Source organism: Oncorhynchus gorbuscha, linkage group LG16, assembly GCF_021184085.1.
Source record: "Oncorhynchus gorbuscha isolate QuinsamMale2020 ecotype Even-year linkage group LG16, OgorEven_v1.0, whole genome shotgun sequence".
NCBI lineage: Eukaryota > Metazoa > Chordata > Actinopteri > Salmoniformes > Salmonidae > Oncorhynchus > Oncorhynchus gorbuscha.
This window is the reverse complement of record NC_060188.1, coordinates 30967270-31255627: the sequence shown is the minus strand read 5'-3', so window position 1 is coordinate 31255627 and position 288358 is coordinate 30967270. Positions and strand designations below refer to the sequence as shown.

Here is a 288358-nt window from a genome sequence, read left to right as displayed (position 1 = left end):
CTCTCCATGTTCCCCTCCCTCCACTTTTCCTCCTCTTCACTCTGTGCCTTCTCTCTCCCTCCACTCACCTCTCCCTCCTCTTCACTCTCCTCTTCCTCTCTCCCTCCACTTTACTCTCACTCCACTCGCTCCACATATCTATTCCTCCAATCATCTCTAACTCCAATTTCTTCCTGTCTTTTGCTGCTTAGCCCTGACTCTCCATATCACTTCCCTCTCTTTAAATGACCTAAAGGAATAGAGAGACAGAGAGAGAGAGAGAGAGGCAACATATAGGATACAATTGTGGTCAGGAACATCTCTTTCTACCTCCCTCTCCCCTTCACACTGTCTTGCTCTTCCTTCCTCTCTTTCTCAACCATACATATACTCTCTTCCTATTAATCACCTCTTAGGGGTTTCCATGATAGAATGTGTAATACGCTTTCAAAGTGCAAGGAAGTGTCCAAATCCATATCACCAACCAATATAGATACAGCCTCTTCCACAGCAAGTCAAATGACAGCATACCCTGTTTCCGGTTTCTGGGTAATGACAACCGCCACGGAAATATGACAACAGGTTGTTAGCAAGTACATTTTGCGATATTGACACAGATTATTTGCGGCCGCTATAGTAATTTAAAGAAGGTTGCTGACGGCTGCTATGGGTTCAATTTGCTCCATCTTGAAAGCTGGAAAGGTTCTGTATAACCTAATACCAAGTCATAAACTAAAAATAAGTATGTGTTTTGTCAGGCTAACTTGGATCCAATGACTGCCAATGAGGCAGAATCTGGAATGTGAATCAGACAGTTCCTCATCACTGGCAAGCAAACAGTGAGCTCACCATCTGTATCCATTGACTCACCAGTACATGGTGTAGATTGGGCTCAATTCAAATTAGCATAAATAATTTACACCTCCACCCACAATGCTTTGCATTTCAACATCGGAGATAACTCTCTCAATTGTATCAACAGAGACGACCACAGACAGCCTGAGGAACTGGAAACACATAAAACATAACTTAGACATTATTACATAATACTGCAAGATAAATCAAAAATCGAGAGGGGGAGGGGTGCAACTCAATACTAGGAAGGTGTTCAAAATGTTTGATGTACTTCAAGTATTCACACCCCTTGAATTTAAAATGGATTACTTTGAACATTTGTGTCACTGGCTTACACACAATATTCATTATGTCATTGTATGTTTTTATTTTTTACAATTTAATTAAAAATGAAAAGCTCAAATGTCTTGAGTCAATAAGTATTCAACCCCTTTATTAAGGCAAGTCTAAATAAGTTCAGGAGTAAACATTTGCTTAACAAGTCACATAATATGTTGCATGGACTCACTTTGTTTGCAATAATAGTGTTTAAGATGATTTCTGAACAACTACCTCATCTCTGTACCCCACACATACTGTAAGATATCTCAGTCAAGCAGTGAAGTTCAAACACAGAATCAACCACAAAAACCACGGAAGTTTCCCAATGCCTCGCAAATAAGGGCACCTATTGGTAGCACAGTGAAGTTAAAAATTCCACCTTGGATGGTGTATCAATACATCCAGTCCTTTATTAGTTGCTGGAGAGGAAGGAAACTGCTCAGGGATTTCACTTTGAGGTCAATGGTGACTTTAAAACAGAGTTTTTTTATTATTATTATTATTATTTCAAAACATGCATTCTGTTTGCAATGAGGCACTAAAGTAAACCTGCCCCCCAAAAATCTAAGAAAATTACTTTTTTTCCTGAATACAAAGTGTTATGTTTGGGGCAAATCCAATACAACACATCACTGAATACCACTCTTCATATTTTCAAGCATGGTGGTGGCTGTATCATGTTATGGGTATGCTTGTCATTGGCAAGGACTTGGGATTTTGGGGGGGGATAAAAATAAATGTAAAACCTGGTTAAGTATGCTTTCCAACAGACACTGGGATACAAATTCACCTTTCAGCAAAACAATAAACTAAAACACAAGGCCAAATATACACTGGAATTGCTTAACAAGAATACATTGAACATTCCTGAGAGGTCTAGTTACAGTTTTGACTTAAACCGGCTTGAAAATCTATGGCATGACTTGAAAATGGCTGTCTAGTAATTAACAAAAACAAACTTGACAGAGCTTGAATAATTTTTTAAAGAATAATGTGCATATATTGAACAATCCAGGTGTTCAAATCTCTTTAGAGACATACCCAGAAAGGCTCACCGCTGTAATAGCTGCCAAAGTTGATTCTAACATGTATTGACTCAAGGGTGTAAACACAAGGGCTGTGGCTGTCACACATTTTGTTAGCCGGTGATTGTCAAGCAAATAACTGCCAGTCTCCCGGTTATTGACCGTTAATAAACATAAATACATGTAGCATCTCCTGGATTCCACACATAGCCTACAAGCCACTGATGCAGACCTTTGGAACATCTACATTTTAAAAAGTCTAAAAGGTGATTTTTATTTGATTTAGACTGGACCATTATCATACACCTGTCTGGAAGCAGGGGCAGGGGGAAAACACATTTAATCTATGCACTTAAATAGGGAATGGAGGATGCTTTTCCCGTGGTTCATTGGCTGGCATGAAAATATAAAGAAAAGCGAAGTGCTTAAAATTAGGAAAGTTGAGAAATAAATATACAGTTGAAGTCAGAAGTTTACATACGCCTTCGCCAAATACATTTAAACTCAGTTTTTCACAATTCCTGATATTTAATCCTAGTAAAAATGCCCTGTTTTAGGTCCGTTAGGATCACCCCTTTATTTTAAGGAAGTGAAATGTCAGATTAATAGTAGAGAGAATGATTTATTTCAGCTTTTATTTCTTTCATCACATTCTCAGTGGGTCAGAAGTTTACATACACTCAATTAGTATTTGGTAGCAATGCCTTTAAATTGTTTAACTTGGGTCAAACGTGTTGTGTACCCTTCCACACGCTTCCCACAATACACTGGTTGCATTATGGCCCATTTCTCCTGACAGAGGTGGTGTAACTAATTCAGGTTTGTAGGTCTCCTTGGTTGCACACACTTTTTCAGTTCTGCCCACACATTTTCTATATGATTGAGGTCAGGGCTTTGTTATCAATTTTGCCATAACTTTGGAAGTATGCTTGGGGTCATTGTCCATTTGGAAGACCCATTTGCGACCAAGCTTTAACTTCCTGACTGATGTCTTGAGATGTTGCTTCAATATATCCACATACTTTTCCTTCCTCATGATGCCATCTATTTTTTTGAAGTACACCAGTCCCTCCTGAAGCAAAGCACCCCCACAACATGATGCTGCCACCACCGTGCTTCACGGTTGGGATGGTGTTCTTCGGTTTGCAAGCGTCCCCCTTTTTCCTCCAAACATAACGATCGTCATTATGGCCAAACAGTTCTATTTTTGTTTCATCAGACAAGAGGACATTTCTCCAAAAAGTATGATCTTTGTCCCCATGTGCAGTTGCAAACCATAGTCTGGCTTTTTTATGGCGGTTTTGGAGCAGTGGCTTCTTCCTTGCTGAGCGGCCTTTCAGGTTATGCCGATATAGGACTCGTTTTACTGTGGATATAGGTTGTTTGTACCCGTTTCCTCCAGCATCTTCACAAGATCCTTTGCTGTTATTCTGGGATTGATTTGCACTTTTCGCACCAAAGTACATTCATCTCTAGGAAACTGAATGAGTCTCCTTTCTGAGCGGTATGTCGGCTGCGTGGTCCTATGGTGTTCATAGTTGCGTACTATTGTTTGTACAGATGAACGTGGTATCTTCAGGCATATGGAAATTGCTACCAAGGATGAACCAGACTTTTTTCTGAGGTCTTCGCTGATTTCTTTTGATTTTACCATGATGTCAAGCAAAGAGGCACTGAGTTTGAAGGTAGGCCTTGAAGTATATCCACAGGTATACCTCCAATTGACTCAAATGCACAACTAAAGTACATTTGGGAAACTTTGTCAAGGCTATGAGCAATGTACTCTTTAAACTGTGCTTGTGCGCATATATCCTCCAGGACTGTGGCACAGAAGAAATGCCATGCCCCGCAGAGATGCAAGAGATTGAAATTCGCTGAGTTCGCCCCATTAGTTTGGACTATTGATCCAATGTTTTTTCTGTGATTGGATCAATATTATATCAGCCCTTTTTCAATACAACAAACCAAAACACATTTAACTTTGCAAGATTGATTCAATGATTTGTTCTTGGCAGAGCCAGAGCGCAACATAGTATAATTATATTGGTGGGAGTAGCCCTACCAGCAAGTGAATGCCTTTTTCAGATCAGAGCGCATAGCCACATATGTGCTCATTTGTTGATATGCTTTGCTAGTTAGCGAGTTACTAGCAGAGTAATTGATAAGTATAGGTCAGCAATGGGGAGTTACCGCTTCCTACAAAAGCACAAAATGCATATGCTACATTTCAAGCTGTCTTTGAAAAGCCAGTCAGGTTAAAAGCTTATGTCTTAATTAAAGGAGTAGTGTTGTATTTTGAGACAGGCTAGAATATGCACACAAGCCAATAGGCAGGTTAGCCTACATTGTCTAATTCTCTCTATGGTAATAATAATTCATTGTGTTTTATATAGTGGTTTATTGCATCATACAATGCAATTTGCAGTCACCTATTTAAGCCCATGGTGTTACAGACCAAGTAGAAAATCATGAGATAATTTCAAGCCCTTCAACCTGTAAAAACATTTTTAAAAGTCTCATGCAATGTAGGCTACTGTAGTCTATATCATAGAACTCAAGAGTTATTATTTCCATGTTAAAATGTTATGGGATTTGCTCCATTGGATTTGTTTGCTGACCTGCAAAGTGCTCAAGTAGCCACAATAGCCTGTTGGCTACTATCTAGAACTGTAAGGGTACCGCCTCAGTGTTCACTGTAAATGCCCACGGGAAGTTGCACAACATTCTCACAATTTTCAAGTTTCTGTTCACAAGACCAAAAATGTGCTTAGTGCCCCCCAAAAGTAGAGGGAACATTTGGCGATGACTCACTAGGACTGACAGCTCTTCAGAAAAGTTGGACTATGGTTATTGTTAGGCCAACCATCTCTAGTGTTTTCTAGAGTATTATGTGGGCCAAGATGGTCAGGTTTTTTTCTCGGCCACATTGGAGGTAGGAAGGAAGGAATGTGATTGATCCTGTTGAAGGAACAAAAGTTACCCAGAAAGTTTAGGACAATGATAGTGATTACTTGTTTAATATAATAAATACAAGTCCTGCAATCAATGCTGTCCTACTTGATGCAAACATTTTTTAACTGCATAACATTTTACAGAGCATGTTTAGGATGAGGTAGACAATGATAATGATTACTTTTAGCATATCCCTCCCTCTCAAAGTAATGCAATCAATGCTGTCCTACTTGACGCCCCCAATTAATGTTCTCACAGAATTTTGGAATCAGCGTTCCATGATCAAGCAACTCTGCAGACTAAATCTACTTTTAAAAATCAAGACTCCCATTTATTTGTTGGCTCCCATGTGCTGTAGCAAATGACTATCATCACAATGGGTTTAATTTCATACAATAAAAGTCACTTTCCAAATATTCTTCAAAGTGGTTCTACTCAGAGAAACAAATACCAAAAGAGAGTGACAAGCAGAGTGCTCTTTGTCTCCAGGGCCGGATTACCGAACGGGCACACAGGGCACGTCTCCCGTGGCCCCTAACCTCCAGGGGGCCCCCAACTCCCATAAATGGTTGAAATGCAGTAAGTTAGCTGATTTCTACAAAAAGGGGGGAGCAGTAGTCCGACCCTGATTGTCTCTCCTTGAATTGTGTCAGTATGAGATTCTACTCCCTCTTTTCCCCTTAGCCATCTCTCTTCTCCACAGTGGTTACCCAAAACATCAAAGACCATGACCAGTAATACATGGGTGTCTGGAAGAGGTGTAATGTCATCATAATGCCAGAAGCACTTGATTTCTCATTGATAACCTTCCAACCCATAGCATTCTCAAAAACATCACTTCTGAAAGGACTAGCTAGGTTTATTACATTTCATTAAGCCTATATTATTCAATGACAGCAGTTCACACAGCATGTCCAATTTGAAATTCCAACTTTTCTCAATTCTTTGAGGGTCAGCATGATTTAAAAAGATGATGCCATTAGATAACACGCCGACAACAAACCTTAACATCTAGGTCGATTCAATAAATTGTGTAGAACTGCTCAAGACAGCACTTAGTTCTATACGATGACAGGATAGATTGGTAATTGTTTACAGCAACTAATATCTCCATACTTCCAGTCAGATATGTTCAACAACATGCCCCTTCATTTGATGACCGTTGACAAATTACACTGATGCGCAAATTGCGCCTGATTTCAAGTTTGTGTTCAGTTTGCATTAATTTCATTATGTCTTCACTCCTCCTATTTCAGACAAGCATGTTGTCTCCCAGACAACTTCCTGACCTTTTCAGAAGGGGCATTGTTATGTCCTGTTGAGTATGTGAGCAGAGTTGAGCAGTCGGATATTCCGCTCCATGTCCTTTCCAAACCACTTGGCTAAAAATCACTCCTCACTCACTGGAAAACAAAATGCTGCTCCAAATTCGCTCCATTCATTAAAATCACTATTTAACCGACACCCATCTATTTTTGAGACTAGCTGGACCTACCATTTGGTTTTGAAGTATTGAAAAGTATTTTAATAAACAACACACGGAAACGTGAATGTATGAAGCTCTCACTATTTCAAATAGGCTACATGCCATTTTAAACACCATATTAACACTTCCTTTGGGAAACTCGCTCCGCGCTCCGGGCTACTCACATACTCTGATGGGAGTGCATCCCAAATAGCACCTTATTTCCTATACGGTATAGTGCACTACTTTTGACCAGAGACTATAGGCCTCTTGTTGTGCATTATACAAGGAATAGGGAGCCATTTGGGATGGAGCCGTGCTCTGTTTGTTTCCCGTGAGGGGTCAATTAAGTCAAGTGTGAGCTTAATGTATTTGTTTAGGGATATGGGACTGAAAGTTTAGAAGATTAATCATCTCGAGAGGGATAGCTTATTTTCTTTACTTTGCACAGTTCATTATTACTCTTCTTGTGTTTGTTGGTTCCTCCGAGAGAAAAGGTTTCCCTGATATCAATTGGTGTTTACATAATGAGCTTCTTTATACGCCATTAGTAGCAGTTAACAGTTAGTACTGAATGTTTGTTTTCATGTTTCTCCCTTTCACAAATTTATGACTTAAAAACCATTCTGATTTCTTGGAGCTTACTGAATGGAAAAAGGGTCAAGAGCAGACCAAGTATTTTCAAGAAATGTGTAAACAAAATCTTTGAATGTGAGCTTGGCAGTTTAGCATTGGTTGGGCAGGGTATGCTCTATGGTCTCCACAATTTTTTGGGAACATTGCATTTGACTTCTATGGAGAATGAAAGTCTAATTTCCGTTAGAATGAAAGTTCAATATCAGTTACTGTCTGTCATTTCCGTTGTTTAGTAAAGAGATGCTGCCTAGATGATTCTGAAATGTATTTCATTAAACCCTGTTTCAGTCAGCACTATATCATAATTAACTCATCACACAGATGCCTGTAATTACTGGCTGCTCTATAACAGGGAGTAAATACGACTTTGTCGGTTTTATATCACTACACTGTAAATCCCAATGTGTTGTCATTACTCAAAACTTGATATTTCTATCTCAGTACAGTTACAGTGCGTTGCGAAAGTATTCGGCCCCCATGAACTTTGTGACCTTTTGCCACATTTCAGGCTTCAAACATAAAGATATAAAACTGTATTTTTTTGTGAAGAATCAACAACAAGTGGGACACAATCATGAAGTGAAACGACATTTATTGGATATTTCAAACTTTTTTAACAAATCAAAAACTGAAGAATTGGGCGTGCAAAATTATTCAGCCACCTTAAGTTGATACTTTGTAGCGCCACCTTTTGCTGCGATTACAGCGTAAGTCGCTTGGGGTATGTCTCTATCAGTTTTGCACATCGAGAGACTTAAATTTTTTCCCATTCCTCCTTGCAAAACAGCTCGAGCTCAGTGAGGTTGGATGGAGAGCATTTGTGAACAGCAGTTTTCAGTTCTTTCCACAGATTCTCAATTGGATTCAGGTCTGGACTTTGACTTGGCCATTCTAACACCTGGATATGTTTATTTTTGAACCATTCCATTGTCTTGTTGGCAGACAAAGTAATTGAATCTCCGTTTTAACCTAGCTATCTGACAGCCAGACAACTTAAGAAACCCGTCCTCCATCCCTTCCCTACATGAGTAAACAAGACTCCAAAGCAAGATCTCTGAAACAGCTCTGGCCTTTATTATTCTATCACCAAGTAGACAGAATCAGACAAAGAGGTTGAGAGAAAGAAGCATGGATGGACACCATATGCTTGGGATTGTAGTTTTTGTCTCCGCCACCTCCTGTGTCAAAGTTGGTGAGTGTTTAAATGAACCAGAGGGAGAACGAGTAAGATAAAGAGAGCCGAGAGTCAGAGAAAGAATCATGCATAGAGATCAAGAGCGGCTGATCCGAATGCTCGCTGTTATATTTTGGTCTCTGTGTCAAAGTTGGTCTGTGTTAAAATGAACCAAAGAAAGAAAGCAGCCTGAGTAGAGCTCACGAGTGCCTGATCCATATACTTGATGTTGTATTTTGGTCTGCCTTCTGTATTATAGTTGGTGAGTGTGTGTGTTAAATGATAGATGAGGAAATCACGTTTGCTGTCATCCTACCAAACAGGGTGAATCAGGTTGTGAATAGCACAGTAGAAAGATGTAAAGCCTCAGCTGGCTGCGATGCCAGCATTCGAGTGACTGACTGTCGGCCTACTTGGCACTTTAAACTGACTGATAAAATAGTATCTTTTTGACTGGACAAACTTTTCTTTACATGGTTGATACAGACAGGCGATGAAGGCCTGGAGATCACTCAGACTGCTGGAGCACTATGCCGTAAATGTGTCTTCTTGAGCCACCCCTCCCTTTATTAACTGGAAGGATGTATATCTATGGAAGACCACTACCTCTTCACCTTCATCTTTGCCTTATCATAACATTGTAGTACATACTACCTCATATGTCATGTAATGCAATGGCAAGCTAGTAGACTACAAAGTGCAAAACTTGACAAAGCGACTCTTGGCACAAAATGGCAGCCTAGTCTCTAACTGTATCCCCCCAACCCCATTCATCACTAGTGGTACTGATGTTTTACTGGAGCCAGTGTGTCGGTCGGAGCGCTCAGCTGGGAGGGTTTAATTTGCCCATCCAACGGGCTGGCGGGGAGATAAAGTACCTACATTTCGCAATCCCCAAGTTACCTCTCCTTCTACACCTCCTGCTCATCCTTCTCCAGACATATAAACACTATTCACGCTGACGAGAGGCCGCAGAGTAAAGTAACACAGGGGCTGTGGGCGAATCATAACCAGTGTGTCACCTCAATCTGTCATCTCACAGCGTGACAAGATACATTTACCTGCACTCTAACAATTACCCACTGGTGGCTAAGTGGTGAGGTTGAGACTCGTTGCCGGATTACAAACAATGTATATCTGTCAAATTTAAGTTCTCAAGCACAGCCCCAAGTTCAGAGCCTAGGGATATCTATGTTCCACTACTACTAGAGCATACGTTAGCATAGGTTAGCTAACTTAATGTACAATACATGTCAGGATGCCACAAACTTCCATGTTATTCTCAATTACATATTCAGTGCAAGATATCACTATTTACAACTTGAGGCCCTAAACTTGTACCGTCTTTTATCTTCAATATCCATATCCATTCATAATTTAAAATCCTGGGTTAAAAACAACCCAGCGCTGGGTAAATAGTAAACAGGTCACACGCTGTTATTTTTGACCCAGCCAGTTCTTGAGCTATGATCCACTGGGGCAGATCACAAGACTGGAGGCATGGCTTAGTAGGGGAGTGGTTTTCAGATAGTTATTTTTGGCCTCCGGTGAGAGTAAATGTAATTCCAGTTGTATTTATTGAGGCTTACACAAGTTGAGTTCTTCAAGTGCCTATGCATATCCCAATGTTAGGACAGTTTCCACTTTGTTTTTTTATTGTTATAATATCTCATTAATTATGTTACTAATGTTATATTAAACTATGTAATTTGCAAAAAAATATTGAATGGAAATTTACATTTGCAGGGTACAAACTTAACATGATGAACAGGAATGACATTTACTCTCACGGGTGACCAAAATGACCTATCTGAAAGCCATGCCCCTTATAGGCCATGCCTCCTGAAAATTATCTTTGTATTACATATAAAAAAATATCCATCTGCTGCGTCAACCCAGCTGATGTTAAAATTAACCCACTTTTGGGTAATCCAAAGGCATGGCCTATGAGGGGTGTGGCTTTAATATAGCTTTTTGTGGCCACCCGTAAATGTGATTGATGTTCACCACAAATGTAGCTTTCACATAAACATTTTTAAACATTACACATTTTAAAATAAAATGAATACAATTAATACCATTATTACTTTAATATTATAACAAAGTGGTTACTATCCCAGCATTGGGATAGGCACTTAAGAACTCATACTCTTGAGTAAGTCTTAAAGCTTAAGCTACAGAAGTGTCAGTGCTCAACCTTAACATGTATTGACAATAACACAGAAAAGATTAACTGGAAAGATATTTCCTCTCAAGGGTGGCCAAAAATAACTATCTGAAAGCCACACCCCTACTAAGCATTGACTCCAGTCTTCTGATCTCACCAAGTTGATCATAGCTCAATAACCCAACTTTAAAAAAACAATGGGTTGTTTGTGACCCAACTGGCTGGGTCAAAATAACCCAGTGTGTGTTTTGTCCAATATTTCTCCAAATTGGGTTGATTTTAACCCAGCATTTTTTTTTTGGAGGGGGTGTTATCATTACTTTGTCAAGCTCTGAAGCGTTTCAATGCAGGAAGGCAGGAATGGATGCTCGGCGTAGGATGTTTCCCCTCAATCCTGGTAAAGTTACCCTTTACTTCCTGTTGTCTTATGAATCATACCCATTCCCCATCCAACTGACACAACATGCATCAGACAGGGTTTGAGGTTTTGATCTTTAAAAAGACGTCACCAGTCAAATCTGAATGTCATCATTAATCCAAGGGCCCATGGGCTTTCGAGGCAGAGTATTATTCAAATAAATTCAACATCAAATCAAGACTTGGCAAATGTAATGTAGGGAAGTGTAAACATTGTGTGGGATGGACTGAAAGGGTGATACAGGTTACTTAGATGTTTAACAATGAGGCATTGAGATGGATCAGGTAGCTATTATATTGCCAGGAGAGGAGAGTGATGTGACATAAACCCATTGATTTCATTAGTATGCTATAGAAAATCCCCACTCAAAGGAAAGAAGAGAGAGTTTTCAGAAGTTGCTAGTTAAGACAGAGGAATCACTATCAAGGTAGATGTGACCACAAGGAAGGACATGATTCAATCTAGAATCTTCTATTACAGGACAGTAGCGGAATTCATATGAGGCAGCCCAGAGCAAAGAAGGGTATGTTATATCTTGTTATACACTTTTGGAGTCTTGGAGAACTCTAGGTATTCAATTATATTTCTATATTCGAATGGAACATCATTTATATCAGCCAGTAGGGTGTCTACATGATACGTTGTAACAGACAGGCTGTATCATGGTCAGATGAATGCAAGCCAACATGTAATATTCTCCCAGGTTCCGTTTTGATCAAGGAAGTCAAAGCAGTGAAAAAAACCTTTTGCAGGAAAAAACTATTGAAGGCGAATATTAATATGATAAAAGGCCCAATCAGTGGCACCACCTCCCGCTGTGCTCTTTAACTAATGAACTGCGATAACGAGGAAACTCATTTCAGCAGATAACGAGCCCAACCTATTCAGCTGCACGAAACACTTTTAAGCACAGCGTAGTGCTGTGCTGTTGGTTGTTTAAAACAAAAGCACTGCATTAGCAAAGTGGTTAAAAATCTGCACAATAATTTGGCATCAATAGTGAGTAAATGACACGTTAATCACTCCTTGTCATTTTATGATGGATGTCGTCATCAAGTCTAGACAAATCATTTTTCATTTGATATGCTCTGTGATCCATAAAGGCGTGTTGCATTCAAGTAATCATGAGTTTATTTTGTCTTTGTAGAGTAGCCTAAACACTTATGTGAGGGGGTCTATTCAAATTCTCCCTGACATTTTATATAACAGTGTAAGTCACATCTATGTTGAATGACCCTTGTGTTTGCAAATAGTATTGATTTACCTCTCATATTGTGTAGTCTACACAGAGGCCATCTGGGAACCCTTAAATATGAATATGGAACATTAAAATTATACATTATCAGCGTCCTAATAGGTTAACTCATACAAAAGCCGTGTTCGATTGGTTAAACTGTTAAATTATGTAGATTTCCTCTCTCCACATGAAACCATTAGAGGTTTCTAAGGGCAGCACTTTATGCACTTAAAAAGACATTGGCTTTCAATGCACTCCGTTTTTGTATAATATTAACTACAAAGTGAAGGGGATAAGTAGTGGTTGTTATTGAAGTTAATAAGAAAGCTTCAGCTCTTCACCCATGACTCACCTCTCTTTAGCTTGACACCTGGTGTGTGTCCCACATTGCTATTGTCCACTACTTTTGACCAGAGTGCACACACTATAAAGGGAATAGGGTCGCATTTGGTACCTGCCCTGGAAAGTGGCCAAAGATTTGCTATTGGCTCTGTGAGCAAATGTTTGCTTAAAAACAAGGCCTAATGTTTCAACGTGAGCCCTCTGTTTCTCATAACCCATTGCATAAGACATACACATGATGAAAAATAAATGACTGGTTAAAAAATAAACCAGAAATAGGGGTTCGTGACTGGTTCAGGCCGTAAGGGGGTCATTTGGGAACACATACTAAGCACATGGAATATATATATATATATATATATATATATATATATATATAGAATAATAGCTTAACTTTTATTTATTTTATATATATATATATATATATATATATATATATATATATATATATATATATATATATATATATATACATTATATATATATATATATATATATAATATATAAATAAATAAAAGTTAAGCTATTATTCTACAGTGCAGAAAATCGTAAACGTTAAGAAAAACCCTTGAATGACTGGAACTATATATATAGTACCAGTCAAAAGTTTGGACACACCTACACACCTTTCTGTCTGTATACAGTACACAGTCCCAAAAGCTTGGACACACCTACTCATTCAAGGGTTCTTCTCAACTTTTACTATTTTCTGCACTGTAGAATAATAGTGAAGACATCAAAACTAACCCAAAAAGTGTTAAACAAATCAAAATATATGTTATATTTGCGATTATTTTATAGTAGCCACCATTTACCTTGATGACAGCTTTGCACACTCTTGGCATTCTCTCAACCAGCTTCATGAAGTAGTCATCTGGAATGCATTTCAATTAACAGGTGTATCTTGTTAAAAGTTAACTTGTGGAATTTCTTTCCTTCTTAATGCATTTGAGCCCATCAGTTGTGTTGTGAAAATGTAGGGGTGGTACACAGAAGAAGGAACGAATTCCATAAATCACTGAAACTGGAGACTCATATCTCCCTCACTAACCAGCTGTCAGAATAGCTCACAGATCACTGTGAGCCCATCTGTAAATAGCCCATCCAACTATGAAAACCCAAGAAAGGGTTTTATGAACTATGTTTCCAGGCATATATTTCTGACACCCTCACAAGCTTTCAAATCATATATTTTTACTTCAAAAACAGGGGGTCGTATGGACTGGAAGTTAGAAATTAGAAAGAAAAAAAAAACTAGGAAGTATAAATGAGGAAAATAATTGCTCCTCTAACTCTGTTTCGATATAACTTTTTCTAGTAACTATATTACGAGTAGAAATAATGTTATCTTATTTAATTAAGCTGTTGCTCATGAGAGTGGGAAGTGTACTGTATACAGACAGAAAGGCTATGCTTTTCCAATCATTTTCCATTCCTTTTACTCCAATGACATATTAAACATATTCTATTTTAGGGCCCCACAATCATGTGACATGCCTGGATTTGAACCCTTATCTATGAAAGGCTTTTTCTTCAAACAGTCCTGTTTTTGTTATGTCAGATGGAGAGAACCATCCTTAGATGATTGCATTCAGTTTTGGTGTAAAAAAAAAAAGTATGAAAATGTATGCACTCGCTGTAAGTCGCTCTGGATAAGAGCGTCTGCTAAATGACTAAAATGTCAAATGTAAAACTTGTCATTCTTATTTATGGTTTATAGGTTTTTAAAAGGGATACAGGCTAGCTATGTCGCATCATTGCGCAAAACACAGCGCCCTAATTATACTTCATACAGTAGACCAAAATAACCCAATATCAAGGCTGTTCCTGTTAGATAATATCTCAGATCCAATGTCATATCACATGACTTTCAGGCAAGCTCCTATTCTCTCTTATCTAAAAAGAAATTATGTTAAATGCGGTGCTCAGTTGGTAGGGATTGCAATGCCAGGATAGTGGGTTCGATTCCCAGGACCACCCATACGTTAAAAGAAATATATGCACGCATGACTAAGTTTCTTCGGATAAATCTCCGACTAAATGGTATGTATTATATTAATTAACATGTTGCTTATGAACTCTCAACATCGCCTAAATCACTGTAGGCAGTGAGCTGTCCTCTCTCTGTACGGTATACTATGTTAAACTCCGACAGTACAACTTTGAAGCCAATAACTGATGTTGATAATAACTCTAAATGACAGGTATGAACTAAATGTGAGTGCATTTGGTTGTGTAGTCTGTGTACATGAGTCTGCATGCATTTGTCTCTGCTGTTTTAGTTCTACACAGACGTTCGCTGTACACGTCGGAAGCCTGTCTAAATGTCAGTGCTGTTAGTTTGGTTGAACATCAATCCTATCCTATTTGCAAGTGCATTCCTTCAGCAACATTCAGTGATGTTGACTCAACATTTATCTCCTTGAAAAACCACCAGTTTTTTGGCATTTTACTGAAGCTAAAATCATTTAGTGACTCCAAAAGCATTTACTGACATGGTACAGCAACACAGTATTCTTTCCTAGACAGGATACGAGTGTCGAAGCCAGTTAGATACATGTTTCTTAATTAATCTCCTAAATGTCAGTTCCTCAGAGCTCCCGGCTCCAGCACCGGTCTGTAAATGTCTGGAAAAAAAGGCAGCAGTACAATAGAATGTGCTAGCATCTGGAAAAATACAGCTTATCTTAATTTTTCATACAAGCTGGCAGGTAGCGGCGGTTAAGAGTGGTTTAGCCTAGTAGTTTAGAGTGTTGGGTAACCAAAAGATCCCCGGTAAAAATACTTGCGCCGACTAGGTAAAAAAAAACTATTGATGTGCTCTTGAGCAAGGCACTTAAGCCTAATTGCTCCTTTAACCTTTTACTGCAGTTGGCTAAATCAGGGCCACACAGAGTGATTCTTGGGAGTCTCAAACAAATCTACTTTGAAACAAAAGTACACAACTCACACACATGGTCAGACAATAAAGATACAATAAAAACCGGTACCATGTCAGAAACAGAGTTGAAATGTATTCAATTTTGAGTTCGCATCCCAATATGACATATTATATACTTCACAGATGACTGAAGTATAAACACAACTGTTTGACATAGAAACATCACATTTTCATACGTAAAAAAAACAACCTTTATTAATAAATAATAAAATGTGAATAACATTCCACCCATGAGGCGCTTTTGGTCCGTGACTGCAGGAAAGGCAACATTGTCTGTATAAGTGTTTGTGCTAAATGGCTAAAATATCATTGAAACGTCCACTACCACTGCATCTGTCCACATTTTCCCGGCGAGCTATATTCCCCAGTGATACTGTAGCATAACAGAGAAACATTAACATCAGTCTGAAGTTTCAAACGAATGATGTGTATCAAATAGGGAAGCACAGCCGCCTCACAACAAGCTTGGCGAGCCCCAGCACCACATCGTAATATAACAATATATTAACACTCCTTTACCCCAATGTTTACATTCTTTTCCAAATGGTGCAGTGGATAGGCTTTAACATGAGGCCATAGAGTCTCAAAGAAACAGCTGTATATTTCAGCAGTGAGTGATGAATAAACAAACACCAAGGCACTATCCCCTTTCATTCATTAAGACAAACTCAAACAGGAAGAGAGCTCACGGAATTGGAAGCAATGAGATGTTTCCAAAGCTTGCATAACCAATCCCATGCACCATGTATAATATAATAGGCATAGCTGCCTTACACTGACAATAAAACAGGGCTGTGCCACATTGAGGTGCCCATTGGCACTGCATAGCGGCTGTGATGGCCGAGGTGCAGGATGACGCCTGATGCCCACAGACGAAGGGGATTTGATGTGGTACCAACCTGGCACAGTTGGCATGGCCCAGCAGGCCTTTAAAACCATGATGGGGACCCGTGACATGAAGCAAAGTAATGACAACTGCAAGGACCAGAGCAGGAAAGAACAAAGCATGAAGGAGCAGCATGTAATGGAAGCCATTGATACGGAAGATTTTTAAAAAAGGCGTGAAAGAGACAACGAGAGTGGCATGCTCCCATTTTTGCTCCAAAATAATTATTTCCACAATGAAAAGTGAAAATACGTGTGTCGAGATGTTTGGTGTGTGTGCATGTGGTGTGTGTGCATGTGTGCGTGCGTGCACACATCTTTGTGTGCCTGCATCTTCTTGTGCCTGTATCTTTGTGTGCCTGCATCTTCTTGTGCCTGTATCTTTGTGTGCCTGCATCTTCTTGTGCCTGTATCTTTGTGTGCCAGCATCTTCTTGTGCCTGTATCTTTGTGTGCCTGCATCTTCTTGTGCCTGTATCTTTGTGTGCCTGCATCTTCTTGTGCCTGTATCTTTGTGTGCCTGCATCTTCTTGTGCCTGTATCTTTGTGTGCCTGCATCTTCTTGTGCCTGTATCTTTGTGTGCCTGCATCTTCTTGTGCCTGTATCTTTGTGTGCCTGCATCTTCTTGTGCCTGTATCTTTGTGTGCCTGCATCTTCTTGTGCCTGTATCTTTGTGTGCCTGCATGCCGGATAGAGAATGAGACAACAACAACAAAAAGGCAGGGAACAAGACAGTATTTCTATGGTTCGTGCCTTGTTTTCCGTGTTTCCCTCAGATGCCTGGTCCTGTCTGCTACGTTCAATCCTTCCGGGTCTGGATTGACTCTGTTTTCGCAGGAAGAGGAAAAGAGACCAGACACAAACATAATTACCCAGAAATCCCAGGATAGAGGGTGATTGGCTGAGGAGATTAGCCCTGTGTGAGTGAGTAAACTCTGGGCTCCTGCCCTCCGTCTGGATCCTCAGGTGTCACAGATATATAAAAACACACTTGGTGCAGACAATATCAATCTTCTCAAAGCCATACGGACATATTACACATAAACTACCAAAAGCCATATGATGGAGTAGAGAGCTCTGCCAAACACACACTGTTTTCATAAGGGCTTGTGAGGAAGTATCACGTTCATCTCCACCTTAGAAAATGTATTGCCCTCTCAAATACCGCAAAGCATGGAACATCTCAATCGGATACCCCGTTTTGAAGTGGATTGTTCCTCTCATCTTGTGGGACTTATATTTCTATCCTGTCTCATGTTTCCGAATGGGTTCCCTTTTCAAATGATTTGAAAAACAAATGAAAACGTGTTTATCTGACAATTAAACACACTTTAGTTTATACATTTTGGGGGGGGCTGAGGAAGACCATTTGAATCCATATCTAGCTGTCTGCAGCAGACTCGCTTCATGCTGACAAATGTAAACAGGCTAAGACCACCTGCTGCTAAGAGATTGACCAGCAGAGGACCATACTGTACCTCTAAATACGGAACCTTCTGGATTTATTTAGCTCCTATTTACCACAGCAGCTGCGAATAGCTTTATTGAAAACAACTTCAATCAGTGCTTTAAGTGAAACGTTAAAACATTTTAATTTAGTAAGAGCCTAAGCTACCATTTGCTATTTGATTTTATTTTTCTCCTTCTGTTGTAATTCTCCTCTGACTTGTTGCAACATTGTAGAATACACGACAGACATGATTCGGCACATTATTGCAGTCAACGTTGTCTTACTCAAAGCTTCATTTCAGACTTCTATGCCTATTTAATATGTTTTATAACAACTGCTCTTGGCAGTGAGCAATTGAGGGAATAAAGATATATCCACCGACTCTGTCACAGTAAGCCAAATATTTTGTCTTGGTTTTTGACTTACTGAAGCAGACCTCCACAGCTGCCCTTTCAGATCAGAGGTCGACGTTAATAGAAAAAACAGGCATTACGGATGAATACTTGTAGCCACATTCATGCCCTATCCTTATAAAGCCCAGACCCACTTGCGGGCTCCAGCGGACCTACCCAGATTGGATTTAAGCCTTTTGCTCTTTCACAATGGTTGTAAAGGCAGTGTGTCCGTAGGGGCGCATCTGGCTGGTTCTCAGATTTTAAGTCCCCTCTGGGGTTTGGCTGGATGAGTCCTCTCATGTTACTGGCCCCATCAGAGGTCTCTGGTGAAAGTCAGCATGCAGAATGACTCGGGGGCATCACTGAGTAAGCCAGTCCAACAGGGAGCCTAATCCATTGAGCCCCACCCCTACTCTGGTCTACAGATGATCATAAAACGTATCATTTGTTTTCTCTTCCAACTGTTTGATATAGAGGAGGGCTTCTTTGATGTAGAATCTATGTAGGTTGACTGTCCACTTGCTTTTGTAATCGCGGGCATTGTTTGTTTATGTTTGTTAATTTTGGAAGGAGGTAACCTTTCGCCTCTCACTGACTGACATGAGTGTTATAGGATCTGGAAGGAGCAGCAGATTTATTGTCTGTGGGCCTGGCCTGCAGTGTTTGTCCTTGTACAGGGCCAACAGTGACATGGGGATGATGTGCTATGACAGACGATGATGAAGAACAGTTGAGTCAGATGGGAGACTGGCTCTGGCAGGTTTGGAGACTGGTTAAGCCAGGATTGTGTCACATTCTTATGGCGCTCAACATACAGGAGATGGCTCTCTACCAGGGATCATCCCCTCACAAATATGGACACTCAATGTTTCTACGTTCACATCTGATACACCATGATACATGTACATTTATCGGTGGGATGCCACTTTCAGGAGGCTTTAAATGGTGCATGAACATGTTACCCTTTGGCATCCACTTCCCCTCACCAAATGACTTACTGCTAGTGTAGATTACCATGTCTTCTACAAGGAGAGGAATCGTCACTCTTTGGCCAGCCTTGTAGGATAAACCCAGGAGGCGAAACCAGGTGGCTGGAAAGATGTCTACAATGAAAACCTTACAAATCCACCGAGCCCAGCTCATCTTCTCAGTGGGCTGATGGAGAGGATTATTGTCCCAAGATGTCCAAATTCTCCAGAAAGTGCTTGTGTATGTGTGTTTGTGCACGCGCATGCGTGCATGCAGATAAAGAACAGTAAACATAACCGCAGTAGCATATTTGTAACGCATCATTCACACTGACAGTATCATTGTGTTTTGCTACACCAGAAATACATGAATATAAAATCAAATCAAATTTTGTTGGTCAGATTCACGTGTTTGGCAGATGTTATTGGTGTAGCGAAATGCTTGTGTTTCTAGCTCCAACAGAGCAGTAAATTCTCACAAGTAATATCTATCAATTTCATAACAATACACACAAATCTAAGTAAAGGAATGGAATAAAAAATATATATACAGTTGAAGTCAGAAGTTTACATACACTTAGGTTGGAGTCATTAAAACTCATTTTTCAACCAATCCACAAATGTCTTGTTAACAAACTATAGTTTTGGGAAGTCAGTTAGGACATCTACTTTGTGCATGACAAAAGTAATTTTTCCAACAATTATTTACAGACAGATTATTTCACTTATAATTCACTGTATCACAATTCCAGTGGGTCAGAATTTTACAAAGTTGACTCTGCCTTTAAATAGCTTGGAAAATTCCAGAAAATTATGTCATAGCTGTAGAAACTTCTAATAGGCTAATTGACATCATTTGAGTATATTGGAGGTGTTACTGTGGATGTATTTCAAGCCCTACCTTCAAACTCAGTGCCTCTCTGCTTGACATCAGGTGAAAATCAAAAGAATTCCGCCAAAACCTCAGAAAGAAATTGTAGACCTCCAGAAGGGATCAATTTCCAAACGCCTGAAGGTACCATGGGGTACCATGTTCATCTGTGTAAACAATAGTACGCAAGTATAAACACCACGAGACCACGCAGCCATAATACCGCTCAGGAAGGAGATGCGTTCTGTCTCCTAGAGATGAACGTACTTTGGTGCAAAAAGTGCAAATCAATCCCAGAACAACAGCAAAGGACCCTGTGAAGATGCTGGAGGAAACAGGTACAAAAGTATCTGCATCCACAGTAAAACAAGTCCTCTATCGACATAACCTGAAAGGCCGCTCAGCAAGGAAGAAGCAACTGCTACAAAACCGCCATTAAAAAAACAGACTGCGGTTTGCAACTGCACACAGGGTCAAAGATCGTACTATTTGGAGAAATATCCTCTGGGCTGATGAAACAAAAATAGAACTGTTTGGCCATAATGACCATCGTTATGTTTGGAGGAAAAAGGGGGAGGCTTGCAAACAAAAGAACACCATCCCAACTGTGAATCACGGGATTGCAGCATCATGTTGTGGGGGTGGTTTGCTGCAGGATGGACAGGTGCACTTCCCAAAATAGATGGCATCATGAGGCAGGAAAATTATGTGGATATATAGAAGCATTTTAGTGGCCATCACAAAGCCCTGACCTCAATCCTATACATTCTGTATTTGGGCAGAACTGAAAAAGCGTGTGCGAGCAAGGAGGCCTACAAACCTGACTCTGTTACACCAGCTCTGTCAGGAGGAATGGGCCAAAATTCACCCAAATTATTGTGGGAAGCTTGTGGAATTCTACCCGAAATGTTTGACCCAAGTTAAACCATTTAAAAGGCATTGCTACCAAATACTAATTGAGTGTATGTAAACTTCTGACCCACTTGGAAGGAGATGAAAGAAATAAAAGCTGAAATAAATAATTCTCTTTACTATTATTCTGACATTTCACAATCTTAAAACAAGGTGGTGATCCTAATGGACCTAAGACAGCAACTTTTTACCATGATTAAATGTCAGGAATTATGAAAAATTTAGTTTAAATGTATTTGGCTAAGTTGTGTGTAAACTTCCGACTTTATAAATAACTTTATATATTTGGAAGAGCAGCATAGTCTAAGATACAGTAGAATAGAATACAGTATATACATATGAGATGAGTAATGCAAAATATGTAAACATTATTAAAGTTACTAGTGTTCCATTATTAAAGTGGCCAGTGATTTCCAGTCTATGTATATAGCGCAACAGCCTCTAATGTGCTAGTGTTGGCTATTTAACAGTCTGATTGATGACCTTGAGATACAAGCTGTTATTCATTCTCTTGGTCCCAGCTGTGATCCACGTGTACTGACCTTGCCTTCTGGGTGATAGCGGGTGAACAGGCAGTGGCTCTGGTGGTTGTTGTCCTTGATTATCTTTTTGGCCTTTCTGTGATATCAGGTGCTGTAGGTGTCCTGGATCGCAGGTAATTTTCCCCCGGTGCTGCGTTGGGCAGACCTCACTACCCTCTGGAGAGCCTTAGGGTTGTGGGCGGAGCAGTTGCCGTACCAGGCGGTGATACAGCCCGACAGGATGCTCTCAATTGTCAATCCGTAAAGGTTTCTGAGGATTGTATGTGCCAAGCCAAATTTCTTCAGCCTCCTGAGGTTCAAGAGGTGCTGTTGTGCCTTCTTCACCACTCTGTCTGTGTGGGTGGACCATTTCAGTTTGTCCGTGATGTGTACGCAGACGAACTTGAAACTTCCACCTTCTCCACTGTGGTCCAGTTCGATGTGGATAGGGGGTGCTCCCTCTGCTGTTTCCTGAAGTCATGATCAGCTCCTTTGTTTAGTTGACATAGAGTGAGAGGTTATTTTCCCCACACCACACACCTAGAGCCCTCACCTCCTCCCTGTAGGCTGTCTCGTCATTGTTGCAATCAGGCCTACTACTGTTGTGTCGTCTGCAAACTTGATGATTGAGTTGAGGCGTCAATGGCCACGCAGTCATGGGTGAACAGGGAGTACAGGAGGGGGCTTAGCACGCACCCATGTGGGGCCCCAGTGTTGAGGATCTGCGAAGTGGAGGTGTTGTTTCCTACCTTCACCACCTTGGGGCGGCACGTCAGGAAGTCCAGGACCCAGTTGCACAAGGCAGCATTCAGACCCAGGCCCTTAAGCTTAATAATGAGCTTGGAGAGTACTATTCTGTGGATCTACTCATCGTGGTCCTTCTGTAGCTCATTTGGTAGAGCATGGCGCTTGTAACGCCAGGGTAGTGGGTTCGATTCCTGGGACCACCCATACGTAGAATGTATGCACACATGACTGTAAGTCGCTTTGGATAATAGCGTCTGCTAAATGGCATATTAGGAACAATAGTGGCCATCTTGAAGAATGTTGGGACAGCACACTGGAATGGGGAGGGATTGAATATGTCCATAAACACTCCAGCCAGCTGGTCTGCATATGATCTGAGGACACAGCTAGGGATGCCGTCTGGGCCGGCAGCCTTGCGAGTGTTAAATGTCCTACTCATGTCGGCCACGGAAAAGGAGAGCCCACAGTCCTTGGTAGCAAGATGTCGGTGTCCGCAACGTGGCTAGTTTTCCCTTTGTAGTCCGTGATTGTCTGTAGACCCTGCCACATACGCCACATACGTCTCATGCCTGTGCCATTGAAATGCGACTCCACTTTTTCTCGGTACCAACGTTGTGCCTGTTTGATTGCCTTATAGAGGGAATAACTCCATTGTTTGTATTCGGCCATATTCCCAGTCACCTTGCTATGGTTAAATGGGGAGGTTCGCGATTTCAGTTTTGCGCGAATGCAACGCTGTGTTTGCCTTGCAGCAATGTGTTGCGGAGGCAGTTGCAGTGCATTATGTGTGTTGCATACGTTGAATATCCAACTTATGCATCAAATTGTGTGCGTTGAATGTCAGAATAATAGCAAAAGGTGAATGTTGAACTGTTGATCCATTCTGTCGGTGTCTCAAATTACTGTTGCGTGTTAGAATAGTAGAAGGCACAAGGTGCAATTTCGAAAATGTGGTTGTGCATCAGCAATTTATCTCTTGTTGTGTCAGTCACTGATAGTCAGTCAATTACCATGGTCGAATTACCATCCATGAGGCCCATTTGATTTGATTTTGTTTCTTGATCTTGTTAGCCAGGCGGCAGGTAGCCTTTGCTCCAGGGGCGCCGTACTACTATGGCCTACCTTGTAAAACAACATATTTCACTGCACCTACTCGGTGTATGTGACAAAAAAAAACATCTTCTATAGAAACATCTTAATTCAAATTGAATAAAAACTGCAAACATTTATTTCCACTCGATGGCAAAATGTGCAGAATTGCAAGAAATTTGCTGTAAAGTTTTTTTTACGTGGATATGCAGACCCACAGGCAACTATGGCCTCTCATGATCAGTTTAGATGTTTTTGTGGCCCCCACCAACATCAAAGTTTCCCATCCCTGATGTAGATTGTCTCGCTGCACCTGTGGCGGCGGTGGTTGCACTTGTGGATGACGTAGGGGTTCTTGATGCGGTGGTCGCACTTCTGGGTGATGTGGAGGGTCTGACTGTAAAATTGCCACTTGTTGTCCTCGGCACAATAAATGGTTCCAGAAAATAAAGAATGTAGCAGAAGCACCAAAGTCGCTGGCCTGAAGCTGGTTCAAATGTTTTAACAAGAGAGAGATTTGTTGTGTTACACAAGCCAGTCACCAGAGATTAACGATTTGATCCCAAGGCACGATCTCTCCCTCTCCCTCTCACTCTCTTTCTCTCTTTGAGGAAGCAGCTTCGGCCTGACTAACATTCAACCCTTCCAGCAAGGCAAGTAGAACAACAGATGGGAGATGTTGTAATGTATTCATTCAATGACTGACTGTAATTTCGAAGACAAAACCCCCAGCTCGAACATTTTCACCCAGCAACAGTATGTAGTTTACAAAAGTTTTTTGAAGCAGATTGAGAATCTCCAATAAAGAAAGTGAGTCCTCAAGTGAATGTCATGATGGAAAGCATGACTGACAACAACAAACACTGAAGCATCCCACACACCCCCAATCCAACGCCTCGGCTGGATGGATTTGTATTTTTATGTCAAGACCTGAGCTTTCGACTGCCTCCCAAAAATTTAATGACTTCTAAGCATTTGACTGTTGTGGTGCATGGCTGGGAATTCCCAGTGGTATCGTTTGGAATAACCCAACTGAAACACACAACTTACATTGTTTGTATTCTCTCAGTAGGTCCACAGGAATATGGAATTCTTAATCACCTCACTGTTTGTGACAGAATTGATCAAGCAGAACTCTAAACGGCTCCAAAGTGCAGTACAGCCCACCATAATAGCTCCCCTGGTTCATTTATGTCACCGAGTAATGGAAACAGGAAATTGTTCTGGATCTCTAGAATAGAATAGGCTGGTTTAACAAGTTACCTTGTTAAAAAGCAGAGCTGAACTTTTTTTAAACTTAATTCATATATGCAGCACATTATGTCTTCCAGTTGGGACAAATAATACACATTCAGGCCCAGGACACACTGGGCCACACTGGGCCTACACTTTTTTAAATCATTAAAATGGTCCATCTCACAACCTTTTTGGTTATTCTTAGGAGTTCATATTGAGTAAATCAATCTATGATTCCATGTATTGGTTAGATGCATCAGATGCACTGAGTTATGGGGTTCCCAACTTTAATATTTTGAAATTGATAGACATGCTCTGATTTGTTTTGGGAATACAACACAGCTCTGTGGGGCTCCCCATTGTTTCAAGCAGCATGAATGTGAATTCAACCTAAACGTTTTGAAGAGTATACCAGCTTTCATAGTTTATAATGATATCTCAAGAGAGTTTCAACCTCCCTCTCTAATCCGTTACAGATGTCAATCACTCGCGTTATGACGTCCAGGGGAAATTCAAGGAGAAAGGGAAAGACTAGAACAAAGGCATCACCGATCCAAGCATTTTATTGTCAATTGGAATGGGTTTTGTAGGAAGTGTGGAAAAACACAAAACCCTAAAGGAGCAGATCAAAGAATAAAAGAAAACCAAATGACTCATTGAACTATTGACTTGACTACAGGTACTGTACATGTTTCTGCAGATTCTCTTGCGGTTTATGTGAAAAATAAAGTAATAGGATTCTCGACGTCGCTGAGTTCAAGTGCATTGGGAGCAGTATTGGGGTTAATACCATTTTGATTCCAGTCAATAGGTTGTTATCAATATCATCATATTCAAACATTGCAATCCCAGCTGAGTGTCAAAACACAAATGGAGTACACCTCTCTCTCTCAATGTTGGCCACCATTTAGTTGGATATTTGAGGGATACACAATATATTTTAAAAAGTATGTGGACACCGACACATTTGTGGATTCGGCTATTTCAGCAACACCCATTGCTGACAGGTGTATAAAATCGAGCACACAGCCATGCAATCTCCATAGACTAACTTTGGCGGTAGAACTGAAGAGGTCAGTGACTTTCAACGTGGCACCGTCATAGGATGCCACCTTTCCAACAAGTCAGTTTGTCAAATTTCTGCCCTTCTCGAGCTGCCCCGGTCAACTGTAAGTGCTGTTATTGTGAAGTGGAAATGTCTAGGAACAACAACGGCTCAGCCGCGAAGTGGTAGGCCACACAAGTTCACAGAACGAGACCGCCGAGTGCTGAAGCGCGTAGGGCGTAAAAATTGCCTATCCTCGGTTGCAGCACACACTGAGTTCCAAACTGCCTCCGGAAGCAACGTCAACACAAGAACTGTTCGTCAGGTGCTTCATGAAATTAGTTTCCATGGCCGAGCAGCCGCACACAAGTGTAAGATCACTATGTTCAATGCCAAGCGTTGGCTGGAGTGGACCTCAACCCCATCGAACACCTTTGAGATGAATTGGAACGCAGACTGCGAGCCAGGCCTATTCGCTCAACATCAGGGGGGGGGGGGACCAACGTCATATTAATGCCCATGATTTTTGAATGTTTGATGATCAGGTTTCCACATACTTTTGGTCATGTAGTGTATAAAATAAAAGTGTACTATAAGTAAGTGTGGTTTAGGTTTTCCATTCATTCTAGAAACTTTGTAAATTTCCCTACACAATTTGGTAAGTTACGTACTTGTTTTCTCTCCTAGGAACATACCTAAGCTAGCTAATACTATATACCCTTTTCAACATTGATTTTAAGACTTTATTTGTACCTTCCAAATTGCATAGCTTTCCCATCAAACTGAAAGGCAGTGGTAATATTTCTGGCATGCTACTGATGATTGAACCCTGGCCAAAGCCATCACCAGATGATTTATCCTCATTCTTCTTTCTCTAAAGCTATAAATGCCACTGTTACTAAATCTGGGGCTAGCTAGCTTCAACGTCCCCGAAGAATGCTGAACATGACAAAATGGAGTGCTATATTTAGGCACTCCAGACACAGTTTGTAGTTTAAGAATGGAAAAAAAGAGGAGGATGAGGTGAGTCTTTGTTATGAGTAAAAAGTCCCCCGTTTATCTTTTTAATTTAATAACACTCCTTGTGAAGTTTTGAAGAGTCTTTTAGGAGGAGAAAATCGGCCAGCTGTCTGGTTCTTATCCACGGCCCATGAATTCTGCAGATTGCAGCAGGTTAAGCTGTCTCCCTGTCTCCAAAGGTGTGGAAAGTGGAGGGAGGGAGGGATTAATTGTACAAGAAGTAACTAACAGACACTTCCAAAGGAGAGTGTACAATTCCAGTTCTTGTTTTAAAGCTATGCCATTAATGCTGTATGGGTTGTTCGCGGTGTTTCACTAATTATACATGATACATTATATTGTAGGTATCAGGGTTTAGTTTTCAACCGTTCGGTCTGAACTTTTCATTAAATAATTTATACTGTATAAAGGAAGTAAAACATCTAAATCTGCTGGATAAACTGTCCACAATGAATGCAGTTATCAATAGGATTATGTGAGTATGGTTATACAATTGATAGGATTTTTGGAAATTGCGATTTAAAATGTATAGACACTAGCATACTGTCTGAGACGGGTGTATAGGTGGCAGGGAAGTCAGGCGCAGGAGAGTTAAACAGAGTGTAAAATGGAGTCTTTTAATAAATGTCCAAGTAACATGCTCCATAAAACTAATAAGAAAAATGAATATAAACAAATATGGGTACAAGGACCCGTTGCGCACCTATACAACTAAACAATAAACAATCTCTGACAAAGACATGAGGGGAAACAGAGGGTTAAATACACAACCGGTAAATGGATGGGATTGAAAACAGGTGTGTGGGAAGACAAGACAAAACCAATGGAAAATGAAAAATGGATCGATGATGGCTAGAAGACCGGTGACGTCGACCGGCGAGCACCGCACGAACAAGGAGAGGCAACGACTTCGGCAGAAGTCGTGACAGATACGTAAACAGGCAATTTCACAATTAAAATAAAAGTTATATTGAATTGAGAAAACCACTTTCAACTTGTCTAGAAAGAGCAGAGAAAAATGGAAATACCTGTAGGCCTCATAGTAAATAATACAGTATACAGTATATACCATACTTCGTGCCCTATAGTGTTCATATATCACAATTTCTAGGACTTAAGCACATATTATAGAGACCAATGTTTCCAATCATCTCTATATGAATAGGGGGAATCCAGCAGAAAGAGAAACAGTGGGGCACCCCATGAGATTACAGCTGATATTCTCCCACTCCAAAATAAAGCCAAAAGCTAGTTGAATTTCCAATGCGGCTTTCAACCATCTAAAAGCACAATCATATTCCAATGGAAAAACAATGTCTGATATTTGGTTTAGTTGTCACCCATAACGTCCATCACTGCACTTTCAACTATTTAAAAGCTCAACAAAGTTCAAATGGAAATACAATGTCAAATCATTTGTTCATTTATGCAACAGGTTGTGTTATCATTGTGCTACTTCTAAAAGCAAAACCAAATGACCTGGATTGCAGTTCAGATTACATTAGAAAATACATTGAGCAAGTGATCAATGCCGTACGAGGACTTGTGACAATTTATGCATGCTATCTTGAACATACACACTTTATATGATTACATAAGAAGAAGTGTATAGTTACAGTAACCTCAAAATGTGGCCATGGATGTGTTACTCATTTAAAGATTGAATGTTACATTAGGTTGTAAAATAGCCTGAACTTTGCGCTATTTACTGTATTACAAAAGTTGTGTTTGGTTGTGCAACCAAATATCAACATTTGAAGGAGATCTATCTACTGCTTGTATAGTTCCATCTGAGCCACAGGCTTAATCCCATTCTTTAACTTGTATTTTTGTTTGAGTTGAAGAAGTGAATCCAACATATAATTTGTTAACATGTTGACAAGTTAATAGGCTTGTCACGACTTCTGCCGAAATTGAAGCCTCTCCTTGTTCGGGCGGTGCTCGGCGATCGACGTCACCGGTCTTCTAGCCATCATTGATCAATTTTTCATTTTCCATTGGTTTTGTCTTGTCTTCCTACACACCTGGTTTCAATCTCATTCATTACATGCTGTGTATTTAACCCTCTGTTCCCCCTCATGTCTTTGTCAGAGATTGTTTGTTATTCAGTGTTGTGTTGTTTTTGTATTGGTGCGCGACTAGGTCTTCGTACCCACTTTGTTAATTGTTACATTTAGTGTTTGGAGTATGTTTAGTTTATTATTAAATAACTCCATTACACTCCCTGCCACCTATACACACGACTCTAACAAGGCTCTTTATTGTATGTCAAAGGTGATGTTGGATTGTGTTTGGTCGTCAACGCAAACAAATATCAACATTTTGTCACGTTCTGAGCTTAGTACCTTTTTTTATGTCTCTATTTTTGGTTCGGTCAGGGCGTGAGTTGGGGTGGGCAATTCTATGTTTTTGTTCTATGTTTTGTATTTCTGTGTTTGGCCTGGTATGGTTCCCAATCAGAGGCAGCTGTCTATCGTTGTCTCCGATTGGGAACCATACTTAGGTAGCCTGTTCCCACCTGTGTTGGTGGGTAGTTGTTTCCTGTTTGTTTTTTTCACCTTACAGGACTGTTTCGTGTCATTCACTCTGTTTTTTGTCATACAGTGTTCAGTTTATTAAATTAAATTTACAATGAGCACTTACCACGCTGCGTGTTGGTCCGATGATTCCTATTCCTCATCAGACGAAGAGGAGAGTCATTACACATTTAAAGTAGATTTATCTTCTACATTGATAGTTCCATCTGTGCCATTGACTTAGTCTAGCTTTAATTCCAGTTTGTCTTTACATTATTAATTGATATGTTGGATTCACATCTCAATGACAACATCTAAGTTAAAGAATAGGTCTAATTCAAATCAAACATTAAAATAGCTTGAAATAAAGTTTGAATTGATTTCGTCCTAATCTTTCATTTAGAATTTTGGTTGAGATGGATAAGTATAAAATCAACAGAATTAATTGCTGTAGAAAATGTCAGGTTAAAAACAATACTTTTTTACTCTTAAATAACTTTTGTTTCACTGAAATACAGTAGAATGGGTGGACGAATGCTCCCACAGGCGTGTTTTTCTCTCATCTTCCATAAATGGAAATCCATTCTTTCCAAGTATGGTTCATCTAATGAATCTATTGAATTCCAGCTCTCTCGTCAAACGTTCTACTTGAAGTGTTTGCCTGTGTATTATAGTGCCTGTCAAATAAAGTGATGAATTGATGGCATTCAACAGAACATTTTCACCCCCTGTGATTCCACATGTCATCTTTGCAAAGACTTGATCAAAATTATCTGTCAAGATCGTGCACAGTTAGAAGTAGAGATCAAGTGTATTTTTAAATACTATAATTGTTTCAGTTCCTTGACATGTCTCCGTATTGTAGCTTACCTATCTGGGTAGCTTCTCAGAGTGTTAGGCTCAGGGATATTTTGCAATATTTTAAAACCTCAACTCCACATTTTTGAAACCATCAGAACTTTTAAGTAGGATTGTAGACCCTTCTTGAAATCTCAACCAAAGTTTTTGAGCACTTTTGAGACTGACATTTACACATGCGTGCACATACACACACACAAACACACACTTGAGAAAGTAACACAAATGAGGGCATAAGGCTCAAATTGTGTTAATTGGTTTTACAGCCTTGTTTTTCCTTTACACAATATGAGATCCATAGACCCGCTTGCCCTACTGTAATATTGCATGCAGCAGAGTCAGAGGGTCAGTACTGAGAAGGAAATTACACTTTTGACTTCATACCATCTGGCTTGCTGTCTTCTCCCGTTCCCTTCGTCCATAGGGCTGGTGGCTGGTGTGTGGTCTCCAGGTTTCAGAGTGAGGTCAGAATGTTGTCCCAGAGGGATACGAGATGGGTGAGACAGTGTTGACCACAATGGTCACCCCTGATTGGGGTCGCCATGTCGATGTAGGCCAAGCGGGGAAACGTGACCAAGCAGGATATAGGACTAGACACCTTTAAAATAAAATACCATTTTATTTGTCACATGCTTCGTAGACAACAGGTGTAGACAAACAGTGAAATGTTTACTTACGGGTCCATTTCAAACAATGCAGAGTTAAAGATAAAATAAAAAATAAATAGAAAAATGGAAATAGTGAGACAGTGAATAAGAAATAAAAACAAAGAGTAAAAATAGCATATATGGGTCTTTCTAAAAACAAATGGGCCAACGTGTGACATTAAGATCAACATTTCAAAATGGTTTGAAACAAAATAAAAAAGGAGGTTCATGCAGTTCCACACGTGTATTTAGAGGAATACAAGTGAATATATGCAAATTGATCCATAATTATAATATATGCAAATTGGCCCATAACTCATTCTTAAGCAGGGTTCATACAGACATTGTCAAGTCAAATTCAAGGATTTTCAGGAACTTTTCAAGCGCTTAATTGTAATTTTTAAGGACCTCAATGTTATACAATTGTATAATTTATATAATTGTACATGTAGAGTGTAATATAGAACCCCCCCCCCTCTCCCCAAAAACCATACAAAAGTAAATAAATAAAATAAAAACTAGGCCTGTCATGTTTGTCATTTATTATCATGTCTTGTCCCTGTGCTCCCCATTCTATTCGTTTCCCTCTGCTGGTCTTATTTGGTTCTTTCCCTCTTTCTATCCCTCTCTCTCCCCCTCCCTCTCTCACTCTCTCGCTCTCTCTTCTCTCTATCGTTCCGTTCCTGCTCCCAGCTGTTCCTATTCCCCTAATCATCATTTAGTCTTCCCACACCTGTTCCCGATCCTTTCCCCTGATTGGAGTCCCTATTTATTCCTTTGTGTTCCGTTCCTGTCCTGTCGGTTCCTTGTTTAGAATTCACCGTGCTGTGATTGTGTATCGCCCTGTCCTGTCGTGTTTTTGCCTTCATCAGATGCTGCGTGTGAGCAGGTGTCTCTGTCAGCTACGGCCTGCGCTTACCCGAAGCGACCTGCAGTCTGTGGCCGCTTCTCCTGTTATTCCCCCTCTACAGACTAGAGGATTTCAGTTATTCCCTGTTTGGACTTGAATAAACTCTGTTTCTGGTCCTCCTGTAGCTCAGTTGGTAGAGCATGGCGCTTGTAACGCCAGGGTAGTGGGTTCGATCCCCGGGACCACCCATACGTAGAATGTATGCACACATGACTGTAAGTCGCTTTGGATAAAAGCGTCTGCTAAATGGCATATATTATTATTATTATTATTATTAAGTCGCTTTTGGGTCCTCTTTCACCTGCATGACAAGGCCGTTACCACTTTAAGAAAAATTATACTTTTGGGGGGGGGGGGGCTTGCCAATGCATTCATATTGAAATTATTATTACATAAACAAAATTGAGAATAATGTGGACTAAATAGTTTGGATGCATGCTTGGTAATTGTTTCTGTGCCCTATGTGTCCGACACAGACACATGTAATAAATCCATGAACAGCAGTAGCATTAATCTCACCATTTGAATATCACCATCACTGTTTTCCTAATGAGAAAGTGACCAAAAACTTGGTTCCATTTTTAACAGATGGATTTGTATGGAAGCCAAGATAGAAGCAAACATTTGATGACATGATGAAAGTGAGGCTGGTCGGGGAGGATGGGTAGGAGTATGACGCGAATGTCTAGCAACCCAAAGGTTGTCTATTTGAATCTTATCATGAAAAACGTTCACATTTTCGCTAACTTAATTAGCTACTTTGCAACAACTTACTCTACTTTTTAGCAACATTGCGACTACTTAGCATGTTAGCTAACCCTTCCTCTAACCTTAATCCTTTCATCTAACTCCTAAACCTAACCCTTTAACTAGCCCTAGCCTGAACCGTAACCCCTAACCCTAATGTTAACCCCAAGCCTAGCTAACATTAGCCAACTAGCTAGTCTTGCTAATGTTAGCCACAACAAATTGGAATTTGTGTAATGTACACAAATGCATTATAAAAAAAAGAACATTGTGTAATGCACACAAAATGCATTGTAATGAAAATCGTGTAATACACACAAAAGTGTCCTTCTTCGTGTGCCAGTCACAAATTTTGAATAAGTCATTTGTTTCTATTTCACAATAAGCTTTGATAATGTGTTGTTTAAAATTGCAGGTGTAACATGGTTACCAAAATGTGTTTGTCATGTTATTTCATTACCCAATCATATTATGAAGAAGCCCACTAGGCTATGTAATATGTAAATTGAGTAGACAACAACAGATGATCAACATTCATTTGCTAGGGATAGTAGATCCAATGTGGATCCAGGCACAACTGTCTTTACCTGCGTAACGGAATATTCTGGACCTTCATTGTCAACACCTTTTTTCCAGCACTTGGGCTGTTGTTGCATTGCATGTGCTATCACAACAGCTGTTTGTCACCTCACTGTCATTCGGAAAATGTCTACCTGGATCAGATGATGATGTATGAAAATATGGCGTAACTAATATCTAATCTAACTGATTCATGCTTAATATATATTATATAATGACAACATATACTGCCATAAATGCAAGGACGGAAAAGTAATGTTTTATATCACACGATTTTGTATGGAACTTTCAAGACACCAACCATGATAAAGGGTTAAACAGAGGTTTTTAACCAACTTGTGAATTGTATTGAATATAGCTATGATCCCCCTTATAAGTTGATGCAGTGACATTATCTTTTTTTATTTGCATTATTATCAATGACTTATTAACAGCTGTAACTGCTGCCCTGGTTTATAGAAGGACCCATACAGGGAGTTGAAAATAACATAGTTATCTATACAGTACCTTCGGAAAGTATTCAGACCCTTTGACTTTTTCGACATTTTGTTGCTTTACAGTCTTATTCTAAAAATGACACACAACACCCTATAATGTCAAAGCAAAAACAGGTTTTTAGAAATTTATAAAAATTGAAATGGTCACATTTACATAAGTATTCAGACCCTTTACGCAGTACTTTTTTGAAGGACCTTTGTCAGAAATGACAGCCTTGAGTCTTCTTGAGTATGAAGCAACAAGCTTGGCACACCTGTATTTGGGGAGTTTCTCCCATTCTTCTCTGTAGATCCTCCCAAGCTCTGTCAAGTTGGATGAGGAGCGTTGCTGCACAGCTATTTTCAGGTTTCAACAGATATTATCGATCAGTTTAAAGTCCGGGCTCTGGCTAAACCACTCAAGGACATTCAGAGACTTGTCCCGAAGCCACTCCTGCGTTGTCTTGGCTGTGTGCTTAGGGTCGTTGTCTTGTTGGTTGGTGAACCTTTGCCCCAGTCTGACATATCCAATTGAATTTACCGCAAGTGGACTCCAATAAAGTTGTGGAAACATCAGTCTCATAGCATAGGGTCTGAATACTTAAAGTACCTGTCAAATGTTTGGATACACCTTCTAATTCAAGTTTTTTTTCTCTCACTATTTTCTACATTGTAGAAAAATAGTTTAGACATCAAAACTATGAAGTAACACATATGGAATAACCAAACAATGTTTAAATAAATATTTTATTTTATTTTAGATTCTTCAAAGTAGCCACCCTTTGCCTCAATGACAGCTTTGCACACTCTTGGCATTCTCTCAACCAGCTAAATGAGGAATGCTTTTCGAACAGTCTTGAAGAAGTTCCCACATATGCTGAGCATGCGTTGGCTGCTTTTCCTTCACTCTGCGGTCCAACTCATCCCAAACCAACTCAATTGGGTTGAGGTCGGCTGATTGTGGAGGGCAGGTCATCTGATGCAGCACGCCATCACTCTCCTTCTTGGTCAAATAGCCCTTACATAGCCTGGAGTTGTGTTGGGTCATTGTCCTGTTGAAAAGGGCTATCTTTTCTATACCACCGCTACCTTGCCACAACACAACTAATTTGCTCAAATGTGTTAAGAAGGAAAGAAATTCCACAAATTAACTTTTAACAAGGCACACCTGTTATATGAAATGCATTCCAGATGACAACCTCGTGAAGCTGGTTGAGAGAATGCCAAGAATGTGCAAAGTTGTCATCAAGGCCCTATATAGCTCGTTAAGTGCAGTCTTAGTGCTAGCACCAGTTTGTGGTGGTAAATAGACAGCTACGAAAAATAAATGAATTATTCCTTAATCTATGGATTTTACATGACTGGGAATACAGATACAGTGCCTTAGGAAGGTATTTAGACCCCTTGACTTTTTCCACATTTTGTAAGGTTACAGCCTTGTGCTAAAATTGATTTAATTGTTTTCTTTCCTCATCTGTTTGGGCGGTATGCGAATTGGAGTGGGTCCAATATCGCATAATGACAAAGCAAAAAACATTTTTTGCTAATTTATTACAAATGATCTGAAATGTCACATTTAGTCTGGGCTCTGGCTGGGCCACTCAAGGACTGTCACGTCCTGACCTTAGAAAGCCTGTATTTTCTATGGTAGAGTAGGTCAGAGCGTTACTAGGGGTTTTAGTCTAGTTTATTATTTCTATGTGGGGTTCTAGGTTTATTGTCTATGTTGGTGTTTGTGTATGATTCCCAATTAGAGGCAGCTGGTAATCGTTGTCTCTAATTGGGGATCATACTTAAGTTGCATTTTTCCACCTGTGGGTTATGGGATATTGTTTATGTTACTGTGTTTGTGCACGTTGCACCTCTGTAGTCACTGTTTGTTTGTTTATTGTTTATTGTTTTGTTTTGTTAAGTTTCACTATTATTAAAGTATGTGGAACTCTACATTCGCTGCGCCTTGGTCCACTTTTACATTGACTTGGGTGTGTGCTTAGGGCTGCTGTCCTGTTGCAAAGTGAACCTTCGACCCAGTCTGAGGTCCTGAGCGCTCTGGAGCAGGTTTTACTCAAGGATCTCTCCTAACTAGTCTCCCAGTCCCTGCCTCTGAAAAACATCCCCAGAGCATGATGCTGCCACCACCGTGCTTTCACCGTAGAGATGGTGCCAGGTATCCTCCAGAGGTGACTCTTGGCGTTCACGCCAAAGAGTTCAAACTTGTTTTCATTAGACCAGAGAGTCTTGTTTCTCATGGTCTGAGAGTCATTTAGGTAGCTTTTGGAAAACTCCAAGTGGACTGTCATTTGCCTTTTTCTGAGGGGCGACTTCCGTCTGGCCACATGTGGACTCCAAATAAAGTTGTTGAAACATGTCAAGGATGATCAATGGACATAGGATGCACCAAAGCTCAATTTCAAGTCTCGTAGCAAAGAGTCGGAATGCTTATGTAAATACGCTATCTGTTTTTTAATTTTGAATACATTTGCAAACATTTCTAAAACCTGTTTTCGCTTTGTGATTATGGGGTATTGTGTGTAAATTGAGTTTGTTTTTTAAATCGATATTTAGAACAAGTAAGAAAACAAAATATGGAAAAAGGGAAGGTGTCTGAATATTTTGGATTTTGGCTCATAAATGTCTTTAATCTGGCTCAGGTACTTTAGCATCAGGTTTGAATTTTCATGGCGATCAAAGCTCTAATCAAATCCAGACATATTTATATGCTTTATATGATTTAGAATGACAACTACGGCTTAACCAGGAAATTCCGCATTACCCAGGAGATAAGTGATTTATTCTCCAAATAGAGCATTTCTAAAATACAGGGAAACTATTAAATGCTTAGCCAGAGTGAGGATATACAATAATTGGACCTTTCCATCACCATAACCTGCATTCAGAATGACTGACAGGGTAGGGAAGACAGATTAATGAGACTAAATGATATAAACTGGAGGAACCATATCAGTAACAGGTGCAATAAATACAACTATTAACAAATTGGATTAGTTTAGAAAAAGGTATATTATTTGAATGGCGAACTGTCATTCAGGGCTTGAGTTAATAAAGCTGCATACAAACATGGTCTTCTTTTGGCTTTCTTGAGTAATGCAGCTTCAAAATGCAGGTGTTTCAGCCTAGCTCAGTGCTTTCTGTGGTGGTGGGTCAACCAGCGGAAAATACGGAGTGTAGGAGTTGGTAATGTTCTCTAGTTGTGCCGTGATTGGCTCAGTGTTCTGTCACTCATGGGGACTATGTCACCGCCAAGTCGATGGGGAGAGCTCAAAAAATCAAGCCACTTGGTTGCTGATATAGAGTTACATTAGAAGTGCCCATCCAAGAAGGCTCAAGGACATTGGTCACAGATTAAATGATGTCAAATCACGTTATATCTACAGTAGCTTTGATTGGACATTAAAAAAATCTTAGCTAGCAGTCATCATTACATTTACATTACATTACATTTAAGTCATTTAGCAGACGCTCTTATCCAGAGCGACTTACAAATTGGTGCATTCACCTTATGACATCCAGTGGAACAGTCACTTAACAATAGTGCATCTAAATCTTAAGGGGGGGGGTGAGAGGGATTACTTATCCTATCCTAGGTATTCCTTAAAGAGGTGGGGTTTCAGGTGTCTCCGGAAGGTGGTGATTGACTCCGCTGTCCTAGCGTCGTGAGGGAGTTTGTTCCACCATTGGGGGGCCAGGGCAGCGAACAGTTTTGACTGGGCTGGGCGGGAGCTGTACTTCCTCAGTGGTAGGGAGGCGAGCAGGCCAGAGGTGGATGAACGCAGTGCCCTTGTTTGGGTGTAGGGCCTGATCAGAGCCTGGAGGTACTGAGGTGCCGTTCCCCTCACAGCTCCGTAGGCAAGCACCATGGTCTTGTAGCGGATGCGAGCTTCAACTGGAAGCCAGTGGAGAGAACTGAGGAGCGGGGTGACGTGAGAGAACTTGGGAAGGTTGAACACCAGACGGGCTGCGGCGTTCTGGATGAGTTGAAGGGGTTTAATGGCACAGGCAGGGAGCCCAGCCAACAGCGAGTTGCAGTAATCCAGACGGGAGATGACAAGTGCCTGGATTAGGACCTGCGCCGCTTCCTGTGTGAGGCAGGGTCGTACTCTGCGGATGTTGTAGAGCATGAACCTACAGGAACGGGCCACCGCCTTGATGTTGGTTGAGAACGACAGGGTGTTGTCCAGGATCACGCCAAGGTTCTTGGCGCTCTGGGAGGAGGACACAATGGAGTTGTCAACCGTGATGGCGAGATCATGGAACGGGCAGTCCTTCCCCGGGAGGAAGAGCAGCTCAGTCTTGCCGAGGTTCAGCTTGAGGTGGTGATCCGTCATCCACACTGATATGTCTGCCAGACATGCAGAGATGCGATTCGCCACCTGGTCATCAGAAGGGGAAAGGAGAAGATTAATTGTGTGTCGTCTGCATAGCAATGATAAGAGAGACCATGTGAGGTTATGACAGAGCCAAGTGACTTGGTGTATAGCGAGAATAGGAGAGGGCCAAGAACAGAGCCCTGGGGGACACCAGTGGTGAGAGCGCGTGGTGAGGAGACAGATTCTCGCCACGCCACCTGGTAGGAGCGACCTGTCAGGTAGGACGCAATCCAAGCGTGGGCCGCGCCGGAGATGCCCAACTCGGAGAGGGTGGAGAGGAGGATCTGATGGTTCACAGTATCGAAGGCAGCCGATAGATCTAGAAGGATGAGAGCAGAGGAGAGAGAGTTAGCTTTAGCAGTGCGGAGCGCCTCCGTGATACAGAGGAGAGCAGTCTCAGTTGAATGACTATTCTTGAAACCTGACTGATTTGGATCAAGAAGGTCATTCAGAGAGAGATAGCGGGAGAGCTGGCCAAGGACGGCACGTTCAAGAGTTTTGGAGAGAAAAGAAAGAAGGGATACTGGTCTGTAATTGTTGACATCGGAGGGATCGAGTGTAGGTTTTTTCAGAAGGGGTGCAACTCTCGCTCTCTTGAAGACGGAAGGGACGTAGCCAGCGGTCAGGGATGAGTTGATGAGCGAGGTGAGGTAAGGGAGAAGGTCTCCGGAAATGGTCTGGAGAAGAGAGGAGGGGATAGGGTCAAGCGGGCAGGTTGTTGGGCGGCCGGCCGTCACAAGACGCGAGATTTCATCTGGAGAGAGAGGGGAGAAAGAGGTCAGAGCACAGGGTAGGGCAGTGTGAGCAGAACCAGCGGTGTCGTTTGACTTAGCAAACGAGGAACGGATGTCGTTGACCTTCTTTTCAAAATGGTTGACGAAGTCATCTGCAGAGAGGGAGGAGGGGGGTGGGGAGGAGGATTCAGGAGGGAGGAGAAGGTGGCAAAGAGCTTCCTAGGGTTAGAGGCAGATGCTTGGAATTTAGCGTGGTAGAAAGTGGCTTTAGCAGCAGAGACAGAGGAGGAAAATGTAGAGAGGAGGGAGTGAAAGGATGCCAGGTCCGCAGGGGAGGCGAGTTTTCCTCCATTTCCGCTCGGCTGCCCGGAGCCCTGTTCTGTGAGCTCGCAATGAGTCATCGAGCCACGGAGCGGGGAGGGAGGACCGAGCCGGCCTGGAGGATAGGGGACATAGAGAGTCAAGGGATGCAGAGAGGGAGGAGAGGAGGGTTGAGGAGGCAGAATCAGGAGATAGGTGGGAGAAGGTTTGAGCGGAGGGAAGAGATGATAGGATGGAAGAGGAGAGAGTAGCGGGGGGAGAGAGAGCGAAGGTTGGGAAGGCGCGATACCATCCGAGTAGGGGCAGTGTGGGAGGTGTTGGATGAGAGCGAGAGGAAAAAGGATACAAGGTAGTGGTCGGAGACTTGGAGGGGAGTTGCAATGAGGTTAGTGGAAGAACAGCATCTAGTAAAGATGAGGTCGAGCGTATTGCCTGCCTTGTGAGTAGGGGGGGAAGGTGAGAGGGTGAGGTCAAAAGAGGAGAGGAGTGGAAAGAAGGAGGCAGAGAGGAAAGAGTCAAAGGTAGACGTGGGGAGGTTAAAGTCGCCCAGAACTGTGAGAGGTGAGCCGTCCTCAGGAAAGGAGCTTATCAAGGCATCAAGCTCATTGATGAACTCTCCGAGGGAACCTGGAGGGCGATAAATTTGCCAGTAGATTGTGAATCAAGTTCACAATCTACTGGCAAATCCTTTTTAATTGTTGTCATATGAAGAGAAATAATGAAGAGATATTATAGATAAAACGTATCAATTCAGTGGAGTGGCTGTAATTAAGGGTCTCTTTTCCAAGCTTAAAATGACAAACATTCAACATTGGCCATGATGTCAATGAAGCATTATTTGTGCCGCACTCAAAACAACTGTTAACTCGGAACTGGAAAATCTCAGACTTCGGTGAGTTCAAGACAACTGGGAACTCAGGAAAAAACAAGCTCCTACTGGGAAAATATGTTCTGAATGGTCATCGAACTCAGAATTGTAAATCGGGAACTCGGGCCTCTTTCTAGAGCTACGACCTGAAGATCACTGATGTCATCATGAATCGACCTGTTGTCTTGAAAGCACCATGAATCCAGAGAATGCCAGACTTTGATGACAAAGTTGGATGACATAATTTGCCCATGAAGGACTGTTCAAGTGAATACAGCGCAACAAGATGAGTCCAAAAATGTCTTGTATGCTGCTGCATAAGGTATGTAATATACCAGGGAGATATGTATACTGTAGTTAAGGAAGCAATACTAAGTGTATGTTGTGTAGTATGCTTTAAATGACCATGTGCCTCACCCTAATAATTTGGACTAATTTCACCCACTGGTCTGACTTAGTGGTGCACATGTAGCCTATAACCTGTTTTAGAGTAATGTAATTGTTGAATATTGTAAGAGTTTCATATGTTTATATGCCCCCTATATTTATCCTGCGGTTCTGGCTTAGGGAGAACACTGTAAGAATGGTCCATGTTCTGAATTATGTCACTGTGCATTTCTAAAGTGCTTTACAAATAGTTATATTGACTACGTCCGTCCTAGCTCGCTCATGAATGTATTTATCGAAATTACGTATTGCCACATTTCCACTTGTCGTCCCCTTATGCCATAGTTTGTACATCTCAATTGACAGTAGAAACCACTATTATTTTAAGCAAGAAGCCATATCAGCTATGTTTTTTTAAAGGCATTAAATGAGGCTGAATGAACTGTTTCGTTGCCAGACAAGGCTCTGTTGATAGCCAGGTGTAACAGTGGTATGATGTTGGGGCTGTTGTTGGAACTCTGCTGTTGGGACAGCTTTATGTAGGCCCTAACAATTTGTGTGCACCGTTTGTCACCGTTATAGTGCAATTAATGTATTGTTCGGTGTTGTATAGTAGCTTTGCTGGCATGCATCCCATATTTACTTTTTTGTTTGCCCCACCAAGACATACATGCTAAAATCACCACTGGTTATTTGATTTGATTAGTTTAGAAAAAGGTATGTTATGTGTCTTGTGAGGCATAAGATAATCAACCAATAAATGTACATGCAAAAACACAGATATTAAAACAAACAAATCTTTAAAATCAACCTGCTATAGAGCATGCTGGGAAATATGATAATGGCCATGGTTTTGAGTGTTTTATTCCACACAGAGTAAAAATGACACAATCACAGTCAACTGTGGTTATTAACCTTGGGATTCTTTTACACCTGAGCGAAAAGTTAATTTAACTTCTTAATCAACACAATGAACACGAAACACACCGCACCGACATGAAAACAGAGTCAATAACACCTGAGGAAAGACCCAAGGGGAGTGACAGATATAGGGAAGATAATCAAGGAGGTGTTGGAGTCCAGGTGAGTGTCATGAGGCGCAGGTGTGCGAGACGATGGTGACAGGTGTGCGGGATAATCAGCAGCCAGATTAATTAGAGGCCGGAGAGTGAGCATATATGACAACACTGTGGTTCACTCATACTTCCTTCTCTTCTCATACTCTCTGCTCAATGAAATCACAGAAAATACTCATTCGAAAGACAGAAATCACGGCAAAGATATCAACTATGTTAGTACTATATATGTACAATTACTAGATACATGCACACATATTCCCATATACAATAGGTATAGTTTAAAACATTCTTACACATTCTCTTATCTTATTAAACTTCTCAGATTACTCAAACTCCTAATGTTAAAGTTTAAACACTGAGGTAAATGGTAATGGTCATGCACTATATAAAAGAAAGACAAAAAATTACAATCAAAAGCTTATTCAGATTCAGAAGGGTTCTAAGTAGAACCAAAACATGTTAAAGGTTCTGAGTAGAACCATTTGCCCTACAAACAACCCTTGTCTTCCAAAAAGGGTTCTTCATATGAAAACGGTTCTGGGTAGAATATTAGGAAAGTGCTCCTAATGTTTGGTATACTCAGTGTATAGCATTTTGGAATGCAACTCTTCATATAGTCGCATTTCAAAACAACACTGTGGCATTCTGTAGCATGTACATCTTGCATTAGCTTTATCAAAGCATCAAATGCACACGTTAGGATGAAACAAGTTCAATGATAGATATGAACAAGAATGATAAGATTCAGTGCTAAATCAATCTGAATAGACCACTAACAGTTAGCCTGATTTACAGGGTAAATATAAAGGAAACTAATTACAATAAAAGTATTTCTATTTTTCCCATATTTGTTTACAATAGTTCATTAACAGCGTTACATAACGGTGTGTAGGTTTTCTAGAGGCTCTGCCAGTAATTCAATTAAAAGAGTGAACAACTTATTGTGGCACCCTTGATGTTTCATTTCCTGCTTGTATGGGGACACCTTTTTTTAAATACACATTAATGAATCATGACGATAATTGTATTTGAATGAAGAAGCATAACTGAGCGTGAGAGAAAACAATGAGTTTTGAGAAACTGTTTGTGTGAACAATGGCTCGTAACAACAGTTCTCATTGAATAGTTCTCAATGAATAGCCAATGAATGTGTGTCGCAATATATTTGGATTCAAAAGTGTTAATGAACCCCCAAGTGATTTTTGATTGAATGAATGAATGCTTCTGAGGTAGCCAGAAGGGTTGATCAAAGTCCCAGGGAAACCGACAGATAGATTCAAAAGGAATGAAGCACGTCATCTAGTAGGCAATCAAATTAAAATTGCTTTGTTGTGTCTCCTTTGAAAACAAAGGCTCAATTTACATTGTAAATGAATACCTAACAAAAAGAAGTATAGAAAACGAGGAAGGCTGCTAATACACTATTATTCATTATGGAAAATGTAAATGTAAAAAAAAGGTTGATATTGTCATTCTGTCACACATCTGTCGACATACTCCTGAAAAAAAATGTAATCAATCACAAGATATCTCAGATTTGCTATGTTTTGATGCAGAGATCCATTTTCACCCTACTTTCTACTGACAAAAAAAAAACATTTCAACACTCTACTTCTGTCAATACCACTAAAGATGAGCAGAGAAAGATCTGAATGAGTTCTGTGGAAGACCGATCTGCAGTCCTCAAGGGGGTGCTAAGTAACTTTGATGTCATTCAGCCCTTCCTAGTGTTTTTGGGAGATGTGGCCTGGCCTGCCCATCATATCTCCTCCACATGCAACTCGAACATCTCACTTGACTCAGGTTTACTGAATCACTCAAGGACGCTTTCAAGGAAAATATGATGGTGGATATAAAAAGTTACATTCTTAAAGTCTTAACAGTCAGTGTGACAATTTGCGTGACCTCTTAGCCGTTCATCAGTTTCAAGCAGGCAGCCTTGTGCTCTATCTTCTGGCTTACGGCCCTTGGGATCGTATCTTCTCATCCCATAGTGGCCTTTTTCTGTATCTCTGTGGTTGGAAAAAAGTCTGAAATGGCCCCCTTTTCCCTTTATTGTTCACTACTTTTGACCAGGGACCTGGGCTAGAATAGTATAGGCTGTGGGAGTCAATGTATACATGTGAAATGGAACCCTATTTGCTATTTTGTACACTTTTGACCAGAGCCCTAATTTAGTGTGGTACGTTTGACCAGGGACCATTTCTATTTCAGACACATAGACTCCCACACTTAACATGCAGACTTGATTCTAGAAAGATCTAGGGAGATGAAAGGCAAGCCATTAGGATTGGAAACAGCCAATAGGAGACAACCAGGAAACAGCAGAGGCAGCACTCCCCTATCCATATTGACGGGACAGTAGTGGAGAAAGTGGAAAGTTTTAAGTTCCTCGGCATACATATCACAGACAAACAGTGTGGTGAAGAAAGCACAACAGCGCCTCTTCAACCTCAGGAGGCTGAAGAAATTTGGTTTGTCACCGAAAACACTCGGCAACTGCTCCGCCCACAACCGTAAGGCTCTCCAGAGGGTAGTGAGTTCTGCACAACGCATCACTGGGGGCAAACTACCTGCCCTCCAGGACACCTACACCACCCGATGTCACAGGAAGGCCAAAAAGATCATCAAGGACAACAACCACCCGAGTCACTGCCTGTTCACCCCGCTATCATCCAGAAGGCGAGGTCAGTACAGGTGCATCAAAGCTGGGACTGAGAGACTGAAAACAGCTTCTATCTGAAGGCCATCAGACTGTTAAACAGCCATCACTAACATTGAGTGGCTGCTGCCAACATACTGACTCAAATGTAATAAATGTATCACTAGTCACAATGCCACTTTATATCATGTTTACATACCCTACATTACTCATCTCATATGTATATATTGTACTCTATACCATATTTTGAATCTTGCCTATGCCGCAAGGCCATTGCTCGTCCATATATTTATATGTACCTATTCTTATTCATTCCTTTACACTTGTGTGTGTATAAGGTAGTTGTTGTGAAATTGTTAGATTACTTGTTAGATCTTACTGCACGGTTGGAACTTGAAGCACAAGCATTTCGCTACCCTCGCATTAACATCTGCATGTGACCAATACAATTTGATTTGAACAGAACATTCACAGAACCTAAGCAATGAAAACCCACTGTCAACAGAATACTTAGTATGATCACGAGCAGGATCATTGGTACGAACGTAACTGACCTTTCTGACCTGTATCAGACATGAGTCATGCGGAAGGCCCAACCCATTCTGAGGAACTCCCAAGTTTTGAATTTGTGTTGCTTCCCTCCAAGTGCAGATACAGGTTCCTTAAATTTAAAACTAACCGGTCAAAACTCTCCTTCATGCAAGATGCTACTAGCTTTCTTAATATGACATAGTATTGTACTGTTAGGTATAGGCTGACTCTCTTTTCATGAATGGTTCACAGGTCTTCTTCCTGTACATATGTTTGCTGTATATGGTGTTTTTTGTGTATATTTATTTTCATGTACATTATGTCTTTACTATGTGCTGCGAAATGCATTGCCCCCCGGGGATAATAAAGATTCTACTCTACTGATCTGTACAAGAGAAGTGTACAGAAATTGGAAGGATAGCAGCCTATATATCATGTATTCATATTCTGTATTTTCTGCATTCAAATATTCTGTGTTTTTTGCATTCAATTGGATTCAGCAGATTTTTCATCATTCACTGTTTCAACCTTATATCAGACTGGAAGCAGTTTCTCTCCATCCCCTCCCTGCTTGGGCAGCATATTACAGTAGAAGGGCTACTGTGTGTGACGCCTCCCTACTTACCCCTGCTCTAAAGCTGTGTTAGCAGCCCAATTCATCTATTTGGTCCAATTATTGTCAAAAGAACTGATCTGATTGGTCAAAATATCAATTATTGGCAAAAGAACAGAATTGAGCTGACTGTGTCAACACAGCTTATGGTCTGCTGGCTGTCGCCTCTCCGACTGTCTCAGAGAAATAAACAAATAGGACTCTTAAGGAGAAGCATCCATATTTAATGTTTTAAAGCATGTGTTTATGGAGCAAAAAAAGCTTTGAAAAGTATTCAGTTTTCAGTTTATAAATGCTAATCATTATTATCATTTTAAGAATATAAAGCTACAATGAATTCCTATGAAATATAAATGTGCCAGTAACACTGAATAACATCTCACTGGCAATTGCCTCCTTTTAAAACTGTGCATGTCAAGGTTTGTGAAATGTGGGGAGGAGAAGAGAAGATGGATATGAAAATCTAAAAATAAAAGAAAATGATTGAAGAAGAGTTTCAATGGAAAGTTAGGGAAGTACTCTGGAACTGCGATGCTCCTAATCTAAGCTGGAGAATTGGAAGACAAATGAGAAAGGGGATTTTGTTGAAACCATGGCCTTCCCTTTGGATTGAGTGTGAGGCGGGATATGGATGGTTTTATTCGTGAGCTTCCTGAAAGCTAAGATGTTTCACTTGTCAGCTTAGGAAATTACTTTTTCTGTGAAAAATGAGTTGGCTCTCAGGTGAAGGGGACTATGTAGATATTCACTGTCAACATTACTTCAGGAAACCATCCATATTATTTTTTCAGTGAGTTATAACCTATATTTATTGTGAAATGGCCAGGATTTAGGCAGGATATACAGACACAAACGGCTGGTCAGTGGTCCCCAGTTCCCAAGCCTTCAGTTTGGTATAGGTCAATGTAGGGACTATGTCTCAACTGCATTCTTCAGCATCAGCAAGGTTAATCGTTTGATTATCATATCTATATGCATTTCATTGCCTTTGGTCAGAATATAGCAATGTTTTTTATAGCCATGCTTTCGTGAAGGTCAAAATAAAGACCTTACAAAAAAGCTCATCAGGTATGATATAGTCAAGCACTGTTTATAACCAAGCTTGTACCCATCCTGCTTTGAACACATGCAATCAAGTCTTCCCCCTTTTCTAAAGCTGTGGATCAATGTCAGTGACCATCTGCCTCTTTTTTTCCCCTCATTAGAGCCATTTTACTATAAGCAGACTGCTGAGCTTGGAAAGCCTTTACTTCTGCGGTATGAAATAGCAGCAGTGAACACTATTTCTAGTCTGCAGAGACAGCTGCGAAATGTAGTTATTGCCACCCCCATCATTATGAAATGAAATAACTAGAAATGCTATGAACAAGGTACACTCTATAAAAAGCTGAACTGTTATAAAAGCCATCTTCAAAAATGGCAAAGTAGGAACCGGAAAAATGGAAATAAATAAAGAATAGGACAACAGCGTCATAGTAAATCAGTTCTTGATAGCCTTCAGAGGTTGAAAACAACTGTCATTAATATGTAGATGAAGTGCTGCCATTTACTGTGGATGAATGGTGATATTAATCACTTTACATTGAACAACTGTTGTAATGGAAAGGTTGCAGAGGGAGTGAGCACGACAACAACACAACGAGGTTATAATAAGTTGCAATGGGATTATCACCTACTCCGCTATTGAATTCAATTGAGCTTCATCATCAGGCATAATTCAAATTGGATAGGCTCTAGGATACATTACTTCTGTTTATTCTATACTTGAAGCACAGTACCTCACACGACACATGAAGGAGCTTTGTGGGGGTAATGCTATTTTTTCTGGAAGAATCTATAAGGACACGGGTGTTGGTAACCTTGAAGCAAAGTGGTGAGATCCAACATGAGGCAAAGATCCATAAAGACATGGTCAGTCTTTAAACTTAGTCGGCCCCATGCTTTACGTCAGTCAGTCCTCTACATTCTGTAGAACAACAATCCCTGACATAGAACCAGCTGCTACCATGGCGGTGGGCCTTTGTCCCTCCTGTCTCTATTTAGATGACACGGGAATCCAGGGACCAGAATGTACACTAAATGTCACGTATACTCCCTCTCTGGCCTCTAGGTCACCAGGCTGCTGATTATCCTGGCACACCTGTCACCATCGTCTTGCGCCTCATGACGCTCACCTGGACTCCATCACCTCCTTGATTACAGTATCTTCCCTATATCAGTCACTTCCCTTAGTTCTTTCCTCAGGTGTTATTGACTCTGTTTTCATGTCGGTGCGTTAATTGTGTTTCGTGTTTATTGTTTTGTTTATTGAATTAAACACACCATTCCCTGTACTTGCTTCCCGACTCTCAGCGCACTCATTACACTCAATAACGCTTAGTTACGGTCCATGGGACATCCTCAGCTCTACAATAATCTCAGCTCCTCTTCCCGGAAGTCAAGTTTGAAGAAGAATGGCATATATCGATATAAAGGACAAGCCAATGGACAGTGTCTAATCTACTGTAAATATATATATATATATAATAACAAAAGATCAAACGGGGAAATTATGTGTGATTATACTATAAGTTCAATTTACCACAACTGCGACCTTGCACAGTCTAGCCATGACTTACTTTCCGGGCATAGTTGGGATGTTCTTTTGTTGCATGAGAGTCACTGTCAGTGTCACGCCTATGTCCAGTTTGTCAATTTGGCGTAGTGTAGTAGGGTGTGTTACATTTGCATAATACTTGCATTTTGGGAAAACAGTAAGCATGCGAGCTCTTGAATTATGATCACGTGATTGGCTCTCTTTCTCGCTCTGTCGGCCTCTCACAATACACACATGATGTCTGTGTCACACACTCACACAATTATGTTACATGTCATAACACAACTTGAAGGGTCAGTCTGCAGCTCAACTATATCAATTGTAATCAGATGAAGGACTTGGGAATTCAAACAAGGTCAGTAGTTCCTAAGGAGGACCAGGTGGTGCATATATACCTCATGACTTTCCCAGTTGAAGGAAAGTCATTTGTGTCAGAGGAAAGTGACAGAGCGGTGAGAAATATCTCCCTGCAAAGAGAAGAGGATAATCCTTTTGCATCAATTTTCATTCTGGAGACGGGCGAGGAATTGAGTCACACACCCATGACCATGCAAGGAAGTCACATAACTTTCTGTTCCCCAGAGAGAGAAAACAAATCCAGTTTGAGGAAAGTTCACAGACTTCCAAGCGTAGAGCTTATAGGACCTAGGCTGGCATAGCCCTCCTTTGGTTGAGCGGCTTCCTTCACTAACGACCCTGGAAACATACAATGGAGGCTCAAACTCATGTAGCTAGTGGAGTTGCATGAGAGAACACATTTCCATGTCCAGCCAATGGGAGCAATCAAACTTTTAGACATGTGCCTTGATGTAGTTTGTCTACATATCAGGTGTGAAGGTAAGACCAGATGCAGACAACGTCGAATTAACATTGGTTTAATAATCCAACAGGCGCAGGCAATAGACAGGTCAAGGCAGGCAGGGAACAGTCAACCAGAAGTGGGGCAACGGTACCGAACGGCAGGCAGACTCGGGGTCAAGGTAGGCATAGGTCACTAATCCAGAGGTGGGGCAAAGGTACAGGTTGGCAGGCAGGCTCAGGGCAGGCAGAGTGGTCAGGCAGGCGGACTCAGAGTCAGGACAGGCAAGTGTCAAAACCAGGAGGGTGAAAAAAGAGAGACTGGGAAAGCAGTAGCTGAGTCACAAAAACAATGGTGTGTGTGTGTGTGTGTGTGTGTGTGTGTGTGTGTGTGTGTGTGTGTGTGTGTGTGTGTGTGTGTGTGTGTGTGTGTGTGTGTGTGTGTGTGTGTGTGTGTGTGTGTGTGTGTGTGTGTGTGTGTGTGTGTGTGTGTGTGTGTGTGTGTGTGTGTGTGTGTGTGTGTGAGCACTACCTGCATCATATGCATCAGCATCACCCCATCCAAATCAAAATCTCCTATACCTGAGAAAGCAACCCACCCCATTAGAAGTGAACTAGAGAGAACTAAATCAAGGTAGGCCAGTGATTGTCTGCGTATGTTGGAAGTGAACTTATTCCTTCCACACCAATTTGCAGGGTGTCATGTACCATAAGGAATGGACTAATCTAGTGGCCCACTTAAATGGTATTGCAATGTTGGCCAGATGAGAGGTTGAGGAAGTGTAAAAGAGGACAACATTATACAGGGTTGGGGAGTAACAGATTACATGAAAATGGTAACTGTAATCTGTTACGTTACCGCCCCAGATTTTGTAATCAGATTACAGATTCTAGATGATTACTTTGAGGATTACTTTAATATTCAGAAAGGATGTTTGCGGAAAAAAATCTTTGACACTTCTCTGTGTTCTCAATGACATATAAATCAGCATTGAAAAAGTTTACTAGTTACATTCAACTTGTAACTAGTACTTTCGTGTGTCAGGGAAAATGTATGGAGTAAAAATAATATATTTTTTTATGAATGTAGTGAAGTACAAGTTAAAGTAGTCAAACATATAAATAGTACAGATACCCCCAAAAACGACTTAATTAGAAAGTAGTTTTACTTAATTAAGTACTTTACACCACTGGGTGATTGTGGAGGCTAGGTCCTCTGATGCGGCACTCCATCACTCTCCTTCTTGGTCAAATAGCCCTTACACAGTCGGGAGGTGTGTTTGGGGTCATTGCCCTGTTGAAAAACAAATAGTCCCACAAACAGCAAACCAGATGGGATGGCGTATCGCTGCAGAATGTTTTGAATTATGTGCCTTGAATTCTAAATAAATCACTGACAGTGTCACCAGCAAAGCACCACCACACCTCCTTCTCCATGCTTCACAGTGGGAACCACACATGCGGAGATCACCCGTTCACCTACTCTGCGTATCACAAAGCCATGTCGGTTGGAAACAAAATCTCACATTTGGACTCATCAACTAAAGGACAGATTTCCACCGGTCTAATGTCCATTGCTTGTGTTACTCAACCCAAGCAAGTCTCTTCTTATTATTGGTGTCCTTTAGTAGTGGTTTCTTTGCAGCAATTCAACCATGAAGACCTGAGTTATTTCATAGTTTTGATGTCTTCACTATTATTCTACAATGTAGAAATAGTAAAAATATAGAAAAACCCTTGAATGACTAGGTGTCCAAACTTTTGACTGTTTCTGTATATTCATTGTTTCTTGAAGAATATAACTTATAAATGCCTCATGAGGTTAGTTCAATTGTCACACTCCATGAGAACCCAAAATATAAGCTTGTTTTGTCTAATGTTAGTCAACATTGTAAATGTAAACAAACAATGTATAGCCTCATAACATGGTTAAAAATTGATTTTGAAATCATGGATGGACAGTCCATGCAACCATAGCTCTGTCTATTAATCTGAGATTGGTTACATTTCTTCAGGCCCATCTTCAGGCCCATCTTACATCTAAATAGAGGCAGGGTGGCATTTTGTTATTGTTTCATAGTTGGATTTGCCCTAACCTCTTGGCGCACCGATCCCTTTAGCGGGATCATTTTCGTCAACATCCGGTGAATTTCAGAGCGACAAATTAAAATTAAATTACTAAAAATATTTAATTTTCATGAAATCACAAGTGCAATATACCGAAACACAGTTTAGCTTGTTGTTAATCCACCTTACCTGCTTACCTGCTTACCTGAATTGCTTACCTTTGATGATCTTCATATGTTTGCACTCACGAGACTCCCATTTACACAATAAATGTTCATTTTGCTTGTTAAAGGTCAATTTAAAATCCAAAAACCTCCATTTGGTTGGCACGTTTTGCTTAGTAATCCACAGGCTCACGACGGGCAGACGGAAATTCCAAATAGTATCCGTAAAGTTCATAGAAACATGTCAAACGGTTTTCATAATGAATCCTCAGGTTGTTTTTACAATAAATAATCAATAATATTTCACCAGACAGTAAAAATCAAATCAAATCAAATTTTATTTGTCACATACACATGGTTAGCAGATGTTAATGCGAGTGTAGTGAAATGCTTGTGCTTCTAGTTCCGACAATGCAGCCTTTTCAATAGGAGAGAGAGAGAAAAGGTCTCGTTCCAGGTGCTCGCGCATGTACAAATCTGGGGACACCTAGCTACTGACGCGATGTGATCATTCTCGCTCATTTTTCAGAATAAAAGCCTGAAACTATGTCTTAAGACTATTCACAGCTTGTGGAAGCCATATGGAAAGGAATCTGATTTATATCCCATTAAATTGAGGATAAGCATGAAATGGAAAAGAGAGGTTTCAGAAAAACAGCACTTCCTGGTTGGTTTTTCCTCAGGTTTTTGCCTGCAATATGAATTATGTTAAGCTCACAGACAATAGAGAAACAGGGTGTTTCTTTGGGCACGTTTTTTATCCAAACATCAAAACACTGCTCCCTAGTTTCAAGAGGTTTTTAAGCAGCTGCAAATTTTCAAGATATCAAAGTGTCACCAAAAAAAAGGTAAATAATAGAACTATAGCAAATGCAGCATATGGTATTCATTTTTCACATGTAAATAGCACTTTTCAGTGGTGGTCAAAGCATGCCATTACATGAGCGGAGCATTTATTTTTCAACTTGAATCAATGAGCCCAATCAGTCCTCGTTGACAACAAACTCATAAACATCAGAGTAGGGCTGGTTAATAAGTCCTTAGTTTTGGGGTTATTCTCAGGTAAAACCATTTGGATAATTTATACGTTCATATTTCCAAGTCCAATTATTGAAGATCAATAGCATTTATTGGAATGACAGGAATTCTGATATACTTTGGTTTCTAATGTAAAGATAGTAAAGATATAATTTAATCGTATTATTATATGTAGTAGAAAGCAATGGGTTAGAAGAAGCTGACATAACCAGCCCATAAAGTAGAAATGAACATCCAGATATGGCCAGCTATGTAAACCTTTCCTGGCAAGGTGTCCTTGAGGGATAAAAAATAAAGTTGAAGTCGGATGTTTACATACACCTTAGCCAATCACATTTAAACTCAGTTTTTCACAATTCCTGACATGTATTCCTGTTCAAATTCCCTGTCTTAGGTTAGTTAGGATCACCCGTTTATTTTAAGAATTTGAAATGTCAGAATAATAGTAGAGAGAAGGATTTATATCAGCATTAATTTCTTAAAACACATTCTCAGTGGGTCAGAATGTAACGGCTCCTCTGACGAAGAGGTAGAACAAGGATCGGACCAAAATGCAGCGTGATGATGATTCATGATATTTTAATGAAGGAAAACTATACATACAGAAACTACAAAAATAACAAAATGAAATAACGAAAACCGAAACAGCCCTATCTGGTGCAAACACAAAGACAGGAACAATCACCCACGAAACACTCAGAATATGGCTGCCTAAATATGGCTCCCAATCAGAGACAACGATAATCACCTGACTCTGATTGAGAACTGCCTCAGGCAGCCATAGACTACGTAGACACCCCACAAAACCCCAAGACAACAAACACTCCACAATAACCCATGTCACACCCTGGCCTGACCAAGGCGTGACAGAACACCCCCCCCCCCTAAGGTGCGGACTCCCGGACGCACCTCAAAACCATAGGGAGGGTCCGGGTGGGCGTCTGTCCAGGGTGGCGGCTCCGGCTCGGGACGTGGATCCCACTCCATAAATGTCTTAGTTCCTCCCCCTCGTGTCCTGGGATAGTCCACCCTCGCCACTGACCATGGCCTAGCAGTCCTCACCCAGAACCCCACTGGACTGAGGGGCAGCTCGTGACTGAGGGGTAGCTCGGGACTGAGGGGAAGCTCGGGACTGAGGGGCAGCTCGGGACTGAGGGGCAGCTTGGGACTGAGGGGCAGCTCGGGACTGAGGGGAAGCCCAGCACTGAGGGGAAGCCCAGCACTGAGGGGAAGCCCAGCACTGAGAGGAAGCCCAGCACTGAGAGGAAGCTCAGCACTGAGAGGAAGCTCAGCACTGAGAGGAAGCTCAGGCAGGTAGTTGGCTCTGGCAGATCCTGGCTGGCTGGCGGATCTGGAAGAGTCTGGTTGACTGGCAGATCTGTAAGAGTCTGGTTGACTGGCAGATCTGGAAGAGTCTGGTTGACTGGCAGATCTGGAAGAGTTTGGTTGACTGGCAGATCTGGAAGAGTCTGGCTGACTGGCAGATCTGGAAGAGTCTGGCTGACTGGCAGATCTGGAAGAGTCTGGCTGACTGGCAGATCTGGCTGCTCTGGCTGCTCCATGCAGACTGGCAGCTATGGCTGCTCCATGCAGAGTGGCAGCTCTGGCTGCTCCATGCAGACTGGCAGCTATGGCTGCTCTATGCAGACTGACAGCTCTGGCTGCTCTATGCAGACTGGCAGCTCCATGCAGACTGGCAGCTCTGGCTGCTCTATGCAGATTGGCAGCTCTATGCAGACTGGCAGCTCTGGCTGCTCCATGCAACCTGGGATCCCTGGCTGCTCCATGCAGACTGACAGCTCTGGCTGCTCCATGCAGACTGACAGCTCTGGCTGCTCCATGCAGACTGGCAGCTCTGGCTGCTCCATGCAGTCTGACAGCTCAGGCTGCTCCATGCAGACTGGCAGCTCAGGCTGCGCTGAACAGGCAGGAGACTCCGGCAGCGCTGGAGAGAAGGAAGGCTCTGGCTGCGCTAAACAGGCGGGAGACTCCGGCAGTGCAGGAGAGGAGAAAGGCTCCGACAGCGCTGAACAGGCGGGAGACTCCGGCAGCGCTGGAGAGGTGAGGCGCACTGTAGGCTTGATGTGTGGTGCTGGCACTGGTGGAACTGGACTGAGAACACTCACAGGAAGCATGGTGCGGGGAGCTGCCACCGGAGGACTGGTGTGTGGAGGTGGCCCTGGATAGACCGGACCATGCAGGCGCACTGGAGCTCTTGAGCACCAAGCCTGCCCAACGTTACCTGGCTCGATGCCCACTCTAGCCCGGCCAATACGAAGAGCTGGTATGAACCGCACCGGGCTATGCACCCGCACTGGAAACACCGTGCGCTCCATAGCATAACACGGTGCCTGCCCGGTCTCTTTAGCCCCCCGGTAAGCACAGGGAGTTTGCGCAGGCCTCCTACCTGGCATAGCCATACTCCCTGTGAGCCCTCCCCCCCCAATACATTTTTGGGGTTGACTCTCAGGCTTCCATCCGCGTCGCCGTGCTACCTCCTCATACCAGCGCCTCTCCGCTTTCGTCGGCTCCAGTTCTTCCTTGGGGCGGCGATATTCTCCAGGCTGAGCCCAAGGTCCTTCACTGTCCAGTTCGTCCTCCCATGTCCAGTCCTTCTCTCGCTGCACCTTGGCGCGGCTAAACTCCCCTGGTTTAGCCCAGGGTCCTCTCCCGTCGAGGATTTCCTCCCAAGTCCAGAAATTCTTGTCTCGCTGCTGTTGCTGCTGCAGTTGCCTGTTACCACGCCACTTGGTCCGGGTGTGGTGGGTGATTCTGTAACGGCTCTCTTCTATCTCCTCCTCTGATGAAGAGGTAGAACAAGGATCGGACCAAAATGCAGCGTGATGATGATTCATGATATTTTAATGAAGGAAAACTATACATACAGAAACTACAAAAATAACTAAATGAAATAACGAAAACCGAAACAGCCCTATCTGGTGCAAACACAAAGACAGGAATAATCACCCACGAAACACTCACAGAATATGGCTGCCTAATTATGGCTCCCAATCAGAGACGACGATAATCACCTGACTCTGATTGAGAACTGCCTCAGGCAGCTATAGACTACGTAGACACCCCACAAAACCCCAAGACAACAAACACTCCACAATAACCCATGTCACACCCTGGCCTGACCAAATAAAGAAAGAAAACACAAAATACTAAGACCAAGGCGTGACACAGAAGTTTACATACACTCAATTAGTATTTGGATTAAGGTCAGGGCTTTGTGATGGCCACTCCAATACTTTGACTTTGTTGTCCTTAAGCCATGTTGCCACAACTTTGGAAGTATGCTTGGGGTCATTGTCCATTTGGAAGACCCATTTGCGACCAAGCTTTAACTTCCTCGAGTCTCGAGATGTTGCTTCAATATATCCACACAACTTTCCACCCTCATGACGCCACCCTATTTTGTGAAATGCACCAGTCCCTCCTTCAGCAAGCACGCCCACAACATGATGCTGCCACCCCCTGCTTCACGGTTGGGATGGTGTTCTTCGGTTTGCAAGCCTCCCCCTTTTTCCTCCAAACAAAGTCAAAGTATTGGACAACAAAGTCAAAGTATTGGAGTGGCCATCAACTGTATTTTTTTAATCCCTCAAGGACGCCTTACCAGGAAAGAGGAGGACATTTTACTATCATTCACCACCACTTTGTTGAAAGACAACCCTCCCTAACAAAGTTTCAGTGTCGCAGTCTTATCCTGAAAGGTTACCGTATGGTGTGGTACTCATAATTTGAGCAGGCGACAAACCAAATATTTCCAGTTGGTTCCCAGTCGCCCTCAGGTCAGTCTGAATTATTAATAAGAGGAAATGGAAACAATTGTAATTCTTCTCTCCATCTCCATGCACAATATAACTCCCCCTAGAGTCGATGTCCGTGCCACTGCAGAAATCTAATTAGCGTAATACAAAAATCCCTAGAAAGATCTGTCTGTTTAAACTAGAGATATATTTTTTGCATGGTCTGCGTCTCAATTTACAGCAAATGCCAATGGCGTCCTTCCGCATCTGCGGTGGAAGGTGGCCCAGCTACAGCAGTGTTTTTCAGATCATGGTCTTCTCACGAAAACGTCTGAGGCATCCAAACAGTTTGGGCTACACACTAAAGATGAGACTATAACAAAACACGTACATGTCAGTCTTTTGCTCTAGGGCGCCTCACAAGACTCGTCTTAAGGTAAGCCGGTTCCACTTTTAAAAAATGTATGGAAGTACTGCATGTATGGAAGTAGCTTTTTTTATTACCATACCTTTTTTTGAGTATCTTTCTTTGCATGTATGTGTTTTTATAGGTCAATACAGTAAGGTCAAATTCAATGTTTCATTAGATATTATTTTTTATACCTAAAGAGGTCCTAATATTCAAAATCAAATAGCTAAATGACTGTCTTAATACAATTACATATGTTTGCTTAGTTGAACCCTCCCCCGCCCCACATCATACCTACAAGTCACAATATGATGCTGGCTTACAAAGTGACGTGTAATTCCGATTGGAATCCAGCCAGAGTTAGGATATCCAATAAGTGAACATTTTAATCACCTACAGCCTGCATTCAGAATGACTGCCAGGGTAGGAAAGATTTAATGCTGAGACAACCTTAATCATATAAACTGGAACAACCATCTCAGTAACTGGTGCAATAAGTCCAATGACTGTACTAACAGATTGGATTTGTTTAGAAAAATGTATGTATATATCTTTTTGTAGCACAAAATTAATGAACCAATCAATGTACATGCAAAAACACAGATATTAAAACAAACAATTCTGAAAATCACCTTGCAATAGAGAATGCTGGGAAATATGATATATGGTTCAATGTAGAACCCTTGTTGCCTTACAAAGAACCCTTGTCTTCCAAAATGGGATCTTCAGCTCAAAACGGTTCTTGGGAGAAACCTATCCCTCCGCAAAGAACCGTTTTGCAACAATTTTTTCTAAGCGTGTAGGGACCATTTAAGATAGTGGGCAGAGCATAAATACAGTAGTCTACAAAGCTTCCTGCTCAAATCTACACAACCCTATGAATTCATACAGGTGCGACTCATTATGAGAATACTTTTCAGACAGGCACTAATGAAATCATATTCAACAACAGCACTCGATTTCCTTCACGCTACAGGTGAACAAGAGCTCAGAATGTCGCCAAACCAGACGGCCGTGTTTCTGGGCTCTGTCAGTCACACAGCCAGAGACTGGCCCGTAGGCACCTGACAGACAGCCTAGCCCTCAGGAAGGGGTGGAGTAGAGTGAAGGGTGTGTTGCTGTTGTCACAGACATACTCATACTCAGTCACCCCTCCCTGGCTGTTGCCACAGTGTCACCATTTATCACTGTCCACCTCCCACTCACTTCAGGGACACCCTGACTGCACTGTCATGCCCTACCCAAACGAGTGTGTCACCAGCACTGGCATGCCCCCCACTGGAATGCCCTACGGATAGGCACTGTCGTAAAAGAGAGCTAAAAAAGGACGCCATCGCTTTAAATATAGCCCAGAGGCATTCACACATGGCATTGAGGCTATACCAGAACATGTACCTTTTCTACAGAAAGGTGCGGTGTGCCTACTGCCCCCTTCCTCAATGTCAACTTGGCCACAAGTTTAAACTTATTATTACAAAATGTACAATATGTGCAATTTAAATGATCAACTCAATTTAAAAGGAAAGCTAACCATCAAAACGGAAAATATTAATGTGTTGACTCATTCAGCAATAACCTATGATGTTTGAAACTGTAAGCAACACATGCCTTGGGTGTATGCACTACACAGTGTGTGTGTGTGTGTGTGTGTGTGTGTGTGTGTGTGTGTGTGTGTGTGTGTGTGTGTGTGTGTGTGTGTGTGTGTGTGTGTGTGTGTGTGTGTGTGTGTGTGTGTGTGTGTGTGTGTGTGTGTGTGTGTGTGTGTGTGTGTGTGTGTGTGTGTGTGTGTGTGTGTGTGTGGTGTACGTACAACAATACAACCTTGTGTTCAGAAAAAGATAAATGTGTGGGCACTGGGTTTTCTACATGTTTCCTTCTCTCAAGCTATATTAGTGCATTTGTGACATTGAAAGAAACCAACATTTGTGAGGAGATGAGTTGTTTGTTAAAACCACAGCGAGAGTTGCTCGGGGTCTAATTAAAAATATTTAAACATGTAATGAGGTATTAAGGCTCCTGAGATGATGTGTGGTGCCTTGGGGTAACAGTGTTGTTTCTGAAGTAAACTTCGATGGCATCTTCATCTTCCTCAAGATAAAGAAATATTTTAGTCAAGAATAAATTCCATTCCTCATCCTAAACATTATCCACATCGTCATGAATATCCTTCTCAAACGTACACTTTATGAATGGTCTTGTCTGAAATACTTACGCCCCTGCTAAATCGCCCCCTATGCCCCATATGTCATGTCTAATTATGTGAGTACTTTCTGTACTACGCAAATGAGGGGCGGACTGTGTGACCGTACCAACCTACACAACTGGCGTAACAAAGATGACTCAACTTACTATGTAAGGAATAGTGTGCCATTTGGGACTCACACCTAGGATACTGCCACTTTCATGACTTACTACTTAAAAACCATAGGAAGCATCCTGATCTCAGCCCTTCTCTGCTTTTAGTTACATTTCTAGATGGTTATTTAAAAGCGTGCAGCTGCTTCTGCATACCACTCTCCTCTTCTCCCCTCTCCGAAAACACAGTGATATCTTTGGCCAATCGAAATGATTAAAACACCTCAACCAATTAAAATGTTGGAGCTTAGATAGAAGAGAGGACAGATAGATTACATTTTGGCTGCATGTGTGCTAAAAGTGTTTGAAAATGCTGTTCAGTTGGGTTCAGTGAACTGAGTAAAGATCCACCCTTTATTCATGACATTCTCATCTAGCCTTCTCATCTTCAAAAACGCTTTTTCTGAAATAGAGGTGACACATTTTGTGTCTAATTCCCATGACAGCACACACGAGCACACACACACACACAGTCTAAAATGCTTCCAATTGAATGCGTCTCAGATAAAGAACGAGAGTTGTTTTAGGCAAGATTCTGTCCCTGACAATGACTCTCAGCCAGTGAGTCATCTTTGTAACGCCAGTTGTGTAGGTTGGTATGGCCACACAGTCCGCCCCTCATTTGCATCCTACAGAAAGTATGCACATAATTAGGCATGACATCACAGACAGCAATAGGTTAGTGGATAGTAGGAGAGCACAGAGGACAGTTTCTCCTCACTAATGAGCGGTTCGGTGACAGAAACCAAACAGGGAGAAGGCAAGAGGAAACAATCTACACAATTAGAATGACAAGACCATAGGTCTCAACAGCCCTAACAATCTGTTCCTATGATATAGCCATGCGTATTGTTTGTAGTAATGTAATTGCTGTGTAGATCAATGAGTATTTTCCTGCCTGCCTGCCGAAGACCGAGAACCAAGAGGGTAAATGTATCATACAGGACACAACTCAAAATATGTTGTTTAAATAATCAAGGATAATTATCATTAACTATCATTGATCATTTTAATTACTGTGCATTCACTTCATGTGTGTCTTAATTGTGTTTTTTTCCCTCAAATAAATATAATAATAAAAAACAAGCTCCCAAGCTGACTTTGACCTCCTAAGCTTCCAATTGCTATTTCAATAGCAACTGCTCGGCATCTGACCATAAGAATCTACAGAGGATAGTGTGAATGGCCCAGTACATCACTGAGGCCAAGCTTCCTGCCATCCAGGACCTATAAAATAGGCGGTGTCTGAGGAAAGCCCATAAAATTGTCAGACTCCAGTGACCCATGTCATGGACCATTTTCTCTGCAACCGCACGGCATGCGGTACCGGAGCGCCAAGTCTAGGACCAAAAGGTTCTTCAACAGCTTCTACGCCCAAGCCATAAGACTACTGAACAATTAATAAAATCTCCACCGGACTATTTACATTGATCCCCCCCCCCTTTTGTACACTGCTGCTACTCGCTGTTTATTATCTATGCATAGTCACTTCACCCATATCTACATGTACAAATTACCTCAACTAACCTATACCCTTACACACTGACTCGGTACCCACAGTATATAGCCTCGTTATTCTTATTGTGTTGCTTTTTATTACTATTTGAATAATTTTTATTAAATATGTTCTTAACTCTTGAGCTGCACTGTAGGTTAAGGGCTTGAAAATGAGCATTTCCCGGTAAGGTCTACTCTTGTTGTATTCAGGGCACGTGACAAATAAAGTTTGATTTGATTTAATATTAAGTTGCACCCACTTTTGCCCTCCGAACAACCTTAATTTGTTGGGTCATGGACTCCACAAGGTGTCGATAACATTCCACAGGGATGCTGGCTCATGTTGACTCCAATGCTTCACACAGAATACCATTCTTGATACACACTGGAAACTGTTGAGTGTGAAAAACCCAGCAACGTTGGGTATGTAGTAGTAGGTGCCGATGTGTCTGGCACCTACTACCATACCCCATTCAAAGGCACTTAAATATTTTGTTTTACCCGTTCACCCTCTGAATGACACACATACACAATCCATGACTCAATTGTCAAGGCTTAAAAATCCTTGTTTAACCTGTCTCCTCCCCTTCATCTACACTGATTGCAGTGGATTTAACAAGTGACATCAATTATAGATCATATCTTTCACCTGGATTTACCTGGTCAGTCTGTCATGGAAAGTGTTCCTAATGTTTTGTACACTCACTGTATATAGGAGTAGTAAGCCAATACAACAATAGGCAATATCTAACACTTACACACACTGCATAGTGTGTATAACATTCAGTGCAGCCTTTGAAATTATTGACCATAACCTGTTGTTGAAAAAACTTATGTTCCATGGCTTTTCAACTTCTGCCATATCGTGGATTCAGAGCTAACTATCTAATATAACTCAAGGGGTTTTCTTTAATGGAAGCATCTCTAATGCCAAACATGTAAAGTGTGGTGTACCGCAGGGCAGCTCTCTAGGCCCTCTACTATTTTCTATTTTTACCAATGACCTGCCACTGGCATTAAACAAAAGTGAGTCCCATGAATGCTGATGATTCAACCATATACGCATCAGCAACCACAGCTAATGAAGTCACTGAAACCCTTAACAAAGAGTTGTAGTCTGTTTTGGAATGGGTGGCCAGTAATAAACATGTCCTGAAGTGCTAGACCTCCGCTGAATCTGGTAATGAATGGCGTGGTTCTTGAACAAGTTGAGAGGACTAAATTACTTGGCATTACATTAGATTATAAACTGTCAAAACATATAGATTCAATGGTTGTAAAGATGGGGAGAGGTCTAGCCGTAGTAAAGAGATGCTCTGCTTTTTTGACACCACACTCCAAAAAGCAAGTTCTGCAGGCTCTAGTTTGGTCTAATCTTGATTATTGTCCAGTTGTGTGGTCCAGTGCTGCGAGGGAAAAGACCTAGTTAAGCTACAGCTGGCCCAGAACAGAGCGGCACATTTAGCTATTAATTGTAATCAGGGGGCTGATATAAATACTATGCATGCCAGTCTCTCTTGGCTAAGAGTTGAGGAGAGACTGACTGCATCACTTCTTCTTTCTATAAGAAACATTAATGTGTTGAAAATCCCAAATTGTTTGTATAGTCAACTTACACACAGCTCTGACACACACACTAATCCCACCAGACATGCCACCAGGGGTAATTTCACAGTCACCAAATCCAGAACAAATTCAAGAAAGTGTACAGTATTATATAGAGTCCTTATTGCATGGAGCTTCCTTCCATCTCATATTGCTCAAATTAACAACAAACCAGGTTTTTTTAACTGATAAAGCAACATCTCGCTGCACAATGCCTCTCCCCTATTTGACCTGGATAGTTTGTGTGTATGCATTGATATGTAGGCTATGTGTGCCTTTAAAATATATACATGTCGTTCTGTCCTTGGGCTGTTCTTATCTATTGATGTTCTGTATTATGTCATTCTGTATTATGTTTCATGTTTTGTGTGGACCCCAGGAAGAGTAGCTGCTGCTTTTGCAACAGGGAATGGGGATCCAAATAAAATACCAAATACCAAACCAGCACATAAAGCTGTAGATAGCTTATGTAATATTTGCCTTTCAAGAGTTTCATTTGGGGTGGCATAATCACCAATAAGCTCACAGACTCACGTCAGAATTAAACGTTCATCCATGTTTCTCAAACTTCCAATTTATAAGTGTTTAAGGTTAAGTTTAGGCATTAACTTTCTATAGCAGGAATCGAACATGCGACCTTTGGCACCAGAAGCAGATAGCAAGCTGTCATAGTCAAAACACATAGACACTATGGTTACTAAAATGGAAAGAGGTCTGTCCATAACAGGGCGTTGCTCTGCATTCTTGACACCTCAGTCAACCACATAGGTCCAACAGGCCCTAGTATTGTAGCACCTGGACTATTGGCAAGCTGTATGGTCATGTGAGGCAAAGAAGAACACAGGTAAGTTGGTCCAGAACAAAGCAGCACGTATCGCACTTAGATGCACATAGAGGAAGTAACATGCATGTCAGTCTCTCCTGGCTCAAAGTTGAGGAGAGATTGACAGCATGCCTATTGGTCTTTGTGCGAGGCATTGATGTGTTGAAAGTACCGAAGTGTCTGTTCAAGCAGTTGGCACACAGTTCGGTCAGTCATCGGTACAACACAATACATGCAACCAGAGGTCTCTTCAAAGTCCCCAGGTCTAGAACAGAGGCTGGGAAACACAGTATTAAATACAGCTATGACTACATGGAACTCTCTGCCACCCTAGGTAACTCAAGCTAGCAATAAAACCAGTGGAAAAAAACAGATAAAAGAAGACCTTACTGCAGAAAAGGGACTGTGAGGAGAGACAGACATGTTATATATCTTGCATTGTAATTTGCAATGTATTATGTATTAGACCTAGATATTGTGTGTGTGTGTACTGATATGTACTGATATGTAGGCTATGTTTGACATGTAGGCTAGTATTTCGGTCATTGACTAATAATGTTCTGTACTAAAGATATAAGGCCCGAGGAGATGTGGTATATGGCCAATATACCACGGTTAAGGGCTGTTCTTACTCACAACGCAACGCCTGGACACAGCCCTAGGCCGTGGTATATTGGCCAAATACCAAAAGCTCCAGAGGTGCCTTATTGCTATTATAAACTGGTTACCAACTTAATTAGAGCAGAAATAATTAATGTTTTGTCATACCCATGGTTTACGGTCTGATATACCATGGCTGTCAGCCAATCAGCATTCAGGGCTCGAACCACCCAGTTTATAATATGTATTATGTCACATTTCATGTGGGCCCCAGGAAGAGTAGCTGATGCTTTTGTAGCGGCTAATGGGGAGCCTAATAAATAACAAATACCGTCCACAATTCCTTTGCAAAAAAGGCACAACAGGATCCCTCATAAAAAGTAAGAAAATACTATACATAAGAAGACAATCAAGCTTCCGTCCCATGATTACAAAATGTGCAGATTCAGAGATGTACTATATGGTAATGATGACCTTTACAGTACACACAAGTCAACATATATCATATTCTACCAACTGTGGTGCAATAAAATAATTTTAAGTATCTAAGTTCTCCACAAGGTGGTTCTGGAAGTATTCTTATGAGGACTATTATGTTGGGGGAAAAAAACATTTGGTCTTTCCCACCACAATTTTGGACATCCAGTATACACTGTCATCTCCAATTATTGTCACCCTTGATAAAAAAAATAGGATAAAAGACAAAAAAATGAAAATACGGAGCTATACTGTATGCTCATAAAAATTTGAAAATTATGTTGTTTTATTCTAATACAATTGCTCAGAGAAAGAGTTTTTTTATATATCTATTTTTTTTAAATATCAATTATTGGCACCCAGTTTTCAATACTGTGCTTGGAGTTATTGTTTTGCTGGAAGATCCACTTGTGAAGAAGTTTCAGCCTCTGGCAGAGGCAACCAGGTTTTGTGCTAAAATATCCTCGTACTGGGCAAAGATGCAGTTGACCTTAACAAGGGCCTCAGGACCAGTGGAACCAAACAAAAACAGTGTTCCCTGCGACCCTGCACCAGAACCTAGCTAAACAGTCATTTTATTTATATAACATAAAACAATGACCTCAACTAGCTAAAAGGTCAGCAACTTCCAAACTTAAATCAACAGCCACATGTCAAACTTCCCTCTTACTTGCACCTTCCACCAGGCAGCCGCACCTCAAACAAAAAAGGACAGAATTTAAAGAACAGTCAGGAATTTAAAGAAACAGTCAGCAGATATAATTACAGGATCAATCATTCAATTAGCAAGTTCTCAAAGCAAGGTAGCACGCACAAGCAATTAAGGCTCTTTTCACACCTGTGACAACAATGCTAGGACTGCATTATTTTTCATAAGAAAATCATTCAAATGCATCTGGTTTCCATGGCTGAATATCCTCTTCTCTTCAGTTTGCTCCTCCATTAATATGGGAGAGTGAAGTAGCAAAAGTGTTCCTCTCCCCAAGTCTCCATCTTTATATTCGGTGAGCTCTCCAATACCCTCGTAGAGCAGGCCATATCTCCAATACCCTCGTAGAGCAGGCCATATCTCCAATACCCTCGTAGAGCAGGCCATATCTCCAATACCCTCGTAGAACAGGCCATACGTCACATCATCACATGGGATATCATTGCATTAGCGCTGCAATATGTCAGCTGTCAGATAGACCTACTCTATTTGTAAAAAAGTCTTTGTCATCTCATCAATCTATCTAGCTCCTCTATTAAATGATTTAAGCCTGCCCCTTACTTTACCTGGGAGAGATGAAGGATCATGTAGGCTTGTGGCCCAAACTGCATTTTGTGTATGCAGAGGCATCATGCCCATAGGGGGTACAGGGGCATGTGCCCACTGACTTGTTCTGTTTACTTTAAAAATATATATATAATACTTGTTATTTTTTGTAATGCTACTAGCCACCTAGCAATGAAGTTCGCTTTAGCTGGCCTAGAAAGGTTCCCAACTTCATAACTAGCTACTGTACCAAGTAGCCATTTTTGGCTATCAAAGTTACATTTATATTTGCATTTTATTTATTTAGCAGAGCGACTTACAGGAGCAATTAGGGTTAAGTGCCTTGCTCAAGGCCATATCGACCGATTTTTCACCCTTCGGTCACTGGCCCAATGCTCATAACTGCCAGGTGACCTGCCGAGTACCTACAAGAGTAGAGTAGCTAGCTTGTCTAACTGTGTTAGCTGGTATGCCTGCTGACAAGGTTGGTTGACTTTAGAAAAGCAAGCAATAGCTACATTTACAGAATAAGACTCAGATTCCTTTCAATCCTTTACCCAGATTTTAGAGATGCAGGGCCTAGCCCCCCAATGGACCAAAGTTTTCGAATGTTAAAATACAATTCCATGTGAAATTGTTCACATGTGAAATTCCAAATGTTCTTTTCACACGTGAATGTTTTTCATGTAAATTCCACTTGTGAATCTGCAATTCACATGTGGCGTGAAAACATGTTATTCTCACATGAAAAGGTGGCGTTACATGTGAACATATGGTCTACATGTGAACAACTGACCTCACATGTCTGTTTTGTTTTCAAATTTGTAGATTTCAGCTCAATTTCAGCTTCATAATGTGAAATAGTACATTTCACATATGTTTTTGTAAGGGAGGTAATGAAATGGTAGGGGGGGGGGTTTAAGGTAAGTGGTAAGCTGTTGAGTTAAAATGTGCTATAAAACAAGGTGTACAAAACTTTAATCAATAACAATATGATTACATTTGACATGATCACTTGGTACTGAGTTTTCAACATGACCTCACCTTGGATTTGAAATCAACGACCTCTGGATTTGGGTTACGCTGGTCTATCTGCCGTGTCACAAAGTCTGTAGCATTCTTAGAAGTCCCCTACACATTCAGTACCTATAATACATATCTGCACTACTTTAGTTATCAGTTATCTGACTATTGTTTATTTCATTTACTTATCTCATCAATTTGTGGGTTTTCTGTATAGTCTAATGTTGGTGGGACATATTATTCAATGTTTCAATGTTACTCCTGAATCACTATAATAAATCGAATAGTTTTTCTTGAATGTATTATACAAAGCTGATATCTACTATAACCCCGCAAAGTGTGGGAATACAGGTGAAATCAGTCATTGACACTGCCAAGAGGTTGTTCAAATCCCTGGTGAGGAAATGCTGAATAATAATTACTGTATAAATACATCTGTCAAATATGTAAGTGGGTTGCAAGGCATCATGGGAAAATGTAAATCCACTTGTGAATGGTTGTGATCACGTGAAAATCCATTACATTACATTTACATTTAAGTAATTTAGCAGACGCTCTTATCCAGAGCGACTTACAAATTGGTGCATTCACCTTATGACATCGAGTGGAACAGTCACTTTACAATAGTGCATCTAAATCTTAAAGGGGGGGTAAGAGGGATTACTTATCCTATCCTAGGTATTCCTTAAAGAGGTGGGGTTTCAGGTGTCTCCGGAAGGTGGTGATTGACTCCGCTGTCCTGGCGTCGTGAGGGAGTTTGTTCCACCATTGGGGGGCCAGGGCAGCGAACAGTTTTGACTGGGCTGAGCGGGAGCTGTACTTCCTCAGTGGTAGGGAGGCGAGCAGGTCAGAGGTGGATGACGCAGTGCCCTTGTTTGGGTGTAGGGCCTGATCAGAGCCTGGAGGTACTGAGGTGCCGTTCCCCTCACAGCTCCGTAGGCAAGCACCATGGTCTTGTAGCGGATGCGAGCTTCAACTGGAAGCCAGTGGAGAGAACGGAGGAGCGGGGTGACGTGAGAGAACTTGGGAAGGTTGAACACCAGACGGGCTGCGGCGTTCTGGATGAGTTGAAGGGGTTTAATGGCACAGGCAGGGAGCCCAGCCAACAGCGAGTTGCAGTAATCCAGACGGGAGATGACAAGTGCCTGGATTAGGACCTGCGCCGCTTCCTGTGTGAGGCAGGGTCGTACTCTGCGGATGTTGTAGAGCATGAACCTACAGGAACGGGCCACCGCCTTGATGTTGGTTGAGAACGACAGGGTGTTGTCCAGGATCACGCCAAGGTTCTTAGCGCTCTGGGAGGAGGACAATCCACTTGAAACTCCATGTGAAATATCATCACATGTAAAGTGTTCCAAAACCACATGGTTTTACATGATTTCACATGTGAAATACAATTTTGCATGTACAAAACATGTGGAAATGTCCATAAGGGAACTATATGACAGGTAGCCTAGTGGTTAAAGTGTTGGGCCAATAACCAAAAGGTTGCTAGATTAAATCCCTGACAAGGTAAAAATCTGTCGTTCTGCCCCAGAACAAGGCACTTTTAGCCCACTGCTCCTGTACGTCACTGTAAATAAGAATTTGTTCTTAACTGACTTGCTTAGTTAAATAAAGGTTAAATAAAAGATAAATACGCATGGTGGGGGGGCATCAGGAGAGATAAGGCAGTACAATGGAGAGAGGGAGGAAGGGGTCAGGGGATTATTTGAGTGGCCAGCCTAAATTTACATTTACATTTAAGTCATTTAGCAGACGCTCTTATCCAAAGCGACTTACAAATTGGATGATGTTATAGTTATGTATCCTCATGTTCCTATACAATACATGACATGGGTCTAGAGCTTTCAAGCGTGCTTCAATGGGCCTATTTGGCAAATTATTGCTTTCATTGAACAATATTACAGCTTCACAGACATACATTTTCGTGCTCCCTGGAGTTGGTGTGTACCATTGGACATACATCGAGAACAGATCTAACATGTTGTTTTGATGAAGTGCAATACAAGTTCATTTGCTCTCAGGGGGAAAAAGAGGAGAGCCGTAAAGTGTGTAGTGACGTAGGACAGTCTATGCGATCGAATGCTGGAGTTTGTACTATTTGCCTATGGAGGCTGGGAGAGCAGTACCGCAAACAAAATATTTCAAATTCTAAAAGCAGCCGGTCGAACTGCAGTGAAGTGGAATCGGAGCTGAAACACCCCAAGCGCGAGAAAGACTGTGGCCCGCCACTGCATTAAGAGGTTACCGGTATAGTTTTGTCACACACATCATATTAGGCGATTTCTGAAGCTGAGCCTGCGAAGCACTCTTCCCTTTTCACTTTATGGAGCGCAGTGGGCAGATTTAATTAGTGCTGTGGTGTATGTTGACTAGATATTATAAGTTAAATGGTTTTTTGGAGACCTTAGCATTGAGAAAATAAATATTGGAGGACCTGACCAGTCGGACATCGAAAAAAAAAAACAATACATGAGAGGACTGTTATGAAGAGGGATTGAAAAAGGACGACGCAAAAGGCTGTAACGCTTTGAAGTTGGCGAGACTCGACATCAATCTCTGACCGGATTTCAATAGGCCCACGGAATTAATTATTGGATACTTCGGACGGAACCTCTAATGTTCGTTTTATGTAAATGGAGAACAATAGATATTTACATGTAGGCTATTATTAAAACCGAGCTAAACGCAGTACCCTGGAAAGTCCATTCACAGGAATATATAGCGGTGTGATACAGAATGAAATAGACTACTACGGATCAACATCATACAAAAAATATTTCCGAAGAGACGTTTGAATTTCCTCTGAAATGGACTGACATCGATTAACACCAAACATATCTCGATAAGATAATGACCGGCAATTTATAGGCTGTGTTATAAAATAAATGAACATTTACTTAAACACTTTATTGGGACTTCATATTTGAGAAAATGCATAACGATAAGTAACTGTTGGTTGTTCATGTGGCCAAGATTCATTCCGAAAGTGGTGTGATATCCTCTCTTGTGAGAATTGAGTGTCCCTAATCCGGTACCGGAGGCATCTCGTGGTAACTCGGTAACTGCGGGAAGGCAGGAGTGCAGTTTGGAGATATCAGCAAATAAACACACAGAAAAAATGTGGCTGCGAATTCTTCCCCAGGTATGTCAGGTGCATGCGAGATGCTTTTAAATCATTGTTGTCCTTTCAGTTAACTGCTATGTTGTATAAAAATGGTTTTGTTGGCAGCTGAGATTGTGTTTTTGCCTCTCACTGCTTGGGACAGATTTGTTTGTTTGTTTTTTCAAATCAAATCAAATCAGATTGTATGCGTCTCATGCGCCGAATACAACTGGTGTAGACCGAAAGGCTTGCTTAAGAGCCCTTCCCAACGATGCAGAGTTACAAATTAATAATACAAATAAAAAGTAACACGAAAAATAAAATAAAATACTCAAGAATGGAGCTATATACAGAAAGTAGGCTACCAGTAGGCGTACCAGATCAATTTGCAGTGGTACGAGGTTTTTGGGGTAGATATGTACACGAGGGCAGGGTAAAGTGACTAGGCATCAGGATAGATAATAATAAGAGTAAAATAAGAGTAGCAGCAGCAAAGGATGAATGTAAAAGTGTGTGTGTGCAGTATATGTGTGCGTGTGTGTTTTCCGTTTACAACACCTGCAAAGAACAATATCTAGTGAATAATATTACTTCAAAGGCAAGTTATATTGGCACTGGGGCTCTCTAGCACTATTAACTATTATTATTAAAAGGGATATTGCTAAATATTTGTTATATGCATTTTTTTGTTGTTGATTCATTCACTTGGCTTGTATTCAAGAATACAATTAAACGCAGTTACGCGCTGATAATGCTGAGACATGAAATATTGCAAATAAGACTCAGCAGGTATTCAATTTAATTTAAATCCGCAGGAGACACGTGGCTGCTGGCCACAGCTTTTGGGATCAATCTAAGTCTTTCAGTCAATCTTTGGTGTTGTTGTGGCTCGCCTGATTTCGCCTAACTCAGGAGAAGATTACGCATTGTCGTTACACGGTTGAGTGAGGGTCAAATCTAAATCGGTAGGATTAAATATGTCTGTTTTCTTATACAATCATCACATCCACATAGCCTACATGACCTGCGGAGATTGAAAACACCGACAGCAACAAAAACAACTATGCAGCACTTGCATAGGCCTACTACTTGTACGGGATTCTTCAATCTTGATTGCGCGAAGTTGGAGAGGTTTGGCACCTCGCCGCGTAGCGCACCGCATTTTGGTATCATAAATCAAAATACAAATACTAGAATTAAGCTTCTTCGAACCATTGACATTGCCGACACATGCCAAGTCTCTTTATTCTCGTTGTTTTCACTTTATGATAAAAAAAATATTTTGCCACAACTTGTGGCCAAAATTAACGTTTTATGCTGTGCAGGGTTGACAGCTTTACAAAAGGTTGCACAAGTGTATAGTGAAAGTAAGCTTATACAGTGGAAACACAGGGCAGAGATACAAAGCCTTCTAATTCTGCATGGAACAGAAATTATCCATGTGTTCTGTTGTGTAAAGCAAGGGTTACCCGTGCAATACCTCACGACAAGGAGCAGTAAATACGGAGAAGGTTGACACAATTTCTTCCATGCATGCCTAATGTTTACGCTGAAAATGTTTGGCTTACAGCCACTTGTGTATCTGGTGTATGCATATGATCATATCTTCTTTGTGCAGTACATTAAAAACAGTCTCAGTATAGACACCCTGATGCATTGAGACTCAAACTCATGCAGGTGCAGTAGGGGATTCATTTCTACACAGCCACTGCCTGTGAATCACACAAATCCTATATTGCTTGAGGTTAGTCTGGCATTTGTCCAATGGAGAGAGATTAGGGAACTCTACCCTGGGCTGTGAGGTGAAGTGATTGACAGTTTTAAATGCACTGAGGGTTGACGTTCTAATTAAAGCAGAAAAGACAACCTGGACAGCTAGGAAGTGAAAATGCAATTAAAACCAACTATGCATATCTGATGGCAGATCAATCATCTAGCTAGAAAACATGCACATGATCAGATCACGTTCGTTTTGACTGAGCAACCATTTCCATGTCTTTGATTTTCATATGATTCATTTGATGGTACATTTGATTATATTTAAGTGAATCAACAATATGTTATTTTTATACTCTCCATTTGCCAAACTGTCTGACTCTGTAAACATTGTTTTCCTGTCCACCAAACTATACATTTGACATTTTCGAATGAATCACCAACATAATGTTATTTTTATACTCCCAATTTGCCTGGCAGACAGACTCTGTAAGGCCTACATATGTTTTCCTCTCTACCAAACTTTTAAGGATAGTCATAAACTGGGCCCTCTTTCAGAGGCAAACAGATCCTTGTCCCTTCATCAGGTGTGAATGTCAGTGAGACTCCAGTCTGTTCAGCCTCTCATATAAACTATTCCTCAATAACATCTCAATGTCCACCTCTTTAATTAGAGATCTCAATGTACCCCTAGTAGTCACAGTCACAGTCTGAGTCTGTCTGTCCTCGCTGAACTAATGAACTCATCACAGAGCCCTCAGATCGAAAGGACCAGACCACAGAACAAACATTCACATTCAATTCCAGTTAATTCTAGTATAGTATAGTAATTATATTTCTACGGGCACAGAAACTACAGAGATAGAAATCCTACCGGCCAACCATATCACATTGCTGAATGCCAATGGCTGCTTGTCTGACAGATGGGAAACTGGCTTTTGAGGAATAACAGTGTGTGCTAGCACGATACAACAAGGTTCTACAATAGGCGGCCCGTGGGCCAAATTCGGCACCCAGGTGATTTTATTTGGCCCCCAATTTTTTGTAGAAAAACATATATATCTTTATTAATTTATTTTTTACATATAAGACCGTAAGGAAATCAGGAAATCAGCTCAAATAGATTGCAATTCAGGAAATCTGTTCCCAAGTATTCCCACACATAAATAAAGAGGTTATCATAACCCAATGTAATCAGGATTTGAAATTCTTCTTCTTTTGTCAAATCTATGTGGGATTCTTGCTGTCAACTCTCATTTACAAACAAAGCATTTACAATTGAAGCATTTGTGTTTAGTGAGTCTGCCACATAAGAGGCAATAGGGATGACCAGGGATGTTCTCTTGATGTGTGTGAATTGGACCGTTTTTCTGTTCCGCTAAACATTTTAAATGTGACAAGTACTTTAGGGTGTCAGGGAAAATGAATGGAGTAAAAAGTGTGTTCATTTTCTTTAGGAGTGTAGTGGAGTAAAATGGAAATTTGTTGAAAAAATATAAATGGCAAAGTAAAGTACAGATACCCCCAAAACTACATTAAAACTTCTTAAGGATGTAGCAGAATACAGTTCCCTGGCAGGAACATCACTCAGCGGAGTTTCAGAGCGCCACCTATAGTTTTTGATAAAACTCAAACTGTCATTAAACTTTCATTAAAATACACATTCAAGGTAGTGAATTAAAGCTACACGCGTTGTGAATCTATCCACCAAGTCAGATTTGTAAAATGCTTTTCGGCGAAAGCATGAGAAGCTATTATCTGATAGCATGTAACACCCCAAAAGACCCGCAGGGGACGTAAACAAAATAATTAGCATAGTCGGCGCTACACAAACCGCACAAATAAAATATAAAACATTCATTACCTTTGACCATCCTCTTTGTTGGCACTCCTAGATGTCCCATAATCACTATTGGGTCTTTTTTTCGATTAAATCGGTCCATATATAGCCTAGTTATCGATCTATGAAGAGTGTGTGATCATCGAAAAAAATAGCGTTTTTTAACGTAACGTCATTTTTTTTAATTAAAAAAGTAGACGATAAACTTTCACAAAACACTTCGAAATACTTTTGTAATGCAACTTTAGGTATTAGTAAACGTTAATAAGTGATCAAATTGGTCACGAGGTGAATTATATTCTATAGCTGTGCGTCTGGAAATAATGTCCGGGTAAATCTCAACCAAAATCGGAGACTGGAAGAACTGCTCTGCCTTGTGTCTGTTTGACCAAGAAAAAAATAGTAGGCAAATGACAAGACTGTTGACATCGTGTGGAAGCTGTAGGTATTGCAAACTCGGCTCCATTTAATGGGGGTCACTTTTAACAAATGGTTGAAGTTGCGCATGGATATATTTTTCCATTTTCAGTGATCAGATTTTCCTGCACTTTTCGATGAAACGCACGCTCTGTTATAGTCACAGCCGTGATTTAACCAGTTTTAGAAACGTCTGAGTGTTTTCTATCCACACATACTAATCATATGCATATACTATAGTCCTGGCATGAGTAGCAGGGCGCTGAAATGTTGCGCGATTTTTAACAAAAAATCTGCGATTTTAACGCAAATTCGCAGCTTCCTTAAGAGGTTTTAAGTAGTACATTAAAGTATTTTTTACTTAAGTACTTTACACCCCTGAGGTGTTGACTATATTTTTTGTAGAATGCAGGGTGCCATTTGTATTGGTTTCCCTTCACACCAGAAGCTGCCACTGGGGAATATAATACATTTGTGTGACCATGAACAGCGCCGGCGACCTTTACCACAGCCATGTGTCTCATTGACTACCTACAGTTGATGTCGGATTGAAGTCAACCACTCCACACATTTCTTGTTAAGAAACTATAGTTTGGGCAAGTTGGTTAGGACATCTACTTTGTGCATGACGAGTAATTTTTCCAACAATTGTTTACAGACAGATTATTTCACTTATAATTCACTGTATCACAATTCCAGTGTGTCAGAAGTTTACATACACTAAGGTGACTGTGTATGTCATGGCTTTATAAGATTTATAAGCTTCTGATAGGCTAATTGACATAATTTGAGTCAATTGGAGGTGTACCTGTAGATGTATTTCAAGGCCTACCTTCAAACTCAGTGCCTCTTTGCTTGTCATCATGGGAAAATCAAAGGAAATCAGCCAAGAACTCAGAAAAACAATTGTAGACCTCCACAAGTCTGGTTCATCCTTGGGAGCAATTTCCAAACGCCTGAAGGTACCACGTTCATCTGTACAAAAAAAGAGTGTGCCAGTATAAACACCATGGGACCACGAAGCCATCATACCCCTCAGGAAGGAGACACGTTCTGTCTCCTAGAGATGAATGTACTTTGATGCGAAAAGTAAAGATCAATCCCAGAACAACAGCAAAGGACCTTGTGAATATGCTGGAGGAAACAGGTACAAAAGTATCTATATACACATTAAAACAAGTCCTATATCGACATTACCTGAAAGGCCGCTCAGCAAGGAAGAAGCCACTGTTCCAAAACCGCCATAAAAAAGCCAGACTACGGTTTGCAACTGCACATGGGGACAAAGATCGTACTTTTTGGAGAAATGTCCTCTTGTCTGATGAAACAAAAATAGAACTGTTTGGCCATAATGACCATCATTATGTTTGAAGGATAAAGGGGAGGCTTGCTAGCCGAAGAACACCATCCCAACCGTGAAGCACGGGGGTAGCAGCATCATGTTGTGGGGGTGCTTTGCTACAGGAGAGACTGGCGCACTTCACAAAATAGATGGCATCATGAGGGAGGAAATGTAGGTGGATATATTAAAGCAACCTCTCAGGACATCAGTCTGAAGTTAATGATTGGTCGCAAATGGGTCTTCCAAATGGACAATGACCCCAAACATACTTCCAAAGTTGTGGCAAAATGGCTTAAGGACAACAAAGTCAAGCTTTGGAGTGGCCCTCACAAAGCCCTGACCTCAATCCTATAGAACATTTGTGGGCAGAACTGAAAAAGCGTGTGCGAGCAAGGTGGCCAATCCTGACTCAGTTACCAGCTCTGTCAGGAGGAATGGGCCAAAATTCACCGAACTTATTGTGGGAAGCTTGTGGAAGGCTACCCAAAACCTTTGACCCAAGTTAAACCATTTCAAGGCAATGCTACCAAATACTAATTGAGTGTATGTAAACTTCTGACCCACTGGGAATGTGATGAAAGAAATAAAAGCTGAAATAAATTATTCTCTCTACTATTATTCTGACATTTCACATTCTTAAACTAAAGTGGTGACCCTATCTGACCTAAGATAGGGACATTTTACTAGGATTAAATGTCAGGAGTTGTGAAAAACTGAGTTTAAATGTATTTGGCTAAGGTGTATGTAAACCTCCAAATTCAACTGTATATGGAATACATGCATCTACTGTACACTATGGTTTGACCTTTCAAGATGCATAATGTGCGTCCTTCTCTCCCGACTCCCGTCACCTATAAATCTATAGAATATCTTGCCTGCGTCTGAAATGTTACACTTTTCCCTGTATAGTGCACTATACCAAGCAGGTGGCTATACATTGATGATAAAGTATGTGTTTGTCGGCGCAAGGCTGAAATCCTTGAATGTGCTTGCATCAGCAGCTCCAACTGAACATATTAATCAATGATAGCTAGGTTGCCAGCACACACATGTTTTAAAGCCCACTTTCCCCAAGCCAAGGTGACTTGACTGATTTCGGCAGATAGGATGAGGCTTGAGAACTTCAATCAGTCAAAGTTTGAAGCCCAGTAATCAACCAATATCCCACTATACAGCATGTCATACTGGGCTATACTATAGGTGTGGCTGCCAGGTGTATCTATCGGTACAGAAGTCTATTAGAGTGGATATGGAAATGTAGTGTTTGCATGCTGCAAGAATGGACATTTATCAGAAGTACAGGTTCTCTCTATTAAGGTCAGGTGGGATGAGTTGAAGGCCAGAGGGGGGCACTCTTCTATCTGGTCAGGGTCATGTTCAGTAGAGCACAGCGTAGCAAACCGTAGCAAACCATTTTGCTGCTCAGTGTTCTTATAGGACATGTACAGTGGTACCTCCCTGTTTCAGTCCATTTAGAAAATTATTGTAAATGACTGTTGTAGCTGGAAACTGCTGATTTTGTAAAAGAATATCTACATAGGCGTACAAAGGCACATTATCAGCAACCATCAGTCCTGTGTTCCATTGGCACGTTGTGTTAGCTAATCCTCTGTCCAGTGTCTGTGTTCTTTTGCCCATCTTAAATCACAAAATATGTGTTTTTCTTTCAAAAACAAGGACATGTCTAAGTGACCACAAACTTTAGAACGGTAGTGTCCATTCAGAGTTCCTCAAAACAATACAATGTGTAAAAAGAAATTGGAAATGGTATGAAGCAAAATAATTTGTCACGACACATCACATAGACTGATGGCTTAAGATGTACCAGTAGTTGCAGTCTTTGGTTAACTACATATTGATTGCCTCCTGTGTAAATTAATTCTATGAAAAAAGAACTAAATCGGAGGACAGGACATTACGTACCAAAGGTAATCAGTTTTAGATCAAATGCGGATGATAACAATCATAGTTGCTCGGGAAAAGCCTTTGCTTCTCCTTTCCCTAAGCCCCTTTACAACATGAGCCCTGTAAAATTCTCAGAAAATGGGTCTGATCAATTTCAAGTGAAACCTCGGAGAGCTGGGTATTTAAAGGGGCAGTCTGAGATTCAAACAAAAACAACGCAGCCGCCACTTTTAAAATGTCAAAATGTATTCACTGTTCCCATATTGACCCTTTAATAAAATGAAGGAAATAATTCCGGGCCAAACTGCGATCCATCTGCTGACTTGCATGGCTGTTATTTATTTTTCTACACCACGCTATGCTCACAGACACATGTATAAAAGCACTTAAAGACACTGTAGGAGCACTCACTGGTTGCGTCCCAAATGGCACCCTATTCCAAGAGGGTCCATTGGGCTATTAGAAGTAGTGCACTATGTGGGGAATAGGGTGCCATTTGGGACGCAGGCCTCGCTGTCTTGTTTCCATAGGGGTGCTGTAAGAAACTGATGTGTCAGTCATAAGGCCAATCAGTGCTGTGGAAAGACGTGGTTGGGGAGACGGTGGTGTAATAACCTGGTTACATAGAGACGATGCAGTCGTGACTATATTGTAACACGGTCTTAACTGGTGTTTGTAGGTATACTGAATAGATTAGATATGGGCCACGCTATTTATTTGACCTTGGAAAAAGCAGCACTGAAGCATCGGAAGATAACTGTTAGAGATTGCATAGCACAGGGCTGAAGGGGTATGATTCACAGACAGTGATATCTAAGGTAAAGATAATTCTAAGCTGTGCATTGACTATTAAAGTTGAATTGGTAAAACTGGACATCCAGAAACTCATGTAATAACATGGACACGCTGCCTCTATCTATCTATTCCTATTTTATTTTCCTATTTTCCTATTTACTTCATGCTTTACTTTGACCGTCCATAATCTGAATCTGATTGGTTTACTCTTCATGTTGTTAAGGTTTAGTGATGGGGGTATTGTCATAGATATAACAATACAGAGATGATTATTTTTCCAACATGAGCATTGTGAAACTGAAATTCACTGAGATTTTGCTGTCTAGTCCTTACATAACTAAACATGGCTAAGTCAAATGAATACCAAAGCAATAAAGCAACTATTTCTGGACAAATGTCATCTTTTATTTATTTTTTAAATGCTAGCCATTGTTGAGTTGTAGACTGTCAAACTCATTTATTGTTTGTGTAGTCTATTTTCAGTATAGTACTCAAAGGCTATTCACCTTAGAGTCTAAGGGATAACAGTCTCATGATGTCTGAAAAGGAATCTATCGGACAGTTTTGCAGACCCAGATTAAGTATTCCCCTGGACGCCAAACCACGTTTAATGGAAATTCTGATCGGTTTGAAAATAGGCTTAAATCCAGACCTGGGAAACTGCCCCATGATTTTTTCAAAACATAATTGCTTCATGATTCTTACATAGCTCTTGAGTTGGAGAGTGCGTAAACACAATCAATTGTAAGTTTGTTCATACTCATGTATTGTATGTCCGTATCAAACCCTTTCTGCTTTTACTACAAAGCTATATGCAGTGTGCAGAGTGTATCATCCAGGCATTTTATCCTGTTAGAGACATTACTTTTTCCACATTTTGTCTTATTACAGCCTGCATTTAAGATTGATTACATTGAGATTTTGTGTGACTGATCTAGTAACAATACCACAATATAATATCAAAGTGGAATTTTGTTTGTTGTGAAAAAATAATAGTAATTTGAGGCTAAAATGCCTTGAGTCAATAAGTATTCAACGCCTTTGTTACGGCAAGTCTAAATACATTCAGTTAAAATGTGCTGCACAAATCTTATGATAAATGGCATGGACTCATTCCGTGTTCAGTAACAGTGGTTAAAAAGATAGTTGAATAGTGAGTTTCAAGCAGATTCAACCACAAAGGCCCCGGCGGCGGGGTTTTCAATGCCTCACAAGGATGGGCATTGATTGGTAGACGTATAAAGACATTTTAAGCAGACACTGAATATCCCTTTGAGCATGACGCAGTTATTAGGCTTTGGGTGGTGTGTCGATGCACCCAATCACTACAAAGATGCAAGCGTCTTTCCTAACTCAGTTGCCGTAGAGGAAGGAAACTGCTCAGGGATTTCACCATGAGGCCAATTGTGATTTTAAAAAAGTTAGATAGTTTAATGGCTGTGATAGGTGAAAAATGAGGATGGATCAGCAACATTGTAGTTACTCCACAATACTGACGTAAATGACAGACTGAAAAGAAGGAAGCCTGTACATAATACAAATATTACAAAACATGCATCTTGTGTACAATAAGGCACTTAAAGATACTGCAAGAAAATTGGCAAAGAAAATGTACTTTTTGTCCTGAATACAAAGTGTTATGTTTGGAGCAAATCCATCAGAACACATCACTGAGTATACCTTAATATTTTCATGCTTGCTGGTATCCAGCAGCATACCACCCTGTTGGTATCCAGCAGCATACCACCCTGCATACCACTACTGGCTTGCTCCTGAAGCTAAGCAGGGTTGGTCCTGGTCAGTCCCTGGATGGGAGACCAGATGCTGCTGGAAGTGGTGTTGGAGGGCCAGTAGGAGGCACTCTTTCCTCTGGTCTAAAAAATATCACATAGTCCCAGAGCAGTGATTGGGGACACTGTCCTGTGTAGGGTGCTGTCTTTTGGATGGGATGTTAAATGAATGTCCTAACTCTCTGAGGTCATTAAAGATCCCATGGCACTTATCATAAGAGTAGAGTTATTAACCCTGGTATCCTGGCTAAATTCCCAATCTGTCCCTCAAACCATCATGGTCACCTAATAATCCCCAGTTTACAATTGCATGGAATAGACTTCCTTTCTCAGAACAAGAATTGACTGACGAGTTTCAGAACAAAGTACTTTGTTCTGGCCATTTTGAGCCTGTAATCGAACCCACAAATGCTGATGCTCCAGATACGCAACTAGTCTAAAGAAGGCCAGTTTTATTGCTTCTTTAATTAGAACAACAGTTTTCAGCTTTGCTAACATAATTGCAAAAGGGTTTTCTAATGATCAATTAGCCTTTTAAAATGATAAACTTGGATTACCAAACACAAGGTGCCAATGGCACACAGGAGTGATGGTTGCTGATAATTGGCCTCTGTACGCCTATGTAGATATTCCATCCGTTGCCAGCTACAATAATAATTTACAACATTAACAGTCTACACTGTATTTCTGATCAATTTGATGTTATTTTAATGGACAAAAAAATGTGATTTTCTTTCAAAAACAAGGACATTCCTAAGTGTATCCTTCCGGCGCCGACTGAGATGGCCGCCTCGCTTCGCGTTCCTAGGAAACTATGCAGTTTTTTGTTTTTTTACGTGTTATTTCTTACATTAGTACCCCAGGTCATCTTAGGTTTCATTACATACAGTCGAGAAGAACTACTGAATATAAGATCAGCGTCAACTCACCATCAGTACGACCAAGAATATGTTTTCCGCGACGCGGATCCTGTGTTCTGCCTTACAAACAGGACAACGGAATGGATCGCACGCAGCGACCCAAGGAAACGACTCCGAAAAAGAGGGAAACGCGGTGGTGTTCTGGTCAGACTCCGAAAAAGGGCACATCGCGCACCACTTCCCAGTATTCTTCTTGCCAATGTCCAGTCTCTCGACAACAAGGTTGATGAAATCCGAGCAAGGGTGGCATTCCAGAGGGACATCAGAGACTGCAACGTTCTCTGCTTTACGGAGACATGGCTTACTGGGAAAACGCTATCCAGGGCGGTGCAGCCAACGGGTTTCTCCACGCATCGCGCCGACAGAAACAAACATCTCTCTGGTAAGAAGAGTGGCGGGGGCGTATGCCTCATGACTAACGGGACATGGTGTGATGAAGGAAACATACAGGAACTCAGATCCTTCTGTTCACCTGATTTAGAATTCCTCTCAATCAAATGTAGACCGCATTATCTTCCAAGAGAATTCTCTTCGATTATAATCACAGCCGTATATATCCCCCCAAGCAGACACATCGATGGCTCTGAACGAACTTTATTTAACTCTTTGCAAACTGGAAAACATTTATCCGGAGGCTGCATTCATTGTAGCTGGGGATTTTAACAAAGCCAATCTGAAAACAAGACTCCCTAAATTTTATCAGCATATCGATTGCGCAACCAGGGGTGGTAAAACCTTGGATCATTGTTACTCTAACTTCCGCGACGCATATAAGGCCCTGCCCCGCCCCCCTTTCGGGAAAGCTGACCACGACTCCATTTTGCTGATCCCTGCCTACAGGCAGAAATTAAAACAAGAGGCTCCCACGCTGAGGTCTGTCCAACGCTGGTCAGACCAAGCTGACTCTACACTCCAAGACTGCTTCCATCACGTGGACTGGGACATGTTTCGTATTGCGTCAGAAGGGAATATTGACGAATACGCTGATTCGGTGTGCGAGTTCATTAGAACGTGCGTCGAAGATGTCGTTCCCATAGCAACGATAAAAACATTCCCTAACGAGAAACCGTGGATTGATGGCAGCATTCGCGTGAAACTGAAAGCGCGAACCACTGCTTTTAATCAGGGCAAGGTGTCTGGCAACATGACTGAATACAAACAGTGCAGCTATTCCCTCCGTAAGGCTATCAAACAAGCTAAGCGTCAGTACAGAGACAAAGTGGAATCTCAATTCAATGGCTCAGACACAAGAGGCATGTGGCAGGGTCTACAGTCAATCACGGACTACAAGATGAAATCCAGCCCAGTCACGGACCAGGATGTCTTGCTCCCAGGCAGACTAAATAACTTTTTGCCCGCTTTGAGGACAATACAGTGCCACTGACACGGCCTGCAACGGAAACATGCGGTCTCTCCTTCACTGCAGCCGAGGTGAGTAAGACATTTAAACGTGTTAACCCTCGCAAGGCTGCAGGCCCAGACGGCATCCCCAGCCGCGCCCTCAGAGCATGCGCAGACCAGCTGGCCGGTGTGTTTACGGACATATTCAATCAATCCCTATACCAGTCTGCTGTTCCCACATGCTTCAAGAGGGCCACCATTGTTCCTGTTCCCAAGAAAGCTAAGGTAACTGAGCTAAACGACTACCGCCCCGTAGCACTCACTTCCGTCATCATGAAGTGCTTTGAGAGACTAGTCAAGGACCATATCACCTCCACCCTACCTGACACCCTAGACCCACTCCAATTTGCTTCCGCCCAAATAGGTCCACAGACGATGCAATCTCAACCACACTGCACACTGCCCTAACCCACCTGGACAAGAGGAATACCTATGTGAGAATGCTGTTCATCGACTACAGCTCGGCATTCAACACCATAGTACCCTCCAAGCTCGTCATCAAGCTCGAGACCCTGGGTCTCGACCCCGCCCTGTGCAACTGGGTACTAGACTTCCTGACGGGCCGCCCCCAGGTGGTGAGGGTAGGCAACAACATCTCCTCCCCGCTGATCCTCAACACGGGGCCCCACAAGGGTGCGTTCTGAGCCCTCTCCTGTACTCCCTGTTCACCCACGACTGCGTGGCCACGCACGCCTCCAACTCAATCATCAAGTTTGCGGACGACACAACAGTGGTAGGCTTGATTACCAACAACGACGAGACGGCCTACAGGGAGGAGGTGAGGGCCCTCGGAGTGTGGTGTCAGGAAAATAACCTCACACTCAACGTCAACAAAACTAAGGAGATGATTGTGGACTTCAGGAAACAGCAGAGGGAACACCCCCTATCCACATCGATGGAACAGTAGTGGAGAGGGTAGCTAGTTTTAAGTTCCTCGGCATACACATCACAGACAAACTGAATTGGTCCACTCACACTGACAGCGTCGTGAAGAAGGCGCAGCAGCGCCTATTCAACCTCAGGAGGCTGAAGAAATTTGGCTTGTCACCAAAAGCACTCACAAACTTCTACAGATGCACAATCGAGAGCATCCTGGCGGGCTGTATCACCGCCTGGTACGGCAACTGCTCCGCCCTCAACCGCCCTCAACCGTAAGGCTCTCCAGAGGGTAGTGAGGACTGCACAACGCATCACCGGGGGCAAACTACCTGCCCTCCAGGACACCTACACCACCCGTTGTTACAGGAAGGCCATAAAGATCATCAAGGACATCAACCACCCGAACCACTGCCTGTTCACCCCGCTATCATCCAGAAGGCGAGGTCAGTACAGGTGCATCAAAGCTGGGACCGAGAGACTGAAAAACAGCTTCTATCTCAAGGCCATCAGACTGTTAAACAGCCACCACTAACATTGGGTGGCTGCTGCCAACACACTGTCATTGACACTGACCCAACTCCAGCCATTTTAATAATGGGAATTGATGGGAAATGATGTAAATATATCACTAGCCACTTTAAACAATGCTACCTTATATAATGTTACTTACCCTACATTATTAATCTCATATGCATATGTATATACTGTACTCTACATCATCGACTGCATCCTTATGTAACACATGTATCACTAGCCACTTTAACTATGCCACTTTGTTTACTTTGTCTACACACTCATCTCATATGTATATACTGTACTCAATACCATCTACTGTATGCTGCTCTGTACCATCACTCATTCATATATCCTTATGTACATGTTCCTTATCCCCTTACACTGTGTATAAGACAGTAGTTTTGGAATTGTTAGTTAGATTACTTGTTGGTTATCACTGCATTGTCGGAACTAGAAGCACAAGCATTTCGCTACACTCGCATTAACATCTGCTAACCATGTGTATGTGACAAATAAAATTTGATTTGATTTGATTTGATTTGAAGTGACCCCAAACTTTTGAACAGTAGTGTATGTAAATTAGATATTTCTATATTTCAAAAACATGTTTTCACTTTGTTATTATGGTGTCTTCTGTGTAGATAGCTGAGAAAAAAAACGATTTAATAAATGTTTGAATTCAGGTGGTAAATTGTTTTGGGAATAAGTCAAGGGTATGAATACTTTCTGAAGGCACTACTAATTCAGGGGGACTTTTTCTTTGAGTCCCATGCAGCTTTGAAGCTTGTTAAGGTTTTTTGGTTGAATAACTATGAGAAAAAATCTTTCCCAACTAACTCAGGGGAGGACAAAGGTAGCACATTTCCATACCTGCATCAGGGTTTCACCCAAGCCAATTGACCACTCAAATCTGCAAAATAATTCAATGAAAGTGCACAGTCTATGGTGGTTTCAGAGCAGCAGGTACTGGGGGCGGTGCCATAACAAAGCTTTGGAGAGCCAACCCTGGTTTGGATGACTTTTCCAATAAGTTACTTAAATTAAGTTACTGTGTGATTGTTTTGTTTTTGCAGAGTACATACTCGGTTTCCCACTTAAAGCTAACACAAACTCATCAAAGCAATTGTTTTCGGTTCCCAAAAGGGGTATGTTGTTTTCCTTTTGTTTGATCAGAGGACTGGAGTGTAGTTGGAGAACAGAATTGGACGCTTGTCTTGTTTATTGGTTTATTTGTGGAGGTTCTGTTTTCTTATTATCAGTGCAATTACATAGCCTTAAAGCAGCTCACAAATTAGCTGATTAGGAAAGGAAGCGGGAGATATTTATGATGTAGGGCGAAGAGACACTATAGCCGTGTCTCGATAGTCTGTAAATAACAAGCCTTTTCACTCAACTGTTATTGATGTGAAGTATATTGAAACAAAAATATAAACGCAACATGCCACAAGTTCAAAGATTGTACTCAGTTAGAGTTCGTATCAGGAAATCAGTCAATTTAAATAAATTAGGCCCTAATCTATGGATTTCACATGACTGGGCAGGGGTGGGAGGGCATAGGCCCACCCACTGGGGAGCCAGGCCCAGCAAATCAGAATGAGTTTTTCCCCACAAAAGGGCTTTATTACAGACAGAATTACTCCCCCCTCAGACGATGCCACATGTGAAGAAGCCAGAAGTGGAGATCCTGGGCTGGCATAGTTACACGTGGTTTTAAAGATCAGCTGGACGTACGGCCAAATTCTCTAAAACGACGTTGAAGGCAGTTCATGGTAGAGAAATGAACAGTAAATGCTCTAAACAGCTCTGGTGGACATTCCTGCAATCATCATGCCAATTGCATTCTCCCTGAAAACTTGAGACATGTGGCATTGTGTTGTCAGACAAAACTGCATATTTTAAAGTGGCCTTTTATTGCCCCCAGCACAAGGTGCACCTGTGTAATGATCGTGCTGTTTAATCATCTTCTTGATATGCCACGCCTGTCAGGTGGATGAATTGTCTTGGCAAAAATTCTGGGGATTTTTATTTCAGCTCATGAAACGTGGGATCAACACTTTACATGTTGGGTGAATATTTTTGTTTAGTGTAATTCTGCACAACTATAGGGAGTAGCTAACAAGAGGTACTTTTACAAGTTAAATATGTTATTTTTCTTGTCCTTCTAAGTTACTTGCTTTTCCAATTTACTTCAACTTCTACTGTGTACAGTGCCTTTGGAAAGTATTCACCTGGACCTTTTCCACATTTTGTTACGTTACAGCCTTATTCTAAAATTGATCACGAAAAAAATTCTCAGCAATCTACACACAATACCCCATAATGACAAAGTGAAAACAGATTTTTTTTAACATTTTGCAAATGTATTAAACATTTTAAACAGAAATACCTTATTTACATCCGTATTCAGACCCTTTGCTATGGATTCGAAATTGAGCTCAGGTGCATCCGGTTTCCATTGATCATCATTTAAATGTTTCTACAACTTGATTGGAGTCCACCTGTGGTATATTTCATTGATTGGACATGATTTGGAAAGGCACACACTTGTCTATATATGTCAGACAGGGGTGAAGGTTCAACCAACCAACAGGACAATGACCCTAAGCACACAGCCAAGACAATGCAGGAGTGGCTTCGGGTCAAGTCTCTGAATGTCCTTGAGTGGCCCAGCCTGAGCCCGGACTTGAACCCAATCGAACATCTCCTGAGAGACCTGAAAATAGCTGTGTGGCAACACTCCCTAAATACAGGTGTGCCAAGCTTGTACAGTAGCATCATACACAAGAAGACTCAAGGCTGCAATCGCTGCCGAATGTGCTTCGACAAAGTACTGAGTAAAGGGTGTGAATACTTATGTAAATGTATATTTCAGTTTGACATTTTCATACATTTTCAAAATAGTCTAGAAAACGTTTTTTGTGCTTTTTTCATTACACGGTATTATGTGTAATTCAATTTTAGAATAAGGCAGTAAGTAACAACATGTGGGAAAAGTCAAGGGGTCTGAATTCTTACCGAATGCACTGTATTTAGAATGCTTTATTTCAAATTCAACATTAAAGTATTGATGGCAGCTAATGCTGAATTATTTGACACAATTCATATAAAATAGAATGAGCACAAGAAAATCATCAACACAATTACAACGGACATTTTAATATACATTTATTTACAGCGTTTTTGCTTCAGCCAAATGGAAATACATTTTGAAAATATCCACAAATGTTTGAATCATTGCATTAATTAAGTGTAAAACATTATGTGGAATATGGTTTAGATGAGAAGCTCCTGTATAATTTCAATTGCTATCCTTATTTTGTTTGTCTATATACTATGGTATTTACGGTATGCTAATAGCTGCGCTCACATATGAAGCAGGAATGTAGTTTTGGCCACACAACATCCAAGGCCAGTATAAACAGAAAAGTAACAAATCTGATGTTGAAGAGAGATAATGTAAACGGCCCTTAAGTCTTCACTATACTACAAACTCTTCCCTTTCTTTCCCTCTCCCTCTCTCCCCCTCCATCTCTGCTGTAATGTTTATGGTGCATTGTGGATTGTCCAGAGGCCTGATAACCCATGCTTGGTCAGGCTGTAAACACTGGCCTCCTTTCCTACGACAGAGTGACATATTTATTGTCCTGTGAGTGGGGACTTTTTTTTATATCCCAGGTCTCCCGGTATCTGTCGCAGGCTCGAGGCGCCTGAGATATGCAGGAAGTCAAGTGGAAGCGCTTGACTCCATGTTTCGCTCCCCCGTGTCAAAACGTCTCAGAGAGACTGCACCTATACAGATGAACGTCATCGTTCAGTTTCTCCAGAGGAAAGACAATTTCAAAGGACAGAATCAGTCTGTATGGGGCATGACCAAGGGATCTTATCCACGTACCATTCCGACGTCTAATTTATTTGAACATGTACGAGTACAATCACCTCCATTCCCAAACATACACATGCACCCATATGCAAGCACAACACAGTCCTGCACACACACGGACACAAACACACACACAAGACTGCCCAAGTGGCTGCACTAGAACTATAGAGTAGGGAGAGAGAGGTGTATGCAAGAGAGAGGTGCACTGTGCCTTTTTACCGCCATCCTTGATACAAGGCTGAGCATCCTCCATTAATTACCCACAGAGACATCAGCTCCGTGCCATGCCAGAGCTGGCATAAAATATATTGACTTCCTGGGCTACCGTAGGAGCTTGTGACATTCTCATTTATCACAATTAACAACCTTACAGCGGCGATACCAGCCCAGAATCAACCACAACCGCAAGGGCAAGTGAAGAGGCAAAGTAGAGATGCATATTTAGTCTTTGTCCCAAATGGCACCCTATTCACTATGTAGTGCACTTATTTTGACCACAGCCCATAGGGGAGGCAGAATAAATATTGATCTGACAGTCCTACCTCAGAGGGTATCAAAATGGGGAGAAATAGGGATCTCCCATAGACATGTTTTCTCTCAGGGCTTTGATGCTCTGGTGTCCTCAGTAGCCATCCTCTCTCTCTCTCTCTCTCTCTCTCTCTCTCTCTCTCTCTCTCTCTCTCTCTCTCTCTCTCTCTCTCTCTCTCTCACTCACACACGTTCCCTGGCCTGGCTCCCATGGATACGGATAGAGAGACCCACAACACCCACAACAAGTAACCTGCCTCATTAATTAATAGATACATGCCATGCAGCCTCCTACAAATATACACCTACAGTACTGACGACACAGCACTCAAACATATAACTTCCATTAATGATACCGAAGTGAGTGCACACACACACTTGTCTCTTGACAGTATTAGCGTTCTTGCGTACTTGCCTTTCATGATATGCACCAACACACAAGTTCTACACTACAAACCCCACAAGCTCTGACTGACACACAAACAAACATACACCCATGGTTTGACAGCTGGGATAGGGAGTGGAAGTGTGGCCAACAATCAATATAATGCAATCCATATTATGCCACCCATGCAAGCAACACATTCTCTCTCTCTCTCTCTCTCTCTCTCTCTCTCTCTCTCTCTCTCTCTCTCTCTCTCTCTCTCTCTCTCTCTCTCTCTCTCTCTCTCTCTCTCTCTCTCTCTCTCTCTCTCTCTCTCTCTCCTCTCCTCTCCTCCCCCCTGTGATAATAAGGCAGGGTAAACAGTGGAGCGTCATAATGCCCTGCAAGTGTAAACACCATTAGAGCCTTAAACGGAACAGAGGTGCTGCTGAGGCTGCAGCACCACAGTATGCTAGCTGGATCTAGCCCCAGGGATCAAAGTAGACCAGGCCTCCTTACTTACGCCCACGGAGCACGGTCCCCACCATCCTCTGTGCCAGTTAGTTTGTTAGCTTGCCATGGCACCTGTAGTGCTGGTTATCTATCTACCATGTCATTTCAAAACAGGTTGGTGGATGAACACAAATGACAGTATACAGCCCAGCTGCGAGGGTGAAGGTAGCTGGTTTTTCTTTAAGCGTTTACCTCCATATATCAATGTTGGTTTTTTGCAAGACGGCCATCCTAGATTGAGTCTAGCTTCCCTAGCTGTGCCTGTGAAATCAATCATCAGTGCAGGATGCAAAGCAGGCAAAGACTTTGCATTCTCCTGAAGCTCAAAGGCCTCTGTGTGCTTAGTCTTTTTCATTGCTGTGTGCTTCCTGCTCTGCGGGGCTTCTGTTTGAAATGTGGGAGATTTGAACAAACTTGGAGATATCTGGTAGTTGAACAAACAAGGCATTCATCACTGTCCACTCGCGTTGTTTTTCTTTCGCTCCCTCTCCCCCATTAGTTGTAATGTATTGTTTGTTAAGTCTGGTGGAGGCAGACCAAGTTCTGCATCCCATCGCTCACGTCGGCAGCGCCGGCGAGGCTGCAAAGCCTAATGAAATAATGGTGCCGCACACTGTCTTTTTATGGGCTTGTTCACAACTTGTCGTCTTTGCGGTAGACGTTGTTGTCTTTTATATGTGCCGCAACTTTTTCTTTGTCGTCGTGCCATGCCCATTTTGTATTTCATAACTTTAAAGAGAAAGCCAAATTGCTCGGCAACGGGACAGTAAACACTTTTTTCCCGAATCTGAATTTCAAATGAGCCATTTGAAAAGACACCTCTAAGGCTGCAAAACACAACATCAGAGAGCATGATGGAACATGTGTATTCACGGGCGGTTGACTCTGCTGTCTTGTTCCGCATCCATAAATGCAGTGTAAGTCTTCTCCTGACTGTTGCATGTTTGTGCATTGAGTTCGCCTGCTTTGTAACACACCGTGGAGGAATTAACAGCTTACGTCTGTGGCTAGCACAAGCCTAACGCTAGCCCGGAGGAAGATTTGTGTAGTGACCATGGAGATTCGATTATGTGCTAGGAGAGAGACCGAGAGGGATGGAGAGACAGAAAGAGATGTAGAGAGAGAGAGAGAGAGAGAGAGAGAGAGAGAGAGAGAGAGAGAGAGAGAGAGAGAGAGAGAGAGAGAGAGAGAGAGAGAGAGAGAGAGAGAGAGAGAGAGAGAGAGAGAGAGAGAGGCTGTTTAAAATGATTGGAATGTCCTGCATCGTCAGGAGACTGAGACCAGGGCAGAAAGTTTGAATCCTTGTGGTAATTTGAAAGCACCTTTGTCTCTCCTCTTTCCCCTTTGGAGGTGTTTATAGTGGCTGTTAAAATTTGATCTGCCCTCAGGCTAAGAGCAGGAAAACTCATTTAAGTGTGTGGCCAGACCACAGTGACTGCGGAAAATGTCCAATTTACTGTATTTTTACCTCACCGCCACATCCTCTGTCAGGTGATCTTCACACCCAACACTCCATCAAGCCACTCAACCATCAAAAGGCCCTCAGTCTCAGTTATAATACACCAACCTTTAGACATTTGATTTCTCTCCCCAAGTGGGATTATCAACTTGTTTTTTTCTTAGAACATATTTTGAGAAGATTTTGGAACCACAGCGTCTTCCGGTTTGATTCATTTCAGAAGTTCTGCCTAGAAAGCTGCTGGTGTGCTGAATGTCAAGCAGGGCCCCTTTTCCTGCTGGTCCCAGACTATCCACTCATTCACAGTGAGCAGCCTGCTCACTTTAGATAAGTGAAGCTTCGACACTGTAGCTAACACAAACAGCCGCTCCTTATGGGCCACCAAGGTAGCCAGGGGCACCTTACTCTCGACAGCTGGAGGAGGTAGTGGCTATCAAGGTCTGCGTCCCAATGGCACCCTATTCTCTATATATAGCACTGTGGGCTCTGATCAAATGTAGTGCACTATATAGGAAATAGGGAGCCTATATAGGAAATAGGGAGCCATTTGAGACACAGCCAAGTAGTCCCCCTCTCATCCTGTCCAATCATTACCACGTTGATATGAATGGAGAACAGAGTAAATGCTGAGCCAAGAGTGGAAACTAAGCTAAATGGAGGGAAAGCGTCGTTTCGGGGTTGATGGGGCCGATGGGGCCCATAGCCAGGTGGTGTGTGTGTGTGTGGGGGGGGGGTTGTGTGTGGGAGTCTCTAGCACCTGTCATCAGCCACTCAAAGATCCACACAGTGACAGCAACATACACTTGCATGGGCCAACTTTGGCCACACTTCCACTCACTATCCCAGCTGTCAAGCTTCAAGAAGTCCCGGTCCCTGGCTCTGGAGATTAAGAGAAGGATGGAGGGTTGGCTGCGGGAGGAGGGATAGAGGGATGGAGGGATAAGGGGGGGCAGCAGCCCTGCAGCCACTGCCAGAGGGAAGACATATGGCGACGGAGACCTCCGTGGCCGTTTAACCAATTATCTGCTTCTGAGTCCATTACCTTCCACTCTACAGCTCTACAGCTGTTTTGCACTGGCTTCCACTGTTTCTTTCTCTCTCTCCCCATCCGAACATCATCATTCGGCATTGCAGAGTAGTATGGCTGGAGACGACTGTTAGGATCTGTGCTCTTCTACATCAAAGGCTAAAGTGGAGAATCCTTTGAGAGTGGAAAGTGATTGGGTTCTAATGGGACAATTAGGTATTTGGATTTCAAGTATACATATCAAAATTAGGTATTAAGTATTTGGATGATGTGTACAAAGCAACATATGCGACCATCACTGCCGTTCGCTCTTCTACATCTTGGGCTGGAGTAGAGCTGAGATATTTATTCAACAAAGAGCTGGTGGAATCCTTTGAGTGGGAAATAATTCTAATTAGAAAATTATGTATTTGGATTTGAAGTGTACAGTACATAGCAACATATGGGACTCTCTTTATTGCTGGTTTCCTAATGTCCATTCTAGAAAATGTATAAATTCCATTTAGATAAATAAGGGCAAGGGGGCATTGTTGCTACCAAAACCAATTGGACAAAGATTTGTTGATATCACATTTGATCAGTGGAGGCTCTTCAGAGGAGTAACGGGAAACATAAAAATTCCAGGCATATGCGTTGTTAGTGGCTATGACGTAGGGTTCAGCAAGGAGTTGATGGACAGTCAGAAGAGAGAACGAAATGGTAGGAGGGACATCCCAGCTTCAAGTGGTGTCAGATTTCACACCCTGCTTCACACTGGCAGAAGAGTCAGGGCTACCGCTCAATGAAAGCTATTTTGATCTACGGTGACCACAGATACATTTATAAGCGAAAATGTTGGTCGGAAACGGTACCAGAACCATTTACGAGGCTTACTAATTTATTGCCACGGGCCCCACCGGAGCAACTGCTAAATTGCTTGCTGACTCTATACTGTACTGCATCATTGTATAAACGTGTTATTTCTAGTAGCTATGTTGACTATGTCGTTAGCTAATATGGTGACAACAATGTACACTGCTCAAAAAAATAAAGGGAACACTTAAACAATACAATGTAACTCCAAGTCAATCACACTTCTTTGAAATCAAACTGACCACTTAGGAAGCAACACTGATTGACAATACATTTCACATGCTGTTGTGCAAATGGAATAGACAACAGGTGGAAATTATAGGCAATTAGCAAGACACCCCCAATAAAGAAGTGGTTCTACAGGTGGTGACCACAGACCACTTCTCGCTTCCTGGCTGATGTTTTGGTCACTTTTGAATGCTGGCGGTGCTTTTACTCTAGTGGTAGCATGAGTCTACAACCCACACAAGTGGCTCAGGTAGTGCAGCTCATCCAGGATGGCACATCATTGCGAGCTGTGGCAAGAAGGTTTGCTGTGTCTGTCAGTGTAGTGTCCAGAGCATGGAGGCGCTACCAGGAGACAGGCCAGTACATCAGGAGACGTGGAGGCCATAGGAGGGCAACAACCCAGCAGCAGGACCACTACCTCCACCTTTGTGCAAGGAGGAGCAGGAGGAGCACTGCCAGAGCCCTGCAAAATGACTTCCAGCAGGCCACACATGTGCATGTGTCTACTCAAATGGTCAGAAACAGACTCCATGAGGGTGGTATGAGGGCCCGACGTCCACAGTTGGGGGTTGTGCTTACAGCCCAACACCGCGCAGGATGTTTGGCATTTGCCAGAGGACACCAAGATTGGCAAATTCGCCACCCGCGCCCTGTGCTCTTCACATATGAAAGCAGGTTCACACTGAGCACACGTGACAGACGTGACAGTCTGGAGACGCCATGGAGAACATTCTGCAGCCTGCAACATCCTCCAGCATGACCGGTTTGGCGGTGGGTCAGTCATTGTGTGGGGTGGCATTTCTTTGGGGGGCCGCACAGCCCTCCATGTGCTCGCCAGAGGTAGCCTGACTGCCATTAGGTACCGAGATGAGATCCTCAGACCCCTTGTGAGACCACATGCTGGTGCGGTTGGCCCTGGATTCCTCCTAATGCAAGACAATGCTTGACCTCATGTGGCTGGAGTGTGTCAGCAGTTCCTGCAAGAGGAAGGCATTGATGCTATGGACTGGCCCACCCGTTCCCCAGACCTGAATCCAATTGAGCACAATTGAGCTCCATCCAACTCCATGAACTACAGACTGTCCAGGAGTTGGCGGATGCTTTAGTCCAGGTCTGGGAGGAGATCCCTCAGGAGACCATCCGCCACCTCATCAGGAGCATGCCCAGGCGTTGTAGTGATGTCATACAGGCACGTGGAAGCAACACTGGATTTGGAGTGTGACTCCAAATCCAGACCTCCATGGGTTATTTCCTTTGATAATTTTTGTGTGATTTTGTTGTCAGCACATTCAACTATGTAAAGAAAAACGTATTTAGTAAGAATATTTCATTCATTCAGATCTAGGATATGTTATTTTAGTGTTCCCTTTATTTTTTTGAGCAGTGTACTTTCATTCATAGGCTAGGTTGTAGCAACCTCATGGTGGCTATAGGGAAAATTTGAGTATCATGTAGTAGCCTAAACCTATTCGTGTTACATTGAGCTGGGTGAATGGAATATGAATGCCAGTCATCCAATATGCTGTAATAGAAATAAGGCCATGCTCATAAAAATAATAATTATCCTTCCTCATCTTAAATGGCCCCCGACCGCCACTGCATCTGATTGGTGGACAGAGAAAATAGGAATCAATGTAAGATTGACCGAACAATACCAAAGCTGATGGGGACGTTTATCTCCATGAAGGTTACGTCTAAAATGATAATATGCCCTTAACCGGCATCAGAGCAGAAAAGCTGTCGACAGAAAGAAAGCCCTGTTTATCAAATAGCCTGTGGGCATTTCATGTCCGAAGAGGCTATACTCATCTTTACTTTTTATGCTGCTGCCAATACAGTGGGGCAAAAAGTATTTAGTCAGTCACCAATTGTGCAAGTTCTCCCACTTAAAAAGATGAGAGAGGCCTATAATTTGTATCATAGGTACACTTCAACTATGACAGACAAAATGAAAAACAATCCAGAAAATCACATTGTAGGAATTTTAATGAATTTATTTGCAAATTATGGTGGAAAATAAGTATTTGGTCAATAACAAAAGTTTATCTCAATAATTTGTTGGCAATGACAGAGGTCAAACGTTTTCTGTAAGTCTTCACGAGGTTTTCACACACTGTTGCTGGTATTTTGGCCCATTCCTCCATGCAGTTCTCCTCTAGAGCAGTGATGTTTTAGGGCTGTTGCTGGGCAACACAGACTTTCAATTCCCTCCAAAGATTTTCTATGGGGTTGAGATCTGGAGACTGGCTAGGCCACTCCAGGACCTTGAAATGCTTCTTACGTAGCCACTCCTTCGTTGCCCAGGCGGTGTGTTTGGGATCATTGTCATGCTGAAAGACCCAGCCACGTTTAATCTTCAATGCCCTTGCTGATGGAAGGAGGTTTTCACTCAAAATCTCACGATACATGGCCCCATTCATTCTTTCCTTTACACGGATCAGTCGTCCTGGTCCCTTTACAGAAAAACAGCCCCAAAGCATGATGTTTCCACCCCCATGCTTCACAGTAGGTATGGTGTTCTTTGGATGCAACTCAGCATTCTTTGTCCTCCAAACACGACGAGTTCTAGATGAGTTCTATGACAAAGTTCTATTTTGGTTTCATCTGACCATATGACATTCTGCCACATCTGCTTCTGGATCATCCAAATGCTCTCTAGCAAACTTAAGCAGGGGGTCACGTCTGGCACTGAAGGATTTGAGTCCCTGGCGGCGTAGTTTGTTACTGATGGTAGGCTTTGTTACTTTGGTCCCAGCTCTCTGCTGGTCATTCACTAGGTCCCCCCGTGTGGTTCTGGGATTTTTGCTCACCGTTCTTCTGATCATTTTGACCACACTTGGTGAGATCTTGCGTGGAGCCCCAGATCGAGGGAGATTATAAGTGGTCTTGAATGTCTTCCATTTCCTAATAATTGCTCCCACAGTTGATTTCTTCCAACCAAGCTGCTTACTTATTGCAGATTGAGTCTTCCCAGCCTGGTGCAGGCCTACAATTTTATTTCTGGTGTTCTTTGTCAGCTCTTTGGTCTTGGCCATAGTGGAGTTTGGAGGGTGACTGTTTGAGGTTGTGGACAGGTGTCTTTTATACTGATAACAAGTTCAAACACGTGCCACCATAATTTGCAAATAAATTCATTAAAAATCCTACAATGTGATTTTCTGGATTTTGTTCTTCTCATTTTGTCTCTCATAGTTGAAGTGTACCTATGATGAAAATTACAGGCCTCTCTCATCTTTTTAAGTGGGAGAACTTGCACAACTGATGGCTGACTAAATACTTTTTTGCCCCACTGTATATTCCTCTTACTTTTCCTCTTACTTCCGGCACAGCCAGAAGAGGACTGGCCACCCCACATATGCTCTCTCTAATTCTCTCTTTCTTTCTCTCTCTCGGAGGACCTGAGCCCTAGGACCGTGCCCCAGGACTACCTGACATGATGGCTCCTTGCTGTCCCCAGTCCACCTGACTGTGCTGCTGCTCCAGTTTCAACTGTTCTGCCTTATTATTATTCGACCATGCTGGTCATTTATGAACATTTGAACATCTTGGTCATGTTCTGTTATAATCTCTACCCGGCACAGCCAGAAGAGGACTGGCCACCCTACATAGCCCGGTTCATCTCTAGGTTTCTTCCTAGGTTTTGGCCTTTCTATGGAGTTTTTCCTAGCCATCTTTCTTTTACACCTGCATTGTTTGCTGTTTGGGGTTTTAGGCTGGGTTTCTGTACAGCACTTTGAGATATCAGCTGATGTACGAAGGGCTATATAAATAAATTTGATTTGATTTGATTTGATTCTTACTTTAAGGTGCATCATCAGCAACTTTCCACTAGAGTGGATTAAGTAACTGCCCTATGCCTGAAACACTGACCCATGTAAGCACTGAGGTTCTTATGTGAAAGGCCTTGCACTGGTTTAGAGTATGATACAGTTGATCAAATGTTAAATTCCCCTTTCATCCTAAAACCCACTGAGTGTAATCAAAGTCTAAAGAAATATGTGTTTGTCACGCATCACAGACATCACAGACTCCATTTATCCCCCTTGCCTAAACTCTAAGAAAATAAGATCATTTTTTGTCCCTATAGGATAACACATTTTCGTTCCAGGTAGAACCCTTTGGTGGTGAAACATATTGTACTTAGAACCTTTTAGTGGTAAAGGGGTAAAGGGGTTCCACGTAGAACCTTGCATTGGTGAAAGGTTCCACTTGTTTCCCAATGCTGTCCCAGTTGTTTTGAAGCACGAAGCAAGATAGAAAATCACGTAGGATGGCCCATTAATCAGATCTCTCAGGCACCGCCTATAATTCAACATGGTGTCACTTGGCCCTGATGCATTGACGTGTCTAAGGGTCTGTTTGTCAGGCGTATCTGCCATGCTAGCCTAATTGTAGCTAGCATGCGTACTGGCGGACTGACACTTAAATCTCAATATAATGGAGTCTGCCATTGGAGCTGCTATCCAGCTCCCCCTTAATAGCATACACATCAGTAGCAATTCAACTGTGACAGGGCAGTACAATTTGTCACATATGATCAGACATGATAGGGGTTTGTATGATGTCAGACTCTCTGCTGTCACCGGCTCTCTGACAAACATCAAAGCAGTGAGTAAACTATTACTGCAGAGTAGTTAGGTAAGCTGGAAGTCTGACCCGCAAGACTAGTAGCCTTTGCCATCACCAAGGACCTATCAACAACTAGCATTTGGCCCCTCTATTTTCATGTCTTTTGGAATTTTGATTTGTTTTGGTTAATGATGCAAAGAAGGCAAACATCTTTGATTTGGTCTGCTTCTGAGCACTGAACTATTTCACCATTTGGTAGTATGGTTCAAACCGGGTCTGGGAGCTCAGCTCTGTGTATAACAATTGCGAATGACTTCTAATAGGGAAGGGAAGTAGTTCTGTTTGTATTTCAAAGCTGCTTTCTTGTTAGCTATCAGATGGAAATGGAGTACATTCTCAATGCATGAGGCTTGAGTTGTTGTTGGTTATACATTTTAATTACGCAAACAAATGCAGTCTAATTATTCATAGGTTACATTTATATTGGAAAGAGGCAAAAGCTCCATCTGTAGTAGAAAAACTGATTAACACATTTCCTTTGATGTGCCTGACCTCAAACCAGCAGTTTTATAATTACTGTTAGGGCATGAAGTATACTGTGTATTTGGATGAGATGAAGGACAAAGACCTACCAAATTACTACAGTACAATGCCAATACTGCTTTTGACAGATACGTTCTGAGCAATGGACACTAGGGAGGCATATATATAACAACACGGGGCATCAGATTTGGTTTTGACCATGACTAAACGATGCAGTATTTGCTCATTTAAAAAAATGTCACCTTTTAATCAGGCTTAATGTGGTAGAAGCAATTTAAAGTATTCATAGCTGTGGGTCATATAGCACATTAATTAATGTCAATATAATTAAATTGAGTCTCCGGCAATATTAACTTAATGCCACAACTACTGTGTAGTGCCACACTAATAAGGTTTCTGTGATAATGCTGAAGAAATGGTCGCTCTTGTACCTCTTGAAGAGGAGGATCAGAAATGGGCATGTCACAAGTGAATACAACCACAAACACCAACGCAGTATACTGATACTAGAAAACATTGAGAACGCCTTCCTAATATTGAATTGCCTTTTGCCCTCGGAACAGCCTCAATTCATCGGGGCATGGACTCTACAAAGTATCGAAAGCCTTCCACAGGGATGCTGGCCCATGTTGACACCAATGCTTCCCACAGTTGTGTCAAGTTGGCTAGATGTCCTTTGGGTGGTGGACCATTCTTGATACACACGGGAAACTGTTGAGCGTAAAAATAACTGCAGAATTGCAGTTCTCAACACAAACCGGTGCCCATGACACCTACTACCATACCCCGGTCAAAGGCACTTAAATCTTTTGTCTTGCCCATTCTCCCTCTGAATGGCACACACACACAATCCATGTCTCAATTGTATCAAGGCTTAAAAATCATTCTTTAAACTGTCACCTCCCCTTCATCTACACTGATTGCAGTGGATTTACCAAGTGACATCAATAAGGGATCGTAGATTTCACCTGGATTCACCTGGTCAGTCTATATCAGGCGGGGCGGCAGCGGCAGCGTAGCCTAGTGGTTAGAGCGTTGGACTAGTAACCGGAAGGTTGTGAGTTCAAACCCCCGAGCTGACAAGGTACAAATCTGTCGTTCTGCCCCTGAACAGGCAGTTAACCCACTGTTCCCAGGCCGTCATTGAAAATAAGAATATGTTCTTAACTGACTTGCCTGGTTAAATAAAGGTTAAAAAAAATAAATAAAAAAAAATAAAAAAAATCATGGAAAGAGCATGTGTTCTTAATGTTTTGTATACTCAGTGTATATCTCCCATCAATAAATTATTCAAATAGATTACACGAGGACAGCTATATTATAGAAGAAGTTAATTGATGTTGCATTACATTGTCTCGTGTCATTGGAGAGTGAGCTAATGGAGACGTGCTTTTCGACTCATGCCATGCGCACTTTGCGTGGGTTGTATCTCTCACGCATCACTACTGCCACACACACAAAAAGGAGAGAGAAAGAGGGAGCACTACTACAGCAGCCAGCAATGCTCTTAAACCCATTCATTATGGCAGGGGGGGGGAATTAAGAGCCATGAACCCCATCCATTTGAAGTTTAAAGAAGTAATGTGCCGCTTAGCGCGAGGGAGTTCAATCACATTATATACTGTGTCTTGAATGCGAGAGGCGGGACATCACTTGTGAGCGTTGATTTTTTAAAAGTGTGTGTGTGTGTGCTTGAGCATGTGTTTGTGTGTTTATGCATGTTTATGTGTTTGTTTGGCTCTCATTAGCTGCAGAACAAGCATTTCATGTAGCAAGCACCCGTCACTCTTTATAAAGCAATACACACATTGCCCTTGGTAACATAATCTTCCCATGTGTAAAGTTGATTTCAATGTTAAAAATAATTGTTTTTCACTTGTTACTAACTTCACCTAGCATTTTAAATTCCACCCTTAATTCAGTTGTCAAGCTAAATCCTGGCACTAGGGCGGACAGAAAAGAGCAATGGAAAGATTGTGGGTTGTGTGCAGTTCAGGACATACTCCATTGTTTTTCCAGACTGGGTCATCCAATCAGAGAGAGACTGTGGCAGCTTGAAGTTATAGATAATGCTCTTTAAATGTTCTGCCTGACCAATTGGGTGAGAATAACAGAAGGTCTGGTATTTGGATGATGCTTGTGGTATTTGTAGTTTTTTTCATTATATCACACAGCATGATGGAGGATTAGTTGTTTATGATGTATTAAAAACCTCTAGCGACTCCCAAACCCGCATGCGGGAGCGTAATCATCGCCTGAAACTAATTAGCGTAACGCAGCGGACATAAATATCCCTACAAAATATTCCTATTCATGAAAATCACAAATGAAATATATTGAGACACAGCTTAGCCTTTTGTTAATCACCCTGTCATCTCAGATTTTCAAAATATGCATTACAGTCAACGCTAGACAAGCATATGTGTAAGTTTATAATAGCCTAGCATAGCATTATGCCTTGCTAGCAGCAGGCAACATTGTCACGGCAATCAGAAAAGCAATCAAATGAAATCGTTTACCTTTGATGAACTTTGGATGTTTTCACTCATGAGACTCCCAGGTAGATAGCCAAAGTTCATTTTTTCCCAAAAGATTATTTTTGTAGGCGAAACAGCTCCGTTTGTTCTTCAGGTTTGGCTGAGAAATCGCCCGGGAATTGTGGTCACCACAACACCAATTTTTTTTCAAAATTAGCTCCATAATATCGACAGAAACATGGAAAACGTTGCTTAGAATCCATCCTCAAGGTGTTTTTCTAATATCTTTTTGATAATATATCCGTGTCGGGACAATTCCTTTTTCTCTAGGACCGATTGGAGTAATGGCTACCTCTGTACTTTACGCGAGAATCTCTTTCGGAGCCACCATGTGACCACTTACGCAATGTGCCCCCATACGGCTATTCTTCAACAGAAATGCGTAAAACTACGTCACAATGCTGTAGACACCTTGGGGAATATTTAGAAAGCGTAAGCTCGTTGATGGTACATTCACAGCCATATAGGGAGTCATTGGAAGGCAGTGCTTTCAAAACCTGGGGCACTTCCGGATTGAATTTTTCTCAGGCTTTCGCTTGCAACATCAGTTCTGTTATACTCACAGACAATATCTTTACAGTTTTGGAAACGTTAGAGTGTTTTCAATTATATTCATATTCTAGCATCTTTTCCTGACAAAATATCCTGTTTAAAACGGGAACGTTTTTTTCTCCAAAAATGACAATACTGCCCCTAGAGTTCCAAGAGGTTTAAGACACTTTACTACACATAATATCCATTTAGTGGTTTAGAGTGCTTATACAATGTTAATACATGAATATCTCTCCAACATCCACTCCGCTTTCTCTTGGCCTCTGTAGCATTTTGGCCCTCACAGGCACACACGGAGCTGACTCTTGCCTCTGGGGGGAGGGGTTTGTTGAAACCAACCAACCTCTTACATTCCACAAGAAAAATAGTTATTTCTCTGAATAATTTCAGCCTTCCTCGAACCTGAGGGTTAAGGGGATCATGCCAGGGGGTGATGCTCTCTCGTGTTTGGGGGCTCAGGGGTTAGTGGAAGAACAACAATCCCTGGATATCAGTCGTATCCAAAGCAGGGATCATCTCCACTCTATTTGTATCATCCAATTCTATTTGTTCTCAGAATCAACCTGCCAAACGTATCATAACTCTGATGGTTGTTTTGTTGACTGTAGTCAGCTGCGGTGAACCCATTCCCACTGCATGCTCCATGTCTGTGTCTGTGTGCCTGTCAAGCCTCTTGTTACGCAGATGGAGTTGGGCCAATAGTGGTGGATGGGGATGAGAATTGAGAGTGTAAGGACGGCATTGCCATTTGTAAGAGCCCAGCATATATATATTACATGCTGTTGGTGCCTGGTACCTATTGTTCGACGTTGATTATCAATTTTACAGATGGCTGCTGCTGCTAAAACTGGTGTACTCAGACAACACTCTGTGTGTGGTTTAGTCAGTGACCACAGACACACGCAGAAACAGACACACACATACATGGGCACACACACAGACATACACACACACACACACACACACAGTAACTTTCTCCAATACACACACACACACACACACACACACACACACACACACACACACACACACACACACACACACACACACACACACACACACACACACACACACACACACACACACACACACACACACACACACGCATTATCTAATTGAAGAGGATTTTATGAGGTGCCATTCAACTCGCATGGAAAGGCTTCTGGCAAGGCATGTAGAACCCTGTCTGAAACTTTGGATAGTATAAACATTAGATGCATCATGGTGGTGTAATGCCAATGCCATTTTATGTAGCGCAATGTCAATACCACATGTTAATGCCTTGTTAGTATATAAGGAGGACCTATGTGAATCACACACCAAGGTAGTTGGGATAAACTCATATTATTTGTCTTGACATAGTCCAAGAATCTCTCCCCTGAAAACAGTGTCCAAACATGGTTCAAAATGCAGTTGTCTTCCAGCCTTGTCACATTATTTTCCGGATTTACCATCAAACGTTTCCGGGAAGTAGGAGAGCCAGGAATCATGCTGAGAAGCCTGGGAGAGAGTCGTGGGTTTCCGTGGTGCAGCACAGTGGAGAGAGGGAGGGAGTTCAGGCACTCGACTTCTCTACCCCAGCGGTCGTTCAGGCAGCTTAGGGTTTTGATACTCTGCGAAGACTGAATCACTTTATATTTTTTCAAAACCTGTATCTCTATTCACTCACTATAGTGTGTGGTCAAGTAGTATATTTGTAGAAACCTGTATTGTGTGGGACCTTGAAAAGTTTTGATAAAGCCACAAAGTGATGTCAGACACTTTAAGGGGATCGGTGGTGGATAAAGGAGTGAAGATTGCCTCTCCGGGTGTTCTTTCATGTCCTGATAGGCTGATTAATAGGCTGTGACCTGGGCACGAACCTAGCTGCACTCACCACACAGGTGCATTGCTGAATGGTTATGAGTGCCATGCCCTGAGCTCTAAAGGAAGCCGGAGCTCAAATCCTCCGTTATATACAAATGAAGATACAATACTGGCTGTGATCGATTCTACCCCTTTCTGCCCAAGAATGGAAAACAAGAATGGAAAGAATGAAAAACAACATTGTGGCAGTCACTCTGCCTTGATTGAAGGCCTGCTGCCAGCCAGTGTATCAGTTGTAAAGCCAGTTGGGCCAGTGCTATCTGGTGAACTGCATTAGACAGATAGTCAGGTAGTCCTCCCGGCACCAATACAATCCACTTTCATTCACAGTCAAAAGGAACTCGATGGAAGATCAGGAGCAATTTCCCTGTTGACCACTTTCATTTTAGCAATTGCATTTTGACACATACATTTTCATTTTGGAAGATTATTGATAGTGAATGTTTTCTGAGGCATGAATGTATGTGTTATTCCGGGTTTATAAAGGCTTCATTTAGACAAAAGTTGTAGTTTGTTTAAAGTGGAACCAGGAAGAATAGTTTATCACATGCACTGACTATGGACAGTCAGAATTAGATTTAGTTGCAACCCTTTTGGCAACTGCGGATTGGGAGCAGGGCTATGGTGGCCTGTTTGAATTACCATGTATTGTTCATTGTTTACAATTTTAGGCTAAACTGTCGGGGGATTTGCTCATAAAATGAACACTGCTCTGCTGCCAATACAATTGCTCCTAAAAATGTATTCTATTGTTCTAGTTCTATTTTTTATTGCTTTGTCTAAGTTGATTTGACCTTCTCTGTTAGATGTTCTGGCAACTAAACCACATTATTCAGTATACACGCAAAGTATTTTCAAACTTGAACAGACCCTCACTTGTTTCATCCCATTTGCAATAGGAAATCTGCGGAAAAGTCGGACAGGGCAGGACAGGACGGGAGAGGGCAGGACAGGGCAGGACAGGGCAGGACAGGACAGGGCAGGACAGGGCAGGACAGGACAGGACGGGAGAGGGCAGGACAGGGCAGGGCAGGACAGGGCAGGACAGGACGGGACAGGACGGGAAAGTACGGGAGAGGGCAGGACGGGACAGGGCAGGACAGGACAGGACAGGACAGGGCAGGGCAGGACAGGGCAGGACAGGACAGGGCAGGACAGGACGGGACATGACGGGAGAGGGCAGGACGGGACAGGGCAGGACAGGACGGGACACGGCAAACCCTGTGATTGTGGCTAATAGAACACTCCAATAAAACTTTCCTAAATGAGGATGTGCAACAGTACTGTAACTTAGTCAGGGTCAGTTCAAACCCAAGTTTGCCTTACAGTTGATCAAGGAGCAAAATTGGTACACTCAGTAAATCAGTCCTTCACGAGGGAGACAAATACAAGCAATGGTATCTCACGCAGACTTTCCAAAGCCTGTGAGAAAGCTATCCCTGCTAGCACATTTGGTTCCTTGGAAGTTGTGGGAACGGAGCCATACAGAATGTTTCCTGACTGGTTAAAACTTAAAGTTTTTAAAATGTTCTGAGAACAGAAGTCAAATCAAATGTTATTTGTCATGTGCGCCGAATACAACAGAGAAATGCTTACTTAAGGCTCTAACCAACAGTGTAATTTTAAAGTAAAAAATAGGTATTAGGTTAACAAAAGATAAGTAAAGAAATTTAAAAAATAACAGTAAAAAAAAACAGTGAAACAAAATTACATTTAGCCTGTTCTGGAAATGTTTCTTTTTAGGTTGCAGGGAGGTTCTGAGAATGTTTTACTCTGGTTCCTTGGAAATTTTCATGGGAGGTTTTATTAACGCTCTTAGAAAGGAAATTCTAGGTTATTTGGACATTTTGGATTTTTTTATTGTGACTAGGCATCAGTGAGATTCAAAACTATAATATTCTATTCTCTATACCTGTACATGGAACTAGTCCACTGTGCCACCAGGATCCACTGCGCCACCAGCTAGCACGCCATGTTTTTTTACGCATACAAAGCTCTTCATTTTAGTCTATTGAAACAGACCCCATTTAAAAGGAAGCAAGCACTCATTAAGACCAATACATCTGAACACACTTATCAAGATAAAGGATAGAGAGAGTTTTGTTGATGCTAAGAACGGAATGTACTTTTTTTTTTTAAACAGCATTCTTTGAGCGTTCTCTTGTCGTTTTTACGTTGTTGTTTTCTTAACGTTCTCGGAGCAATTTGAAAACTTTACTTTCCATAGAACCATGAGGAAACCTGAAGGAAACATTATGCTGAAGTACTGACATTCCTATAGTAGAACATTGGTTCTTAACATTCTCTGAACTATTTGAGAACGTTCATGGTTTTACATTCCTTAAACATTACCAAAATTGAAATGAAATGTAACCATGTTTGAACTTTTAGGAAACGTTCTGTTAAAGAGATGAAATACCAAGAAAAACATTTTTTTGTCAAGTTACTTAAATGCTGAGAAGGTTGAGAAAGCCAAGCGTCTATCCTGCACCATTACCAGAAAGTTGTGGAAAGGTTATATGCAAAATAACCATAAGACAACCACACTCTCACCAAACTTTAAGAAATGTATGCATATTTAAGAAACACATAATGTTCTCAGCTCGGTAACTACATTTAAAAAAAAACCTTCTCAGCATGTAGCGTGTGACAGTTCCTTTTGTGATATCTTTACCCATGGTTGGCATATAGGCTCCATTTTCTCATAGTGTGCAGACAGTGCGAATCACAAGAAGTCAGAGGTGACCACCTATGTCTCTGCTGGACAAACCACCTTTAGGTTATGAGTTAAACTCCCCCATGCCTACTCCTCTGTTCTGCTCTTTTGAATAACTGACTGAGGGAGGAAGGCTGTCTTCCTGTGTTTTCCTTCCTCTCCTCTCCACTCTGCACAGAAGCACTCACTCTGGGCTATGTGTAACTCAGACGTTTGTTGGGGGAGTGTGCGAGTGTGTGCGTGAGTGTGTGTTGAGTGGGGTGGGGGGTTGTGCGTTCGTGCCAGAGTTTGGAACCAAAATTATTTCTGTCCTGTTCCACTGTTCCGACCAGCAAAATAAAGTTCTTAACCGGTTCTAGCAACAACAACAAAAGCACAGGTTTATATCATTCCTTTCTTAACTTGAGAAATCCACCGTTTTTTACATTTAGCCCATTAAATGACTTTGCCAATCAGTGCGGACAGAGCAGGCAAGCTAGTTGTTTACATGCATGATGGACAGATGAGTGTAGCCTATGGCGCAAGATGTGTCTGAAATTTTGTGGGTGGGAAGAGAGCGAGAGAAGGTTGAGAAGGAGGCTTGAAGCACTGGACATCTTGTTATGACATGGATTCTCTGAATTAGAACCACAGAATTATACCTCGGAGGAGCGGCTTCCATAGAGGAACTTGGAATGTCCTTTGAGCGAGCTAACAAGCTTGTGTGTGCAGAGTGGCACCAGAATTAAAAACAAGTCTTATCTTTTTGTAGTTAATGAATCCAACGTGAAACGTGATAACTAGTTTAAAATATATTTCCTGAATCATGCTTATAACGTCAGAACAGTAGCCTGTACTTCGGAGGGCGAGGGGCAGGTAGCCTGAACACACACAAACACTGGCAAAGATTTTCAGCTTGGAGGAAGACACTGGAATACATATCTGGGTGACAGAGTGAGGGCTTTGCATAGGCGCTTTGTTGCGTTTTTATGTGGTACTAGAAAAATGCCTGAAAAAATGCCTGGAATGTTCCTATGCTTTTAAAATAACAGTTCTATTCCAGAACAGTATGGATCAAATTCGTTCCCGTTTCCGTTTCCGTTTCCTTTTCTGTTCCTTGGATCACTTTCTGTTCCGGCTTTCAGTTCTGTTCCCTGTACCTATTCTAACCCCTTGTTCATGCTGGCATGCGTGCATGATATGTGCCTTGAGATCTACTTGCTAGAGGTGCAGTTTGTGAGTGACATAAGCTTCTTTGCTCCTTGTGGATTGGGATTCATTAGCTCAGATCTGTTTCTGATTTAGCAAAAATCCCCCATGGGACAGGTTCTTTTCTCAGGCTTTTGATATTAAGAGTGGAGACTTCCCATTTCACTCCACCCAAATTGAGATGTGCAGATTTTATTATGACCTTTTAATCAGAAGCCAGCTGATATGTATTTCACATTTAAACTGCCAACTTCACTTTACAAATATACATTTTTAAACACACGCACACTCTCAAACAAACTCACTCCTATACACTTTGCTTAGGAGAAGGATTAAGTTGTATAGAATACTACATGGGCATAATGAGTCAATGACCCCTGGATATGTCTCCATACCAACCTGCCCATGACCCCTGGATATATTTCCATGCCAACCTCCCCATGACCCCTAGATATACAGTATCTCCTTGCCAACCCAGATTTACCTCTCTCTCTCTAGGGACTAGGAATATATAGGTACTACAATGACTTGGGATTTAGGGACAACAAAGACTACAAAGTCCCCAACATTCTGTCACCCTTAATTTTCTTTGTTTTTACCAACCATGTACTTATTCAAATGGATTATACATTTGGAATTACTTAGCACAGAAGTGTTATGCTTGGTAAGATATTCCTCATGTGTGAAAAATACCTGCTGTGCATCAGCTTCACACCACATGGCAGTGTCTGAATTAGTTGAGTGAATGAAATGAATTAATGTTGTAGTGTATCGGCCAGCTGCAGTGATGATGTGTGGTCATTATGCGGCATTAGAGTGCATTACTGTAGAACCACGGCTAAGATGTTGCCAAACATGGTAATTATGTGAATGTCAGTCAAGAAGTACTTTAATGAACGTGTGATTGCATTATCAAGGCTGACACCGTTTTTGTAAAGATTGATTGATCAAATATTCTGCCAGCTTATTACTACGGAAGAATGCATTCAGTGGAACTACATTTCCACGTCTTGCTCATCCTGTTTTTAAGCTGAAGGTTATGCCAGAACATGCTACTGACACAGAGCACCATTTTGTTGTGATAATGAATCACCGTTATTAAGAGACAGAGCATATAAGTGGAGCTCCCTGAGAGGATAAGTAATGTTTCAAGCGCAGCTCCTTGTGACACGCTCTGAATTCTGAATTCTCCTTTCATCAACAAGGACACAAGCCAAGCAAACAAGCAAGCAGATGAGGTTACATTAAACCCCATTAATGTTCTCAAGCAGTCAAGGCTATTTTGAGTGTACTGGCTCTACGGCAGACCAGGCCCCTGTGTGTGTTTTTTATTTTATACTCTTGCTTCCTCTCTTCATGGATTATTGCATTCCAATTTCAACATATTACGAAATGTAGGTCACAAATCAATTTAGTGTCATTTGTAGGAAACCTCAGAGGAGGGATGGGGGTAGGAGGAAGGGAGCAGGGTCTTAGATTAGCAGGCCACCGCCTCTTCTCCTCTTCCCTGTCTGGGTGTGTGGGCTTTGAAATACCTTTTTCCTCGACGAAGGGCATCTAGCACCTACGGCGCTTCACGTGAGACCGACCACGGAAAGAATGGGCGGTTTGAGTTTATGAAATACGGCCTGCATGGGTTTCATTTAGCCATCCTTGCAACAGGTGGATAACGTATTTTCCCCAACACTTTTATTCCGCCAACAATTTGGCTCGCAGGCGATTTTATTTGCCCCCACCCCCAACTTAAAAATAAATAACTACAATTTAATTGTTGGACAGCAAATCAGCTCTAAGTGATTTTAATTTTGGAAATCTGTTCCGAAGTATTCCCACTCATAGTAGAGATACCGGTAACTTCCAAAATAAAGGAATCACCAACATAATGTGTCTTAATAGAACTTTGGGCCACCACCAACCAGAACAGCTTCAATGCACCTTGGCAAGTGTCTGGAACTCTAGTAAAGGGACACGTCGCCATTCTTCCATTGGACATTTCATCATTTTTTTGTCAACTATTATATACGTTTGGGCATCTTGCGTACAATTTGCAGTCTTACAAATTATGTGTGATCATCTTCCGGCATCCTGAACGTTCGCTCAAGAACAAATTGGTCTGCAGCTGAATCTAGTTGATGATTCCTGGCCTATAGGGATATTTATGTATCTACTGCATATGTTTCTCTAGCTCTGTACATTTTGATTGAATCTTTATTTAACTATGCAACTAAACAAATTCTAATTTACAATGACAGCCTACTCCGGCCAAATCCTAACGAGGCTGAGCCAATTGTGCGCCTCCCTATGGGGTTCCCAATCACAGCCGGTTGTGATAGAACCTAGAATCGAACCAGGGTCTGTAGTGATGCCTCTAGCACTGAGATGCAGTGCCGTAGACCACTGCACCACTCGTGAGGGCCAGGGTACTCAGAAGGGAAAGGGTGCATGTGAATATATTCTTTACAGCCTACATGACAAGCTGGTGCAATATGCATGCATAATTGACATGAATGTTTGTACTTCAGGTTCAATGGAAAGTCCTGAAGGTTTTAACTCTGCAGGTTGTTCGTTATACTGTACATCACGGAACCCTATAGTGAAGTATATAAATAACATGAACAATTCATTCCACAAATGTCAAATATGTGCATAAAACCAACATGTAAAATGAATGCAGTATTTTACGATGCTGAGACTAGGAGTATGTCTGATAGTCAATGAATTTGATACATTAGCATCATTTTTTTATTCAGTGAACAGCATAGAAATGCACTATTGGGAACTTGGGGATATTTTCTGCATTTTCGTGTGGGAGGTAGGCTGACTAATGCTAGACACTAGACATAGTGTCCGCCTATGTTTCCCTCGTCTCAAGTCGATTCATCAGTACTGAATTTATGTCATCTGTCTTTTAGATAAATGTGTTTTACCCCAGTTCCAGAAACAGACTGACTAGACTTGTTTTCTCTTTATTTATTTCTCTTTTCCTTTTCAGGTGTTGACCATCTGGGCAGTGGTGATCTCCGGGACAACGGCTGACCTGACCTGTGATACACTGCTCCTGCTGTCCACCAATCTCACTGGTGAGGCCCTCCTCCAGTTGTCTAAGGACAGTTTTCTATGTGGGCGGGGAATATGGTGTCGGAACATTTTTAATGGTCTATCATGTTAAATCGGAAGTTGAATTCTGAGTTTCCCCTTCACTGAATAGGCACTGGTGGAATACTGTACATATGCAACAACAGTCATATTGGTCATATTGGTCAGTCCACAGCATCAGTGGCCGACAGCAAGGCAACTGAGCAAGAATGTGTTCCCTGTAGAAGTCCATGTGCACTTTGTAGTCCCAATCACCTATAATAACACAAAGCTTTCAAAACGTTTTTTTTTTTAATGGAGGGCTGAAAGCAATAGTTTTGCATGTGTTTTTCTGCTGCTCATTAAGAAAAATAAGGTGTGGGTCTTGGAGGTATGGTTCGGTGTGGGTGTGTTACGTTCACTATATCGTACCCTGGCAGTTGTTGTTGTTTGTCCCTATTGAATCATGGTAGCAACCATTTTCCTTCAAAATAGTCTGAATTAATTCAGATAAATCATGAAGTCTGTCATTAACATCAACGTTTTTGCCGAGGAGGTCTTGGTCGTTCAATTTGACATCTAGCCAAGGTGTCTGGTGCAGTATTTCTCAAGTACATTTTTTTGCATGGAAACTAGAGGTGCACTGCAGTATCGAGTCAGCTGCTACTACGCTCACTACTGATGTCCTGCAGCTCATTAAGACTACCTATTACCCGAGTACAGTATGTGTCTGTCTGGCAGTCTTTCATAGGGAATCATGTTTCAAAGTAGATTGCAGTGGGACACAAGATGCTCGCAAATGTGTTTTGAATTTTTTTATATTGAATATTGTCATTTGTAGGAAACCTCAGAGGAGGGATGGGGGTAGGAGAAGGGGAGCAGGGTCTCCATTTGTAATTTTGCCCAAAACAGTGGCAGACTCGAGTGATTACTATCAAGCAACTCAATAAGCTTAGGGGCCAATTGTTCTTTCAACATAACATTGGCGACATGTTGTCTTATGTAAACAAGTCAGAGTGTCTGGTATGAGAAACAGACGCCTCACAAGTCCTCAACTGGACTCTTCTTTAAATAGTACCGGCAAAACACCAGTCTCAACGTCACAAGTGAAGAGGTGACTCCGGGATGCTGGCCTTCCGAGGCAGAGTTCCTCTGTCCAGTGTCTGTTCTTTTGCACATTTTAATCTTTTATTTTTATTGGCCAGTCTGAGACATGGCTTTTTCTTTGAAACACTGCCTAGAAGGCCAGCCTCCTGGAGTCTCCTCTTCACTGTTGATGTTGAGACTGGTGTTTTGCTTGACTACATGACAATGGTGTGGGCAGGAGATTTCCGTAGGCTGTGGGATCTTATTGCATGAGCAGTTTATCAAATCTGTCTAATCATCTACGATGGTGATGGGACTTAGAGTTGCACCTTAGTTACCCTCAGTATCGATCTAGGAGTAGTCTGTGATGATTGCAGTCTCTTTTCCATAAGGATTAGCCCTCCCACCCCCACACCTCGCACCCATCACCCTCCACTTTCACTTCAAAGGCCAATCAAAACATTATGTGGAGCAGTTGCTCTGTGCTGTATGTGTGAACACAATGTGTTTGAGGCCATGATTTGGTGGAGCTCAGATCCGATAAGATCTATGAAGATGGATTGTCTCTGAGTTATCAGAGACTGCATGTGGAATAGATATCATGTTATAGAGCACACTTCATAGACCCGTCTTTATAGCTTCTTATCAGGGTTTGACTGACAAGATGCAAGGCTCATTTGGCCTGTAATGCAATGATAATTTGACCTGTAGCACAAAACTTCAGACAGGTGTACAGTCGTGGCCAAAGTTTTGAGAATGACACAAATATACATTTTCACAAAGTTTGCTGCTTCAGTGTCTTCAGATATTTTTGTCAGATGTTACTATGGAATATTGAAGTATAATTATAAGCATTTCATAAGTGTCAAAGGCTTTTATTGACAATTACATGAAGAAGATGCAAAGAGTCAATATTTGCAGTGTTGACCCTACTTTTTCAAGACCTCTGCAATCCGCCCTGGCATGCTGTCAATTAACTTCTGGGCCACATTCTGACTGATGGTTGTCCATTCTTGCACAATGAATGCTTGGACTTTGTCAGAATTTGTGGGTTATTGGTTGTCCACCCGCCTCTTGAGGATTGACCACAAGTTCTCAATGGGACTAAGGTCTGGAGTGTTTCCTGGCCATGGACCCAAAATATAAATGTTTTGTTCCCCGAGCCACTTAGTTATCACCTTTGCCTTATGGCAAGGTGCTCCATCACGCTGGAAAAGCCATTGTTTGAACACCAAACTGTTCCTGGATGGTTGGGAGAAGTTGCTCTCGGAGGATGTGTTGGTACCATTCTTTATTCATGACTGTATTCTTAGGCATAAATGTGAGCACACTCCCTTGGCTGAGAAGCAACCCCACACATGAATGGTCTCAGGATGCTTTACTGTTGGCATGAGACAGGACTGATGGTAGCGCTCACCTTGATTTCTCCGGACAAGCTTTTTTTCCGGATGCCCCAAACAATCGGAAAGGGGATTCATCAGAGAAAATGACTTTACCCCAGTCGTCAGCAGTCCAATTCCTGTTCCTTTTGTAGAATATCAGTCTGTCCCTGATGTTTTTTTCTGGAGAGAAGTGGCTTCTTTGCTGCCCTTCTTGACACCAAGCCATCCTTCAAATGTCTTTGCCTCACTGTGCATGCAGATGCACTCACACCTGCCTGCTGCCATTCCTGAGCAAGCTCTGTACTGGTGGTGCCCCGATCCTGCAGCTGAATCAACTTTAGGAGAGGGTCCTTGGAAATTGCTGGACTTTCTTGGGCGCCCTGAAGCCTTCTTTACAACAACTGAACCACTCTCCTTGAAGTTCTTGATGATCCGATAAATGGTTAATTTAGGGGTAATCTTACTAGCAGCAATATCCTTGCCTGTGAATCCCTTTTTGAGCTAAGCAATGATGGCGGCACGTGTTTCCTTGCAGGTAACCATGGATGACAGAGGAAAAACAATGATTCCAAGCACCACCCTCCTTTTGAAGTTTCCAGTCTGTTATTCAAACTCAATCAGAATGACAGAGTGATCTCGAGCCTTGTCTTCGTCAACACTTACACATGTGTTAACGAGAGAATCCCTGACATGATGTCAGCTGGTCATTTTGTGGAAGGGCCGAAATGCAGTGGAAATGTTTTGGGGGGATTCAGTTCATCTACATGGCAAAGAGGGACTTTGCAATTTATCTGATCACTCTTCATAACATTCTGGAGTATATGCAAATCACCATCATACAAACTGAGGTAACAGACTTTGTGAAAATGAATATTTGTGTCATTCTCAAAACTTTTGGCCACGACTATACAGTTGGCTACACAGAGGCCCATGAAAAGTGAAGAGCTTTAACGTCAGAGCATCGAGGATATCATGTCAAGCACATTATCTAGACATGTCAAAGATGAAATTATCCATAACTCCCACTCACCATGATAGTGTTTAAAATGGGATTCAATGGGATTTTTGGGGGTCATTTCTTTGTTTCCCTTTTACCCAGTCTGTTCAAAGATGGTTACTGAGAAAGGATGACAAATATATTTTCTCAACCCTTCATCATACATTTTCACATGAAATTGTCAGCCACCACAGAGGATAGGTTATTTTGTGTCTCTTTCAGAGGAAAAGGTCAGAAATATGGTTGGATATAGAGTTTACACAGAACAAAATGTAACAGTTTCTTTCTTCAACTGTCATTCTCATGTCATGAGGTCACCACCTTCTCTTAGAGCACTCTTGGGAAAAAAACAACGCAAAAGTTCTGAGATGACACACAACGAACGGGAACATAGTCTTCCCTGCCCATCAAACAATTTTTCAGAGCTATTTCTTCCTTGTCTTTTCAACTTCCACATGAAAGGTGAAAACACAACACAGGGATGGGCATGAATGACAAACTACAATGACAATATACTACTTCAAAAATACCCCAAAGACCAATGTATCAAAATCAAATAAAACATATTTCTGCAAAGTATTGTATTTAGTTAACATACATGTATTTTATTTTTTTAGAATGCAAAAATACATTTGCAAGTAGCCACCCGGAAAGCAACAACATTCTCAGTAACGTTACAGAAACGTCTTACTTACTATGACTGGATATGTTGTTGTTCATCTACCTAAGTTGAATGCACTGTTACTCTGGAGAAGATTGTCTGCTAAATGACCAAAATGTAAAGGTATATATGAAAATGAACAACTGCAGAGCACACTGGGAACTGTCATTGGCCTAGTTTAGTGGGGTTCTTGAACCATCGGGTTCTTGCTCACCTCCCTGACCAAGGCCTCTCCTCCTAATGCTTATTTTGGCCAGATGGCCAGCTCTAGGAAGAGTCTTGGGTGTTCCAAACTTCTTCCATTTGAGAATGATGGAGGCCACTGTCTTTTGGGGATCTACAATGCTGCAGAAATGTTTTGTCACATTCCCCAGATCTGTGCCTCGACGCAATCCTGTCTCGGAGCTCTATGTGCAATTCCTTTGACTTTCATGGCTTGGTTTTTGCTCAGACATGCACTGTCTACTGTGGGACCTTACATAGACAGATGTGTGCTTTTCCAAATCACACAGGATGCAGCTGAGCTCAATTTCAAGTCTCATAGCAAAGGGTCTGAATACTTATACATTTGCAAACATTTCTAAAAATCTGTTTTCGCTTTGTCATTATGGGGTATTGTGTGTAGATGGATGATAGAAAAAGTCATTGAATCCATTTCAGAATAAGGCTGTAATGTAACAAAATGTTGAAAAAGGAAAGGGGTCTGAATACTTTCCAAATGCACCGTTCATTTAGTAGAAACTCTCATCACACAGTAGCGCCATCAGACTTTTGATACCAATGTAGGGTGAAAGAGGACAACAAAAATGTGAACAGCTGTATAAAAAATGGCATAGAGATTTTGAAAATACAAATGACAGCTTTCAAAATATCTTGTTCGAAAATAGATTGTGTGTAGTTCAGCCCAGTGTAATACAAAATGCAAAATACTCAGAAGAAATTAAAATACATATTTCACACAGTACATGTAACAGAAATACAGCCCATCTCTGACGAGACTAGAGCTTTGCAAATAAACTATGCAAATAGAGTGGGGTTCCAAAATTATTGACACCCTTGAAAAGATGAGCAAAAATGACTGTATAAAATAAATAATTCAAATACTAAGTTACATTGTATGTTCCAAAAAATGTATATTTTATACTAATACAATTGCTCAGAGAAAGAGATTTGGTTTAACAAGTAATATATCTTTAAAAAAAATGTTTTCAAAAATGTTCAATACCTCAACTTGCGAAGATAACTGCACTGAGCTGTTGTATAAGTTGGAGAACACATTGGGAGGGAGCTTAGACCATTCCCCCATACACAATCCTTCTAGATCCTTGGTATCCCTCGTCTGCGCTTTGGGACTTCCTTCTGAAAATCAAACCACCAGTTTTATTGGGTTTGACGTTTTGAGACTGAGATGGCCATTGCAAAATGTTGTTGCCAATTAACCACTTCTTTGTCGATTTTGATTTGTGCTTTTGGGGATATACAAAACGTGTATTACTTGTTAAACAAAATCTTGTACAATTGTATTAGTATAAAATAATATAATAAAAAAAAAAAATGTTTGCGTACAATACAGCTCAGTATTTGCCTAGTTAAATAAAGGTTTACAAAAACGCTGATGAAGCTGCAATATTGATGTTGTCTCCCTTGAATAAGCCTGCTAATTGGATGGAATCCATTTTCAACTAATGCAATTGTCACGCCCTGACCTTATACATCTCTGTTTTTCTATATATTCTGGTTAGGTCAGGGTGCGACTACCGTGGCTACTCTAGTTTTTGTATGTCTGTGCTGGCCTGATATGGTTCCCAATCAGAGACAGGTGTTTATCGTTGTCTCTGATTGGGGATCATATTTAGGTAGCCATTTTCCTCATTCTGTGTTGTGGGATCTTGTCTATGTTTAGTTGCCTGTCAGCGCTAGTTGTATAGTGTCACGGTTCGTTCGGTTGGTTGTTTGTTGTTTTGTTCTGTTCTGTTCAGTGAGTTTCAGTTTATTAAAATGATGTGGAACTCTACGCACGCTGCGCCCTGGTCTCATCATTAGGATGAACGTGACAGCAATAAGAAATGTCCTTCTTCCTTTAAGGATCAAATTAGCTTGTGTGCAATTAACTATTTGTGGCAGTTGGACCAGTGAGCGATGGTTCAGTAACACTCACGTGCATGCGATCATGGGTACGCACACAGTTCTTTAATTAGCCACGAGTGCTTTTGAAGGGATATCGAAGGATAAGATGCACATTAGCCACTACTTGGTTACAATTAAACAGCTTAGTAAAAATAAAGAATCATGTATATCCTTTTTTTATCCATAGCCTTTATGAGCCCCCTCAGCGCAATCAAGGGCGACGGCTGGCGTCAATAGACGTTGACATATCAAACTTGTGGGTGGGGTGGGGGAGGTTGTGCAGCAGTTGTTCTGTTTCCATGGTGACTATTCAACAGAAAACTTCAATGGGGATATGTACTGTGGCCCCCTCGTATTATTACTTGCTGCTGTGTAAACTTAATATGTCCAGTAAGTTATGAACACCTCCCCATAATTGTATACCTGGTTGTTTATTCTACAGGCTTTGTCATTTCATTCACACAATTCAGAGCATGTTTTCCTATGGATTTGATGTTCCTTCCCACCAGACATCCTGCTATCTGCAGCAGAGGATGTTTACTCCCTTCCACATATCAAGAGAGTAATCTGTCTCATCTCTCCCTCTCTCTCCTTTTCTGTCTCATTCTCTCTCTCTCTCTCTCTCTCTCTCTCTCTCTCTCTCTCTCTCTCTCTCTCTCTCTCTCTCTCTCTCTCTCTCTCTCTCTCTCTCTCTCTCTCTCTCTCTCTCTCTCTCATCCATCTCTGATATCTGTGCCTGTTAAGCAGAGGGAAGCTTTGGGAAAGTATGCGGATCAAACGGTGATCAACATCTCATCTCAGATTTCATGAATCAATGTCTGTCTCCCCTTAATGGGCCTCTGAAGGCCATGATTTATCAGTGCTATTACACCAACAAGTTGTTGAATTGGTTGTATATTGAACATCTCCCTTAACAACTTTCCGAAATGACTACCGTAAGTAATGCTAACCTATTTGTTTTTACCCAGGATTTGCCTGGGTAGATCTCTTATCTACATAGCTTATACTGTACTCATCACACAGTCACTAATAGCTTTCAGTGTGTGGGGGAGAGAGAGCGGTACTGCCTATCCTGCCTATCCATCAATCTTCATAGTAAACCAATTATTGAGAACAAAAAGCTTGATTTTACTTGAAATGGTGTGAAAAGATGATTGCAACTGTTTTAGGCTCTGTTTCTAACATCTGCAGTTTGCATGAGTCATAGTTTATTAATTGAGCAATAAACTTGTCAAGTTGCATTACGACAGTCAGCGGTGAAATGAATCATTGGAACGTGTGTGTGGGATGACTCACGCACATGAATGAATGCAAGGAATAATTATTGGTGCGTGAGCACAGTATTTAGGTGAGTGGTAGGGCTGGACATTCACAGCAACAACCTGGAGAATAGTTACAAGCTGGGGATAATCAGGTGACCATGATGGTATGAGGGACAGAACATAGCCAGAACACTGTGTTTAACACCCCTACTCTTACAATAATTAATGACCACAGAGTCAGGACACCTGTTCAATGTCCCATCAGAAAGACAGCACCCTACACAGGGCAATGTCCCCAATTGTCCCGAGGTAGTGGGGATATTTACATTTACTTTTAGTTTTACTTTTACTTTTTTTTTCTCTACAAAACAAGAAATGTGAAAAAACTAAAACAGCCCTATCTGGTGCAACAAACACAGAGACAGGAACAATCACCCACAAAACCCAACACAAAACAGGCTACCTAAATATGGTTCCCAATCAGAGACAATGACTAACACCTGCCTCTGATTGAGAACCATATCAGGCCAAACATAGAAATAGACAAACCAGACACACAACATAGAATGCCCACCCAGCTCACGTCCTGACCAACACTATAACAAGGAAAACACACACGAACGATGGTCAGAACGTGACAGCAAGCCAGCAGATGGAAGCAGGATGGCATGCTGTTGACAATTGTTATGGTAGATAGTTTAGAGGAAACAGTACCACCAGTGCACTGAAGAGTGGCACCTTTCTCAAGTAGTTGTGTCATATTTGAGTTCTTGATAGAATTTGAGACCAGTGTGAACGGTATACTCTGAGAGCTACAATAGGGTGACTAGATGGAAGACAACTCTGACTCTTCTTCAGTTGCGTTCAGTCAGCCGCACTGACCCCGTCTGGTAGAATAGAGGGCATTGACCTCTGCTACTGTACAGAAGACCATCAAATCAAATCAAATCAAATTTTATTTGTCACATACACATGGTTAGCAGATGTTAAATGCGAGTGTAGCGAAATGCTTGTGCCTCTAGTTCCGACAATGCAGTGATAACCAACAAGTAATCTAACTAACAATTCCAAAACTACTGTCTTATACACAGTGTAAGGGGATAAGGAACATGTACATAAGGATATATGAATGAGTGATGGTACAGAGCAGCATACAGTAGATGGTATCGAGTACAGTATATACATATGAGATGAGTGTGTAGACAAAGTAAACAAAGTGGCATAGTTAAAGTGGCTAGTGATACATGTGTTACATAAGGATGCAGTCGATGATGTAGAGTACAGTATATACATATGCATATGAGATGAATAATGTAGGGTAAGTAACATTATATAAGGTAGCATTGTTTAAAGTGGCTAGTGATATATTTACATCATTTCCCATCAATTCCCATTATTAAAATGGCTGGAGTTGGGTCAGTGTCAATGACAGTGTGTTGGCAGCAGCCACCCAATGTTAGTGGTGGCTGTTTAACAGTCTGATGGCCTTGAGATAGAAGCTGTTTTTCAGTCTCTCGGTCCCAGCTTTGATGCACCTGTACTGACCTCGCCTTCTGGATGATAGCGGGGTGAACAGGCAGTGGTTCGGGTGGTTGATGTCCTTGATGATCTTTATGGCCTTCCTGTAACAACGGGTGGTGTAGGTGTCCTGGAGGGCAGGTAGTTTGCCCCCGGTGATGCGTTGTGCAGTCCTCACTACCCTCTGGAGAGCCTTACGGTTGAGGGCGGAGCAGTTGCCGTACCAGGCGGTGATACAGCCCGCCAGGATGCTCTCGATTGTGCATCTGTAGAAGTTTGTGATTGCTTTTGGTGACAAGCCAAATTTCTTCAGCCTCCTGAGGTTGAATAGGCGCTGCTGCGCCTTCTTCACGACGCTGTCAGTGTGAGTGGACCAATTCAGTTTGTCTGTGATGTGTATGCCGAGGAACTTAAAACTAGCTACCCTCTCCACTACTGTTCCATCGATGTGGATAGGGGGGTGTTCCCTCTGCTGTTTCCTGAAGTCCACAATCATCTCCTTAGTTTTGTTGACGTTGAGTGTGAGGTTATTTTCCTGACACCACACACCGAGGGCCCTCACCTCCTCCCTGTAGGCCGTCTCGTCGTTGTTGGTAATCAAGCCTACCACTGTTGTGTCGTCCGCAAACTTGATGATTGAGTTGGAGGCGTGCGTGGCCACGCAGTCGTGGGTGAACAGGGAGTACAGGAGAGGGCTCAGAACGCACCCTTGTGGGGCCCCCGTGTTGAGGATCAGCAGATCATGAGATGAGATGGGACTTGGTCTTGGGAGATGGGTGATCTATTAGAGTGCCCATTGAATACATACAGTACTGTGAAATTATTGTTTACTGAGATGGAAAAGCAAATTCAAGACTGTGTATCTCTATGGGTTTTTCAAGGTATCAGAGAGATCACAGGGATCTGTTTGTACTGTATTGGCTTTGAGCCTGTATAGGTTGCAAGGCATGTCATCTCATTGGCCTGGTCCTTTGACATATCATCTACCCATGCAGGGGCTCCCTGAACCAAGGGCATAGGATCACTAGGGGCCTGCAGTCTCTCTGGAATGATTGCTTGAGTCCCAAATGGCACCCTATGTAGTGCACTAGTTTTGACCAGGGCCGATAGGGTTCTGGTCAAAAGTAGTGCACTGTGTCGGGAATAGGTTGCAGCCTCTCTAATGATAACTATTTAGAATGGATGGACTGTCACAAGCCATGTCCAGAGCCTGTTCCCTGTAAGGGGAGAATGTTATGGTAATGTTTGTGGAGCGTGGACACAGTCATCACGCGTGAGTACATCCCTGGGGAATTCCTCTATTATAGAATCATTCTGAAGATGGATTGTAGGACTTGTGTTATCAATGTAGTACCACACGTTCTGTGTGTGCTGTCTGTGTGACCTACCCTCCAACAAGCAGACCGCATGTCCTCACAGTACTCACAGTGTGTGGACATGCGGTCCATTGGTTAGAGGGTTAGTGGGTGTGTGTGCATGTGTGCATGCATGCTAAGTGCTTGGATGTGTGTCTGTGTGTGTCTTTCTCTGAACATAACACAACCGTTTATGTTGAAATCATGTTCTTGGGCCAACTTGTTTTATGTCAGTGAATGGCAGCCACAGTGGCAGGTAGGGGGAAAAGACTGAAGGCCGAAGAGACAGGCCTTTAGGAGCTGTGAAAATGCATTGTAAATATCAACCGTCATATCAACATTTACACGGCCTACTAGCAAGGCCAAGTCTCACATATTGAACATGAACATGGACTCCTACCAAAATGGGATATGAATCCACCAAAGATACAGGATGAATCATGGAAACAGTTTGCAGTGTTTTGAGGATGAAATGGGTTGTGTGTTTGAGCCACTACAGTGTGCTGTGTGACCTCTATATTCCGGCTCAGGACTTGAGGATGATCTAAGATTAAATGAAAGGACGGCCTGTCCATTCATGTGAGACTGCCTCTGACTTCATCAGCCCAAACTGCCTGTACTTTATGAATGTTTTAATATATATTTATGTTTTATTGACATGGATAGCGTCCTCTATCCAACTGTCCTTTGATCTAAGTTCAATGAGTGGAAAAGAGACGGTTGTCGGACATGGAATTATGTTTGGAAGGAACTATTTGACAGTCATGAGTGCTAGGTTTCCTTCATGATGAGATGCGATGCGGCCCTGGCTCAAACAAAACATGCTCCATGGGTGCCATGTACCCTGCACTTTTTGAATAATGCACCTGTACATCAAAGCATACGCCGGAGAGAAAAAGGGAATATTTCCATGTAAACACAGCAAAAAAAGAAACGTCAACTGTGTTTATTTCAAACAAACTTATGAACATGTGTAAATATTTGTATGAACATAACAAGATTCAACAACTGAGACAGAAACTGAACGAGTTCCACAGACATGTGACGAACAGAAATTGAATAATGTGTCCCTGAACAAAGGGGGGGGGTCAAAGTCAAAAGTAACAGTCAGTATCTGGTGTGGCCACCAGCTGCATTAAGTACTGCAGTGCATCTCCTCCTTGTGGACTGCACCAGATTTACCAGTTCTTGCTGTGAGATGTTACCCAACTCTTCCACCAAGGCACCTGCAAGTTCCCGGACATTTCTGGGGGAATGGCCCTAGCCCTCACCCTCTGATCCAACAGGTCCCAGACGTACTCAATGGGATTGAGATCCAGGCTCTTAGCTGGCCATGGCAGAAAACATTCCTGCCTTGCAGGAAATCACGCACAGAATGAGCAGCATGGCTGGTGGCATTGTCATGCTGGAGGGTCATGTCAGGATGAGCCTGCAGGAAGGTTACCACATGAGGGAGGAGGATGTCTTCCTTGTAACGCACAGCACTGATATTGCCTGCATGACAACAAGTTCAGTCCGATGATGCTGTGACACACCGCCCCAGACCATGATGCACCCTCCAGTAGTATAGGCCTTGGTTTAATGCTCATTCTTTCAACGATAAACGCAAATCTGACTATCACCCCTGATGAGACAAAACCACAACACATCAGTGAAGAGCACTTTTGCCAGTCCTCTCTGGTCCAGCGATGGTGGGTTTGTGCCCGTAGGTGACGTTGTTGCCGGGGATGTCTGGTGATGCTGCCAGGGATGTCTACAAGCTCTCAGTCCAGCCTCTCTCAGCCTATTGCGGAAAGTCTGAGCACTGATGGAGGGATTGTGCGTTCCTGGTGTAACTTGGGCAGTTGTTGTTGCCATCCTGTGCCTGTCCCGCAGGTGTGATGTTCAGATGTACCGGTCCTGTGCAGGTGTTGTTACACGTGGTCTCCCACTGCGAGGATGATCAGCTGTCCGTCCTGTCTTCCTGTAGCGCTGTTTTAGGCGTCTCACAGTACGGACATTGCAATTTATTGCCCTGGCCACATCTGCTGTCCTCATGCCTCCTTGTAGCGTGCCTAAGGCACATTCATGCAGATGAGCAGGTACCCTGGGCATCTTTGTTTTGGTGTTTTGCAGAGTCAGTAGAAAGGCCTCTTTAGGGTCCTAAGTTTTCATAACTGTGACCTTAATTGCCTACCATCTGTAAGCTGTTAGTGTCTTAACGACTGTTCCACAGGTGCATGTTCGTTCATTCATTGTTTATGGTTAATTGAACAAGCATGGGAAACAGTGTTTAAACCCCATACAATTAAGATCTGTGAAGTTATTTGGATTTTTACGAATTATCTTTGAAATACAGGGTCCTGAAAAAGGGACGTTTCTTTTTTTCCTGAGTTTATTTAATATAAGGGGAGAGTGGTGGGTGAGGGATAGGGGGAATGGGGCGTAGGGAATGGTTAGCTACTGTGGCAAGCATCATGTTTACAGATATTAATCAAAGACGATTCTTCTTTTGTCTCTTGTATTCCACCTTGTCAGACTGTTGAAATAATTTCTCTGGTGTTGCGTCTCTGGCATGCCTAATTGTCTATGTTGACTGGTAGCACATTTTTAAAGTAATGGAGGGCAGAATACAAAGAAGATAATTACAAGACTTTTATGACATTTTGAGTCTCTTTTTTTCCTTTGTTGTCACCATTGTTCCAACACGTATCCATCTTCATGTCAAACCTGAATAGGACTATACATGAATTGTAAATGGAATATGGTTTTATTCATGGGTTTCCTGTATATTTTAGTGGTGTATTAATATATGATTTTCCTCTTGTGTTTCAGCACGTACGTTGGCACTGTGGAATCTGACCCTCACGCCCAGCAATGTCACTGCCGGTGAGTACAGTAGAAATGTTCATGTGGTCCCAAAGTGTAAGTGTGTTTTGCCTGGTATCAGTTTGTGTCACTTTTTGATGCTTTGCCAAATACACTGCTCAAATCAATAAAGGGAACACTTAAACAACACAATGTAACTCCAAGTCAATCACACTTCTGTGAAATCAAACTGTCCACTTAGGAAGCAACACTGATTGACAATACATTTCACATGCTGTTGTGCAAATGGAATAGAAAACAGGTGGAAATTATAGGCAGTGAAACAAAACACCCCCAATAAAGGAGTGGTTCTGCAGGTGGGGACCACAGACCACTTATCAGTTCCTATGCTTCCTGGCTGATGATTTGGTCACTTTTGAATGCTGGCGGTGCTTTCACTCCAGTGGTAGCATGAGATGAAGTCTGCAACCCACACAAGTGGCTCAGGTAGTGCAGCTCATCCAGGATGGCACATCAATGCGAGCTGTGGCAAGAAGGTTTGCTGTATCTGTCAGCGTAGTGTCCAGAACATGGAGGCGCTACCAGGAGACAGGCCTGTACATCAGGAGATGTGGAGGAGGCCGTAGGAGGGCAACAACCCAGCAGCAGGACCGCTACCTCTGCCTTTGTGCAAGGAGGAGCACTGCCAGAGCCCTGCAAAATGACCTCCGGCAGGCCACAAATGTGCATGTGTCTGCTCAAACGGTCAGAAACAGACTCCATGAGGGTGGTATGACGTGGAGGTCATTTTGCAGGGCTCTGACAGTGCTCCTCCTGCTCCTCATTGCACAAAGGCGGAGGTAGCGGTCCTGCTGCTGGGTTGTTGCCCTTTCACCTTTATTTAACCAGGTAGGCTAGTTGAGAACAGGTTCTCATTTGCAACTGCGGCCTGGCCAAGATAAAGCATAGCAGTGTGAACAGACAACACAGAGTTACACATGGAGTAAACAATTAACAAGTCAATAACACAGAGAAAAAAAGGGGAGTCTATATACAATGTGTGCAAAAGGCATGAGGAGGTAGGCGAATAATTACAATATTGCAGATTAACACTTGAGTGATAAATGATCAGATGATCATGTACAGGTAGAGATATTGGTGTGCAAAAGAGCAGAAAAGTAAATAAATAAAAACTGTGGGGATGAGGTAGGTGAAAATGGGTGTGCTATTTACCAATAGATTATGTACAACTGCAGCGATCGGTTAGCTGCTCAGCTAGCTGATGTTTGAAGTTGGTGAGGGAGATAAAAGTAGTTCCAGTCACAGGCAGCAGAGTACTGGAACGAAAGGCGGCCGAATGAGGTGTTGGCTTTAGGGATGATCAATGAGATACACCTGCTGGAGCGCGTGCTACGATGGGTGTTGCCATCGTGACCAGTGAGCTGAGATAAGGCGGAGCTTTGCCAAGCATGGCCTTGTAGATGACCTGAAGCCAGTGGGTCTGGCGACGAATATGTAGCGAGGGCCAGCCGACTAGAGCATACAAGTCGCAGAGGTGGGTAGTATAAGGTGCTTTAGTGACAAAACGGATGGCACTGTGATAAACTGCATCCAGTTTGCTGAGTAGAGTGTTGGAAGCAATTTTGTAGATGACGTCGCCGAAGTCGAGGATCGGTAGGATAGTCAGTTTTACTAGGGTAATTTTGGCAGCGTGAGTGAAGGAGGCTTTGTTGCGGAATAGAAATCCGATTCTTGATTTGATTTTCGATTGGAGATGTTTGATATGGGTCTGGAAGGAGAGTTTGCAGTCTAGCCAGACACCTAGGTACTTATAGGTGTCCACATATTCAAGGTCGGAGCCATCCAGTGTGGTGATGCTGATGCTAGTCGGGCATGCGGGTGCAGGCAGCGATCGGTTGAAAAGCATGCATTTGGTTTTACTAGCGTTTAAGAGCAGTTGGAGGCCACGGAAGGAGTGTTGTATGGCATTGAAGCTCGATTGGAGGTTAGATAGCACAGTGTCCAATGACGGGCCGAAAGTGTATACAATGGTGTCGTCTGCGTAGAGGTGGATCAGGGAATCGCCCGCAGCAAGAGCAACATCATTGATATATACAGAGAAAAGAGTCGGCCCGAGAATTGAACCCTGTGGCACCCCCATAGAGACTCCCAAATGGTCAGAAAGACTCCATGAGGGTGGTATGAGGGCCCGACGTCCACAGGTGGGGGTTGTGATTACAGCCCAACACCATGCAGGATGTTTGGCATTTGCCAGAGAACACCAAGATTGGCAAATTCGCCACTGGTGCCCTGTGCTCTTCACAGATGAAAGCAGGTTCACACTGAGCACATGTGACAGACGTGACAGAGTCTGGAGACACCGTGGAGAACGTTCTGCTGCCTGCAACATCCTCCAGCATGACCGGTTTGGCGGTGGGTCAGTCATGGTGTGGGGTGGCATTTGTTTGGGGGGCCGCACAGCCCTCCATGTGCTCGCCAGAGGTAGCCTGACTGCCATTAGGTACCGAGATGAGATCCTCAGACCCCTTGTGAGACCATATGCTGGTGCGGTTGGCCCTGGGTTCCTCCTAATGCAAGACAATGCTAGACCTCATGTGGCTGTAGTGTGTCAGCAGTTCCTGCAAGAGGAAGGCATTGATGCTATGGACTGGCCCGCCCGTTCCCCAGACCTGAATCCAATTGAGCACATCTGGGACATCATGTCTCGCTCCATCCACCAACGCCACGTTGCACCACAGACTATCCAGGAGTTGGCGGATGCTTTAGTCCAGGTCTGGAAGGAGATCCCTCAGGAGATCAGGCACGTGGAGGCCACACACACTACTGAGCCTCATTTTGACTTGTTTTAAGCACATTACATCAAAGTTGGATCAGCCTGTAGTGTGGTTTTTCACTTTAATTTTGAGTGTGACTCCAAATCCAGACCTCCATGGGTTGATAAATTTGATTTCCATTGATAATTTTTGTGTGATTTTGTTGTCAGCACATTCAACTATGTAAAGAAAAAAGTATTTAATAAGAATATTTCATTCATTCAGATCTAGTATGTGTTATTTTAATGTTCCCTTTATTTTTTTGAGCAGTCTATATGATTCACGGTATGTAAAACAAAAGAGCTGGTATTCATTTTGATACAGAGAAAACATGTGTCTAGGGCTAGTTTTGTTGACCAAGGGCTGCACTTATGCACAGCAACATCTTAGACATTAATCAACCTTCAGGTTCTGAAGGTATGTGTAAAAAAGCTTTGGTAATGCCAGGCCATGCAATGTATGTTAGCTTAGTTTGAATTTAAGGACGTTTTCATTTCCATTTTTGATCAGAATCCATTTTGTGTCATTCCCTGACCATAGAGGGCTGTTTATTCTCTGTGTTGGTTAGGACGTGATAGAGACTAGGGTGGGTCATCTAGGTGGTTAGTGATTTATGTTGACCTGGTATGGTTCCCAATCAGAGACAGCTATTTATCGTTGTCTCTGATTGGGGATCATATTTAGGCAGCCATTTCACCATTGTGCTTTTTGGGATCTTGACTTTGGATAGTTGCCTGTTAGCACTATTATTTAGCTTCACGTTTGGTATTTTGTTGTTTTTGTTCGGTGTTCATTTAACAAAGGAAAATGTACGCCTACCACGCTGCATATTGGTCCACTCCTTATAACAATCATGACATTTTATTATAATAGTCTTTCAATTTTTGTAAAGAGAATAACAACAAATAAATGGATTAACACGTTCCAATTTGAATCAAACTCTGGACATTGGATTTGTATGAGTCAGAACTATACAAATCAAATAATTCCAATTTTATTGGTCACATTCACATATTTAGCAGATATTATTGCGGGTGTAGCGAAATGCTTGTTTTCATACTTCCACCACTCTCCATTGTAGCTAAATTATTAAGATGGAAATTGCATTGGGACAATTATATTAGACAATTTAGCCACTACACTTTATTTTACGGCTCTATTTTTTTAAATATTCGGTTTACTGTTTAAAGTAAATGTCACATCCCGCTGTGCTCTTCGAAAAAATAAAGATACATTTTTTTATACCTTTATTTAACCAGGCAAGTCAGTTAAGAACATATTCTTATTTTCAATGACAGCCTGGGAACAGTGGGTTAACTGCCTGTTCAGGGGCAGAACAACAGATTTATACCTTGTCAGCTCGGGGGTTTGAACTGGCAACCTTCCGGTTACTAGCCCAACACTCTAACCACCAGGCTACGCTGCCATGAAATGATGGGGAGGATATTCTCTAAGCCAATCACTAGCGCTTTTCTTTGGCAGCCCATGATGCATTGCTGCTTGTAGTTGTCAAATTTGTGTTAGAGTCCCCTTTGTTTGATTAATAAGTAACACATTTTTCTACCAAAGCCCAGAGTAATGTCATCAGCCGTATGAAGGCTGCCTGCTTGCCTCCTCCAATCTGACGTGCTCTAATTAGTTTTATACTGCCTGCAGCTGCACAACTTTGCGTTTTATCTCCATTTTAGTTTATCAGAATCGTGTTTGGGGTTGTGCTGGGTTTTCAAATCCCTCCAGCGTCTCTACCTCATTCATTTACATAGAGGCTTGGATGTCTTCACTGAAGTTTTAAATCTTTGGAGAGAAAAACGCTAAATGTACCCAGACAGACACCTCCTATTTTGCTTATGTGTTCTCTTCTCTTACTCCACTTAACCATCCATAACCCTTTACAGTAAACCACATAATTTCATGTTAAATCATGGTTTTGTAACACTTTAAATGTGATGATTTGTGGATTTTCACATGTGATCATATATCCTTTCACATGTGAAACCATGTAGTTTTGGAACACGTCGCGTGATGATATTTTAAATGAAGTTTCACATTTGACACATTTTCACATTTGAAAATCGAATTTGTACTTTCATGTGAACAACTTTCACGTGAAAACTGAATTCTCACATGTGGAATATAATTTTCACGTGTTAAAATCTAATTTGCAGTTCCACATGTAAGGAAAATTCACATGTGAAAATCTAACTCTCACATGTTCAATTGCATTTTCACAAGTGAAAAACGCATTTATTGTCACATTTATTTCACGAGGTCATGTTTTCACGTTTAGTTTTGTGTTATCACAGGTTGCTTTTACATGTTGTCACGTTATGACAATAACTTCACAGAAGATCACGTGATCATTTGTGAAACACATGTGATTATGTGAAATTAATGTGTTTTTTTCCGTAAGGTTACTGACATCTACCTAGCCCAGATATGGCTTGCCTCAATTACTAATTCGACATGGTGTTATAGCTAAACAGAGCCTATCCACCTGAGCAATCTGCCTACCTCTTCATCACAGTCTGCTGCTCTCTACGTTTCTCTCTTTCATTCCCTCTCTCTCATTCAGTTGGTGTCGCTCTCTCAACCTCGCTCCATCTACCATTCCCTCTCATTCACTCATTCTCTCCCTCTCTCCTCCCACTCTCCCAGCTCACCTGACTAACAGACACAGCCGCCTCGCTGGTAGTGCAGCAGCTGTCACTAAAGGTTACCTGCCCAGCTGTATCCCTAGTATGGTGGTTGCTGTTGTTGCTGTTTTGTTGTTGGTATGGTCATCATGGAAGGCCGCAGTGAGGTGTTAATCCCATTATCCCCAGGTTCAGGTTTGCCGCTACCTGTAAGCATGTTTTCCATTAGCGTGTTGTTGCTAGCACGTTAACACAGATGTTGTTGCTAGCACGTTAACACAGATGTTGTTGCTAGTACGTTAGTGACCCACGGTGGATTACGCGTCCATAGCCGTCCACACAGATTGTGACTCATCTTTGCTTATCTTCCATGAATTGGAAAAATGATTTTATCATGCTTTCATCTTTATGCACATATATTGCTATCTTCTGTTGTGCTCAGGCATTGTAGTAATGAACAAACTTGACAGGGGAAAACTGCAACCTAACCCTAACTGTAAATCGCTCTGATAAGAGTGTATTGCTAAAATGGTTATTGCTGAGATAATCTATATACAACGAAAGCTAACCGAGTCGCCTCCCACTATTTATCCAATGTTCCGGGTTAACACGTAATGTCTGTCATAATAGAATGTCTGTTTGTCATAGAGAAACTGCCTGCGTCACTGCCTTGTTGGCCACATACCCCATACACAAAATAGTGGCTAGCAAGATGGAGATCACAAAGGTTATTTTTAATGTGTAGCTAATCAACCACCATCATTTAAACAACTGCAAAGGTTTTTCTTGTACATTTTGGATTGAAATTGTAATGTTCTGGCATGTTTGCCTCATGATTTGTTGGGAGATTTGTCTGTCTGAAGGGGAAACACCCCGGAAACAATCATTTTCCACCTTATCGAACTACCAAAAGAGTCCATCATGAATTGCAGACCCTAGTCACTGCTGTTGACAAGGGTCGGGTTTACAAGACTTTTAATCTAATTATCTTTGGGATTCTTGTAAAACCGCTTCTGTACTCAGTAGTGTGGATAATCAATAGGAGACCGGTCACGGCTTGTGACTTCTGTGATGTGGTGTATCAAAAAGGTCACTAATGTTGCCTGCCGCGTCAAAACGATCATGAGCTTTGACAGCTCCTTTAATAGATCTTCTAAACACACGCACATACACACACTCGTCCTCTTCCTTCCCAATTACAAGGTAAAAATGCCATCCACCCAATGCAAAGCAGATTAAGGCATTAACACAATCTGTTAGCATAGGTCTGCCACCCAAAGATGTGAGGAAACGGAGAGCACCAAGGCTTTGGACAATTACACACTTTATAGAGTGAATGCAATGTCTACATCCCCAACCACTTCAAGCCCTGAAGCAAATCAACTAGAAAGGCTCTGTTTCAGACGTGAATGAAAACGTACACTTTTCTCTGTCTACACAGATCCAGTTTCACCTCAATGCACTATAATCTCTTTAGCAGACATTTCAATTCCATTCAGCTGGGGTTACACATAGAGTTCTGTAGTAGATGGAACTGATTGCTTTTTCAAGTCATGTTTAACATCTTTTCAATATCCATTTGATTTGATTTATTAGGATCCTCATTAGCCGACGCCATTGGTGACAGCTTGTGTTACTGGGGTCCGACACATAACAAAAAAACACTTTACAGACACAAGACTTTACAATTTACATACAGTACCAGTCAAAGGTTTGGACACACCTACTCATTCCAGGGTTTCCTTTATTTGAACTATTTTCTACATTGTAGAATAATAGTGAAGACATCAAAACGATAAAATAACAGATATGGAATCATGTAGTAACCCAAAAAGTGTTTTATATTTGAGATTCTTCAAAGTAGCCACCCTTTGCCTTGATGACAGCTTTGCACACTCTTTGCATTCTCTCAACCAGCTTCACCTGGAATGCTTTTTCAACAGTCTTGAAGGAGTTCCCACATATGCTGAGCACTTGTTGGCTGCTTTTCCTTCACTCTGCGGCCCAACTCATCCCAAACAATATCAATTGAGTTGAGGTCGTGTGATTGTGGAGAACAGGTCATTTGACGGAGCACTCTATCACTCTCTTTCTTGGTCAAATAGCCCTTACACAGCTTGGAGGAGTGTTGGGTCATTGTCCCAATGAAAAACAAAAGATAGTCCCACCAAGCACAAACCAGATGGGATGGCGTATCGCTGCAGAATGCTGTGGTAGCCATGCTGATTAAGTGTTTCTTGAATTCAAAATAAATCAATCACTATCACACATCCTCGTCCATGCTTCACGGTGGGAAACGCACATGTGGAGATAATCCTTTCACCTTTTTGTGTCCCACAAAGACACAATGGTTGGAACCAAAAATCAAAATTTTGGGTTCTTCAGACCAAAGGACAGATTTCCACCGGTCTAATGTCCATTGCTTGTGACTCTTGCCACGAGCATGTCTCTTCTTCTTATTGGTTTCCTTTCGTAGTGGTTACTTTTCATCAATTTGACCATAAAGGCCTGATTCACGCAGTCTCAGCTGAACGGTTGATGTTGAGATGTGTCTGTTACTTGAACTCTGTGAAGCATTTATTTGGGCTGCACTTTCTGAGGCTGGTAACTTATCCTCTGTAGCGGTGCTCATGAGAACCAGTTTCATCACAACAATTGATGGTTTTTGTGACTGCAATGAAGAAATGTTCAAAGTTCTTGAAATTTTCTGCATTGACTAACCTTCATGTCTTACTTATAGTAATGATGGACTCTCATTTCTCTTTGCTTATTTGAGCTCTTCTTGTCATAATATGGACTTGGTATTTTTCAAATACGGCTATCTTACGTATACCACCCTTGTCACAACACAACTGATTTGCCCAAATGCATTAAGAAGGAAAGAAATTCCACAAAAGCACTTTTAACAAGGCGTACCTGCTATTTTAAATATATTCCAGGTGACTACCTAATGAAGCTGGTTGAGAGAATGCCAAGAGTGTGCAAACCTGTCATCAGGGGTAAGGGTGGCTACATTGAAGAATCTCAAATACAAAATATATTTTTATTTGTTTAACACTTTTTGGGTTATTACATGATTCCATGTATGTTATTTCATAGTTTTTACATCTTCACTATTATTCTACAGTGTAGAACATAGTAAAAATAAAGAAAAATCCTGGAATGAGTTGGTGTGTCCAAACTTTTGAATGGTACTGTACATTAAAAGAAATGAACATGTAGTTTGTGTGTGTGAGCATCAATCAGTTGCAGTTGAAGTCTGAAGTCTACATACACCTTAGCCAAATACATTTAAACTCAGTTTTTCACAATTCCTGACATTTAATCGTGACAAAAAAATCCCTGTCTTCGGTCAGTTAAGATCACCACTTTCTTTTAAGAATGTGAAATGTTATTTCAGCTTTTATTACTTTCATCACATTCCCAGTGGGTCAGAAGTTTACATACACTCAATTAGTATTTGGTAGCATTGCCTTTAAATTGTTGAATGTGCGTAAATCATTTCCGGTTGCCTTCCACAAGCTTACCACAATAAGTTGGGTGAATGTTGGCCCATTCCTCCTGACAGAGCTGGTGTAACTGAGTCAGGTTTGTAGGCCTCGTTGCTCGCACACGCTTTTTAAGTTCTGCCCACACATTTTCTATAGGATTGAGATCAGGTCTTTGTGATGGCCACTCCAAAACCTTGACTTTGTTATCCTTAAGCGATTTTGCCGCAACTTTGGAAGTATGCTTGGGGTCATTGTACATTTGGAAGACCCATTTGCGACCAAGAATTTAACTTCCTGAATGATGTCTTGAGATGTTACATCAATATATCCACATTATTTTCCTTTCTCATGAAGCCATCTATTTTGTGAAGTGCACCAGTCCCTCCTGCAGCAAATCACCCCCACAACATGATGCTGCAAGCATTCCCCTTTTCCCTCCAAACTTAATGATGGTCATTATGGCCAAACAGTTCTATTTTTGTTTCATCAGACCTGATCATGGTACCCTCTATTCTTTGATATTTTTACCAATGACCTTCCACTGGCATTAAACAAAGAATGTGAGTCCATGTATGCTGATGATTCAACCATATACTGTATGCATCAGCAACCACAGCTAATGTAGTCACTGAAATCCTTAACAAAGAGCTGCAGTCGGGAATGGGTGGCCAGTAATAAACTGGCCCTGAACCTCTCTAAAACTAAGAGCATTATATTTGGTACAAATCTAGACCTCAGCTGAATCTGGTAATGACAGGTGTGGCACTTGGTGTTATCTTGGATTGTAAACTGTCATGGTCAAAACATATAGATTCAATGTTTGTAAAGATTGGGAGAGTGATGTCTTTTTTTTACACCCCATTTCATAAAGCATAAAGTCCTGCATGCTCTAGTTTAATCTTATGTTGATTATTCACCAGTCATAGGGTTAAGTGCTGTAAAGAAAGACCTAGTTAAGCTGCAGCTGGCCCAGAATAGAGTCCAGATCCAGAACAAGTTCAAGTAAATGTACAGTATTATACAGAGCCTTGAGTTCATGGAACTCCCTTCCATCGTATATAGCACTAGTGAACAGCAAACCTGGTTTCCAGAAACAAATAAAGCAACACCTTATGACACAACGCCTCTCCCCCAAGTGACCTTCTTGTTGTGTGTATGTACTGACATAAATGTGTACAGATGAAGTCCGAAGTTTACATACACTTACGTTGGAGTCACTAAAGCTCATTTTTCAACCACTCCACAAATGTCTTGTTAACAAACTATAGTTTTGGCTTAAGTCACGTAATTTCTCAATTTGCAGTAAGTCAGATGTGCAGCCAGACTTATTAGCCACTCCTTTTGCCCCATCATGGCTCCTGAGTGGCACAGAGGTCTAAGTCGCTGCATTTCAGTGCTAGAGGTGTCACTACAGACCCGGGTTCAATTCCAGGCTGTATCACAACCGACCGTGATTAGGAGTCCCATAGGGCAGCGCATAATTGGCCCAGCATCGTCCGGGATAGGGTTTGGCCGATGTCGGCCGTCATTGGGGATAGTAATTTGTTCTTAACTTCTTGGTGACATGGGGCAATATTTTCACGTCTGGATGAAATTCATGCCCAAATTCAACTGCCTGCTACTCGTCCCCAGAAGATAAGATATGCATATTATTAGTAGATTTGGATAGAAAACAGGCTGAAGTTTCTAAATCTGTTTGAATCATGTCTGTGAGTATAACATAACTTATTTAGCAGGCGAAACCCAGAGGACAAGAGGACAAATCAGATTGTTTTTTCACCTGAGTGCAAACAGATTGTTGCTCAGACACAGTACAGTATATCATTAAATGTAGTAGGTTATTGTAATGTTTGTAATCATAACTGAACCCATCATTTTTCCACAGCCAATAACAAGCCCTATCTTGACTGCCATCGCATTGTATTACAAATACAGAGATGGGAAAAATCAACAAGGAAATTGGCTTCCCACTTTATGAGGTGGCACTATAACCATGTATTTAAATGATACTTACATAGTCAGATACAGGGTAGCTGTATTGTGAGTATACATTACAGCATGGCAACTGTAATCCTAGTTTGCACTTTGCACATTTCAAGTATTTGTAAACAAACTTTCATTTCTAGATTTCCATTTATAGATTGAGGGGTGGTCTAAAAGCAGTGACTTCCTACTGTTTAACACCGCTTCATATAAGAGGGATGGAAATGTCAACTGTAATGGGTTAACATGGTACAACTTTCCAAAACGTACAATTTTCTAACATTAGAAAAGTTACGGGTTATTATAATTGAATACAGCTGGACACGCCCTGAGGCTGCAGCTCAGTTGATGACTGGTGCCATGGTTACGACGTCTGTGACCATGCGTGTGTGTGGTCGATCCTGCTGTCGCCAGGTCCAGTTACCTGTAAACACTGCTAGGCAGGTCACAGTGGTCAGGTCCTGTTCCTTAATTTACCATCCACTTTCTGTTAGACAGCTGCGACAATGCGCTCTTTAACCTCTGTCCATCCACAATCACAGACACAAGTCCGCTGGTTGTAAATGCTGGCTTTTTTTCTCTTGTCCTCTCTCTTTCTTCCTTTTGTGATCCTCTTCTGTGTCTGTCTCTCTATCTCCCTCCATTCTTTCTCTGTCACTCAGGCCTGTTCTGTAACATGTCCATCGATCCCATCGGTACCTGCTGGCCCAAGAGCACCGCAGGGGAGTGGGTGTCACGGCCATGTCCAGAGATGTTCTATGGTGTCAAATACAACACCACCAGTGAGTAGAGCCCCATTGACAATGCTTATTTGTGCGTGTCTATCCAATATCCACAGTTGTATATCGATTTTCAGGGTTTAGCTATTGTTTATTTATGCAGGCCTGTCTTAAGACGCATACAGTACACAAACACACACGCACACGTATGCATGCAAATGCAAACATCTGTGTAAATCTTTGTACATCTGTGCATGTTAGAGTGTGTCGTGACGTGACTATCATTCATGTGATGATATGCTATTTATCGAAAAATTACCTATGTTTAATTATTACGTGATTAAATTAATAATGCAACAACTCACTCATTAATAACGTGGGGCACCTTTGGAAAAGTTTGTTTAATGAGTCACCGTTTCCTGAATTAACACAAGAATATATCAGAATATCTCGATATCATAACAGTCAATAAAGAATAATTTCCTCAAATCAGTCTCATTCTGAACATTTTTGACCTCGTAAATCTGCACAAACCCTAGCCTAAATGATGAATCAGCGATACACAAATTGGATTAATTATTTATTTACTAACTAACTAAATAATCACACAGAATTATATAAACACACACACAAAATAGATTATCGATTACTAACATCATGCAATGAAAAGTCTGGCTTTTTCCAACCAACAATGGATGTTTAAATTATGTCTTCAATATAGACAATCATTTGTGTGTTACCTATTGTCATCAATAACTGCTGAATTCCATAGCACCACATTCAAATAATATTACTAAAAATATTTATATTCATGAAATCACATGTGCAATATAGCAAAACACAGCTTAGCATTTTCAGATTTTCAAAATATGCTTTACAGCGAAAGCAATCCAAGCGTTTGTGTAAGTTTATCGATCACTATACGAAACATTATGAACACCTAGCATCTAAAAGTAGCTTGGTCACGAAAATCAGAAAAGCAATAAAATTAATCACTTACCTTTGGAGCTTTCAAAATAGAAGCCACTTCCTGATTTGATTTTACTCAGTTTTTGCCTGCAATATCAGTTATGTTATACTCACAGACAATATTTTGACAGTTTTGGAAACTTTAATGTTTTCTATCCTAATCTGTCAATTATATGCATATTCTAGCATTTGAGCCTGAGAAATAGGCCGTTTACAATGGGAATGTTATTTTTCCAAACATAAAAATAGTGCCCCCTAGCTGAAAGAGGTTAAGCACACTGAGTTTGTCTATTGTTGTGATCAGATCAAATTTTAAGTCAAATTGATGCAGAAATCCAGATAATTACGAAGGGTTCACATACTTTTTCTTGCCACTGTAGAGGCATGTGTCCTCCAATAATATATATATATATATATATATATATATTTGTAATAGATGACAATTACAACAATACTGAATGAACAATGCACACTTTTATTTATACCTTAATATAATACATCAATAAAATCAATTTAGCCTCAAATAAATAATGAAACATGTTCAATTTGGTTTAAATAATGCAAAAACAAAGTGTTCGAGAAGAAAGTAAAAGTGCAATATGTGCCGTGTAAAAAAGCTAACGTTTAAGTTCCTTGCTCAGAACATGAGAACATATGAAAGCTGGTGGTTCCTTCTAAAATGAGTCCTCAATATACCCAGTTAAGAAGTTTTAGGTTGTAGTTATTATAAGAATTATAGGACTATTTCTCTCTATTTCATTTGTATTTCCTTGATTTTACTCAGTTTTTGCCTGCAATATCAGTTATGTTATACTCACAGACAATATTTTGACAGTTTTGGAAACTTTAATGTTTTCTATCCTAATCTGTCAATTATATGCATATTCTAGCATTTGAGCCTGAGAAATAGGCCGTTTACAATGGGAATGTTATTTTTCCAAACATAAAAATAGTGCCCCCTAGCTGAAAGAGGTTAAGCACACTGAGTTTGTCTATTGTTGTGATCAGATCAAATTTTAAGTCAAATTGATGCAGAAATCCAGATAATTACGAAGGGTTCACATACTTTTTCTTGCCACTGTAGAGGCATGTGTCCTCCAATAATATATATATATATATATATATATATATATATATATATATATTTGTAATAGATGACAATTACAACAATACTGAATGAACAATGCACACTTTTATTTATACCTTAATATAATACATCAATAAAATCAATTTAGCCTCAAATAAATAATGAAACATGTTCAATTTGGTTTAAATAATGCAAAAACAAAGTGTTCGAGAAGAAAGTAAAAGTGCAATATGTGCCGTGTAAAAAAGCTAACGTTTAAGTTCCTTGCTCAGAACATGAGAACATATGAAAGCTGGTGGTTCCTTCTAAAATGAGTCCTCAATATACCCAGTTAAGAAGTTTTAGGTTGTAGTTATTATAAGAATTATAGGACTATTTCTCTCTATTTCATTTGTATTTCCTAGAACTTTGACTATTGGATATTCTTATAGGCACTTTAGTATTGCCAGCCTAATCTCAGGAGTTGATAGGCTTGATGTCATAAACAGCGCTGTGCATCGCAGCATTGTTAAGAGATGCTGTTTGAATGAATGCTTACGAGCCTGCTGCTGCCGTTCCATATTTTATCGAAACGGGTGGCAGCCCTAAGTCTAAATATTACTGTTACATTGCACAACCTTCAATGTTAGAATTATGTAAAATTCTGGCAAATTAATTACGGTCTTTGTTAGGAATAAAATGGCCTTTCAACAGTTCAAACGAGGAAGGCGGCCCAAACTGCTGCATATACCCTGCCTCTGCTTGAATTTCTTTTAACTACATATACTTGTGTATTGATTTTAAGAAAGGCGTTGATGTTTATGGTTAGGTACATTTGCACAACGATTGTGCTTTTTTTGCGAATGCGCTTTTGTTAAATCATCAAATTGAAGTTGGCTGTGATTCGATGATAAATTAACAGCCGTGTGTGTGTGTGTGTGTGTGTGTGTGTGTGTGTGTGTGTGTGTGTGTGTGTGTGTGTGTGTGTGTGTGTGTGTGTGTGTGTGTGTGTGTGTGTGTGTGTGTGTGTGTGTGTGTGTGTGTGTGTGTGTGTGTGTGTGTGTGTGTGTGTGTGTGTGTGTGTGTGTGCCAATATTTGTGTTGCTTCACAGTCCCCACTGTTCCACAAAGTGTTTTTTTATCTGTTTTTTAAATCTAATTTTACTGCTTGCGTCAGTTACTTGATGTGGAATTCAATGTAGTCATGGAGTTCAATGTAGTCATGGCTCTTTGTAGTACGGTGCGCCTCTCATAGTCTGTTCTGGACTTGGGGACTGTCTTGTGGGGTATGCATGGGTGTCTGAGCTATGTGCCAGTAGTTTAGACAGACCGCTCAGTGCATTCAACATGTCAATACCTCTCATAAATAAAAGTAGTCCTCCACTTTCAGCCAGGAGATTTTGACCTGCCTTGTTGATAATGTTGTAAAGAAGGCAGAGCATTGCATTATTATAGACAGACTTCTCCCCATCTTAGCTACTATTGTGTCAATATGTTTTGACCATGACAGTTTACAATCTAGGATTACTCCAGGCAGTTTAGTTATCTCAATTTACTCAATTTTCACATTTTTTATTACAAGATTTAGTTGAGGTTTAGTGAGTGTTTTGTTCCAAATACAATGCTTTTAGTTTTAGAAATATTTAGGGCTAACTTATTCCCTGCCACCCGCTCTGAAACTAACTGCAGCTCTTTGTTGAGTGTTGCAGTCATTTCAGTCGCTGTAGTAGCTGACGTGTATAGTGTTGAGTCATCCGCATACATAGACACTCTGGCTTTACTCAGTCAGTGGCATATCGTTAGTAAGAAATGTATAAAGCAAGGGGCTGAAACAGCTACCCTAGGGAATTCCTGATTCTAACTGGATTATATGTGATAGGATCCCATTAAAGAACACCCTCTGTGTCATGTTAGACAAGTAACTCTTTACCCATGTTATAGCAGGCGGTGTAAAGGCATGACACAAGTTTTTCCAGCAGCAGACTATGATCGATAATGTCAAAAGCTGCACTGAAGTCTAAACAAGACAGCCCCCACAATTATTTTATCATCAATTTCTCTTAGCCAATCATCCGTCATTTGTGTAAGTGCTCTGCTTGTTGAGTGTCCTTCCCTGGAAGGACTCTCAACAAGTTGGAATTCAACAAGCTGAAATTCAAGCTGGAAATCAACAAGCTGGAATTCTGTTGTCAATTTGTTTACTGTGAAATAGCATGGTATCTGGTCGAACACAATTTTTTCCAGACGTTTTCTAAGGGTTGGTAACAGGCTGATTGGTCAGCTATTTGAGCCAGTAAAGAGGGCTTTACTATTCATGGGTAGCGGAATGACTTTTGCTTTTCCTCAGTAATTTTCCATCCAGATTGTCAGACCCTGGTGGCTTGTCATTGTTGACAGACAACAATATTTCTTTCACCTCTTCCACACTGACTTTGCGGAATTCAAAAGTACAATTCCTGTCTTTCATAATTTGGTCCGATATACTTGGAAGTGCAGTGTCAGCGTTTGTTGCGGAGTTTGCTTATCTTGCCAATGAAAATGTCATTAGAGTAGTTTGCAATATCAGTGGGCTTTGGGATGAATGAGCCATCTGATTCAATGAATGAAGGAGCCGAGTTGGCTTTCCCCCAAAAATGTCATTTAAGGTGCCCCAAAGCTTTTTACTGTAATTTTAAAAATATAATTTATTTATATAATTTATTTTTTTGTTTATTTTTATTTAGTTTAGTCACATGATATTTTAATTTGCAGTATGTTTGCCAGTCAGTTGAGCTGCCAGACTTATTTTTCATACCTTTTGCCTCATCCCTCTCAACCATACAATTTATTAATTCCTCATCAATCCATGTTTTTACAGTCCTTTTCTTAATGGGTGCATGCTTGTTAGTAATTGGAATATGTAATTTCATAAATGCTTCAAGTACAGTGTCTGGTTGCTCCTCATTACACGTCACAGACCAGCAAATATTCTTTACATCATCAACATATGAATCACAACAAAACTTATCGTATGACTTCTTATACACTATATTTGACCCAGCCTTTGGAACTTTGGTTTTCCTAGATATGGCTATTATATTGTGATCACTACATCCCATGGATTTGGATACTGCTTTAAAGCAAATATCTGCAGCATTAATAAAGATGTGATCAATACATATTGAGGATTTAATTCCTGTGCTGTTTGTAACTACCCTGGTAGGTTGACTGACAACCTGATCCAGGTTGCAGGCACTGGTTACAGTTTTTTCCTGAGTGGGCAGCTTGATGATAGCCAGTCAATATTTAAATCACCCAGAAAATATACTTCTCTGTTGATATCACACACATTATCCAGATACTGACTGTTAGCACTTGGTGGTCTATAGTAGCTTCCCCAAGAATGGGCTTTAGGTGATGAACCTAAATTAAGTGAGTCTCAGAGAGAGTCAGAATATGAATGTCATCTGTTACAAGCAAGTTATTGACTTCATGGACCTTGTTTCTAAAGCAACATATGATAATATGGGCTATGGTTTAGCACTTTTCTGGGTTGTTTGATTGTTTTGAATGCTTTACTGGGAAGCTTATCAGAGGTAGACTTACTTATGCTGTTTACATTGGAGCTGATAGTGCAGGGTGAGCTGCATAAAGTGGTCTTCCTACTAGGGCACACCACCTCAGTGTTAACAGTGTAACTCTGGTTTATAGGCTCATGATTACTGCTCACAATATCTGAAGGATAAACGGATGTATTCGGTGAAATTAGGGGTACATAAATTAAATTACTTATATTGTGTTTGACAGTGCCCATAAGATCATGTGCATTTGATTCAGAATTATGACGACTCATTGTCACAATGGTAGGGATTAACTGAGCTGGTCTTGGATCATTTACCAGTCATTGTTTGAACGCAGCCTTGAAATGTGTGGACAGAGTCCACGAGCCAAGGTGATTTGGATGGACTCTGTCATTCCTGGTGAGTATCTTCTGTTTCCAGAAGGTGTCAAAGTTATCAATAAAAGTGACTCCAGCAGAGCTACAGTAGTCTTTCAGCACATGATCGTCCGCTCCATGCTGTCTGGTCTGTAGAGATTATCCTCAAACATTTGCCTAGCTGTGGGTCCTTTTGATCCTCACCAAGGAGAGGGCGGCATGACAAGTGTATATGAACACTTTTGCATTTTAGAGAGTAAAATAGAGGAAGACAGTTAAACAGTCAGAGAGAGAGAGGGACAGGGAGGGAGAGAGAAGGGAAAGAGAGTGAGAACACTGTTGTGGGCGATGAGAACTAGACCTAAGTCGGTGTTCCAATACACCCAAATTGTTTTCAATGGGTTTGAGGTCAGGGCTCTGTGCTGGCCAGTCAAGTTCTTCCATACCGATCTCTACAAACTATTTCTGTATGGACCTCACTTTGTGCACGGGGGCATTGTCATGCTGAAACAGGAAAGGGCCTTCCCCAAACTGTTTCCACAAAGTTGGGAGCACAGAATGGTCTAAAATGTATGTACCCCTAATTAAAATTAAGATTTCCCTTCACTTGAACGAAAGGGCCTAGCCCAAACCATTATTCCTCCTATACCAAATTTTACAGTTGGCACTATGCATTGGGGCAGGTAGCATCCTCCTGGCATCTGAAGCGTGAGTCAATACTCCAGAGAGCGAGTTTCCACTGCTCCAGAGTCCAATGGCGGCGAGCTTTAAACCACTCCAGCCAACGCTAGGCATTGCGCATGGTGATCTTAGGCGTCTGTGCGGCTGCTCGGCCATGGAAACCCATTTCATAAAGCTCCCGACTGACAGTTCTTGTAGTGAGTGTTGCAACCAAGGACAGATGATTTTTACACGCTACACGCTTCAGCACTCAGCAATCCCGTTCTGAGTGCTTGTGTAGCCTACCAGTCGTTAGGTCACCTAGAGGTTTCCACTTCACAATAATGGCACTTACAGTTGACCGGGGCAGCTCGAGCAGGGCAGAAATTTAACAAACAAACTTGTTGGAAAGGTGGCAACCTATGACGGTGCAACGTTGACAGTCACTGAGCTCTTCAGTAAGGCCATTCTACTATCAATGTTGCCTATGGAGATTGCATGGTGGTGTGATTGAATCCACTAATTTGAAGGGGTGTCCACATATGTTTGTATATATAGTGTATGTTTACTAAAGTAGTGCACATTTAAGTATTTCATAGCATGCAATGACTACATCAAGCTTGTGACTCTAACAAATTGTTGGACGCATTTGCTATTTGTTTAGGTTGCGTTTCAGTTGATTTTGTGCCCAATAGAAATGAATGGTAAATAATTGATTGTGTCATTTGGAGTCCCTTTTATTGTAAATAAGAATATAATATGTTTCTAAAAAATCAACATGAATGTGGATGCTTCCATGATGAGTGAGAAAGTTACAGACAAACAAATATCACCCCACCCCCCAAGACAATGCTAACCTCGCCTGTTATTGAAATGGTGAGAGGTTATCATGTCTTGGGGGTATGATAATTGGGTAACAATTTGCTTGACACCCAGATTCATAACACGGTTATGACATGGTCATAACCGTGTCATATGTCATAACAGCTGACATAACATTGTCATAACACTGTCATAACACATATATTTAGACCTGTTGTGACATATATTGCGTTATTTTATGGCTGGTTATGACACCTCTATAATTTTTGTTGAGCACAAAATATTCTGAAAAACAACCAGAGCAAAAAGCAAATGCAGCCAACAAATGTATAGAGTCACCAGATTGATTTAAGATGGCGCCGAAGAACATGGCTGACGTTTTACATTTTCCCAACCAAATGTGCAATTTTGTATTTTTTGGCGTTTTGTGTAACTTATTTTTTACTTATTGTGTACATAATGTTGCTACTACCGTCTCTTATGACCGAAAATAATTTATGGACATCAGAAACGCGACTACTCACAGTGGACTGAAATAAACTTTTTTCGTTAACAAGTCCGACAAGAAGGATATCCTGCTTTCACTGGAAAAGGCCCAGATCCACGCGTGAAGAAAAGACGCCAGAAAAGGGGACGCAGATCGGGGATCCTTCTGAGAATCCAGAGGCAACCGAGTAAACTCCCAATGCCTTCCATTCGTCTTGCTAACGTGCGATCATTGGAAAAAATATATATGACCTACTATTAAGATTACCCTACCAACGGGACATTGAAAACTGTAACATCTTATGTTTCACCAAGATGTGGCTGAACGAAGAAACGGACAATATAGAACTGGCGGGATTTTCCATGCAACGGCAGAACAGAGAAGCAACCTCTGGTAAGACGAGGGGTGGGGTTGGGGGTCTTTTTGTCAATAACAGCTAGTTCGCATTTACATTTAAGTCATTTAGCAGACGCTCTTATCCAGAGCGACTTACGCGATGTCTAATATTAAAGAAGTCTTGATGTATTGCTCGCCTGAGGTAGAGTACCTAATGATAAGTCGATCACACGGTCTACTAAGTGAGTTTTCATCTGTATTATTTGTAGCCGACTATTTACCACCACAAAGTGAAGCTTGCACTAAGACCGCTCTCAACCAACTCTATAAGGCCATAAGAAAAGAAGAAAATGCTCACCCAGAAGTGGCGCTCCTAGTGGCCAGTGACTTTAATGCAGACAAACTTAAATCAGTTTTACCAAATTTTTACCAGCATGTCATGTGCAACCAGGGCGGGAAAAAAATCCTAGACCACCTTTACCCCACACACAGAGATGCAAACAAAGCTCTCCTCCGATATCCATTTGGAAAATCTGACCATAATTATATCCTCCTGATTCCTGCTTACAAGCAAAAACTAAAGCAGGATAGTACCGGTGACTTTCTCAATAAGGAAGTGGTCAGATGACTCGGATGCTACACTACAGGACTGTTTTGTTAGCACACACTGAAATATGTTCTGGGATTCATCCAATGGCTTTGAGGAATACACCACCTCAGTCATCGGCTTCATCAATTAGTGCATCGATGACGTCGCCCCCACAGTGACTGTATATACATATCCCAACCAGAAGCCATGGATGACAGGCAACATCCGCTTCGAGATAAAGGCTAGAGCTGTCGCTTTCAAGGAGCGGGAGACTAATCCGGACACTTATAAAAAATCCCGCTATGCCCTCAGACGAACCATCAAAGAAACAAAGTGTCAAATCAAATCAAATCAAATTTGATTTGTCACATACACATGGTTAGCAGATGTTAATGCGAGTGTAGCGAAATGCTTGTCAATACAGCATTAAGATTGAATCCTACTACACCGTCTCTGAAGCTCGTCGGATGTGGCAGGGTTTGAAAACTATTACGGACTACAAAGGGAAACCCAGACTCGACCTGCCCTGTGACGTGAGCCTACCAGACGAGCAAAAGGCCTTTAATGCTCGCTTTGTGGCAAGCAAAACTGTAGCATGCATGAAAGCACCAGCTGTTCTGGATGATTGTGTGATAACGCTCTCGGTAGCCGATTTGAATAAAACCTTTAAACAGGTCAACATTCACAAAGCTGCTGGGCCATATGGATTTCCAGGACTTGTACTCAAAGCATGTGTGGACCAACTGTCATGTGTCTTCACTGACATTTTCAACCTCTCCCTAACCGAGTCTGTAATACCTACATGTTTCAAGCAGACCACCACAGTTCCTGTGCGCAAAGAAGCGAAGGTAACCTGCCAAAATGATTACCTACCCCCCCCCCCCCCCATGACACTCACATCGGTAGCCATGAAGTGCTTTGAAAGGCTGATCATGGCTCTAATCAACAGCATCCTCCCGGACACCTTAGACTCCAATTTGCATACCACCCCAACAGATTCACAGATGACGCAATCTCAATCGCACTCCACACTGCCCTTTCTCAACTGGACAAAAGGAACACCTATGTGAGAATGCTGTTCATTGACTACAGCTCAGTGTTCAACACCATAGTGCCCACGACGCTCATCACTAAGCTAAGGACTCTGGGACTAAATACCACCTTCTGCAACTGGATCCTGGACTTCCTGAAGGGACACCCCCAGGTTGTAAGAGTAGGTAACAACACATCTGCCAAGCTGATCCTTAACACTGGGGACACACAGGGGTGTGTACTTAGTCCCCTCCTGTATTCCCTGTTCACCCATGACTGTGTGGCCAAACACGACTCCAACACCATCATTAAGTTTGCTGATGACACAACAGTGGTAGGCCTGATCACCAACAACGATGAAACTGCCTATAGGGAGGAGGTCAGAGAACAGGCAGTGTGGTGCCAGGACAACAAAGAAGTTGATTGTGGACTACAGGAAAAGGCGGGCCGATCAGGCCCCCATTAACATCGACGGGGCTGTAGTGGAGCGGATCGATAGTTTCAAGTTCCTTGGTGTCCACATCACCAACAAACTATCATGGTCTAAACATACCAAGATAGTCGTGAAGAGGGCACGACAAAACATTTTCCCGCTCAGGAGACTGAAAAGATTTGGCATGGGTCCCCAGTTCCGCAAAAAGTTCTACAGCTGCACCATCGACAGCATCCTGACCGGTTGCATCACCACCTGGTATGGCAACTGCTCGGATTCTGACCTTAAGGCGCTACAGAGGGTAGTGCGAAGGGCCCAGTACATCACTGGTGCCAAGCTTCCTGCCATCCAGGACCTACGTATATAATAGGCGGTGTCAGAGGTTAGCCCATAAAATTGTCAGAGACTCCAGTCAACCAAGTTATATGCTGTTTTCTCTTCTACGCATGGCAAGCGGTACCAGAGCGCCAAGTCTAGGACCAAAAGGCTCCTCAACAGCTTCTACCCCCAAGCCAATAGACTGCTGAACAGTTCATAAAAATCACCACTGGACAAATTACATTGACCCCTCCTCCTTGTACACTGCTGCTACTCGCTGTTTGTTTGTTACCTATGCATTGTCACTTTGCCCCCACCTACATGTACAGATTCAACTAGCTTGTACCCCTGCACACCGACTTGGTACCGGTGCCCCCTGTACAGTATATAGACTCGTTATTGTTATTCTTATTGTGTACCTTTTTATTTTAGCCTACTTGATAAATATTTTCTGCTTCTTTAACTGCACTGTTGGTTAAGGGCTTGTAAGTAAAGCATTTCCCGGTAAAGTCTACAATTGTTTTATTCGGCGCATGTGGCAAATACAGTTTGATTTGATAAAGTCATTGCATGACAGGAATATGGGAACAAATACTCTACTTTTTACTACTTTTTACTTTACACATGAGTGAATTTGTCCCAATACTTTTGCTCTGCTAAAAATGGGGTGACTATGTACAAAAAGTGCTGTAATTTCTAAATGGGTCACCCAACATAGATGAAGATACCCTGAAAATAAAGTGGACATTCTGCACTTTAACCCCATAGTCATTGTTTGATTTCAAATCATCCAAACCTTTGGTGTATAGAGCCAAAATAATAATAATTACGGAGGGCACCGTGTTGTAGAATTCCTAATGGGTTCTCTGTCGACGGAGAGGGAGGTAGGTTTTGTAAATTAGGACACCAGTAATGCAAATTCACACACTGCTTATTCAAATCCTTGGTAATTCAGCCCATGGCTCTTTACACCAGAGCAAGACATTACCAAGGGCAGTGATTTGACTGGAACTGAATAATGCATAACGTCAAATGGTGCAGTGCCGTTGTATTTTATTTCTCATTTTTTCGTGTCATATTTCTCCCCAATGTCTATTTCTTTGTCTTGAATTCACCCCGAGGGAACTGGTAGTGTTTAGAAAACTTTTGGAAACCAGTTAGTGATGTAGTCATGGGCATGACAAACAGAAAGGGGGTACATTATGTATGCCTATGCTCTACTTTTTAGCTAAACATATCCGCTCTGGATGTGTTTCTTTCAGTCGGTATGGGATGAGAAGAGGAGGGACTGACTGGAAAAAAATGGAGAGAGGGAGAGTTCTGAATATCAATTAGTCCTACTTTCAGGGCACACCTTCACAGATTGTCATCTGAATAATGTCAAGGCATGGAAGCGGTACAAAAACAAATGCAATAGAAAGGTGAGCAATGAATATGAATGTATATATTATATATATATATATTCAATGTAATATGATTCGGGCTGTTGGTCATGGGACATTTCACGGCGGATCTTGTAAAGGTTTAAGCTCTCATGTTCAATTGGTGAAGAAAAGGGACTGTTTACCAATTTCTCCTGTCATTATCCATTTTCGGAGAAATCCACTTAAAAAGTCAACGGAAACTGCAGTAACAGATGCCCTGGTTCTCAGTATTTTTCTCTCTCTCTCTCTCTCTCTCGCTCGCTCTCTCAGTTTGACGTCATGTAAAAGATTCAAACAAACAGCAAAATCTGTTTTTAATAATTTACAAAGTAAGATTTAGTAAACTCTTGAGACATCAATGTGGGCAGTTTAATTAGCTGATGTTAGTTAAAGAGGACTGTCATTGATTTTGTTTTCATGTAGCTCCCATTCCAACCATAATCAACTAATCACTATCAGAAACAAGCATTTCCTCTTTTTCTCAGAGGGTCAATGTGTGAATGCATATTAATTTGTGTGCTTCTCTAGAAACGATCAGTAGAGTTAAATTATCCTAGTTTTGTGTAGATGCACCAATTTAATAAATGAAAGTCTTCTGATTCTGTAGATTAAAAATGTTGATGATTTTTTAAATTGCTGGAGTAAGTGCTTAGGCCTATTTATGTGATATTCCCTCTAGTAATTAGTCACTAACCATTAAAGACGAGTGATGATAGGGAAGTGGAGGACACACAAAACTACCCGCAGTACCACCATAGGCCCCATTACTCTTTCTCTGTCCACTTAGGCCCTAGGAAAAGGACGAAAGGGCCATGTGGATTAGATAACACACCACTCTAGAAGGTTACATTACAGAATGGGAAATACACCACTCCAGAAGGTTACATTACAGTGTGAGAAACAGCAAAGTGTTAATCCATATGTCACAACCTGACCTAAGAGACATGATTTATCGCATGATCTATCCTTTACATCCTATTCTGTGATTTCATTTCTCTAGTCCTTCACTTTCATTGTAGAAAAGATAACTCCCACACATTAGTATTACATCTGCATGTTTGTGTGGACATTTAGGACAGAGACCTTTTTCAAAGATGGTAGTCCTTCCTCTCTTCTGTCATCGCACACAATCCAAAGGGATATTCATTTAATAAGTAAATGTCAGTGTTTCCATAAAATAAACATAGACGTACAGTACACCATGGAATGGCATTTCACTTCCATTGAAAAGGGTCAGAGTGCACCTTCTGTGAGCTATGTTGTGATGTCATCTTTCTGTATCCTGGTCCACACAGCACATAGAGATTTTAGTATGTTAGCTAATATTATTAGTGGCTGATTTCCTTTAGTTTTATCTTATTCTTGATGTCATGTCTTATTTTGAGGTGTTTTGACTGATGTTATGTCTATGCTAATATGTCAATAAATTGCTAGCTAGCTAGCCAACAAATGTAACAATGTATTTGAGAGACAAGAAGTGCTCATTGTGCAAATGTATTTATGTTTTCAATAAACATTTGGAGACAAAATACAGTTTAGGCCTACATGTTGTCAACAATCTAAGTCAACCCCGTCTGTTTAGTTGTGCAAGCGGTCGGTTTTGTTGCTAAACAATCAACCTGTCTATAGCACTGTCATATTTTCCTGCCTCTGAAGGTATTGGGAATTTTACATCAATGATGATGATGATAATGAGATTGCTGGTTTCATGACAGCTCAATGTATGCAACATTTTCTTCATAATATATCGAAATTATCATAGAAAAAAATCTATATATATATACAGTACCAGTTAAAAGTTTGTTCACACCTACTCATTCCAGGGTTTTTCTTAATTTTTGTACTATTTTCTACATTGTAGAATAATAGTAAATACATCAAAACTATGAAATAACACATATGGAATCATGTATTAACCAAAAAGTGTTAAACAAATCAAAATATATTTTAGATTTTAGATTCTTCAAAATAGCCTCCCTTTGCCCTTAGTGCACTTGAGCCAATCAGTTGTGTTGTGACAAGTTAGTGGTGGTATACAGAAGGTTTACCCTATTTGGTAAAAGACCAAGTCCATATTATGGCAATGCCAGCTCAAAATAAGCAGAGAAGTGACAGTCCATTATTACTTTAAGACATGAAGTTCAGTCAATGCGGAACATTTCAAGAACTTCGAAAGTTTCTTCAAGTGCAGTCGCAAAAACCATCAAGCGCTATTAAACTAGCTTTCATGAGGACCGCCACAGGAAAGGAAGACCCAGAGTTACCTCTGCTGCAGAGGATAAGTTCATTAGAGTTACCAGCCTCATAAATTGCAGCCCAAATAAATGCCTCACAGAGTTCAAGTAACAGAAACATCTCAACATCAACTGTTCAGAGGAGACTACGTGAATCAGGCCTTCATGGTCTAATTGCTGCTAATAAACAATTACTCCAATAAGAATAAAAGACTTGCTTGGGCCATAAACAAAATAAATGGACATTAGACTGGTGAAAATCTGTCCTTTGGTCTGAGTCCAAGTTTGAGATTTGGTTCCAACCGCCGTGTCTTTGTGAGACGCAGAGCAGGGGAATGGATTATCTCTGCATGTGTGGTTTCCATTGTGAAGTATGTAGGAGGAGGTGCTTTGCCGGTGACACTGTCTGTGGTTTATTTAGAATTCAAGGCACACTTAACCAGCAACCAGCATGTCTACCACAGCATTCTACAGCGAAATGTCATCCCATCTGGTTTGCGCTTAGTGGGATTATCATTTGTTTTTCAACAGGACAATGACCCACACACATCCAGGCTGTGTAAGGCCTATTTTACCAAGAAGGAGAGTGATGCATCAGATGACTTGCCCTTCACAATCAGCCGACCTCAAACCAATTGAGATGGTTTGGGATGAGTTGGACCACAGAGTGAAGGAAAAGCAGGCAACAAGTGCTCAGCATATGTGGGAACTCCTTTAAGACTGCTGGAAAAGCATTCCATGTGAAGCTAGTTGAGAGACTGCCAAGAGCGTGCAAAGCTGTTATCAAGGAAAAGGGTGGCTACTTTGAAGAATATAAAATATATTTTTATTTGTTGAACCCTTTTCTTGTTACTATATGATTCCATATGTGTTATTTCAAAGCGTTGATATATTCACTATTATTCTACAATGTAGAAAATAGTCTAAATAAAGGAAACCCTTGAATTAGTAGGTGTGTCCAAACTTTTGACTGGTACTGTATATATTTTCTCCATACGATTTGTGATATAATTGTCCAGTGGATTTTTAGAACAATGAACTATCTCCCGAGTGAATCAACGTTGGTCTGAAGCCAGCGCAAACGCCATTTAGCTCATGCAGCAGTATAGTCAGACGATCAGAGCAGATTTGATAACAATTGATTTGAAGGAAGGGACTTTAAACTCTAAAAATGGAGCAATTATCCCAGTCTGTTCCCCGTTCGGAAGTTCTCTGTGAAAATCCCCCCCCCCCGACACAGATTTGAATTTATGAAATATGCTGACAAGAACAGAACGATGATGAACTGCTGGGAACTGCTTCTCCTGGATTTTAAATGGTCCCATACCACACTTTAGGTGATGTATTAGATTAGCAAAGGTATATACAGTGGGGGAAAAGTATTTAGTCAGCCACCAATTGTGCAAGTTCTCCCACTTAAAAAGATGAGAGAGGCCTGTGATTTTCACCATAGGTACACTTCAAATATGACAGACAAAATGAGAAGAAAACAAATCCAGAAAATCATATTGTAGGATTTTTAATGAATTTATTTGCAAATTGTGGTGGAAAATAAGTATTTGGTCAATAACAAAATTTTATCTCAATACTTTGTTATATACCCTTTGTTGGCAATGACAGAGGTCAAACGTTTTCTGTACATCTTCACAAGGTTTTCACACTGTTGCTGGTATTTTGGCCCATTCCTCCATGCAGATCTCCTCTAGAGCAATGATGTTTTGGGGCTGTTGCTGGACAACACGGACTTTCAACTTCCCACAAAGATTTTCTCTGGGGTTGAGATCTGGAGACTGGCTAGGCCACTCCAGGACGTTGAAATGCTTCTTACGAAGCCACTCCTTCATTGCCTGGGTGGTGTGTTTGGGATAATTGTCATGCTGAAAGACCCAGCCATGTTTCATCTTCAATGCCCTTGCTGATGGAAGGAGGTTTTCACTCAATATCTCACGATACATGGCCCCATTCATTCTTTACTTTACACAGATCAGTCGTCCTGGTCCCTTTGCAGAAAAACAGCCCCAAAGCATGATGTTTCCACCCCCATGCTTCACAGTAGGTATGGTGTTCTTTGGATGCAACTCAGCATTATTTGTCCTCCAAACACGACGAGTTATAGATGAGTTCTATGACAAAGTTCTATTTTGGTTTCATCTGACCATATGACATTCTCCCACATCTTCTTCTGGATCATTGGTTTCATCTGACCATATGACATTCTCCCACATCTTCTTCTGGATCATCCAAATGCTCTCTAGCAAACTTCAGACGGGCCTGGACATGTATTAGCTTAAGCAGGGGGACACGTCTGGCACTGCAGGATTTGAGTCCCCGGCGGCGTAGTGTCTTACTGATGGTAGGCTTTGTTACTTTGGTCCCAGCTCTCTGCTGGTCATTCACTAGGTCCCCCCATGTGGTTCTGGGATTTTTGCTCACTGTTCTTGTGATCATTTTGACCCCACGGGGTGAGATCTTGCGTGGAGCCCCAGATCGAGGGAGATTATCAGTGGTCTTGAATGTCTTCCATTTCCTAATAATTGCTCACACAGTTGATTTCATCAAACCAAGCTGCTTACTTATTGCAGATGCAGTCTTCCCAGCCTGGTGCAGGTCTACAATTTTGTTTCTGGTGTCCTTTGACAACTCTTTGGTCTTGGCCATAGTGGAGTTTGGAGGGTGACTGTTTGAGGTTGTGGACAGGTGTATTTTATACTGACAACAAGTTCAAACAGGTGCCATTAATACAGGTAATGAGTGGAGGACAGAGGAGCCTCTTAAAGAAGAAGTTACAGGTCTGTGAGAGTCAGATATCTTGCTTGTTTGTAGGTGACTAAATACTTATTTTCCACCATAATTTGCAAATAATAAATCCTATTATGTGATTTTCTGGATTTTTTTTCTCATTTTGTCTGTCATAGCTGAAGTGTACCTATGATGAAAATAACAGGCCTCTCTCATCATTTTAAGTGGGAGAACTTGCACAATTGGTGGCTGACTAAATACTTTTTTGCCCCACTATCTGGACACATGCAATGGTCTGGTCCTTTTTTGTAATGTCAGCCACACATTATCAAACATCTGTTAAATGGACATTTCACTCCAAGAGCAAAGTTAGTCAGACCTCGAAAGTACTAAAAGTTGATCATTGAGTTGTGCGATTAAAAAAGGCTTAGTCGTGGTTTATCTTTAAATGAGCCATGGCAATCCTGGAAAAACCTCAATCTCAATCTTTGTTGCAGAAACGTAAGAAGATCCACCACCAGCTCCACAAAAAATGTAATCACACACTCAATATTTATTGACGGTCATGAACGCTTATTGATGTTCATGATCAATGTAATTACAAGTTCATAAATGTCTTGATTACCCATCAGTGTCATCGCAAATCTAATTAATTAGCTGAATGATGACTCATGTTAAGTTACTTAGAATCATTCTCCTGCCAATTCACATCGCCATATTCTAACTAACTAATCGATCCATGGTTCTGCCTTCCGCCCACCACTTTGTCAGGAGTGTGTTGCATGTGTGTGTGAGTTAGTGTGTGTGCATATGCATGAGTGTGTGTGTCTACGAGTGCATGTGCATTTGCGTGTGATCACTGAGAGCTCTTTCACAGTTTGACAGGAGCAATTAAGGAAGCCCTTGGATTTTATATGACTAATCAATACAACTACCAACTATAGGTAGCATTAGAGGCAGAAAAGAGTGGGATGGAGAGGGAGAAAAAGGAAATGAGGGGAAATGATGACAGGAACATTTACAACAGTCATTGAGTTGTGTACGTGTGATCAATATCAGCGCAACCTGTAAGCAGGGAGAAAAGAGATTAGGAGGAAAAGGACAGAAATAGTCCAGGAAGGATTCAAGTCAAGAAGTTAAAAATCTAACGAGACAAGGAGAACTCCAGTAGAGTGATGGACATAAATTGGAAAGTAAGAGGTGGAAAGAGGTTATCTCCTGGACTCTCGCTCTTCCTCCCAGTCTCGCAGGTCTCTTCTATAACTTGCCCATCAGCATGTCCATTTGGCCTACAGTGATGCCTATACTGGCTGTCTGTCTATCTCTCTCACACCCACACACACTCCATATGGCCCCCTCTCTCTCTGTATTTCCCTACTTGTTATATTGACAGTCAGTAGAGTGAGTTCTCCAGCCTTGTACACCACCACCCCCACCCCTCAACAACTCAGCCCAACTCTCCTGTCAGTGCTCGGTTGCATTCCACCTCTACATTCTGTCCAGAAACACTGTCTGCCCCCAATCTGCTCAGGCTTTAATGCAACCGTGTCAGATTTTTTTTAACTTTACGGAAAAAGCACACCATGCTATAATCTGAGTACGGTGCTCAGAGACCAAAACAACCCAAACAGATATCCGCCATGTTGTGTAGTCAACAGAAGTCAGAAATAGCATTAGAAATATTCACTCACCTTTGATGATCTTCATCAGAATGCACTCACAGGAATTCCAGTTCCATAATAAATGTTTGTTTTGTTCGATAATGTCCATCATTTATGTTCAAATACCTCCTTTTTGTTCACATGTTTAGCCCAGACTTCCAAATTTATGACGCGCGATCACTAGGAGCAGACGAAAAGTCAAAAAGTTATGTTAGAGTCCGTAGAAACATGTCAAACAATGTATATAACATAAATCTTCAATAATGTTCCAACCGGAGAATTCCTTTGTCTTCAGAAATGCAATGGAACTCAAGCTAACGTGAACGCGTGTCACCAGCTCGTGGCTCTCTGGCAGACATCTGACTCATTCCCCTCTCATTCGCCCACACTTCACAGTAAAAGCATCAAACAAGGTTCTAAAGACTGTTAACATCTAGTGGAAGCCTTAAGATGTGCAATATGACCAATATCCCACTGAATCTTCGATAGGCAATGAGTTGCAAACCTACAAACCTCAGATTTCCCACTTCCTGGTTGGATTGTTTCTCAGGTTTTTGCCTGCCATGTGAGTTCTGTTATACTCACAGACATCATTCCAACAGAGTGTTTTCTATCCAAATCTACTAATAATATGCATATATTAGTAGTAGTATATGCATTAGTAGTAGTATATATGCATATATTTGCAACTGGGCCTGAGTAGCAGACAGTTTACTCTGGGCACCTTGAAGCTACTGAATACTTCCCCCAGCCCAAAGAAGTTAACAGAAGCTGTTTTGGGTGCTTCCCTAGTCCCTCTGTTCCAAGCTAGAGTGATTGACTGGAACTATACTCGTCACATTACCGTCTGTGTTCAATGGAGCTTATACCTGCTAGGAGACAGACAGTTGGAGGGAAGAGCTGAGACAACTGATGGCCAAAGTCCTTGACTACCCAGCAATTGCTTCTCTCTTGGCTCAGTGTATTAGTCACCCAAGCGTGGATGATGGAAGGGTACAAGCCAGCCTGAAGCTGGACAACTTTGGCAGAACGTTTGCTGAAAGTTTCCTTCATACATGGTGCTGTATCATATTTTCAGAACTGTAGCTGTCTTCCCAGATAGGTTACATTGGTATTATCGTTTCATACAACTTCAGATGTTTCATCCCTGATATTAGTGTGTCACACCCCTAGATGTAGTCTGGAATTAAACCGTTTAATTGGGCCCCGACTCCTGATCATTCTTCACATCCATCTCCTTTGTGGCTGGGTTTACTGACTGTAGGTGTTCAGATCAGATAACTATATAACTGGGCTTCCCACTTGCTTGTTAGAATTCTTAGAGCTCTTCAGAAGGTGAAGATTGAACCCCATTCATATTCACCAGATATATTCTCCACTGTACAAAGATAATTCCTCAAATAATGGTAGACAGTATTCGTTGCCAGTGTTCTGCGTTGCCATGCTGACTACATAACTTGGCAGCTCGTCGATTAAGCCCACTTATGACTAGCGAAGACTTCCGACGGCTGTACATCAGAGAGGAACACAACATACCCATCTCGTTTGAGGGGGCGAGAGAGAATGCTAAGCTTCTGGCGGGGGCTTCCATGGGATTCAGCTAGATTTAGATGAATTGTAGCGTGGAAGGCTGACAGTGAGTATCCAATACCCATGGGGGTCTCTGTGGCAGTCGGGTGGGCAGAGAGAGGGAAAGTGAGAATGATATCACACTGAATGAGAAGGAGACAGGCACCCCGAAGTCAATAAATGGTCATGTGTGAACTGTATGTGTTTATAATTGGAGTTTAAGCATGATTGATCTTTGGAACTGCTATGTACTGAAAATCACGGGTGGTTTCCTGGACGTCTGGATTTTGCACTGGCCTTTGGATTGTTTAAATTATAGTCAGGAGGGCGTACATGGGAACCTCTTCTTCAGGGTACATATTGACTCTGTCGGAAAATGCAGAATGCAGATCCAGACTTTAAATCTTTCCTTCTCTTCCTTTCCAATTTAAGTCTAGCTCTCAGCTGGAGTTCTACTTTTACTCATGGAATTCCATTCTCCTTTTTTATATTTGATATATATTTATACTTATTCAGACAGTTCGAAGGAGAGGTGGAGACAGATGAGGGAGGATATGAAGTGTAGAAATTCCAGACTCTATCTTGAGGAAGGAAGTTCCGGACCTGGGTTCCCGATCTCTGCAGTGATACCGCTCCACCAAACTCCAGCATTCTATTGGGAGTTTTTATTTATGATATTAGTGGGTTTTGATCAATACAGGGACTGATGGGTGTAAATCCTTAGCCGCAAGGGGCGTTGCTGTGAGTGAGTTAGCCTGAGTTCAAGGTCACATTGACTTGATTCTGGACATCATAGCTTGATGGGATCCAGACACAGGGGCCACACTTATTCCCCATGATGCACCATTAATTCCTAGCAACCTCATCTTCAAACAAAGCTAAAAGGAAGAGAAACCCTTGGGATGGGCGGCTTAGAAAAAGGTCACTGTGATTGATTTTCAAAGTCAAAAACATGAAAACAGTATCATTTTTTGTGGATATTTTCATCCATGACTAAATGTAATCTCCTCTAAGTTCAATGTTCTTGCCTCAATCTTTCCAAGAAAGCTTATTTCCATGGACAGCGGTATGGCATTCTTACACCTTCAGAGAAAGTGTACTATAACTCAAAGTTCAGTGTAGAGTGAGGAAGAGGTCCTTGCTCGGTGCAGGGCCAGCCACTCTCAGCTGCAGTGGAATGATTGAATCACACTGATAATAGCTACTCAGCCTTAAAGGTATTGATTTGAGGCCTTCCTCAATTCCCCCTACAGCAGAACCCCACAATAGGGGCAAATCAAGTGGGAGAGTGATATCATTCACATGGAGGGCCAGAGCAGTTGGGCAGAAATGTATTGTCAGCGGTTTGTTTCAGAAGACCATCCATCCCTTGCTTTCTGCAGTATGTGTGTTTGTGTTTGTGTGTGCTTGTACTGTCTCATTCTCTATCACATACAGTATGTACTGTATGTCGTATTCATAGCATGCCATATGTTCAGTACAACCCAACCTCCAGCCCAGTTCAAAGACTGAACCGTGTGTATTCTTAATTACATAATGAATACTGTCAACCATCTGTCGTGGTGCGCTTGGCAGACAGTCATGGTGTAATGCTAGCCACAAAGAATTAAGCTGTAGGACAGAAGCATAGGTTGGTCCAACGGGTATTAGTATTTGGTGATACAGACTATGCAAGTTAAAATGTTGTCAATGATCAATAAATGCATGAGCATGTGTTAATTAATGTTTGTATTACCCTCCTAACTCCCACTGATCAGAACAGGTCAATCAATGCAGCCTACTGCCTTGCCTAGTTAAATAAAGATTACACATAATGGTCAATAAATCAATCAACAATGCCAAGGAGAGACCATGATATGAACGGAATGTCAATGACTTACCAACAATGTTGTTTAACTGCAAATATTGATCTCAAACAGTATACTGTGTATCTGTACATGTAGACAAACAAGGTTGTAACTATGTACTGTAATACAGAACCCCTGCAACAACAAAAACAATTGTCTTTTGACATTTTGATATCTGATATGGTCAAATATTACTTTTTAAAATTTGTTATGTGTATACCACATCAAGAGTGTCATTACTGATATATCATGTCATCACACTTCTCTCGTTTAATTATAGTTTTGGATTTCATTTTTATTTTCCATACTTTTTGTAATGATTTACCAAGTCTATCAAAATGTTGTTTTTTTCAATCCCATTACTTCGTGTTTGTACAGATCATGTTGAGAGCATAGCAGGAAGTATACAAAATCTTATGGCCTTAGGTCATGCTTACGTTTGATATGTTTTGTATTTTGTCTGTAGGATTCATATGATGTAACATAATGTAACATATTGAGAGCATGGCATGCCACCTACTCTATGTCCATCAACTTAAGAACAACCGATTAGACCTGTCTTGGGGTAACGACATGATGCTTCATTTCTTGCAATTTGTCAGGTAATATTAGGATGGTTCATTAGGTGTTAGTGGAGCGAAAGCTGACAGTCTGTATTTTAGGTTAGCTTAATGGAAGCTTCTCTAATGTCAAACATGTAAAGTGTGGTGTACCGCAGGGCAGCTCTCTAGGCCTGACTGCTGTTGATCTGTCTTTTGCTGTCTCCGACACTCCGTCACAACCTTGGGAACACAGTGGAAGTCTGTGGCTTTGCTTCTCTGTTTGTTTCTTGCTTACTTATTGTGTCACATACCTCCACTGTGTGCATGTAGCATGTGTACCTGAAATCAAACAAAGACACCTCTCAGCTTTGGGAGGTTTCTTTGCTCCACTTTGTTGTATTGTTTTTATTATGTAGAGCATAAAAAAAGCGTCTGCACTGTCAAGACTTCAAATACTTATTTGGAAATGGGTATGGCGTGCAACATTGTCAAGACCGGACCGTGTGTTCTCTATCTGGGTCTATCAGGACTCTAAGCTGCATAAATTACAGCCACCCTGCGTGGTTTTTGCAGAATCTGAGTTTAAGGTTTCGGTTCATTTTAGTCGCTTGTATGAAAGGAGAAATGGTGCATGTTTGCTAACTTTCATAACATGGTTTTCCAATCCTTTATTTCCACAGACAATGTGTACAGAGAATGCCTTTCCAACGGGTCCTGGGCGGTGAAAGGCAACTACACCCAGTGTCAAGAGATTCTCAATGAGGTATGTACTGTATGTAGTATTGTTATTGGTGTATGGAAAGGTAACTGCTTAACTCTGAGAATACTGAGCCTCTGTAATGGATAGTAAAATATATATTCTTCCATTCTTCTTCTAAGGATACAAGCACTGCTGAAAATATCTTTACTATCTATTTGCAGAGAAATTCTCAGTATCCCTCAAACAGAAACACACACATGACAGTCTGGAGGCAGCACAGGGTCAGACAAAGAGCAGCATCCCTAAAGCATTGTGGGAGTTAGTTAAAGAGGAAGTTTTCATTTTTACAACCACATCTCTATTTTGTATGTAAATGTAATGGTTTTGAGAAACTTTTTTTTTAAGTATATGTATTTCTTTAATTGGACATACAGTTGAAGTCGGAAGTTTTACATACACCTTAGCCAAATATATTTAAACTCAGTTTTTCACAATTCCTGACATTTAATCCTAGTAAAAATTCCCTGCCTTAGGTCAGTTAGGATCACTGCTTTATTTTAAGAATGTGAAATGCAGAATAATAGTAGAGCGAATAATTTCTTTCAGCTTTTATTTCTTTCATCACATTCCCAGTGAGTCAGAAGTTTACATACACTTAATTAGTATTTGGTAGAATTGGCTTTAAATTGTTTAACTTGCCTAAAACGTTTCGGGTAGCCTTCCACAAGCTTCCCACAATAAATTGGGCAAATTTTGGCCCATTCCTCCTGACAGAGCTGGTGTAAAACTGAGTCAGGTTTCTAGGCCTCCTTTCTTTTACAGTTCTGACCACAAATGTTCTATGGGATTGTGGTCAGGGCATTGAGCCATTTTGCCACAACTTTGGAAGTATGCTTGGGGGTATTGTCCATTTGGAAGACCCATTTGCAACCAAGCTATAACTTCCTGACTCATGTCTTGAGAAGTTTCTTCAATATATCCACATCATTTTCTTTCCTCATGATATCATCTACTTTGTGAAGTGCACCAGTCCCTCCTGCAGCAAAGCACCCCCACAACATGATGCTGCCACTCTCATGCTTCACAGGTTGGATGGTGTTCTTCAGCTTGCAAGCCTCCCCCTTTTCCCTCCAAACATAACAATGGTCATTACAGGCAAACAGTTCCATTTTTGTTTCATCAGACCAGAGGACATTTCTCCAAAAAGTATGATCTTAATCCCCATGTGCAGTTGCAAACCGTAGTCTGTTTGTTTATGGTGGTTTTGGAGCAGTGACTTTTTCCTTGCTGAGCGGCCTTTCAGGTTACGTCGATATAGGACTTGTTTTACTGTGGATATAGATACTTTTGTACCTGTTTCCTCCAGCACCTTCACATGGTCCTTTGCTGTTGTTCTGGGATTGATTTGCACTTTTCGCACCAAAGTATATTAATCTCCTTTCTGAGCGGTATGATGGCTGCATGGTCCCATGGTGTTTATACTTGTGTAATGTTGTTTGCACAGATGAACGTGGTACCTCAGGCATTTGGAAATTGCTCCCAAGGATGAACCAGACTTGTGGAGGTCTACCACATTTTTCTGTTCTTGGCTGATTTCAAGGTAGGCCTTGAAATATATTGTAAGGGATCTCATCCTCCTCTTCTGAGGAGGAGTAGCAATAAGGATCGGAGGACCAAAACGCAGCGTGGTAAGTGTCCATAAATTAATGAAGCAAAATGAACACTGAACAAAAACAATAAGCAACAAATGAATAGTCCCGTAAGGTAAATGACAAACACTAAACAGGAAATATACAAAACCTAAACAGTACCGTGTGGCCCAAACACTCACATGTAAACAAACACCCACAAACCAAAATTGAAACCAGGCTACCTAAGTATGATTCTCAATCAGAGACAACTAACGACACGACACCTGCCTCTGATTGAGAACCATACTAGGCCGGACACAAAACCAACATAGAAAAACAAACAGACTGCCCAGCCCAATTCACGCCCTGACCATACTAAAACAAAGAATAAAATAACAGAACTATGACCAGAAAGTGACATATATCCACAGGTACACCTCCAATTGACTCAATTGATGTCAATTAGCCTACCAGAAGCTTCTAAATTCATGACATCCTTTTCTGGAATTTTCCAAGCTATTTCAAGGCACTGTCAACTTAGTGTATGTAAACTTCTGATCCACTGGAATTGTGATGAAGCTGAAGTTGATTTTGTGGAATGTGAAGTTTTTTCCGTTGATTTTCCAAAGACTGTTAATGGTTTGCTCATGCTAACTTAGATACACTTTATTACTGGGTAATTAAAATGACTTTTGAGGTCATGAGAAGTATGAATTTAGACAAAATTGTGGATTATTTGCAAAAGTTGTCAGAGACGAGACATCGTGCGACTTCTTTCTACAATGCTCAACCGGAAGCTGCGTTTTTGAGAAACTTACCTCAAATAGCAAATTATGTTCAAAGGCTCCAATAACAGCTCTCAGTATAGGGAAGCAGAACATTAGATGTTGTGAAATTGTTTCATTCCGAAATTTATCCCCAATGTTATACTCCCTTTTACTGCGACTCAAAAGATCCATTCGACAGGTAACAGCTAAAATAAAGGAAACACTTGAGTAAATTAGGGGTACAACGTGTATTGAAAGCAACTACAACACAGGAATTTCCAGAGTCTGCAGAATCTATGTCAAGGCGTTTTGAAGTTGTTCTGGCGGCTGTTGGTGTTTCTTTGATTTTGCCAGTTATGTGTAGTAGCAAGCTACACAGAGAATGGAACAGCTGGATAAGCTAAACAGCTCGAGTTGCATAAAAGGGAATATAATGTTGCGGATAATGTTCAGAATGACACAATTTCATGTGTACAACATCTAAACATCTGCATCACTATACAGAGAGTTTACTTTCCTAAAAGGACATATTTGGATTTTTTTGGAGCGTTTGTTCATGTTTTTTTCAGGGCCCCCGTACTACACAACGAGGATGAGGAATTGCTTTGCTATTTGGGTTTCTCATAAACAAGTGAAATTACAAAAAAAGGTGTCTGAACCCTTCCTATAACATATAATTTTAAAAAAAATATATAGATTTGACTGTAAAAAAGAAAGCTTCTACTGTAAGTACCTTGCTCAAGGGCACAACGGCTGTAGCACCTCCGATACTGATTGCAAGCAACCCTCACATTCACCAGATTTTTTCCGTCGGCTTTGGTATTTGAGGTGGGTGACTACCCTCAGGTTACTGGCCCTATTCTCTAATCTTGAGGCTACGTCCTGCCAATAGAAACATTCTGCGGTACAACCAAAATCCCACCAGCACCACCATGTGCTCTTTCAGCACACATTTGCTTTAAAATTCCAGGACTGATGATTGTATTATAGAGTGGGTGTTGCATGCTTCATCTCTTCAGTTTGCTTTTTGTTGTCCACGAGCATCCTGTTGATGCTGGATGACTAAGTCATCACAAGTGAATGCCTACTGAAGCAACTGTACTCCATCGAAATCGTTCGGATAGGGCCCAGCTCAGCTTTGTCATTCACAGCAGAATCTACCAGTCATACAGAGTCATACCTTTATATCTCAGTCCTCAAGACAACAGGGCATTTACCTAACCACTTTTCTTCCATCTCCAACAAACACCTCATGTAGCTCTATTGAGTCAGACACAGTTAATGGAGCACTTTTTATGGGATAGGATGCTTAGTACCTTTCCCTCTACCCTCCATCACACGTTAATGGAGTCCTATTATTGTTGTGGGTCCTGGGGTGCCAGTAGGACCCGCATTGATTCTAGCCTTTACAGACAGGCAAGTAAGCGGGCCTACTATGGGCCATACGTGCCTTCTGCCAGTTAAAATATGTATCATGGGTTGTTTTGGGAGGATAAGAGAGTGGGAGAGAGCTTGAATTATGTATAGGCTTGTTATCTTATTTGTAGCTTGTATTTAACAATGCATAAGTGGTTGTTTACATCGACCAGATCATTATTGAGTGTAATGGAGGTGATCTGGTTGGAGGGAAGGAAAGTTAGTGTGAGATAATACTGTATACTTGGTCTCCCGAGCACTTGTTACACCTACTGTACAATGTGAGCTGAAAACACATTTTCTGTGAATTTTCTCACATCAAGCTATTCCAATGCCTGTACCACTGATTGTAAACAGGTTCATTAGATTCCCTTATAACAAAACTGGCTGTACATTGACATTTTTCTCTGAAATACTTTTTAACCCCACATTTGACCTGTGACCTTTTTGCCTTCCTTCCATTCCCTGAAAAAACATCAACCTTCATTTGAATGAGTCGGACAGTTATAGTATATGCATCACTTACAGGACTATGAGTCATATAATAAACAAATTATCTCCCTTCCCAAAACCAATGACACAGATTGATTTTGATTGCCATTGGCAACCAGACAGCTGCTAGCTAGCAGTATTGTTAACAGGCGAACATGTGAGTCATCTAAGGTTGTTGAGGACCCCCTTGCCACTGGGCAGACGGCTGCACACTGCCTGCTCTCTTCTCCCCACCATCTGTTCCCTGAGGGACATACACATGCAAATGAATAAGTCCACTCGCACAGGGGAGCACCCTGTCGACAGACGCCCACTGCTTTGTGGTTTGGCTCATCCAGATCCAAGCATTGGGAAGGTTGGTGCTGCGCATTTACAAAATCAAACCTTGTGGTATAGGAACAATTGAAAACAGTATGGGAATCAATTGCAGGGTTTTTCAAAGACTGAGGACAGTGGCAAAGCAGTGCTACAGTATTAAAACAGTGTCACCTTGCAGACACAAAGGGCCCGATGCACTTAATTGAAAGTAGTTCTCGTGACCTTTACTGATATTCAGAAAGTGTGCAACCCTTTAGGCTGTAGCTTTTGCTTACAAATCTTTAAATCAAGTAGGGAAAAGGTTAACTATATTACTCTTTTTTGGGGCCTTCACTATATCTGACTACAGTGGTTCTTTTGTTGGAGCTGTGTATGCCAGCAATTCACACATTTTACGAGGTATGCAGTAACAGTTGAATTTGAACACTTTTAAGTGTTGGGTTTTAACACCGGTTGCATAAATAGTGGTAGAAACTTATATATGACTAGGTTTTGTTGAGAAGGAATACGAGCCATCTGCTGCCAGTGTTGCTAGCATCAGCATGCAGAGAGAAGCAAAGAAAAATCTCATCTCAGAGCAGGAGAGTACAAAAGCAAGGTATTTGTTTTTCCGGGAAGGTCTTTGACTATGTTTTTTAGCTGAATCGTGTTGTAAATGATAATTTGCCCTTTCCACCTGTAGAACATTTTAACCCACTTACAGCACAGTGGGCTACTGACAAGATGAGTCAACCACTTCAGTGTGGTTACAAAATGTTCAATTTGATCTCACCATTTGTTCCGTATACCAGCACAGCAGGAGGGGGCTGACTAACTGCTTTCTAGGGCATCTTCCGGTCCGCAAAGCTTATAGCTGACAATGGGCTATAATCTTCTTGGTCCAATCACAAACCTGCATTCCTTGATATCCCAGCAACCCTTGAGAGCATTTGGCTTATGATTCACCATAGTTTATATCGTGGTTGCTCAGTTGGTAATGGTTGTTTAAGGAGGAATTGCTGTTGTCGCTAGAGTGCTGATTTCATTCAAATCATGTCCAGCTGTTGGTTTATGTACTCATTTTCTCTGTGGCAAGTCTCCTCCTGCTCAGGCTGGATGTTTTGGGGGTTATTTCCTCTTTAGAAGGCAGCCGAGTGAATCCTGCACTCCTATGAGTTTACAGACTAAAATAGTGAGGAACAGATATGATGAGCTTTGACCCTGGAATACATAGCTAGTTCACGGCTTTTAAGTTTCCTTTCCCTGGGCTAGGTCCCCCGTAAGAGAGAGCTCAAGGGTTAGGAGTCATGTTAAGCTTTCTTTTGATTTAAAAGAACTTGGCAGAACCAGAGGTCATATAGACTTTGCTTTTCATGTGATTACCATGATCATGGACTTGAATGATGTATGTAGTGTATCTGGTCATTCACTGCATGCATTTGTAATAGAAAGGGGGAACTACTGTGAAATGTTCTTCATTACAGTCCAGTGGCATATGTAGTAAGGAATGAAGCCATGTCCTAAAGACTTGACTACCCGGGTTTAAACGACCAATAGATGATTGCAATCGAACACAGCAAACAACCTTTTTTTTAACCACACACAACTGTACTGTTTTTATTTGCTTCATACAGTAGATATCTGTTCTGCTGTACTACAACAACACCAGTGCAGGCACATGTCCTCATCCCATTCCACTGTGGCACATATACTCTTAAACAAGAAAAAGCACTTTGTTAAGGTAGGAAAAGGTCTTTCTCACCAGAGCCCCAGAGGCAGGGGTTATAGAAATAGCCATAGAGTCTATTTTCCCAGGTCAATCATGGCCTCTAGAGAGGGCTGCTTGTCACTCAGGTCCATAGACTTGACATGAAATAAAATGCTTACTGGCCCAATGCTTTTCACGTGTTGTATATGTGAACTCGGGTTGAAAATTAGGCCCTCTGGGCCCTTCGGTAGATGGGCCAAAGACAAACGAAAGTTTCTTTTTTTAAATTGCTCAACTGTGAAAGAAAGTGCACAAAGAAGCAAGGCAACAGTAAACATGTTGTCCGTAAATGATGCAGTGACCCCCCCCCTCGGGGCAATTAGTGACAATTATTACAACTTATGTTGTATGAATTAATAAGAGAGAAGAATTAAAACAATGGAGTATTTTTTTCCCCTCGCTGGAAATCAAAACTTGATAGCTCACAATGGACAGGATGTCAGAGAACGGACCCCACTGCTTGATGGGGAGGTGCGTTACAGGAGAAAAGCAAAAAAAAAAATCCTTAGTGGCATGTGGGGAAATGTGTTTATTTCACAGGAAGGAATATGTCATCAGAGATGTTGCGAAATGGTGTTAAACTTATTTGGTCTAAATCTGAATATCAGTTATCAAATAATACAGCTGCAAGTAACAATTCTGGGGCCAAGCACGCCATAGCCACATTTAAGACACCATTGTGCAAAGTTTCGTGAAAAAAGACTTTGCAGTTATGTAATGTCATCAAATCATGTAGGAAGGAAGATTTGCAGCATTTTATAAAAACATATACACTACCGTTCAAAAGTTTGGGGTCATTTAGAAATGTCCTTGTTTTTGAAAGAAAAGCATTTCTTTTGTCCACTAAAATAACCTCAATGATCAGAAATATACTGTAGACATTGTTAATGTTGTAAATGACTATCGTAGTTGGAAACGGCTGATTTCAAAAAATGAAATATCTACATAGGCGTACAGAGGCACATTATCAGCAACCATCACTCCTGTGTTCCAATGGTCACGTTGTGTTAGCTAATCCAAGTTTATCATTTTAAAAGGCAAATTGATCATTAGAAAACCCTTTTGCAATTATGTTAGCACAGCTGAAAACTGTTGTTCTGATTAAAGTAGCAGTAAAACTGGCCTTTAGACTTTAGTCTAGTTGTTCCTGTTTCCAAGAAAGCCAAGGTAACTGAGCTAAACAACTATCGCCCCGTAGCACTCACTTCCGTCATCATGAAGTGCTTTGAGAGACTAGTCAAGGATCATATCACATTCACCCTACCAGACACCCTAGACCAACTCCAATTTGCTTACTGCTCCAATAGACAGTGCCCTAACCCATCTGGACAAGAGGAATACCTATGTAAGAATGCTGTTCATCGATTACAGCTCAGCATTTAACACCATAGTACCCTCCAAACTCGTCATTAAGCTCGAGACCCACCCCGCCCTGTGCAACTGGGTCCTGGACTTTCTAACGGGCCGCCCCCAGGTGATGAGGGTAGGAAACAACATCTCCACCCCGCTGATCCTCAACATTGGGGCCCCACAAGGGTGCGTTCACAGCCCTCTCCTGTACTCCCTGTCCACCCATGACTGCGTGGCCATGCACGCCTCCAACTCAATCATCAAGTTTGCAACAAGAGGAGGAGGTTGAAGAAATTTGGCTTGTCACCAAAAACACTCACAAGCTTTTACAGATGCACAATCGAGAGCATCCTATCGGACTGTATCACCGCCTGATACGGCAAAACACCCAGTCTCAACGTCAACAGTGAAGAGGCGACTCCGGGATGCTGACCTTCTAGGAAAAGTTCCTCTGTCCAGTCTCTGTGTTCTTTTGCCCATCTCAATCTTTTCTTTTTATTGGCCAGTCTGAGATATGGCTTTTTCTTTGCAACTCTGCCTAGAAGGCCAGCATCCCGGAGTCGCCTCTTCACTGTTGATGTTGAGACTGGTGTTTTGCGGGTAATATTTAATCAAGCTGCCAGCTGAGGACTTCTGTTTCTCAAACCAGACACTATAATTGTCACGTCCTGGCCATAGAGAGGTTTTTATTCTGTATTTTGGTTAGGCCAGGGTGTGACTAGGGTGGGCATTCTATGTTCATTTTCAGTGTTCAGTTAAATAAACAAGATGAACATGTACCACGCTGCGCTTTGGTCCTCACCTTCTTCCACTATCAGCCGTTACACTAATGTACTTGTCCTCTTGCTCAGTTGTGGACTGGGGACTCCACTGCTCTTTATTTTCTGGTTAGAGCCAGTGTGTGCTGTTCAGTGAAGGGAGTATTACACAGCATTGTACAAAATCTTCAGTTTCTTGGCAATTTCACACATGGTATAGCCTTCATTTCTCAGAACAAGAAAAGACTGACAAGTTTCAGAAGAAAATGCTTTGTTTCTGGCCATTTTGAGCCTGTAATTGAACCCACAAATGCTGATGCTCCAGATACTCAACTAGTCTAAAGACCAGTTTTCAGCTGTGCAAATAAATTGAAAAATTATTTTCTAATGATCAATTTACCTTTTAAAATGATAAACTTGGATTAGCTAACACAACGTGCCATTGGAACACAGGAGCGATGGTTGCTCATAATGGGCTACAATAGTCATTTACGACATTAACAATGTCTACACTGTAGTTCTGATCAATTTGATGTTATTTTAATGATCACAAAATGTGCTTTTCTTTCAAAAACATGGACATTTCCTAGTGACCCCAAACTTTTGAACGGTAGTGTATATTCCACCCACAGTCATGGGAGACAACAGGTCTAAATTGTGGAACATTTTATGGTCAGAGCTTATAGGTCCTTATGGGATGCTTGTTTCTCACGAGGAGATGAGTACACAGTGGGGTCCAAAATGATTAACACCCCCGATAAAGATGTTAATGTAGGTATGGGGTTATTTTCTGGTCATGAGCTCTATGTTCATGTCATTTGACTAAAGCACCAGGTCCCATCCAAGTGCAAATGCTGTTGAGCAATCTCAAGGTGTTTGCATTTGTTGGATGACATGAACATATAGAGCTCTTTGGCCACGCACACCAGCGGTGGGTTTGGTGTCCAAATGAGAATGTATGAGCAGAAAAGAACCCCATATCTACTGTAAAATATGGTGGTGGATCTTTGATGTTATGGGGCTATTTTGCTTCCACTAGTCATGAGGCCCTTGATAAGGTCAATGGCATCATGAGCTTCACCCAGTACCAGGATATTTTAGCCCAGAATCTTGTTGCCTCTGCCAGGAGGCTTCAAGTTGGCCGCAAATGGATCTTCCAGGAAGACAATAACCCAAAGGAAGAAAACATATTATTCCAAATAAATTGTTAATGTGCAATGCTTATAGGTCCTTATGGGAAACACGTTTTTCATCGAGGGCTGCATATATGCACAACATTTCATGAATGTAGCTCAAACGGGACTGGAGATGTGCTTGTTCAAAGTTTTCAGCGCCCCTCTTGGGCCAATCAGTGTCATTTTGTAAATGTCGGATCTCCATCTCCATTGAAAGACGCCTCATTCGCCAGTGGTGTCGACTGTGACGAACGTACGGAGACAGATCCATAGTTCCCGCCTTATTTCCTCATGGGGGTACAACAACTGGCTCAGGCAACTTATCTTGTCGAATTACATCTTGCCTACGCTGTGCGTTAGGGGGATGCTGCTGCTCTGCCAGGAAAGAGAAAGAGATGCCTCAGGACATAGTACTATCACCATGTCTCGTTATGCTGAGGCAGACAAATTAGCAATGAGGGACTCATTTCCGAGTAAAAAAATGCATCCCAATGTCTGCCCTACATCACAGAGTTCCTGTTTTATACAGAATACAAGGTACTCATTGGTTCATTTGTGAATGACAAAGCTATTTCCCCCCAGTTAGAGCACAGCACAGAAAGAGAGAGACACAGGCACAGATAGCAGACAGGAGAGTGTAGATTAAGCAGTGTTGCAGCATGAGGTAAAAGAGACTCCTCCACCTGCGAGATCAAGATGGCCCTGCTTGAAACAGCTGATAGTATGAATTTAACATTTTTCACAAAGTGTAGTGGGGAAGACAGTTGGGCACAGAGCGAATGAAACTGCGAGTATAACTGCTACCTCTGTGTCAGAGCACTGTCTTAGAACTAAAACATTAGAAGGTGGGGAGAGGATCATGTTTTGCACATACTGCAGATTATTAGCCTGCCCCGTTAGAAATAAAGGGAAACAGCATGGATGTGTTTTAGTGGGAACCCCTTTCAACCTGCTTTTTTCTCTCTCTCACCCACTTGTACTAATCACTACTGTATGTCCATTTACAATTTCAAGGTGCTGGAATCTCCTCTTGCAGATTCCAAATGTATCAGTAAAATATCAGCTCTACAAGTGAGATGTTCCCTGTGTTCCAAAGTACAAAGCCAAAAGTAATTTGACCAAATGGCTAAATACCAAACTGAATGTACCAGCTCAAATCTCTGACTCAGTCTTAACACATGCCATTGTGCACCGATGGCACAAATGTTTTCTATAATCACAGATCTTAGTCATCATCAGGAGTCATTCATATATAAACGTCAAACTAAAATAATTGTTTCTCTAAACCAGCACTGAAGCAGAAGGAGAGGCAGGGGAGTCGGGAGAAATGAGACGAGGGCCCAGCCATCCCTACTGTTCATAGGCTGGCGATGCAGCCTGCTCCCTCTGTTTGGCTCTGCATGGCGTGTTGCTCCTCCATTCTCCCCGTCCTATTTTATTGGCTCGGAGAGCTTTCACTGGCCTCCTTTAAGAGGGCAGGAGGAAATTGGTGACAGATTTGGCCAGCGGGAAGGCTGGCCTCTAGGAGTGGGAGGCGGCTGGGCACCGCCATCAAAAAGCCTCCCCCTATCCTCCCCCTCCGCGGACCAGCGTTACGTGACAAAACATATGAGCCTTGTTCTTATCAGGTTTCAGGGAGGTCAGGCACACAACACAAGGCTCACAGCCGCCGATGTTTCAATAAACATGTTAACTCTTGAACAAATACATACACACCGGCACCTACACAATACACATGCATGTCCTGCTGATGTGTATAGATGGGTAGGTGGGTGGATAGATATATAGATGGATAGATGCGGGCCTGTGTACCACATCGTATGCTAGGACTATCCGGTCTGTCCCAATTGCCTAATTAAAGAGATAGGGGCCAGGAAGGATGTCCACAGAAGCACTCTGGGTCCCTCCCTGACATCTGTTTCTCTCAGACCCAGCAAGAATATGAATATTTCTAAGAAACTGTTGCCAGTCGGAGCATTAGGATCATCGTTACCATGTGTGAGACCCTATGTAAAGTGATCCTTGTAAATCTGGCAGTTGTTTTCACTATGGGTTGGTATGATGGGATGAGTTACAGCTTGCCTTCGCTGTGTTTGTTTGGGGGCTGCTCTGAATGCTGCTACTGCTCAGCCAGGAAGGGGAAAGAGATGCCTCAGGGTTGAGTACTATTACCATGTTAGAGACCATTTCCAGAGACCACCTTTGCTTGCTTTCCCCCATAGACCACTTCCCTCCAAGCCGTGAACTTTCCAACCCTCTCTTGACATTGTCTCATTTATAATGATTTTCTTTTTTTGTGTTGCTATAAAGCGCTTTGAGATTCTTTATGTAATGAATAGCGCTATAAAAGTTTAATAATTTTGTCTGCCTTAGATCCCAGAGTTCCTGTTTTATGCAGAATACAAGGGAGTCGTTGGGTCGTATGGGAATGACAAAGCTGGGTCCCCCCAGTTATAGCACAGCACAGAAAGAAACACAGAGACACAGACAGAGATGGCAGACAGGATAGAGTGTAGATTAAGAATCTCTAGGAGACTCTTGGCAGTGTTATAGACTGAGGTAAGACAGACTCCCCTACCTGGAAGATCAAGATAGCCCTGCGTGAAACAGCTGCTAGGATAAGTGTGTATTTGCATATGCATATGTTTGTGTGTGTGTGTGGGGTGGGGGGGGGGGGTGAGTGAGTGAGTGAGTGAGTGAGTGAGTGAGTGAGTGAGTGAGTGAGTGAGTGAGTGAGTGAGTTGGTCGGGGAATGGGATGCTTCCAGTTTGAATTTTTTCTCATGACTCATCAAGGCGTACGTTTGTTATCTGCCAGTGGCTGCCTGTTGGTAATCCATCAAAGTGACAGATTAGATTGTGGGATTACCGAGGAGATAATCCCATCAGGATGATCTGGATGGATAAAGATTCACATTTGTCTCTGGGGGGAGTTTGTTTTTATTCCTTTGTCTCTTAGTAGATCTTAGTCCCCACCTCCCCGCTATCCAGTTCTCCAAAATTACAATAGTGTGGTGGATAGAATACGGAGGGAAACAACACTGTGGGGCCGAGCTAAATCACACACACACGCACGCACGCACACACGCACGCACGCACACACACACACACACAGCGTGCCCTCGACCTTCTGTCTGAGGACCAACTAGGTTCACCCAGCCACATAATAATACACACAGGCACAAACGACCTGAGAGCACAGCAGGAAAGGGTGGCCACAGCAATGAAGGGAGTGATTGAAAAGGCTTCTTCTACTTTCCCCAACGCACACGTGGTTATCTCCACCCTGTTACCACGAAAAGACTTCCACCCTGCCACAATACAGCGGGTAAACGCTGTGCCGTGACTGTGCCTCAAACCCAAATGTTTTCCTGGCCCACCACTCCACCCTGGACTTGAACAGCCTCTATGACCAGGTCCACCTCTACAAGGCAGCAGTGCCCACCTTTGCCAGGACTCTAAAGGACATCGCTCTCAAACGTATCCCCAACACTTCACACAGGAGCAACAGATCAATAGACACCCCACCCAGAACAGCGAGACACTCTCCCAGATCTGCAGGACCCCTCCCTGGACCTACACATAGAGGACCCACGCCAAGAGGAATTACAGCCAGACCACAGTACACCCAGACACATCCACACCCCCATCCCAACCAATCAACACCCCCCCCCACGTCAACCATGCCCACACCCCATTTAGGCCCCCTCAGATCAGACCTATGCCACTCCTGCCCACCCCATGCACCCCACCCCCGCAAAGAGGGCCTCAACATGGAAACCACACATACGCCCAGGTAGTGAGTGGGCAAACAGTCCCAACCCCCACTCTCACACTCGCCCAAGCCAATGGCATGTACCAGATGCTCAGCAGGCTCTGCTCACACTTACTGGCCTGAGGCCAAACCACGATCAACAACATTGGACACTCTATGGAACAAAAAGCCTTCACTATATTATCCTGGAATATCCAAGGCCTGAGGTCATCTGCCTATGGCCTAAAGAGCAGAAACCCGGACTTCACCAAAGAAATCGGTAATACAGACATTGTCATCCTGCAAGAAACCTGGTATAGAGGAGACGTACCCACTGGTTGCCCTCTAGGTTACAGAGAGCTGGTAGTCCCATCCACCAAACTACCAGGTGTGAAACAGGGAAGGGACTCAGGGGGTATGCTAATTTGGTATAGAGCAGACCTAACTCACTCCATTAAATTAATCAAAACAGGAACATTCTACATTTGGCTAGAAATTCAAAAGGAAATTATCCTAACAGAGAAAAATGTCCTCCTGTGTGCTACCTATATCCCCCCACTAGAATCCCCATATTTTAATGAAGACAGCTTCTCCATCCTGGAGGGCGAAATCAATCATTTCCAGGCCCAGGGACATGTACTAGTCGGTGGCGACCTAAATGCCAGAACCGGACAAGAACCTGACACCCTCAGCACACAGGGGGACAAACACCTTCCTGGAGGTGGCAGCATTCCCTCCCACGTATGCCCCCCTAGGCACAACTATGACAACATAACCAACAAAAATGGGTCACAACTCCTGCAGCTCTGTCGCACGCTGGGTATGTACATAGTCAACGGTAGGCTTCGAGGGGACTCCTATGGTAGGTACACCTATAGCTCATCTCTTGGCAGTAGTACTGTAGACTACTTTATCACTGACCTCAACCCAGAGTCTCTCAGAGCGTTCACAGTCAGCCCACTGACACCCCTATCAGACCACAGCAAAATCACAGTCTACTTAAACAGAGCAATACTCAATCATGAGGCATCAAAGCCAAAGGAACTGAGTAACATTAAGAAATGCTATAGATGGAAGGAATGCAGTTTGGAAACCTACCAAAAAACAATTAGGCAACAACAAATTCAATCCCTTTTAGACAATATCCTGGGTAAAACGTTCCACTGTAATAGTGAAGGTGTAAACTTGGCAGTAGAAAATTTAACAGTATATTTGACCTCTCAGCTTCCCTATCAAATCTAAAAATCTCAAATAGAAAACCGAAGAAAATTAACAATAATGACAAATGGTTTGATGAAGAATGCAAAAATCTAAGAAAGAAATTGAGAAACCTGTCCAACCAAAAACATAGAGACACGGAAAACCTGAGTCTACGCCTTCACTATGGTGAATCACTAAAACAATACAGAAATACACTATGGAAAAAGAAGGAACAGCATGTCAGAAATCAGCTCAATGCAATGAATCCATAGACTCTAACCACTTCTGGGAAAATTGGAAAACACTAAACAAACAACAACACAAAGAATTATCTATCCAAAATGGAGATGTATGGGTAAACCACTTCTCCAATCTTTTTGGCTCTATAACAAAGAATAAAGAGCAAAAACATATACATGATCAAATACAGATCTTAGAATCAACTATTAAAGACTACCAGAACCCACTGGATTCTCCAATTACATTGAATGAGTTACAGGACAAAATAAAAACCCTCCAACCCAAAAAGGCCTGTGGTGTTTATGGTATCCTCAATGAAATGATCAAATATACAGACAACAAATTCCAATTGGCTATACTAAAACTCTTTAACATCATACTTAGCTCTGGCATCTTCCCCAATATTTGGAACCAAGGACTGATCACCCCAATCCACAAATTTGGAAACAAATTTGACCCCAATAACTACCGTGGAATATGTGTCAACAGTAACCTTGGGAAAATCCTCTGCATTATTATTAACAGCAGACTCTTACATTTCCTCAATGAAAACAATGTACTGAGCAAATGTCAAATTGGCTTTTTACCAAATTACCGTACAACAGACCATGTATTCACCCTGCACACCCTAATTGACAACCAAACAAACCAAAACAAAGGCAAAGTCTTCTCATGCTTTGTTGATTTCAAAAAAGCCTTCGACTCAATCTGGCATGAGGGTCTGCTATACAAACTGATGGAAAGTGGTGTTGGGGGTAAAACATACGACATTATAAAATCCATGTACACAAACAACAAGTGTGCGGTTAAAATTGGCAAAAAACACACACATTTCTTCACACAGGGTCGTGGGGTTAGACAGGGATGCAGCTTAAGCCCCACCCTCTTCAACATATATATCAACGAATTGGGGCGGGCACTAGAAAAGTCTGCAGCACCCGGCCTCCCCCTGCGAGAATCCGAAGTCAAATGTCTGCTGTTTGCTCATGATCTGGTGCTTCTGTCACCAACCAAGGAGGGCCTACAGCAGCACCTAGATTTTATGCACAGATTCTGTCAGACCTGGGCCCTGACAGTAAATCTCAGTAAGACCAAAATAATGGTGTTCCAAAAAAAGGTCCAGTCACCAGGACCACAAATACAAATTCCATCTAGACACTGTTGCCCTAGAGCACACAAAAAACTATACATACCTTGGCCTAAACATCAGCGCCACAGGTAACTTCCACAAAGCTGTGAACGATCTGAGAGACAAGGCAAGAAGGGCATTCAATGCCATCAAAAGAAACATAAATTTCAACATACCAATTAGGATTTGGCTAAAAATACTTGAATCAGTCATAGAGACCATTGCCCTTTATGGTTGTGAGGTCTGGGGTCGACTCACCAACCAAGACTTCACAAAATGGGACAAACACCAAATTGAGACTCTGCACGCAGAATTCTGCAAAAATATCATCCGTGTACAACGTAAAACACCAAATAATGCAGAGCAGAATTAGGCCGATACCCACTAATTATCAAAATCCAGAAAAGAGCCGTTAAATTCTACAACCACCTAAAAGGAAGCGATTCACAAACCTTCCATAACAAAGCCATCACCTACAGAGAGATGAACCTGGAGAAGAGTCCCCTAAGCAAGCTGGTCCTGGGGCTCTGTTCACAAACACAAACACACCCTACAGAGCCCCAGGACAACAGCACAGCTGTTGAGCTGCACTTCCTAACCTCCTGCCCAATGTATGACCATATTAGAGAGACATATTTCCCTCAGATTACACAGATCCACAAAGAATTCGAAAACAAATCCAATTTTGAAAAACTCCCATATCTACTGGGTGAAATTCCACAGTGTGCCTTCACAGCAGCAAGATTTGTGACCTGTTGCCACGAGAAAAGGGCAACCAGTGAAGAACAAACACCATTGTAAATACAACCCATATTTATGCTTATTTATTTTATCTTGTGTCCTTTAACCATCTGTACATAGTTAAAACACTGTATATATATAATATGACATTTGTAATGTCTTTACTGTTTTGAAACTTCTGTATGTGTAATGTTTACTGTTAATTTTTGTTGTTTTTCACTTTATATATTCACTTTGTATGTTGTCTACCTCACTTGCTTTGGCAATGTTAACACATGTTTCCCATGCCAATAAAGCCCTTGAATTTAATTGAATTGAGAGAAACATGTTAAAGGAGACAAAACTAGAAGGTGTGCTCTGTGATGAGGTGATGACAACAGGTACAGAACAACATGTCCAGAAAAAGACAGGGAGGCTGTTGTTTGTAGAGAATGAGATAGACAGTTGCCCCAGAGGTGTTAACTGTACGAGAATGTGAACGTTTAAATGGTGTAAAGTAAAGATGTGATTTATTAAAGTACGAATGACATGTCATTTCCCTGTTTGATGTCAATGAAATTGACTAAATGACCAGTATGTGACATTTGATATCACTCATTGCACGTTGATATTAATGACAACAGTGATCGTCTTGTCCCTTATAAAATGCCGTCTGGTTGAGTTATACAGGGGACTTTTTCACAGATAATGACGGGAAGTCATATAATCCAGTGTCAACTCAAACCTCTGCACTTTGACCATGTCCATTTAATACCAGACTGTTCGAAAAGTACATAATACAGACAAGACATATTACAGTTTTTTACCATCGCTAATATCCTTTTGTCCAATCTGTAGTCACATTTTCAAAACTCTAAACACAATTAGCACAACATCCGTCTGTTGTGGACCATACCATTAACACAATTCATGTTGTTTTCACAGAATATGTAGTCATTAACACGTTTCTAAAATGCTTACATTTTCTTTACATACAAGCTTACCCAATACCAAAAATATGGATCTTTCTTATCCTATTCACAAATGCTTGCACACAGTGTGCCAGAAATGAAGACCTAATGTTTAAAGCCTCTACTTCTGGAATAACAGCAGCTCAAAAGCTATATTGAAACAGCTGGTAAGAACTTTTGAACGAACAGATCATTGAAACATTGAGAAATAGCTGATTTACTTTAAGTTGTGTAAAATAGACCAACCACAGCTGATTCTAATCTCAATCGGAGACATAGCCAGGTGTTGAAGTTCTTTCAATTACATGGACATAAACAGTAAAAGTGGACTCTCTGGATGGAGTTTGACCAATGTGGAGACAGAAGAACACAGAGGAGCAGAGAGAGAAAAAACTGTCTGGACCAGGGAGAGGAATAGTTGAACCAGGCAGAGGAGTAGCTGGCACAGGCAGAGGAGTAGCTGGACCAGGCAGAGGAGTAGCTGAACCAGGCAGAGGAGTAGCTGGACCAGGCAGAGGAGTAGCTGGACCAGGCAGAGGAGTAGCTAGGACAGGCAGAGGAGTAGCTGGACCAGGGAGAGGAATAGCTGGATCAGGACAATGAAGAAGGAGAGGTAGGGGGAGAGGTGTAAGAATGTGTGGTGGGGTTCAAAGGAGAGTAAGATCTGTTGTCACTGATGAAATAAGAGCCACCATCATAGACCATGGTTTATCACTAAGAGAGGCTGGTGAAAGAGTCCAGCCTAATCTCAGATAGTCAACCGTGGCTTCCATTGTCCGGAATGTTCAACAAACCAACAGGTGAAATGCATTTCACAAGGGCTTCTTCTATCATTACTATTGCTATGTCTCACAGTAACTGTAGGCCACCTCTGGGGAGGGAGGAACGCTCCTCAGTGAAGACCAAGAGCATGCCATTGTAGGATTGTTCATTGCTGACAATGCAATACAATTGAGAGAAATTCATACCAGAATTGTAGAGGACAACCTGGTGATTCACAATGTGGAAAGCATCAGCCTGACTACCATTGCTCTGACTCTGACCAAACTCGGAGTTGTACACAGTTCCTTTTGGGAGGTCAAGGAACTCCGGCACACCCGAGTATGGTGTCTATCCAATGTCTTGTTCTATAGTGAGTTTTACACTATGCTACTCTACATGTAAACAAGGGTTACAGTACATACAGTAGGACACACTGAAAAGCATTTACACATACTGTGTTTTTTTTCAGAGAGTTATAGAGTTGGAGGCTAATCAGACCCCACATTAAATAATTTATGTAGATGAGGCAGGGTTTATCCTGGCAAAAACACGTCGGCGGGGAAGAAACGTAATTGGGGAAAAGGGCCACCGTTGATGTGCCGGGTCAGAAAGGAGCAAATATCACAATCAATGTGTGCTGCAATCTCGAGTGCAGGTTTGGTCCTGCAGAAATGCCAGATTGGTCCCTACAACACTGAGGGCCTTCTTTTGTTTTTAGATGACATCCACCAACAACTGGTGACAGAAGCAGGAAGGGAACAGGTGGGAGGAAACACGAGGACATTTCTGATTGCATGGGACAATCACATGCAATCACAAACTGGTTTGTAGCCCATCCAAGAACGGTTTCCCTCCCTACTCGCCTTTCCTTGAACCCCATTGAGGTATTTTTTGTTGTTGCCTGGAGGTGGAAAGTGTATGATCATCGGCCACATGACCAAATGTCCCTCCCGGTTGCAACGGATGCTGGGTGCAGAGACATCTCAGCTGAAGACTGCCAGGGGTGGATAAAGCAGGCCAAGCGATTCTATCCAAGGTGCATAGCGAGAGACGACATAAGATGTGACGTGGACGAGAACATGTGGCCAAATGCTGAAGATCGTATAGATTAGAACAGGACTGTGAATTTTAGTTGTTTTTTCCCCCTTTCTGTGCCTTTTTTTTTTTTTACTGTAATTGTGTTTTATTTCACACGTTTGGAACCAAAGACCATGATTGTTGGAGTTTTTGTTGATTACTGGCAGCAATTTCATGTTGCTAATAAAGCTTTTACTGCAGCAATTCTGTCACTTACTATATTTTGCTACTGTACATTCTACAGAGTAAAGATGACTCATTCACTTTGAGATAGTATGCACACAAAAATAGTAAAAAAAGATAGTATGCACACAAAAATAGTAAAAAAAGATAGTATGCACACAAAAATGCACACATTTGACACTCAACCAAGAAATGTAGTGGTTAACAAGTAAAAGGTAACTGAATTATTTAAAAAATCATATTGTATGCAGGTAGAACTGGGAAATGTAAAGTAATGCAGTTTCTGTAATGCCATCAAATGTTAGTACTGTCGAAATTTGACATACACCTTAGCCAAGTACATTTAAACACAGTTTTTCACAATTCCTGACATTTAATCCTAGTAAAAATTCCCTGTCTTAGGTCAGTTGGGATCACCACTTTATTTTAAGAATGTGAAATGTCAGAATAATAGTAGAGAGAATGATTTATTTCACCATTCATTTATTTCATCACATTCCCAGTGGGTCTCCCCACGTGGGCCTCCCATGTGGCGCAGTGGTGAAGGGCGCTGTACTGCTGTGCCACCAGAGACTCTGGGTTCGTGCCCAGGCTCTGTCGTAACCGGCTGCGACCGGGAGGTCTGTGGGGCGAAGCACAATTGGCATAGCATCGTCCGGGTTAGGGAGGGCTTGGCCGGTAGGGATATCCTTGTCTCACCAGTAACTGCTATGGCGAGCCGGGCGCAGTGCGCGCTAACTTAGGTTGCCAGGTGCACAGTGTTTCCTCCGGCACATTGGTGCAGCTGCCTTCTGGGTTGGATGTGCGCTGTGTTAAGAAGCAGTGTGGCTTGGTTGGGTTGTGTATCGGAGGACGCATGACTTTCAACCTTCGTCTCTCCCGAGCCTGTACAGGAGTTGTAGCGATGAGACAAGATAGTAGCTACTAACAATTAGATACCTTGAAATTTGGGCGAAAAAGGGGGTAACATTTTTTTTAAAGAGAAGAAAAAAGTGTTTGCTAGCATTGCCTTTAAATTGTTTAACTTGGGTTAAACTTTTTGGGTAGCCTTCCACAAGCCAAGTTGGGTGAATTTTGACCCATTCCTCCTGACAGAGCTGGTGTAGCTGAATCAGGTTAGTAGGCCTCCTGGCTTGCACATGCTTTTTCAGTTCTGCCCACACATTTTCTATAGGATTTAGGTCAGGGCTTTGTGATGGCCACTCCAATACATTGACTTTGTTGTCCTTAAGCCATTATGCCACAACTTTGAAAGTACGCTTCTGGTCATTATCCATTTGGAAGACCCATTTGTGACCAAGCTTTAACTTCCTGACTGGTGTTTTGAGATGTTGCTTCAATATATCCACATAATTTTCCCGCCTCATGATGCCATCTATTTTGTGAAGTGCACCAGTCCCTGCTGCAGCAAAGCATCCCCCATAACATGATGCTGCAACCCCCGTGCTTCATGGTTGGGATGGTGTCTTCAGCTTGCAAGCCTCCCCCTTTTTCCTCCAAGCATAATGATGGTCATTATGGCCAAACAGTTCTATTTTTGTTTCATCAGACCTGAGAACATTTCTCCAAAAAGTATGATCTTTGTCCCCATGTGCAGTTGCAAACCATGGTCTGGCTTTTTTATGGCGGTTTGGAGCAGTGGCTACTTCCTTGCTGACCGACCTTTTAGGTAATGTCGATATAGGACTCGTTTTACTGTGGATATAGATACTTTTGTACCTGTTTCCTCCAGCATCTTCAAGGTCCTTTGTTGTAGTTCTGGGATTGATTTGCACTTTTCTCACCAAAGTACGTTCATCTCTAGGAGACAGAACGCATCTCCTTCCTGAGCGGTATGGCGACTGCGTGGTCCCATGGAGTTTATACTTGCGTACTATTGTTTGTACAGACGAACGTGGTACCTTCGGGTATTCGGAAATTGCTCTCAAGGGTGAACCAGTTTTTTTTCTGAGGTCTTGGCTGATTTCTTTTGAATTTCCCATGTTGTCAAGCAAAGAGGCACTGAGTTTGAAGGTAGGCCTTGAAATACATCCACAGGTACACCTCCAATTGACTCAAATTAGGCTAATTAGCCTATCAGAATCTTCTAAAGACAAGACATCATTTTCTGGAATTTTCCAACCTGTGTAAAGGCACAGTCAACTTAGTGTATGTACATTTCTGACCCACTGGAATTGTGATACAGTGAATTATAAGTGAAATAATATGTCTGTAAACAATTGTTGGAAAATGTATTGTATCATGCACAAAGTAGATGTCCTAACCGACTTGCCAAAACTATAGATTGTTAACAAGAAATTTGTGGAGTGGTTGAAAAAACAAGTTATTGACTCCAACCTAAGTCTATGTAAACTTCCGACTTCAACTGTATGTTCCTCTTGGATAGAAAATGTGTGCTAGTGTTTTGACGGAATTATTAGATAATGAGTCGGGTTTGTCGTGTTTTGATTGAGTTAGTTTATGTAAAGAACGTTTCTTTGCATTTTGAAATGTGGAGTTGGTATTTAATGAACAAAATGTGGTTCTGAGCAGAAAATGAACTATTTGGCAAATTGTGTGATGCAAGTGGGTTGCTGTGTTAAGAGTTTAGAAAAAGTATCTTAAGTATAGGTAAACGCTTGTTAGCAAATGTAAAAACTGTAAACTGTTTTTAGAGATGAAATTCATTTGTGACTTTTATAGATCCTTTGCAATGTCTGCTGTACATGATGACCTCATGAGCGCAGGCTGTGATGCATGAACTATTGACATATGTAAAGACCACATAATCAAATTGTATTTATCACATGCGCCGAGTACAACCGGTGTCGGCTTTTCCGTGAAAAGCTTACTTACGAACCCTTTCCCAATGCAGATATTTAAAATAAGAAACATTTGCTAAATAGCCAAAAGGAAATTTTAACTTGAATAATTACAACGAGGCTATATACAAGGAGTACAGGTACCGAGTTAGGGTTACGTGCAGGGGTACGAGCTAGTTTAGGTATTTTAGGTTATATGTACATGTAGGTAGGAGTAAAAGTGACTAGGCAATCGGGATAGATAGAGTAGCAGCAGCGTACTATATGTGAAGAGTGTGAAAGTGTGTGTGTGTGTGTGTGTGTGTGTGTGTGTGTGTGTGTGTGTGTGTGTGTGTGTGTGTGTGTGTGTGTGTGTGTGTGTGTGTGTGTGTGTGTGTGTGTGTGTGTGTGTGTGTGTGTGTGTGTGTGTGTGTGTGTGTGTGTGTGTGTGTGTGTGTGTGTGTGTGTGTGTGTGTGTGTGTGTGTTGGAATGTCAGTGCAGTATGTGTGAGTAGAGTCCAGTGAGGGTGCATAGAGCCAGTGCAAGAGAGTCTGTGCAAAAAGAAGGGGATCACTGCAAATAGTTTGGGTAGCCATTTGAGTAGCAGTCTTATGGCTTGGGGGTAAAAGCTGTTCGGGAGCCTTTTGGTCCCAGACTTGGTGCTCCGGTACCACTTGCTGTGCGGTATAGAAAGAACAGTTTATGACTTGGGTGGCTGGACTCTTATAACATTTTTAGGGCCTTCCTCTGACATTGCCTGGCATAGAGGTCCTGGATGGCAGGAAGCTTGGCCCCATGATGTACTCGGGACATACGCGCTACCCTCTGCAGCGCCTTATAGTCGGATGCCAAGCAATTGCCATAATACGATTCATAGATGATACATTCTGCACTGTTTCTAACAGTAGGCAATACGAAAGTGCACTCTCTCTCTCATGAAGTTATTAGCTATCTTATATTAACTTTGACAATGACGTACACTGCCAAGTATAGATTTGTGTGTCCACACTATTGTTTGCATATTACTGTATTTTTTGGCGTATTATCTGGCTTTTTTCCCCCTCCTTTCTGCAGAAAAAGAGCAAGCTGCACTACCACATAGCGGTCATCATAAACTACATGGGACATTGTATCTCTCTAGCAGCCCTGCTGGTGGCCTTCATCCTCTTTATGAGGCTGAGGTGAGTAACACTGTCCTCCTCCTACTGTCGTTCCTCCATCATATCAAACACATCACATAAACAGAAACAGATATTAACACGACACCCGCCTGTCACGTTCCTTCATGTTCCTCAACACATCCTATGTTCTGATGTCACACCCACACAACCCCATAGCCTTGGTTACGGCTAAGTGTTTCATACTCAATCCAATACAACATGAAACAGTACAGTATGAAACCGAGAAGAAAATACCATTATTCCATAGTTCATAATACTCTATAATAATCCCGCCAAGATTCGTGTTATTTAATGCCTCAGTAGACAGGATCCACGTTGTTGTGCTCGATACTTGTCACTCACCGGAGAGGGGGGGCTGGGGGGGGGGATATGTCATTATGTGTACCACCAGCCCGGCCCTCAACCCTGCAGTGCATGCTCTGTCATGACCCATCAATGTCTAGATTGATTTTCTGACTCATGACAAGGTTGGATGAATGAGGTGGTGAATGTAATGCAGCGCTGGTTTGACCTAGGTGTAATGCAGCCTTGTTCGGTTTTGAACAGCATATTAGTGAAGTGTGTCCTGCTGGAGTGGCGTGTATTATTCAAATACATTCACACACACAGGCACACACGCACGAACACACACACACAAATCCACTCTGAGACTCAAACACATGTTCACACAAGCGCAGTCTTCTTTTGTGAGTTTCATTCTGGACTCCCAGGGCTCACCCGCTGGGCAAGAACTGTTTGAGTCAACGTTGTTTCCACCAAGAAAACGCGATGACGTTGAATCAACGTGGGAAAATGATTGGATTTGAAAAAAGTCATCAAAGTAAGGAAATTGTTTTACCTCAATCCAATGACAATGACATGGTGATTTTTAAAAAGTTTTGACAACTCAACCAAATGTAAACCAAAACTAGATGCTGAAATGATGTCTGTTTGGGAAGGTGTTGACCAGTGAAGGTGCTGTGCGGTGGTGAAGGCAGTGATACGTGACAAACACCATGCCACTAACAACCCAACATGTCAGTCAGCCAAAAACCACGCATGTCTGTGTTTTCTCAAAGGCAGATTGTCTGTGTTTTCCAACACAGATTATCTGGACTCTGAGATTAAACATATAGTGTAGGAGAATGTTTAGAACAGATTATCCTGGATTAATCTGGTCCGATTAATGTCAGCAAGATACTGTCTCACTGCTTCAATTGCTCCAATCATCAAGAAGTCTCATTTGAGTTGAGACAACAGAGGAAGATTGTTTAGGCTCACTCAATCTGGTTAACATAGTTACATCTTCGACATCAGTGCCCTGTTTATTAACCTCTGACCATCTCAGCTAATATGGAGAGTAGTGTGTGATAAAGCTATTGGGATTGGTCGTACTGTATCTATGTAGAGAATAGAGGGCAGAAAAAACTAAGGTCGTAAAAGTAGCAGACAGGCCGGCCAGCGCTGGTCTACTGTTTACTTCCTAAACTGAAATGAAACAGCTAGCGGGAACAGATGTCTGGGATGGACACACACGCACGCACGCACGCACACACACACACACACACACACACACACACACACACACACACACACACACACACACACACACACACACACACACACACACACACACACACACACACACACACACACACACACACACACCCTGAGACTTCGTTACTCCTTCTCCGCACATGGGCGGAACTCGCTGAAATCACGGCCTGTTTTATCTTTTCATTTGATAAAGCTGTCCTTTTTAATATTTCATACACACACACACAACAACAAAAATGGTTGTCTCTAAAGCCCCTCTGGCTACTTCACGGGTATAGACCTCTCACAGGAGAATGGTAGCTGTGTGAGTCATACATTGTACCTACTGTAACGGCAGAAGAAAGACTCCCTGAAAGGAGAAACTTTCTCGTTCACATGCCTTGTTTTGAGAGATTATAGGCCTTCAATGTCTTTTGGCATAAAATCGAAAGTCAAAAGGTGCGTTTGTTCTTTTATATATCCTCCTATTATATCCCCTCTAATCTGCTCTTCAGGACTGATTACAAAATCGATAATACAATTTGAAAGATTATCAGATTACGGAGATGAATCAAAACAGCTTCACTGCCTGAATGCATTGTACAGTTGAAAAACAATGCACATCATTGTCACTCCTGAGTGTATACGCTCTTCTTTGATTGTGTAATGCTTTGCCGTACAGTATCAGTGCGTTCAATGCATGCGGATTGTTTGGGTAACTCGGCCAAGGTAACCACTTCTAAGAGGTTTAGTGTCTGCACATAAGCTTCCGTTACACTTTGTTTGGGTAGTCCTAAACCTCCTATTCAAACTCAGTGAACACCCCAGGCCTGGTTTAGTGTGCGGACACGTTTAGATTGAATGACTTGAGGTTCTTTTCAGTCCGGGAACACAACGGTAAGAAGAGGGCAAACACATTGCTACGCCTACTTGTTCAAGCCTCACTGAGTTAAGGCACAGTGAACAGTATTGCCGAGTTTGAGTTGTAGACAAAGCATCCATGGAAGAACACTTCTGCTTCACCCTTCCTTTCATTCACACTTGCTGACATCTGGTAAGGTACTGCCGAGCACTGAAACATACAGACGCATAAGTGTAAAAGAGGTAAAGGTGCTTTTGTATGGGACGAGGGCTTAGTTGTTGGTGTGGGAACTTCAGCTGACATGTATCGAATTGTGTTGAATTGGGCGGACCTGAATTACTTTCGCGTTATACCCATGTGGATATTTCTCGTGCACAAGTTTTGTAATTGCCACCACTTGGAAACTTTGTACACAACTTCATGATTCGTCAATTATTTGAACACTTCAGTGATAACGAAAGAGGAAAAGATTTATCAGGGAAACAACGACTTCAGATGATCATTGACTTTCCACTGATCCCTGAACTAGGAGGACCTGGCGGATTCTATTCCCGTCCATACTGACGTAGCAGCAGGAGGAAGAGACAGGGGATGTAGAGGATAGGAGGCTACAGACCTCAGAGACACATGGTCTCAGTGTGAAGTGATGGCCCCTGGCCAGCTTTCCTCAGCTCCCCAGTGAACTGAGAAACGCACCGACAGCGAACAGACCCAGGACCCCAGGACTGCACTGGCAGGGTGTTACCAACGCAGTGATATGCCATTTGGACTGTGAAACACACCAGGGGGAATCTGCGTCAGTGGAAAAAGGACAAGCAGAGCAGCACTGCTGTTATCCACTAATGGAAAACCACCTGTTGTGAAAATGACAGAGGCATTATTCACGTAGCTAACCAGTATCTTTGCCTGATCTATCCGCATTCATTTTGTTAACAGGTAAAGGAGCAGGCGCTTATACAACCGGGTCTCAGAGCATTTCATAATATATGCCATTTAGCAGACGCTTTTATCCAAAGCGACTTACAGTCATGTGTGCATACATTCTACGTATGGGTGGTCCCGGGAATCGAACCCACTACCCTAGCGTTACAAGCGCCATGCTCTACCAACTGAGCTACAGAAGGACCATAAAGGACCATAAAGGACCATTTCATATGATTTTGTATGTAAATCCGAGGACTCCATTTTTCAAATCAAATTTTATTAGTCACATGTGCCGAATACAACAGTGAAATGCTTACGATAAGTTTCGTATAGTATGTATTAATTTGTGGATGTCCATCGCATATTTCGTATGATATGATATGAATTACAATTCGTATTATATGTTATGAATAAGCTAACTGTATGATATGTTAACAATTCTAGCTAGGTGGCTAATGTTAGCTAGCTCACTAACATTAGCTAGGCTAGGCGTTCAAATCAAATCAAATGTATTAATCACATGTTCCGAATACAACAGGGAAATGCTTACTTATGAGCCCCCAACCAACAATGCTGTTTCAAAAAATATGGACAAGAATAAGACATTAAAGAACAGCAGTAAAACAACAATAACGAGACTAGGCGGCAGGGTTGTACAGTGTTGGACTAGTAACTAGAAGGTTGCAAGTTCAAACCCCCCGAGCTGACAAGGAACAAATCTGTCGTTCTGCCCCTGAACAGGCAGTTAACCCACTGTTCATTGAAAATAAGCATTTGTTCTTAACCGACTTACCTAGTTAAATAAAGGTAAAATAAAATATACAGGAGGGTACCAGTACAGAGTCAATGTGATGGGGCCCCGGTTAGTTGAGGTAGTATGTACATGTAGGTAGAGTTATTGAAGTGGCTATGCATGGGATGACAACAACAGAAAGTAGCAGTGTTGTAAAGAGGTGGGATGGGGAGGCAATGCAAATAGTCTGGGTAGCCAATTGATTAGATATTCAGGAGTCTTATGGCTTGGGGGTAGAAGCTGTTTAGAAGTCTCTTGGACCTAGACTTGGCGCTCCAGTACCGCTTGCCATACGGTAGCAGAGAGAACATTCTATGACAAGGCTGGAGTCTTTGACAATTTTTAGGGCCTCCTCTGACACCACCTGGTATAGGTGGTACAGCAGCACAAACTCCCTCAAAACTGTGATACTATTCATATAATAAAGTGTAAGACATAAGCCAGTGTTCTCACTTGGAACAAACGTGGCGGAACGTTGGATCCCAAAGCAGCTGCTCGCCCACTTTCAGAGCATGCATTCTAGCGTGACGGCTGGAGTGGTGCCTGTCAGTGATTGTCACAGCTCACCTGGCACTGGCTGGCATCTACGCATCAGACGAAAAGCTGTCGAGCCTAGTGCCAGCCAATGTTTCACCTTGGCCTTATTTGTTATTAACTTTGCTTGAGCCCACTTCATTAGAGTCCGTTTTGCAGAGTTCCCGGTCAAACATGTTGTTAAAGACCTTTGTTGCCAAGGTACCGAACATGAACTGAACATCAGCATTGAATCAAGCTGCAAATCATTGACATAAATACAGCACCCTGTTGAAAGGGACATTCTGCTACCAAAAAGGAAAAGTAAAGCAAAAAGCTGCAGAGATACTGTACCACAACACTTCTACCCAACTTCGAGATGTCCTCATTGTAAACCAAGGCACTTTTCCGGTTACTTAAAGGGGACGATTACAGGCTTGTTTTAACAGCGATGTGGCATGTTTTTTTCCTGGAGTGGGGTCCCTGATCCTGCTTTCTTTTTTACAAGAGCCCAGAGCTCAGAAATATGAAACCGAGCCTTCAGCCCACTGCTGGTTAGTGCTTCAAAGCGCTTCCTGCCAATGGCACGATGTTCAGTCTTTATTTGGTTTAATGGATCTTAGCCACGTGTCTGTCTGTCTAATTTCACTTCGCTTCACTAACGACTTTTTAAACTAATTCTACCCTGACCAAAGTACTAATTACATAGTTTACAACCTGTAGCACCATCCAAAAGTGTAATGAATGTTGCGTACCAACTACGTCTGATGGCCAGAGAAGGGGAGAGGCTGAGGAGATTGAACTCATGCCCTTAATCCTTACAACTCCATAAAGAGACTTCTTGATGATTGGGGTGATGGGAGTCATTTATGACAACCTTCAAGGCATTCTGGAACAACATGGGACCATTGATTATGCTACTTTGCTTCAATACCCAGGTACTCTCTAACCTTGACAACGAGGTCGTTTTAGTCATCGAGTCATTATAGAGAGACCCGGTGACCCATCTAAGGCAAGGCATTATCTTGATGGGTAACCTGTACTCACACACAGACACACACACATACACACACAACTCACAGATGCAATTTCCATTCCCCACACACACTCCAGCGTTACAACCTCCTGAAAAGGTCAAGTCAAATAGCCTGCAGTTGAGCAAGCAGATGCACTAACCAGTCACACAGATAGCTGACTTGGCTCTAGTGTAAACACGTGATGTTTGTTCATCAACGTATTTGACGTTGGGGGATGAAATAATACTTATTAATGGCTCAACAGACCCCATTTCTGTGATCTGGGTTAATGGTGTATAATGTAATATACATGAATAGAAATTGACTGAAAGAACCAGTCAATTCTCGTTTATACTGATTCAGAATCACTTTATCTGGTAATGCACAATGGCAGAAGTGTGGTATATCAAAAAGGACATAATTCTTCTTTTTTTTTACCAAGGCTGGAACTTGCTGTAAGCCTAAATTAAAAAAACAAGGAAGGGATGACTCCCTGTGTCTCTCTGCTGAGTAAACTGAACTCACATGTTCATCATTTCATTCTGCTAGAAGTTAGTGATTCAGAGAATCTCTGACCTTTAATTATTGGATTTCTGCCACACAACACACAAGGGAATAGTTAGCCCAGATATGATATTTTTATATATTAATAATACAAACCCAAGCTGGGGCTTCGGTTGATATTTTCGGCTGCCCATGAGACCTGCACATGTGTGGTGGTGTTGTTTACCCGTGTGTGCCTGCTCTGGGAGGCAGGACTCTGGGGTGAGGGGTCATGGGAGGCTTCAGCTTGACCTGGTGGTGTCTTCAAACGGCTTGTTGCAGTGGAAGCCCCTTCATAGTTCAACAGCAGGTGACTGCTACTCAAACTCAAAATGAAAATGTCATTGAGCTTTACAAAGTACTAAGTTACGCCTCACATGCAAACTTACAGTAAAGTTAAGTAAAAATACTATAAAGTACTTCTTAAGTAGTTACTTTACTATTTATATTTGTGACAAATTTTACTTTTACTACACAACATTCCTAAAGTAAATAATGTCCTTTTTACTCCATACATTTTCCCTGACACCCAAAAGTATTTGTTACATTTTGAATGCTTGGAAAATGGTCAAATGCACACACTTATCAAGAGAACATCCCCGGGCAGCCCTACTGCCTCTGATCTGGCGAACTCACCAAACACAAATGCTTTGTTGTAAATGATTGTCTAAGTGTTGGAGTGTGCTGCTGGCGATCCGTAAATGTAAAAAACAAGAAAATCATGCCGTCTGGTTTGCTTAGTATAAGGATTTTGAAATGTTTTATGCTTTACTTTTACTTTTGATACTTACGTATATATTATAGCAATTACATTTACAATTGATACTTAATTATATATTTATATATATATTTATTTATATATTTAAAACTTTTACTCAAGTAGTGTTTTACTTGGTAACTTTCACTATTACTTGAGTATTTTTCTAATAAGGTATCTTTACTTTTACTTAAGACAATTGGGTACCTTTTCCACCACTGCAAAGTTACACACACACACACACACACACACACACACACACACACACACACACACACACACACACACACACACACACACACACACACACACACACACACACACACACACACACACACACACACACACACACACACACACACACACACACACACACACGGGTTCCCCATTGACTACTATTGCCACAACAAACAGGAAATTATTAGGTGATTCGAGTGCACCCAGAAATCTATTGTACATCGACGACAATGTATTATTCAAGTAGCTATGATGTATTATGCATTTGGCGCTTGTTCCTAGTATTGTAAAATCAAATAAAATGTTATTTGTCACATACACAGGGTTAGCAGATGTTAATGCGAGTGTAGCGAAATGAGTAGTAGACGATACAGAATAGAATGAACGAGAATATAACATGCCATAGAACATGTCAAAAATAGAACACAGTCTAGAACAGAACATCTCTAATGAGTTCTAGGTGGGAATACTTATGTAGCCACTGCATGTTGTGGATGTTGATATGCATAATATCCTGTTCAGGTAAACCACTTTAGATATACTGTACATGGTAGCTCAGCTGCAGCCTCATTGGTGTGGTTTGAACCTCATTTTCTGGTAGGACTGCTCTGGGATTGAATGGTCTTGGTTTTACCACACTTGTGGCCATGCCCCCATATTTACCCAGCCCAGTGTGGCTTTAAACACTGTACCACACGCCAGTTCTTTTTCACAGTCCCATTTAACTTCTTGTGAAGTAATCGGTTATTCTGCAGATCCCTGCTGCTCAGCTATGCTTGGTGGTTAAGGTCTGGATGCTGGAGTTGGAAGTAAGAACGAGAAGTGTGTCCGATTTTTGACAAGGTTCTGTTGCCAGAGATTTGAACTACGACTGAGCCCAGAGAACAGAAAGCAAGCAAGTGTGTGTGTGTGTGTGTGTGTGTGTGTGTGTGTGTGTGTGTGTGTGTGTGTGTGTGTGTGTGTGTGTGTGTGTGTGTGTGTGTGTGTGTGTGTGTGTGTGTGTGTGTGTGTGTGTGTGTGTGTGTGTGTGTGTGTGTGTGTGTGTGTGTGTGTGTGTGTGTGTGCGTGTGTGTGCGTAACTTGGTCTCAGGGCAATTTGTTTTATTCTGTGACACTCCATTTAGTAATATATGTTACATTGTGTTAAATTACATTATGAATGGAATAGCAGTCGTAAAATATCATATGAATTAGAGGACATATAGCAGGGTTCCCCACTGTTGCCCTGCTGTTTTTTTAATTATGGCCCCCCAAGTATATATACCAATATATATATATATATATATATATATATATATATATATATATATATATATATATATATATATATATATATACATACATACATACATACATACATACATACATACATACATACATACATACATACATACATACATACATACATACATACATACATACATACATATATATATATATATATATATATATATATATTAGAATTTGCATTGTTGGACATAAAAGACTGTAAAAACACCAGCAAGTCTGCTCAATTGGATGATGTCATAGGTCTTGGAAGGGTCTTGGAAGTCATGTAGTATTATACGCATTTCTCTAAAACCAGGTTGCTTGTTGCGTCTTAACAACAAAGGAGAATTTACGTTGGTGGTTAGGTGAACTAACTACAAAGGTTCGGATCGTTTACATTAAAGGTTGGGGGAACTAAAGCGACAAAGGTTAGGTGAATTTACATAGAAGGACAGTTGAATTGGGTTAAGTTTAGAATAAGGGTTAGTGGAAGGGTTTGCTAAAATACTACAGTTTTTCCAGACACGATTCCAACACGCAACCTTTGGATTGCTAGACAGTTGCACATCACACTTACCCATCCTCCTTGACCAACCTCCCTACTTTTGTTTCCGTCTGAAGTAGCTAGACTACTAGTAGGTATCATAAGTCTTGCAGGTGCTCAGAAATATGTAAAGTATGTTTCATATGGCTCTGAGGCCAGGCTGGTGTGTGTGTGCGTATCAATTCCTCATTCCGAACCTCCACATATAGCCTGGGACCCCATACAGAGAAGCTTGTTTCTCTTCATTTAGATAAGGGCTACATCACTGCTGGTGGTGTGGGTGTGTTTGATAATTTAGTACGTAGAGTTTCTCTTGTCATTCATGGAGCTAGGCAACAGCTTGACAGTCTTGGCATGTTCTCAATAGAGATAGATAGCATGTGTCCCAAATGGCCCTGTATTCCCTATATAGTACACTACTTTTGACCAGACCCCTAGTCAAAAGTAGTGCACTATAAAGGGAATAGGGTGCCAATTAGGACGCAGGACGAACCTTGGAACCTCAGTCCCTCCCCTAAAGACATCTTGCTAGTGTCCATCTTTGGCGGTCATGTCATGTCACCTCTATTGATGCGTGATGACATCAACCCACAGAGAGAGAGAGAGAGAGAGACTGCCTCCTATAGTGAGGTTGGAGGGCATTCGTTCTTAGAAACTGCCTTTGGGTAAACCAACTGGAGATGTTCTGTTCTGACCATTTTTAAAACCAAATCCTGTTTTAGAGACCCGAAACAACTGAGGTGCCTGTTTTCATTCTAGTTCATGTCTACCGCTGTAAAATTATTGTAAAAGAGGTTTGTTAGGATTTGAGAGTGTTTTATCCTCTTGGAGGCAAAAAGGGGACTTACTGAAAATATAATATATCCCATTTAGCAGACGCTTTTAACCAGTTGTGCGTGCATATATTTGGCATATATTGAACCCTCAACCCTTGGTGTTGCAAGTGCCATGCTCTACTGACTGAGTCACACAGAATCGCTATGAACTGATTTTTTAAAATATATATATTTTTTTATCTTTGTTTAACCTCTACGGGATCGGTGTAAGTAACAAGAACATTTTCCAGGACATAGATATACCTGATATTGGCTGAAAGCTTAAATTCTTGTTAATCTAACTGCACTGTCCAATTTACAGTAGCTGTTACAGTGAAAAAATACCATGCTGTTGTTTGAGGGGAAAGCACAGTTATGAACTTGAAAATGTATTAATACACCAATTAGGCACATTTGGGCAATCTTTACCAGTTCTAATGTGTTATATTCTCCTACATTAATTTCACATTTACACAAACTTCAAAATGTTTCCTTTCAAATGGTATGAAGAATATGCATATCCTTGCTACAGGCAGTTAGATTTGGGTATGTCATTTTGGGCAAAAATTGAGTTTAACTAGGCAAGTCACTTAAGAACAAATTCTTATTTACAGTGGCGGTCTACACCGGCCAAACCCGCACGACGCTGCACCAATTGTGTGCCGCCCTATGGGACTCCCATTCACGGCCTGTTGCAATGTAGCATGAAGTTACTGAAGCATCATATCCTGTTCTCCCTCGTATTGTTGTAAACCCTGTAAATTGGTCGTGTGCTTATAGTCAATACTCCCCAATGAATAAACTGTGCGCTGGGCAGTCTGGCACATTCAAGAAACACTGCAAATAGGTTTAGGGCCCGGAGAAGAGAATTGCAATTTGAGTTTATTGTTCTTTTCATAATGTCGCTTCACTTTGTCCTCCTCTCTATTACTTTTCTAATAACACAAGTTGAAATTCCCTGTGAAATTACATGAATTGTCTTATTATTAATCAAATTAAAATGAAAGGAATAATGATGAAGTTCATTTTCAGGCCAGTCTTTTGCTCTTACACAGCACAGAGCTCCATCCAAGCACTGTATTGCATTCCTCTTCAGGGCCATTCTGTTTCCCTTTTTTACATACATTGATATGCAGAGGCAAATAAATCAAAGAATCGTTTGATGCCTCTAATATCCCCATTTGTTCCTCTGAAGCCTGCACTTTAAAATAAATGAATGTGCACACTCTAACACGATCCCTGAGGCACTTGTCTGTGGAGAGCTGCGACGACCAGGGGCGCTGCGTACAGTGTGCATGTGTGTGTGTGTGCCTTTCAAGGTGCGTTGTATATAAGAGAATCCTTTTGAAAGTGTGTATGTGTCTCTGTCCATTCCTCTAGATACTCTGTCAACAAGAGACTGTCTACATACACTCCACAAAAAGAAATGTTCTGAAACCTCAACCTCCTTAATGTTTGGATTTCAGATTAAAAGTGACATTTCCTGTATGACACACATTTTTATGTGAGTACTTCAAATATTTGTCTTCTAGACTGCTTTTAAGTCCCTTTAATTTAATAGGATTTGATCGGTCAGCCCCTGGACTGCTCAAATGTCTACTTAATTGGAAACATAACACACGTGTATAACTCGGCATACCCACTAGCTAGAGTTAACCATACTCCAAAATATTTTCTCCTGAAGAAGACCATCGCAGTCCTGGTCTGTATCCCAAATGGGACCCTATTCCCTCTTTAGCCCAATACTTTTGACCAGGGCCCATGTTCATAATTAGTGCACGATGAAGGGAATAAGAGTGCAATTTGGCATCCTCGTTCAGGCTTTGAGATCTCCATGAGCTGCATCTGTAAATAGAAATGAGGTAGATTTCTAGAGCTTCATACGTTCTTTGGCTGATAAATGACGAGTAAGACATGTAAGGTTATGTCTGGAGGGAACTGAGCCAGTAACCCTTTGTTTTTTTTTGTGAATTGTTGTACTCCATCCTAACAAATGGTTTTCTCCAGCAATACGATGTCAGGGATAATTAGGAGGATAAGGAAATATGGGTCCAGTCTCCTCTGCCTCCGGTAATTTAGTCCGGCCTGATGAAGAGAAAAGAAGAGGAGGGGGGAAAGAGAGAAAAATAGAACGAGGGGGGGGGATGACAGAAAGAGAGAGTGAAGAAGAGATAAAGGTTGAGGACAGAGAGAAATGGGAGGGAGAAGGAATGAGGTGAGGGTGAACGAAGGTGAGGGTTAAAATGAAAGATGAGAGAGAGAGAGAGAGAGAGAGAGAGAGAGAGAGAGAGAGAGAGAGAGAGAGAGAGAGAGAGAGAGAGAGAGAGAGAGAGAGTCAGTCAGAGGAATTAGTGAAATTGCTTGTGAGAGTAAAATAAACAGAGGGAAAGGTAGAGGACAACGTCTACATTGGCTGTACTCCAAACAGTCTCTGGTGGATTAGCCATTAATCATTTAAGAATTCAAATGTTTTTTTCAAAGCTTAAAGGGCTTTGTTTTTGTCAGAATCTCTAGGTATAGCCATGTCAGCCATGCGTGCGTGTGTGCGTACATGTGTGCATGTGCCTGTTTCTTGTACAACCACAAAGCACGAGCTGTACCATGGCTGAAACAAGTAATCTACCACAGTGTGCATTCTGTCACATTTTAACACTGGTAGGAAAGGTTTTTTAATAAACATGATGTAATGAGCTGTTAAACATTCAGTATAAAGTGGGAGGAATGTTGTCAATACTTGCTTTCAGAAAGTATTCACATCCCCTTTCATTTTTCACATTTTGTTGTGTAGCAGAATTTAAAATGGACTACATTTAGATTTTGTCACTGGCCTACTCACAATACCCAATAATGTCAAAGTGGAACTGTGTTTTTTGACATTTCTACAAATTAATTAAAAATGAAAAGCTGAAAAGTCTTGAGTCAAGAAGCATTCAATCACTTTTAGGGCAAGACTAAATAAGTTCAGGAGAAAACATTTGCTTAAGAAGTCACATAATACGTTACACGGACTCACTCTGTGTTCAATAATAGTGTCAAAGATGATTTTTGAACAACTACCTCATCTCTGTACCCCACACATACTGTAAGGTCTTTAAGTCGAGCACTGAAGTTCAAATACAGATTCAACCAGAAGGACCAGGGAGGTCTTCCAATGCCTTGCAAAGAAGAACACCTATTGATAGCTGAGTAAAAATAAAAAAGCAAACATTGTTCCAATGGCGCAGAAGGAGATGGCCGCCATTTCACGATCCCAAAACCAATTCCCAAGAAAGCCAAGGTAACGGATCTAAACGACTTCCGTCCCGTAACACTCACTTCCGTCATCATGAAGTGCTTTGAGAGACTAGTCAAGGACCATTTCACCTCAACCCTACCGGCCACCCTAGACCCACTCCAATTTGCTTACCGCCCCAATAGGTTCACAGACGACACAATCGCAACCACACTGCACACTGCCCTAACCCATCTCTACAAGAGGAATACCTATGTAAGAATGCTGTTCATCGACTACAGCTCAGCATTTAACACCATAGTACCCTCCAAACTCGTCATCAAGCTCGACTGGGTACTGGACGGGCCGCCCCCAGGTGGTGAGGGTAGGTAACAACATCCCCAACCCGCTGATCCTCAACACTGGTGCCCCACAATGGTGCGTTCTGAGCCCTCTCCTGTACTCCCTGTTCAGCCACGACTGTGTGGCCATGCACGCCTCCAACTCAATCATCAAGTTTGCAGATTACACTACAGTGGTAGGCTTGATTACCAACAACGACGAGACGGCCTACAGGGAGGAGGTGAGGGCCCTCGGAGTGTGGTGTCAGGAAAATAACCTCACACTCAACGTCAACAAAACAAAGGAGATGATCGTGGACTTGAGGAAACAACAGAGGGAGCACCCCCCTATCCACATCGACGGGACAGTAGTTGAGAGGGTAGTAAGTTAAGTTCCTCGGCGTACACATCACGGACAAACTGAATTGGTCCACCCACACAGACAGCGTGGTGAAGAAGGCTGAAGAAATGTGGCTTGTCACCAAAAGCACTCACAAACCTTTACAGATGTACAACCAAGAGCATCCTGTCGGGCTGTATCACCGCCTGGTACGGCAACTGCTCCGCCCACAACCGTAAGGCTCTCCAGAGTGTAGTGAGGTCTGCACAACGCATCACCGGGGGTACACTACCTGCCCTCCAGGACACCAACACCACCCGATGTCACAGGAAGAACATAACGATCATCAAGGGCAACAACCACCCGAGCCACTGCCTGTTCACCCCGTTATCATCCAGAAGGCAAGGTCAGTACAGGTGCATCAAAGCAGGGGCCGAGAGACTGAAAAACAGCTTCTATCTCAAGGCCATTAGACAGTTAAACAGCCACCACTAACATTGGGTGGCTGCTGCCAACATACGGATTCAACTCCAGCCACTTTAATAATGTAAAAATTCATAAAATGTATCACTAGCCACTTTAAACAATGCCACTTCATATAATGTCTACATACCCTACATTACTCATCTCATATGTATATACTGTACTCTATACCATCTACTGCACCTTGCCATCTTGATGTAATACATGTATCACTAGCCACTTTAAACAATGCCACTTTTATATGTTTACATACCCTACATTACTCATCTCATGTGTATAACTGTACTAGATACCATCTACTGCATCTTGCCTATTGCCGTCACTCATTCATTACCATCACTCATTCATAAATTTGTATGTACATATTCTTCATTCCTTTACACTTGTGTGTGTATAAGGTAGTTGTTGTGAAATTGTTAGGTTAGATTACTCGTTGGTTATTACTGCATTGTCGAAACTACAAGCACAAGCATTTCGCTACACTCGCATTAACATCTGCTAACCATGTGTATGTGACAAATAAAATGTGATTTGGTTTGTGCTATTGTGTATTGTAGCAGGCTCAAGGGGGTGAGCTTTCCGTGTCACCAAGTTCAATAACCAAACACGCACATAAAGCAGAACTAGAATACGAATGGGGAATTTATTAGGGAGCACACCTTGGGAAAGGGGGGAATTCGGTAACCAGTTCACAGCCCACAATCCGTTCTCTTTGTCCGTTCCGTTCTCCAGGGGCAATCCTAAAACTCGGGTCCTCAGCCAAACTGGTTCAGTACACAGTGGGGGTAATCAGACAGTCCAGGTCACAACGAGTAATCACACAGATCATTCTCTCTTGTCTCACACTCCATAACACAGGCTTCCTTCTCAGTCCTTTCTCTGTTTGTGCAGCCGGCTTCCTCTTTCATCCCCAAGCACTCCATGGCTTAATGACCCACAGACTTGCCTCGTTGGGGCAGAAAGTCCATATAAGGCTCAGGGGTGGAGCCAGCGGTCTGAAAGATGTCTCCCTTCAATTACCACTGCCCTCACCCCTCCCTGCCGTCTGAGTCGAGTACATCATGTGCATTCCATTTCTTCAGCAAATTCACATGTTAAATCTGGGTCAGATGCTTGTGTATCGGCTGTCTGGCCCTATAGTTAACTTCACCCACCTTCAAGAACTTCCATTGGTCCAAAAACGTACATTCTGAGGTGTGGACCAACACCAACCCTTTGTCTCCTGGCTGGAAGTCTCTTCGTTGTGCCCCTCTGTTGTACACCCGTGCTTGGGCCTCCTGGGCTTCCATCACGTGTTCCCGTACCAGGGGCCACAAGGTTGCCATCCGGTCTATCACGTGTTCCCGTACCAGGGGCCACAAGGTTGCCATCCGGTCTATCACATGTTCCCGTACCAGGGGCCACAAGGTTGCTATCCCGGTCTATCACGTGTTCCCGTACCAGGGGCCACAAGGTTGCCATCCGGTCTATCACGTGTTCCCGTACCAGGGGCCACAAGGTTGCCATCCGGTCTATCACGTGTTCCCGTACCAGGGGCCACAAGGTTGCCATCCCGGTCTATCACGTGTTCCCGTACCAGGGGCCACAAGGTTGCCATCCAGTCCATCACGTGTTCCCGTACCAGGGGCCACAAGGTTGCCATCTGGTCTATCACGTGTTCCCGTACCAGGGGCCACAAGGTTGCCATCCGGTCTATCACGTGTTCCCGTACCAGGGGCCACAAGGTTGCCATCCGGTCTATCACGTGTTCCCGTACCAGGGGCCACAAGGTTGCCATCCGGTCTATCACGTGTCCCACCATGGCTCACATCAACAACATTATCCCAGAAACCCTAGACCCACTCCAATTTTCATACCTCCCCAACAGATCCATAGATGATGTAATCTCTATTGTTCTCACCTCTGCTCTTTCTCACCTGGACAAAAGGAACACTTACATGAGAATGCTATTCATTGACTACAGCTCAGTGTTCAACACCATAGTGCCCTCAAAGCTCATCACTAAGCTAAGGACCCTGGGACTTAACACCTCCATCTACAACTGAATCCTCAACACGGGGGACCCTCAGCAGTGTGTGCTCAGTCCCCTCCTGTATTCCCTGTTCACTCATGACTGCATGACCAGGCACAACTCCAACACCAAGTTTTCAGATGACACAACAGTGATCACCGACAATGATGAGACAACCTATAGGGAGGAGGTCAGAGACCTGGCCGTGTGGTGCCAGGACAACAACCTCTCCCTCAATGTGATCAAGACAAAGGTGATGATCTTCTTGATCCAAATCAGTCAGGTTTCAAGACTAGTCATTCAACTGAGACTGCTCTTCTCTGTATCACGGAGGCGCTCCGCACCGCTAAAGCTAACTCTCTCTCCTCTGCTCTCATCCTTCTAGACCTATCGGCTGCCTTCGATACTGTGAACCATCAGATCCTCCTCTCCACCCTCTCCGAGTTGGGCATCTCCGGCGCGGCCCACGCTTGGATTGCGTCCTACCTGACAGGTCGCTCCTACCAGGTGGCGTGGCGAGAATCTGTCTCCTCACCACGCGCTCTCACCACTGGTGTCCCCCAGGGCTCTGTTCTAGGCCCTCTCCTATTCTCGCTATACACCAAGTCACTTGGCTCTGTCATAACCTCACATGGTCTCTCCTATCATTGCTATGCAGACGACACACAATTAATCTTCTCCTTTCCCCCTTCTGATGACCAGGTGGCGAATCGCATCTCTGCATGTCTGGCAGACATATCAGTGTGGATGACGGATCACCACCTCAAGCTGAACTTCGGCAAGACGGAGCTGCTCTTCCTCCCGGGGAAGGACTGCCCGTTCCATGATCTCGCCATCACGGTTGACAACTCCATTGTGTCCTCCTCCCAGAGCGCTAAGAACCTTGGCGTGATCCTGGACAACAAACTGTCGTTCTCAACTAATATCAAGGCGGTGGCCCGTTCCTGTAGGTTCATGCTCTACAACATCCGCAGAGTACGACCCTGCCTCACACAGGAAGCGGCGCAGGTCCTAATCCAGGCACTTGTCATCTCCCGTCTGGATTACTGCAACTCGCTGTTGGCTGGGCTCCCTGCCTGTGCCATTAAACCCCTACAACTCATCCAGAACGCCGCAGCCCGTCTAGTGTTCAACCTTCCCAAGTTCTCTCACGTCACCCCGCTCCTCCGCTCTCTCCACTGGCTTCCAGTTGAAGCTCGCATCCGCTACAAGACCATGGTGCTTGCCTACGGAGCTGTGAGGGGAACGGCACCTCAGTACCTCCAGGCTCTGATCAGGCCCTACACCCAAATAAGGGCACTGCGTTCATCCACCTCTGGCCTGCTCGCCTCCCTACCACTGAGGAAGTACAGTTCCCGCTCAGCTCAGTCAAAACTGTTCGCTGCTCTGGCTCCCCAATGGTGGAACAAACTCCCTCACGACGCCAGGACAGCGGAGTCAATCACCACCTTCCGGAGACACCTGAAACCCCACCTCTTTAAGGAATACCTAGGATAGGATAAAGTAATCCTTCTCACCCCCCCCTTAAAATATTTAGATGCACTATTGTAAAGTGGTTGTTCCACTGGATGTCATAAGGTGAATGCACCAATTTGTAAGTCGCTCTGGATAAGAGCGTCTGCTAAATGACTTAAATGTAAATGTAAATGATGATTGTGGACTACAGGAAAAGGAGGACCAAACATGTCCCCATTCTCATTGACGGGGCTGGTGTGGAACAGGTTGAGAGCTTCGAGTTCCTTGGTATCCACATCAACAAAGTTTCATGGTCCAAACACAATAAGACAGTCGTGAAGAGGGCACGACAAAGCCTATTCCCCCTCAGGAGACTTTAAAGATTTGTCATGGGTTTTCAGTTCCTCAAAAGGTTCTACAGCTGCACCATCAAGAGCATCCAGACTGGTTGCATCACAGAATGGTATGGCAACTGCTTGTTCTCCGACCGCAAGGCACTACAGAGGGTAGTGTGCACAACCCAGTATATCACTGGGACCAAGTTTCCTGCCATCCAGGATCCAGGTCCAAAAGGCTCCCTAACAGCTTCTACCACCAAGCCATAATACGCTTGAACAGCTAATCAAAGGGCCACCCAGACCCCTCTTCTACGCTGCTACTCTCTATTTATAATCTATGCATTGTCCCTTTTACTCTATCTACGTGTACATATTACCTCAATTACCTCAACTAACTGGTGCCCCGTACATTGACTCTGTACGGGTACCCCCTGTGTATAGCCTCGCTTGTTATTTTACTTCTGATGTTTAATTATTTGTTACTTTTATTTTCTATTTTCAATATTTTACTTGTTTAAAAAAAATCTTAAAGCATTGTTGGTTAAGGGCTTGTAAGTATGCATTGACAACATTCACATCGACACGTGACAAATCAAATTTGATTTGATTTGAATATTCCTTTGTGCATGGTGTAGTTATTAAAAGGAAAACCACCCAAAAACGACATTTTGGTATTTGTTTCATTATACCATTGTTTATGCAAAATGCATCATACCAGCTGTATTTCTTTATTTTAAAAGTTGTATATCTTAACTTGATTGTTATTGTTATTTGCAGAACATTTTTGGACTATATCAACAATGACAAATTACACATAGTCAAAACTAGTTTTGGGGTGGAATTTTCATTTAATTATACTTTGGAGGGTGTGTCAATACACCTAGTCACTTCACAAATACAGGTGTCCTTCCTAGCTCAGTTGCCGGAGAGGAAGGAAACCGCTCATTGATTTCACAATCACTCCAATTTAGATCAGTTTAAGAGCTTAATGCCTGTTATCACAGAGAAAACTGAGAATGAATCAACAACATTGTAGTTACTGCACAATACTAACCTAAATGACTGAATGAAAATAAAGAAGCATGTACAGAACAGAACATATCTCAAAACGTGCATCCTGTTTACAACAAGGCACTAAAGTAATACTGCAAAAAATGTGGCAAAGCATTTCACTTTTTGTCCTGAATACAAAGTGTTATATTTGGGGGCACATCCAGTACAACATATTACTGAGTACCACTCTGCATATTTTCAAGCACGTGGTGGCTGCATCTTGTTATGGGTATGCTTGTTATGGTTATGCAATCTTTACAGATTGGGGAGTTTTTCAGGATAAAAAAGCAATAAGTACAGGCAAAATACAAAATAAAAACCTGGTTCAGACATAGAGATGAATTCACCTTTCAGCAGGGCAATGACTTAAAACACAAGGCCAACAATATACACTGGAGTTGTTTACCAAGAACACAGTGAATGTTCCTGAGTTATCGAGCTACAGGTTTGACTTAAATGTGCTTGAAGAATCTACTGCAATACTTGAAAATGGTTGTCTAGAAATGATCAATGACCAATTTGAAAGAGCTTGACGAATTTTGAAAATAACATTCAGACGAGTCTTGTGAAGCATGTGGGCGTCCTAGAGCAAAATGTGTTCGTGATGGTCTCCCCTTTCCACAGAGGGATATTAGTGTGTAGCCCAAAATGTTCAGACAGAAGTTGGCAGATCGGTTTTACCGACTTCGAGTCCCAAGATGCTTGGGGGGGATCGGAGAGCAAAACGGTCTGACGAACACTCTAGCTGTCACCTTTCACAGATATCTGTAGGTTAAACTGATTGTTCTTTATGGGGATTTCTTTATTATGCTAAATACATTTCTGTGGGGGGCTTAAACATGTTCAACTGCCGTGAGTTTAAGACAAGCGTATACAGTAGCTATCTTGGAATTAAGTACATTTCCAAGACGAAATCCAATCCAACGTTTTTAATGGGAAGAAACATAGGAAGAAGCTTAAGAACATTTCAAATAACATTACTGAGGACTAGCAACTTTTCGTAGTTTAAGTCTAAGCTTGAGGACGAAAATGGCACTTACAAAGAAATGTATTCTTAAGAAGGTTGGTCCTGGATGCTTTCCTTTCCTGGTGTCTTATTACCTCCACGGCTGTACACCAATTGTGTGAATTACAACCTTGACTGATCTAATAAACCATGCATTAGCTGGTCCAATTCGATCAGTCATTCCTGTGGGTTGAAGAACCTGCTGGTCCTACTGAGGCCTGGGCAAAAGATTGATCAGCCTGCCCAACTCTACTGCTATAGAGTTTTGGGAGATTATTGTGAGGTGGTTTGCTTTGCCACTGGAGGTGGGATAAAGTGGTTAGAACAGAACAGAAAACGTGATACACCCCCTGCTTGAGGGAACGGGCCTTGTCTAGCTCTTTAGACTTACTGTAGGGAATATGTCAATTGTGGTACACACACACACCACACACACACACACACACACACACACGGCCATAGTCCATGCACATGCTGTACTAATTATGCAAAACACACATCCAAACAAAACACACTCACACAAACGTCCCCACTGTCTCTTAACTTTTCCACTTTTTATGATGGTCCCATTATCCATCATCCCGTCATATGTATTACCAACATTATACTGCATAGCATGAGGAATTGGCGTGCTCGACTCACAATGTCATAATTATACCGAAGAAGGAAAAACTGCACTCACTGCAAACACTGCAATAATTATACTACACACCACCAGCCCTTAACCTGTCATCTGTTCTCTCCTCTACCACCAGGAGTATTACGGTGCAATGTATTGACTTAAGCATCAAGAACCTTGATTACATATATTTTTTCAAAAGATTCACAATGCGATGCATAGCATTGATACCATGTTGCACTGTACAGTATAATGAAAAGGTACCCGTGCTTACCTTTTCCTCTATTCTCCTCTCTCCCCCCCAGGAGTATCCGCTGTTTGAGGAACATCATCCACTGGAACCTGATCACAGCTTTCATCCTGAGGAACGCCACTTGGTTCGTGGTACAGCTCACCATGAACCCTGAGGTGCACGAGAGCAATGTGGTGAGTAAAAGGGAGTTAGTTGTACATCCATTTCAGGCCGCTTTATATGCAATATACATACAGGTAACTGCCAAAAGAAAGGAAACCGCATCATAAAGTGTCCTAAAAGGGCGCCATCAAAAACTGTTAGAACCGCTTCAATGTGCCTTGGCAAGTGTTCAAATCTGGTGACTGAGATAGGCAAGACATGTGGTAAACATAGTTGTCATGCTCATCAAACCATTCAGTGACAACTTGTGCCCTGTGGATGGGGGCAATGTCATCAGAATATAAATTACACACCATAGACTGAAGGTGATCACTCAGAATGGCTGTGTATTTATTGCTGTTTAACTTGCCTTGCCCTCTAAGGGTTTGAGTGGACCTAAACCATTCCATGAAAATGCACCCCACACCATAACAGCTCAAACAACTCAAGTGTTTCCTTTATTTTGGCAGTTACCTGTATATAGTTTGCTGTGATACACTGTGAGGCAACAAAAACATAGAAGGGCAATACATTCATGCAGATAAGGAAACACACACACACATTCAGACACCCATACAAAAATCCCCACTCTTTCCTTCTATTACTTTCCCCCTCTCCAGGCTCACTAATGAACACACACACACACACACACACACACACACACACACACACACACACACACACACACACACACACACACACACACACACACACACACACATTCAAACTTTCACTTTCACTCATCCTCCTTTTTCCTCTCTCCGATCAAATTGGATTGCAATGTCACAGCAATCATTTCAAAAACATCTCCAGGGTCCGGGCGCACGCACAAATACTCCGAACTACCTAACAGGCTTTGGAGTACCATCATGTTGTCCTGGTTCACTGTTAATTGTCCCTTAGCTCGCCTGCCTCTTGATGTTATTGCTTCTGCAAACATCCCTCATCTCAGAGATAAGAGAACATGCTTCTTTTCCTTCCCAGCTCTTTCAATTAGAATTTACTGGTACTTTACTAATTAGCTCATCACCCCCTCCGGGCCCCCAGCCCTCAGAAATGAATGAATCCAACCCTCACTGTCAATATCTGACCTAAGAAGACAGACTGGGCGTGCTCAAAGCAACCCAGAGGCCTCCAGAGTGGCGCAGTGATTTAAGGCGGCAGGTAGCCTAGTGGTTAGAGGTGGTTAACGCAAAGGTTTCAAGATCGAAACTCCGAGCTGACAAGGTAGAAATCTGTTGTTCTGCCCTTGAACAAGGCAGTTCACCCACTGTTCCAAGGCCGTCATTGAAAATAAGAATTTGTTCTTAACTGACTTGCCTAGTTAAATAAAGGTCACATTTAAAAAAAAAAGAAAGGCACTGCATCGTAGTGCTAGAGGCGTCACTACAGATCCTGGTTTGATCCTGGCCGCAACCGGGAGACCCATGAGGCGACACACAATTAGCTCAGCGTCGTCTGGGTTAGGAGAGGGTTTGGCCGGCTGAGATGTCCCTTGTCCAACAAGATGGGTCCCATTATGTCTGGTTAAAACCCAAACATTACATTCCACAGTAAGAACCGAATGCCAACGGTCAAGCATGGCAGTGGTAGTGTGATGGTTTGGGGATGCTTTGCTGCATCAGGACCTGGACTACTTTCCTTAATAAAAGGAACTATGGATTCTGCGCTGTATCAGATAATGCTGAATGTCAGGCCATCCGTCTGTGAGCTGAAGCAAGACAATGCAGCAAGACAATGCAGCAAGACAATGATCCAAAACACACAATCAAGTCATGAAAATAGTTAAAAAGCAACAAATTGGAAGTTTTGGAATGGCCTCGTCAAAGTCCAGACCTTTTCCCAATTGAGATGTGGCAGGACTTTAAATGAGCAGTTCATGCTTGAAACCCTTAATTGCCACTGAGTTAAAGCAGTTCTGTATGCAAGAATCCTATTTCGTGGCACTGTAACTGTGTTGCAATTGTACTACATACTATTTAGAGCGTACTGTTTATGAAAAACGAATGCAGTTAAAGACAGATATATGCATACTAGGCTTATCCTAACTGAGAACACGTCAGCTAATGCGTTGATTCCTGCCATTCAATCATTTTGGTACAGTGCATCCCCTCACCTGTTTCTCAGCTGTTGCCTCAAAAGATGATTCTCTATTTTCAAAACGGGAGTTGGCTCGGTCAAAAGCAACTCTCGAACCTCAGGAGAGTTATTTTTCACTTTTGAAAGCTGTAATTTTTGTGTTTTTTCTTGTCCTTGGTACACTGGGTTCCCCCTGCGAATATAGAGGGGACGTGTGTCAGTGGCGGGGATGTCAGGATGGTAGCGATATCACGCTATCACACTCAACCACGGCCCCACTTCACTGTTCGGACTGGGAGTCTCTCACCCTCAATGGGTCGATTAGAGTAGAGGCTCGAGAAAATGGAGAGTTGTGAATGAACTGCGATCCTGATTTGACAGCTGCCCTGAAATGCCTTTAGACTACACAAGGGGTAGAGTGGAGGGAATTGGAAAGGGTAACTTGGGATCTTAGCCCAAATACACTGAGATTGCTGGCTGTAGAGTCCCATTTTCTTTGCGACTTTGATGATTGGATGGGTAGTACAGGGTCAGGGAGTCTTTTGGTATGTCCTTGAAGTAAGTGGGGTGAGACTGTGAAGCTGGACAAGGAGTCAATGACACTTTCATATTGAATAGAGATATTTCCCACTCAGTACATTACTCTTTTCTTTTCACTAGGTACCATATGAATAACTACCTGAACAAATGCTAAATTAGAATATTTGTTCTTATTGTCGTGAAAAGGAAAAGTGAGAAGGACTCCTTATTTTGATTGTGAACCAAGGCCACTCCCGACCTGCATGACAATAAGGAGTTCTTGTCTAAGATTCTAGTCTTACATATGTTAAGGAATTTTCATGAAACTACTATAGTTTTAAACACTTAGACAACATATTCATCACAGGCCTTCAGAGATGGGCTTTGCTACTTTTGAACAAACGCCAACGAGGAGCATCTCCCCCCTCTTTCCGAACTGATATCATCGCCCAATGAGTCATCTTTCCTCAATCTTGAGAGAAAGATTAAAGACTGACAGATCTCCTGTCTCATCGCCCAGCTGTAGACACTGTCGTGGAATTATTGTAATCAAAAGGAGAGACTTTTCAATTTCTTCAAAACAAGTAAACCTTATTATTTAATGACTGCAGTAATGGAGGTTGTCAACGAACCACCCGTAAGCGATTCGTTAAGAGCCCAACGACAAAAGATACCATGGTCTTTTATAGGAACGATACACCCCCTTCAGTCTACATGACAAACAACAGATGTATGGATTGAGTCACAAGGTTAAGATGCTTAGAATTCACAGCAGACAGTATCCCCTATGGAGACTATTTTCATTGTATAGAGACCAGGGTCTGTCCCCCCAACTCCATACCGGAGCCATCTCCCCCTGGTACACCAGTACAAAAACATAACCCATGCTATGGAATGTGGTCTCTTTAGGTTTATCAACCAAAGACATCATGCATCTTCTGTCAGTGTTAAATCTCCAAGAGGCCCACTATCAGTTCACACAGACACAATAGAGTTATAAGAACCCTCTATTCTGTTGCATAAAACAACCATTTGACGCAATTACAGTATTATGACATAGTCTTTAAATTTTGCTCTCACAACACCTAGTCCAGACTCCCCCAAGTGCCATTCTCTGACTCTTTCAATCCAAAGTAACTCCCAAGTGGCCCTCAATGACCTGGTCTCAGTAATTGTCAAAGATAGAGGTTGAAGTGCTAAAAGTAGCATACAGATGTGTACTATCTTAAATTGACCAGTTCCTCACAGCATGAAAATAATCCTGCAGCTGCAGAGAATGTGAATTATTATGTGGATTTGAATTAATGGACATTTTTGTTGGTGTTGATAAAGGTTTCTTTAGGACAAATAGTTTTACATTTCAAAGTGAAAATTGCAAACTTTAGAACCCTTTCTAAACCTTGAATACGCTACAATTAGAATTTTCTGCTGCGCAGGAAAATTATCTGCGACAACAGAGTGATCAAATTAACGTCTTATGGGCAGGTGGCGTCCCACCTGGCCAACATCCGGTGAAATTGCAGAGCACGAAATTCAAACTACAGAATTATAAATATTTAACTTTCATAAAATCACAAGTGTAATACATCAAAATAAAGCTTAACTTCTTGTTAACTTCTTTGGGACTGTGGGGCAGTATTGAGTAGCTTGGATAGAAAGGTGCCCAGAGTAAACTGCCTGCTACTCAGGCCCAAAAGCTAGAATATGCATGTAATTAGTAGATAAGTTTCTAGAACTGTTTGAATGATGTCTGTGAGTATAACGGAACTCATATGGCAGGCAGAAACCTGAGAAAAAATCCACCAGGAAGTGGGAAATATGAGGTTTGTAGTTTTTCACGTCATTGCCTATCGAATGTACAGTCTCTATGCGGTCATATTGCACTTCCTAAGGCTTACACTAGATTAAAACAGTCTTTAGAACCTTGTTTGAGGCTTCTACTGTGAGGGGGAGAGAAAGAGAGCTGTTTCAACCAGGTGTCTGGCAGAGTGCCATGAGCTGATCACGCGCGCTCCCGTGAGAGGTAGCTGCATTCCATTGCATTTCTAAAGACAAAGGAATTCTCCGGTTGGAACATTATTGAAGATGTATGTTAAAAACATCCTAAAGATTGATTCTATACATAGTTTGTCATGTTTCTATGAACTGTAATAAAACTTTTTGACTTTTTGTCTGTACAAGTGATTGTGCATTATGCATTTGGATTACTGGGCTAAACGCGCAAACAAAAAGGAGGTATTTGGACATAAATGATGGGTTTTATCAAACAAAACAAACATTTATTGTGGACCTGGGATTCCTGGGAGTGCAATCCGATCAAGATCATCAAAGGTAAGTGAATATTTATAACTCTATTTCTGACTTTTCTGACACCTCTCCTTTGGAAAATGACTGGATGTTTTTCTGCTGACCTACCATAATGTGTGCTTTCGCCGTCAAGCCATTTTGAAATCTGATACAACGGTTGGATTAAGGAGGAGTTTATCTATATTTCCATGTATAACACTTGTATCTTTTATCAATGTTTATTATGAGTATTTCTGTCATTTGATGTGGCTCTCTGCACTTTCACCGAATGTTTGTTTGAGACAATGCATTTCTGATCTTTACACACCAATTTGAAATGAGGTTTTTGGACATAAAGATGAACTTTGTCGAACAAAACACACATTTATTGTGTAACATGATGTCCTGTGAGTGGCATCTGATGAAGATCAAAGGTTAGTGATACATTTAATTGCTATTTCTGATTTTTGTGAGCTCTCTCCTTGGCTGGGAAATAGCTGTATGGTTTTCTGTGGCTAGGTGCTGACCTAGCATAATCGTTTGGTGTGCTTTCGCTGTGAAGCCTATTTGAAATCAGACAATGTGGCTGGATTTACAAGAAGTTTATCTTTAAAATGGTGTAGAATACTTGTATGTTTGAGGAATTTTAAGTATGGGATTTCTGTTGTTTTGAATTTGGCACCCTGCAATTTCACTGGCTGTTGGCGAGATGGGTCGCTACCATCCCACATATCCCTGAGAAATTAATCCAGCAGCTGTGTCAGATTTCAAAAAGTCTTCGCGGCGAAAGCACACAGTGCGATTATCTGAGGACAGCGCCTCGCATACAAAACCATGAAAAACATATTTCAACCAGGCAGGTGCGACACGAAAGTCAAAAATAGTGATATAATTAATGCCTTACTTTTGATGATCTTCTTCTGTTGGCACTCCAAAAGGTACCAGTTACATCAAATGGTCCATTTGTTCGATAATGTCCTTCTTTATATCTGTCACACCCTGACCATAGTTTGCTTTGCATGTTTCTATGTTTTGGTTGGTCAGGGTGTGATCTGAGTGGGCCTTCTATGTTGGATGTCTTGTTTGTCTATTTCTATGTCTGGCCTGATATGGTTCTCAATCAGAGGCAGGTGTTAGTCATGGTCTCTGATTGGGAACCATATTTAGGTAGCCTGGGTTTCACTGTGTGTTCGTGGGTGATTGTTCCTGTCTCTGTGTTTTGCACCAGATAGGACTGTTTTAGGTTTTCGCACGTTTGTTGTTTTGTTAGTTTATTCGTGTACAGTTTCTTTATTAAAGTACAATGAATAACAACCACGCTGCATTTTGATCTGCCTCTACTTCACCTAAAGAAAACCGTTACAATATCCATAAAAACTTAGTTTAACTGGCGTGCTTAAGTCAATCATCCACCCAGTTTCCCTCCATCAAAATGCATAAAAACAGAATCCCAAACCTTACTAATAAACTTTTCCAAACAAGTCAAACAACATTTATAATCAAACCTTAGGTACCCTAATACGTAAATAAACTATACAATTTAAGACGGAGAATTGTTAGTCTTTTCCGGAGAAAAATACCAAAGAACGCGCTCTCATTCACACGCTTGGAAACACTACAGCCAAAATGGGAGCCACCTAGAAAAACCATTTCTGGCTCATTTTTCCAAAAAACAGCCTGAAACTCTTTCTAAAGACTGTTGACATCTAGTGGAAGCCCTAGGAACTGTAATCTGGGAGGACTTCGCCTTATAATAAAGGTGACAGCCATTGAAAATAGTGGTAGGCTGAATTTTTCTTGGGGGGGGATGGTTTGTTCTCGGGGTTTCACCTGCCATATCAGTTCTGTTGTAGTCACAGACATTATTTTAACAGTTTTAGAAACATTAGAGTGTTTTCTGTCCACATCTACCAATTAGATGCATATCCTAGCTTCTGGGCCTGAGTAACAGGCAGTTTACTTTGGGCACTCTTTTCATCCGGGCGTGAAAATACTGTCCCCTACCCAAGAGAGGTTAAGATAGCAGATCTATATAGACTTTGGACTTGTTGAGAGGTATTGTCAGTGTTGGATGACTCAGACTATCATAGGCCATGGGAAGTGAGAGCTATGATGCAGTTTAACCTCTTGCTCCTAACTGGCACGCAGGCGTCCCATCTAGAGCTCTGGAAATGCAAATGCGCTACGCTAAATGCTAATAGTATTAGTTAAAACTCAAACGTTCATTAAAATACACATGCAGGGTATTGAATTAAAGCTACACTCGTTGTGAATCCAGGCAACAAGTCGGATTTCTAAAATGTTTTACGGCGAAAACATAGCACATATTTATGTCAAACCACCACCGCAGACATAGCTTATTAGCATAGCCAAGTAGGAAAAAATATGCAATCAACAAACGCAGGATTAAAAAAAAAAATCATTTCACTAACCTTTTGAAATCTTCATCAGATGACAGTAATATAACATGTTACACAGTACATTCATTTTTTTCAATAATCTGCAATATATATCCATTAATCTCTGTTTACAATGACGCATCGTTCAAAAAATGCTACTAAAATGTCAGGAGAAATGAAATAGCTCCGGCAGATAACGTCAGCTAACAAGGAATACACATCATAAACTTTGACTAAATATGCATGTTTTACATATGTATAGGAAGATACACTTCTTCTAAATGCAATCGCTGTGTTACATTTATTTTTAACGTTACAGGTTGAGTTCACTAGGCTATACTAGGAGTCGGCGCTCCAAATGTATCATTATGCCTCCTCTATCTTGGAGTCGACAGAAACCCAAAATTAACACATAAATATTCCCTTACCTTTGCTGTTCTTCCATCAAAAGACCTGGAAGGGATTATACTTACCAAAACAGCGTTTAATTTTCAAGTCTGTGTCTTTCGGTTCTCAAAATAGCCACATTTCGGTCGAAATGTAGGCAAAATTCAAGTGGATGCGCACCAAAACGTCGAAAATATATATTATATGTCAAGTAAACTTGTCAAACTATGTTCATAATTAAGCTTTAACATGTTATAAAGGTGTACAGCAATTGTGAGGATGAAGTGAAACACACACGTCTTTTAATCGATCCTGAAGAAAAGACGGAGCAGAGCGCGCGCATAATCGTACACTTTTTTTTCGCGTGACCGAGACCTTTCGGCACGCTCAACGTCTCGTGAGCACGCGATTCTCACAATGAGAAGCCCCATTGAAAGCAGGCTTCGCGCTGAACACGTACAGACTGTTCCCAGAGCGGTAGTTGTTTGGGAAGGCGTATACGATGACGTCAAAGTTGGGCCAACTTTTTCCATGACAAGAGAGACTTTGGGAGAATGCATGCCCTGAGACTTCTGCTTTACATAGAGACTAAATTTAAACGGTTTTAGAAGCTTTAGAGTGTTTTCTATTCGATAATATTTTTATATGCATATATTAGCAACTTTTGACAAAAATGTATCCTGTTTTATATGGGTACCCAATTCCTCCAGAAGGGGCAGTAAACAGGGGTAGACTTAACAGGTTAACAAGTAATGCAGGAGGTCAAATTTGCCATTCTTATACTGCCGCGGTGATCTTTGTTTGCCAGACATCTGCCTATATACCAGTCCCAAATTGGAAACATTCAGAGAGACCTTTTGACACTACTCAGAGCTCGGAGCTCAACAAGCTGCATATGTTAAATAAGGATTCCACGGTGGAGTATCACTCGCAAATTGAGTGTTTTTTTGAGAACCAGGGCTGCATCCGAAATGGCACCCTATTCCCTATATAGAGCACTACTTTTGACAAGGGCCTACAGGGCGCCATTTCAGATGCAGCCTGGATCGGCAACAACCCCCTAAGGAGTGAAGAAAGGAACCAGTGGTGGCTTGACAGCTCTCACTTTTTTTTCATTTTTACTAGCCTTAATATTTTTTGTTATTCTTTCCTTCCTCTCTATAAAAGTTGTGGTGCCGGCTTGTCACGGCAGCCTATAACTATTTCCATGTGACAAACTTCTTCTGGATGTTTGGGGAGGGCTGCTACCTGCATACAGCCATCGTGCTCACCTACTCTACGGACAAGCTACGCAAGTGGATGTTCATCTGCATCGGGTGGTGTGAGTTAACACTTAATTCATCAAAGGAAAGACGGATGTGGGTTGATTGATTAATTTCACTCATCACAAAGAATGAAAGTCAACTGTAACAGAGACGATGTGTGATGTTTTACAGGTATCCCTCTTCCAATCATCATCGCATGGGCCATTGGCAAGCTTTACTACGACAATGAAAAGTAAGCACTTTTTTTTCTCATTCTCTCTCGGGTTCTCTCTATCTCTATTCATGTCCCTGTGGTATTGATTTGTCTTTGGAATCAGGCAACAATCTTGTCCGTGTCTAGCTCCTTTCAGACCCATCAGAGTGATCATTGTAGTGGATGAGAGATGGATGCCGCCTAGTCATCTCCTTAATTGTGCTTTCTGCCAAGTCATTAAACAATCAATTCATTCACATTTTAAGGGAGTCTTAGTGAACCTGTAACCGGCCATTTCTCTGCATACAGAATAGCAGGTTGACATTTATTGCCATGAGTCTTGCCCTGGTGGCAGAACTGAGCGATGTCCCCTTATTTGCCAGGTCAAAATTGGCTATATTGCAAAAAATCATGAAAACAGAGGTTGCCTTTTTGAATTTAATTTAAGGTTAGGCATTAGGGCTAGCAGTATAGTTAAGGTTAGGATTAAGGTTAGGGTTCGGTTTAAAATCAGATTTTTGGACTTTGTGGCTGTACCAGCTAGTGCAGAGCTGTCTCCAAAACAAGATTAATTATGAAAAACACCAAAAGAAAAATGCCCAGGGTCCCTGCTCATTTGCGTGAACGTGCCTTAGGCATGCTGCAAGGAGGCATGTGGACTGCAGTTGTGGCCAGGGCAATAAATTGCAATGTCCGTACTGTGAGACGCCTAAGACAGCACTACAGGGAGGACAATTTATCGTCGGCGCAATTGCAGACCACTTGTAACAACACCAGCGCTAGATCGTTACATCCGAACATCACACCTGCGGGACAGGTACTGGATGGCAACAACTGCCCGAGTTACACCAGGAACGCACAATCCCTCCATCAGTGCTCAGACTGTCCACAATAGGCTGAGAGAGACTGGATGGGGGGCTTGCAGGCCTGTTGTAAGGCAGGTCCTCACCAGACATCACTTGCAACAACGTTGCCTATGGGCACTAACCCACCATCGCTGGTCCAGACAGGACTGGCAAAAAGGGCTCTTCACTGATGAATCACAGTTTTGTCTCACCAGGGGTGATGGTCGGATTCGCTTTTATCATCGAAGAAATGAGCGTTACACCGAGATCTGTACTCTGGAGCGGGATCGATTTGGAGGTGGAGGGTCCGTCATGGTCTGGGGTGGTGTGTCATAGCATCATCGGACTGAGCTTGTTATCATTTCAGGCAATCTCAACACTGTGCATTACAGGGAAGACATTCTCCTCCCTCATGTGGTGCTCATCCTGACATGACCCTCCAGCATGACAATGCCACCAGGCATACTGCTAGTTCTGTGCGTGATTTCCTGCAAGACAGGAATGTCAATGTTCTGCCATGACCAGCGAAGAGCCCGGATCTCAATTCCATTGAGCACGTCTGGGACCTGTTGGATTGGAGGGTGACGGCGAGGGCTATTCCCTCCAGAAATGTCCGGGGACTTGCAGGTGCCTTGGTGGAAGAGTGGGGTAACATCTCACAGCAAGAAATGGCAAATCTGGTGCAGTCCATGAGGAGGAGATGCACTGCAGTACTTAATGCAGCTGGTGGTCACACCAGATACTGACTGTTACTTTGACCCCCCCCAGTGATCAGGGACACATTATTCAATTTCTGTTTTTAACATGTCTGTGGAACTTGTTCAGTTTATGTCTCAGTTGTTGAATCTTGTTATGTTCATACAAATATATTCACATGTTAAATTTGCTGAAAATCAACAGTTGACAGTGAGAGGATGTTTCTTTTTTTGCTGAGTTTACAATAATATATATATATTTTTAAATCATAAAAGTAGTGCACTTGGCTTCTCTATCCAGACACAGTTCCCCCAATCCCTCTGCTTTTTTTTTACCATGAGCCGTTTTGCTCTCTCGCTCTGATACCAACAAGGTGAAGACAGAACAAATGAACGATTCACTCCACTGAACTGAGTCTGTAGAATGAGTGAATCTGAGGCATCTCATCCCCTTGTCTTCTCTTCCTTTATTCATCCTTTTTTCATCCCACTGCAAAGTGGATGTAATTCCACAAAATTATTTGTTTTAGGTATTTTCTGTTGCTAGAGATGAGTGCTGGACTTTACAAAGTCCTCTTGTTCTCTGCCAGTACTGGCTTTGATAGGCTAAGCCCTCTCACCTACCTATGATGTCAATTGTGACTGGCCGAGGCCGATGCTCATTTTAGTCAACTATAAAAAAATAAATGTTGGCAAAGGTCCCGCAGTCTTCTTTGTCATTGAAAAAATGTGACTGGTGGACCTTGTGCATCTGCCAGTATGATTGGCTCAACTCTCTGTGTTCTAAATTGCAGGTGCTGGTTTGGGAAGAAGGCAGGAGTGTACACAGATTACATCTACCAGGGCCCAATGATCCTGGTGTTGCTGGTAAGACAGTGTTACACAATCCTTTTCACATTTCTCCATATTTTTCCTCCTAGTATAGACATTTATAGACATAGTGTTCTAGCCTTGTCCTCGTTAGGTTTTCCTACACCAAGTTCTTCCCCTTTACACCTTCCCTCTAAGTGTGTGTGTATTTACAGCACCGCACAGTTAGGAACACTGACAAAATAACATTATTGTGGCACTCAAGCAGAAAATTGTTTTTCGACGTCAAGCAATTGCTTCAAGGCAAACAGTAGAAAGGTCATTGACATTCAATGGTGTGTGAACTTTATACCGCAGCCTTCCAACGCACACACTCACGCACATGCAGTAATACCATCGTGTGAAGCTATTTGAACGGTGTGACACCTACTACACATATTGAGAAGTGACTGGGTCAGTTGGAATGAATATGATATGAGGATCATATGTATGAATCGTAAATGATTGGCAGCACATTAAACTGTGACCGTTTTAGCTCACTTTGACTCTCTTTACACTCTCATTTCCTCCTTAACCTGTTGGGACTAGGGGGCACAAGGAGTTCCCTAAAGGGAACATCCCCTCCCTTTCAGCTGAAAAAAAATATTCTTTAGAAATATTTTACTTTCACACATTAACAAGTCCAAGACAGCAAATAAAGGATAAACATCTTGTTAATCTACCCATCGTGTCCGACTTTTAAAATGTTTTACAGCGAAAACACAACATATATTTACGTTAGATGACCACCAAATGACCACCAAAGCGCACACAGTGATTATTCACATTCACAAAAGCATAAATATAGATAAAATGAATCACTAACCTTTGATTATCAGAAAGTTTAAATAGGTGACTGTTTATCTCATGCCTTCTCCCGAGATAACTAATCACATACTCACACATAACGTTGGAACATGATTGAAAATTCAGTACTAGTCAAAGGTTTGGACAACTACTCATTCAACGTTTTTTCCTTATTTTGACTATTTTCTACATTGTAGAAAAATAGTGAAGATATCAAAACTATGAAATAATACATATGGAATCATGTAGTAACCTTAAAAGTATTAAACAAATCCAAATATATTTTATATTTGAGATTCTTCAAAGTAGCCAGATTTTGTCAGATTTGCACACTCTTGGCATTCTCTCAACCAGCTTCACCTGAAATGCTTTTCCAACAGTCTTGAATGAGTTCCCACATATGCTGAGTACTTGTTGGCTGCTTTTCCTTCACTCTGTGGTCCAACTCATCCCAAACCATCTCAATTGGGTTGTGGAGACCAGGTTATCTGATGCAGCACTCCATCACTCTACTTCTTGGTCAAATAGAATTTACACAGCCTGGAGGTGTGTTGGGTCATTATAACAAATGATAGTCCCACTAAGCGTAAACCAGATGGGATGGCGTATCACTCCAGAATGCTGTGGTAGCCATGCAGGTTAAGTGTGCCTTGAATTCGAAATAAATCACTGACAGTGTTACCAGCAAAGCACCCTCACACCAACTCCTCCATGCTCCATGGTGTGAACCACACATGCGGAGATAATCCGTTCACCTACTCTGCGTCTCAGAAATACACGGCAGTTGGAACCACAAATCTCAAATTTGGACTCATCAGACCAAAGGACAGATTTCCACTCTTCTAATGTCCATTGCCCATGTTTTTTTGCCCAACCAAGTCTTCTTATTATTGCTGTCCTTTAGTAGTGGTTTCTTTGCATCAATTTGACCATGAAGGCCTGATTCACACAGTCTCCTTGATGTTGAGATGTGTCTTGCTTGAACCCTTCGACGCAATTTTTGGGGCTGGTAACTCTAATGAATCAAGCCTCTGCAACAGAGGTAACTCCCAGTACGCTACATTTTAATGTAAAAAATAGATTTGTATTGATTTTCCTCAGTAGTCAATAATCCTAAAACCTTGCTCTGAAGCATTACATTGGCTTTTTTTACTCCTTGTTTAACATACAGTCAAGATACTGTATCAGCCCAATATCAGCCTGAAAACTTGAAACCCTGTGACTATCAGATTTTCGCATTGACTGCAATGTATTGAGAAAAATGTCTAACCTGTTACACTCATATTTTCCCATTGACTGCAATGTTCTGAGAGAAAGGTCAAGCCTGTGACACATCTTTTCTAATTTCCTGAAATGTATTGAGAAAAATGTCAACCATGTGACAGTTATTTCCAGCACAGACAAAGATTGTTTTATTAAATGGTTCTTTCTCATAACTTACCAATGTAAATCTTCCTACATTCTTATTTTCTCTCTGTTTTCAGATCAACTTTATATTCCTCTTCAACATTGTGAGAATCCTAATGACCAAGCTGAGAGCCTCCACAACCTCAGAGACAATACAGTACAGGTGAGCCAGGACCAGTGCCCCAAATGTCCCCCTATACCTTTTACAGTACATTACTTTTAACCAGGCCCCCATAGGTAGTGCTCTACCTCCTTGGATTTCTTCACGTTTTATTGTGTTGCAAAGTGGGATTAAAATAAATTTCATTATTATCTACTCGTCAAAGTGGAAGAAAAAGTACATTTAAAGAATAATGAAAATTAAAATACTAAAATAACTTGATTAGATAAGTCTATGCCCCTGAGTCAATATATGTTACAAACACCTTGGGCAGCGGTTACAGCAGTGAGTCTTCTCGGGTAAGCGCTTTGCACACATGTATTGTACAATACTTGCCCATTGTTATTTCCAACATTCTTCAAGTGCTGTGAAGGTAGGAAACAACATCGCCACATTGCTGGAGAAGGAGAAGGTGGAAAGTTTTAAGTTCCACTAAATTCCAGAAAAATATGTCATGACTTTAGAAGCTTCTGATAGGCTAATTGACATAATTTGAGTCAATTGGAGGTGTACCTGTGGATGTATTTCAAGGCCTACCTTCAAACTCAGTGCCTCTTTGCTTTACATCATGGGAAAATCAAAAGAAATCAGGCAATACCTCAGAAACAAAATTGTAGACCTCCACAAGTCTGGCTCATCCTTGGGAGCAATTTCCAAACTCCTGAAGGTATAACATTCATGTGTATAAACAACAGTACACAAGTATGAACACCATGGGGCCACGCAGCAGTCATACCGCTCAGGAAGGAGACGCGTTCTGTCTCCTAGAGATGAACGTACTTTGGTGCGAAAAGTGCAAATCAATCCCAGAACAACAGCAAAGGACCTTGTGAAGATGCTGGTAGAAACATGTTATGCAGGTGAGTGAGGACCCAAAAGCGGTTTAACAGAAACAGAGTCTTTTAATGTTCAAACACAGGGAAAACATAAATCCTCTTCAGATGTATCGGTTGACTATTCCCCTTCTAGCAGTAGAGGAGAATAGCAGGGCTAGCGGCAACAGACTGCAGGTCCCTCCGGGTAGGCGCGGGCCGTAGAGGACAGAGGCACCTGATCAAATGCAGCATCTAATGAAGAGGCAGATTACGACAGGACAGAACAAGGGCGAAGCAAACGAGAATCCGACAAAGAAAGAAGCAGAAACAGAGAGAGAAATAGAGACCTAATCAGAGGGAAAAGAGGGAACAGGTGTGAGAGAGTAAACGAGGTCGTTAGAGGAGAATGAGGGACAGCTGGGAGAAGGAAAGGGACCATAGAGAGAGAGAGAGATAGAGGGAGAGAAGGTAACCTAATACGACCAGCAGGGGGAAACGAAGAGAAGAGAAAGAACAGGAACAAGACATAACATGACAATACATGACAGTACCCCCCACTCACCGAGCGCCTCCTGGCGCACTCGAGGAGGAAACCTGGCGGCAACGGAGGAAATAATATAATAATAATATAATAATAATATAATAAGGAAATCATCGATCAGCGAACGGTCCAGCACGTCCCGAGAAGGAACCCAACTCCTTTCCTCAGGACCGTACCCCTCCCAATCCACTAGGTACTGATGACCAAGGACGCATGTCCAAAATCTTCCGGACCCTGTAGATAGGTGCGCCCTCGACAAGGATGGGGGTGGGGGTGGGAAGACGAACGGGGGCGCGAAGAAAGGGCTTGACACAGGAGACATGGAAGACCGGGTGGACGCGACGAAGATGTCGCGGAAGAAGAAGTCGCACTGCGACAGGATTAATGACCTGAGAAATATGGAACGGACCAATGAACCGCGGGGTCAACTTGCGAGAAGCTGTCATAAGGGGAAGGTTACGAGTGGAGAGCCATACTCTCTGACCGCGACAATATCTAGGACTCTTAGTCCTACGCTTATTAGCGGCTCTCACAGTCTGCGCCCTATAACGGCAAAGTGCAGACCTGACCCTCTTCTAGGTGCGCTCACAACGTTGGACAAAAGCCTGTGCGGAGGGATAAAGCATCAGGCTTGGTGTTCTTAGAGCCCGGACGATAAGAAATCACGAACTCGAAACGAGCGAAAAACAACGCCCAACGAGCCTGACGCGCATTAAGTCGTTTGGCAGAACGGACGTACTCAAGGTTCCTATGGTCAGTCCAAACGACAAAAGGAACGGTCGCCCCCTCCAACCACTGTCGCCATTCGCCTAGGGCTAAGCGGATGGCGAGCAGTTCGCGGTTTCCCACATCATAGTTACGTTCCGACGGCGACAGGCGATGAGAAAAATACGCGCAAGGGTGGACCTTGTCGTCAGAATGGGAGCGCTGGGAAAGGATGGCTCCCACGCCCACCTCTGACGCGTCAACCTCGACAATGAACTGTCTAGAGACGTCAGGTGTAACAAGGATAGGTGCGGATGTAAAACGCTTCTTGAGGAGATCAAAAGCTCCCTGGGCGGAAACGGACCACTTAAAGCACGACTTGACAGAAGTAAGGGCTGTGAGAGGAGCTGCCACCTGACCGAAATTACGGATGAAACGACGATAGAAATTCGCGAAGCCGAGAAAGCGCTGCAGCTCGACACGTGACTTAGGGACGGGCCAATCGCTGACAGCTTGGACCTTAGCGGGATCCATCTTAATGCCTTCAGCGGAAATAACAGAACCGAGAAATGTGACGGAGGAGACATGAAAAGCGCACTTCTCATCCTTCACATAAAGACAATTCTCTAAAAGGCGCTGGAGGACACGTTGAACGTGCTGAACATGAATCTGGAGTGACGGTGAAAAAAATCAGGATATCGTCAAGGTAAACGAAAACAAAGATGTTCAGCATGTCTCTCAGTACATCATTCACTAATGCCTGAAAGACAGCTGGAGCGTTAGCGAGGCCGAACGGCAGAACCCAGTATTCAAAGTGCCCTAACGGAGAGTTAAACACCGTTTTCCACTCGTCCCCCTCCCTGATGCGCACGAGATGGTAAGCGTTACGAAGGTCCAACTTAGTGAAAAACCTGGCTCCCTGCAGGATCTCGAAGGCTGAAGACATAAGGGGAAGCGGATAACGATTCTTAACCGTTATGTCATTCAGCCCTCGATAATCCACGCAGGGGCGCAGGGTCCCGTCCTTTTTCTTAACAAAGAAAAACCCCGCTCCGGCGGGAGAGGAGGAAGGGACTACGGTACCGGCGTCGAGAGCTACAGACAAATAATCTTTGAGAGCCTTACGTTCGGGAGCCGACAGAGAGTATAGTCTACCCTGTGGGGGAGTGGTACTCGGAAGGAGATCAATACTACAATCATACGACCGGTGCGGAGGAAGGGAGGTGGCCCTGGACCGACTGAACACCGTGCGCAGATCGTGATATTCCTCCGGCACCCCTGTCAAATCACCAGGCTCCTCCTGTGAAGAACGGACAGAGGAAACAGGAGGGATAGCAGACATTAAACACTTCACATGACAAGAGACAGGAGAGGATAGAATTACTAGACCAATTAATAGAAGGATTATGACACACTAGCCAGGGATGGCCCAAAACAACAGGTGTAAAAGGTGAACGAAAAATTAAAAAAGAAATGGTTTCGCTATGATTACCAGACAGTGAGGGTTAAAGGTAGCGTTTCACGCTGAATCCTGGGGAGAGGACTACCATCCAAGGCGAACAAGTCCGTGGGCTCCCCTAACTGTCTGAGAGGAATGTCATGTTCCCGAGCCCAGGCTTCCTCCATAAAACAGCCCTCCGCCCCAGAGTCTATCAAGGCACTGCAGGAAGCTGCCGAACCGGTCCAGCGTAGATGGACCGACAAGGTAGTACAGGATCTAGAAGGAGAGACCTGAGTAGTTGCGCTCACCAGTAGCCCTCCGCTTACTGATGAGCACTGGCCTTTTACTGGACATGAAATGACAAAATGACCAGCGGAACCGCAATAGAGATAGAGGCGGTTGGTGATTCTCCGTTCCCTCTCCTTATTCGAGATGCGAATACCCCCCAGCTGCATAGGCTCAGCACCTGAGCCAGTGGGGGAAGATGGTAGTGATGCGGAGAGAGGGGCAACGGATAACGCGAGTTCCCTTCCACGAGCTCGGTGACGAAGATCAACCCGTCATTCTATGCGAATAGCGAGTTCAATCAAGGAATCCACGCTGGAAGGAACCTCCCGGGAGAGAATCTCATCCTTTACCTCCGCGCGGAGACCCTCCAGAAAACGAGCGAGCAAAGCCGGCTCGTTCCAGTCACTGGAGGCAGCAAGAGTGCGAAACTCTATAGAGTAATCAGTTATGGATCGATTACCTTGACATAGGGAAGACAGAGCCCTGGAAGCTTCTTCCCCAAAAACAGAACGATCAAAAACCCGTATCATCTCCTCCTTAAAGTTCTGATACTGGTTAGTACACTCAGCCCTCGCCTCCCAGATTGCCGTGCCCCACTCACGAGCCCGTCCAGTAAGGAGAGATATGACGTAGGCGATACGAGCTGTGCCCCTGGAGTACGTGTTGGGCTGGAGAGAAAACACAATATCACACTGGGTGAGAAACGAGCGGCATTCAGTGGGCTCCCCAGAGTAACACGGCGGGTTATTAATTCTGGGCTCCGGAGACTCGGAAGCCCTGGAAGTAGCCGGTGGATCGAGGCGGAGATGGTGAATATGTTTCGAGAGGTCGGAGACTTGGGCAGCCAGGGTCTCAACGGCATGTCGAGCAACAGACAATTCCTGCTCGTGTCTGCCTAGCATCGCTCCCTGGATCTCGACGGCTGAGTGGAGAGGATCCGAAGTCGCTGGGTCCATTCTTGGTCGGATTCTTCTGTTATGCAGGTGAGTGAGGACCCAAAAGCGGTTTAACAGAAACAGAGTCTTTTAATGTTCAAACACAGGGAAAACATAAATCCTCTTCAGATGTATCGGTTGACTAGTCCCCTTCTAGCAGTAGAGGAGAATAGCAGGGCTAGCGGCAACAGACTGCAGGTCCCTCCGGGTAGGCGCGGGCCGTAGAGGACAGAGGCACCTGCAGCATCTAATGAAGAGGCAGATTACGACAGGACAGAACAAGGGCGAAGCAAACGAGAATCCGACAAAGAAAGAAGCAGAAACAGAGAGACATAGAGACCTAATCAGATGGAAAAGAGGGAACAGGTGTGAGAGAGTAAACGAGGTCGTTAGAGGAGAATGAGGGACAGCTGGGAGAAGGAAAGGGACCATAGAGAGAGAGAGAGATAGAGGGAGAGAAGGTAACCTAATACGACCAGCAGGGGGAAACGAAGAGAAGAGAAAGAACAGGAACAAGACATAACATGACAATACATGACAAAACAGGTACAAAAGTATCTATATCCACAGTAAAAATGAGCCCTATATCGACATAACCTGAAAGGCCGTTCAGCAAGGAAGAAGCCACTGCTCCAAAACCGCCATAAAAAAAAGCCGGTTTGCAACTGCACATGGGGACAAAGATCGTACTTTTTGGAGAAATGTCCTCTGGTCTGATGTAACAAAAATAGAACCTTTTGGCCATCATTATGTTTGGAGGAAAAAGGCGGAGGGTTGCAAGCCGAAGAACACCATCCCAACCGTGAAGCATGGGAGAGGCAGCATCATGTTGTGGGGGTGCTTTTCTGCAGGAGGGACTGGTGCACTTCACAAATCGATGGCATCATGAGGGGGGGAAATTACGTGGATATATTGAAACAACATCTCAAGACATCAGTCAGGAAGATATAGCATGGTCACAAACGGGTCTTCCAAATGGACAATGACCCAAAGCATACTTCCAAAGTTGTGGCAAAATTGCTTAAAGACAACAAAGGAAAGGTTTTGGAGTGGCCATCACAAAGCCCTGACCTGAATCCTATATGAAATTTGTGGGCAGAACTGTCAGGAGGAATGGGCCAAAATTCACCCATCTTTTTGTGGGAAGCTTGTGGAAGGCTACCCAAAACGTTTGACCCAAGTAAAACAATTTAAAGGCAATGCTACCAAATACTATTTGAGTGTATGTAAACTTCTGACCCACTGGGAATGTGATGAAAGAAATAAAAGCTGAAATAAATAAATCTCTACTTTATTCTTAAATAAAGTGCTGATCCTAACTGAGCTAAGACAGGGAATTTTTACTAGGGTTAAATGTCAGGAAATGTGAACAACTGAGTTTAAATGTATTCGGCTAAGGTGTATGTAAACTTGAGTTCAACTGTACATACATTTATATATATACACAAACACACAAACTTTCATTCTATTTTTAACTGTGCTATTTCACAAAATTTCTGAACCTATATACATTTTACACACCCCATATGTTTTACATTGGTTCTTGTTGTTATTAGTCCCCCCCTTCAGCTCCATTCAACCCCTCCCATCTATCTCTTAACACCATCCATTTTGTATTTCTATTTGCCATCTATTTTTCAACTGTGATGTGATGCTTCACAAAAGTACTGAACCTTTCTTTTCTCATAGCTTCTACAGATTGTAAATTAAAGAACTCTTTTTGCTAAAATAATTATTATATTATTTATTGATTGACTATGACTTTTCAAATCACCCATTATTGCTATCAAGAAGAACACTCAAGAACCTCCAGAAGCTAACCAGCTAACTAGCTACAAGCTATTTAGTCATTGTTAGTTTTTTTAACCTGGATAACACTCGCCAGTCCAGCCCCCTGCCCCATCCACCACTGCCCCTGGACTCTGATCACTTGGCTACATAGCTGATGCACGCTGGACTGTCCATTAATCACGGTACTCCATTCTGCTTGTTTGTTTTATCTGTCGACCCCGTTGCCTAGTCAATGCCATTTTACCTGCTGTTGTTATGCTAGCTGATAAGCTGTTGTCTCATCCACTGTTTTAGCTAGCTTTCCCAATTCAACACCTGTGATTACTGTATGCCTCGCTGTATGTCTCTCTCAAATGTCAATATGCCTTGTATACTGTTGGTCAGGTTAGTTATCATTGTTTTAGTTCACAATGGAGCCCCCAGTCCCACTCCTCATACCCCTGATACCTCCTTTGTCCCACCTCCCACATATGCGGTGACCTCACACATTACAACCAGCATGTCCAGAGATAAAACCTCTCTCATCATCACCCAGTGCCTGGGCTTACCTCCGCCGTACCTGCACCCCACCATACCCCTGTCTGCGCATTATGCCCTGAATATATTCTACCATGCCCAGAAACCTGCTCCTCTTATTCTCTGTCCCCAACGCTCTAGGCGACCAGTTTTGATAGCCTTTAGCCGCACCCTCATACTACTCCTTCTCTGTTCCGCGGGTGATGTGGAGGTAAACCCAGGCCCTGCATGTCCCCAGGCACCCTCATTTATTGACTTCTGTGATCGAAAAAGCCTTGGTTTCATGCATGTCAACATCAGAAGCCTCCTCCCTAAGTTTGTTTTACTCACTGCTTTAGCACACTCTGCTAACCCTGATGTCCTTGCCGTGTCTGAATCCTGGCTCAGGAAGGCCACCAAAAATTCAGAGATTTCCATACCCAACTATAACATCTTCCGTCAAGATAGAATTGCCAAAGGGGGAGGAGTTGCAGTCTACTGCAGAGATAGCCTGCAAAGTAATGTCATACTTTCCAGGTCCATACCCAAACAGTTCGAACTTCTAATTCTGAAAATGACTCTCTCCAGAAATAAGTCTCTCACTGTTGCCGCCTGCTACCGACCCCCCTCAGCTCCAAGCTGTGCCCTGGACACCATTTGTGAATTGATTGCCCCCCATCTAGCTTCAGAGTTTGTTCTGTTAGGTGAGCTAAACTGGGATATGCTTAACACCCCGGCAGTCCTACAATCTAAGCTAGATGCCCTCAATCTCACATAAATCATCAAGGCACCCACCAGGTACAACCCTAACTCTGTAAGCAAGGGCACCCTCATAGACGTCATCCTGACCAACTGGCCCTCCAAATACACATCCGCTGTCTTCAACCAGGATCTCAGCGACCACTGCCTCATTGCCTGTATCCGCTACGGTGCCGCAGTCAAACGACCACCCCTCATCACTGTCAAACGCTCCCTAAAACACTTCTGTGAGCAGGCCTTTCTAATCGACCTGGCCCGGGTATCCTGGAAGGACATTGACCTCATCCCGTCAGTTGAGGATGCCTGGTCATTCTTTAAGAGTAACTTCCTCACCATTTTAGATAAGCATGCTCCTTTCAAAAAATGCAGAACTAAGAACAGATACAGCCCTTGGTTCACTCCAGACCTGACTGCCCTCGACCAGCACAAAAACATCCTGTGGCGGACTGCAATAGCATCGAACAGTCCCCGCGAAATGCAACTGTTAAGGGAAGTCAGGAACCAATACACGCAGTCAGTCAGGAAAGCTAAGGCCAGCTTCTTCAGGCAGAAGTTTGCATCCTGTAGCTCCAACTCCAAAAAGTTCTGGGACACTGTGAAGTCCATGGAGAACAAGAGCACCTCCTCCCAGCTGCCCACTGCACTGAGGCTAGGGAACACGGTCACCACCGACTAATCCATGATTATTGAAAACTTCAACAAGCATTTCTCAACGGCTGGCCATGCCTTCTGCCTGGCTACTCCTACCTCGGCCAACAGCTCCAGCATCCCCGCAGCTCCTCGCCCAAGCCTCTCCAGGTTCTCCTTTACCCAAATCCAGATATCAGATGTTCTGAAAGAGCTGCAAAACCTGGACCCGTATAAATCAGCTGGGCTTGACAATCTGGACCTGGACTCTGGACTCTATTTCTGAAACTATCTGCCGCCATTGTCGCAACCCCTATTTACCAGCCTGTTCAACCTCTCCTTCATATCGTCTGAGATCCCCAAGGATTGGAAAGCTGCCGCAGTCATCCCCCTCTTCAAAGGGGGAGACACCCTAGACCCAAACTGTTACAGACCTATATCCATTCTGCCCTGCCTATCTAAGGTCTTTCGAAAGCCAAGTCAACAAACAGGTCACTGACCATCTCGAATCCCACCGTACCTTCTCCGCTATGCAATCTGGTTTCTGAGCCGGTCACGGGTGCACCTCAGCCACACTCAAGGTACTAAACGACATCATAACCGCCATCGATAAAAGACAGTACTGTGCAGCCGTCTTCATCGACCTTGCCAAGGCATTCGACTCTGTCAATCACCATATTCTTATCGGCAGACTCAGTAGCCTCGGTTTTTCGGATGACTGCCTTGCCTGGTTCACCAATTACTTTGCAGACAGAGTTCAGTGTGTCAAATCGGAGGGCATGCTGTCCGGTCCTCTGGCAGTCTCTATGGGGGTGCCACGGGGTTCAATTCTCGGGCCGACTCTTCTCTCTGTATATATCAATGATGTTGCTCTTGCTGCGGGCGATTCCCTGATCCACCTCTACGCAGACGACACCATTCTATATACTTTCGGCCCGTCATTGGACACTGTGCTATCTAACCTCCAAACGAGCTTCAATGCCATACAGCACTCCTTCCGTGACCTCCAACTGCTCTTAAACGCTAGTAAAACCAAATGCATGCTTTTCAACCGATCGCTGCCTGCACCCGCATGCCCGACTAGCATCACCACACTGGATGGTTCCGACCTTGAATATGTGGACACCTATAAGTACCTAGGTGTCTGGCTAGACTGCAAACTCTCCTTCCAGACCCATATCAAACATCTCCAATCGAAAATCAAATCAAGAGTCGGCTTTCTATTCCGCAACAAAGCCTCCTTCACTCACGCTGCAAAGCTTACCCTAGTAAAACTGACTATCCTACCGATCCTCGACTTCGGCGATGTCATCTACAAAATCGCTCCCAACACTCTGCTCAGCAAACTGGATGCAGTTTATCACAGTGCCATCCGTTTTGTCACTAAAGCACCTTATACTACCCACCACTGCGACTTGTATGTTTTGTCACTAAAGCACCTTATACCACCCACCACTGCGACTTGTATGCTCTAGTCGGCTGGCCCTCGCTACATATTCGTCGCCAGACCCACTGGCTCCAGGTCATCTACAAGGCCATGCTAGGTAAAGCTCCGCCTTATCTCAGTTCACTGGTCAAGATGGCAACACCCATCCGTAGCACACGCTCCAGCAGGTGTATCTCACTGATCATCCCTAAAGCCAACACCTCATTCGGCCGCCTTTCGTTCCAGTACTCTGCTGCCTGTGACTGGAATGACTTTTATCTCCCTCACCAACTTCAAACATCAGCTATCTGAGCAGCTAACCGATCGCTGCAGCTGTACATAATCTATTGGTAAATAGCCCACCCATTTTCACCTACCTCATCCCCACAGTTTTTATTTATTTACTTTTCTGCTGTTTTGCACACCAATATCTCTACCTGTACATGATCATCTGATCATTTATCACTCCAGTGTTAATCTGCAATATTGTAATTATTCGCCTACCTCCTCATGCCTTTTGCACACATTGTATATACACTCCCCTTTTTTTCTACTGTGTTATTGACTTGTTAATTGTTTACTCCATGTGTAACTCTGTGTTGTCTGTTCACACTGCTATGCTTTATTTTGGCCAGGTCGCAGTTGCAAATGAGAACTTGTTCTCAACTAGCCTACCTGGTTAAATAAAGGTGAAATAAATAAATAAATAAAAAATCTGCAGCGTTAGTTCTAGGTAAATGTTGCAATTCTTCAGCCCTTCCTGGACCCATGACCAAAAACGAGCTACATATGGACAGTACAAAAATTTGGTATTTTATTAGGATCCCCATTAGCTGTTGCAAAAGCAGCAGCTACTCTTCCTGGGGTCCACACAAAACATGAAACATAATACAGAATGACACAATACAGAACATCATTAGACAAGAACAGCTCAAGGACAGAACTCCAAACATTTTTTTAAAGGCACACGTAGCCTACATATCAATGAATACACACAAACTATCTAGGTCAAAATAGGGGAGAGGCGTTGTGCCACGAGGTGTTGCTTTATCTGTTTTTTGAAACAATATGAGATGGAAGGAAGTTCCATGAAATAAGGGCTCTATATAATACGGTACTTTTTCTTGAGTTTGTTCTGGATTTGGGGACTATGAAAAGTCCCCTGGTTACATGTCTGGTGTGATACAGTGGGACAAAAAAGTATTTAGTCAGCCACCAATTGTGCAAGTTCTCCCACTTAAAAAGATGAGAGAAGCCTGTTATTTTCATCATAGGTACACTTCAACTATGACAGACAAAATAAGAAACAAATCCAGAAAATCACATTGTAGGATTTTTTTATGAATTTATTTGCAAATTGTGGTGGCGCTTTTAACGGACCTCTGAGACTATCACAGTGCAGGTGCATTTATACGGAGACTTGATTACACACAGGTGGATTGTATTTATCATCATTAGTCATTTAGGTCAACATTGGATCATTCAGAGATCCTCACTGAACTTCTGTAGAGAGTTTGCTGCACTGAAAGTAAAGGGGCTGAATCATTTTGCACGCCCAATTTTTCAGTTTTTGATTTGTTAAAAAAGTTTGAAATATCTTGTGTCCCACTTGTTGTTGATTCTTCACAAAAAAATACAGTTTTATATCTTTATATTTGAAGCCTGAAATGTGGCAAAAGTTCGCAAAGTTCAAGGGGGCCGAATACGCAAGGCACTGTATATTTACATGTACATATTCTCATTCGCCCCTTTAGATTTGTGTGTATTAGGTAGTTGTTGGGGTATTGTTAGATTACTTGGGGTATTGTTATATTACTGCGCTGTCGGAACTAGAAGCACAAGCATTTCGCTACACTCGCATTAACATCTGCTAACCACGTGTATGTGACAAATACAATTTGATTTTACTTTATTTGTTGGGGATCATGGCTAGACAGCCATTTTAAGGTATTGGCATAGATTTTTAAGCAGATTTAAGTCAAAACTGTAACTTGACCACTTACTTCTTGGTAAGCAACTCGTGTAGATTTGGCTTTGTGTTGTAGGTTATTGTCTTGCTGAAAGGTGAACTCCTCCCCCAGTGTCTGGTGGAAAGCAGACTGAAGCAGGTGTTCCTCTAGGATGTTTTGCTTAGCTCCATCCCTGTCTTTGCCGATGTCAAGCATACCCATACCATGATGCAGCCATGCTTAGAAATAAGGAGGAAGTTATTCAGTGATGTGTTGTATTGGATTTTCTGCAAACACAAGGCTTTGCATTGAGGCCAAAAGTGTATTCCTTTGCCATTGTTTGTTGTTGTTGTTGGTATGACTTTGATGCTTTGTTGCATACGTACTGTATGCATGTGTGGTGTATTTGAATTCTTCATTTAGGTCATTATTGTGGAGTCGCTACAATGTTGTTGATCCATCCTCCGTTTTCTCCCATCACAGCCATTGAACTTTGGTGATGTTAAAACAGCTGCAATGGCCTCATGGTGACATCCCTTAGCAGTTTCCTTCCTGTCCTGCAGCTCAGTGCAGAAGGACGACTGCATCTTTGATGTGTCTGTGAGGTTCAATACATCATCCACAGCATAATTATTAACTTGACCATGCTTAAGGATATTGAATATGTCATGTGTTATTGTTACCCATTTACCAATCACTGCCCTTATTTATGAGGCTTTTGAAAAGCTCCCTGGTCTTTGTAGTCGAATAGGTGCTTGAAATGTAACACTTGACTGAGGGACATTACAGATGCTGAATGTATGGGGGACAGAGGAAGGGGTGGTCATAAAAAAATCATATCAACCCCTATTAGTCCATAGAACTTATTATGTTATTTGTTAAGCTAAATTTTACTTCTGCACTTATTTAGGCTTGCCTAAAAAAGGGGTCTGAATGCACAACAAAATGTGAAAAAAAGTCCAAGGGGGTGTAGACTTTCTATAGGCACTGTAGGGATTAGGGTGCCATTTTGGATGCATCCAGGGTCAGCTGAGCCAGCCCCAGCTGTAAAGTAGACATCAATATGCTGTTAATTAATACACGCCCAGGAAACATCAATGGCCTCGTTGGAAGAAACCTAATGATCGATACCTGTCTGGTTGAATTGTAATAATTTATTTCTGTATGGAACCAGGTCGGGTGGGAGAGTGTGTGTGCGTGTGTTCCGCGTGTGTGCGTGCCCATGCCCATGCCCATGCCCATGCCCATGCCCATGCCCGTGCCTGTATGTAGCTGTATCTTCATAAACCCTCACACCCTTCACAGCTACTGTAACCAGCTAACACAACACACCATGCTGACTATTCACAAGCCGTAATAATAATATTTTCACACCTTTTTTTGGAACAGTAAAATCTGACAGTTTGACTGATTCCTTGGATAATGAACCCTGAGTGGCAGACGCTGCATGGGGTCATCTGATTGGAAAGTAGGCAAGCAAATATCTCATTATTGTTATTCTAATGGAGTCATTTGTCAATCAAACTTCTTATTGAGCAAATTCAATTTGGCTTCACTAATGTGATTATAAAGGCTACGTTCATTACCCTACAGTCAGCTTTTAGCCTGCGTCCCAAATGGCACCTTATTATCTATACAGTGCACCACTTTTAACCAGGGCCGGCCCTGGTCAAAAGTAGTGCACTATGTAGGGCATAGGGTGCCATTTTGTGGGTCTCGCGCCATTGAGCCTCAGCTAGTGCTCCTCTATTGGACTCTGCTGGTCAGCACTTCACTGATGATTAATAATATGCTGATGGATGAGAGGCCAGTATGACCTAGAACATGACCTTGTCCTCATACATTAACCCCTTGGTGGGCCGTATAGCTGGAATGCACCACAGCAATGCACTTCCACTGGGAAATGGATGAATTGAAAGAATGTGCCCGTGTCACATTACTTTAGGCCATGTCAGAAATTGTACAGTCATTTTGTGCTCAATTTGTCAGTGTAGATGAGAGGGCAGTACGGCAACATGCTAGCTCTGACAGCGCTGGGTAACAGTTTCAGCAGCTGACATCGGGGGTCTCTGCATGGAAGTGATGGGCACAGCTGCCACTCACTCATTCACAGGTGTGAGAGCGCCATGGGGCGCGCACGCACACACACAAACACGGACACAAACACACAGCCACTGACTCAGCAAGTTTAAGAACATAAATATATTAACAGAGCAATTCAAATTTGAAGTTATTCGTCTACCTGTTATAGTGCTGTTAAGGACTATGAGGTAATTCAGTATGCATGTGAACTGGAAACTGCTGCCATGGTTTGAATATGAAACCACAGACCCAGTGTGGAATCAAAGTATTGTAAGAACTTGACAAACATTATCACTACCCTTAAAGATATGTCGACACCATAAATCCAAACTACACACGACAGTATTGTGAGTGCTCTCATGAACCATAAAATCACAGAACAGGAGAAAAAAAAATATTGGCAGCCATTAGCAAATTAGTATTGGCCCACTAGTTGTCTGGCAGGTCTATTTTAGGTATCTATTTATGTTTTAGTATGGCTCTGTGTCTGTATCTAATTGACTCTCTAGTTGGCGGCCAGGTCTTTATTTAATAATATGACTCTTGTGTTACTGTGTGTCCATCAGGAAAGCAGTGAAGGCCACTCTGGTGCTGCTGCCTCTCCTGGGCATCACCTACATGCTATTTTTCGTCAACCCGGGAGGGGAGGATGAGGTCGCCCAAATAGTCTTCATCTACTTCAACTCCATCCTGGAGTCTTTTCAGGTATGCCCAGGCCAAATGAAAAGTGTTATAGTGGGTTTGAGAACTTGTTTGACGCTGTAAACATTCTGAAGCATATAACGTGTCACAAAACAAAATAGATGTAGGCTACAGTACAATGTAGTGCTGCTCGCACTGCTCATCCTATCTTCAAATGTTTAACACTCTTTCTCTCTCCTCTCGCCATCTTTCCCTTTGTCTCTGTTCTCCAGGGCTTTTTCGTGTCAGTGTTTTATTGCTTCCTGAACAGCGAGGTAAGCAGATTCATGTTTGTCCCATGATCCCCCACCGCTCACACTGTACCCTTAATGCGTTTTCCTTTCCAATCCCTCCCTCCCACTATCCCTCCCTCCAACCCTACTCTCATTCCTCCCAGGACTATTAGAAACATGTCTACTTGGCACCATTTCATGCAGAGCTAAAAATGTATTGTGTCATCTAAAATGCAAGGCAAGCAGCAGGGTTACCTTGGACATGCAGATTTACACCACTGGACAGCAGAATTAATAGGATCACAATGAGCTTCACCCTGGCCCAACACATATACAGTGGGGCAAAAAAGTATTTAGTCAGCCACCAATTGTGCAAGTTCTCCCGCTAAAAAAGATGAGAGAGGCCTGTAATTTTCATCATAGGTACACTTCAACTATGACAGACAAAATGAGGGGGAAAAATCCAGAAAATCACATTGTAGGATTTTTAATGAATTTATTTGAAATTTTGGTGGAAAATAAGTATTTGGTCAATAACAAAAGTTTATCTCAATACTTTGTTATATACCCTTTGTTGGCAATGACAGAGGTCAAATGTTTTCTGTAAGTCGTCACAAGGTTTTCACACACTGTTGCTGGTATTTTGGCCCATTCCTCCATGCAGATCTCCTCTAGAGCAGTGATGTTTTGGGGCTGTTGCTGGGCAACACGGGCTTTCAACTCACTCCAAACATTGTCTATGGGGTTGAGATCTGGAGACTGGCTAGGCCACTCCAGGACCTTGAAATGCTTCTTACGAAGTCACTCCTTCGTTGCCCGGGCGGTGTGTTTGGGATCATTGTCATGCTGAAAGACCCAGCCACGTTTCATATTCAATTGCCTTGCTGATGGAAGGAGGTTTTCACTCAAAATCTCACAATACATGGCCCCATTCATTCTTTCCTTTACACAGATCAGTCAAACTGGTCCCTTTGCAGAAAAACAGCCCCAAAGCATGATGTTTCAACCCCCATGCTTCACAGTAGGTATGGTGTTCTTTGGATGCAACTCAGCATTCTTTGTCCTCCAAACATGAGAGTTGAGTTTTTACCAAAAAGTTATATTTTGGTTTCATCTGACCATATGACATTCTCCCAATCTTCTTCTGGATCATCCAAATGCTCTCTAGCAAACTCCAGACGGGCCTGGACATGTACTTGCTTAAGCACGGGGACACATCTGGCACTGCAGGATTTGAGTCCCTGGCGGCGTAGTGTGTTACTGATGGTAGGCTTTGTTACTTTGGTCCCAGCTCTCTGCAGGTCATTCACTACGTCCCCCCGTGTGGTTCTGGGATTTTTGCTCACCGTTCTTGTGATCATTTTGACCCCACGGGGTGAGATCTTGCGTGGAGCCCCAGATCGAGGGAGATTATCAGTGGTTTTGTATGTCTTCCATTTCCTAATAATTGCTCCCACAGTTGATTTCTTCAAACCAAGCTGCTTACCTATTGCAGATTCGGTCTTGGCCATAGTGGAGTTTGGAGTGTGACTGTTTGAGGTTGTGGACAGGTGTCTTTTATACTGACAACAAGTTCAAACAAGTGCCATTAATGCAGGTAACGAGTGTAGGACAGAGGAGCTTCTTAAAGAAGAAGTTACAGGTCTGTGAGAGCCAGAAATCTTGCTTGTTTGTAGGTGACCAAATACTTATTTTCCAGCATCATTTGCAAATAAATTCATAAAAAATCCTACAATGTGATTTTCTGGATTTTCTTCTCATTTTGTCTGTCATTCTTGAAGTGTACCTGTGATGAAAATTACAGGCCTCTCATATTTTTAAGTGGGAGAACTTGCACAATTGGTGGCTGACTAAATACTTCTTTGCCCCACTGTATACACACCCCTTGTCAAACGCTGCATTGTACCATGTTAAGAGGTAGTGCACTATATAAGGAATAGGATGCCTAAATGGATTTGTCATAAAATATTAACCGGTGAGAAACCTAAATCTGTCTGGAGTTACAAAAGATTGCTTGCCCTAAAACCTGAAAAACCCTTGGGAGAGCTGTGAAAGTACTCTTGCTACACAGCTTGATGTAAACATTGCAGTTACCTCCTCAGGTATCCCATTCTCCCTGGAGCATTCTGTCTCAACAGGAGACTATCCGGGTCATGTCTCCTGGATAACTCATTCGTGTATTTTGGTTTATAAATGCATTTATTTTATTACAAGGAGAGTCATGAAGGATGAAGTGAAGCCTCCACACTAACGCTGAAAAGAGATCAATGTACAGTATGTTAGCATGACGCCACTTAGTGTGGCAGATATCTCCCACTGAGGTGCAGTTACTTAGGGCAAAAGTGGCCACTCAATAGATGTGTACTGGCAGTTTGCTTAGCTAATCAACCTCCGTTTCTCCCGTCGGCTTGCTAATGTCGAGCAGCAGCTAATTCATTGCTCTTGATGGAGTCATGGGACTACATCCAAAGGACAAATGGTGGAGTTCGGCGGATGTTCATATGTTATCATGAACCATCAGCGATCTGTGAAGTAAAGCCAGAGAGGACCGATTGTTTTTTTTCAGCTTTTTTTCACCATTTACCACATAAGGAGAACCAGAGTACTAACCTCAGACACTCAGACACACAGGTAAATATTAACTAGCCTTCTCTACTCTGATATTCTAGAAGTGCCGTTAATCAAGCAGTAGGAAAGAGAGTAGAAAGAGGTGCCGGTTTTTCCGTACCAGTCAGCTGCGGCCAACTTCAATCTAATACAGCTCTCCTTTACACTTACAGTGCAAGCTCGGTTAATGACCTAACTGATATTAACGCTAACCAACTGCACTGAAATCATGATGAACGGCAGGGTTTTAACCTTCACTCCTCTCCAGAATATTCTTTTAATAACTCCTATGCTGCTGGGAGACCCCTTGAAGCAATACACACAACTCTGACTCTAATGACAGACTTAAAGCATGCTGCAAGGGGAAAACCTAGCTAGCCAAAACAAAGATTCACTCACCTTGTGCCAACCTCACTAGCAGGGAGAAAATGCTCTTTAAATTGGATCTGCTGGGTATCTATGCATGTAGTCCTGAGTAAAAACTCCTGTGTGAAAAGTCTGAGCAATACCTGGGTTGTGGTGGTAGTTATGGTGTATTTGTTCAATATTCCAGAGTCCGGACGGATGTCTTTTTGTAGTGTGTTTCAAAGCCACTGGACCCCACAAGCAGATAAACCTATTGAATTGAATGTCATGTATTGAATCCCATGAAAACCAAGTGGTGGTCAGAGTAAAACGTTCTCAGAACCTCCCTACAACCTATAAATAAACGTCCCCAGAACAGGCAAAGCGTTCTTAATAAACGTTCAGTTCTACCGGTCAGTAAGCATATGGCTTTGTTCCCACAACCAGTGTGAAACTAAAAACAAATGTTCCTACAACACATGATTCCACATGTGAAAGGTTGTGATCACTTGTGAAAATCCACGTGAAGTGTTCCAAAACGAAATGGAAATGTCACATTTGAAATCCTGTGATTTTCCATGTGACATGATGTGGTTTTTCAAACCTTAATTTTTCTGGCGACTCTTTAGCCTTACACAATTGCCTTCACTATTTTGAAATGTTAATGATTTCACACTCATGGCAGGCTGTGTATAAGATTGTCAAACCTGTCAGGACAATAGGCCAGTTACATTTTCACACCCACGCACAAGAAAAAGAGCAGGCCAAACTCCCAGCCTAGCCTATACTACAGTAATCACCTCCAACCTTATGGAAATACATGTGAAACTCACATTTGAGTAGATCTGACATTCACCTACAATAACCTGTGAATAATTATAGTGTAGTGCAAATCGCTACATCAAAGCTGCATACTGTCTTTAGACTAACACAGGGTTCTTAAACCTTTTCAGCCTGGGACCCAAATGAGAAATTCTGTTTTCCTGGAACCCAAGCTTATGAAAACATGCAACTATACGTACAGTTGAAGTCGGAAGTTTACATACACTTAGGTTGGAGTCATTAAAACTCCAAAACTCCCAAAATTCCAGAAAATTATGTCAGGTACAAAAGTATCTATATCCACAGTAAAACGAGTCCTATATCGACATAACCTGAAAGGTTGCTCAGCAATGAAGAAGCCACTGCTTTCATTAAAAAACAGACTAGAGTTTGTATCTGCACATAGGGACAAATATTGTACTTTTTGGAGAAATGTCCTCTGGTCTGATGAAACAAAAATAGAGCTGTTTGGCCATAATGACCATTGTTATGTTTGGAGGAAAAGGGGGAGGCTTGCAAGCTGAAGAACAACATCCCAACCGTGAAGCACGGGGGTGGCAGCATCATGTTGTGGGGGTGCTTTGCTGAGGGAGGGACTGGTGCACTTCAAAAAATAGATGGCATCATGAGGCGAGAAAATTATGTGGATATATTGAAGCAATGTCTCAAGACATCAGTCAGGAAGTTAAAGCTTGGTCGCAAATGGGTCTTCCAAATGGAAGCACATTCCAAGCATACTTCCAAAGTTGTGGAAAAATGGCTTAAGGACAACAAAGTCAAGGTATTGGAGTGGCCATCTCAAAGCCCTGACCACAATCCTATAGAAAATTTGTGGGCAGAACTGAAAAGGTGCATGCGAGCAAGGATGCCTACAATCCTGACTCAGTTACACCAGCTTTGTCAGGAGGAATGGGCCAAAATGTACCCAACTTATTGTGGGAAGCTTGTGGAAGGCTACCTGAAATGTTTGACCCCAGCTAAACAATTTAAAGACAATGCTACCAAATACTAATTCAGTGTTTGTAAACTTCTGGCCTACTGGGAATGTGCTGAAAGAAATGAAAGCTATAATTAATCATTATCTCTACTATTATTCTGACATTTCACATTCTTCAAATAAAGTGGATATCCTAACTGACCTAAGACAGGGAATTTTTACTAGGATTAAATGTCAGGAATTGCAAATAAAAATATGAGTTTAAACGTATTTGGCTAAGGTGTATGCAAACCTCTGACTTCAACTGTAGATATCAGTATATTTCATAGCCCTTATGCCTAGAACAATTGCAATATAAACAAATAGCAATGAAATACCCATATAAATAGCTATTCATGTTTATTTATCTCCATTAAAAACACTCTTACATATATATATATCATATATATATTTCTAGGGTGGAACTGTTGCTGTTATAATTACATGAAGTCATTTCAATTTTTGAAACCAGATGCTATTTGAGGCATCACACAGATCCTGCAACCCATACTTTAAGGCTGGACTAACACATCATGAATCATTTTCATTCAGTAAAATACTGTAGGTTATCACAAACATTGAGTGTAGAAAATAGTATGAACACCTGCTCTTTCCATGACAGACTGACCAGGGGAAATAATCCAGGTGAAAGCTATGATCTAGTATTGATGCCACTTGTTAAATCCACCTCAATCTGCGTAGATGAAGGGGAGGAGACAGGGTAAAGAAGCATTGTTAAACATTGAGACAAATGAGACATGGATTGTGTCTATGTGCCATTCAGAGGGTAAATAGGCAAGACAAAAGATTTAAGTGCCTTTGAAAGGGGTATGGTAATAGGTGCCAGGCGCACAGGTTTGTGTCAAGTACTGCAACACAGCTGGGTTTTTCACGCTCGGCAGTTTCCCGTGTATATGAAGAATGGTCCACCACCCAAAGGACATCCAGCTAACTTGACAACTGTGGGAAGCATTGGAGTCAACATAGGCCAGCATCCCTGTGGAACACTTTCAAAATCTTGTAGAGTCCTTGCCCTGATGATAGTGTTGAGTGATTACCGAAATGTTGGTTCTTTTTCGTTTTTTAAAACAACCAATAAATTATTTGAATTGTATTTTTTCCGTTTTTTTTCTGTGCGCACATTGCACAGTTTCTCTAAAGATAATTCAGATCCAGCCTGAACTGTGCCATAGAGTAGGACACGGGTACTCAACTCTTACCATACGAGGTCCGGCACCTGCTGGTTTTCTGTGTAAGTCGCTCTGGATAAGAGCGTCTGCTAAATGACTTAAATGTAAATGTAAATAATGAGTTGCACACACCTGGTGTCCCAGGTCTAAATCAGTCCCTGATTAGAGGGGAACAATAATAAAATGCAGTGGAACTGGATTCGAGGTCCAGAGTTGAGTATGAGGGTAGTAGGGAGATATAGTTTCCAACAGGCCAATAAGCTACATCAAGTGGAGGGCCGAGTGTCTGTGGGATTTTGCTCCTCGCAAATGCTTGATTGGTGAATTAAGGTCACTAATTAGAAGGGAACATCCCTCACCTGGATTTCTAGGTCTTAATTGAAAGGAAAAGGTGATTTTGTCAGACAACATAGGCAGCAGCTCTATAGAGATGAGAAAATGACTTGGAATTAAATAATAAAGTAATCAAATAAAACACTTTATTCAAAACAACTGAAATATTTGATTAAAGCGAAGTGAATAAATCATGTTTAATAAGTGATAAGCATTAATGGGCAGTCACTACCATCCTGGGACTTTTATTGTTTTATTCAGTGTTATCACAGGATTCAACCCAGATAGTTCATAGTGCATCAATGTGAAAAATATATAATCGAAATGAAATGAAGCCTACACACTAATGCTGAGTAGAGGTCAATGTACAATATGTTAAAATGACGCCACTTAGTGTGGCAGATATCTCCCATTGAGGTGCAGTTACTTAGGGCAAAAGTGGCCACTCAATAGATGTGTGCTGGCAGTTTGCTTAGCTAATCAACCTCCGTTTCTCCCGTCGGCTTGCTAATGTCGAGCAGCAGCTAATTCGTTGCTCTTGATGGAGTCATGGGACTACATCCAAAGGACAAATGGTGGAGTTCGGCGGATGTTCATATGTTATCATGAACCATCAGCGATCTGTGAAGTAAAGCCAGAGAGGACCGATTTTTTTTTTTAGCTTTTTTTCACTATTTACAACATAAGGAGAACCAGAGTAGTACTAACCTCAGACAAACAGGTAAATGTTATTAACTAGCCTTCTCTACTCTGATATTCTAGAAGAAGTACAGTTACTCAAGCAGTAGGAAAGAGAGTAGAAAGAGGTGCCGGTTTTTCCGTACCAGTCAGCCGAGGCCGACTTCAATCACTGGTATTTTAGCATCCCTATCTAATACAGCTCTCCTTCACCTTGTGTTAAGCAGGGAGAAAATGCCCATTAAATTGGATCTGTTGGGTATCTAAGCGTGTAGTCCTGAGTAAAAACTCCTGTGTGAAGAGACTGAGCAATACCTGGGTTGTGGTGGTAGTTATGGTGTATTTGTTCAATATTCCGTAGTGTGTGTCAAAGCCACTGTACCCCACAAGCAGATAAACACAGTGTGTCATAACATGTATTGAATCCCATGAAAACCAAGTGGTGGTCAGAGTAAAACGTTCTCAGAACCTCCCTGCAACCTAAAAATAAACATTCCCAGAACAGGCAAAATTGTCACTTCTGTTCACAGAACGTTAAAAAAAAAAGTTCAGTTTTGCCAGTCAGTAAATCCACTGGATCCATTAATGTAAAAAAATATATAACCGAAAACTGTGATTTCTTTTAATTTTTGTATATTTTTTTTTACAATAGAACCGACCTCAAGAAACACAAATCGCTCAGCACTACCTCAGCACTATGAATTGAGGCTATTCTGATCCAAAACAGGGGGCAACTCAATATTAGGAAAGTGTTCGTAATGTTTTGTACGCTCAGTTTACAGTGAGCTCCAAAAGTATTTGGACAGTGACACATCTATTATTTTGGCCTGTACTTCAGCAATTTCCATTTAAAAATTATTCAATGTCTATGAGATTAATGTCATGCCGGTGAAAGAGGACCCAAAAGCGACTTAACAGAAACAGAGTTTATTCAAGTCCAAACAGAAAACGACAAATCCTGAATCCTTAACAGGAAATGTCCAAACAGGGAATAACAGAAATCCTCTAGTCTGTAGAGGGGAATAACAGGAGAAGCGGCCACAGACTGCAGGTCGCTTCGGGTAGGCGCAGGCCGTAGCTGACGGAGACACCTGCTCACACGCAGCATCTGATGAAGGCAAAAACACGACAGGACAGGGCGATACACAATAACAGCACGGCGAATTCTAAACAAGGAACCGACGGGACAGGAACGGAACACAAAGGAAGAAATAGGGACTCTAATCAGGGGAAAGGATCGGGAACAGGTGTGGGAAGACTAAATGATGATTAGGGGAATAGGAACAGCTGGGAGCAGGAACGGAACGATAGAGAGAAGAGAGAGCGAGAGAGTGAGAGAGGGAGGGGGAGAGAGAGGGATAGAAAGAGGGAAAGAACCTAATAAGACCAGCAGAGGGAAACGAATAGAATGGGGAGCACAGGGACAAGACATGATAATAAATGACAAACATGACAGTACCCCCACTCACCGAGCGCCTCCTGGCGCACTCGAGGAGGAATCCTGGCGGCAACGGAGGAAATCATCGATGAGTGAACGGTCCAGCACGTCCCGAGACGGAACCCAACTCCTCTCCTCAGGACCGTAACCCTCCCAATCCACTAAGTATTGGTGACCCCGTCCCGAGAACGCATGTCCATGATCTTATGTACCTTGTAAATAGGTGCGCTCTCGACAAGGACGGGAGGGGGGAGGGAAGACGAACGGGGTGCGAAGAAAGGGCTTAACACAGGAGACATGGAAGACAGGATGGACGCGACGAAGATGTCGCGGAAGAAGCAGTCGCACAGCGACAGGATTGACGACCTGGGAGACACGGAACGGACCAATGAACCGCGGAGTCAACTTACGAGAAGCTGTCGTAAGAGGAAGGTTGCGAGTGGAAAGCCACACTCTCTGGCCGCAACAATACCTTGGACTCTTAATCCTGCGTTTATTGGCGGCTCTCACAGTCTTCCCCGCAGACAAAGGCAGACCGGTAATGAAGTCTAAGGCGATGTGAGACCATGGTCGAGAAGGAATGGGGAGCGGTCTGAGACGACCGGCAGGAGGAGAGTTACCCGACTTAGTCTGCGCGCAGTCCGAACAAGCAGCCACGAAACGGCGCGTGTCACGCTCCTGAGTCGGCCACCAAAAGCGCTGGCGAATAGACGCAAGAGTGCCTCGAACACCGGGATGACCAGCTAACTTGGCAGAGTGAGCCCACTGAAGAACAGCCAGACGAGTGGAAACAGGAACGAAAAGGAGGTTACTAGGACAAGCGCGCGGCGACGCAGTGTGCGTGAGTGCTTGCTTAACCTGTCTTTCAATTCCCCAGACTGTTAACCCGACAACACGCCCATAAGGAAGAATCCCCTCGGGATCAGTAGAAGCCACAGAAGAACTAAACAGACGGGATAAGGCATCAGGCTTGGTGTTCTTGCTACCCGGACGGTAAGAAATCACAAACTCGAAACGAGCGAAAAACAACGCCCAACGAGCTTGACGGGCATTAAGTCGTTTGGCAGAACGGATGTACTCAAGGTTCTTATGGTCTGTCCAAACGACAAAAGGAACGGTCGCCCCCTCCAACCACTGTCGCCATTCGCCTAGGGCTAAGCGGATGGCGAGCAGTTCACGGTTACCCACATCATAGTTGCGCTCAGATGGCGACAGGCGATGAGAAAAATAAGCGCAAGGATGAACCTTATCGTCAGACTGGAAGCGCTGGGATAGAATGGCTCCCACGCCTACCTCTGAAGCGTCAACCTCGACAATGAATTGTCTAGTGACGTCAGGAGTAACGAGGATAGGAGCGGACGTAAAACGTTCTTTTAGAAGATCAAAAGCTCCCTGGGCGGAACCGGACCACTTAAAACACGTCTTGACAGAAGTAAGAGCTGTGAGAGGGGCAGCAACTTGACCGAAATTACGAATGAAACGCCGATAGAAATTAGCGAAACCTAAAAAGCGCTGCAACTCGACACGTGACCTTGGAACGGGCCAATCACTGACAGCTTGGACCTTAGCGGAATCCATCTGAATGCCTTCAGCGGAAATAACGGAACCGAGAAAAGTAACGGAGGAGACATGAAAAGAGCACTTCTCAGCCTTTACGTAGAGACAATTCTCTAAAAGGCGCTGTAGAACACGTCGAACGTGCTGAACATGAATCTCGAGTGACGGAGAAAAAATCAGGATATCGTCAAGATAGACAAAAACAAAGATGTTCAGCATGTCTCTCAGAACATCATTAACTAATGCCTGAAAAACAGCTGGCGCATTGGCGAGACCGAACGACAGAACCCGGTACTCAAAATGCCCTAACGGAGTGTTAAACGCCGTTTTCCACTCGTCCCCCTCTCTGATGCGCACGAGATGGTAAGCGTTACGAAGGTCCAACTTAGTAAAGCACCTGGCTCCCTGCAGAATCTCGAAGGCTGATGACATAAGGGAAGCGGATAACGATTCTTAACCGTTATGTCATTCAGCCCTCGATAATCCACGCAGGGGCGCAGAGTACCGTCCTTCTTCTTAACAAAAAAGAACCCCGCCCCGGCCGGAGAAGAAGAAGGCACTATGGTACCGGCGTCAAGAGACACAGACAAATAATCCTCGAGAGCCTTACGTTCGGGAGCCGACAGAGAGTATAGTCTACCTCGAGGAGAAGTGGTCCCCGGAAGGAGATCAATACTACAATCATACGACCGGTGAGGAGGAAGGGAGTTGGCTCGGGACCGACTGAAGACCGTGCGCAGATCATGATATTCCTCCGGCACTCCTGTCAAATCGCCAGGTTCCTCCTGAGAAGTAGGGACAGAAGAAACGGGAGGGATGGCAGACATTAAACACTTCACATGACAAGAAACGTTCCAGGATAGGATAGAATTACTAGACCAATTAATAGAAGGATTATGACATACTAGCCAGGGATGACCCAAAACAACAGGTGTAAACGGTGAACGGAAAATAAAAAAAGAAATAGTCTCACTGTGGTTACCAGATACTGTGAGAGTTAAAGGTAGTGTCTCAAATTTGATACTGGGAAGATGACTACCATCTAAGGCAAACATGGGCGTAGGCTTGTCTAACGGTCTGAAAGGAATGTTATGTTTCCGAACCCATGCTTCGTCCATGAAACAACCCTCAGCCCCAGAGTCAATCAAGGCACTGCATGTAGCACCGAACCGGTCCAGCGTAGATGGACCGACATAGTAGTACAAGATCTAGATGAAGAGACCTGAGTAGTAGCGCTCACCAGTAGCCCTCCGCTTACTGATGGGCTCTGGCCTCTTACTGGACATGAATTAACAAAATGTCCAGCAACTCCGCAATAGAGGCACAGGCGGTTGGTGATCCTCCGTTCCCTCTCCTTAGTCGAGATGCGAATCCCTCCCAGCTGCATGGGCTCAGTCTCAAAGCCAGAGGAGGGAGATGGTTGCGATGCGGAGCAGGGAAACACCGTTGATGCGAGCTCTCTTCCACGAGCCCGGTGACGAAGATCTACCCGTCGTTCTATGCGGATGGCGAGAGCAATCAAAGAGTCCACATCTGAAGGAACCTCCCGGGAGAGAATCTCATCCTTAACCACTGCGTGGAGTCCCTCCAGAAAACGAGCGAGCAGCGCCGGCTCGTTCCACTCACTAGAGGCAGCAAGAGTGCGAAACTCAATAGAATAATCCGTTATGGACCGTTCACCTTGGCATAAGGAAGCCAGGGCCCTAGAAGCCTCCCTACCAAAAACTGAACGGTCAAAAACCCGAATCATCTCCTCTTTAAAGTTCTGGAACTTGTTAGAGCAATCAGCCCTTGCCTCCCAGATAGCTGTGCCCCATTCTCGAGCCCGGCCAGTAAGGAGTGAAATGACGTAAGCAACCCGAGCTCTCTCTCTAGAGTATGTGTTGGGTTGGAGAGAGAACACAATCTCACACTGCGTGAGAAAGGAGCGGCACTCAGTGGGCTGCCCGGAGTAGCAAGGTGGGTTATTAACCCTAGGTTCTGGAGGCTCGGCAGGCCAGGAAGTAACAGGTGGCACGAGACGTAGACTCTGGAACTGTCCAGAGAGGTCGGAAACCTGAGCGGCCAGGTTCTCCACGGCATGGCGAGCAGCAGACAATTCCTGCTCGTGTCTGCCGAGCATGGCTCCTTGGATCTTGACGGCAGTGTAACGAGCGTCTGAAGTCGCTGGGTCCATTCCTTGGTCGGTTCCTTCTGTCATGCCGGTGAAAGAGGACCCAAAAGCGACTTAACAGAAACAGAGTTTATTCAAGTCCAAACAGAAAACGACAAATCCTGAATCCTTAACAGGAAATGTCCAAACAGGGAATAACAGAAATCCTCTAGTCTGTAGAGGGGAATAACAGGAGAAGCGGCCACAGACTGCAGGTCGCTTCGGGTAGGCGCAGGCCGTAGCTGACGGAGACACCTGCTCACACGCAGCATCTGATGAAGGCAAAAACACGACAGGACAGGGCGATACACAATAACAGCACGGCGAATTCTAAACAAGGAACCGACGGGACAGGAACGGAACACAAAGGAAGAAATAGGGACTCTAATCAGGGGAAAGGATCGGGAACAGGTGTGGGAAGACTAAATGATGATTAGGGGAATAGGAACAGCTGGGAGCAGGAACGGAACGATAGAGAGAAGAGAGAGCGAGAGAGTGAGAGAGGGAGGGGGAGAGAGAGGGATAGAAAGAGGGAAAGAACCTAATAAGACCAGCAGAGGGAAACGAATAGAATGGGGAGCACAGGGACAAGACATGATAATAAATGACAAACATGACAATTAAAGTGCAGAATGTCTGCTTTAATTTTAGGGTATTTTCATTCACATCTGATTAACCATTTAGACATTACAGCACTTTTTGTACATAGTCCCTCACTTTTAGGGGACCAAAAGTATAGGGATAAATTCACTTCAGTGTATTAAAGTAGTAAAAATGTACGAATTTGGTCCCATATTCATTGCATACACAATGACTACTTCAAGTTTGTGACGCTATAAATGAGTTTGATGCATTATGTTTGTTTCAGATGATTTTGTGCCCAATAGAAATGAATTGTAAATAATGTGTAACTTTGAGTCACTTTTATTGTAAATAACAGAAAATATTTATAAACACTTCTACATTCATGTGGATGCTACCATGATTACGGATAATCCTAAACGAGTGAGAATGTTAGACGCACAAATATCATACCTCCAAGACATGCTAACCTCTCATCATTAAAATAACAGTGGAGGTTAGCATCTTGGGGGGGGGGGGGTTATGATATTTGTGTATTATATCATTTCAAATCCAAAGTGCTGGAGTACAGAGTCCCTGTCCCAATAATTTGAGCTCACTCTGATATAAGACATGATTAGAATGAAAAGCACAGGAAATAATCGAAGGTTTTATGTCACCGATAGTTATTGGAAAGAAGCATCTGTAATGGCTACGCTAATAAATCGGGAAGCAAGTACAGGGTTTAAATTTAATACATTAACGAACATGGAACAAAACAAGAAACACGAGTAGCGTGCATACATGAAACAATGACTCCTGGGGAAAGAACCAAAGGAAGTGGCAGATATAGGGGAGGTAATCAGGAAGGTGATGGAGTCCAGGTGAGTCTCATGAGGCACAAGTGTGCGTAATAATGAGGAAACTGGCAACAAGAGCCAGAGAGGGGGAGCGAGAGTAGACGTGACAGTACATCCTCCCTGACGCGTGGCTCCAGCGACAGGACCCTGACCAGAGGGACAGTCGCGAGGACCAGGATCGCTTCTGCTGAGGCATGGGAACCTGTCAAGCCGTCTGAGGCATGGGATCCCGACGAGCCAGCTGAGTCACGGAAGCCTGACGAGCTAGCTGCGGCTTTTCCCCTGTCGCTTCGGCAATTGACGCCTGACGAGCCAACCGAGGCTTGAGAACCAGTCGAGTCGGCTGAGGCATGGAAGCCTAAAGAGCCATCCTTGGTTGCGTCATCAGCCTCCCTTGGACCCGACGTCACCAGTAAAAAAGCCAAAAATAAATCCCTGTTTCTTCCTTTGGTGAGGAGCAATTCTGGATCGTCAACGCTAATAAATTGGGAAGCAAGTACAGGGAGTGAATTTAATGAATAAACGATCATGGAACATAACAAGAACCACGAGTAGCACACAGACATGAAACACAAAACAATATAGCCTGGCGAAAGAACCAAAGGGAGTGACTGATATAGGGGACGTAATCAGGAATGTGATGGAGTCTGGGTGTGTCTCATGAGGTGCAGTGCGTGTAACAATTGTGACAGGTTTGCGGAATAATGAGAAAATTGGCGACAATGAGAGGTGGAGCGGGAGTAGACCTGGCAGCATCAAGCTCATCACCATGCACATTCACCACCCTGTGAAGTTCATAACTTATTTAAATCTGTGCATGCTTTGCCAAGTCGCAGTGGGAGAATCACACAACGTAGCATAGTGTGAATCCTAGTTTACTTCAAAATTATGGTTATTGTGTCAATATTTGCAGATAAAAGCTTTTCTACTGCAATTGTCGCATATTCTGTCTCACAGACCAAAGAATTTGCCCACATATTTAGTTTTGTCGACAAATTAGCTGTTTCCAACAGGCTTGTCTTTACATGTTTTATCCAATGTACTTTACTCTAATAAAAAGGTTATATTGGAAACCTCTTTTGTGTGAAATGCTTCCAGTCGCTGAGAAAAGAGCGGGAAAGTGATTCATTTTTCCTTTTATCCATGAAATCACTCCCACAGTGTAATCCAACTGTCAGGCAGCTATTCTATCTATGATCATGAATATACCGTATGTTATTCTAATTCTGTATTAAACACTCAAGGCTCTTTCCGCAGACATAACCAAATGTGTCTTTACTGCCTTCACACCCCTACTGTACACAGTCCTCATCCTCTGTGACATATTTCCTTCAATTCCGCAGCCAACTGTGTGAAGTGTTCCAAAGGGGCCTGCAGGGTTTGACATAATACAAAGTGAAAAGATTGAGCTGCTTGTTGCTCTAGTTCGTTAGAAGCAGGTGAAAAAAAAACAGGTTGGCTTTGATTAAATATACTGTGATCGGCGTCTTACGTAAAGCCTGTGTTTTGGTAGAATCATGGATACAAATCAAATAAACACTTTCCTGCTGAAGAAAGAGTGCTATCCAAGATGTGGAAGCTCAATGGAGCACACAGTTTCATGAATATAAGTTTAGAAAGGGAACAACCAGAACTTAGATTTTGTATCTTTCAGCACACTTAAACCGGGGAGCCAAAGAACATAGTGACGCTTCTCCTTTTGTAAACTCAGTCATTCGTGAGAAAGGAGCCTGTACACTTATCCTTTGATACATCCAGTCAAAGTTTGGGCTTCTAATGAGGTTAATACAATCCAAAAGCAAATAAGGAAAGTAGTCATGTCACTGACTTGTTATTAGAGGAAACATGGTGGTCCTCATGGTGTGGCAGAAGTTCAGTGCCTTAAAAGCTTCTACCTCCCTTTTATTTTTAATTCCATGGCAGTGTCCCAACACTGTCCACTTCTCCTTGGTTACCACAATTTGGAAATTGCATAAATGAGATCATATTTTAATTAGGTGAAAACAATTCAATGGAAACTCACTTAACGTGGCAGTTAACTACACTGCTCAAAAAAATAGAGGGAACACTTAAACAACACAATGTAACTCCAAGTCAATCACACTTCTGTGAAATCAAATGGTCCACTTAGGAAGCAACACTGATTGACAATACATTTCACATGCTGTTGTGCAAATGGTATAGACAGCCGGTGGAATTTATAGGCAATTAGCAAGACCACTTCTCAGTTCCTATGCTTCCTGGCTGATGTTTTGGTCACTTTTGAATGCTGACGGTGCTTTCACTCTAGTGGTAGCATGAGACTGCGTCTACAACCCACACAAGTGGCTCAGGTAGTGCAGTTCATCCAGGATGGAACATCAATGCGAGCTGTGGCAAGAAGGTTTGCTGTGTCTGTCAGCGTAGTGTCCAGAGCATGGAGGCGCTACCAGGAGACAGGCCAGTACATCAGGAGACGTGGAGGAGGCCGTAGGAGGGAAACAACCCAGCAACAAGACCGCTACCTCCGCCTTTGTGCAAGGAGGAGCAGGAGGAGCACTGCCAGAGCCCTGCAAAATGACCTCCAGCAGGCCACAAATGTGCATGTGTCTGCTCACACGGTCAGAAACAGACTCCATGAGGGTGGTATGAAGGCCCGACGTCCACAGGTGGGGGTTGTGCTTACAGCCCAACACCGTGCAGGACGTTTGCATTTGCCAGAGAACACCAAGATTGGCAAATTTGCCACTGGCGCCCTGTGCTCTTCACAGATGAAAGCAGGTTCACACTGAGCACATGTGAAAGACGTGACAGTCAGGAGACGCAGTGGAGAACGTTCTGCTGCCTGCAACACTGCCTGCGTACTTCCGGCGCCGACAGAGATGGCCGCCTCGCTTTGCGTTCCTAGGAAACTATGCAGTTTTTTGTTTTTTTACGTGTTATTTCTTACATTAGTACCCCAGGTCATCTTAGGTTTCATTACATACAGTCGAGAAGAACTACTGAATATAAGATCAGCATCAACTCACCATCAGTACGACCAAGAATATGTTTTTCGCGACGCGGATCCTGTGTTCTGCCTTTCAAACAGGACAACGGAATGGATCCCATGCAGCGACCCAAAAAAATTACTCCGAAAAAGAGGGAAACGAGGCGGTCTTCTGGTCAGACTCCGGAGACGGGCACATCGTGCACCACTCCCTAGCATTCTTCTCGCCAATGTCCAGTCTCTTGACAACAAGGTTGATGAAATCCGAGCAAGGGTAGCATTCCAGAGGGACATCAGAGACTGTAATGTTCTTTCTTCACGGAAACATGGCTCACTGGAGAGACGCTATCCGAGGGGGTGCAGCCAGCGGGTTTCTCCATGCATCGCGCCGACAGAGACAAACATCTTTCTGGTAAAAAGAGGGGCGGGGGCATATGCCTTATGGCTAACGAGACATGGTGTGATGAAAGAAACATACAGGAACTCAAATCGTTCTGTTCGCCTGATTTAGAATTCCTCACAATCAAATGTAGACCGCATTATCTACCAAGAGAATTCTCTTCGATTATAATCACAGCCGTATATATCCCCCCCAAGCAGACACATCGATGGCTCTGAACAAACTTTATTTGACTCTTTGCAAACTGGAATCTATTTATCCGGAGGCTGCATTCATTGTAGCTGGGGATTTTAACAAGGCTCATCTGAAAACAAGACTCCCTAAATTTTATCAACATATCGATTGCGCAACCAGGGGTGGAAAAACCTTGGATCATTGTTACTCTAACTTCCGCGATGCATATAAGGCCCTGCCCCGCCCCCCTTTCGGAAAAGCTGACCACGACTCCATTTTGTTGATCCCTGCCTACAGACAGAAACTAAAACAAGAGGCTCCCACGCTGAGGTCTGTCCAACGCTGGTCCGGCCAAGCTGACTCCACACTCCAAGACTGCTTCCATCACGTGGACTGGGATATGTTTCGTATTGCGTCAGATAACAATATTGACGAATACGCTGATTCGGTGTGCGAGTTCATTAGAATGTGCATTGAAGATGTCGTTCCCATAGCAACGATTAAAACATTCCCTAACCAGAAACCGTGGATTGATGGCAGCATTCGCATGAAACTGAAAGCGCGAACCACTGCTTTTAATCAGGGCAAGGTGACTGGTAACATGACCGAATACAAACAGTGCAGCTATTCCCTCCGCAAGGCTATCAAACAAGCTAAGCGTCAGTACAGAGACAAAGTAGAACCTCAATTCAATGGCTCAGACACAAGAGGCATGTGGCAGGGTCTACTGTCAATCACGGACTACAAGAAGAAATCCAGCCTAGTCACGGACCAGGATGTCTTGCTCTCAGGCAGACTAAATAACTTTTTTGCCCGCTTTGAGGACAATACAGTGCCACTGACACGGCCTGCAACGAAAACATGCGGACTCTCCTTCACTGCAGCCGAGGTGAGTAAGACATTTAAATGTGTTAACCCTCGCAAGGCTGCAGGCCCAGACGGCATCCCCAGCCGCGCCCTCAGAGCATGCGCAGACCAGCTGGCCGGTGTGTTTACGGACATATTCAATCAATCCCTATACCAGTCTGCTGTTCCCACATGCTTCAAGAGGGCCACCATTGTTCCTGTTCCCAAGAAAGCTAAGGTAACTGAGCTAAACGACTACCGCCCCGTAGCACTCACTTCCGTCATCATGAAGTGCTTTGAGAGACTAGTCAAGGACCATATCCCCTCCACCCTACCTGACACCCTAGACCCACTCCAATTTGCTTACCGCCCAAATAGGTCCACAGACGATGCAATCTCAACCACAATGCACACTGCCCTTACCCATCTGGACAAGAGGAATACCTATGTGAGAATGCTGTTCATCGACTACAGCTCGGCATTCAACACCATAGTACCCTCCAAGCTCGTCATCAAGTTCGAGACCCTGGGTCTTGACCCCGCCCTGTGCAACCGGGTACTGGACTTCCTGACGGGCCGCCCCCAGGTGTTGAGGGTAGGCAACAACATCTCCTCCCCGCTGATCCTCAACACTGGGGCCCCACAAGGGTGCGTTCTGAGCCCTCTCAAGCTCGTCATCAAGCTCGAGACCCTGGGTCTCGACCCCGCCCTGTGCAACTGGGTACTGGACTTCCTGACGGGCCACCCCCAGGTGGTGAGGGTAGGCAACAACATCTCCTCCCCGCTGATCCTCAACACTGGGGCCCCACAAGGGTGCGTTCTGAGCCCTCTCCTGTACTCCCTGTTCACCCAAGACTGCGTGGCCACGCACGCCTCCAACTCAATCATCAAGTTTGCGGACGACACAACAGCGGTAGGCTTAATTACCAACAACGACGAGGCGGCCTACAGGGAGGAGGTGAGGGCCCTCGGAGTGTGGTGTCAGGTCATAAAGATCATCAAGGACATCAACCACCCGAGCCACTGCCTGTTCACCCCGCTATCATCCAGAAGGCGAGGTCAATACAGGTGCATCAAAGCTGGGACCGAGAGACTGAAAAACAGCTTCTATCTCAAGGCCATCACACTGTTAAACAGCCACCACTAACATTGAGTGGCTGCTGCCAACACACTGACACTGACACTGACTCAACTCCAGCCACTTTAATAATGGGAATTGATGGGAAATGATGTAAATATCACTAGCCACATTAAACAATGCTACCTTATATAATGTTACTTACCCTACATTTTTCATCTCATATGCATATGTATATACTGTACTCTATATCATCGACTGCATCCTTATGTAATACATGTATCACTAGCCACTTTAACTATGCCACTTTGTTTACATACTCATCTCATATGTATATACTGTACTCGATACCATCTACTGTATCTTGCATATGCTGCTCTGTACCATCACGCATTCATGTATCCTTATGTACATATTCTTTATCCCCTTACACTGTGTATAAGACAGTAGTTTTGGAATTGTTAGTTAGATTACTTGTTGGTTATTACTGCATTGTCGGAACTAGAAGCACAAGCATTTTGCTACACTCGCATTAACATCTGCTAACCATGTGTATGTGACAAATAAAATTTGATTTGATTTGATTTGATTTGGACATCCTCCATCATGACTGGTTTGGCGGTGGGTCAGTCATGGTGTGGGGTTGCATTTCTTTGGGGGGCCGCACAGCCCTCCATGTGCTCGCCAGAGATAGCCTGACTGCCATTAGGTACCGAGATGAGATCCTCAGACCCCTTGTGGGACCATATGCTGGTGCAGTTGGCCCTGGGTTCCTCCTAATGCAAGGCAATGCTAGACTTTATGTGGCTGGAGTGTGTCAGCAGTTCCTGCAAGCACATCTGGGACATCATGTCTCGCTCCATCCACCAACGCCACATTGCACCACAGACTGTCCAGGAGTTGGCGGATGCTTTAGTCCAGGTCTGGGAGGAGATCCCTCAGGAGACCTTCCGCCACCTCATCAGGAGCATGCCCAGGCGTTGTAGGGAGGTCATACAGGCACATGGAGGCCACACACACTACTGAGCCTCATTTTGACTTGTTTTAAGGACATTACATCAAAGTTGGATCAGCCTGTAGTGTGGTTTTCCACTTTAAATTTTAGTGTGACTCAAAATTCAGACCTCCATGGGTTGATAAATTTGATTTCCATTGATCATTTTTGTGTGATTTCGTTGTCAGCACATTCAACTATGTAAAGAAAAAAGTATTTAATAAAAATATTTCATTCATTCAGATCTAGGATGTGTTATTTTAGTGTTCCCTTAATTTTTTTGAGCAGTGTATAAGTGGCATTCAATCAAAATGACATTGCCGATTTATATAGTTTCTGTGAAGAAAGTGAATACAATACATGTTACTTTCGTTAACAATTTACACCATCAGACCAAACTAAATTTGAATTTTGTCTAAATTTGTCTCTCTCTCTCTGCTATCCTCTCAGGTGCGTTCTGCAGTTAGGAAGAGATGGCACCGCTGGCAGGACAAGCATTCAATCAGGGCTAGGGTGGCGCGCGCCATGTCCATCCCCACGTCGCCCACGCGGGTCAGCTTCCACAGCATCAAGCAGTCCTCGGCTGTTTGAGGACCAGCAACACTCTGCTTTGGCTGAACGCCCCCTTCTAACCTCTCACCGCCAACCACCCCTCCAACATGTCCCCCACAGAGCACCGCTTTCAACTCTTCTCTCCAAACCAACCGAGGGAAACAGCTACCGTGATGGTTCACACAGGGTACACTTGGTCTGTAAACACAGACCTCACATATCCCCTCCCAGGGTGCGGTGACCTCTGTAGTCTCTCGCCTGCTAATACATTGAGGTACGTTCGCTCAGTGCATTCCCTCTGGAAGCTACAGACGGTCAGGATGACAAAAGCCAAGCTAAGCAATGTCAAGAGCAGACTTTTTGCCAAAAGGCAGCACAGGGAATTGGTACAATCCCTGTGGCGTTGGCAGATTCAGCTGAGAGGTGACTTTTGATGTCAGTTTTTTTTTAATCACGTTTGTCAGTAAGTCCAGTGTTCTCTTATTGTTTTTTGCAAAATCCAGAAGTTGGAGTCCATATGGATGGAGTTGGAGTCCATAAGAATACTCAGAAAGTGGGGAGAAAATGGTGTTGGGGCACGTGACAAATACATTATCCCTGTTGGACTAACTGACCTGTTCAAGATCATTGACACAAACAATTTGATTCTTGTTCCTTTGCATGTTTTTATTTCCTGTGGAGCAATTTTTGAACTTTGAGCTGGCTATGCTTTCTGGCGCTGCATCATAAAGCGAATGACCGCCATGGACCATTCATTTCATGTCTGTCCAGACTACTGTCTCTAGTAAACATTCTCCCATTCCTTCCTTCTGTTTTTCTGATGAATTATTATCTTCATAGAGACCATGTTCTGATGTGAAATCTTAGGCCACCATTGAAGATGGATGCCTTCCCCGTTATCCTTACAACAACAACCAAGACATTGTGCAAGCGGAAAAAAACGTGATGTGACATCCAAGACTGTTACTAATGGGAATGAACTGTGAAAATTGGTACACACCGTCAGATCTACCTAGAGGACAAAACAGTTGTGTTTGTGTTGCCCAGTTCTGTCAGGAAGTAAGTATTTAGCATAACTCTCCTCAAACTGTGAGGACTTCTTCTCCTCCCTTTCATCTTAGCCTTTTCCTGGGACTCAAACGTAAAGTTGGCTTAGATATAGTCAGACCCGGGGGGGGGGGGGGGGTGAAGGATGAGCAGCAGTTTAACATCAATAAGGCATTTCACGCCTGATAAGGTTTTTTTGAGGCTCAAGCAAATACAAACACAAACATATGGAGAAGAATTATCATAGGCTACAGTATGAAACAACTGAATATATTTTTTCTGTTGCGTAAGGTTGTAAAAGGTGTTAATTTTCAACCGAATAAGCACTCCTTTAAAAAAAAGCACTTTTATTTATTTCAAATTCCAAAATTACCAGGACTTTAATAATAAGATAACGTCCACTTTAGTATATCGTTGTTGAAAGCTGGATTGGGAGAAATGCCAATTATTAATATCATTTTTTTGGGCTAGCCATGTTAAGGTCTGAGATGAACGTGGATGTTTCTGGATGCTTCATCTCTGCAACTTGCAAAACTTATCTATACTAAATCTTCAGACTAAATCATTTTGTTCTTCAAACTCTTTCTTGCCATCAAAAAGGTAATATGTTACATTGCTATTGTGTCATAGAAGGTACCCAATGGGCACACACACTGGTTGAATCAACATTGTTTCCACATCATTTCAACAAAATTACATTGAACCAACATGGAAAAGACATTGAATTGACACCTGTACCCAGTGGGTACTGACAATACTTTGCTGAAATTCTGCAAATCCTTTCAAATTGAACCACCCATTATGAAGGACCATAACACATCTGATCATCATTCCAATTCCAGAACATAAAACCATTTATCAGATATTGTCATGCACATAGCACAACTTTTTATTTTTTGAATGACACACAAATAAGTCAAAGTAACTAGGAAAAGATTGACACTGTCTGGCAGATGATTGAGTGAATGCTGACTTCTTGTGGTTTGTTCTGACAAAGGGGAATATAGTTATGCATCTTCAGATAGACGTTGTCTAGACAGGACCAGTCTGAAATGTTTTGCAGTAGGATTCCCCCCTCACTCGCTCTCTCTCGCTGAAAAATATTGTAATTTAAAAAAATACAAAAGCTAAAATAATTCACAATCAGCTCCCCAAAATGTCCCTTGTTTTTGTTGTTCTGTACATTGGCTCATGTGGGAGCCCTCCCAAAAAGCTTGTGAGCTTGAAGCTTGAATCTCTGAGCTCAGAGAACCAGTTGGCTTCCACACACTACCCCACACAGCATAGGATGAAACCAATTAAGACCAAAGTTTTCCTTGGTGTTAAGATAGCTCACCCCAGTAGGTAGAGCTGTGAGAGGACTGTGAGAGTTATAATGGTCTCACCCACAAGGACTTCTCATCTGCCTCTCTCTCTCTCTCGTGCACGTGGTCTGCTAATTAGCATGGTCTGCTAATTAGCTCTATCTGCAGGGAAGTCACAGCTAGTTTGACTGAAAGCTGAGCGCAAGGGACAATTCAGGAAAGAGAGAATAGTACCAAAGCCTGTATCCTGACACAGTTCCCTGCTGTGCAGCATCTCTATGAATGAGCGAGTGAATGGAAGAACTGAGAATGAAATAAGAAGGGCTTTTGTGGTATAGATAGAGGCAGGGATAGGAACTGGGACTTGCTGGGATTTGACTTAAAATGTTCCCCCGGGCATAGCCGCATGAAGTAGGGGTATTGAGGTTGCTGCAGCACCCCTGATAAATCTACATTTTAAAAAGTATAACGGTGAAGGCACCCTCACTCCAAAACATCTTCCTGCGTCCACGCCCCCAGGCCATAGTTCACAACCAGGGACCAGAAAGAGGGATTGTTTTGATGTTTTTCTTTAGGCTTTGAACGGCATAAAGTGCTGTATTTGTTCATACAGACTTTTGTGCTTATTTGGAACACAATTATAAACAGTATTTTTTTTTAACTGGTTGAATCGTCATTTCAACCCAAAAATTCAATGTGGTGTTTAATCAACGTGGGAAACTGATTGGATTTTTAAATTGATGGGATTTTGGCCTTTATCTCACACCAATCAAATGACAGGGTGGCATATTTGGTGGATTTCACGTTAAATTCACGTTAGTTGACAACTCAACCAAATGAATATTAAAACGAGACATTGAAGTGACTTCTGTGCCCAGTGGGTATTCAGTTGAAATGCATCCAGAAGCGCAAACTGACATTTAAACACCAAAAGAAAACAAACTGCTGTGTTTATTTTTCAAAGTCAAACAAAGCCAATCCTCTGTTGCCAGATATGTCTATAGACAACAAAAAATGTTTGATCTGAATCTTTTTTTCCTCCCGGTCCCTTTTGATCATTGGCATAAAGCAGTCAGAATAAAATATGTGATTTCATTGGCAATGTTTACAGATTGCTTTTTTTTTGTCTATAGACATATCTGGCAACAGAGGATTGGCTTTGTTTGACTTTGAATAAGTTTATAGTTCTAGAACGTATTGTCAGGCAGATGTATCCTAATCGCTGACAGAAACGATCACAAGAATCACAGATGTGGCTTCATCTATGTCTGCTGAAGGCAGGCTGATTTATTTTTCACGTGGAAAATGTGATAAAACTACTGTCCAACCCCATCGAACAGAGCACAGTTTATTCCACAATCCCATTGTTTATGTACCTGTCATGCTGTTTAACAAATTGAAGAGAGAGAGAGAGAGAGAGAGAGAGAGAGAGAGAGAGAGAGAGAGAGAGAGAGAGAGAGAGAGAGAGAGAGAGAGAGAGAGAGAGAGAGAGAGAGAGAGAGAGAGAGAGAGAGAGAGAGAGAGAGAGAGAGAGAATGTCTGGCGGTTGATATGTCAAAACGAACTCTTCGCTCACCCAGCCAGGGATGCTACTGCCCTCCAACACATACCATGTATTCCTCAACAGCCAGGATAAATGACGATATTACATTCATGAGATTAGAGGTTGGCCTGGAATGGAATTGCCAATGTATGATAGTGTTATGCATTCCAAATCCAGGTACCTGCCTCTGTCATGAAAATATGTTCTCTCTTAACCAAAATGATTTACCCTGGAATTCCAAAGTCAGTTGGTTCTCTGTTATAATGTTACAAGAACCCTGTTCTATATCACTGCTACCAGATTTCCGAGACATGTATTCCAAACACTGAATGTAATTCTATTTTGAACACATATTCCAGTTATCATAACCAATAACCAGATCCTATTGAAAACTTTTTCAATGAAATGCAGTATTTCAGTATTTTGTAGCAAATGGACAATACAGCTATTTTCATTCCTTTTCCAGGAAACAGGAATATTTTAGTTAATCAAATATTTTCATGTATACAGGTGCATGGTCAGACTCCGATTTTGAAATTCTCATTTTGCTAACTGACGTCAATCGAGGGAAAGTCGTTTCTTGAGGCAGCCGTCATTATTACTAGTATTATTATCATCATTCTATATACAGTAGATGTCTCTCAAAGTGTGCCGTAGTCCTCATACTTCTTTAATATAATGCCGACATTGAAAATGGCTCCAGTAAACAGTACACAGACAGCTTCATCGTGAATTCCAGTTATTTGCACATATGCTATTAGTGTAATCAGCTGTCATTCCACTGCCTGTCAGCAACATCAGTGTAATCAAATGTACTCTCGTTTTTATTTGTCATTACCAAAATAGTTGTGGTCACGGACATCCTCCAAAGGCACAAGCTCATCTATCTAGTCTATAGGCTGTTATTATTTCTCTTAATTTCAATAAGAAAGTCTGCTGCCGCCCATTCTCTTTTTTGATTGTTGATTGGGTTTAATTTGTTTCCTTAAATTGTGCAGAGGGGTCTTGACCGATTTCTCTCGATGCAGTTATAGTTACGATATAACAGCGATGTATGTAAGTGTTCTTTCTCGGGTATTTACAATGTGTTCGTCTTTTGTTGTGAAGGTGTAAGAACCAAAAATATTTGTATTTATTTAACTGTCTAAGGCACACAGATTTTTTAAAATATTTATCACATTATTTAAAGGGTACAGCTTTTATTGAAGGACACAGGCCCACATTACCGATACTATAGGTTGATAAATAAATCTAATTATGTCCACAATGTGTCTACTTAAGATTTTGTGATGAAAGGTGCGATACGTAGTTTGATGTCATTTTTTTCACTTTTGTTGTTATGTTTGATAATGTTGCAATTCTTCTTCTTTCCTCTTTCGAAGTCCAATAAGGAAACATGGTATTTATTATGTTTATGACTCTACTTGTTCAATGTTGGAAAGCGTTAAGGAATCGTACATAGTTTGTAAAAAAAAATTTACAAAAAAAGAAGCAATCTAATGAGAAAAAGTATATGTGGAGAGAGATCAAGATATATGGAACAGTGCTACTACATAAATTGTGCATTAAAATTTGTTTTTTTAACAAACCCAAAAAATCTGTCACTGTTGACATTGAGACTGGTGTTTGCAGGTACTATTTAATGAAGCTGCCAGTTGAGGACCGGTGAGGTGTCTGTTTCTCAAACTTTTACTTGTACTTTTAATACTTAAGAATACTTTAGAAAATATATTTACTTTTGATACTTAAAACCAAGTACTTTTAGACTTTTACTCAAGTAGTATTTTACTGGGTGACAATCAATCTACACAGAATATTCTGTAATTTCAAAGTGGAAGACAAATATGAAAAATACAACACAAATATCTTGATTACGTAAGTATTCCACTCCCTGAGTCAATACATGTTGGAATCACCTTTGGCTGTTGATTATTGCTTAGACAGCCAATTTAAAGTATTTCCGTAGAGTTGCATGCCGATTTAAATCAACATTTTAACTAGCCCACTCAGGAACATTTATTGTCGTCTAGGTAAGCAACCGCAGTGTATATTTGGCCTTGTGTTTTAGGTCATTGTCCTGCTGAAAGGTGAATTCTTCTGTTGGAAAACAGACTGATAAAGGTTTTCCTATAGGATTTTTACAGTAGCTCTATTCCGTTTACTTTTATCCCCAAAAAAATCTCCTTTAGTCGAAGCCAATTACAAGCACACATGGTGAACTACCTGAGCGGTTTCCTTCCTCTCGGCAAATCAGTTAGGAAGGACGTCGGTATCTTTGTAGTGACTCTGTGCTTTATGTCAAAGGGTAATTAATTGCTTCACCATGCTCAATGTCTACTTTTTTCTGTTTACCCAACTACCAAAAGGTGCCCTTCTTTGTGAGGCATTGGAAAACCTCCCTGAAACTGGGTTTGAAATGCACGTCTCACCTGAGGGACCTTACATATGTGTGGGGTACTGAGATGAGGTAGTCATTCAAGTCATGAACACTGTTATTGTACACAGAGTGAGTCCATGCATCCTATTATGTGGCTTGTTACAAACATTTTTACTCCTGAATTTATTTAGGCTTGCAAAGGGGTTGAATACTTATTGACTAAAGACATTTCAGCTTTTCTTTTTAAATTAATTTGTAAAAGCATATTTCCACTTAACATTATGGGGTATTATGTGTCGGCCAGTGACACAAAATCTCAGTTTAAACAATTATATATTCAGGCTTTTACACAACAAAATGTGGAAAAAGTCAATGGGTGTAAATACTTTCTGAAGGCAATGTATACATACACTTTGGTTGAAGTCAATAAATCTCATTCTTCAACCACTCCAAAAAATGTCATGTTAACAAACTATAGTTTTGGCAAGTCGGTTAGGACATCCACTTTGTGCATGACACAAGTAATTTTTCCAACAATTGTTTACAGACAAGATTATTTGTCTTATAAATTCCCTGTATCACAATTACAGTGGGTCAGAAGTTTACATACACTATGTTGACTGTGCCTTTAAACAGCTTGGAAAATTCCAGAAAATTACGTCATGGCTTTAGAAGCTTCTGATAGGCTAATTGACATAATTTGAGTCAATTGGAGGTGTATCTGTGGATGTATTTCAAGGCCTACCTTCAAACTCAGTGCCTCTTTGCTTGGCATCATGGGAAAATCAAAATAAACCAGCCAAGACCTAAGAAAAAAATTGTAGACCTCCATAAGTGTGGTTCATCCTTGGGAGCAATTTCCAAACATCTGAAGATGCCACGTTCATCTGTACAAACAATAGTATGCTAGTATAAACACCATGGCACCAAGCAGCCATCATACCGCTCAGGAATGAGATGCGTTCTGTCTCCTAGAGATGAACGTACTTTGGTGCAAAAAGTGCAAATCAATCCGAGAACAACAGCAAAGGACCTTGGGAAGATGCTGGAGGAAACAGGTACAAAAGTATTTAAATACACAGTAAAAATGAGTCCTATATCGACATAATCTGAAAGGCCTCTCAGCAAGAAAGAAGCCACTGCTCCAAAACCGCCATAGAAAAGCCAGACTACGGTTTGCAACTGCACATGGGGACAAAGATCATACTTTTTGGAGAAATGTCCTCTGGTCTGATGTAACCAAAATAGAACTGTTTGGCCACAATGACCATCGTTATGTTTGGAGGAAATAGGGGGAGGCTTGTAAGCCTAAGAACACCATCCCAACCGTGAAGCAAGGGGGTGGCAGCATCATGATTTGCTACAGGAGGGACTGGTGCACTTCACAAAATAGATGGCATCAAGAGGCAGGAAGATTATGTGGATATATTGAAGCAACGTCTCAAGACATCAGTCAGGAAGTTGTAGCTTGGTCGCAAATGGGTCTACTGAATGGACCCCAAGCAATTTTCCAAAGTTGTGGCAAAATGGCTTAATGACAACAAAGTCAAGGTATTGGAGTGGCCTTCACAAAGCCCTGACCTCAATCCTATAGAAAATATGTGAGCAGAACTGAAAAAGCGTGTGCGAGCAAGGAGGCCAACAAACCTGACTCAGTTACACCAGCTCTGTCAGGAGGAATGGGCCCGAAATTCACCCAATTTATTGTGGGAAGCTTGTGGAAGGCTACCCAAAATGTGTGACCCAAGTTAAACAATTCAAAGGCAATGCTACCAAATACTAATTGAGTGTATGTAAACTCAAAAAGGCCCACAGGGAATGTGATGAAAGAAATCAAAGCTGAAATAAATCACTTTCTACTATTATTCTGACATTTCACATTCACACAATAAAGTGGTGATCCTAACTGACCTTAGGCAGGGAACTTTTACTAGGATTAAATGTCAGGAATTGTGAAAAACTGTGTTTACATGTATTTGGCTAAGGTGTATGTACACTTCCGAGTTCAACTGTATACTGTATAAATACTGTCAATAGAATTCTGTGGCATTAAGCCTTTTATTTGTCAGTGCTCTCATGACAACTGGCAGATACATGTCACTGTATGTACAGTACATTCATTGTTATCGTCACCATATGAATAAGAAGATGATCAGAGATTCTTACAGACTAGCCTTTGATCCCTTCCGCATGACAAGCAAAACATATGTATTGATCTGACAAACCCATACATACATACACCTTTAAAGCTGGAATCCGTAATTGCTACAGCCATTTTTTGAATTATAAATGAATGATACACCCGTTGGTTCTTGAAGAATATAACGTATAAATGCCTCATGTGCTCAATTGAACTGTCGTACCCCATCAATAACCCAAAATATAAGCTTACGCCAATGTTTGATAAAAACAAACACTGTATAACCTCAAAACATGGTTAAAACTATAATTTTGATATTGTGGATGGCCAGTTCTTACTTCCATACCTCTATAAATTTTTGAGTGGTGACATTTCTCCAGGCCCATCCCTCAGCATTTTACCAAAACAGAGGCTTCATAATCCTTTTGATTTTGTTTCAACTGCGGATTCTAGCTTTAAGTAAGTAAAGTCATTAAGTCTTGTCCAAGCCAGAGCAACTCATACATGCACCTTTACAAAGATACAATACTTTGGTTTTGAAAGGAAAGGCCTTTAGCTTGTGATCCCTCCACGTGGTTGCAATTCAAATGCTTTACACAGAAACAGCCCCGCCAGCAAAGTCCAGAGGGTTTAATGTGGATGAGATAATCTCTGACTAAGGAGAAGAGTGAAAACTGAGTAAACATACCTATCTCACAGCAGCCCACGGGTCAAGCCGATGACGAGTGGGAGCTTTACAAGTTGCGTGGGTGTGTTTATGTTCGAACGAACACTTCACACAGTCGTTACTTATAAGTTTGCTTAAGACATTTTATCCTCATTTGACTTACAAACTATTCAGCCCAGACGAGGGCTGTGGGCTTACGTATGTCATCTGCTTCCATTGTGATCTCTCCATTGGTCACTGGGATTCTATAGAGCAAAATATTGTCTTTCTCTGTACAGCTTCTTAGAAGAGGTCTGGGTCCAATAACACAGAGCACTATTAACTGAAAGCAGACATGTAGAAAGGGAAAATAGATTACACTAAGAGTGTGTACCACTGAAAGTGATGTTATCTTCAACCTCTAGCGAGACGATTTCCAAGTCTAACTTAATGTTGGCTGCTGTGTTTGTGGCTATGTTGTTCTGTCAGACGAAAGTGTAGATGCATATGTGTAGACGGGTGTGTCCCTTACGGGGTGGAAGAAAACACATGATTTCACATGTAAAATCATGTGTTTTTGGATCACTTCAAGTGACATTCTAGGAAGTTTCACATGTGGATTTTCACGTGCTCAGTCTTTCACATGGGGATAACAATTTGTGATGACCTGCAAACAAAAACAAGTCCTTATGATACACACATTTGTACATATTTGACACACATGACTCCATTGTGTATGTTTATTTATACATCAATTATTATTCAGCATGTGCTAATTTGGGATTTAAACCCACAACCTCTTGGTTCATTGCATTCCCATCTTCTTGCCATGCCTGTAACAGTTTTTGTCCTCTTCTGAGGAGGAGTAGGAAGGATCGGAACAAGACGCAGCGTGGTAAGTGTTCGTCATATTTTTAATCAAAACTGACCACTACATAAACTGAAAACAGTTCTGTGTGGAAACCACAGACACAGAAAACAATCACCCACAACCAAATTGGGGGAACACAGGCTACCTAAGTATGATTCTCAATCAGAGACAACGATCGACAGCTGCCTCTGATTGAGAACCATACCAGGCCAAACACAGAAATACAACATAGAAAAAAGAACATAGACTTCCCACCCCGACCAAACTAACACAATGACATAATAAAGGAACTAAGGTCAGAACGTGACAATGCCACCATGTCTGTGTCAATAACTGATTTCACCTGTATTCCTTCACTTTGGACTTCAAAGGAAATCTCAGGTTTCTAAAAATACAATCAAGAAAAAATATTATATTTGTCATATGCCCCACCAACATTAGATAACTATAAGGAAAACCCTCAAATTGCTTAAATAAATCAATTAAATCAATGACGAGACAAAAGTCGGATTAATTAATATAGCAATGCAGATGACACTCTTTTTCTACGTGCAGAGCTGTATTATAGGTAATGAATCTGTAGAGGACTTCTGAACTCTAACTCTCACATATGGAATTGCATTTTCACATGTGAAAAACTTTCACATCAAAATCTAATTCCCACTATCATATGGGCTCCCGAGTGGCGCAGCGGTCTAAGGGATTGCATCTCAGTGCTAGAGACAAAGACAGAGAGAGGAGGAGAGAGAAAGAAAGCACACAAACAATGAGGCTTTGTTGGATCTTTATGCCCACGAGGCATAGCAGGTTAACGCTTGATCTGATTTAATCTAAGCCATACTCTCACCAAGCTGAGCCAGCACACCCTCACCCCAATACATCTGCTGTCTGCCAGAGCTGTTAGACAGTGATTCCAGGGAACACAGTAAAATGATTGGTAATGAAAGCAAGACACACTGTGCACAGTTCAGAGAGCTGACATTAAAGTCATTTAAAATCAAATTACCTAAAATGAAGCACATGGGTATGACATGTACTAGCTCATGGAGACGAATAAGAACCTCGAAAATGTTCCTTTGAATGTTTGATTTAAAACACATGAAGGGAACACATGATAGACAATAACATGACGTGTAGAGGTTGAAGTTGAAGTAAATCCTCAAAAATATTTATTCAGATGCTGGAAAGGATCTGCATCTCAAACATGATGAGTTGGCACTTTAAATTGATTTTATATAAAGGCTATCGTTTTTTCGATTAACCTGAACCGCTTTGTCAGTTATGGAGAAATGCCTTCAAATAATTGTAGAAAAAGGAAATTTTCTTGATGTGTTGTGTTCAGTCATGGTACCTATTGATGGTAGGTGAGGTCGTAATGAAATAGAATAGAAAAAAATGTGATTGTCCATCCAGGATGGACATTTTTCTTTGGCATCACCTTCCACATAACATACATTCTCACATCATGCACTTTTAAACCAGTCAGTCCATCATGTTGCATACACTAAAAACATAGAAGACATTCAGTCAAGAATGTGGGAATGGTCCGTGGACACTTAAGGGACAGTCATGTCGAGTGTGTTTCATTTGGTGATCTCATGAAGGACAGGAAACACACATAACTATATCTCTTAAAGTGTACATTTCCCAGCTGTCAGGTTTACTTCTGAATGTTGTGTAAGATGGATGAATAAGTATAATACTACTTTTGAAAAGATAATGTGATTTAGTCTTCTAAATGAGAGTTCGTTGTTTTATGGTAACTTATGCACAATCAGTAACCACGCCCAGGTGGGCACAAACATGATGAGACAGCCCTTTGCTACCCAAGCAAAAAAGCCCCCGTGATGCAATTCACACCAGACCACGCAAACCACGGTGTAAGCTAAGGTTGCAAATGTTTGGATTTCTAAGACCAAAACATGCCGGGTGACGCTGGTGTGTGAAGTGGTTTAACTACAACTCTACCAAAAGACAAGACCAGAGAACGTGGAGATCATTCCCATGTTGAAATGGCGAAGAAGTCTACAAACTAACAAATAAATATTCAGACTGCAGCTGTTTAAATACTTAAGTTTGGTAAACGCACCCAATTCTAAGAAGATTTCCGAATGGTACTCTGAAGTATTCATTATAACAACTACGACAGAATGTTACTTCTGGGGAACCCAACCAGAGACTTTTCTGTCGAGTCTCTTCAGCAGATGGACCAGCACCGACAGAGAGAGACAGCAAGAAATACACTCGTAAATATGTTAATTGCAATAAGGGGTCTTTCATGTAAAGTATTAGCAATTTCTATGAGTGTAGTTATCAGCTATCAGTTTCCCGCTATTGAGCGGTTCCCACCTCTTTCCTTTGTCTACCAAGCCGTCATATCGGTTTCGTCTGCTAGGGACTTTTTCCTTTGTATTATGTAATACCTCATGTGTAGCTAATTGTGTGTATGTTTTCATGTATTTCTGTGATTTGATTAGTTAGTTAGTCAATAAATAATTAAGACAGAGATGTTGCGCTCTGCCACTGCTTGATGGAGACTTCAAGTATTGTATGACCTGTGTAGTCAAGAGGATGGGCAGATATACAGCCCCCTACTAACCTCCCTAGCTACCTAGCTGGGCACAGGTCACACAGGTCAGAGGATTTGAGAGGCAGGTTTATGCTACCCCATAGACTCCCAAGCTCCGGTCATGGGGGATGGGCAGTGGAGTGTGCAGCTCAGGGTTGTGAGGTGTTGATAACAGTCACCAGTAGGGAATTCGTAACACTAATCAATAATACGAGTCTTTGTAGCTAGCTAATACATTTGTTTGTCTAATCAACTCACTTTCAGTTATGTAAGCGCAATGCCTCCTTTACACCTGGTTAATCTTGTTTCATGGTATTATTAATATTAATTCAAACTAACTACACAGCTAACAAAAGGACGTCTTGAGGGAAAATGGTAAAGGACCAACAGGAAATGTTGTAACGTCCCTAGGATGTCAATATCAGCTGAGGAGCTAGCTGGGAAATTCCAAACATGTTGTAAATACCAAAACTACATGACAACTAGCCAAAAACTCAGCCAATGGAAAATGTTGCTAGTTCCAAACTGTAGTTGTAATATTCAACACAGCAACAAAATAACAAAGCAGAAAAACCGAAAGACCACAGTTCTGGCAGGCAACAAAACAGCTAAACAGAAAATAACTCCCCACAAAACCCAAACGGAAAATCACAACTTATATATGATCCTGTCACGTTCGTCGTAGTGAGATGACCAAGGTGCAGCGTGAATTGAATACATGTTATATTTTAATGAACACGGACACTAAACAAACTACAAAACAACAAAACAAACGTGAAGCTATACTACAAATGTGCAGACACAGGCAACTAGACATAGACATAGAATGCCCACTCATATCACACCCTGACCAAACAAAACATAGAAACAAACAACTCAAAGTATGACAGTGATGTAAGTTCTCTGACTTTCCCAGAAATCAGAACAACAAACAGGAGCTTTTCCAAATGTTGACGCAGAAGGTGTGTGCCAATGGATTTGAAGATGGAAAAGAGAGCTCAAAGAACTGGCCGACATCATTTCCTGAATGTGACCACAAAGACGCAGACACAAGAGTATGCCTTCATCGTAAAAAATACCCTTCAAAAGGGTGCACAAACCATTATCATTCGATCAGTTGATACAGACATCATTGTCCTCCTTACTGGGCTGTTCTTCCATCTTACCAAGGATTATCCTACCATAAAGCCGTGGGTTGCTTTTGGTTTGGTTAAAACCTACCAGCATATTTGCATCAACACCATCTACAAGAAGCTTGGAATGCACAAGTTTGGCTTTGTGAGGCTTCCACGCATTCACAGGTTGTTGTAGAACTTCAGAATTTAATGGAAAGGGCAAAAAGACAGCTTGAAGTGCATTTAAGTCATTTCCAGAGGTGACTGATGCCTTTGTTTCCATGGCAGCTGAACCATTTTAACTCCTTGATCTGGATTCATCCACTTTTACATTACTTGAGAGATACAGCTGTGCCATCTATGACTAGACAATCATCCTAGATTGTTTCAATGATCTGAGGAAGGTTCTCTTCTCAAAGAGGTCATTCTGAATGGAGAACATCCCCCCCCAACACAGGCTGCACCATTCAGACCGAGCAGTGTGCCAAACCAGCATTTGGTCAACAAGTCTGAAAACCATTTTTTATTTTTTTATTTCATCTATATTTGACCAGGCAAGCTAGTTGAGAACACGTTCTCATTTACAACTGCGACCTGGCCAAGATAAAGCAAAGCAGTGCGACAGAAACAACAACACAGAGTTATACATGGAATAAACAAGCGTACAGTCAATAACACAATAGAAAAAAAAGAAAGTCTATATACAGTGTGTGCAAATGGCACGAGGAGATAAGGCAATAAATAGGCCATAGTAGCAAAGTAATTACAATTTAGCAGATTAACACTGGAGTGATAGATGAGCAGATGATGATGATCAGATGATGTGTAAGTAGTGATACTGGTGTGCAAAAGAGCAGCAAAGTAAATAAAAACAATATGGGGATGAGGTAGGTAGATTGGTTGGGCTATTTACAGATGGACTATGTACAGCTGCAGTGATCAGTTAGCTGCTCAGATAGCTGATGTTTAAAGTTAGTGAGGGAAATGTAAGTCTTCAGCTTCAGCGATTTTTGCAATTCGTTCCAGTCACTGGCAGCAGAGAACTGGAAGGAAAGGCGGCCAAAACAGGTGTTGGCTTTGGGGATGACCAGTGAGATATACCTGCTGGACCAATCGGAACCTTCACCATAAGTTTTGGGATGGGCCAGAGACTGACAAAGCTTGCAGAGAACTCCTGCTAAAGTGAGACCCTTTGTTCTCAGAAGTGTCAAACTTGGGATGATGGAAAGTCATTAAACAAAATTATGGATGTATTACCATCTCCATCGGTGGCCATTTTGAAATAGACTTCCTGTTTAATTCAAACCTGAGCACCACTAATAGGATATGTTTCTATAATCTGAGGAATGTTTGTACCAAATTCCATGCTTGTATCTGTTGCATAACAGTTTTTCTGGTCAAATACCAGCTATTGTGGCAGCCATTTTGAATTTTCACAATAACTTTTAAATGGCACCTCTTATGAGATGTTTTCAAACTGTATTACCTGAGGAATGTTTGTTCCAAATTTCATGCTTGTATCCACTTCATAATATTTTTCTTCTGCTAAGGACTGCTATGACTGTATGAAGTCTGACAGTACTGTATTTATTGTCTCCTCAGCGGTTTTCTGCTGTCCTCCTTGCTGTGCCAAAATAGCAAGGACATTGCCTTAAGGCATTACACTTCCTGGGTCCTGGGCAACCAGAGAGGAAGTGCAATTGTGTCACTTCCTGTAATCCTCATTACCCTTCCCCATTGGATCAATGAACATGGCTGTGTGCCATTGGGAGGGTGCATTACTATCAGTCATTTCCAACTTTATTAGTGCCTGTTTACTTCAGTGGACTCGCCCAGTAAACTAAGTATTGCTCCAGGGGAGACACTGCATCCTCCATATTAATATACTGTCACTTCTATTATCCATCACATCATCAAGTGGGTGCCTATGGATTTGACTAATGCCCCCCTTTAATGTGTGCCTTCCGTTTGTAAGCCTTCCAAACAGTGTGCCCCACTTGAAGAATGAGGACAGTTCACTTACCGTGACATCCCCACTTTTCTTTCTACACAATCTCCATCCAGGGAAAGATCAAGGTCCTGTTATTAATAGTAGCCCCTCTGCTATCAGCATCTATATTCATGGTCCTCCGACACCATCTATATTTATGCTAGAGTCAGACAGGCCCATCCCAACAGGTAAGGGATAGAGGAGTTACCCCTCTAGGACACCCCAACCTGCCTTACTCAGGAGATCGGTGACAGTGATGTTGTCCTTAGGCTGAGTTCATTTGTGAACCTCGACACAAACACACAGACACACTCACACTCACATACAGACACCCACACACACAGTCCTCTTCCCCTCAGTCACCATTAGGGCAGCTAGAGCCCCTTTGAAATCAGTGCCAACTTCCATTGCATCCTCACCGACCTAAAACATGTCCACCTGAGGAGTATAGAATCCAGCCGCACCTGCATTTAATTCAAAACACATCCTAACCTGCCGTGACTGGTTTGGCAATAATATGCCCCGTCTATCCCCATACCACCTTCACTCAAAACACAAATAGTGCCACCCCTCTGGTGTTCTTTTCTATCCGCCAACTGGTTGATGGGGTAGGTAGTTAGGATAGGACGGAAATGCATTGGGCACCGACACTCACACATTGACACAACTATACGGCTCCCAGCAGGAGGTTGTTATTTACAGTTGTCTACTTCCTCGATGGACAATGGTGGCTGTCATGGCACACAGAGATGAGAGGCTATTATGCACCATTGGATAGGGATTGTCCACGTATGGGGGCGTGTGTGTGTGTGTGTGTGTGTGTGTGTGTGTGTGTGTGTGTGTGTGTGTGTGTGTGTGTGTGTGTGTGTGTGTGTGTGTGTGTGTGTGTGTGTGTGTGTGTGTGTGTGTGTGTGTGTGTGTGTGTGTGTGTGTGTGTGTGTGTGTGTGTGTGTGTGTGTGTGTGTGTGTGTGTGTGTGTGTGTGTGTGTGTGTGTGTGTCACAGAGAGGATGTGAAAAAGGAGAGGGAGATAGAGAACTTGACCGAAAGGCCTGATGTTATCTTTTCACATAACAGTGAACCCCACACACACACACACTCGCAATGCTTCAGTTAATTTATATTAAACTGTGGCCTCTCCTGGGCCCAGAAGATTCCTCCCTCATGTCACTTCCATTATTCCACACTACTGAGAGAAGAGAAAATCTGTTTAATCTTGCCAGCAAGTGACACACTGATAATGTCCAGGGATCAACTCCTTCACAAGGCTGCTGGCTCTCTCTGGAATGAAATACATGTAACGGAGTCCATGTTTTAAATGTACCCTTATTATACCAGGTAAGTTGACTGAGAACACATTCTCATTTACACCAACGACCTGGGGAACATGTGTTTCCATATCTTTGATATTTCCATTTATTCCATTCCATCCATTATACTCTAAGAACAAAGGGTTCTTAAAGGGTTCTTTGACTGTCCCCATAGGAGAACCCTTTCTGATTCCAGGTAGTACCCTTTTTGGTTCCAGGTAGAAAAGCCCTCTGTGTAAAAGGTTCTACCTGGAACCAAAAGGGTTCTACCTTGGACCAAAAAGGGTTCTTCAAAGAGTTGTCCTATGGGGACAGCCAAATAACCCTTTTAGGTTCTAGATGCAGCACCTGTTTTGTGTACAATGAGCTTGACAATGAGCTTGACCTCCTATAGCTCCTCCCACCAGCCTGCTTCCTGCTTCTAGCTGGGAGATCTCCAAGGACTTTTCTCTAACAGAGATTGGCTACTATGAAAACACTCCATTTCAATAAGCACATTTTATTAACACAGTCACCTGGAGTTATTTTTCTTTTTTCTATGTTTTTTTCCTACATTATTTATTCAGTTCATCTGCTGTTTCTCCTGTTATTCTCTACTATATGTTAATGAGTTTCATAAACTTCTCAAACTAGTTCTCATACCATTATCAGAACACAAACATAATTAATTTACTCCCACACAGTTATTTCCACGTTACTATTGTCCTCCACTGTACAGTGCACTAATGAGTCTCTTGCATGCCTTTTCCCAGCAAACTATTTCCAAGTCAGTTTACAGTGTTTAATGAGGATAGACTCACTTCTACACTGCAAACTTGGGTTCTCACATGAACAGCTAGGTAAACATGCACTTGGTATAAATTGATCATTTGTAACATAAGGAAATACACATATCCAGGACAACGTTTGTCAACAAAATATGAGACATCATTCAATGCATAACCTCTCTCACCATGGCACTGGGTGTTAGTACATACAAATATGCATTACTTATAGATGTTGTTATAGATGTGGATATTACGTTTTAGATTCAGATATGAATGATGCCTCCCTCTGTCTACATATAAGGAACAGCTTCTGCAGTCAAAGCTGTATTGAAGCAGACAGCAGTATCCTGCCAAGGCGAAATGACTCATCATCAGGTCGGGTAGGAAGACAATACCATAAAAAATGTGACTGACTTCCTTATTTAGATTGGTTACTTGGCAGAGTGGAGGAGCTCGAATGACAAAAACAACAACGACCTCCAAAGTTTTTAGCCAGCATCTAAAATGCTGAAATGAGATACTAAGAAGATGGCAGAGTAAAGCTTCTTAATGTAGATGTTATACTGTGAACCATGAACGAGACACAGGAGACTGGAATCAATTTAACATTTGCCAGTGATATGTAATTTATCCTCCTTTTTAATAGATACTCAAACAAAATGGCAAGAAAGTGAGCACTCATGCAAAATGGAGGGGTGCCAAAGCTAAACAAGAGGAGTCAGGTGTTTTAAGGATTAACTGTATGATTACCTTGATTTATGGTCCTGAAAAACAAGGTCATAACTGAGTTTCTTATTTCAAATGGAGGTGCTGTGAAGATATGTATGGCCCTCTGAACTACATGTTAGCTGTTAAAATGAAGTTGACTTGTCAGGGTCAAATCAACATCTTTGATCAGTGATTCTACAGTGCCACATTGTCACATGAAGACTGTAGTATCTATAACATATGCAGTTGTAGGTTTCAGTTTGGTAGACAGCTAGCTAAGTGCTACTTCGCCCACAGATTTAACATTTTTAATGAGATAGATGAAAGTGCATGAACTTTTTAATATCACTTTAAACAGGTGTTCATTATACATTCAATCCCACACTTGCAATTAGCGGCAGAGCCTGATCCATACTTTGACAAACGTGTGACATTAATGACCTAACCGGTGTAAGCAACCAAACAAGCAGGCTCTAATGAATGCTGAGTTTTGACAACATTACATAACTTAACACCGCAGTAAGAAGTTAGAGGTTGGCTATTAAACATGTGGTTGGCAAAACACTTAGCGGGGAAAGCTTTCAAAGATTTGATTTTTGACATGTAGTTCTGTCAAACAATTCATGGCACTCTGGGTATAAACAGCATGCACATTATTCATATTTTAAAATATTCACTCACAAGATGAATCCAGAGTCTGTAAGTAAGCTTTGTTGATATTCTGTTAGGGGTGGTATGAACAATAGATTTGAAAAAGGTCCCAATGTCAGTCACAAGAGGACTGTTAAAATTCAAAACTGAACCACGGGAGTTATGACTATACTGACAATACAAACAGGGAGGAACTATAGTAGATTAATATAGTTATGGTTGTGTTCTCCCTAAGTCCTGACAATACTTTGCTAACATATTTAGAAAATATTTTATGGTGAAGCATTCAGTCCAAATGTTTGCCAAATGCCTCATTCTATTGCTGTTTGTAAGTCATTGAAATACAGTGTTCACTAAATTACTATGTAGTAGAACATGGTTAATTGATTTCAGGGTTGAAATGGGATTTGTCCTGTTATTTTCCCCAGTTTTTTTCAAACACAATTAAATTGCTTTGGCGAATGAGTGGTTCGTAATGTGAGATACGGTAGTTCCTGGGAAGCTGTAAGCTCTACGTCACCTCGTTGACCCTCTGGAGAACCTTAAATGGCCCCACAAACCAGGGGCTCAGCTTCTCGCAGGGCAGGCGAAGTGGGCGGTTCCTGATAGAAAGCCAGACATGATGACCATGATGGAACACGGGCGTCTCACTGCGGTGGCAATCCGCCTGCTTCTTCTGGTAATGGGACAGCGCGCTTGCGCCCCACGTGAGCTTCACTCCAAACCTCATTGGTGCACCAGAACCATTCGTCCACCGCAGGGGCTTAGGTCTGGCTCGGAATCCACGGAGCCAGTGCTGGCTGATAATCCAGGAACGGAGTAACCCGGTGGAGGAGTGACGTAATGAATTTTGGTTGTATTCCGCCCAGGGAAGGAATCTGGCCCACTCCGCCTGCCGGTCCTGGCAGTGTCTCCTCAGGAACCTCCCCAGCTCCTGTTTCATCCTCTCTAGTTGCCCATTGGACTGAGACTGGTACCCGGAAGTGAGGCTGACCATAACCCCCAGTTTCTCCATGAACGCCTTCCACACTGTGACGTGAATTGGGGCCCACGGTCAGAGACGATGTCCTCCGGAAGGCCATAGTGCCGGAATACCTCCTGGAACAGTGCCCCAGTGACCTGGAGAGCTGTGGGGAGACCAGAGAGAGGGAAAAACAGCCATAGTTTTGAAAATCTGTCCACAACCGCCAGAAGGGTGGTGAATCCATCAGAAGAGGGGAGATCGGTAACAAAGTCAATGGACAGATGAGACCAGGGACACTGAGGCACGGGAATATTCTCCTGATGAATGGACTCCATGGTGAGGGTGAGTGGTGTGGTGATGTGCGTGATGGTTCCGGATCCTGGTGGTCGATTATCAAGGGCTTGGACTGGAAACAGAGAGGAGAGTGGGTATGAGGTTATATTAAGAGAGGAGACAAGGATCTGGTCAATAAAGTTCCCTGCGGCACCGGAATCCACTAGCGCTGTAGAAACAGTACCCGAGGGACAGCCAGCTTGTGTGAATAACACGAAAAAGGGTCTGGCAGAACATTTTGAAGATGGGATACTCACACCTTCAGCAGGGGTTGGAATATCATGTTACTATCCCTCTGCTCTCATGAATCCCGAGTTGGGACGTACCAGACATTGCTGAAGCTGTTGCCCTCCTTGACCACAATAGGGATAGAGCCCCAGCTGTATCCGTCTATGTCGTTCAGCCACGGTGAGGTGTGTGACCCTCTCCTCCATTGGCTCAGTTTCTGATACAGAGTGGTTACTGAGGAAGGGAGAGAAGCAGGTTACTCAGTGCGATGAGTGTGTCCAAGGAGAGGTTCTCATCTCGACATGCCAGTTCCGTCTGGAACTCCTCACGCAGTCCTCTTCTGAATAGTGTACAGAGCGCCAGCTCATTCCATCCGCTGGATGCTGCTACAGTCCATAAAGTGAGTGAGTACTGAGCATCGGTCTGGTCATCCTGCCGTAGATGGAATGAGCGCCCACCCTCCTTCGGTGGATGATCAAAGATAACATGAACCCCTTATACGAATTCAGCTCCTCCTCTCTCACAGGTGGCCGTAGCCCACTCCAATGCCTGCCCAGTCAGCAGAGAAATAACTGTGGCAACCTTGGACCTCTCAGTGGTGGCAACTCCCATCTGGGGTGCAAAATAGTGGGAGCACTGGAGTAGAAAGCTGTGGCAATTAGATGGGCTTCCATCATGTTTACCCAGGAGGGACAGGCATGCGTCACTGAACTGGTGGACTGCTGAGTGGACTGGTGTGCTGGCTCACTAGGCTGACTGGTGGCAGAGTATCCTTCACTAGATGAAGGCAACGTCTCTCAATCATATTCGAGAGATTGAAGACTACAAAGAACCTCTTCCAAAGCACCCCCAGTTGCGCCAGATGGTCGTGGTGTTGATAAAGTAGGTATCCCTGTTCATCAACCATCTGGGATATGTTCTGATTACAGTGGTTGCTCAACTAAAATTTGTGGTGGTTAATTTCTGTATTACCAATTGAGGAGAGAGACAAACTTCACACACGAGTCAGAGTTATACTTAAACTACATCTTTAATAATAAGAGCTTTGCAATAGCAATGACTTTCAATGATGCACCATTTCTAATGAACCATTGAAAGTGACAACACAAAAGTACAAAGATATTTTATAGCCAAGATACACCCCTCTCAACCTACATGACGAACAACAGATACATATACTGGTCACAAGATTAAGATTTGTATGAAAGGTATCTATAATACATAGCAGACAGCACCTGCTGTGTCAACAGTTTTCATTGTATAGACCAGTGTCTGGTCCTCCTACTCCAAACTGGAACCGTCTCACCCTGGTATAGTATAGCACAAAACTATCGTAAATCTCCTCTGTCAGTGTTATCTCATAGAGTCTCCCGAGTCTCCCGCCTATCCGGGGCTGCCGGAATCTCGCGTTCATTCGGGACCCGTGGCGAGGGTCCCCAGTCCGAGGGTCACCGCTCATAAGAGGCCACGGGGGTGGTTGAGGAGGCGGACAAAAACTATGGTGAAGTGGGGTCCACGTCCCGCGCCAGAGCCACCACTGCGGACAGACGCCCACCTAGACCCTCCCCTATAGGTTCAGGTTTTGCGGCCGGAGTCCACATTTGGGGGGGGGGGGGGGTACTGTCATGTACTGACCTTCGTTCCTTTGTTTTGTCTTTGTTTTAGTATGGTCAGGGCTTGAGTTGGGGTGGGCAGTCTGTTTGTTTTTCTATGTTGGTTTTTGTGTTCGGCCTAGTATGGTTCTCAATCAGAGGCAGGTGTCGTTAGTTGTCTCTGATTGAGAATCATACATAGGTAGCCTTTTTCCACCTGGGTTTTGTTCGTGTTTATTTTCTGTTCTGTGTTTTGTTGCACCGTTCAGGACTGTTCGTTTGTCGTGTATTGTTTTTGTTTAAGTATTCATTATTTATTAAATTAAATACTTACCACGCTGCACCTTGGTCCTCTCTTTCTCCTGACGGCAGCCGTTATAGGCGCAGCAGCGCCTCTTCAACCTCAGAAGGCTGAAGAAATTCGGCTTGTCACCAAAAACACTCACAAACTTTTCCAGATGCACAATCGAGAGCATCCTGTCGGGCTGTATCATCACCTGGTACGGCAACTGCTCCACCCACAACTGTAAGGCTCTCCAGAGGGTAGTGAGGTCTGCACAATGCATCACCGGGGGCAAACTACCTACCCTCCAGAACACCTACAGCACCCGATGTCACAGGAAGGCCTAAAAGATCATCAAGGACAACAACCACCCGAGCCACTGCCTGTTCACCCCGCTATCATCCAGAAGGCGAGGTCAGTACAGGTGCATCAAAGCGGGGACCGAGAGACTGAAAAACCGCTTCTATCTCACTAACATCGAGTGGCTGCTGCCATCATACTGACTCATCTCTTGCCACTTAATAAATGTATCACTAGCCACTTTAAACAATGCCACTTTATATAATGTTTACATACCCTACATTACACATCTCAAATGTATATACTGTACTTTATACCATCTACTGCATCTTGCCTATGCCGTTCGGCCATCGCTCATCCATATATTTTTATGTAAATATTCTTATTCATTCCTTAACACTATGTGTATAAGGTAGTTGTTGTGAAATTGTTAGATTACTTGTTAGATATTACTGCATGGTCGGAACTAGAAGCACAAACATTTCGCTACACTCGCATTAACATCTGCTAACCATGTGTATGTGACCAATAAAATTTGATTTGATGTGGTCCCAAAAACACCTCTCAGTATTTTGATACTTTGTGCAAGGCAATTGATCAGCATTAAACAAGTTTAGATGGGGCCTCCCGAGTGGCGCAGCGATCTAAGGTCTTTTGGTTTTTCTCCCTCTAAAAACAGAAATAAATAATTCTAAATAACAAACTGGCCTTATTTACAAATTAGCAAAACTGTCTCACCCCATGTTCAAGAATTGCCTTTTTCCCAGATTACAGACACTCACTTTCGGATATGAAATCAAAATCTCCAAAATATCATTATTTTTTTAAACAAAGCGATTATTATTATTATTATTAACCCTGCATTATAATTTTATAAAAGCCTGTTCTCATAGATCAGATTTTCCCTAATGAAAAATGTCCCTTGGATATTAATTTACAATCCTCCAATCCTCTATATTGATTTATTGGCGGAGAGCCATAGAGATTGCAAAATAGTTGGGAAGAGATTTTTTTGGTTTATGAATTGAAACACAATTTTCTGTTTCTTCTGTACAATAGTGTAAGAATTGCTATTCCTCTGTCCTACACACATACCCCTACTTGATCATAACATGCTGTAACTGGATTGTAGCATATGACTTACTAAAAATGATTACAATTGTAATTCGCAAACTCTAAAAGTAATTGGAAATGCTTTGTAACATTGTGGTTGCAATCACACATCACCGGGGGCAAACTACCTGCCCTCCAGATCATCAAGGACAACAACCACCCGAGCCACTGCCTGTTCACCCCGCTATCATCCAGAAGGCGAGGTCAGTACAGGTGCATCAAAGCTGGGACCGAGAGACTGAAAAACAGCTTCTATCTCAAGGCCATCAGACAGTTACACAGCCACCACTAACCTTGAGTGGCTGCTGCCAACACACTGACTCAACTCCAGCCACTTTAATAATGGGAATTGATGAGAAATTATGTAAAATATATCACTAGCCACTTTAAACAATGCTACCTAATATAATGTCTACATACCCTACATTATTCATCTCATATGTATATGTATATACTGTACTCTATATCATCCACTGCATCTGTATGTAATACATGTATCACTAGCCACTTTAACTATGCCACTTGTTTACATACTCATCTCATATGTATATACTGTACTCGATACCATGTACTGTATCTTGCCTATGCCGCTCTGTACCATCACTCATTCATATATCTTTATGTACATATTCTTTATCCCCCTACACTTGTGTGTATAAGGCAGTAGTTTTGGAATTGTTAGTTAGATTACTTGTTGGTTATTACTGCATTGTCGGAACTAGAAGCACAACCATTTCGCTACACTCGCATTAACATCTGCTAACCATGTGTATGTGACAAATAAAATGTGATTTGATTTGTGCTATTGTGTATTGTAGCAGGCTCAAGGGGGTGAGCTTTCCGCGTCACCAAGTTCAATAACCAAACACGCACATAAAGCACAACTAGAATACGAATGGGGAATTTATTAGGGAGCACACCTTAGGAAAGGGGGGAATTCAGTAACCAGTTCACAGCCCACAATCCGTTCTCTTTGTCCGTTCCGTTCTCCAGGGGCAATCCTAAAACTCGGGTCCTCAGCCAAACTGGTTCAGTACACAGTGGGGGTAATCAGACAGTCCAGGTCACAACGAGTAATCACACAGATCATTCTCTCTTGTCTCACACTCCACAACACAGGCTTCCTTCTCAGTCCTTTCTCTGTTTGTGCAGCTCGCTTCCTATTTCATCCCCAAGCACTCCATGGCTTAATGACCCACAGACTTAAAATTGGATTTGATTTGATTTGAATAAGCTCCTCAAGTTCTTATGGTTTCTCCCCGTAGTATAATTCTTTTGCTATTCCTGTACTATTAGTTCATGGATTTCCCTTGTAGGTCTTGCCTCCAGCCAGAAATAGCTATTTTATTATTGATGAAAATTGAATTGAATGAAATTTGAAGGTACATTTAAAGGTATCCCAAAAAATAAGTGGATTTGCTGAACCTATATTATACTGGAAAAATACTGTTAGAAATTATTTTGTCTTATTTTTAACTAAGTTGTCCTCCAGTAAACTTTGAATAAAATTCCAATATCCCCATCATGTGGAAAATCTATAAGAGTTTTGTGAATGCCAATTAGATGACGATCCGATCGCATTCTGTCTCCTATTAAAACTTTTTTAACCTTTGATGCAAGAGAGAGAGAAAAGAAAGTAGTCAAGACGACGAGCTTGATTAAGTCTCCTCCATGTATGTCTCACTAGGTTTTTTTTTTTTTTTGGTTTCCAAATATCCATTATTTCTAATTTCCTTAATAATCCACTCAAGGATCGGACACTTTTTTCAATTTTTGCCAAAAATAACATACCCAAATCTAATTGCCTGTAGCTCAGGACCTGAAGCAAGGAAATACATATTCTTGATACCATTTAAAAGGAAACACTTTGAAGTTTGTGGAAATGTGAAATGAATGTAGGAGAACATAACACATTAGATCTGGTAAATGATAATACAAACAAAAACATGCATTTTTATCTTTGAAATGCAAGAAAAAGGCCATAATGTATTATTGCAGTTTAGGCGCAATTTAGATTTTGGCCACTAGATGCAAAGTTTCAGATTTATCCAGTGAAGCATTTCAATAGTGGACAATATTTTGTATCAAGTCTGCCCAAATGTGCCAAATTGATACATTTTCAAGTACATAACTATAGAGAACATACAAAAATGATATGGTAATACAAAATTTAAGTTTACACACTCCCAATACTATCATACATGATGGATCATCAGCTTATACACTAACTTTCACAAATCTAAACTCAGAACAAAATGAAATTTTCCTCTCACTGTCAAATGCGTTTACTTTCAGCAAACTTAACATGTAAATATTTGTATGAACATAACAAGATTCAACAACTGAGACATAAACTGAACAAGTTCCACTGACATGTGACAAACAGAAATGGACTGAACAAAGGGAGGGGGGTTCAAAAGTAACAGTCAGTATCTGGTGTGGCCACCAGCTGCATTAAGTACTGCAGTGCATCTCCTCCTCATGGACTGCGCCAGTTCTTACTGTGAGATGTTTCCCCACTCTTCCACCAAGGCACCTGCAAGTTTCCAGACATTTCTATCAGGGAATGGCCCGAGCCCTCATCCTCCGATCCAACAGGTCCCAGACGTGCTCAATGGGATTGAGATCCATATGCTTTGCTGGCCATGGCAGGACACTGTCATTCCTGTCTTGCAGGACGTCACGCACAGAACAAGCAATATTTTCCTGGTGGCATTGTCATGCTGGAGGGTCATGTCCGGATGAGCCTGCAGAAAGGGTACCACATGAGGGAGGGTGTCTTCCCTGTAATGCACAGTGTTGAGATTGCCTGAAATGACAACAAGCTCAGTCCGATGATGCTGTGACACACCACTCCAGATCATGAAGGATCCTCCACCTCCAAATTGATCCCGCTCCAGCGTACAGGCCTCGGTGTAACGCTCATTCCTTTGACGACAAATGCAAATCTGACAATCACCCCTGGTGAAACAAAACCGCGACTCGTCATTGAAGAGCACTTTTTGCCAGTCCTGTCTGGTCAAGCGACGGTGGGTTTGAGCCCACAGGCGACGTTGTTGCCGGTGATGTCTGGTGAGGACCTGCCTTTACAACAGGTCTACAAGCCCTCAGTCTAGCCTCTCTCAGCCTATTGCGGACAGTCTGAGTGCTGGAGGGATTGTGCGTTCCTGGTGTAACTCGGGAAGTTGTTGTTGTCGTCCTGTACCTGTCCTGCAGGTGTGATGTCCGGATGTACCAATCTTGTGAAGGTGTTGTTACACATGGTCTGCCACTGCGAGGACAATCAGCTGTCCGTCCTGTCTCCCTGTAGCGCTGTATTAGGCGTCTCAGAGTACGGGCTTTGCAATTCATTGCCCTGGCCACATCTGCAGTCCTCATGCCTCCTTGCAGCATTCCTAAGGCATGTTCACGCAGATGAGCAGGGACCCTGGGCATCTTTCTTTTGGTGTTTTTCAGTAGAAAAACGCACCTAACTTCATAGATCTTCATAGCCAAGTCCTCTCCACTCTGGGTTTTTTATCAACTGGAACATTGTGGATCGGTCTGGCATTTCACAACCAATCATGAGCCGAATATTGCCTCCAGTCCTTCATGGCATTATTTAATTGACCCGACAATACATACAGTTTCCATACACTGCTGTGCAACAGGCCAGAGTGAAAAGCGATTTCCATACCATAGCTGATTTCCCAATGTCATTGGAGCAATTGGCTGCACCCACATCGCAATAAAAGCATCATTGTTGAACGAATTCAACTTCGTAAACAGAAAAGGTTTCCATTCTGTCAATGTGCAGGTCACATGTGATTCACATTTGGATTTGTTGAATGTAGTGGCCAAATGATTCATTCATTGTGCAGAACAGTTCAGTCGGTCTTAACCTCCAGGAAGGAGCTGTTGATGATGGATGGCTTGTTGGACCTCTAACGGGAAACAAAATATGAATTTTGTGTTCAGAACTGCAGGAGACCGGGGCTACCCATTAAAAACATGGCGGATGACTGCCCACAAACCAACAAGAGGCAAGGTACAACCAAGCCCACACACACACACACAAGAACAGTGGTGTGCACCATAAGCCTACTGAAAGGGCGTTGGCTGTGCTTGTCTGGGAAAGGAGGCACACTGCAATACCAGCCAAGCAAGGTTTGCCTCTGAAATGACATTCCTTCAAATGCAATACAATGTGCAAATTCCTTTTTAGGTTTGCTATATTGTCAAGGCTTGCAGCTCCACAACATTGCAATCAAAAATGGCATTCCACTGAATGATCCACCCAGACCCGATGAGCCCATGCCTGACAGGGAGTGTTTCCCACAACCCATAGCTCTGGCACTGAGGACAAGTGGCAATATCATAACTGAAATCATTGTATATGTTCTTCCAAATATTGTAATCAAATCGACAAGGAAAACACATTTGCATTGCACCAGAATTTATTGTCTCACATGTTTTTATCTTTGCAACTCTGCCTAGAAGGCCAGCATAGACACCAATGTACTTGTCCTCTTGCTCAGTTGTGCACCAGGGCCTCCCACTATTCTTTCTATTCTGGTTAGAGCCAGTTTGCACTGTTCTGTGAAGGGAGTAGTACACAGCATTGTACGAGATCTTCAGTTTCTTGCCAATTTCTCAGAACAAGAATAGACTGAGAAGTTTCAGAAGAAAGTCTTTGTTTCTGGCCATTTTGAGCCTGTAATCGAACCCAAAAATGCTGATGCTCCAGATACGCAACTAGTCTAAAGAAGACTCTCTTCTTTAATCAGGACAACAGTTTTCAGCTGTGCTAACATAATTGCAAAAGGGTTTTCTAATGATCAATTAGCCTTTTAAAATTATAAACTTGGATTAGCTAACACAAGATGCCATTGAAACACAGGAGTGATGGTTGCTGATAATGGGCCTCTGTACACCTACAGTATATTACAAAAGTGAGTACACCCCTCACATTGTTGTAAATATTTGAGTATTTCTTTTCATGTGACAACACTGAAGAAATGACACTTTGCTACAATGTAAAGTAGTGAGTCTACAGCTTGTATAACAGTGTACATTTGCTGTCCCCTCAATAACTCAACACACAGCCATTAATGTCTAAAGCGCTGGCAACAAAAGTGAGACATCCCTAAGTGAAAATGTCTACTGTATGTAGATATTCCATAAAATAAATAAGCCATTTCCAGCAACAATCGTCATTTACAACATTAACTGCACCATTGTCAACAATGTATTTCTAATCAATTTTATGTTATTTTAAAGGAAAAAAAATGTGATTTTCCTTAAAAACAAGGACATTTAAGTGACCCCAAACTTTTGATCGGTAGTGTATAATTATCAAGAAAAAAAATATATTTATGTGATCCATGTCTGAATATGGTTGCAAAAATAAAAGCTTGACAATTGATGGTGTCTGGTATTCCTTCAAGGTCTGGGAGAGGGTCCTCAGTATCACCATCACAAATGATGCCAGACACTGGGGTCTCTCCAATTATGGTGCTAATGCGCTGGTCCATAGCTGACAGTGAAGAGTCACACTGCCCTGGATCTTGTTTTGCATATGCTTTGAAATCAAACCATTTCTTTATCATTTCTAACCTGCTCCCAAGCAATATTGTTTCTCTTATTTGTCAAGCCATTGCTGAGGGCTCCAAAAAGTATGGCTTGTTGTATTTCTGCGTCTTCTTTGATTTCTCCATGTTGACGGACAGAAATTAGTGATATTTCTTGCAGCTAAAAAGGGAGAGTTTGTGACCATATATGGTCATTTAGTGTGGTTCTTTATGTAAATGAAGCTTCACTGTGCACTAGCACAGGGTTTTAGAACGTGTCTGATTTATCGAGGCAAAATACCTACAGGGGTGTGTAAATAAAGCGTAAGAGCAATTGATGAATACCAACTTTTTGTATTTGCTAACATTCAAAATGTTGTTCATTTAGGAGCTTTTCTACGCAACATTGATAAATGAGGGCCCAGGAACCAAGTTGATTTGGATGGACTCCTTCATTCCTGTAGAGTATCTTTCCAGAAGGTGTCAAAGTCATCTATAAAAGTGACTCCAGCAGAGATACAGTAATCCTTTAGCCAGATGTGTAATGCCGGTAGCCTGCTGAATCTTTCACACCGGCGGCCCGACGAGGATACTGGACCTGAAATGATTGGCCATTTTTTGTTGTTGTCTTTTAACGTATAAATCTGGCATAAACTAAATAGCCAATACGGCAGCAGTTGCTTTTTATGTTTTGGTTAATAACATCAACCACAGGGGTCTGGCTGTTAGAGTTGGAGGCCTGGTTCTTATTTTACTGTGATTATTGCGTGTGACGCAACACAGAGTGCCTGGACAAAGCCCATAGCCATGGTACGTTGGCCATATACCCCCCCGAGATGCTTTTTGCTATTATAAACTGGTTACCAATGTAATAGAGCAGTAAAAATACATATTCTGTCATACCAATGGTATACAGAGTGAATTTCCACGGCTGTCAGCCAATCAGCATTCAAGGCTCGAACCAGCCAGTTCATAATGTGGATTCTGTAACTATGGGCCTTCAGACACAACTCAAAGTAAGAGCAATTTCACCCAAATATATATTTTGCCTGAACTATCCCTTTAAGCTGGTTTAGAGTGCCTACCTCCTACCTGTCAACCTTGACCTCCCCTTGCCCAATGCACTACTAGTGTCAATTAGCTATTTTGAATAAACCAGACTGGACACTGTGCGTTGTCTGGTTTAACCAGGCTATCAAAGAGTTACCAGGCTAAGGCAGCCATGTGGAGAATATCAATGCAAGGACACACTATGCCAAGATATTTACCAGACCAGCCATTTAGCCATTAGAGGCCATCCCTGTGTCTCACAGCAGATTTGGTAAATAAAATCTGGCATAAACTAAATAGGTATTATGGCAGCAGTTGCTTTTTATGTTTTGGTTAATAAAATCAACCCCGGGAGTCTGGCTGTTAGAGTTGGAGGCCTGGTTCTTATTATACTGTGACTATTATCCCTAAACTGACTGTGAAATCGATGTTTCATTTCTTGCCTTAGTTTTTCCTCTCAAAGTAAAACCATGCCAAACCGTGCTTCTCTGTAAACAAATGCAGATGTTTTCCTGTGATAAGCATCCGCTGTCTCAAAGTAAAGCAGACAGCATTAAATTGACTGATTTACTTTTTATTATTACATTTAACATGCAAGGTTGACTACTTCAAAGATGAAAATTAATTTAGTGAAATTTAATTTTGAAAGTGTCACGTCCACTCCCGCTTCTCCCCTCCGGGGTTCGACGTCGTCGGTTTACTAACCACCTTCCCAAGGCAACCATCTTTACAAGCACCTGGAACCCATCAGTACGCGCACCTGTGTCTCATCATGAGACACATCGGGACTCCATCACTTCACTGATTACCTCCCCTATATCTGTCACCTCTTTTGGTCCATTCCCCAGGTAGTATTGACTGTGTTTCATGTCTATACGCTACTTGTGGTTCTTGTATTGGGCTATGTTCCATTTATTATTAAACTCACCACCTGCTCTTGCATTCTGACTCCCAGTGTATATGTTACAGAATACTGCCTCAACAAATGGAAGCAGCAGGTACAGTGGTTCCTCCTGTAAAAGTTGGGTCATACTGCAGCTAACATGGTGGGCTGCTGCAGAATTCTATGGCATGTTATTTAATTGTCAGCTTGTTGCTACTAATGCTAGGTAGCGTTGGTTTGACCACCAGAGGGCATCTTTGGGAAGCATTTGACAGTCTTCAATATTGGCTGTACTCACACCCTTTTTTTGTAAGAACCTGGTATATGGGATTGATTAAGAAATGTAGCTTAATTTGATTATTATTGTGGTGTTTCTATTCCAAGAAAAAAAAAGCCTCGGTTTCAGTTAGGAAAATATGGCGTTGTACAATGTGACCGGTCGGGAGTAGGCTACAGTACTAAGAGCATAACATTTCCACACCCTAATTGTAGTCTAACCAATACCCAAACGGTGATTCAGTGAAAAGAAACATTATTTATTTATCAAGACCAGTCCCCATGCTTGTCTGCTGAAATAGTTGACCACATGCCGGTAGGCTATTGCTTCATATACTATTGCTTCTAACTTCAAAGTGCTTTAAATGCCACAATGTCACAAATAATTGAACGTACACAATTTTTAAAACTCTAATTCTTTACTATTTAATAATTTCTGCCCTCTGAATTCATATCCATTATATAAATATGCCCATCTGCACCTTGCTATTGGGGGTGCGTCGTGCGGCCGTGCCTTATGGGGAAAGAGGGGATGGAGCCGGTCGGGCGCAACCCAGGCGACATGGAGATGAGGGGATCCGAGCTCGAGCGAGAGTCGAGCCTCCTGGCCCAGAACCCCACTCTGAGGGAAGGTAGAAGTTCAATAAAAATAAATAAGACCTACACCACGTAACAGCACATTACTCAACATTAGTGAGACTCATGTCGCCTACGGTAGGCCTACAGTATATCTAAAAATATACGTTTCAATGTTTTGAGAAACAGATGCCTCACAAGTCCTCAACTGGCAGCTTAAAAAAATACTACCTTCAAGGCACCAGTCTCAACGTCAACAGTGAAGACGCAACTCCGGGATGCTGGCCTTCTAGGCAGAGTTCCTCTGTCCAGTGCTCATCTTAATATTTTATTTTTATTGGCCAGTCTGAGATATGGCTTTTTCTTTGATATTGGCCTCCCACTCTTTCTATTCTGGTTAGCGCCAGTTTGCACTGTTCTGTGTAGGGAATAGTACACATCGTTGTATGAGATCTTCTGTTTCTTGGTAATTTCTCGCATGGAATAGCCTTCATTTCTCAGAACAAGTATTGACTGACAAGTTTCAGAATAAAGTACTTTGTTTCTGCTAATTTTGAGCCTGTAATCGAACCCACAAATGCTGATCTCCAGATACTCAACTAGTCTAAAGAAGGCCAGTTTTATTGCTTCTTTAATCAGCACAACAGTTTTCAGCTGTGCTAACATAATTGCAAAATGGTTTTCTAATGAACAATTAGCCTTCTAAAATTACAAACTTGGATTAGCTAACACAACATGCCACTGGAACACAGGAGTGATGGTTGCTGATAATGGGATCATTTTTTAAATTTACCTTAACTAGGCAAGATCAGTTAAGAACAAATTCTTATTTTCAATGACGGCCTAGGAACAGTGGGTTAACTGCCTGTTCAGGGGCAGAACGACAGATTTGTACCTTGTCAGCTCGGGGGTTTGAACTTACAACCTTCCGGTTACTAGTCCAACGCTCTAACCACTAGGCTACCCTGCCACCCCATAATGTAGATATTCCATTAAAAATCAGCATTTTCCAGCTACAATAGTCATTTACAACGTTAAATGTCTGTAATACACTGTATTTCTGATCAATGTTATGTTATTTTAATGGACAAAAACATTTGCTTTTCTTTCAAAAACAAGGACATTTCTATGTGACCCCAAACATTTGAACAGTAGTGTATAAAAAACATTCCACTTTGACAATATGGGGTATTGTGTATGCCAGTGACACAAATCTCAATGTTATCCATTTTAAATTCAGTCTTTCATTTCAACAAAATGTAGAAAAGGTCAAGGGGGGTGATACTTTTTTTGAATACTTTCTGAAGGCACTGTATACAGATACTGTACATTCGACCTTTGAGCAAAATTGTATGATATGTTTGGAAATAAGCTATTGGAAGTATGTCAGGAAATGTCAGCATGTCTGTTACGTTTAACTCAAATACATTTACTTTCCAAAGAGCCTCTCCGCATCCAAATAACTACTGTTCAGCTGAGAGGAGGAAGTTAGACAGAGGTCAGTGTGTGTGTGTGTGTGCGTGCGTGCGTGCGTGCGTGCGTGTGTGCGTGCGTGTGTGTGTGTGTGTGTGTGTTTAGATGAATAAATCAGTCAGAGGATACCGGGGTAGCCCTTCTGAGGTGTCTAAACAGATTAGGGGTTGAGATGAGGAGTTGGTGGCCCAAGGAATCATTCACCAGACACAGTGGGTGATGGCAGGGACATAAGCTTGCCTGGAGTGTCCAGCAAGCAGGCAGTCACCACAGTTAAAGATCCCTTTCATCCCTGTTTTAACAGTTCCTCCAACAAGGGAGACTGTAGCTTTGTCAGTTTTAACTACTAAGGAAGACTGTAGCTTTGTCAGTTTTAACTACCAAGGAAATCTGTAGCTCCATCAGTTTTAACTACTAATGACATCTGTAGCTCCATCAGTTTTAACTACTAAGGAAAACTGTAGCTCGGTCAGTTTTAACTACTAAGGAAGACTGTAGCTCTGTCAGTTTTAACTACTAAGGAAAACTGTAGCTCGGTCAGTTTTAACTACTAAGGAAGACTGTAGCTTGGTCAGTTTTAACTACTAAGGAAGACTGTAGCTCGGTCAGTTTTAACTACTAAGGAATACTGTAGCTCGGTCAGTTTTAACTACTAAGGAAGACTGTAGCTCGGTCAGTTTTAACTACTAAGGAAGACTGTAGCTCGGTCAGTTTTAACTACTAAGGAAGACTGTAGCTCGGTCAGTTTTAACTACTAAGGAAGACTGTAGCTCGGTCAGTTTTAACTACTAAGGAAGACTGTAGCTCGGTCAGTTTTAACTACTAAGAAAGACTGTAGCTCGGTCAGTTTTAACTACTAAGAAAGACTGTAGCTTGGTCAGTTTTAACTACTAAGGAAGACTGTAGCTTGGTCAGTTTTAACTACTAAGGAAGACTGTAGCTCGGTCAGTTTTAACTGCTTTGCATCCCTTTCCCCTCCAATTATTGGATTTCCTTAAGTGCTCTCTCTTTAACGGCATGTACAGCCTTACCATATTATCAAGTGCCCACTTCACGCACCACTTAAGCCAAATGGGATTATTTTCTGTTTGTCCAGACCCAAGGTACATTTTTTTGAACAGTAGGGAACGCTGTAGCTGTGACACTGAGGGACAAGTAATTAAAGGGATATTTCAATGTTTTTAGGAAGTTTCTGCTTGCAATGCAGCATCGCTGACATCGGTCCAGCTGTTTACATTCATGAATTTGGACAATGCTATATATGCTAGCTCCTGGCTGTGGCCAAGGCAGCAGCTAATCTTCCTGGGGTCCAAACATATTAAAGCAATTACATTCCATTAAGTCAAAAGATAAAACATTACATCAAAACAATACATCAAATAACATTATTACACTACATATATAATACAAAATGTTTGATACCACTATACAACAATGTCACAATGCATGCCTTCGTGTGTGTCTCTTCACAGTACCGTACAGCTCGGTGAAGTCAATCTCTCTTCCACTTTTAGCCATGAGAGATTGACATGCATGTCATTAAATGTTAGCTCTCAGTGTACTCTCAGTGTACTTTTGAGCCAACTGCAATTTTCCTAAGTCCCTCTTTGTGGCACCTGACCACACTACTGAACAGTAGTCTAGGTGCGACAACTAGGGCCTGTAGGACCTGCCTTGTTTATAGTGTTGTTAAGAAGGCAGAGCACTGCTTTATTATGGACAGACTTCTCCCCATCTTAGCTACAACACTTGACTGCAAACTTAACAAAGAGTGTGGGTAGCAAGGAATAAGTTAGTCCTAAATATTTCTAAAATGAAAAGCATTGTATTTGGGACAAATATTTCATTTGGACACACTGGTGTTACTTAAACGCATGTCGTTAGTAAAGATTGAAAAAGTAAGGGGCCTAAAAAGCTACCTTGGGTAAATTCTTTTCTTTAACCGTTTTGCAGAACTTCTTGGGGTTAGACCCACACGAGAGAACTGCTCCTTAAAAGGAACTAACTTTGGCCTTCTGGTTAGCCTGAGTGCACTTATTTCTAGTTTGCCAGACCAATAGCCAGTCAGCTTGAGTATGCGTGTGCCGAGCCTTTCACCAAATGCAATTCTTGAGGTGGAGTAACTCTGCAATATCACGGCCGAACCAGGGGCTGAACCTGTTTTCAATTCTCACTTTATGGGGGAGTGTTTGTTAACAATACCACTGAAATATCAAAAAATAAGGTCAAAGCTGATTCTATACTATTTTACAGAGGCCAGTTCATGAAGGAAGGCTTGCTCATTAAAGTTTTTTAGTACGCTTCTATGACAAATCAGGACAGGTCTTTTCACTGAGCAGCCATTACGAACACAGGCTGAAAAACAGTGATCACTAAGGTATTACAGAAAACACCAGACTGATACCTATCAGGATTATTTGTGAGGATAGTAGCCTTTTCTTGATGTTTGGATTCATACCTTGTGGGATTGGTGATAATCTGAGAAAGATTTAGGGAGTTCCATTGCTTTAGGACTTGGTCAGGTGGTTTAAGCATGTCCCAGTTTAGGTCTGCACACCTGGATTGTACAATATGTGCCAATTATTTTTACAATTCTTCAAGTTCTGTCAAGTTAGCTGTTGATCATTGCTACACAGCCATTTTCAAGTGTTTCCGTAGAGTTTCAAGCACATTTGAGTCAAAACTGTAACAAAGCCACTCAGTTACATTTAATGTTGTCTTGGTAAGAAACTAGTGTATATTTGGCCTAGTATTTTAGATTATTGTCCTGCTAAAAACTGAATTTGTCTCCCAGTATCTGTTGGAAAGAAGACTGATACAAGTTTTCCTCTAAGAATTTGCCATTTGTTTTTATCAAAACAAACTCTCTAGTCTTTGCAGATGACAAGCATACCCATAACATGATGCAGCCACCACCATGCTTGAAAATATGAAAATTGGTACTCAGTGACATATTGTATTTGCCCCAAACACACTAACATATTATTCAGGACAAAGTGTATTTCTTTGGTAATGTTTTTGCACTATGTCTTAATGTGGCATGTTTTGTAGTATTTTTATTCTGTACAGACTTCCTTCTTTTCAGTCTGCCATTTAGGTTAGTATTGTGGAGTAACTATAATGTTGCCTCATGCTAGGTTCTCATATCACAACCATTACACTCTGTTACAGTTGTAAAATCACCATTGGCCTCATAGTGAAATCCCTGAGCAGTTTACTTCCTCTCTGGCAACTGAGTTAGGAAGGACACTTGTATATTTGTAATGACTGGGTGTATTGATACGCCATTCAAAGCCTAATTAATAATGTCACCATGCTCAAATGGATATTCAGCTTCAGCTTTTTTCTTTTTTTTTCTTTTACATATCTACCAATCAGTGCCCTTCTTTGAGGGGCATTAAACAACTTCCCTGTTCTTTGAGGTTGAATCTATGCTTGAAATTCACTACTTTTATTGAGAGACCTTACAGATAATTGTATGTGTGGGGAACAGAGATGATGTTGTCATTCAAAGAGCATGTTAACCACTATTATTGAACACAGAATGAGTCCATGCAACTTAACTAAATAACTTAAGCACATTTTACTCCTGAATGTATTGTGGCTTGCCATAACAAAATGGTTGAATAATTATTGACTCAAGACATTTCAGATGTTCTTTTATTAATTACAAAAATGTCCTACAAACAATATTCCACTTTGACATTATGGGGTATTGAGTGTAGATCAGTGACACAAAAACAAAGTCGAATCCATTTTAAAGTCAGGCTAACAAAAGAAAACGTGGAAAAAGTCAAAGGGCGTGAATACTTTCTGAATCTGCATAAGAGGTGTAATGTTTGTATAATTTATCACCCAGTGTCAGAGCCCACCCTGGGACTGAACCTCCCATGGGAATACCAACATGGAGGATAATTAACAGCCTGCCTTCCAGCCAACGGGTCAGCCATTTTATTCACCTCGCACACAGGCAGTCTGTGCTCCAAATGCTACCCTACAGTATATAGTGCACTACCTTTGACCAGAGCCCAGCCTCTCTTTCCTGAGGAATGCAGGAGAAGTATATTAGATCTCCAAAGCTGCTTATTCACAGTGATGAATTACCGGTTAAATGAAAAAAAAGTGGGCTCCGAGACAATTTGTCATGATATCCTTTATAGAGTTGACTCTTCCTGGAGGAAGTAAATCCATTTTAGGGACGCAGAAACTAATTTGTTGTGATACCCAATCCTCTCTTGTGGATGTCTTGTGTTATGAAGGCAGTGGTAAAGATAACTTAATGGAGGTGTTTTAACGTTTCACGGTCATAGGTCTGATTGTGACATGTGGGTGGTCACCAGTCCGTGTTTAAAACCACCGAGACATGATCTGAATTCCAATGAGAGGAAAATTAGACGATGTTTAGAGGGTCAAAGGGGGCATTTGAAATGAGAAAAAAAATCGGCAGCATATCATTTCCAAGGAATCGTTATGAGTTGATTAGAGATACAGTAATTGATCTTTCATCAGCTAAACAGTAAGTGTAAACAGCAGCTTTCCTACTTCCCTTTGACATCCATCTCCTTAAAGATGATTATATTTTCTCAATGAAGATCAAAAGACGATAAAGATAATCAAGGTACTGAAGCTCAAATATATTCACTCTCAGGCACATAATGTGCATGTCTGTAACGGCGTTCGTCTGTT

General features: G+C 42.2%; 1 protein-coding gene across 1 annotated transcript; it reads left to right on the top strand.

The window, feature by feature from the left end:
* The first annotated feature begins 67493 nt into the window (after positions 1-67493).
* On the top strand, positions 67494-251181 carry crhr1 (corticotropin releasing hormone receptor 1). The gene is made up of 14 exons (XM_046306321.1): positions 67494-68577; positions 107874-107961; positions 121159-121212; positions 132735-132854; positions 156116-156198; positions 179680-179786; positions 200737-200857; positions 209663-209816; positions 209932-209992; positions 212288-212360; positions 214634-214719; positions 229137-229275; positions 229485-229526; positions 249914-251181. Exons 1-14 carry the CDS (start codon positions 68554-68556, stop codon positions 250052-250054), a joined length of 1293 nt encoding a protein of 430 aa, XP_046162277.1. The 5' UTR covers positions 67494-68553; the 3' UTR covers positions 250055-251181.
* Positions 251182-288358: the final 37177 nt, after the last annotated feature.

Bases quoted from the DNA above. Each gene is read 5' to 3' on its own strand.
- crhr1 (XM_046306321.1), top strand. From the start codon at position 68,554: ATGTGGCTGCGAATTCTTCCCCAG. The intron at 132,855-156,115 runs GTGAGTAGAGCC...TTATTTCCACAG, and splicing joins TGTCAAATACAACACCACCA to ACAATGTGTACAGAGAATGC. The intron at 229,276-229,484 runs GTATGCCCAGGC...TCTGTTCTCCAG, and splicing joins CCATCCTGGAGTCTTTTCAG to GGCTTTTTCGTGTCAGTGTT.